The sequence below is a fragment of the Alosa pseudoharengus genome, unplaced genomic scaffold, assembly GCF_046254945.1.
Source record: "Alosa pseudoharengus isolate Yale_2024_CS ecotype anadromous, Long Island Sound unplaced genomic scaffold, YU_APseudo_1.1 YU_APseudo_1.1_scf_16, whole genome shotgun sequence".
NCBI lineage: Eukaryota > Metazoa > Chordata > Actinopteri > Clupeiformes > Clupeidae > Alosa > Alosa pseudoharengus.
The window spans coordinates 25,320,768-25,609,125 of record NW_027468630.1 but is presented as its reverse complement, the minus strand read 5'-3'; the positions used below and the strand labels follow the sequence as shown (position 1 = coordinate 25,609,125).

Below are 288,358 nucleotides of genomic sequence, written 5' to 3'. Positions count from 1 at the left end.
GTGGGTGCATGTATATGTGTGTGTGTGTCTTTATGTATGTGTACATAAATGACGCAAATCAGGGAACCACCTACTCTTTGCGAAAAGTGCCATGGGATCTTTAACAACCATGGTGAGTCAGGACCTCAATTTAACATTCATGCAAAGGAAAACATCTCCTGCAGTACAGTGTCCCTCTCACTGCAATACGACATTGGGATTGATATTTGTTTGATGGCTTTTGGCCACAGGGAAGAGTGCCACCTACTGGCCAGCCACCAACACCACTTCCAGCAGTTCAGTCATTCCAACTATATTAAAACTCATCTACCTAGCAAATAATTTAACCATTTAAACTATCCACCTATTTAACTGTTCAGTCATTCCAACTATATTAAACCTCATCTACCTAGTTTAGTCATTCCAACTACATTAAACCTCATCTACCTAGTAAATAATTTAACCTTTTAAACTATCCACCTATTTAACTGTTCAGTCATTCCAACTATATTAAACCTCATCTATCTAGCAAATAATTTAACCTTTTAAAACCTCATCTACCTAGCAAATAATTTAACCTTTCAGGCCACCTGCAGCTACTGTCTCAGGCTTTAAGCATACAATATGGCTGTATTAAGAGTACAGATCCTGTTCAACTGCTTCCTCTGCCCACAACTGTTTCAAAATAAAAGTCCCTTTAAACTATCCAACTTTTTAACTCTTCAACTGTTATCAACTGTTGTAACTGTCAGTCAACTATGACTCCCATCAACTGTATCCTCTGCCTTGAACTGTTTCAAAATAAAAGTCCTCACTAGCTAGTTAGCATCATTAGCATTGTTAGCATTTTAGCATAACTGCTAAAAATGATTAGCTAAGTTAGCTGAGTCACATGTTTAGCATGTTAACATAGTTAGCATGTTAGCATTTGTAGTAAAACTGCTACAAATGATTAGATAAGTTAGCTAAGTAACATGGTTAGCATAGTTAGCATGTTAACATTGTAACATTGTTAGCATAACTGCTAGCAAACCTTAGAGCCATTTCAACTGTCAGTTATAGTCAACTATCTACCTATATAGAGCCTTTAAACTATTTGTCTATCAACACGCATTAAACTATCAGTCCATCAACAACTTTTAAACTATCGACATTCAACTTTTAAACTTTCAACATTCATTAAACTATGTGCATCAACATCCATTAAACTATCTTTCTATTAAACTATCTGTCTATCAACAACTTTTGAACGATCTACATTCAACTTTTAAACTGTCTACTTTTAAACTATCAACTTTTCAGCATTCATTAAATTTCAATTTCAATTTAATTGCACTTGTAGAACGCCAAAACATTACACATGTCTCATGGCGCTTTACAGAGTGTTAGACAATCACTATCCAACTTCACTTGTTCAACTATTCCAACTGTCAGTTCAGTTGTCATTAACTATGAATCCTGCCAACTGTTTCCTCTGCCCACAACTGTTTCAAAATAAAAGTCCTCACTACAATAATTCTATATTAAATAATTTAACCGTTTTAACTATCCAACTATTTAACTGTTCAGCCATTCCAATTGTCAGTTGTCATCAACTATGACTCCTGCCAACTGTTTCCTCTGCCCAAAGCTGTTTCAAAATAAAAGTCCTTACTACAATAATTCCCTATGAAATATTTAAACCATTTAAACTATCCAACTATTTAACTGTTCAGCCAATCCAACTGTCAGTTGTCATCAACTATGACTCCCGCCAATTGTGTCCTCTGCCCACAACTCTTTGGCAGCCTGGGCTTTTTAGCCAACTAGTGTGATCAACTCCCAATCCAATGTTGTTGTGAGTAACCCCAGCATAACCATCTCAAGTATCCTCACAATTTCCTAGCAACTTCTACAATGACTATTCTAGCAGCCTACCATCCAACCCGCGTAACCCTTGGTAACATCTTGTCAAACATTTTCATAACATCCAATATCCACCATAGCAACTGAGGCATGTGCAATATCACCTGTGCAAGACTGCACTGCTATTATTTAAATACTTGTAAGGGCAAGTATCTTACAGAAGTTTCACTGTAGTGCTGCAATCTGCCTACAGAAACCAATGACCTTGCTTCATTTATCCCACCCAGGTTTGCTCCGGGTCTGATTGTGCTTATGTACATTGTGCATGTGTACATTTTAATAAGAACCCCATACTCTCAAAACTTTGCAACCATACCCTGCAACAAAATGACCCATCTGTAACACTATGTAACTGTCGTTCCTCAAATCTAATTCTCTTCCTGCAGTACCCTTTAATTTCAATCTATCTATCTATCTATCTGTATCTATCTATATATCTATCCATCCATCCCCTCGCCTATTAACATGGGAGTGGTATGTCTCACTGACATTTCTGATTATATTTACCTATTGCTTATGTAGGCTACTTTCTTATCGATTATTTATTTGTCTATTAATTAGGGTATTAGGCTAATAAGCTGTTATAATAGGGCTATGCGGGCATAATAGGGCTATGCGGGCTGTAGCCCCGGGCCTCGCCTTTAGGGGACCTCATTGGTGAGTCAACAAAACGTGCGCATAACTTGAGAACAAAAATATGAGTGAGCATAGAAATAACTAACAAAAATATCTGGTCTAAACTAATGACATTTAATAGAACAACGTGGATTCTTGCAACTTCCATGAAAACAGCAGAGCAGAGCAGAGAGTATTTAATACACTGTCTAACATTGAGTATAGTATAGTCAAATTTGAATATAACGTGGCCAAAAGCTATTGTAGCATACAGTAGTTAGTCTTCCTGTTAAATATCTCCAGATCAGTGATTTACGCCTATCTGCTCCGCCATTTATCATACACAAAAGCTGGCATTGTGTTTCCTGAATCCTTACATTAAGGCATGAATGAAATTTCATTGAAAAGCATGTCAATATTTTTTTTCCTTTTGCCAACCAGTGTATGATGCTTGGGAAATATCCCAAAACAATGGCACCTATATAATTGCTGTTGTTTTGAGAAGTATTTCTCATGCAAGCATCATTCAACATATACTACAATTGTGTGTTACATTAGTAAAACAGTCCTCTGATGTGCATGTTTTAACAAACAATGAACAATGTTAGCAATTTAAACATTTACTGCTTTGAAGTGCATGTATAACAATATAGCATAACAATAATAATTGTGATAATGATAATCATAATGATAATTTGAAGGGGCGGGGGGGTGTTTGGGTAGGTGGACCTATGACCCCAAAGTCTGCCATGACTGGGCCTCAGGTCAAAGAAGTTTGAGAAAGGCTGGCGATAGGGCCTCCTCCTGGCACATAGACCGCTGGGCCTCACAACTCCTTAATACGGCACTGATAAATTAGGCCTAAGCTGTGATCATCTTCATTTTGTCATCTTATTCGTATGTTTAGCCTATTGCTATTATTTAATTATTATTAGTATTATTATTATTATGATAGGCCCTACAAAATAAAATAATAATAGGCCTATCATCTGTAAAGCACTTTGGGTCAACTGTGTAAATTTATTTATTTTGCAAAAGGGTGTAGGTAGGCTACAAATGCAAATATAGTAGGCTATAAACTATATCCAGTCAAATAACAGGCTACATTCATTTCACTGACCACCGCATTTACCTTCTAACTTGATTTGACTTTTTACGTAATTAATGGGTTTCATCAGGTCCCTTTCCACAGGTGTATTAATCAAGCACCATGCAGTCTGCATTGATAATTAAGGTGCTTGATTTTATACACCTGTGGAAAGGGACCTGATGAAACCCATGAATATCACGAGCTGTCGTTTAACCGCGCTTTCCAAATGAAACTGCAGATATGAGCGCTTGATGACTCATTGCGTCTGGATACCTTTGTCGTGCCAGTGTGTGACTTCACTTGCCTTTGAGGAAAACTTCGTCCTGACGTTGTTTTCCCCCCATATTTCGTCCAAGGTAAGTGTTATTCACTTACCATTAACGCTTGTACGACTTTTATACAACGTATGTTGTCAAACATAATGTTTCTTAATAACGTTGGAATTTTTGTCTGGTGTAAACCTGGCTGGCAAAGTCTGCCCTTTTTAAATGAGCGGAACGTAGCTAGCAGCTAACGTTGCCGTTAGCTACCCTGTCTTATCTAGGACGTTTGGCTAATGTAGACACGGCCAACAGCTGATTAAATTAGCCCCAAGTCAGGTTATAGAAACTTCAGTGTTGCCAACATGCGTTCCAGGTAATATATACGTTGTAGTTAACGTATAAGTTACGTTATCTAGAATCTAGGTCTAGGACCATAGCATTAGCCCATGAGGTACGTTAACGTTAGCTAACCTACGGTCTTGACAGTATGAAAAAACTGAAGCTAACGTGTTATATTTGTGCAAATGTAGGCTATTCATTGTACTTTTAATATCGACGGATATTGAGGTATGGGTTGCTTGCTGTTTGTTTTCACATATCGTCGAAAACAAATGGGCAGGCTAGCGCAAAGGCTATCTGTGTATGTTATAACGCAGACATCCCAAGTCTCCCGGAAGTTCCGGGAGTCTCCCGTATATTGATAGCGGCTCCCTGACGCTAGATAAAATCTCCCGGAATCTAGAGTGAGCGATCAAGAGCGAGCATTCGAGACCGCGTGTGCATCTGAGTGTAGCGCGCACACGACTGGAGAGAGAGAGAGAGAGAGAGGTGGTGCGTGTGTGCCTGAGCGCATCCAAGAGAGAGAGAACATCCTGATTGGCCTGTTTCGCTAAATGGCGGGCTTTAATTGATCTCTTTTCTCCCAAACTTAATTAATCAGTTCAGTGTATGAATAAGAGCGTCATAGCAGAGTCAGTGCCTCAAAAAAAACGAAAATGTAGGCTACCCTTGTCTCATAAGAGTAAAAAATAATGATAGGCCTAGTCTTGCACGCTGCCTTGTAACAGTGACTTTAGCATTGCCCATGCCAGGTGAAATGATTGCAAAAGACATGTTGAGGTGAGTTTAAGTGCCAATTAATGTGCATATTATTCAGGCCTATAGCCTAGATGGCTAGTTGCCAAGGCTACATGAAAACACCAAACTACCAAAATCTGCCTACCTTATTTGATGTAGGCCGACTGACTAGGCTGAAGTTTTTTTTTTTTTTTTTTTTTTTGGGGGGGGGGGGGTCGTGATACCTCCCTGAAATGACTTTTTGCAGGTTGGGATGTCTGATAACGTTACCAGTAGCAGCTAAATGGCACTAGTTCCGGACTCCTAAATAGGCGTGACTGCTTCGAACCCCTGTCACAACGTGCCAGAATTTCCCCTCTTATGAATCGTCTCGCTTTATCAACCGTCTCTGCCTAAGCTCTAAGGTGCATTCAAGTTCACTAACGCAGGCGAAAATTACACAAGCTACATTGTGTAATATTTGGTGTCGATTCTTAAAGGATGTTGATTATGTTAATCACTGTGACTACCCTTCCTCTCTCAGTTAACATTGACATTAACAACAGAGTTGGGCTTTTGATCATTAGCTATTGCTGAGCTCTATAAAATGAGTCTGTTGTATCTTAATTTGAATTATCTATATATGAATTATATTTATGACATTTATATCTATATATGGCCTTCACAAGCACCATTTTGTATCACAAGTAACTTGGCCTATGTAGGTTATTTTGACATTCACATCAGTGGTTTTGGATAATATGAAACTGCCTTAAAGCTAAAAAAAACATTGGTTCCTAAATTGATCTGTTACTTTGGTCACCAAATATAAACTGCTTTCAATATTGTTGCAAGTTAACAGTAGACCTATAGCAGTTGAATTACACTGGTCATAGGCCTTTATGAAGCAATATTTACCCCATCACTCAAAAACTCAGCAGGGCTATTAATGTCAGACGTACACCCATGTCCATTGCATTTTGTGTTTTTTGTTAAATTAACATAATTGAAAATTGCATTGTAATGTTATAGCAACTGTCACAACGTAACACTTTTTTTAAAATTTATACTAGAACATAATAGTCTTTTTAAAGACTGCCTTCATCTCTGCCCTCCATCTGAACTTGTGCTCTGTCTTCATCCTCCTTGTGTTAGTAAGTACAATTTATTCCTATAGCACATTTGCAGAGATGTATGGTAACTAAGTAAAAATACTTTACTACAGTACTTAAGTATTTATTTTGAGTATCTATTCTTGAGTTGTTCAAAATCTTTCTACTTTTACTTCATTACATTTCCTGAGTTTATTGCATACTTTTACTCCACTACGTTTTCAATTGTCAGCATAGCAACAAGTATCAGATGAAATCGAATTTGGTGGTCGACTGAGTGACTGCAACAGAGGCACTTGTCGTTTGATGTTTATTGTAAACTGCATTTTGGACCAGCTGTACGTGTAGGCTATGTGCTCTCCCAGACAGTACTGTTTTGTGCTTTTTGATGCCTAAAAACCTTTACTCTGGTGGGGTTATGTGTTTCTCCTTCAAATAGTGGCCCTAAAATAATTTGTGCCAAAATTCTTAACTTAATCAAAGCTTTATGAGAGAGATATATAATACACCTTATGTCAAAAGTGATGGATGGCCCTAATTAAATCAAAAATGTGCTGATTAAGGGGGCGGGGCTAGGGGGCGTTACCTTCCAGATCATTCTTGGTCACGTGAGGTAGGCTTATGATCTTATGACGTCATGATGGGAGGTCTTACTTTCTGCAGGCGTGTCTTATGACGTCGTGCGAAGGGGTGGGGATGGCTTTGTTTTTTTTTGTTTTTTTCTGTGTGTCTCTCTCTCTCTCTCTTTCCCTCTGGTACCTTAAAACCTAAAAAGTTTAAAGTTTTTAAAAAAATGTATAAAAAGAAGTAATACTTTTTAAAAATGTATTATTGAAAAATAAAAGGAAATTAAAATAAAAGTCTGTAAAGCACAACCTGAGTGTGAGGCAGCAGAGTTGAACAGAATTTGTGTGGAGCCTGTGTGGCGTGCGTGACTTGCGAGAGAGTCTGAGTTCAGGGCCTGGGCCTAGTAGCGGTAGAGGCAGGCAGGCAGAGTCCTGGGGATGCCTGCGAGAGAGTCTGAGTTCAGAGCCTGGGCCTAGTAGCGGTAGAGGCAGGCAGACAGAGTCCTGGGGATGCCTGAGTTCAGAGCCTGGAGCTCCTATAGTCGCACGTCTTCTCCCTCAGATGGTTTGGCTGCAAATGACTGAAAAACGGGAGATGTGGAGGGGGCGTGATTAAACAAATGGGAGGAATCAAAAAATGTGAAAAACAAGCACAGCATGGGGGATAGGGGTTGAACTTGCACGTGCACATGTATGTTGAAAAACACAGGCATTCCTTAAGCATTAAGTCACGCTGGGCCATCAAGGACGAGGGTCGTAAACACAGAGAGGATAAAAGGAGCAGATGCAATCGGGCCCCGGGTAACCTTTTTAAAATTCTCCTTCTCTTCAGCATCAGCGCGCATAAGAGGTGAAACCCAGGTTAGCCATTGTGTGAAAATGGCTGAGCAGAGAATTCCCTCTCCCACACGGAGGGTCCCATTACAGCCTGCAAAGCCTCACTTCACTGATGAAAATGCTAATGATGGAACCGGCGATGCTTTTACAACATTCCAATTACAAATTCCTTCTTCGGCGCAGAGGGTCCCATTACAGCCGGCAAAGCATTACCTCACTGGTGAAGATGCTAATGTTGGAACCGGAGAGGGGTCAGTGTTATTTGAGACGGAGCCGCAGCATGAACAACCTTGGAACGTTGTTTTGCTCGGGAGGGAGCGGAGATTAATATGGAGATGTCTCGAGTGTGTTTCGGGAGAAGGGTACGAAGTGGAGTTGGGCATGATTCAGTTTCTCCCCGGTTATAAGATGCATAGTTTTAAATTGAAGCCTCATGAGTTTTTTCTGTTTGTGTTGGGATGTCAAAGCGTCAACCAAAGCATTGCTACACCATCCAGCGGGTTTAGTGCCCTGATTGAGGTTATGATTACTCAAAGTTTGTACAAACATTATTCAAAGAGCATTTATATCGATGGTCTCTCCAAAGATGTTTTAGTTATCCGTATGTGTAAGGATGTGACTCGGATGAACGTGTTTCGTTTCAGAAGAATGAACGCAAGAAAGCGTGATGTTGTTGTACCAAGAAAAATTACCTTTCACCTAATTGATTTACCTATATTGTTTCAAACCTTACAAGACATTGCGTACCATTTGAATGTAAAAACTACACAACTACAATATTTCCCTCCTATACCTCCAAATGATGAAATGAATGATATTGAAATGGAAACGGTATCGTCCGAGTTATCAATGATGGAACTCGGCTCGCCCCCGAAAGAAGCAAATGAGATGATGCAATATAAACGTTTTTCAACACCATCACCTGCACATTTGATGTTTAAACATGTGTACTTTTAAGAATGAAATAAACTTTTTATTTTATGTCTTCATCCGTGTTCTTGCCTCATCTCTATCATCAATGTTGTCCGTAGACTTGATTTTGTTTTAAAAAAAGACACCCCGAGCCACACGCACACATGTGCGCTTCAATCACTTGTTGCGTCTCAGCGCCTCGATGTCTCCACTCAGGGTGCAACAATACCCAACGTTCAAGGTTAGGGTCAGAGTTTAGAGAAGAAATGCACCTTATCTGATCATCATCATCCTTGAGAGAGCGTTTTAAAAATAAAACAGCAGCGGCTGAACTATCGGGCCTTTCATACAAAGCACCATGCACGCAACCCTCCTATTCATACAAGGGTCATATACACAGCCCCTAATGAATGCAAGAAATGAGGTGGGCTTAACCCTTATCTTGATTTTTTGAAAAACGCAACTCGTCAAGTCACGAGACAGTAGATTCTCACACACACACACACACATACGCAGGCGCCTCAATGACTAACGTTTAAGGTAAGGTCTAAGTTTAGAGAAGAATGTCAAAAGACTATTGCATTCTTTTTAGCCTTGGGAGGAGAATAAAAGCATCTCATCTTTAGTGGTGTTATAGAGAAGGCAGCAAAGAACTTGTTTCCTGATCCGACAAGAGAAGGCCTGACAAAAGAATCCGACAGAGCATAATGGAAGAGGCTAGAGCTGCATCCGCAAATATTAATGAATGGTAAGACTTTATGTTCTCTTTTCCCTTTTCATATAAGCTAGTTTAATATATTTACTATATCATCCCATATAAACCTAAATGCTTCTTTTATAGCCTAGGACCACACGCTACAAGTGAGGAGAGACTATTAAACCCTCCCACTCCTGGTGAGTTGAGGCCTATGCCTATAGGTTATGAAATGATTTGCTTCTGGAATATTCTTACATAGCCTTTTTTCGTTACTAAATGTTTTTTTTTGTTTTTTTACGTGTTTGTAGGCGGAGAAACTAGCCATCCATTAGGTAAGTTTTATTTCAACCCGCTTTACCCTACCATTAGCACAGTATTCATGTTCGCTTGGAGGGAGAGAGGAAATGTCCGCTTTGAACATTTAAAACGTTTTTAGAGGTTTCATCAAACAACCAAACAAAGACCCTAGTTCATAGTTTATGTTCTTTTCCGCAGATGGTAACGACGAACTCCTACAAAGCAGCAAGTTCCAGGGTGAGTAGACCGTATATCGAAATGTTCATTACATTACATTAAACCGTCTTGCATATGTCTGCTATTAGCCTATATTAGGCTACAGAGGATCACATCGTCCCGCAGAGCAGCTTTCAGACTATCGCACACTAGTCCTGCTCCTTAACCACGAGGCTACACTACCACAGTCCATAAAATAGACTTTGCCGAAACCTGGGGATTGAACAGTCAAACGTTCTCCCATCTGAGCTATAGCTATTTCGGCTGTTCAATATCCTATCCCCATAGACCTATCGCTGTTTGTAACATTTGTTTTCTTTTGCTAGATATACTAGGACAACTCGATGCCGAAGGATTGGAACGTAAGTAGGCTAGCTATAGCCTATACGTAACATAGTTATTCAAATTGTGACTATTCAGAATGAAAAATATGTTTTTAATAAATATGCTTTTTCTTCATACAGAATTTCTTGATCCTGAAATCTTTGAAGAATTCTCATCGGACGAACTGACGCCGGGTCAAGACAGGACCAATACAGTTTCCTCGCGTAAGTTGATTTGATTCAGCCTAAAAGAAAAATCCCGTCTCTACTCCCGCCAAAACTAACCTACACAAACAAAGATAACAACTTCCTCTATTAACAATTTTTACTACTGCCATCTAGCGGTTCGAGAAAAAAGTGTTAGTTTTTGTATGACGATGTTTGAAAGTATGCTAAGTTAGAACTAATGTTATGTTTGTTTCCATAGGTCTGAGACCCCGAACCAAACCAGGGGTACTTGCTCCTATTTCAGAGAAAACTCGGAGCAGACTATCACGCCCAAATAGGCAGTCCAGGGGGCGAAGAAACATTCCACAAAGACAGTCAACTCCAACTAACGGAGAACAACCACCACCAGCGCCACCAAACACGCCATCGAGTGATCATAATAATGAAGCGGTAGGGGCAAACGGCTTTGTTTTTCAGTCTGATGCCAGCCAAGCATCACCTCATGCTCCAAAGCAACCTCAGCCTCAGTCTTGTGTAAACAACAGGGCAAGAGCAGGCCTACAGCCTTCACCTTCCCAGTTAAGACAGCATGTCCTTCTGAATTTTTTCTCCAGACATATATGCAAAGAGTTTCGAGTGAAATTGCATTCGATCTGGAATGACTTACGATTAAGTATCATAGATCCTGCTGTGTATAAACGATTAAATAAACGAATATGTAATATAGCTCGGGACTTTGATGTAAATATTATAAGGACCGCGGTCGTATTGAAACGATTGGCATCCATTACTCCTTAAGACAATATTACCAACATTAATAATTTGAGTAGGGTATTCTGATCAATGTTTGGGGTTTGCTGTTTGGCTTTATTGTTTTAAATTGTATAGGATTAATACTTTGAGTAGGCTATTCTGATCAATGTTTGGGGTTTGCTGTTTGGCTTTATTGTTTTAAATTGTAGCGGATTAATACTTTGAGTAGACTATTCTGATCAATGTTTGGGGTTTGCTGTTTGGCTTTATTGTTTGAAATTGTAGCGGAAATAAAAGTTCTCTGTATTGGTTACTTTTTAGTCAATTTTGTTGTCTGACTTTTGTTTTAAATTGTAGAGGAAATAAAAGTTCTTTGTATTGGTTACTTTTTAGTCAATTTTGTTGTCTGACTTTTGTTTTAAATTGTAACGAAAATAAAAGTTCTTTGTATCGGTTACTTTTTAGTCCATTTACCGTCTGACTTTTGTTTTAAAACTTGCTGGATAATATAAAATGGATACTTCTAGCGATAATTCCGTTGAAGAACAGGTTTCATTTGATGATGATTTGTCTCAAGAATACCATAGTCTGATAGAGCAACTGAGAATGTTATCGGGTCATAATATTGCTACACCTGCTATTGATAATGTTAATACAACCTCAACTAATATGGTTACAGATGCTTTTGATAATGTTAATACTGAGCCAACTAATGAAGAACATGTTTCATTTAATGATTTGTCTCAAGAATACCGTAGTCTGATAGAGCAACTGAGAATGTTATCAGATCCCACTTTTGTTGAAGAGGGTCCAGTAGAGGTCAGTAGAGCTCACGATTCTGTCCAACAGGAGGTTCCGATACTGATAGACCTGATTGTATTGACATTTCTGATAATGACCCGTTAGAGGGTCCTAGCTCTGTTCAGAGGGGAGGAGGTAATGACGCAGACACCCAAGTTTACGTTTGTAACAGACCAAAGTTTCGTAATATAGAGTTTATAAGAAACATAAATATTCCCCGTTCTGAAAACAATGTTCCTGATTTTTCCGAATATTACATAACTATGTTACAAGCTATCGATGAGCTGATCAGCAGAATTGCTCCCTACCAGCAGGAAGGAAGCATCATTCAAGTTCGGGTAGAAAATGAACGTCTAACAGTACCTGTTTCAGTGATTTTACCTAGAGATAGTAGAGATCTGACAGAGTTGTACGAAATATTAGATCGATTAGTCCAATCAAATAGCATATTATTGGCCGATGACCCCACTTCCATCATTGTTAATTTGATTCGTCCATTACAGGGGGGTCACAGAAGAAAATTATCTTCTCTGTTAAGCGAGATTATTAAAAAAAAAGGACAGCACATTTTTATAATCAATAATGATTATAAAAATATCTGCTTTAGTCTATCAATTTGTCATCTATTAAATTCCTCCGACGTTGATTCAACCGTCCTGAAACAAGCGCTAGAGTTGCAGAAGGCAATAGGCTTAACAACTGACAGAGGCGTATCTCTGCACGACGTACCGAGGTTTGAAGATCATTTGAGACTTAACATTATAATCTTTTACTATAATGAAGGAAGTTTATCTCACTATTCTACGCATGTAAACCTCAGATATGAAAAAAACCTCTATCTTTTTTTACATGAGAATCATTTCTACGGTATAAAAAATCTGAAAGGCTTCCTCGGTTGTACGTTTTTCTGCGAATACTGCTTAAAACCGTATACAACACAAACGTCTCATTCCTGTCCTATGCGCTGTTCCATCTGTCAGCATGCACCTTGCACTCTAAATCAATTAAAACACTGCTCAGACTGCAATAGAACATGCAGGTCCATTGAATGTTTCGATCGTCACAAAGAACTCAACTTTCACCCAAAATCAAAAACATACAATGCCAATTGTGATCTTTTTAAAAAATGTCAAGAGTGCCACATGCTTTACAACGTAGGAATTACAAAACGCACAAAGCACTCGTGCCCCGAGCCCATCTGTCTCATTTGTGGAGAATCATTGACGATAGAAATTGGCGATATTCAAACAGATTGTTCAACAAGACGAAGAATGAATGAAGACGAAGTAAAAAGTCACGAATGCTTCATTCAACCGTTACTCCCTCCTCTGGAATATACTGATAAATACATATTTTATGATTTCGAGTGTAGCCAGAAAACGGATGAAAAAAACATGAGAACGCACATTCCCATCTTCGTTTGCGCTGTTAATTCCAAAGATGAATGGTTCAGTGCTCAAGGACCCGGTTGTGTTGCCATGTTTTTCAAACATTACAGGCGAAAAAAGTATAAAAATTACACCTTTATCGTTCATAATGCAAAGGGCTACGATAACTATATTTTACTCAATTATTTAGTTTCGGAAGGCATCACTCCCCGCATCATTCTACAAGGGAGTAAATTGTTATTCATGCATGATCCCCTGTACAACCAACGATATCTAGATTCTCTTGCGTATTTATCAATGCGTCTATCTCAAATGCCTAAGGCTTTAGGGTTTGATAATAACGATTCGATACTGAGGCTGGAAAAGGGATATTTCCCGCACAAGTTTAGTTGTCTGACTAAATTAAATTATGTGGGAAAGTACCCGCCCGCTGAAGATTTTGGTTTTAATGAAATGAGCATGAGCGAGAGGGAAAAGTTTTTAAAATGGTACGATGGGGTGAAACATGGTGTCTTTGATTTTCAGAGAGAAATGAAATTGTACTGCCAACAGGATGTCCGTATATTACAGGTCGGGTGTCTACGCTTTCGCCAGGAAATTATCGCAGAGACCGCTATTGACCCCTTTACTTGTATATCTTTGCCTGGGCTTTGCATGACGGTGTTCAGGACGAACCACTTGAAAAAAACACTCTGAGCATAGTCACCCCCCATAAATACAGAGATCATTTTAAAGCTTATTCTCACGCTTCTATTCAATGGTTAGAATTTGTTTCCCATTGCCGTGGAATATTTATCCAACACGCTTTGAATAAAGGGGAAAAAAAGATTGGTCCGTATCATATAGACGGTTATGCTGAAGCGGATAGTGTAAAAATATGTTTAGAGTTTATGGGCTGCGCATTTCACGGTTGCCCGCAATGCACCAGACCCCAAGACATTTGCCCTTGGTCTGATGAAACCTTTGATTCGTTATATCAGAAAACTTTGGATAGAATTCATGAATTAGAAAGCCTGTACGGGTGTGAGGTGGTTGTAATGTGGGAGCATCGTTGGAATGAGTTAAAGCGTTCTGATGCTCAAGCGCGAGCGTTCATGTCTTCCTTTGAACTCCCCCCAGCATTTTCATACAGGCAAGCCCTCTACGGAGGTCGCACCTTGGCGATATGTTTAAGATACACAGCCAGACCCTATGAAAAGATTTGCTACTTGGATGTTAATTCGCTATACCCCTCGGTTATGTCTTGTAAAAAGTTTCCTACGGGCCACCCCATCCTCATTTATTCAGACTTTAGAGATCCCAGAGAATATTTCGGACTCGTGCATGCTAAGGTGTTCCCTCCAAGGTCTCTGTATTTTCCTCTCTTGCCTTACAAATCATCTTCGGGAAAATTGCTTTTCACTCTTTGCAGAACTTGCAGCGAGATAAACAACCAAACCTCCTCTTGTAAGCACTCTCAGGAAGAGAGAGCAATCACAGGCGTGTGGGTAACCGAAGAGTTTAACAGGGCTCTAGAGTTGGGTTACAAAGTAGGTAAGATTTACCAGGTTTGGCATTACCCTAACCAAAGCACAGATCTCTTTAAAGACTACATACAAACTTTCCTAAAGGGAAAGCAAGAGGCCTCCGGTTTTCCCTCCTGGGTGAAGGATGAAGCCTCTAAACAAAAATATTTGAAGGAGTTTTCTGAAATTGAAGGGGTATCTTTGGATCCCTCGAGAATCCAAGAGACAGGTGTCAAAATCTTGTTTGAACACGCTGTACGGTAAATTATGTCAAAAGAATAATTATGACAAGAGCGTCATAGTCACTAAAGCGGATGATTTTTTTAATTATGTATTTAACGAAACGAAACATACAACATTAAAGAGTTTAGCTTTTTAAACGACAATGTTGCTTTGGTTAAGTGGGAATACGCTCCACCTTTTTCCTCCAGACCCACAAAAACAAACGATATAGTAGCTTGTGTCGTGGAAATTATCCACTTCCCGAAACCTCCAATCCAACTAGCACTCTGATGTCAAAGACCCGAAGGAGAACACCAAGACGAGAAATGCTGAAGACTGTTGATCCTTTATTCACCGTATTGCAGTGAGAATACAATCCAAACAGCGTCAGGACTGAACCGTCAAGCAATAGAATGATGAGTTGCAGCTGCCACCCCGATGAGATCTGATCTGAATGTGCCTGAGCTCTCTCTTTTATGCTCTCAGGGGCCTTGGAGGCGTTCCTATCACCAGGAACGTCACCAGGCCCCTTCTAGCCAATCAGAACGTTTTGGGACTTGAGATATTGGTGGAAAACCCTTCCCACTTAAACATTAAAAAATGTGTGTTACTAGGCAGAATACGTGTGACCAGGTTCTATGTGTAATCTGTTGCCAGGCAGGGTATGTTTTGATTTGGTTCTATGTGTCATTCCAACTTTGGTTTCACTTCCTCTCTCTGGAAGGTCCCTGCCTTTCCTCTTCTGCTAGCCCCTTCTATTTATGTCCTTCTGGTAAGCACCTTTCTCTCCCAGGCCCTGTCTTGTTAGAGTGCATGAAAATGCACTCTACTGTTCTCCCTAGGCTTCTTCTTCTTATTAGAGTGCATGAAAATGCACTCTACTGTTCTTCCTAGGCTTCTTCTTCTTCTTCTTCTTCTAACGCAGTTAATGCAGCTTCAACCGTTTAACGTAGAAACTTCATTCAAATTATGTTACGTAGGTCTTACTTATGACATGTGGGCTTTGTATTTTTCATCTTTGTAACTTTTATACTTTTTAAACTATTAATTAAAAACTACTCAAAATTTCCCCATAGACTTAACATGGGCTGATGACATCACAATGGACTAATTAACTTGATTTGCACCTGTATCATCTTCCAGCTGCTCATCTAGGCCCCATCAAAGAATCAGTTCAACTGATTGCACCTGTATCAATTGCTTTCTACTGAACTAGACCAACTCTCTCTGTGTCTCTACATTCTACAAGGATATAAGACACATTTCATCCAACTTTCTATCCATTCATCCTCTTCAAACCATTCACTCATCCACCCATTGAACTATCCATCAACATCCATTAAACAATCTGCCTATCAACATCCATTACACTATCTACATTTAACTTTTAAACTATATACTCTGTCTCAGGCTTTAAGCATACAATATGGCTCTATTAAGACTGCCGTTAAGCAATTAGAATCCTAGGCCAGGTGGCCAGGTCACCTGCACCCTATCAGTTTCTCAGGCTAACCTTTTACACTATCCACCTATTTGACTGTTCAGTCAGTCCAACTATATTAAACCTCATCTACCTAGTTCAGTCATTCCAAATATATTAAACCTCATCTACCTAGCAAATAATTTAACCTTTTACACTATCCACCTATTTAACCGTTCAGTCATTCCAACTATATTAAACCTCATCTACCTAGTTCAGTCATTCCAACTATATTAAACCTCATCTACCTAGTTCAGTCATTCCTACTCAAAATTTCCCCATTGACTTAACATTGCCCTCTATGGCATCACAGCAATTAGAATCCTGTGGCAGGTGTTCTGGCCACCTGTTTCAACTGCCATTCTCAGGCTTTAAGCATACAAACTGGCCCTATTAAGACTACACATCCTGTTCAACTGCTTCCTCTGCCAAAAACCGTTTCAAAATAAAAGTCCTTACAAAATTATTTCACTGTTAAACAATTTAACCCTTTAAACTACTGAACTTTTTAACTGTTCAGCCATTGTAACTGTTACTTGTCATCAACTATGACTCCTACCCACTGTAGCTAGTTAGCATGGTTAGCATGCTAACATGTTAGCATGTTAGTTAGCATTTTTAGCAAAACTACTAAAAATGATTAGCTAAGTCACATGGTTAGCATAGTTAGCATGCTAGCTAGCATTTTTAGCAAAACTGCTAAAAATGATTAGCGAAGTTAGCTAAGTCACATGGTTAACATAATTAGCATGTTAGCATGCTAGTTATCATATTTAGCATAACTAATAAAAATGATTAGCTAGGTTAACTAAGTCATATGGTTAGCATAGTTAACATTTTAACATTGTTAGCATGCTAGTTAGCATAGTAACTTGGTTAACATTATTATCTTTGTTAACATAGTTAGCATAACTGCTAGCAAACATTGGAGCCATTCCAACTGTTAGTTATCGTCAACTATCTGCCTAAATAATTTAACCATTTCAATTATCAACCTATTTAACTGTTCAGTCATTCCAACTATATTAAACCTTATCTACCAAGCAAATAATTTAACCATATGAACTCATCATATTTTTGCATTTTCATGCACTGTATTTCCTTCAGGAAATGCTTTTCTAGTTTACTTTCACTCTTAGTTCTTGACAGTTCAGTCTCATGACTTCCAGTAAATGTTGCATAACAGTTGCACAAACAACATTCGCACAAGTATTATTATTATGTCTAGATAAAATCACCACACTAGTTTCATCACGGCCTACGGCAGAATGGTTCTATACGAATTCTTGCACTCGTTAGGCAGTCGCATTGTTTATCACGACACTGATAGCATAGTATTTACTCAACGAAACGATCAAGAAACCTTGCCTCAAAGTCCTTTTCTGGGGGGGTTAAGTAATGAATTATCAGAGGATGAATACATTCAAGAATGGGTGGCCGCCGGTCCTAAAAGCTACGCTTTCAAAACCAATACGGGGAAGGTATCCATTAAAATTAAGGGAATTAGTAAGACTTTTGTGAATTGTGAAAAGGTTAATTTTGATTCTTTCAAAGAGTTAACCGAAGAGTTTCTAAAAAAACCCAATACCTCCTCCTCCATTCTAACCTCTAGAGACAGCATAGTCAGAGATAAAAGAACGTTTTCACTATACACAAAACTACTTGAAAAAAAGTTTTCGGTGCTGTATGACAAACGCAGATTGTTCCCCGACGGCACGAGCTTACCGTTCGGTTACTGATTTCTTTCTTTCCTTCTAAGGCTATCAAAGGATGGCGTTTGAAGAGAGCGCAGAGTTAAAATACGATCCCCGTCTCCAGCTTCCTTTTAGCGCGATTTTAGCAGGGCCCAGCGGTTGCGGGAAGACGCATTTTGTGAAACGGGTGCTGGAGAATCCCGAACACGTTTTCAGCCAAATACCTGATAATATCGTTTGGGTTTATTCCTCGTGGCATCCTCTGTACGATGATTTAAAGAGACGGATCAAGATTAACTTTATAAAGGGGATTCCCGACTCGCTCGCCGACGATAGTATTTTTCCTAGAGGTTTCCAACATTTGCTTATTCTCGACGATGTCTTGTCCACAGCCTCGCAACACCCCGAAGTCGTAAAGATTTTTACCGAGCTCCGACATCACGGGCAACTTTCTGTGTTTTACCTCAGTCAAAATGTATTTCATAAGGGTAAAAATAGTCGTACCATCAGTCTCAATAGCCAATATATGATTCTATTTAAAAATCCTCGCGATAAGTTACAAATTAGAATTCTGGCCGGTCAGATGTTTCCTTCGCAAAGAGACTTTTTTTTGCAAAGCTTTGATGATGCTACTAGCATGCCTTACATATATTTATTGGTAGATTGCACGGCAACCTGTCCAGATAGATTACGACTGAGGAGCGGACTACTACCTGGAGAGTTTCCGGCTGTTTACGTGCCAAAGACATAAAAACAATTTGCTATTTGTGAAGTAAAAGATGTCCGAGAGAGTTAAAAGACAGTTGGGATTTTTTAGAGCCTTACTCTTTGCTAAGTCCCCGGTGAGAAAACGTCTTTTGAAACAGTGTTCACCCGACGCTCTGAGGGCTCTGTGCGAAGTAGCTTTGAATGCTCTAAAGGGTAACATTCCTCTCAACAAGGAGCAATTCAAGAAACTAAAGAGACATAGAAAATTCATTAAAGTTTTGGCTGCTAAAACCATAGCTTTAAAAAATAAAAAGAAACTGGTCTTACAGAAGGGCAAAGGATTTTTACTCCCTCTGGGGGCCGCCATTCCGCTTCTGACCAGTCTGATAACCGGAAAATAAACAACATGAAAGGCGCTGAGAAATTATTTTTAATCTCCGGAGATGAAATGAAGAGGCTGCGTCACGGGGGCGCTTCCGAGGAGACTCGTATCAGAGTAAATGCTCTTGATGATTTGGACGATAAAATGAGAGAGATTTTAAACCGTACAAATCTACATCCGAGGGAGAAAATTAGACTATATAACCAGCTATTGTTGCGTTATCTTAATCTCATCAGGCAAGGTTCTGATGAGATGCAAGGAATCAAACTATCTCTCCCCACAGAACCGTCCGATCTTGCTCCCCCCGAACCGGAGACCAAAGACCTCGTGTCTGAGCGAGGTAAAGATGATGATGCGGATAAAATTGTAGGGGAGGTATTAGAACATATACCCAAAAGGCAAACTAAAAAGGCCAAGGCTGTTTTGCAAAAATTACAGGATCCTCAGTCTTTGCCTCTCTGGAATGAAACGGGTGAATTTGTCTCGCAAGGAGTAGCAGTCAGAGGTTCTCACATGGTAGATTTAATTAAAAACCTAATGGCTCCTCAAAAAATATCTTTTCAAAATCGTCCTCCCGGATGGGAGCAATTTCTTAGAGAGGTGGCCTCTCGCAACATCCCCCTCTCCGTCGTCACAAACAACGAAGCTAGACAAAAAATTCAAAACATGAGACAATATCCTGCCTTCTTTGCTTCTCTTTCTGCTTCTACGCCTCTCCCCGGGCAGCAGAGACACATCAAACGAGCGCTTGCTTTAGAAAGTAACGCTTCCTCCCCTCTTTCCTTCCAAAAAGACCAAACAACGAGACGAATTGGGTACTCCTCCGCCTCTCGAATACGACTATGGGTTAAGAAATAGACATTCTTCTAGGATCAAATCTTGGTTACAACAAGACGAATCGGACACTCCTCCGCCTCTCGAATACGATTATGACTTAAGAAACGAACCTCCTCCTTGGGACAGAACTCTGGATAGTATAGATTATTTCACTACCCCTTCTAGTACCCCCTCTTCATATCAGAAAAAAGTCACAAAAAAGAACTTGGTTGGAAAGTTGATCATTTTTTTGAAAAATGTGTTGTGTATTTTTATTATTCTGTTTTGTAATTCTTTGAATGAAACAAATGAAAAAATAAAGAATACAAAAATTAAAGTTTATTGTTCTTGTTAAATGTTTATTGAGTCAGAGTACATGATTTTATGCATTGACACCATAATCATCTTTAAACATGACTAAAGAACAAGCATTTTGAACACAATAGCCTGAGGAACACACTTTTACACACTTTTGATATTTTCGAACATACCCTTGAACCATTTTATCATTTTTCTCAACATTCTGAGAATAAAGCCTCATGATTTGCTTCATGGATAATCCTCTGGTACGTTGACAAAGGTAAAAGACACAATGTTGACCGCAGACGGAAGAGGTTTCATCTTGCAGTTGAACGGTATTGTAACTGATTTCTATAGCCTGTCTCCTTAAAAATGTCAGTATATCTGCAGGATAATGTTGATAAAAGGGCGGAAATCCAAAAGGATCAAAAAACTCTGCTTGCTGTTCATTTTCTAAAAACAGAGCTATCCAATATTCACCTTGTTTGTAATGCGGATGGGTGTTGACTATGAATCCTACAGGTCTGTGGTGAGGATGTGTCACGGGGAGTTGATCGCAAGCCCATACACCTCCGAAGGCTCCTCTTAGTAAGGGGTTGAGTAAAGATTGAAGTTGTATCGTGTTCATTTTTTAAAAGCTATAGAGTTAATAATCCATCAACACTTGTCTTCTGGAATTCATTTCTAAAATTGTATCAAAAGTAGCATAGGCTAAGAGAGTATAAGTGGTAGGTAGCGCTTGTCTGAATCTCATTTCCAATCTCAGGCTCCCGCTGCCGCTTGGTGATAAGACACCGTCGTTCTCATCGTCGCATGATAAATTAAAACAAAATAGAGTATAACCGTTTCCAAATTCCTCCCGACCAATTGCTAAGCTTGAATCTTTCAAATGACGGCCTGTCGCCAGAAATAAGTTATAGTACTCGCGTAAATTAATCCCCTGATCAAACCGCGGTGTAAACGGCTTCGCTGGAATTTGCCTGCCGTCCAGAGAGAGCGCGAGATATTCGCAATTTGCGTGTTCGAAGCAAAAGGGATTCACGCTGTATCCTCCCGAAAACGCAATTTGATTTACGAGCGCCAATACTAGAGTTTTTGGTAAATTTCCCAGGAAAAGATTTTCTTGATTGCACACGCGGCTTCCTTGAGCTAAGGTGAAGGACTTGATCACCGTTCTCGTGAGTGGATAGATGGCGTTAGCCTTTAGCAGAGCGGCTGAGTGCCCCAGACGTACGGCCGGTGAAACTTCTACTTTTTTAACAAACAGAGAAGCTCACAATATATTAAGTTTAAAGGTTGCATCATGCGCTCCCATCAAACAAAACTAATTTTTGGCTCTAATGAGTTTGACTCTTAAATCTACACCGTTCAACAAAAGCCTATCGCAAAAAAACAGGTCTGCGTGCAACGGCCCCAGCAATTCAAACTCTCTGGAGCGTGCTGAAACCGCCATTCTTTTCTGAAGCCCCTTGTTCTCTCCGTCCGCCGTAATAGCCTGCATTTTTCCAGCAGTATCGAGATAAAACAATCCTCCGGTGAACTGGCTCTGAAGAGAAGCTTTTGAGAAGGATAATAGACATTCCAATAGGGCTCTGTAAGGATGGGTTGCGCTCGATTGACTAATAAATCTATCTCCCAAGGTAACATTGCATTGTGAAAATATGGTATTGAGAGGATAGTTGATTAGCCCTACGCTGTCTTCGGCTCCTAAAGCCGTACCGTCTTGTTTGGTGATGTTTAGTCGTAAGTAAAGAAGTACATTATTAAGATCTGTGTACTTTTGCGAATCGGACGGTATAAAAAAATCCAAGGGGCCCGTCTCTGAAATGGCTGACAGGGGGCCGATTTCCACATAGCTAGCATCTTCGATAGACATTTGTGTGAAAGGAGCCGAAAACAAGTCCAGTTCAGGTTTGGTGCATTCCGGTGATAAATGATGTAACTGAGCCATTGTTTGGTTTGTACGTCCGTTGTAGGTTCCTTGTACGTTCGTTGCACGTCCGTGTGTTTTCTAAAAGATATCGGGTAAAATATTTTTTCTTCCCGCTCTTCTCCTTCTACGAGAGGTGCGAGCTTTAGCACTGCTTCTCCGTACTGAAGCTCTACGTCTCTTTACGGTTCCCTTTTTAATCCTTCTACCGCGTCGTAGACCCGGAGGCCTCCTTCTAAAACCTTTAGACAGCACCATTAATCCGCCTCCTGTTTGTTCGTCGGAACTCTGAGAGGTTATCCTTTTTATAGCAGAAGTAGCCATCTCCGAAGCAATGTTTTTAGCGGCTTCTTTTAAGTGAGGTTTGGCTACATTGAAACCTTTTTTAGCTAAAGGCATGACAAATCTTAGCATGCGTTTTAGTATAGAGCCTATACCTCTTCCATACAGCACGGCAGAACCGCTGAAACCGGGCAGACTCCCTCCAGCCTGCGCCTGATAGTAATTTATCAGACGTCTGGGGTCTTGGTGGTGGAGTTGCATAGTTCTCATGTTTTTTTTTTGTTCCGCTTGACGTCTTCACAGAGAAAGAATAGGTTTTATCGATCGAAAGTGGAGCTTCACAATGACCTTCCCCTAGGAAAAGTTGACGTATTTATTTTGATCCGTTTTGATTTCGATCCTTATGTTTTCTATGTGAGACTGGCTGATCGGTATGTAGTGAGGACGATCGTATTGAATGTTGACGATGTCGTTCTGCCTTCCTTTTATTTCTACGGTTCTCAAAAGAGGAACGTGGCTGTCGCCCACACGGTGGCATTCTACAATGTCGGAATACACAAATAAATGATAGACTCCTGCATTAATATCGCATGGATATTCTCCATCGACACCCCCTGTATTCGTTATACGGGTTTTCATTCCTAGAATGTACTGCAGGGGTTGAGAGACTTGTAGGAAGAGATCGTCGCTCCCCTGAAAATGAACTTTGTTCTTTATCGGACAATAGCCCACTCTAATGTTTAAGCTCTGCTTTTGAAATGTAGTGTTAAGTTCATCCAGCACGTTGTGAATGTTGGGGTAATGACCAGGGGTAATACCAATCTGCTTGGTCACATGATCCAGGTCGTCCGGTATCCCTGCCTTTAGCTTGGCTTTTAAGACGTAAAGCACCTCAAGCCCGCTTTCCCAACTTTCAATTAACCTCCAGGTTCTCGGGTAACTAATCTCGCACAAACCAACCTCCCACCGTTCTGTTCCAAAGTCTATAGGTTGAGAGAGATGCACCGTATAGTTGGAGCTTGTGTTCCCCGAGTAGGTCGATTGGCTGCTGTTGGATGGTAAGGTGACAAAAAAACCCTCCCTCTCCATCATTTTCTTTCAAAATGAATGTCTTGAAGTTGTTGCGCGGGAATCCAACTATTAAATTTATCGGGCCAACCCTTCCATTTAACCAGAACTAGTCTTTTCCCGTGTTGAGTCTTTCTCTGCAACACCTTTTCCACGTGATAAGGCTTGTCCTCGGCCACTTTGACCTTCTGTAACTCTGCTTCATAAAAACTACCTTTTATATTTCCTCCGAGCGTATCCTTCAGCTTATACATGGGAGGGAAACGGGGTAGGGTCTGTTCCACCTCAAATACCTCATCGGAAAAGCTTTGTAGATACCCCTTAGAAAATATTCCTCGAACTTTAGAAATTCGAACCGTGTCCCCTTTTTGAAAATTGAATTTTGTGCCTTTTTTGATTTTGCCGGAGCTCTTATTCCCGTACAAGTTATAAAATACCTCTAGAGCATTTTCTGCATTGACCTCAGCAGGTCTCATGCGAATACTCTTGTGATAACTACTATTATAACTCTCTAACAAATCGGCCAGCACATCGATATAACGATGAGTGTTTTGTGCTGTAAAATACCTCCACATGCGAGTTTTTAGCGTTCTGTTAAATCTCTCCACGACCGAAGCCTTCAAATCCGAAGCGGTGGAAAAATGTTTAATCCCATGTTTCTCAACCAATTGAGCAAAATGCTTATTGAAAAATTCTCGACCGTCATCCGTCTGTAATTTCTCTGGGATTCCCGACTCTTTTAAAACAGATTCAAACGCCTTAGTCACCTCATCCCCTGATTTGGTTTTTAACGTTCTGGCATAGGCCTTTTTACTAAATACATCAATAACCGTTAACATATATTTGACACCGTCGTTGTCTTGTTTCAGCATTTGCATATCACATAAATCTGCTTGAAATTGATACAAGGGGCGAGGAACAAATACTCTGTTTCTGAGATAGCGGAGACGCATGGGCTTATGCAGAGTGTATGCATCCTGCTTTGATAACCAATCCTCAGCTTTTTCTTTGTCCACTTTTTGCCCCAATTTTTCCTGCACAACCTTCAATAATCGTTCCTTCCCTCCTAAAGATCCTGGATCTGAGGGGTTATAATAAGTCTCCTTCATCACTTTTTCCCAACGTGGTAGCACATTCTTTTTTTTCCTTTTAACCATGTTGAAAGTCGAGTATAAAATGATGTAAGAAACAAAAGTTTTTTTTTTTATTATGCTGTCACACTTTATTATATATATAAAATGATTACACTTCAAACATTGAATATGGTTCACACTTTCATGCATAAATGATTGAAACAATGAATATAGTTCACACTCTCATGCTTAAAAAAGTTGGTTTGAAAAACAGATCCAGACGTACAAACACTTCAGGAGTGCATCTGATGGCAATGTACTCGTGTACAGGATCAAGCACTTCATTTACATTCACGCATTCGCCTTGACTAAATTGAAAAACCACTACATCTACTAAAACTTTATAAATGCAGAGTATGCGTCCCATGTTAAGCTCCCCTAAAACATCAATCACCTTTTCCAAACTCCTCACCAGCTCTATACCTCTTTGGGATTTCAAATATTCAATGTGTTTTCCCCACCCTCCTTCACAATTTTTCTCTATAAGAGCCAGAGTATTTTTTAGCCGTAGCACAGTATCATGTTCGTTATGCATATAGTCTAAAGGATGGTACACTGTAACATTATTGATCTTATCAGCTATCACAGTCTTTAACAAACAAGACATTCGATTTGTGACATAGAAACCAATAGCCCTACCCTCGTTGTCTGAAGGTTTTAGAAGAGACCCAGACCCCCCCATTTTCTAGAATAATCAGAATCAAAGTAGGGAGGGTTTGGCGGGGTAATTTTCTCTTTGTCCTCTTCCCCAAATTTATCTGCAGAAGTAGTTTTAGAAATGTCAGCGGCTGCGGCAATAGCAGCATCAAAGTCCTCGGGGGTAGCTGGAGGAGCCGGAGGAGAGGAGTCAGTGGAGTCAGTGGCGGGAGCAGCAGGGTGAGAAGAATCAGCCGTTGGAGCAGGAGTCTCGCAACATTGCAAGTGATATGTAGATTCCCAGATAATCTTAATGGCCGGTGTATTTGCGTCACGGAAAAAACCTAGACGTTCCAAATTCTCTTGAATAACCGCATCAATGTCTTCAGCCTCGCGGAAATCATACAGAAACCCTTCGATGATCCCTTGAAGCCGTTGTCGCTCGATGGTCATCCCCTGGTTTTTCAACAGTTTCTCCAGCGTTGGGAAGAAGCCCCAAAAGTCAGACATCAATTCTTCATGGTGATTATAGAAAAAGTTTTTCGGTGCAGGGTAGAGGCAAGGGTGCCTGATCTGTGAAGGGTGGTTTTGTTCACATCCTTCGCAGTGATCTCTGATATAGCGTTTAATCAGACTGTTCAAAACGGTGATCACTGCTGCTTTGACGCTGTCCAATATAGGCTGACTAAACACATGATTCAGCAGTAAATGACTTAGCAAATTGGAATCCTCCTTCTCAGCGGCAGCAGCGGCTGCAGGACCGTCAGGAGATGTTGTAGGGGGTGAGTTGGAGGCCTGCATTTTATTTCTTCAGAGTAGAGTGGGTGAAGGAGGAGTTAAAACAGAGGATTTTATACTTTACACTATCCTAGAACTCCGCCTCTTTCCTCTCCAGATCCTCCTCCGAATTAAATATGCATCTTCTCACTTTGACCACCGAGCGATGCATTTTACTTTTTCGAAAGAGGTGATGAATCCGATCTGAGTGCATCATCATCATTTGACACCAAAGTATCAAAGGGATGTGTACCTCATTTTCTTTAGCCTTTTCCTTATCCTCACCCACTTGACGAGAGAGTGTAATGAAAGACAGATGTGTTTCATTCTTCAGGCAACAAAAACACCTGAAATACACGTTTTCATCATCTGTAGGTACAGAGCACCACGCCGCAGAGGTACTCTCTTCAGCCCCCGATTTAGCTTTCAAACAGTTACCGATGATCTCTTGACACGTTTTAAAGTCGTAAGATCTCAAAATGATGGGGTCCTTTGGAGGAGACCCCTCAATCTGTTCCGTCATAGTATACATACTCAGCTGCCCCAACTGAAAATAAAAGTCGTAGCCTAAAATGATATTACACCATCTCTCTTTTCCTCCTAGCTCGTTGGGAGGAGGATCTTGATATCCGGAGGTAAAAATGGGCTTCGGTTTTTTCCTTGCTGGAGCGTTCGCCAAGCCTTCGTCAGGTTTAGAAATCCTGTTTTGAGGAGTGAGTACTTCGCCAGACGGTCCCGCAACAACATCCATATCAATAATGAGCGCATCTTCCTCACTGCCACTAGCACTGCCACTAGCACTGCTACTAGCACTAGCACTGTCAGTACCTCTCATTCTCTCAGCCATGTTTGCTCTTTCTCTCTAGCTGAAACATAGAAGACAGTATCTGCTCTTTTATCCTCTCGCTATCCGACTCTCTATTTTTACAACCCATCGGCGCTTGATGACCTAACGTGTCTTAATGCTTAGGGAATGTCTGTGTTTGCAACATAGGCTACATGTATGTAATCCTACACCATCCCCTCCTATTGTGCTTGAACTTTCAATCGCATGCCATAAGGCTTAAAGGAGAATTTTAAAAAGGTTACCCGGGGCCCGATTGCATCTGATCCTTTTATTCTCTCTGTGTTTACGACCCTCGTCCTTGATGGCCCAGCGTGACTTAATGCTTAAGGAATGCCCCGCGTTTGCAACATAGGCTACATGTATGTAATCCTACACCAACCCCTATTGTGCTTGAACTTTCAATCGCATGCCATAAGGCTTAAAGGAGAATTTTAAAAAGGTTACCCGGGGCCCGATTGCATCTGCTCCTTTTATCCTCTCTGTGTTTACGACCCTCGTCCTTGATGGCCCAGCGTGACTTAATGCTTAAGGAATGCCTGTGTTTTTCAACATACATGTGCACGTGCAAGTTCAACCCCTATCCCCCATGCTGTGCTTGTTTTTCACATTTTTTGATTCCTCCCATTTGTTTAATCACGCCCCCTCCACATCTCCCGTTTTTCAGTCATTTGCAGCCAAACCATCCGAGGGAGAAGACGTGCGACTATAGGAGCTCCAGGCTCTGAACTCAGGCATCCCCAGGACTCTGTCTGCCTGCCTCTACCTCTACTAGGCCCAGGCTCTGAACTCAGACTCTCTCGCAGGCATCCCCAGGACTCTGCCTGCCTGCCTCTACCGCTACTAGGCCCAGGCCCAGGCTCTGAACTCAGACTCTCTCGCAAGTCACGCACAGGCTCCACACAAATTCTGTTCAACTCTGCTGCCTCACACTCAGGTTGTGCTTTACAGACTTTTATTTTAATTTCCTTTTATTTTTCAATAATACATTTTAAAAAAGTATTACTTCTTTTTATACATTTTTTAAAAACTTTAAACTTTTTAGGTTTTAAGGTACCAGAGGGAAAGAGAGAGAGAGAGAGACACACAGAAAAAAACAAAAAAAACAGCCATCCCCACCCCTTCGCACGACGTCATAAGACACGCCTGCAGAAAGTAAGACCTCCCATCATGACGTCATAAGATACGCCTACCTCACGTGATCAAGAATGATCCGGAAGGTAACGCCCCCTGGCCCCGCCCCCTTAATCAGCACATTTTTGATTTAATTAGGGCCATCCATCACTTTTGACATAAGGTGTATTATATATCTCTCTCTTTTATGATTTTCATACATAAAACCAGTTATTGCATAGCAGAGATATTAGATTAAACACCAGTGGTACAGAAATTGTGTATCTGTAAAGAGTTAATGGTTGAACATTTTATTATATGAATTACTCATTCTGAATTATATGAAATTAACAAGATTTGCGCTTTGTCTTTTTTTTCCATTTATCTCATTTACAGAAAACAAACTAACTCCAGACTTGCTTCAAGACCGTAAGTATACATTAATGTGTTTGTATCAACAATTAACACATCATAGTGAATTTGACATTAAGTGTTGTTATCAAACTTAAGTGAGCCAATGGTGTAGCATAATTTACCCGATCACTCAAAAGAACTTACAAGCAGGGCTATCTCTTGGCTCTCACAGTTACTGTACCTGTCAGAAGTTAACCCTGAGGCAGTTGATATACTGTATATTAATTATTTTGTTAAAGGAGAATTCCGGTGTGATATTGACCTAAAGTGTGTTGAAACATGATACCGAGTGTGAACGTATGTCTCATAGCCCATCTCGGCTTGTCCCCTGCACTCCAAAATCTGGCTAGTTAGCCGATGCTAGATTCCAAAAATAATTCAGTGGAAATGCATGGATTCCAGTTTCTTCCAGTAGCAGCAACTGGAATCCATGCATTTCCACTGAATTATTTTTGGAATCTGATCCCTTATCATACCTGTTCATTCTTACTCGTCGCTCTACTTATCGTGACTAAATTCAAGATGGCTGCAAACGCTAAACTTCGTGAAGATACTGTCTGTATAAATCGTCTTGTAAGTAAACTACCAGTGCTTTTTAAAAGTTCTCAATGTCTCGTTTTAAATGTCAGGGCCTTCGGTAGTCTACCAATGAAGTGTGGAGATACATTGAGCCTCGTAAATGGTGTAAAACAGTGATTTATTTGCATGGCTAGCCCGATGCCGAAGCACCACCATTGAAAAAGCTGTTGGTAGCATCGGCTAACTAGCGCCAGATTTTGGAGTGCAGGGGACAAGCCGAGATGGGCTATGAGACATACGTTCACACTCGGTATCATGTTTCAACACACTTTAGGTCAATATCACACCGGAATTCTCCTTTAAATTAACAAATTGAACAAAATAACAATGAATGTTGCATTGTATTGTTACAGCGGCTGCCCTCAGTCCCTTGTGGTGTTGCCTTGTGGTGGTGACGTCTCAGGTATGAATCTAATTTTTTTTACAGCTAAACCTAGCCTGTCTAACGCCAGACCTCATCTCATTGAGATGGGGTCTGGGAACTACATGTTCATTTTCTCGTATTTGAGACGTGGTTTGCGAATGCCCAGAGCTGTTTATTGGGCGCTATGAATGTCTATCAAATGCGTCTATACGTAGCTCTTAACCGCTTCGGTGTGTCGTCATCGTCTTGCTGTCCCCCCTCCGTTCTGTGATTGGTTCCCTCATTGAGGTGACAATCGGGTCCATGGTATCCATGCTGCCTTGCAGCGTGATTTATATTAACATAATTGAAACTTGCATTGTAATGTTATAGCAACTGTCACAATGTAACACTTTTTTTAATTTACACTAGAACGTAAATAAAAGACTGTCCTCCGTCTAAACTTGCTGTGATCCATCTCCATCCTCCGCCTTCCCTTGTTTGCACTGCAGACATTCAGTGTTGCAGGTATGTGTTAGTAAGTAAAATGTATTTGTATAGCATATTTACAGATATGTATAGTAACTATAGTTGAGTTGATTTGTGCTTTGTTTTTTTTGTCTTGTCTCTCATTTACAGAAAACAAACTAACTCCAGGCTTGCTTCAAGACCGTAAGTATACATTAATGTGTTTGTATCAACAATAAACACATCATAGTGAATTTGACATGAAGTGCTGTTATGAACCTTAAGTGAGCCATACGTGTAGCATAATTTACCCAATCACTCAAAGAACTTAAGTCTACAGAGTTTTACAAGCAGGGCTATCACTTGACTCTCTCAGAAGTTGATATACTGTATATTAATTATTTTGTTAAGTTAACATATTTGAATGTTGCATTGTATTCTTACAGCAGCTGCCTTCAGTCCCTTGTGGTGGTGACGTCTCGGGTATGAATCTAATTTTTTTTACAGCTAAACCAGCTGTGCTGCTACACTTCATCAATGAGAGATAATGGCTTCTAATGTTAATTTGGACTTTTGATGAGCTTGAGTTTTTTCCCACTTTGCATAGGCATGTCCTAATCTATGGAGATTGACAGAACTAGCAAGCTAGTTAAGTTAGTTGACTTTTCAAGATGTTTTGCTTAATATCACAATGATTAATCCTCCAAACTCAATGTATGATAAATGTCACATGTATCAGCACCAACAACTCATGGCGAGGTTTTCAATTTACTAAAAAATATCAGTCTTGGAATTGTCTATCCCATCACAGGTAGCAAATCTAATTGATGGCCACCTACAAAATTAGTTACTTCACTTGAGACACCAACCTATATCACTATCACCTGCCTATTACTGTAACAAATAGAACAATGAATGCTGCTTTGCTCACTCTGAAGAAGCAATGTTGTAGCGTTTTGAATTACTAGTACAGCTTGATAGGGAAACTACATGACCTGATATTTAAGTGGTGAGTAGTTGTACGCATTCCTTGTTTTTGGAAGAGTGTAATTTCTTTGTTTGTTTCCTTTTAGGCTCGTTCCAGACCCTGTGTACACTTGTCTACGTCCGTCCACCCTACACGCATACACACTTGACAACATTACTTGACATCATTGCTGACACCAGAACCCACTTACCTACATACCTGCAGACATATTGATGACAAGAATATTTAACGCTGACTGATTACATACCTGCTGCACATACCTGGTTGTACATACTGATCACATTCTGTCTGTCTAGTCTATTATTACTGACAACATTGCTGACATCATTGCTGACATCATCTCTGACAACAGAACCCACTTACCTACATACCTGCAGACATATTGATGACAAGAATTCTTAACACTGTCTGATTACATACCTGCTGCACATACCCTGCTGCTGATAACTCTGCTGCACATACTTGATCACACTTGAAGACTCTGAAACTCTGAATCATACCTACTCTGACTCAAACCTATACTCTGAATCAAACCTATACTCTGAACTATACTGAGAACTACACCTGGGAACCTTTCATACAGAGAAGTACAGTATATCTGTGGACTATATCAGTAAAGCATATCTTTCAAACATTTATACATTTGTATAAACTCTTCTGTGAAAGTTATCTGTGCTGTTAGCTCTGTGTTTTTAGACCTGATCTGTCCTGCAAGACCTGCTGTGCTGTGTGAAGATTTTGATATTCCAACCAAGTTCTGCATAACTGTACCACCTTGACAGCTGCCTCCATCATCAAGTGTGACCTCTATATAACCACTCCGGTGCTGCCTATTTAGAATTACCACTGATAAATTGCTGGAATTTAAGCATTAGAGATTAAGTTTTGAGCATAATTGTATTGGTATCAAATTCTGAAATTAAGTGTTAAACTTTAGTAGACATTTGTTTATTCCTGACCAGGTAATTATCAGTTATTATAATTTCTTCTGACATCCAGCCTAATAATTGTAACAGAATACTAAAATAAAGAATATTTATTGAATATTGTGTTAATATTTAATCTGCACTGTTTACATTTACTCATAAGTGTCATTGTTAGAATACTGTGTATAACCTGCAAGAGGAGTTAAACAACACTGTCTAATCTGTTAGTAATTGTACTGCCAAGTTGTTGTACAGGTTGTATTGCACTTAGATACCCTATAGTCATCCAGTTGCATACTACAGGTGTAGTAACATTTTAAGACATGCCAAGAAAAGGCCGTCGCTCAGAGGCTCAGAAAAAACGGTGGCGAAAATTGGACCTCTCTGAAGTTGAAACACCATGCCAGTCATCATTTGACCAGAGTGAGCGAAGTGAGAGAGAGCAGGTAAATGAGGTAACTAGTGCTGCCGACGTGGCGATGGAACAGAGAGACAACTGTGTTCAAGCAAGTTATAGTCAAAATGATGTGAGGTACGGGAACAACAAAGGCAAGCAGTGCACTTGCAACTCTCTGGTATTCCTTGCTACTCTTCATTACAGAACTGAACTTAACAGGGATGATCTTGACTACATTTTGCAAAAAGGTAACTCCATGTACAGTGAAGTACAGGAAAGATTGAGCACTAGAGGCAATATAGCACCTGACCACTTGGCTCTTGATGAATTACCCGATAGTGTTGAGATCTACGGACAGATGATTCACATTGAGAAGTGCCTGTCACGGTATGGTTACTTTAGACAAGATGGACCTGAAGCTGCTGCAGACTTCTTAAGGCTGTCTGAGAGACTGCACTGTTTGTCAAATGATGTAAATTTTGCATTGCTGACTGTAGGTAGCTTAACAATTGCCTTGTTTAAAAATGATCGATATGGAGTTTTTGATCCACATCCAAGAACATCCCAGGGATTCCCAGCAAACTATGGTACTGCTGTGATGCTGACCTTTGTCCATTTGAGCGATTTGATTGATCGACTGTTTGCATTCTGGGCCCTCTTTGACACATCTGATGAATGGGTCTATGAGTTCATGCCGGTGTTATTTAGACCTACATCTGAGTGTAATGATGAACAAGGAAGCCACACTGACAATGTGCAGCGTGCTCCTGCAGAGTTACAGGCTCCAGCTGTTTCCGGGAATTCACGGCTTGCTAAATGTGCAAAAGATCGCAGACGTCGAAAAGCTGTCAAAGCACAAAACAAAATGTTGCCCAGTGAGAACAACAAAATCAGACAACAAACATATTATAAAAAGAATAGGATGAATAAACTGCAGTATGAAAGAAAGAGATATGCAAACTGCATTCAACACAATAAGAAATCTTCCATGAAAAGGCGTTACTCAAGTGACCCGAATTTTAGGTCAAGGCAGCAGGCTTACATACAGAGGCGATACTCAAGTGACCCGGATTTTAGGTCAAGGCAGCAGGCTTACATACAGCAGAGATACTTGCACAATGTTAATTTTCGTTCAAGACAGAAGTTGACCATGAAGCATCACTATGCAAATGATCCAACATATAGGCAGAAAAAAAAAGAAACCTCAACTTACAGATACAGAAATGACCCCTCTTTCAGACATTATCTAAGCCTACAGAAAAAGAAGTGTTCCAATAACGCATTTCAGAAAATGCTTCAGAAAATGCGTTGTGCTTTAAATATACAGCGGAAATACCGTAATCTTGCACGTCTATCTGAAATTCGATCAGAACCAGAGATTGAACAGTCAACACCAACAGAAAGCTCCCCTCTCCATGATGCCATTGTAGCTTTTCGAATTGATGTACAGAATGGTCCTACCTTCGCATGCACAGTGTGTCACCGAGCTTTGTTTTACAATCAGGTAAAACAGTGTAAACATTCAAGTTATCAAAAGAACCCAGGCATGGTTGAGCGATGCTTAACAGGCAAATATGTGCATACTTGCAGCGATCAATGCAGTTCACTTGAATCGTGTTGTGCACCAGAACAAAAGAAAGAGTGGATTTGTCATAGTTGTCACGAAAACCTCAAATCAGGCCGATTTCCACCCATTTCTGCCATTAATTTGTTGGAACTAGCACAAATTCCTCCAGAACTCTGTAATCTAAATATACTTCAGAGGCACATAATAGCAAAATATATACCATTTGCAAAAATAATCAGTCTTCCCAAAGGCCAGCAGAAATTAATACATGGTGGAATTGTGTGCGTCCCTTCAGAGGTTCAAGCAACAGTTAACGCTTTGCCTAGACCCAGCAGCCAATCTCAATTTTTGAAAGTCAAGCTGAAAAGAAGAATGAATTATACAGGACATTACCAGTTCCAAACTCTTGACATGTCCAAAGTGCTTTGTGCCTTATCAAAACTAAAAGAGATGCATCCAGAGTACAGAGACATAACTATACATGATATACCTGCTTTTGAGGATGAAACAAGTGATATGGCAGCGATGACATTACAGATGCAGAGGCAATTGATCTAATGCAGACCGATGCAATACATGAGTGTGATTTGACTGACACAGGACATTCAGAGACTAACAGTGCTTGCATTCAGCCTAATGAAAGGAATGAGTCTAATGATGACCAGGATTCACCTGAGCAGAACACAAGTCAGCAGAATGATGCATGCTCAATAGACTCCTGTTTGCAGCCAGCTGATCTTGCTCAGAAAATGATTACATTTGGTGAAGGAATATTTAGCGTGGCCCCGGCTGAAGGAAACATACCAGTTAAAGAAGCCCTATGCAGGTCTGGTTATTCCTTCGCTGTTTCTGGGTTTTCGCCTGATTTGGGCTCGCATTATTCACGACATAGCTCCCCCTGCAGCTTTGGTAGCAAGTGACTGCTACGCTAAACCCCCAATAGCTAGCGAGCTAGCATCAATAAACCAAGCTAAACACATAGGGCTCAAAATAAAACGGTCGAGCAAACACATTGTTTAAGAGACTATCAAATCACATTACAAAAACGAAGTTCAGGCTACTTACAATTTCAACAGCAACAAAGCCAAGTCGGAGTCCGTTTTGCAGTCTTCTTAGTGTGACATGCCGGCTCGATGCATGAAACATGAAAGGGGAGGCCACACGCTGATTCCATAATAATGAAGATAATTTATTAATTAAAGGTTAGTTTAACAGAGACTAAATGATAACGTGGTGTAGTGCAAGTCAGTATAATGGAAGGAAACCAAAAGTGTCATGCAAAATCAGTCTAGGGGTTTAACAACCGAAGGACAACGAAAGCCAAATGCCAGGAGGAGGAAGCCGGGCCTGGCTGTTGTGGACGCAGGGGATTTATAGTCCTGCCAATCAGGCACACCTGAACACCAACACCTGCTCAACAGGAATAGAGAGAGAGAGCGGTAGAGAGCACAGGCACACCAAACAGGGCGGGGTCTAAGACCTGCCAATATTCGTCACATATCCCCCCCCTTAAGACAGAAGCCTACCTAAATGGGATTCTGTACATACTGTAACATCAAACATCCCTTTCACAAAACACATAGACCATCCCAGTCCCAAATACCAGGACATATACAACCCACTCACCCATCACCGTGGTCACATCCACTCAACACTCACTACTAGGGTCAGATGTAAACCCCACCATGCATACTCTCACCACTCCTCACGCTCACCAGCCACCAAACCTCCTGACCCACAGCAATTCCGGCGCCTGGAAAAGTAATCTAAGCGGGACAGGAGCAGAGATACAGGAGAGGAGAGAAATGAGTGAAACAGACAATCAACCTATCCCACCATACCCAGGCCGCGGGACAACGCATCTGCCAAAACGTTATCCACGCCCCGAATATGGTGAATCTGTAAGTCATACGGTTGCAAAAACAACGCCCAACGCATCAGGCGTTGATTCGGATTCTGTAGTGAATGTAGAAAGGTCAGTGGATTGTGATCTGAGAACACGACCACTGGATGAACTCCCCCACCCACATATACGTCGAAGTGCTGAAGAGCCCACACCAAGGCCAGCGCTTCTTTCTCGATTGTCGAATAGTTGAGTTGGTAGCCATTAAACTTTTTTGAAAAGTAACAAACTGGACGGTCTATACCATTAACATCTGATTGTAACAGCACTGCACCTGCCCCAACTTGGCTGGCATCCACATGGATTTTAAACGGACAGTCAAGCTGGGGAGCAGCCAGGACAGGCGCAGTGGTGAGCAACAGTTTGGCATTATCAAAAGCGCGTTGGCACTCGTCAGTCCAACAAAATTGAACCTTGCCCTTTAACAAATTGGTGAGGGGTGCAACCACTGTGGAAAAATTTGAACAAAAACTCCGATAATATCCGACCATGCCTAAAAATCGCATCAACTCTTTTTTTGTTGAAGGAGGTGGGAAACTGTCAATGGCCATCACTTTGGCCCGTACCGGTCGTACCTCTCCCTGCCCCACCACCTTCCCCAGATAAACCACCGTAGCCTGCGCAAATTCACATTTCGCTAAATTTACGGTAAGGTTGGCCGCCAAGAATCTCTCAAATAACGGCGCCAATCTAGACAAATGTGAAGGCCAGGTATCACTCACTGTTACAACGTCGTCTAAATAAACGGCGCAACCCTCAAGCCCCGATATTACACGGTTCATCAAGCGCTGGAAACTTGAGGGCGCGTTACGTAATCCAAAACTCATAACGTTGTATGAGTACAGGCCCGACGGAGTGACAAAAGCAGAGATCTCCTGCGCCCTCGGCGTTAACGGGATTTGATAATAACCTTTGAGTAAGTCACACTTTGTAACAAATTTTGCTGAACCTACACGGTCTACGCAGTCCTCTATCCGAGGAAGTGGAAAGGAGTCGGGCTTCGTTACCATGTTCACTTTGCGATAATCTGTACAGAATCTAAACGTACTATCTGGTTTTGCTACCAGTAAGCATGGTGACGCCCAACTAGAATACGACGGTTTTGCCAGACCATTTCCAAGTAAATACTGGACCTCACCCTCCAGAATTTTCTGTTTGGCTGGTGGAACGCGGTAGAACCGCTGCCTTATTGGATCAGCCCCACCAACGTCTATATCGTGCTCAATAGCATTCGTGCATGTCGGTACATCGGAAAATAATGACGAATAGGATAAAATCAGGGATTTTAATTCACCCCTCTGTTCATCGGACATATGACCCAAAAGGCCATCAAGATTGTTCAACATTTCTGAATTTTTCAGACGTGGCAACAGTAAACAGTCGTCAGGGCCACCCTCCTCCTCCCCCTCGGCTGCCACCCTCAGGGGAGGAGAAACCGTACCCCCGACTGCCAGAGCAGCAGTCTTAACCTCATCTCCATCACTTCGGGACGATGGAGTGTAATACCGTTTCAATAAATTTATGTGACACAGCTGAGACGACTTCTTTCGATTTGGTGTAGCAATTAAATAATCCTGCTCAGTGACTTGACGAACCACAGCATAAGGGCCCGAAAACCGTGCACGAAACGGTGAGCCAGGGATTGGCAACAACGCCAATACCTGGTCCCCCGGAGTGAACAGTCTTGCCTCTGCATGACGGTCGAAAACTTTTTTCATCCGTGCCTGAGATTTTATCAGGTTAGTTTTTGCACACTGCCCAGACAAAAACAACCTGCGACGGAAACCATGAACAAAATCAATGAGGTTAACTGGAGGGTCCGATTCCTGCAAACCATCTTTTAAAACGGACAGTGGACCGCGAACCTTATGTGCAAATACTAATTCATTCGGACTGAATCCCAGACTATCCTGCGAGACTTCCCGAGCTGCCAGCAGCAACCATGGGAGGCCTTCCTCCCAATCGCGCTGTAATTCACAACAATAAGCACGCAGCAGAGACTTTAAGGTTAGATGGAATCGCTCTAAAGCACCTTGGCTCTGCGGATGGTAAGCGCTACTTAAGTTATGTTTTACCCGAAGTTGTTTCAAAATGTCCGCAAACATCTTCAGGGTGAAATTACTCCCTCGATCAGACTGAATTACTTTGGGAATGCCAAAGACTGAAATAAACTGTGACAGAGCCTTTACTATAGACTTTGTAGTGATGCTTCTCAAAGGGAATGCTGCCGGATATCTAGTAGTTTGACACATGACTGTTAACAAGTAACTAGAACCGGATTTCGATGGGGGTAATGGACCAACACAATCTATTAGGAGAAGTTCGAAAGGCTGACCCACTGCTGCGATTGGATGCAGTGGCGCGGGCTTAATAGACTGGTTTGCCTTACCAGCTATTTGGCAAATATGACAGGTTTTAATAAAGCCTGCTACATCATGCCTCAATCGTGGCCAGTAGAAATGCTGGAGTAATCGAACATACGTTTTACGCACGCCGAAATGGCCCGCTCCCTCCCCATGGGCAGCATGTAATACCCTTTCTCTGTATCTCTTCGGCACGACGATCTGTAATAAAGTGTCAGTCAACTCGTTGTTGTAAGACAAATTTACGCACAAGCAACCCGTCAACAATAAAATATCCCCGATCTGCGCTTGGCATTTTCTCTTCTGATAAGGCCCCACCCAATAGCTCTGCCAACCCATCATCCTCTGTCTGGGCCTGAACAAAATCACAGCGTTCGAACGCTGATGGCAAATTTGGTAGCTGTGGGCATACACGTTTAATGTCGGAGAGCTCACCAGAACCATTCACTGCCTGCGCGCGACTCTTTGCCCGAGTCACTGCGCACGCAGCGAACACCTCAGGAAACTCTGCGGCAGATTCGTCTGGTTCATCAACCTCTATTGGCTCGGTAGTCACTATGGGATGCACTGGTCCTCTCGGCCATACTTGATCCCCTGCCAAGATGTTACCTAAAATCACATGGACACCTGGTACAGGCAACGCTGGGCGCACCCCGACAATAACTTCACCCTGCACAAGATCGGAATTCAGTACGACCCTGTGCAGGGGAACGGACATAGTTTGCATACCAATGCCCCTAATGAGAACACTATTTCCTGTATGGGATTGTACTGAAAACGGTAAAACTGACTCGACCACAAAAGTCTCCGTAGCCCCAGTGTCACGCAGGATTTTAACAGGTTTTATATCTGGGCTTCCCAGAAGCGAAATGAAACCGCCAGTTATGAACGGGGCATAGCCCTCACTGACGTCACCATCAGCGAACTCAGACGCACACTGGCCTTCAACAGGAGGGTCAGACACCTCGCAGCCTGAACCTACTGCTGGGGCAGTGCCCTCTGGTGGGTTTTTCACCTGCACAACCTGAGAGGTGCGACTAGAGTGTTGAACCGGGGCAACGCATCCCACCCCCTTAACTGAGTGCGGTTGATTGGAGTTAGACCTGTTTTTATTTTTACCTCGAAGCAATGGACATTCCTTCTTCCAATGACCATACTCAAGACAATAGTGACAGTTGTTTTCAGAGTCGGTTTTACTGCGACTGGCCTGCTCATGTCTAACCACAGCCTGACCACTATTGTTACCATTAAACCGACTATACCGCTGTTCATCCCGTGTGTAATTGACCCTGTGTGGAATATACTCATTACTTCTACCTTTATGAGTTAAGGTATACTCATCCGCAAGTATGCCAGCCTCTGCGGCAGTTTTAACCTTATGCTCATTAATAAAAGTTGCAAGCCGTTCGGGGACAATGCGTTTAAACTGCTCCAAGACTATCAAATCACATAATTCCTCAAACGTGTTGACACTTACAGAGGAACACCAGCGGTTAAAAAAACCAACGAGGTCTCTGGCCACCTCAGAGTATGTTTGTCTATCATTTTTTCGCCAATTTCTGAAACGTTGCCTATAGAACTCCGGGACTTGTTCATAAGACCGCAGCACCGCTTCTTTAACTGACCTGTAACTCCTCCGCTCAGTCACCGACAAAGCAATATACGCGTCTTGAGCTCGGCCCGATAAAACAGTCTGGAGCAACATGGTGCGCTCCGAATCACCCCAACCCCGCTCATCTGCAATGCCCTCAAAAAGTGAGAAAAAGATGTCGGGATCACGGTCACTAAATTTGGGTAAAAACCTAATCATATTTGAAAGGCTCCCGTCTACGACATTTCCAACCGAATCATCCCGTAGTTTACCTTCAGCAATTAGTCTTAAGCGCTCTCTTTGAATGTCGTTTTCCCTTTCCTCCTGTCGGTCACGTAGTTTCATCTTTTCATACTCAAACTCGCGCTCCTTTTCCCTTTCAATGCGCTGTTGCTCTAGTTCATATACTCGACTTTTATGCTCTGCTTCTATTCGCTTCAGCTCCACTTCGCGCTCCTGCTCTCGTTCTGCTGCCTCAAAACGCTTTTGATCCAGCTGTAATTTCAAGAGCTCCATTTGTTGGTCAAAAGTTAAAGCATTTGGTTCAGAACGCGGCCCTTCATTTGAATGTGTAGGAGTAGAGGCCGCTGATGGAACTACGGGGTCAGGGGCTGAGCCTATCTCTATAATGGACAAATTTACCAATTTCGATTTTACCTGATCTTTTAGTTCTTGTTTCTTTAATTCTTTCGGCAGAGTGTCGTCAAATTGGTAATGCTCCGCAACTTTACGCAACTGAGCTATAGTTAACCCATCCAAATATGCCTCCGATGGACACGCAAAAACTATCCAATGTTTCCATTTCTGCAATTTTACCCTAAACTGCGAACTGGATTAATTTAGCGCGCTTATAGCCCGAAAATGCCCACCAAATCAAATTTTCCTTCAAAAAACATGGCTCAGACGCAACAGTGTACAATCCGCCGATAATCTAACACAGGTGCAGATAACCACCCCAATAACCCACAAGACTAGAGCTGCCCCGCATCTAACTGAGAAACACAGCCCTGAATATTTCCACTGCCTAGTCTTCAGTGTGCCCTCATGCAATTGAGTTGCAAGCAACCCCAGCGCGTTCGACACACCAAACACAACAAACACATACAAAATAGCACCCAGCGGTAAGCGCTCTTCACCTTTCGCGGGGTTTCACGTCTGCTCAGGTAGGCTCTAACCTACCCCCCCCCCCCCAATTAGCAACTAAGCTACACCTGCGCCAAATTACCACAGCCTGCACGTCTTACCTGCAGCGAAATGTAACGAAAGCTGCAAGTAGCCCCTAAATGGCTCTCCTCCACGGCAAACCAAACAGCAAAACCTCAATCAATTAGATCGGCAAACCGAAATCTGAGTAAATTACCAAATACTAACTTATCAATTGAAAAATAAACAATTTCAGCGCGAGTCTCCCCAATTTATAATTAACTGCACAGGCAATTTACGCCCGTCAGTAAGGACAATTCAAAACAGTGGACTTTACGGAAAATTAAGTTACCTTACCAAATTCCGGAAAAAATCACGGAGAGCCCCCATATGTGACATGCCGGCTCGATGCATGAAACATTAAAGGGGAGGCCACACGCTGATTCCATAATAATGAAGATAATTTATTAATTAAAGGTTAGTTTAACAGAGACTAAATGATAACGTGGTGTAGTGCAAGTCAGTATAATGGAAGGAAACCAAAAGTGTCATGCAAAATCAGTCTAGGGGTTTAACAACCGAAGGACAACGAAAGCCAAATGCCAGGAGGAGGAAGCCGGGCCTGGCTGTTGTGGACGCAGGGGATTTATAGTCCTGCCAATCAGGCACACCTGAACACCAACACCTGCTCAACAGGAATAGAGAGAGAGAGCGGTAGAGAGCACAGGCACACCAAACAGGGCGGGGTCTAAGACCTGCCAATATTCGTCACATTAGAAACTACAATCTGACTACATTTTCGAGTATTTCCGCCGAGTTACATCCGGATGTGTTCCAACCGTGACCAGAAAGTTGCATATTCGGTTTTTCCGCGGAGAAGCACTAGGGGGAGACGAAGCACCCACCAAACGACCCAAAAAGTGTTGTAGAACCATCAGAACGACTCTCAACCTGCATAATTAAGGTCATTTTTGCTAAAATTGTTGCATAGGGCCTCTTTAATTTCTTCCAAGTTCCCAAACTAGAAGCGATGGCCTTTCCAGTACAGTTTCCCACCGGAGTGAACACCTTGGATGAAACAGAGAGACCCAGAAAATTATCACCAAGCAGATATTTCAATGCACGTCTCTTTTCTATTGACAATCGATTTGCTCTCGACTCCAATTACATTTTCTTTGCACAGTTTATCACTGAAATGCATTTGGCCAAGTCCTCAATGTCTACCCAACTACGTAAAGGAAAACCTATGACACGGGATGGACGCAAAATAACAGCAAGAATGCTCCAAGACAAACGTGAGGTGGAAAAATTGGTACGCAACAGAGATGCCACTCGGTTCATGCAACCTTTGAGAGGTACACCTGCATACTGGGAAAGAACACTACGCGACCTATATGCGATGTTACGCACTCTAAACTGTCCAACGTTTTTCGTCACGTTCAGTGCTGCCGAAATGAGATGGCCAGAGGTTATACAAACAATAAAGGCACAACAAGGCGAACAGGTTGACTTCTCTAAGCTTGACTGGGCTTCAAAATGTGAGATTTTACGCAGCAACCCTGTCACTACCATGCGTATGTTTGATAAGCGTGTTGATGCCCTGATGAGAAATTTGATTTTGTCACCAAGCCAGCCAATCGGTGAGGTCATTGACTACTTTTTTCGGGTGTAGTTTCAAGCTAGAGGTTCACCGCATATTCATCTTTTGGTTTGGTGTAAGAACGCACCTGTATTTGAGGAGGATCCTGATGAGAAAGTGTGTGAGTTTGTGGATAAATACATAACATGCCAGCTACCTGACCCTGACAAAGATCCTGAACTTTTCAAAATAGTGACAGAGGTGCAAACCCACAGCAAAAGACACTCCAAATCATGTAAGAAGGGAAATAAGCACTGTCGGTTTGGGTTTCCAAAACAGCCTGTTGAGAACACATTCATAACCAGACCAAGGCCAGTAGAGCTCATAAATGAATCAGATGATGAATCTGCTCATGACTCTCCGTCCATGTCTCCTGAAAATGCCAAAACTAAACTGAAGCCTGTATGGGAGTTGCTGAATAATCCAACTGCATCCTTTGAAAGCATCCCACAACTTCTTGCACAATGCAACCTAACCTATGAGGAATACCTAAACTGTGTGTACTAACAGCCAGTGTGTTAGTAATGAAACGTGAACCAAAGGACAGCTGGATAAATGGCTACAACCCACATTTGTTAAGGGCATGGGATGCTAACATGGACATTCAGTTTGTCCTGAACCCTTATTCTTGCATCATGTACATCTTATCATACATTTCCAAAGCGGAACACAAAATGAGTGAGTATCTGAAAAGAGTCGTGTCTGATACCTTTCAGTCAACTACATCTGATTCCGAGGAAATGAAACAAATTATGCAAGCCTACTCCAAAAACAGAGAGGTCAGTGTTCAAGAGGCTGTTGCACGAGTGTGTAGCTTGAAACTCAAGTCTTGCTCTCGAAGTGTGATATTTATACCCACTGATGATGATGCTCTGAAAATGAGTGTCCCTTTGAGATATCTGAATGACAGAATACCTGAATCAGAGAATGTTTGGATGTCTGGAATGGGAGACAAATACAAAAACAGACCTGATACACCAGAGTTTGCAACAATGTGCATGGCAGAGTTTGCTTCCACTTACAGAATTGTGTATGGAAGGCAGAAAAAAGGAAGCCGAGTTTTACCACTTCTAAATGAAATGGGATTTATTCAGAAGCGCACTACTGGAAAGCCTGCCATCATCAGATATGCCAGATTTTCTGTGAAAAAAGCTCCAGAGAAATTCTATGGCACACTAGTCAAGCTGTATTTACCCCACCGTTCAAATTCAGAATTGAAACCCAGAGGTTTTCCAACATATGAGTCATTTTACACATCAGGCTCTGTAAGGCTTCCTAGAAAAGACTATCCTGAGAGTGTATTTGCTATTGTCAAAGAGAACAGGTCACACTTTGAAAAGAACAGTGATGCAATTGAGAAAGCTATTGAGAACTTGGAAGAAAATGGCCCTATGGAAGATGCATGGACAACACTTGCACCTGAGACAGAGCTTCTTCGTCTTGAGTGTGTTTCTGAGCGTGAGGAAATAAATCCAGAGGAAATAAATGAACAGGATGACATTCCTGAATATAGCACAACTGCCACCAGCAGAGGAAGTGTAACGCCTATGTTTGAGGCTCCTCAAACAGACCCAAATGTTATCCGAAGCATGTATCAAAATCTAAATCAAACGCAGGCATCCATCTTCTACACGGTGCGTAAGTGGTGCATAAGACGTGTGTGTGGACAGAGTGCTGATCAGTTTTTCTACTTTGTCACTGGTGGAGCTGGAACAGGCAAATCACACCTTATCAAATGCATCTATGCAGAGGCATCAAAGATACTCCGCAAGTTACCCTGCATCACAGAGGAAAGAGACATGTCCATGCCTACTGTCCTTCTCACCGCATTTACTGGCACAGCAGCCTTTAACATATCTGGCAAGACACTGCATTCTGTCCTGAAACTACCGAGAAGCCTTAAACCACCTTACCAGTGCCTTGGAAACTGTCGAGATGAAGTGAGAGCAACCTTGTCCAATGTTCAGATAATCATCATTGATGAAGTGTCCATGGTATCAAAACCACTATTCATGTATGTTAACTGGAGGCTACAAGAAATCAAAGGCAGTAAGAGACCTTTTGGGGGAATTTCTGTAATGGTCTTTGGTGACTTCTTCCAGCTCCCTGCACCAGGCAAAGCTAAACCTCTCTGTGTATACGAGGATCACGTTCTTGATTTCTGGAAAGATCAGTTTCAAATTGTCACCCTCACAGAAATAATGCGTCAAAAAGATGATGTGCCATTTGCTGAACAACTCAACAGGCTAAGAGTGAAACGCAAGGGAGAGGCATTAACTGAAGCAGACAGAGCTCTACTTACCCAGGCCATATGTCAAGCTGAGGACTGTCCCAAAGACATTTTGCATCTTTTTGCAACTAATAAAGAAGTACAGCAACACAATGCAAACACCATCTCTGCTCTGTACTCTGAACTGGTCAATATTGAAGCCCATGACTACAGAAAAGATCCTCAAACTGGACGCATGGAAAGGATGAGAGAGCCTGTTAAAGGATGTAAAGGAGAGTTACCTGATAGACTAGACATCGCTGAAGGTGCCCCTGTGATGTTGATCAGAAACATAGATGTGGAAGATGGCCTAGTAAATGGCTCATTTGGAAAGATTGCGAAGATTGTTTATCAAGTCCAACATGGCAAGAAAGATGTAAAGATGGTTGGCATTGAACTAGACAGTCCAAATGCAGGCCAGAGACATCGCAACAAGGTACCAGGACAGCCAGATAACTTGGTGTACATTGACAGAATAGAGGAACCTTTGAGCAAGAAAGGAGTCAAGAGATTAATGCTACCATTAGTTCTGTCCTTTTCTTCAACGATTCACAAAGCTCAAGGTATGACTAGAGACTCTGCTGTGGTTTCCCTGAACCGAATCTTTGAACCAGGTATGGCATATGTGGCCCTAAGCAGAACAACCTCACTGCGTGGCCTACGCATCATTGATTTTGATGAAAACAAAATTTATTCTGATCCAGAAATCACACATTCTTTGGAAACTATGCAAAAAGCACATTTTGGAAATGCAATGCCCCTTCTCCACTGTCTCCCATCAGTCAGCTCATCATCGTGTCTAAAACTGATTCATCATAACACAGAGGGACTGTCAGCACATATTGATGATGTCAAGAAACACCATGAAATGGGCCTTGCAGACATTTTATGTTTCACTGAAACACACCTTTTCGGAACCTGTGTCCCAGATAATATCCAGCTGGAGAACTACTGTATGTACAACCGCAACAGGCATGCGTCATACTCTACCCTTACTCATCTAGCACAGAAGAATGGTGGGGGAGTTGCAGTGTTTGTGAAAAACCATGTTGTAGCCCATCATGTTCCATACCTGCAGGGAGTGACTGACCTTGAGTTCCTGGCAGTGAAAGTGGTGGCCCCAGTTTCAGCACTAATTGCAGTGATTTATAGACCACCAGATTACAGCACAAATGTATTCATCCCAAATCTCTGTCATCTGTTGGACTCATTACATGTTATGGCTGATGGTCCAGTTATTGTCTGTGGGGATTTTAATGAGAACCTATTGGCTGATGGAAGGAAGCCAATCTTTGATTCATTTCAGTCTAGAGGTTTCACAAATCTCATTACGACTGCTACCACAGAAAAAAACACATTGTTGGACAATATCTTCATTTCTGATCTCCAGCATTGTGCCCATTCAGGTGTTCTACAAACATATTATAGTTATCATGATCCTATATTTTGTATTTTAACTTGATCTCCTGAGTCTGACACCTTTTACCTCATTCGGAATGGAAATACATTGCAGAAACCCATGCATAAATCAGGAGGAAATTAACTTTCAGTTCAAGGAAAGTAACAACAGCTTAAACTTGAAATACTTAACCTGAACTTGAACCAAACAACAGTTTAAACTTGAAATACTTAACCTGAACTTGAACTAAACAACAGTTTAAACTTGAAATACTTAACCTGAACTTGAACTAAACAACAGCTTGAACTTGAAATAACCAACTTAACCTAAACTTGAACTAAACAAAAACAAGAGCTTTAACTTGAAATATGAAAATGCAGCCCCCCCCCCCCCCCCCCCCAGTGTTGCCACCTTATTGTGGTGGAGGGGTTTGCGTGCCCTGGTGACCCTGGGAGCTATGCCGGTCAGGTCTCAGGTGAAGGGCCAGACTAAGTGCAACACCTGGTCCTCCTGGTTGGAGGTTGGGGCTAATCACATTTCCATGTTACATGTAATCTTAGAGTTTATTTTTTTCTTTTTATAACTACACATACAGCTTAGTAATGGGGGTCAATTGGCAATTTAAAGTACAAGTTGTGCAGTTCCTTATCTCTACTGTTTCACTGTGTGATTGTGATCTTAAGATTACCATCTAGCTGTCTTTGTCCTCCAAAAAAAAAAAAAAAAACACTACAGAGCAGTCTATAAAAATGTGCATACTCTCTGAACCAAGTTCTCAGATGTACACAACTATAATTCTTGAAATTATACACTCAATAATTTCACTCCCCTTTAGCTTTTCAAAAGGTGTAGGCCTAATATAAGGTCATTAACTGTCAACTTTAGAAATTATATAATTTCATTTTAAATATGCGACGGTAGTCTAATTAGTCTACTGAACAGAATTTAGTCATGTAGGCACTTTTATGAGTTACATAAAAGTCTCTTAGTTTAATGTTATGCCATTACATCTTTAGCCACAGATATTTAAATCTTTAAATGTGTGTCATATTAATTTATTTAATAATCATCACAGCCTATTTATTATGTAGCCTATACTAAGCAAGCTCTTCCCATTGCAAGTCTATTTTTAACTGTGGATGTGCCTTTCTGAACTATGACTGAATGAATAAACTTGTCTTTCAAACAGGTTTTAAGTTGTACATGGTCATTTAAATATGCTGAAAGGTAGCCTATAAACAAGTGTCATTAAATCATTTTAATCAATTTAATCATATTAATTCCATTAAGGGTATTTCATGGTTATGTCCCATGTTTGGGATAAATAATCTATCTATCTATCTATCTATCTATCTTTATGTATGTATATTGGATTAGAATATATTGTATATTGGATTAGAAAGCTGTTGCAGAGAAACAATAAAAGGAAGGTGTCCTTTTTGGTAGAGGAAAGACCAAATGCACCACTTCATTCAGGAAGTTGAATAAGTTGTGAATAGGCCTACTGTGTCAGATAAGGTCAGATTCTTTTCATATTGTATGAATCATAGTCATAGACATAGTGACAGCAGCGAAAGGCAATGTTCAGAGAAAGTATCCAAAAGTCATGAAAATAGAACCTAGGCTACATAAAAGCAATAGTTATTTATTTAACATAATAGTGACACCTAGTGGTAAATGTTAAAATACATTCATTTTGGTTATTAATTAATAGACATTAATGTTTTTGGTGTTATAGATGGAGGTTTCCTAACTTAACTTAGAGATCCTATCTTATCTTAGGATAGGAATTTAGCCATTACAGAACCATTGAACCATCCTAAATTAGGAATTTCTTACGTTAGGATGAGCAGATAGGAATGTTTCTGTAATGAGGCCCCAGGAGCCCCTAAGGTCAAAATGCAAAGCTTGATTGAAAGTAACCAAATAGAGACATATGAATGTATTTTGTTATAGTTTTATTGAATGGCCGGCCTAGTTGTCGGTAATTCAAATGATATAGCAATGTCAGTAGGTCGGTCTGTATGCTCAAAAGAGTTGGTGTCTCTTGGTGTGTAGGCCTATGCTGTGTGTGACACCAGTGCTCTTATGCCCAAGACACATTTCTCTGTAAAAAGACAATAAAGATCAACTTCTCTTTTCAACAATGTTCAATTTAACAATGTTCAATTTGAATGACCCCTGCCTGTAAGCTATTCACATTTTAGACTGTGAACTGCAGCGACCAATCATTGTACCCCAGCAACAAAAATAACCAATCAACATGTATTCTTAATAATAACATAATTTAAATGTTTACAATTACCTCTACCCTTAGAATGAGAATCATTTTGAAGAGCCTACTGAGAAAGGTGAGTTGACTACTTTCCACTCTCTCCTCATTAAGTGTGATATATGTATGTCGGGGTCGCCAATTGATATCTTAATGGCCTAATTTACAATGATAGATAAGGTATTTTGCCATATTATCATCAAAACTACACTTTTCCTGAAAATACTAGAATGCCACCACTCGGTAATCTGTGGCAGTGACATGATAGGCGGGCTATTTCTGAGGTAACTGCCTCTGAAGTCGAACGTAGCATGTTTGACTTCGACAGCTCTGAGGCTGAAAAATAATGGACCTAAAAAGTTGTCCAACTTTTGTATGACACATACTGTAAGCGTAGGACCTACGAACTTTATCAGTCTACACTGCAAAAACTGCTTATCTAACAAAATCTAACTAAGTGTTATTAATCTTATATCAAGATAAAAAAAACTAGTTGGTATTGTTTTCAGTATAAAGAGACTTACCTAGCGGTTTCTTGTGAAATCATTTGACTTAATTAAAAAAATGTTTTACTTATTTTAAGACATCTCATCTTGAAAACAAGCAAATTTGTCTGCCAGTGCGTTAAGCAAATTTGTCCTAAAAACAAGCAAATTTGTCTGCCAGTGCGTTGAGCAAATTTGTCTTGATAAGACTCCTTAAAATAAGTTAAAGTCTTCTTAAATTAAGTCAAAATGATCTTTTGAGAGGGCGCTAGGTAAGTCTTTTCATACTAAAAACAATACCAAATAGATTTTTTAATCTTAATATAAGATCAATAACACTTGGTTAGAATTCATTTTTTGCAGTGTAAGGAGCTAATTTGTCTAAAGGCTACGCAGTTTTGTCATGTTGGGAGCCTCTGTCAAGAAGTTGAACCTATTTATGTCTAAATAATTGACTGAACTAGAATTTTACACTAGAATAAGGATAAACTAGTGTTAAAACTATCTAAATTCTTGGTCGTAGGCCTACGGCCAGAATTGGAAAATGTGTGGTCTAACTGCATTCGACAGCTAATCTTAGGTAGGCTATGTGAAACTGTGGTAGACTGTAGGCTACGCGCAACATTGTAGCTCTGAGGTAATCACCAAGACATGTTGTTACAATAGGCTATCATTAGCCTGGACGACAGTGAAGTGCGGCATGGAATGTAGTCTGCTAACTCATCTATAGTAGGCTAGGCTATGCTATCTCTCATGGGAATAAAGTATTCGCACTACCTCATCTAAACTTTTCTCAGGAGAGAGGCCTAATTGCTTATTATTTAGGCTGCGTTATAATTGATGTTCTGCCGTTTTGAATGACTGGGACGTTAGTTGTGGTCAATACAAAACCTTGCTGTGGGGATGTAAGGATCATCGGGAAGAGCTGGGACAGATGAAACATTCCGATTTTTTCCGAATGTAAAGAAACAAGTGTGTCTGAGTTCATATAGGCTACATTATAACCTCCACAGATCTGCCAAATATCTTCTGGCTACGTCTTTTCATTGCCGAGTTAGGCCTACAATCCTAGGACTAACCGAAACAGATGCGAAGTTAATTATATTTTACATGATAGGCCTAGGCCTATCACATAGACAACTGTGAAAATAGCTTACACAGAACATGATTTCTCCATAACCGCAAAACACACGCTTATAATAGGCTAGCAATGAGTTGTTCAGACACACAGCGTGAAGCTATGGCCAAGCAGTAGGCCTAGCCTAGGCTAAAACTATTTCAACAAAACACGTCTCACTTTCGCACAAATTATTTTTTAACTCAACTGAATTTGACAGAGAAGTGTATAGGCCTAGTGTTATGTTTAGTTAAAACGTGTTTAATTTGTCCCCGTTTTCCCCAACTCTCTCTCTCTCACACACACCACGTTGCATCGTGGGACTGATGAAACCTGATTATAAACCTGATTATACGACTTTTGACTTTAAGACTTGAATGACTGGGACGTTAGTTGTGGTCAATACAAAACCTTGCTGTGGGGATGTAAGGATCATCGGGAAGAGCTGGGACAGATGAAACATTCCAATTTTTTCCGAATGTAAAGAAACAAGTGTGTCTGAGTTCATATAGGCTACATTATAACCTCCACAGATCTGCCAAATATCTTCTGGTTACGTCTTTTCATTGCCGAGTTAGGCCTACAATCCTAGGACTAACCGAAACAGATGCGAAGTTAATTATATTTTACATGATAGGCCTAGGCCTATCACATAGACAACTGTGAAAATAGCTTACACATCCAGAGAACATGATTTCTCCATAACCGCAAAACACACGCTTATAATAGGCTAGCAATGAGTTGTTCAGACACACAGCGTGAAGCTATGGCCAAGCAGTAGGCCTAGCCTAGGCTAAAACTATTTCAACAAAACACGTCTCACTTTCGCACAAATTATTTTTGAACTCAACTGAATTTGACAGAAAAGTGTATAGGCCTAGTGTTACGTTTAGTTAAAACGTGTTTAATTCGTCCCCGTTTTCCCCAACTCTCTCTCTCTCTCCCTCTCGCTCTCTCTCTCTCTCACACACACCGCGTTGCATCGTGGGACTGATGAAACCTGATTATAAACCTGATTATACGACTTTTGACTTTAAGACTTAGGCCTATTTTGTGGAAATATAAGAACATAGAAATGTATTTAACATAATGTGTTCTTTTTTTTTTGTCAGATGGAGAAACCAATCAAACCAACCAGAGGAGGCTCCTTCATTGAGGAAAGGGAGGAACACCCTCCCAAAAATTTCAGAGAAAAATAAAAAATATATAAAGTGAATTACTAATCTGATAAATTACTGTTAATATTACTATTTTTAACACTTTGAATGAACAAAATCGTTCCCCTAGGTCAAAATGCCAACAGCACCCCCTATCGCAATTGAAAATTACTGTATGGAGGAGCTTCCTCCTCAAGCCCCTCATTGAAGTCCATTATAAACGGCTCTGACCCCAGCGGCTCGTGAATCACGTCGTTTTCAATGGCCAAGGGAGGAAGCTCCTCCGTACAGTAATTTTCAATTGCGATAGGGGGTGCTGTTTTTAGCGGCAACGGTGCAAGAACGTTATCTGCAGTCATACAGCTAAGAATCTTGTGTTGAACGGAAAGCTTGTTTTTTGCTCGTGAAATAAACAGTACAATGGAATCAGAGGACAATATCCATCTTTTATACTTTCAAATACAGTGCGAAGGTTAGGATCAAAGCAGGAAGACCAGTTCCAAAAATTCCTATTCCAAAAAAAGATGGTAAGGCTAGTGTAGGCTGCTGAATGCTACATAGTATGACAAATGGCTAACTGGTAACGTTAGCACAGAAAACAATCAGCTATAGCCTAGAGCTGCTGGCCTGTCACAAACGTGGACAGTTCATTTGGTGATAGGAGGCTAAAACATTTTTGGATAGTTATGCGTTGCTATAATCATCCAAGTTATGCCTTAACTAAACAATTGTTAAATAATGTTCTTGTTGTTAATATGTTATTGTTACTAACTGTATCTTTCTATGGTAACATTGTTAATGAATGTTTCAGACCATGATGCATTCCTGTAATGACGTCTTCAGTAACATTTGCCTTTTGAGTATAAATTCTCACCTAGCTTACAACCTGTCTTTAAATTATAGCGATTTGGCTTTAAAAACAATAGCATGTTACAAATAACCACATTTAAGGTCTATTTTTTAATGGTAAATAGTTACATGGTTTTATAAAACAAGTGTCTATTTTTAGTGTTAAAGACTTTTCTGCAAATGTATTACATTGAGCAAAACCTCCAGACTTTTCATAATTTTGCACATCTGGAAAACTGTATTTCATAACTAGACCTACATATCTTCCCTGACTTCCCAGACCTAAATTTACATTTATTTACATTTACATTTATTAATTTAGCACTATTATCCAAAGTGACTTATTGCACAACATTGCCAGTTAAAATGCTACATAGTACTGCTGCTATAAATGTGCCGGGGTAGGTGGCCTACATCTATTCACATATTGCCACTAACACCAATCAAGCGGACATTCCTTCCTCCGTTATTTTTTTAACCACCGGCCGCCACTGAAACCAACTCCCTATCAACACGCACCCCTGAGGTTGAAATGTATTGCGGCCACATCTAGGCGCATGGCCAGCAATTTCACATTTGGGGACACAATAGGAGCCGTGTGGAAAATGTCAGAGTTACGAGTGGTGTCTGATGGCTCCCAGACATACATTCTCAGCCTTGAGGAGGGCAATGCGGATAAAGTTATGCTTGACCGCACATATGCATTCAAGAATCTCGGCATAAAGAACGGCAGAGCGTTTTACAACGCTAACACTGTGGCCTTTAGGTCTCATGACCTACCTATGCCTGACGGAGTATTGGACAGAGCACAGGCCCTGTTGTGTCCCCCCTCCCCTTGGATGTTAAATTATGAATCTCTTCAAAATGTCCAAGGGTATATGTCTGTGAGAGGACAGATTACAGCTGTAAGTGTCATAGACAGTTAGATAGATATGCTACTTTATAAATGCCCTTGGAATCAAGAACAATATAGCTCCTTAATAATATACAATTAACTGACCATTTTTATCAGAGCTTCCTATATTCCAAAGACCATCAACCGCAACTGGATATTATCCACATAAGTCAAAAATAATTATAATTATCATCAGAATTCCAACATTGATTTGAACTGTTTGCCATATTAATGATATGTTTGCAGCTAGCTTCTATAGGATGCCTGAATTCCTAATGAAATAATAATAATGTATCTATCTATCTATCTAGGTTGCAGCTGTGAGGCAGGTGTCGATGAAGGGGACACCTACCCCAGTCCGAGATATCGAGTTGTCTTTGGCTGGCCATTCTGTAACTATTACATTATGGCGCGAAATGTGCCTGGTTGGGCTGGTGCAGGGGGACTGGGTGACAATCACCCATCTCCGGCCAATAAATAACCCTACGTATGGCTTTAAGTTGGCTCGTCTACGTACACGGATATAGCTGTAAGTTCATTAAAAATGATATTGTTATGACAGTAGGTCTACTCATTAAAAAGTGCATAACAGTTTTCAGAAGTTATGTTTTTTGCAGTATGGAGAGTTTATTAAGGACCAATGATGCTTCCCTCTTAAAGGTTGTATCAGCAATTGCAGGGGTAACGCCACTTCTGTTGATGCTCAAACAAAACAGAGAGCTAGCTCGCTACTCCCTCCCCTGCAACTGAAACTCTCCTAAACGCGGATCTCGCACACAGATGCGTTTTTTGACGGCCTGCTTATGGGGCAGGCAACTAGCGGATCGTTAGGAAAGATTAGATGAATGTGATAATTTATGTTTGGGCCTTTTTTGGGCCTGAAATCGCTGATACAACCTTTAAAAGACCTGTGTAATACTTATAGGTCAAAGCATCCTAAAATTACCTATAGACTGACAACAGTATGTGAAGAGAATCATACTTCTATTAGGTGTTAATATTTACTTTCTTGCCACTTTCTTGGTTTTATATTGTTGTAAGATGTGGGTTTTTATTTCTACAGCACACAGAGGCGGCAATAACGGAGATGGAGTGTACCATATTTGGTCTCAAACAAGGGGAGATCTTCTCCCACGTCATCCTTTCCACAGGGATGGAACTGAGGGTGCCTACCCAGTCCTGGGTGGGCACCGAGGATGAATTTATTCGCCGCCTACCCCTGACCCTGGAGGTCCAGGGGGACCTTGTTGTTTCGACTGAACCACTTTTTGAGGTGAGTTGCTCCTGAAGTCTACCTTGATAAATTGTGTATTTTACTGTATGCATGACATTTGTGTGGAATCAAATTTGACATTTGTGTATTTACAGGAGGAGTTCCACGAGATGGAGGAAGACCAGGAGGGCAAGGAGGACAAAGAGGGCAAGGAGGGTGTGAAAGATTAGACACAAGTAGACACATACTGACACACACACATACACAGTACATACACTCTCTCTCTCTCTCTCACACACACACACACACTCTCACACACACACACACATACACAGTACATACACTCTCTCTCACACACACACACACAAACACACACACATACAGTACACACACACACACACACACACACAGTACATACACTCTCACACACACACACACACAAACACATACAGTACACACACACACACAGACACACACACACATACATACACACAAACACATACAATACACACCCACAAACACATACATTCACACACACACACACAGTACACACACACACATACACAAGCGCACACACACACACACACACAGTACACACACACACATACACAAGTGCACACACACACACAAACACATACACATATACACACACACATACAGTACATACACTCTCTCTCACACACACACACACACACACAAACACACACATACAAACACATACAGTACACACACAAACACATACATACACACACACACATACACATCTGATTGTCTGATTTACCTCTGGTTTACCTGTACTTTATTTCTGATTGTTCCTTATTGTTCATCTTGTTTTTGTTTCTTATTAAATATGCTTATTAACTTGAAATGTTGGATCTGTTTCTGAGGTTTGTTTAGATTAAATTGAATTTGGCAGGCACTTATCCAAAGCAACACAGGCTGCCAACATTGGTTTCAGCAATCAAATTTGGGTCAACCAATTGTTATGCTGTGACGTTATAACAATAGAAAAAAGATCAGCTATACAAGATACATTAACCTTCTTATCCAGGTGCTTTACATTCAGTGTTACTTGGGGAGGGTGGTGTTAAGCTCATTAACAATGACCTGAGTTCATAGGCAAGCAAGGTAAAAGCATGTAAATACAGAAATGAATCAGTCATGTTTAGTGATGAGACATTTGCATTTTTGATCATGTTTAGTAATCTAGCTGACCAGCATTATGGCCTGGTTATGTATAGAAGGGTCTGAACTGACTTGTAGATTTTATCTTGTTTAATTCATCTTAGCCGGAATTCATGTTTTAGCCTACATACAGGTACAGCAATTCAACATATCGAAGCCAGCTGAACAATCAGAGACAGTTGAGCCAATAATAATAATAGTACATTTTATTTAAAGTGCCTTTCATGACACCCAAGGTCACTTCACAAATAAAAAAGGTTGTTAAAATGATAGTCATAAAATTAAAATAAAAGTAAAAGTCACTCAGTCCACAAGCCATCTTGAAGAAATATGTTTTTGTCTGTTTTTGAGTCAGTAATTGAGTCACAATGTCTGGCAGTGAATTCCACAGCTTGGGGGCGATGTAGCTGAAAGCCCTCTCTCCCAGGGTGCTGAAGTTCACACTAGGGACATGCAGTAGGCCTGCTGAGGTGGATCTCAGTGAGCAGACAGGGGTGTAAACTTCCAGGAGGTCAGTGAGGTAGGTGGGGGTATAATTGTGTAGGGCCTTGTATGGCAGGAGCAGGACTTTAAAACGTATTCTGTAGGCAACTGGATACCAGTGCAGTTGAATAAGCAATGGTGTTGGTAGTGGATTTGCCATATTAGCCTATTATAATCATTGCTGCAGAATTCTGAATGAGTTGGAGCCGATGGAGTAGCTTATTAGGGGTTCCAGACAAGATGGAATTACAGTAGTCATGGGATGTCACATATGCATTGAAAAGGACTTTTGCACTTTGCCGGGTGAGCGCTAAGCGTAGCCATGCAATGCTCCTTAGATGGAAAAAGGTATTTTGAAACATACTGTTTATGTATGCACTAAATGAAAGCGTACATAACTTAACAATCTAAACTATTCAACTATTTCACTGTTCACCCATTCCAACTCTCAGTTGTCATCAACTATGACTCTAACTGTTTCCTCTGCCCACAACTGTTTCACAATAAAATTCCTCACTAATTCCCTATTAAATAATTTAACAACTTAAACTATTTATCTGTTCACCCATTCCAGCTGTTAGTTGTCATCAACTATGACTCCGCCAACCTTTTTCTCTATCTGACCTCCATCTTTTTGCTTGTTTTATATTTGAAACAATATTTGACAATATTTAATTCAGCAGCTGTTTTTTTGCATTTTCATGCACTCGTAATTCCCTGGAATTACTTTATCTAGTTACAGTGCATGAAAATGCACTGTACTGTTCTTCCTAGGCTTCTTCTTCTTCTTCTTATTCGTCTTCTTCTAACGCAGTTAATGCAGCTTCAACCGTTTAACGTAGAAACTTCATTCAAACTATGTTACGTAGGTCTTACTTATGACATGTGGGCTTTGTATTTTTCATCTTTGTAACTTTTATACTTTTTAAACTATTAATTAAAAACTACTCAAAATGTCCCCATAGACTTAACATGGGCTGATGACATCACAATGGACTAATTAACTTGATTTGCACCTGGTATCATCTTCCAGCTGCTCATCTAGGCCCCATCAAAGAATCAGTTCAACTGATTGCACCTGTATCAACTGCTTTCTACTGAACTAGACCAACTCTCTCTGTCTCTCCATTCTACAAGGATATAAGACACATTTCATCCAACTTTCTATCCATTCATCCTCTTCAAACCATTCACTCATCCACCCATTGAACTATCCATCAACATCCATTAAACAATCTGCCTATCAACATCCATTCAACTGTCTTTCTATCAACATCCATTACACTATCTACATTTAACTTTTAAACTATATACTCTGTCTCAGGCTTTAAGCATACAATATGGCTCTATTAAGACTGCCGTTAAGCAATTAGAATCCTAGGCCAGGTGGCCAGGCCACCTGCACCCTATCAGTTTCTCAAGCTAACCTTTTACACTATCCACCTATTTGACTGTTCAGTCAGTCCAACTATATTAAACCTCATCTACCTAGTTCAGTCATTCCAACTATATTAAACCTCATCTACCTAGCAAATAATTTAACCTTTTACACTATCCACCTATTTAACCGTTCAGTCATTCCAACTATATTAAACCTCATCTACCTAGTTCAGTCATTCCAACTCTATTAAACCTCATCTACCTAGTTGTCATTCCAACTATATTAAACCTCATCTACCTAACAAATAATTTAACCATTTGAATCCTATGGCAGGTATTCAGGCCACCTGGATCTCAACTGCCAGTCTCAGGCTTTAAGCATACAAACTGGCCCTATTAAGACTACACATCCTGTTCAACTGCTTCCTCTGCCAAAAACTGTTTCAAAATAAAAGTCCTCACTACAATATTTCACTGTTAAACAATTTAACCCTTTAAAGTACTGAACTTTTTAACTGTTTAGCCATTGTAACTGTTACTTGTCATCAAATATGACTCCTACCCACTGTAGCTAGTTAGCATGGTTAGCATAGTTAGCATGCTAGTTAGCATTTTTAGCAAAACTGCTAAAAATGATTAGCTAAGTCACATGGTTAGCATAGTTAGCATGCTAACATGTTAGCATGCTAGTTAACATTTTTTGCAAAACTGCTAAAAATGATTAGCTAAGTTAGCTAAGTCACATGGTTAGCATAGTTAGCATGGTAGTTAGCATTTTTTGCAAAACTGCTAAAAATGATTAGCTAAGTTAGCTAAGTCACATGGTTAGCATAGTTAGCATTACTGTTAAACATGATTAGCGAAGTTAGCTAAGTCACATGGTTAACATAATTAGCATGTTAACATACTAATTAGCATAGTTATCATAACTAATAAAAATGATTAGCTAGGTTAGCTAAGTCATATGGTTAGCATAGTTAACATTTTAACATTGTTAGCATGCTAGTTAGCATAGTTACTTGGTTAGCATTATTATCTTTAACATAGTTAACATAACTACTAGCAAACATTGGAGCCATTCCAACTGTTAGTTATCGTCAACTATCTGCCTAAATAATTTAACCATTTCAATTATCAACCTATTTAACTGTTCAGTCATTCCAACTATAGTAAACCTTATCTACCAAGCAAATAATTTAACCATATGAACTCATCATATTTTTGCATTTTCATGCACTGTATTTCCTTCAGGAAATGCTTTTCTAGTTAGAGTGCATGAAAATGCACTCTACTGTTCTTCCTAGGCTTCTTCTTCTTCTTCTAACGCAGTTAATGCAGCTTCAACCGTTTAACGTAGAAACTTCATTCAAACTGCGTTGCGTAGGTCTTACTTATGACATGTGGGCTTTGTATTTTTCATCTTTGTAACTTTTATACTTTTTAAACTATTAATTAAAAACTGCTCAAAATTTCCCCATAGACTTAACATGGGTGATGACATCACAATGGACTAATTAACTTGATTTGCACCTGGTATCATCTTCCAGCTGCTCATCTAGGCCCCATCAAAGAATCAGTTCAACTGATTGCACCTGTATCAACTGCTTTCTACTGAACTAGACCAACTCTCTCTGTCTCTCCATTCTACAAGGATATAAGACACATTTCCTCCAACTTTCTATCCATTCATCCTCTTCAAACCATTCACTCATCCACCCATTAAACTATCCATCAACATCCATTAAACAATCTGCCTATCAACATCCATTCAACTTTCTGTCTATCAACATCCATTACACTATCTACATTTAACTTTTAAACTATATACTCTGTCTCAGGCTTTAAGCATACAATATGGCTCTATTAAGACTGCCGTTAAGCAATTAGAATCCTATGGCAGGTGTTCGGGCCAGCTGCATCAACTGCCAGTCTCAGGCTTTAAGCATACAAACTGGCCCTATTAAGACTACACATCCTGTCCAACTGCTTCCTCTGCCAAAAACTGTTTCAAAATAAAAGTCCTCACTACAATATTTCACTGTTAAACAATTTTACCCTTTAAACGACTGAACTTTTTAACTGTTTAGCCATTGTAACTGTTACTTGTCATCAACTATGACTTCTACCCACTGTAGCTAGTTAGCATGGTTAGCATAGTTAACATGTTAGCATGCTAGCAAGCATTTTTTGTAAAACTGCTAAAAATGATTAGCTAAGTTAGCTAAGTCACATGGTTAGCATAGTTAGCATGCTAGCATGTTAACATGCTAGTTAGCATTTTTTACAAAACTGCTAAAAATGATTAGCTAAGTTAGCTAAGTCACATGGTTAACATAGTTAGCATGCTAGCATGTTAACATGTTAGTTAGCATAGTTAGCATAATTGCTAAAAAATAATTAGCTAAGTTAGCTAAGTAAAATGGTTAGCATAGTTAGCATGCTAGTTAGCATAGTTAGCAAAACTGCTAAAAATTATTAGCTAGGTTAGCTAAGTCACATGGTTAACATAGTTAGCATGTTAGCATTGCTAACATGCTAATTAGCATAACTACTAAAAATGAAAACATTAGCTAAGTTAACTAAGTTAAGTATTATCCACCTATTTAACCGTTCAATCATTCCAACTATATTACACCTTATCTACCAAGCAAATCATTTAACCATATAAACTATCCACCTATTTAACTGTTCAGTCACTCCAACTATATTAAACCTCATCTACCTAGCAACCAATATAGTTTGTTTTTACTCTGTATGATATTTTACATCATATTTTTTGCATTTTCATGCACTGTATTTCCTTCAGGAAATGCTTTTCTAGTTATCTTTGTTAACATAGTTAGCATAACTACTAGCAAACATTGGAGCCATTCCAACTGTTAGTTATCGTCAACTATCTGCCTAAAAATTTAACCATTTCAATTATCAACCTATTTAACTGTTCAGTCATTCCAACTATATTAAACCTTATCTACCAAGCAAATAATTTAACCATATGAACTCATCATATTTTTGCATTTTCATGCACTATATTTCCTTCAGGAAATGCTTTTCTAGTTCTTCTTATTTTTCTTCTAACGCTTTTTGTGCGTTTAATACAGCTTCAACCGTTTAACTTAGAAACTTCATTCAAACTGCGTTGCGTAGGTCTTACTTATGTGACTTCAGCTATGTATTTTTCAACTTTGTAACTTTTATACTTTTTAAACTATTAATTAAAAACTACTAAAATGTACCCATTGACTTAACATTAGATTATGACATCACAATAGAGCAATTAGAATCCTATGCCAGGTGTTCAGGCCACCTGGATCACCATATATGGCTCTGGCCAGGCCACCTGAGTTTCTCAGGCTTTATGACATCATAGCAATTAGAATATTGTGCCAGGTGGCCAGGCCACCTAGATCAACTGTCAGTTTTTCAGGCTTTAAGCATACAGTCTCATTCTATGCTATAAGCCTGAGAAACTGTTCAGTCATTCCAACTATATTAAACCTCATCTATCTAGCAAATAGTTTAACCTTTTAAACTATCCACCTATTTAACTGTTCAGTCATTCCAACTATATTAAACCTCATCTACCTAGTTCAGTCATTCCAACTATATTAAACATCATCTACCTAGCAAATAATTTAACCTTTTAAACCATCCACCTATTTAACTGTTCAGTCATTCCAACTATATTAAACCTCATCTACCTAGTTCAGTCATTCCAACTATATTAAACATCATCTACCTAGCAAATAATTTAACCATTTAAACTATCCACCTATTTAACTGTTCAGTCATTCCAACTATATTAAACATCATCTACTTAGCAAATAATTTAACCTTTTAAACCATCCACCTATTTAACTGTTCAGTCATTCCAACTATATTAAACCTCATCTACCTAGTTCAGTCATTCCAACTATATTAAACATCATCTACCTAGCAAATAATTTAACCTTTTAAACCATTCACCTATTTTAACTGTTCAGTCATTCCAACTATATTAAACCTTGTCTACCTAGTTCAGTCATTCCAACTACATTAAACCTCATCTACCTAGTAAATAATTTAACCTTTTAAACTATCCACCTATTTAACTGTTCAGTCATTCCAACTATATTAAACCTCATCTATCTAGCAAATAATTTAACCTTTTAAAACATCATCTACCTCATAACTGCTAAAATGATTAGCTAAGTTAGCTAAGTCACGTGGTTAGCATAGTTAGCATTTTAAATTTTTTTCCAAAACTGCTAGAAAACATGAGCTAACTTGGTCAAAATAATTAGCTTTGTTAGCATAACTGCTAGCAAACATTAGAGTCATTCCAACTGTTAGTTATCGTCAACTATCTACCTATATAGAGCCCTTAAACTATTTGTCTATCAACACGCATTAAACTATCAGTCTGTCAACAACTTTTAAACTATCTATATAACTTTTAAACTTTCAACATTCATTAAACTATCTGTCTATTAAACTATCTGTCTATTAACAACTGTTAAACTATCTACATTCAACTTTTAAACTGTCTTCGTCTAAACTATCAACTTTTTATTAAGCTATGCTATGTCTGTCCTAGCTTCATTTTCATGCACTCGTAATTCCCTGGAATTACATTCTCTAGTTCCTTTTACTCTTTAACACTTCAGAAATACCATCCTTCAGCATATGATGTATAGCTTAATGATCCACCATTTAGGCTACAGTAAGTATATCATGTACAAACGGAAAGAATTGACTTGACTTTAAGCACATCATTAACACCATCTCTGAGGAAAGGTGAGATTTTGATACAGCAAGAGTGAATACATTGATTTCAAATTGCTTTTCATTTATTTGGCAAACAAGTGGAATTTGTTATTGCCATCTACAGGAACTTCTGTGCCTTTGTAGCATACTAAGATTGAGTGAAATATTACGGAATATTTCATTTCTACACATAGCTTAGCCTACCCGAGCTATGCAAAATAGCTAGGCTACCAGAAATAAAATTGACAAGCCTTGTAAATGCGCACTTTCTCTCTGCCGAATTTGAACGCTCCTCTAGTTTCTCTCAACAGGGCTATTTGCTCACTGAAACTGAACGTTAGATCTTCCATGTGAGGAGGACCCAACACACACTGTAATATTTTATTTTCGAGGGCTTTTGAGAGTAAAAGTAGTTATTAGCCTACTACACGTCTCTCCTACACATGAGAGTTCGTCAGAGCTGTGCCACTGGAGGAGGTGCCGCTCATATAGTCTCCTAACTTACTCCCCTTAATTATTGCAAATATAGGCTAAACTTAGTTGCGATTTCCAAACAGTTTTTGTGAGGGCTACTTTGCTAATATTTGGGAAACAGCAAGTAAGAGCCTGCGACCGCACAGCCTAAGCTGCTAAAGTGCCACGAGTGCGCAGCAAATGAACTTCAGAAACAATATATTTCAGCTCACTATATTTAGACTGCCACTCCGGCCTGTACTAGCATAATTACGTGTTGCACAATGCTTGCACACAGTAGCAGTTCTATGTAGGCCTTACCGTTTTCTAAATCCAAAATGTTCGCACATACCAGACTTATGCGACGCTGATGCATCCTCCAACTCCGGTCTGCCTACGTTATCGCTCCCACTTGCCATTTCTGCACGCGCAGTACTCCACACCTTTCACACGAAACTTTTACTTCAGGCAGTGACTGGGAATGAGTCTGATCTTCAAAAGAGACCTAAGTTTACTTAATTAGTCTCGAATTTCCCCATCTGAAGAAAAATATGCTCTGCTGTGATTTTGTAGAGGGAGAGTTTTGAGAACACACGAAGCAGAGTTGAAGAGCAAGCGGGGTGGCACTTGGCAGCAGAAAGGTAAATGTTGGATGAATCATTTAATTTAGGGTATCGTTAAGATTTCCTCTTAGCATTTTAATACTGATTGTTTGTACATTCTTCCAGTCACTCTGCAATTTAACAGAACCACTTTTTTGACATTGAATAGATTTCAGCAGGGTAGAAAAGTGACTGGAGACCAAGCCCAAAGCAAAGTCCTTTTAGGCAAGTCCCTCCACTCGGCGGCTAGCCTGGCGAGCCAGACCCACATTATAATGTAGGGTCTGGGCACTCACCGTTAGCAGTGCTCAGTCCGAGGGTCGGGATAATCAGTTGTCTTTCAAATTCCCTCTGCACGCAATAGGACGCAATAGGATATTTGTTTTCAAGTAGCAGGGAATTCAAGCCAAACCGTTGCATCTCTGCCATCAATCATTATGTTAAGCCCAACAAACGACTCTATACACGATTTCAATGCCAGATTTAGTTTCGATTTCTAGAGCTCACAAGTCAACGGAGAGTTGCTAGACTAGCCCTGGCAGCAAATGTAATTAGATTTCTAGGCTACTCGGCGGCCATAATGGCAACACTTTTTGGGCACTCGTCGGGCATCCATTTCGGCAGAAATGCGCGTGCGCAAGGCTTCACGACACCAATCTTGCTCCAGCGGCGAGATCACAACACATGATTGGCACAATGTCTTCACCCATTCCTTGCAGCATCACTTGACGGGATCTCACACCATATGATTGGCTGAATGTATTCACATCACACCACATGATTGGCTCAATAGAGCTGCACAGTCCCGCCCACAGCCAAAATGCGGTTAGGTGCCGGATGTAAGATTCCCATTCATTCGTCCCATTGGCGTTTGGAAAAATCTGTATCTAAAGAGTTTTACAGCATGTCTTAGGCTAACCAGCTACGGCATAACTCATAAGCATACAACATATCATTTCGAGTCAAAGGTACAAGACTGTACATATTTTCATTTCCGAGAGAAGGAACTACTCATCCCATAAACCACCGCGACTACTGAATAATATATAAGCAAGGCAAGAACCGCGAAAAAGTCTCTTGAGCGACTTCCAAATCTGAAGACGGCCACGCGAACTTTTTCCTCCAGTGTTTTTTATATAGTGAATGTGCAGTTAATAGTAGTTCTTTCAGTAATAATCGTGTTAATAACAGTGTTTTATATAGGTATTGTGTATTGAATTTTGTATTTATCGTCATGTATTTTATATTGTGTGCATGTGTGAAAACGGTTAACGATAACGTTAGCAACATGGTGCAGTGTTTTGTACCTGACTGCAATCACCGCTCAGTCGTCCACAAGTGTAGTTTCCATCGATTCCCCAAGAGTGATACCATGAGGAATCGGTGGATAAGATATATCAGGTAAGTACGTTATTTTATATATTTTTTTCAAAATGAATGTAAGAACGCAATCTGGGTGTTGTGTGTTAGTAGTAACATTAGGGTAGCGTGCATGGCTGCAGGGGAGTAACGTTAGCAGCCAGTGTTTCTTGCTGCTCACATGTGCACTTAGGATGTCCAATTTATCAAGTGACAAGTGCATTTATTTATACAGTAATGCATTTATTTATTAATGCATTTGTTCATGCATTTATGTGTACACATTACCTATCTTATGTGTTCGTGTTACGGTATAAGGGCAATTCTTAGACTACGGGCACTTTCATGTCCTTTGATCATATTTCATAAAAAACATTTAATTTGGGAAAATTCACACTGCCATTGTTAACTTTACAATAAAAGTACTTTAGGAACTTTTTACCAATAGTCTACAATGATTTTTTCACCTTTTTCAACATCTTTTTAGATGCAAATATTGCTGTTATGTGCTTGTCCCACACCCAGACTTTTGATCTTCAATAATAAAAATGAAGTGTCAAAATATTATTTATCTAATTTATTTTAATGTGACTGAATAAAGTATCAGTAAATGGATCAAAACATAATTGTGGTATTTAAGGTCAGACAACTATAAATGTGATTTTTTATACAAAATGTAGTTGTCCCACAGTATTGCCATCATTTCCACCACAACACTGTAATGTCCCTTTAAAAAGTTTTTATGAAAAATTGTTTGAGCGGTTTCTATGGAGATGAACAGTGACCTCACAGCACATGTCTGATGTGGAGGAGATTTTAAATTTCTTCATCAACTTTTGAAGAAAACTCAAGGTAAATATTGCTTGAAATGAAAATATTTTTATTGTATGTCATTTCCAAACATGGCGTAACATCAATTGAGTTTGTAAATAAATAGATTTTTTAACATAAATAGATGTATTTTGTATGCATGAAATGCTAGACACCAATTCATAGCTAATCTGTGATGCTAGTTTGGATTTTTTTCCAAAAAACTGTAGGATTTTCATTTCCACCTCCGTAATTTCCAACACATTCCCTTCTTGGGTGGAAATGACATTTATGTTTACAAGGTGCAATTCATAGATTGTGTGGCTACATATAAGTAATTTATTTATTGAAATGTACAATGGTAATGTATTTATTCAAATGCATATTTGTTGAAATGCATTTTCAAAATTTTTTTAGATGCCACGGAAGTCCACTGCAGAGAGGTCTCAGGCCTATAGGGACAGAATAAAAGAGGATCCTGTGAAATATGAAGAGCGGCTGAAAAGAGACAGGGAGAGATACCTGAGAAAAAAAGAAAGAGGGGTTGCAAAGCCAATTGCAGATTTATCAAAGCGGGAACAACGCAAAAGAAGGAGACTATGGAGAACCAATCAAAGAAATTATCGGGAGAAGATGAACAAAACTCTTAAGGTACAGGCCTACCTTTCTACAACTACACCACCAAACTCTCCAGATTCTGTGCAGCCAGAACATGATGTCGCTCCACCTCCCACACCACCCTCACCATCACCTTCTGCCATCACCTTTAACTCAAAAACAAAGGGGAAGGAAAAAGGTTCTAAGAAACCGTTCAAAAGTTTATGCAGCATTGTATGAAAGCAATGCTAAGCTTGAGAAGGCTTTGCAGAAGGCCGAGAAGTACCGCAAACGGTATGATAGATTAATGAAGAAAGTAAGGCAGGCTGACTCCCCAAATGCCAAGTCAAAAAAGCAGATGGCAACACCACCACGCACTCTAAGAAGAACTTTGGTCTTCCATAATGCTCTTCTTGCTGAAATGAGAGACAGATATGAAAATCTCTCCTCCGAGAGAGACAAACAACTTATTTCGAAGATAATGGCAGGAAAGATCCTCAAGAAGTATCGCCTACTGAAAATGGCTAGAACAGAATTTGGCTTCTCAGCCAAGAGAATGAGAAATAATGACATACACAGAAGAGAAAATCAAGTATTTCTTAGAGAGAGATGAGAACAGCAGAGCAACAACTGGTAAAAAGGAGACTGTGACACTGAAAAAAATGAAAAAACAAAAGAGATTCCTTAATAAACCCATGGAAATACTTTATGAGAAATTTAAGGAGTATCCTGACATACAAATTTCTTACAGTGAGTTCTGCAAGAAACGTCCTTTTTGGATTATAAAGCCCACAATTAAGGACAGAGACACATGCCTATGCAAGACGCATGCCAATCTGCAGTTAATGGCAGACAAACTGCTGCAGCACAAAGTGATCAACAGCAGTAGAATTGAAGATTTGGTTGTCTCTCTGTGCTGTTCACCATACACTAAGGAGTGTATGTACAGAGAATGTCCCAACTGTGTGGACAAAGAATTGAAAACCTTGGCCTTTGACCCTGGGGCCCAGACATTTTGGCAGGCATGGAAAGCAAAAGCTGAAGAAAGAGAGAAGAAAAAGAAAGATGGAACTAAAGAGAAATTCACAGTTTATCTCACTGTTAAGGAGAAACTAGAGGGCACGCTGCATACTTTAGTTGAAGACTTTTCAAAAGATCTCAAACAAAAACTTGGAAAGCATGTCTATAACATCAGGCATCAGTATGCAGCTCTCCGTGGCCTAAAGGAAAACTTAAGAGAGGACGAGGTCATTCTGCATATTGATTTTGCAGAGAACTTCCAGTGTAAGTACAACAGTGAAGTCCAGGCGGTACATTTTGGAGATTCGCATCACCAGGTCTCACTCCATACTGGTGTCGCCTACACCTGGAAGGATGTAAAATCATTATGCTCAATCAGCTCTTCTTTTCGGCACGACCCCTCAGCGATATGGGCACATCTAACCCAAGCGCTAACTTACTTGAGAGAGCAACATCCCACTGCCACCTCACTTCATGTGGTTAGTGACGGACCAACGACGCAATACCGCTCCAAAAAAAATTTCTTCCTCCTCACCAATGTTCTTTATCAAATGGGTTGGAAAAGGGTGACGTGGAATTTCCAGTCCAACCAGTACACATCCTGTCACCATCTCTCAAGATGGAGGTCTGCAACCAATTTTGGACTTGCATGAGGGTCTTATCGGTCAGTGGTGTGCAGTGGTTTATGATGGTGATGTGTACCCCGGTATTATTCAGGATGTTGAGTTGTACAGTGGGGCTCAAGTCAAAACAATGACCGATATCGCTTTTATTGGCCACCGAGAGATGACGTCATCTGGTACCAACCTATGGATATAATAGGTCTGATCCCTGAGCCCGTACCAGTGACAAAACGGCACAAGGAGATTAAGATGGCAGTTTGGAAAGAAATTTGCAAGATTTGGCCTTAAATCACATTGTCACCATTTCTCTCTCACACACACACACACACTCACTCACACACTCACTCACTCACTCACACACACACACACACACACACACACACACACTCCTTCTCATAAACTGTCTCTCTCTCACAAACAAACATACAAACCTCCATGCTTACTGTGTGCGTGCTCTCTCTCTCTCGTTCTCTCATGCATGCACAGGCCTTGTGTTCAAGATGCTTAACAGTTCATGTTATATGATAATTGATATGATATAGTTTACGGTGTCTTTTAAACCTTCTCTTTAAAACATTGTTCATCAAGAGACCGATTAGAATTTTTGAATTAGAATAGATTATTGTATTACACACACATTTGCAAAGAAAAGCACACACACAAATGTGCAAACACACTCCAGCGTGCGTGCACACACACAAACACACACTCATAAACTCTCTCACACACACACACACATACTGTCTGGTAACCCTAAATGCCCTCTGGACAACACACGAACACACACGCACACACAAGATGCTTTACAGGCTCTCAATATGCTTTACAGTTTATGTTACAAAGCATTGACATGACAAAGGTTAAGGTGTTTTTTTAAGTATTCCGAAACTAAATGGATTTGTTAAATGTAATTGTGTGTTTCAGAAGGGTTAAAATAAATGTCTTCTGTTTTTCTATATGGACGTTCATTCATTGTCATTTCCACAGCACCCAGTCATTTCCACCACCTCATACCTTTTTTTAAAAATACTTACAAAATTCTAATCACTCATTAAAAACTTCTGCATAGTTTATGGGATAATGTTTCACTTAATGTAATAACACTAGTAGTTATTTTCTAAAATGTATCTAACCAATCCAATATTATATTTCAGGTTGTGGTGGATGTAAGATTTGTGTTTGGTCCTCATCACAATTAATTTACTTAATCCACAAATCTATGGTAATTGCAATATAGGTATAAACTGTTAAAACTATGTGTGAAAGTGGTCTTAGACTGTTAAAAAATGATGTATATCATACTATATTAAAATAGTAATCAAATATTTCAATGTGATGGAAATGACATTTGCTCAATGCCGGTCGGAAAATATGTCAAAAAACACCAATTTGTCTTGTAATGTTAGTGCGTTTTCTTATGGATCATCAAACTAGACTATTTATATTAACCTGCTAGACTGTGACAATTTTGATTTGAACACTTTTTTCCCTCTCAAGTTCACAAGGCCAAAAGTGCCCGTAGTTGAAGAAACACCCATAAAGGAAATCGACAAGGTGTGCATTTAAATCCATTAATGCACATTAATGACAGTAGTGCATTAAAACATTTGTTAAATGCATTTGTGTAAAAATGTTTTTGTTCAGGTATTAATAGGAATAGCTGCATAGACCATGCAGTTAGTGATCTTTCTGACTTTATGCCTCTTAAGTTTCTACTTAGCTTTGATATTTAATAATTCAATAATAATTGCATAAATGTATTTGCTTAACTGTGTTTGTTTATGCATTAATGCATACATGTACTTGTTTAGGCATAAATGTATTCACACAGGATTTAATGCGTTACTGTATTTGTTTATGTTTTAATGCATAAATGTACTTGTCTAGGCTTTAATGCATACATGTACTTGTTTATGCTTTAATGCATAAATACTTGTTTTTGCATTAATGCATAAACGACAACATGTATGCATTAATGCATAAACAAGTACATATATGCATTAATGCATAAACGAGTACATTAATGCATTAATCCATAATGCATAAATGTACTTGTTTAGGCATTAATGCATACATGTGGATGCATTAATGCAAAAACAAGTATTGATGCATGTAGTACATGTATGCATTAAAGCCTAAACAAGTACATGTATGCATTAATGCATAACAATGTTTGTTTATGCATTAATTAAGTATTACTACATGTACTTTTATTACATGTACTTGTTTAAGCATAAATGTATTTGTTTAGGCTTTAATGCATAAATGTACTTGTTTAGGCATTAATACATAAGTGTATTGTTAAATGTTTTAGTGCATAGATTTACTTGTTTAGGCATAAATGTATTTGATTATGCCTTAATGCATGTAAGTAAACCATGAGTATGAATAACACACATTTTTTTTTTTTTTTCAATCAGGCGTGCAGACAAGGCACCCAATCCATACTCCAGAGTATGCAGCTGCCATTTTAAAGATGGATTTGAAAAGGGCCCAACATGGTTCCCAGGGCGTGGACAAAATGAACCTGTTGAGGACAGCATGAGTCAGCCCCTGGAGGACAGCACCCTGGAGCCCGGCACGAGTCAGCCCACACAGGGGAGCCTGCCCATGACGAGTCAGCCCACACAGGAGAGCCTGCCCATGACGTACAGTCCCATTCAACCCATGCATCAATGTTCCAGGTATTCTGCTTCAATGCTTGATGAAAGGGTCCTACGGATGGAAACTGGCTTCCCCGACAGGAGCATTTTTAACATCTTTGTTGCCTATGTGATGCGATTCAAGGAGTCTATAGTGTACTATGCAGGGTGGAAGGTAGAATGTCTGGAAATTGATGACCAGGTCCTTATGACTCTGATGAAGCTTCGTCATAATTACACTAACCTGCATCTTGGTCAGCTATTTCAATGTAGCTCATCCTGCGTGGCTAATGTAGTACTAACTTTCATATATGTTCTACATGAACTTTGGTTCAAAGACATCATGACCGCTGTGCCAAGTCGGGAGAAAAACCAGTCGAGCCTACCATCGTCTTTCCAGATGTTCCGTAACTGTAGGATGGTGATCGACTGCACTGATGTTGAAATTGCTACTCCAGCCTCAATGGACCTTCAAAAACGTACTTACTCGTCATACAGAGGCATGCATTTATTTAAGATCCTGCTAGGTGTGGCACCAAACGCTGTCATTACATATTGCAGCAAATTGTATCCTGGGTCAGTCTCTGATAAGGCCATTGTGGCTAAGAGTGGGATTCTCGAAGTTTTCAAGTCGGGTGATGTTGTCCTTGCTGACAAAGGTTTTCTGATTCGTGATCTTTTGCCAGATGGAGTCAGCTTGAACATTCCACCATTCTTGCACCATGGCAAGTTAACAAAGACATTGCACGGACAAGAATTCATGTCGAGAGGGCAAATGCCCTTAAAAGATTATAAAATCCTACGTTTTGTTCCTCACTCCTTGCGAAGCCATGCTGACGTGGTGGTACAGCTCTGCTGTGCTTTGGTGAATCTCCAAAATCCCCTGATAAAGGAAGTTGCAGTAAATTTAGATGACTAACTTTTTTCCTTTGGTACTGGGCCCACCGGAGAACGTCCATCCATCAGCTACCTGCCGTTTGTTGTCCAGTGCTGGGCCCACTGGAGAACGTCCATCCATCAGGTACCTGCTGTTTGTTGTCCAGTGCTGGGTCCACTGGAGAACGTCCACCCATCAGGTACCTGCTGTTTGTTGTCCAGTGCTGGGCCCACTGGAGAACGTCCACCCATCAGGTACCTGCCGTTTGTTGTCCAGTGCTGGGCCCACTGGAGAACGTCCATCCTCCAACTGTGAGTTGAGCTTGAAGTGTCAGGCTGATACTCATGCGCCGATGTTCTGATTGAAGGCTACTGGGCTCAACTCTACTCTCCACATCGTGCTGTCCCATGGCTCCTGTTCACCACTTCCTCCTGTCCACCTTCATATCCACACAGAATTGGTCAAGAGCCATGGAAATCAAAGGTGAGTCCAAAAACCATATCAACTGAAGCTGTGTGTAGGACTTTGAGGGAGAAGTCAGATGGGCGTGCATCATCGCGACCAAGCGACATAATGAACAACAGTCAACAAAGCAAGGGATTAGATCTAGGCCTATGCTCGGAATGACTTGCCCTGTAGTGGCAGTCATGACGAAATTGTTTTTCAACTTGTTGAATCTCGCATAGTTAACTATTTTCCAATCATTTGTAAACAACCACATGATTTCCCATATCATCTAGACCTAATGTTGGGCTACTTGGTCACGAACATTCAGTGTGTTAGTTTGATGGTCAGGATAGGCCTAGCATTACATTCTGTAGGATTTTCAGTTATGTTGTATAGCCTACGTGTAAAGTATTACAACAGTTGTAACGTGAGTGTTTTGACCTCCCTTAGTTATACTCTACAGTTGTTTTGTTAAAATAAGTAACCCACCCAGGTATTTTGCCCCTTTCTCTCTCAATCTACATTGGATTAGATTCAACTTTATTGTCATTGTGCAGAGTACAAGTACAAAGACAACGAAATGCAAACAGAAGTCCAATGTGATATACAAGGTATAGACAAGTGGTACATAGACAGGACAAGAAATACAGTGCAATACAGTTGGTTTACAGAATGTGGTTTACAGTAATAATAATACAATTTATTTATATAGCACTTGTCAAGCACAAAGCACAATGTGCTAATATTAAATATAAATATGTACAGTGTATTAGCAGTTACCTTATAAGAGCAGAATATATATGTCTATATAATATGAAAAATGTATGGACAACATGTACAGATATGTGCAATGTAGTGGCAGCACCATTATAGTAGAATCATATAGATGCAGTGTATTAACAGTATATAATAACAGAAATGGATATTGATATTCAGTATGAACCATATACACAGATGTAGAGCTATGTGCAGTAAGCATGTTTTACAAGTATACTTTGTAAAACATGCTTACTGCACATAACTGCGAGATTTTGCAAACGTTTGACAAAAACTCAAGACAAACAGAAATGTTTGAGAATGTACAGTAAACATGTTTTTACAAAGCATCTATATGTATATGACAATTAAATTCCATGTGTCCCTATGAGTGTGAAATGGTTTGACATATTTGTGCATGAGTTAGGCTATTCTCCTTGGTCACAGATTGCATTACAGCAGTGTGATGATTTGGTGTCAGTAGGCTACACACGGTGTGGTGTCACGGGTACGCTGGCGACTACGCCGCTCCGTCCGGCATCTATGTGCCAATGTCTTGTGTGTGGAGCACTTTTGGTTGCACTCTGAGTGGCTAGTTGTTTTTTATTTATTATGTTCTGGATCATTGGCTTCCATGTAACCAGGTACTGACAGGAGGCGCGGCGAGAACGCTGATCCATTGCCCCCCAAAAATGTTTGAACAGAACTGTAAAGAAATCCTCAAGGATGAACAAAGGGGAACTGATTGTAAGAACATTATACACACTATTTACACTATACACTATACAATTTACAAGTTCTGCTCAATGTGTGGGAGCATATGAGCTCTGTAAAATGCCTCCAAAATCCCCAAGTTAGGCAGCCAGGATTCATCGCGGGAGATTGGTAAAATCATGCACTGCTTAGGTGTCCAAGTGATAAAATGGCATGTAATGTGCAGCTGCCCCTGCACTTGGTGCCAGTAGCTGTGGTCCCTTTTCAGGTGGTAGGTGCCACCTTCCTGGTGAAGGTAAAAGGTCTTGTCTTTCACCGCCTCCTCAAAGGTGCTGTCCCTCCATCTGTATGGACACTTCACCTCTATGATGCCCGTCTCTCCAACAAGACCATCAGGGGTGGCACCAAGGATCCCCGAGTCAGCCAGCCATAAACCGGACTCTCTGACCTTCAGGCCGGTGCCCTCCTCAAATGCAGCAATACCCTCTTTTTCATTGACTATGCCCCACTGCACAGCCAAAACTCCGGAAAGGTCCTGGTTCCCACAGAGCCTGTTGATGAGGGAATGGGTGGCACGTTTTGCGGACAGCACACTCCCAAAATTGCTGGCCGTTAGGCGACTTTTCCGCAGGGCATGCCAGAGGGGATTGTCCTTTTGGCCCACTGTTGCTGTCTGGATGGCCATTATCTGGTCCAAGGACAGCCTTAAGGCAGCAAGGACACCATCACTGCCCAGGTGTTTGTTGGCAGTCATGATGTTGTGACTGCAGAGCTGGAGAAGGGATCCCTGCTTAGTGTCTGGCTCAGGAGTGAGCAGCCAGGACAACCCCGTGAAGCGACCCTGGAATTGATCCAGCAACCACTTACGGTCCTCCGGGGTCACTGAACGAGTCAGTGGCTTGCAGCTACGTGCAGGGAACAGTTCCTCCACTGCCTTGACTGTATCTGATGGACCACTGGGCTTTCTCCACCTGCACTCCACGTCCGTGGAGCTCAGGTTATGCACAGCCCAGATCATCAGAGCAGCAGCGTGACTGCATTTAAATTCTCCTCGAGGACACTCGCAGGAGGTAGAGGTGACATCGGCCGAGTAACCAGTGGAAACCTTAAGAGAAGAGAAATAATGAGAAATCACACTCAAATTTAAATGTTAAATGCATCAATGTAATGGTTCTAAATAAACTGAAAAGATGCAAAACACTTTAAATTTTTATTGATTTGTTTATTCATTCATTGATTTAGTTAGAATGTTAGAATATTGTCACAGCAGACAGGTGTAGAGATATTTCTGTTTGTGTTAGCTGATGATTGTATAATGTCATGCCAGCTTCTGTAGTTTTTGATTTCAAATCTTTATCTGCTGTTGCCATCAGTACCATTGTCAATCTCAAAACAAGCACTCGACCTTGACTGACAATGAGGTTTTATCCTGACAAAGACTATTAGTAAAATTCATCCAGTGACTTCAAACAAAAGAAAAAAAAGAAAGAAAAAGACAATTATTTAGTGAAAATACATTAATATGTGTTTAATAAGATGGTTTAGCATGAGTGTTCAGTCTGTAGTTTGTATGTTCATTTCAAAGCCCTTTATGACACAGGACACTCTGCTGACAGGACAGGTTGAAGATGTTTCTGTTTAAAGGTTCTAAAACATGTAGCATGCATTCTACAACTCCACCAGACCCGACATGTCAAATTCTAACGACTCCATTCAACAAACGCCAACCAACAGATTGCGCCGCACACACTGACCCAACTGTTAGTGTTTGTTGGCGTTGGAGCAGTGTGCAAGCTCCTTATGCTGTAGTACACCCGACTTCTTTCAGTAGGTGATGAGGGCTGGAGTGAAATGGAAGTGCTGCAGCTGTCTGGCCCATTCTGGAGCTCCAATCCGCCCCAACCCATCCAAAATTGCCTATGCGTTAAATCTAAACCCGACACGACAAGCTGCGATTTTGACCAGACCCATAAAATGTTTGGTATGTCGGCCTGCGCAGGCTGTCAACCTAAGCAAGTCTTATGCGAAAGCCTATGTTAAGACAGGATAGGTGGGTTAGGCTGCCTAGCCTACCTTACAATTATTTCATTATTTAAACATGTAGAGCGTGTTGTGTGTGGACATGTGTATGACAGTTCCTGCGAGGGTGGGAGGAAAATGAAAAGACTGGCTGGGAGTCGGAGATAGCAGGGCTGGTGGACCACGGTTCATGGCTGCAGATCTGGCGGTCCGCTGCATCAGTTTTTCAGCGGCCCACGGGCAAGTTAACAATTTCCAAGCAAATTTTATTCATTAAGTTAATTCTAATAACATTTAATGTATTTTCTTAATATCCACAACAAGTGAAAATTAAAAAGTGATGGTCAGCAACCCAGAAAGTGCACCACGCTACCGGTCTGATGCATGGACTGGTGCATGGTCTGCTCTTGGACTACTGTCGTGGAAAAAATCACTAACTTTTAACTCTAACTTAGCACTCTGAACAAAAAAAACCAGCGGAGAATGGTCTGAGATGAGAAGTGGCCGCTAGTGGCCTTTTATTCACAAGTCCTCCTGGGTACAGCTCTGAAAAAATGCACAGAGACTAAGTGTCGCCAGGCAGGAGTTGCGAATGATGGATGTCCTCTGCAGCGGAGACTCCACGACCCAGGCCTTGGGGAGAAGGTGCGCACGTTCTGAGGATTTTCCTCTTGGGGAAAGTTTTTGTACGTTATCAAAACACCTCCTTTTTTCGTATGGCCAACCCTGGCCGGGTGTCTGCCCCCTATGTAAATGGCAGACCCCCTTGTAGCCAATCAGTATACACTCAATAAATTATATTGGTGGATGAGCTCACCAAGCTGCCACAAAAATGATTAAATAATCCCTAGTAGGCCTGTGTCACGTTCGCGCACATGCATGACATCCTCCCCCAGCTTCTGCCTGGCCACCTGGCTGCACATGAACTCTTCATGAACTTTACTACATATATCTCTCGGCTGCTGCCTGGCAACACATGACATCTTCAAAAAAAATCTGCCACACTACATCATATTCAGTTTGTTAACTTGCCGTTAATTATTACACAAAATGTTCAGTAAATTGATGAAGAGGTTTGTCTAGGCTAAATATTGTTTTGACAGTGGCATGATAAAGTGCTTGATATGACTCATACCATATGAAGGGTACAGTAGCCTAGCTAAGGTGAACGATAATGCTAACTAACGTTACTAACCCTACCAACCTCCCTGCAAAACTCACCACAACTTTGTAGGTCTTGTCCCTCATGCTGGCCCTTACAAACCCCACAAGCTGACCCTCGGACACGCTACATTCTACAACATGACCCGATTTAAAGTGGTTTTCACCCCTTTGCACACTCTTGTTCTCGTCCTTGAAAAAAGCCATCATGGCAGCCAAGGAGATCATGGTTGCACTGATAAATCTACCGTGCAAAAACGCAACACAGCGCAGTTCTTTTTTATTTATTTATTTATTAATGATCATACAGTAGACAGTAACGTTACAGTAGTCCACAACGTACAGAAGCACAGACTCTTCACAGACTTTCGCGGGGTTTAACCTGACAGTTACAGGAGTTCCACCAATCAGATGCATCCCCAGGTAAAAAAAAACTATTAAAAGTATACTTTTTGAAAGTGTACTAAGTACCGTTTGTACTTTTTCCGTCAAATCCAAGTGTAATTAAGTGTATTGAATTATGTATTAAGTTCAACTTAATACCAACTTGACTATACTTTGAGTGTAATTAGTGTGCTAAAATGGAACAACTTTTTTCAAACTTTAAGTGTTCTTAAGTACATTATACAAAAAGAGATTTTATGAGCATTCGAAACACAGTCGCAGTACAATTTTGTAACATCCCAAGTGTATTGGAAATGTACTTAAAAGGCATTACAGTATAACTAATAATAGTGTGGTAGTGTATTTTGAATACACTCTTATCATCCTCATTTCTATTCATTTGGCATGCTTCTGTAATATTTTAAATTAACTTCAAATGTACTTCCTGACTACAATAAGTGCCTTGAAAGTTTGCAGTTATGTTAATAAAAGTATAGTCTTAAGATACTTTAAGCATTATAAAGGCATACAATTTAAGTATAATATTAGTGTGATTTAAAATTTTACTATTAGTACTCTCCTACCTATTCTGTTACATGACAAATTACACTTTGATTATGAGAAAAACATTTTATTGACATGAATGAAAACAAAACATAATATTCATCCATAACAAAAGTAAAACATTTTTCTGAAAGTTATGGATCTCTTGAGCATATCTTTTCAAGTTGGATGTGGTAAAGCGATAAAATATGTATTTGGGCGTATTATATTATTTCACATGCATAGATTTTTCGAGTGGCTGTTTGGAGCGCTGGTCAGATTCCTCCTCGCTCACAGCATTTTCTTCCATGCTTGGGGAGCAGTTTCCTCTGAGTGCGTACGCGCAGAGAGAATTTGTGCGCACACATTTAATATCTACGTGTGTGAAATAATATATAATATAATACACCCAAATGCATGTTTCATCGCGCAAGAGACCTCTGAAGTTCGCCTACAAAAAAGGTGCCATCTTTGACATCCGGTATCTGGCGATTTTTCCTATGGGAAAATAACATGGGGATTTTGAATAATCGCACCTGTTAAAGTCTCGTGGGGATGAAAAAGTCTGAAATGCAGACGTTTTCCTGAACACACTTTTGTCCTCTGCCTTCGAGTGGATACTGTGATCTCCGGTAAGTGAAGGCGGCACACTTAGATTTTTGCTACTCCAGAGCTAACTTGCAATGCAATTTGCCATAGGTAGTTAGCTTCAATTAACAACCGGATCTCCTTATATGGGCAAAGATGGCCGTTTTGGATCTTTTTTGTAGGCGAACTTCAGAGGTCTAGTGCTTTTTGCCACTATTGTGTCGCGATACTCTACAGCCTCATTGGTAGACCATCAATTCAAAATGCAAATTTCATGAAAAACAAAAGTTGTTTACCCTCCTAGGTGAGAGAATTTGCCCTCTAAGCTTGAAATTGTTTACCGGACACCCAGCCTACAAGCCAACAACTTAACAGTCTAACATGGCTAAATTTGTAATGCATGATCATTTATTGCTTATTTGTTTGCAAAGTCTTCTGGCCCAGAAAGAAAACCATGGTGGTTACGGATCATGGCTGAGGAGGAAAGGTACAGCTGGTAGAGTTGTGCAGTGAGTGAACTTCCCTCCCAACACTGAGATGTGGTGGCAAAGGCTGTGGTAGCTAGCTTCCTTACTAGCACACCATCTTCCAGTCCAAGATGCATAAAGTTTTCGGTGGCAACCCGGGGCTGGACAGCAGTCAAATGCATTGACCTTGGTATTAGAGAATTTGTCTGTGAACAGAAAGATGGACAACATTTTACAAGATAAACAATATTTTACACAGAAATCCATTGGCAATGATGAGATTAATACAGATTATCTGTACCTATTTGCCATTTACTTTTTATGGGTCAAACTGGTATTGACACCATCTGTTTGCCATCCTGGTATGGGTAGACCTGGCCAGGTAGTCTTTCCTTAAAGCGTTGTGCACCTTGGCACCGATATGAGTGCAACCACCCTGTTATCGGCATTTGATTCCTTAGATTCCTTTCTTTCCAATACAACCGTATTATCGTTTTCGGGTCAAATGGCATTTTAAATGGGAGTCGTAGGGGCACTAGCCTATTATTTTGATGCATGAATCATGTATCAAAATAGTTCTGCCCCTACGACTCCCATTCAAAATGGCATTTGACCCAGAAACGACAATACAGTCAAGCTTAATGGTGGCGCTTCTGACTTAATTATGTTTTCAAACATAGTTTGACTCAGGTACATTCACAAAAAGACCCTAGGTTGCATTTTGGCTTGAGTTATGCTTTAAGAGTAATGGGACAAGGTCCTGGATGAAGAATATTTACCTTTACTGCTGATTATTTGAGGCGTTCAGACATCTCGGTTTCAAAATGTCCAGGAACACCTGTAAAAACATAGTTAGGCTACAGATTAAAACTAGGTAAATTACAAACACTACCATGAAATGAACTTGAATGCTCTGTCAAACACAAATAATTAAAAAAAATCTAAATCTATCGCATAAACCAAGGCATAATATCAATCATGTAGCTTCATAAGCTTCATAGCACTAACTTAGTAGAACACCAGGTTTAATTCCCCCTCTAATATCAATGGTGGAAAAAAACTTTCTACTTCATAAAATGCATGTAATTTGTCCTGTAGACTCATTTTAAAAGATGTCTCCACGATTAAAGAAAAAAACAGCTACAATGTCATTAGCATGCCTAATGAATGTGAAGTGTGACTAGCCTACAGTAGCACCATCCTCCTTTCTGTGAGTTAACTTAGCCTACACTATAATATTAAAGAACATTGGTGAACTTTAGGCAAACGTTGCTTAATAAAGAACACACTTTCTTCCATCATAGTTTGTCTAACGTTAGTGCTAGCCAACGCTTGTCAATAATCCCACAAACACAAAGCAGGCTAATGTAACATTAGTTTTCTTCTTGATAGGGATCTGGCCGACGTTTATGACGTTAACGCAGTGTTTTTCAACCTTTTTTGTGCCACGGCACACTTTTGACACTTAAAATGTCCCACGGCACACTAACATCCTGTGTGAAGAAAAAATAAACATACCATAGCCTAAAATTTCAAATAATACACAGATATGGCCTTATTATGGCTTCTATGCAAGACCTGCTCAATAAAACAAGCGCCCTCTGTTTCATTTGTAGGTGACTATATCTAATTGAATTGTTGTTATGAACTGGATATGTGATGATTCTGTGAATACTGAATAGTGCAATCATCTATCTATAAAGCAAGAAGCGTCTGTGTGTGTGTGTGTCTGTGTGTGTGTGTCTGTGGCACGCATTTGTCAGACTGATTACAAACTTGGCAGGTGTCTTGCTACGGGCATGAGTAAGTGCACTGCCGAATTTGACGTTGTTTGAATAAGAAATGCAAAAGATATCGTTAAATAGCCTATATCGGTAAAAGAAGCACGCATTGGCTTTCGCCGCTAGCCACTCCCCCTCCCACACAGCACTGTAGGACTGTACTTCACATTTATTATATTATTATATTATCTGTAGGCCTATTCATTATTGAATGCTTACCTGGAATTATGTTTTTCCCTATCATCCTATTTTTAAAGCAGGCCTACCTGCAGGCATGTAATTGGGCTACAGGAATAGCATGTTTGAACGGGCACTGCACTAGTACAATCAATGAGAGCATGTGGTTATAAATTCTTTGATGCAACAGTTGCTTTTCTGGACCAGTGAGTGACATTTGGGTAATTTTCTGCGGCACACCTGATGATCTCTCACGGCACACTAGTGTGCCCCGGCACAGTGGTTGAAAAACACTGCGTTAACGTTAGCTTAATTAGCTAACGTGATCTGGCATTGCTAGCTTGTACTAGCAAGGATAAAAACAAACTCTTGAAAGATTGCTAAGCCATCAATTTAACTTCTCCAAAGACTACCGAAGGTCATAAAGAGTAAGCTACATCAGAATCATTTAACAATATGCTTTGGGACTCACCTGATAACGAATAACTTGGCACTTTAGATCCAACTGGCTTCAGCCCTTGTTATCTCATATGACGAGTCCTTCTGGCTCTGTAGGACCCAACGTCTCTGGCATGACTAGAATTTATGGTATCTTTATTTTGGACAAACCTGTAACCTTATACGGACTGTAAACGTATACATTTTCTGGTCTCTACAGTGCATCTGTCTTGCAAATAAAGTTACAAGCATAGACTATATAAAATAACGTTAATGTTTGCTCACACCACGTTTTGCTCGAAAACTGCACAGATCCGCCCACTCCATTTCAAATTCAAACAACCATGTTATTGGTCAACTGGACTGCCTATACATTTAACTGTGTTGCCTATAAATTTAACAAAATGCCACATTCATCCTCTCACAACCTCTACTACATCACAAACTTATAGGCTACTACCTTGCTAAGGCACAAAATCAACAAAAGAAAAAATATTATTTGATGACCAAAACTGATAGATCAGTGTGTCTAGGCTAGGTTATTGCACATTGCCATCCATGCGGCTGACATATCAGGCCTAAAAGCTACACACATTAGTATTTTATTAAAGGTGAGATGACTATGAAACTATACAAACAATGTATTAGGCCTACCAAAAAAATAAACTTTCCATAAGTACACTATATTACAACTCTAAGTATTAGCAATTTAATACACTTAAACTAAATAAACTTCTTTACCATTTAAAATACACTAACAACAAAGTACACTTTCAAAAAGTACATTACAAAAACACTTTGAATATTGCAAAATAAGTATATTTAATTTACACTGAAGTTGAACTTAATACTATGACTATGAAACTATACAAACAATGTATTAGACCTACCAAAAAATATACTTTCCATAAGTACACTATATTACAACTCTAAGTATTAGCAATTTAATACACTTAAACTAAATAAACTTCTTTACCATTTAAAATACACTAACAACAAAGTACACTTTTAAAAAGTATATTACAAAAACACTTTGAATATTGCACAGTAAGTATATTTTATTTTAGTACACTGAAGTTGAACTTAATAACATCTAATTTGAAATATACTTTCTAAAAGTACACATTAAACATACTTTACATTAAGTACAAAAAGTGTAAGCATACTTGCTTTATACTTCATGTACATATAATACATAATCATATTTCTAACACACTAAAGTATACTACTTTTTTACCTGGGATCACTGTGGGATTGTTCAGGATTGTGGGTAATAAAGTACTTATCCAAGAGATCGCGAATAAAAGGCATTTATCTCAAAACAAGGTTAGTTGCCCCATGAACTCTTGGTGTCTATAGGAGCATACAATCGCTTAGTACAGCCGTAGCTGGTTTTAAGTCTACCACGTGCAGTTACGTTTTTATGGCTTATACCGCAGTTGTCAATGGAGAAATTGCATTGAATTTTTACATCCGGCATCGGCTGTGGGTGGGACTGTGCAGCTCTATGTATTCACATGTCGATGTTTTGTCGAGGAAGGGGTGTGATATGTGTAGTAATGTTACAAACTAGCCCCATGTATTTCTATGGAGGATTTTTTGAGTGCTGTGTCTCATTAGAAAGTCTCTGCCCAAAGACAGACAGGAGCATCCAGTACATACAGGAGGCAGGCAGGAGCTTTCAGAGACACTGAGGGAGAGACAGAAAGTTCACCCTCTAATATGTCTCTTTCTACATATGTTCTTCAGTTGGACCAATCTGATTCCAATAGATACATTAGTAAACTGAAGCTCTTGTTTGAAGATCAGTTTCTGTCTTTGCCAGATCCATACAATCTAGATGATGGCTGGTATGCTGCTGCTGATAAATTGCCCCCTGTTCAGTATCTTGACCTGTATAACACCTGATTAACACTCCAGACCCTTGTACAGGTGAGGCCTTGCGAGCCTATAGGTCACTAGAGGCTTACTATTTTGTTTGTGATCATGTCCAAAACATCAAGCAGCATGATCTATCAGAAACAGGTCCCATTACTTTTGTCGCTGCCACAGTGGCTCCTGGGTTTGTGTTAGTAGAAATGGCTGTATTGTTGCAACCCATTGCACTTGTGCAGGAGAGGCCTGCAGTCAAATTGCTGCTCTACACTGCCATTGAAAGCATTACACAAAGCAGAGACAGAACTGAAGTGTCATGTACTGATGTCCCATGTCAATGGAAGAAATGTGAAAAGCAAAGCATAGCTAACTGTACAGCTGAAAATCTTGACATGTCACATCCAGAGCATGGTAAGACATTGAACGGCAGACAGAGGAAAAAAAGAAAGGAAGTACCAGGGTTATCTATCCAGGAGCAACAGCAAGCCTTTGCAGAGCTGCAAGAGATCCTGCCCACTGAAGCAGTTTTAGTCTGGGACAGCAGCGACACCGACACCGCTTTAGAATCTGAGGATGCTGTAGACTACCCACAACTCCCATGCAGATTAGCGAGACTGACTGATGTGGACAATTGCTCTTCACAGACTATAATCGAGGATGCCATTCCCACCAAGGCAAAGATTGACAATCTGTCTCAAGCAACGGTTGCTCACCTTTGGAGTGATTAGAGAAGAGGAAGAGTAACTGTCAGCAACATCCACAGGGTCATTAATTGCAAAGCAGACAGAGTTTCAGCTGTAAGGACCATCATGCAGTATGATACCAAGAGCATCTCCCACATCCCCTCAGTAAAATGGGGTACTAAGCACGAAGACACTGCGAGAGATGAGTTTTATCGGCACATGACACCAGTGCACACAAACTTTGTTTTGAAACGCACAGGCCTTGTCATGTACAAGCCTTACCCATTCCTTGCAGCATCACCTGACGGGATCTCAACATGTGACTGTAATGGAGACACAGTTCTGGGAATTAAATGCCCTTTCAAATACAAGGACTTGTGCTCTATTGAGATCCTACAAATCCAAGATCCAACGTTTTACTTAGATACCCATGGTAATCTGAAGAAGGCACACCAGTATTATGACCAGGTACAAACACAAATGCTAGTGACTAGAGGTGGGTCGGTCGCGAACGAACTAGTTCCTTTGAACGGGTCTTTAAAATGAACGACCTGAACTGGTTCCCCTTTCCAGTTCTTGTTCGTTCTTTCGTTCGTCGCTGAATCACACTGACCTAGTGCTGCTGTGAATGCCTATGGCCCAGCTTCCTAAGGCGAGAGCCAAACCAATCGTATGCTGTTGTCTGTTTTGTTTCTAAAACGTTCTCATCAAATTAGCCAATGAGGGGCATGAAAGCATAGCAACCGTTTCCATGAGAAAAAAACAAATGGGCTAGTGAGACTAGTGGGAGGAGAGCATACGATAAAAAATAACGATAATGGTTTACATTAACAACTCCATTTTACATTTCAATATTGGCATTTACATTTAAATATCTGTCTAATGGTAAATGCATGCTGTCTTTGTATTTTCTGTGTCATGCCAGGTTAATAAATGTCTCTTCAATCTGTCTCGTTCGTTCGTTCTCACGCCAAGATCCCCCACCTGTTTCACTTCGGTCTGTCGTTCTCGTTAAGTCAGTCACTCATTCTTGGCAGAGTGAAGCAGAAGAAGCAGAGTGATTATGGCTCTGTAGCATAGGCAAAATGGGGACTTGAAACCTTTTCATCAATATAATCTTTCTGCCAAGCCTTTAAACATGTTTGTCGGCATAGCCTTTGTTCCTTTATGAATGAACACATTTTTTAAAAAAAAATTAGCTGATCTAGCCGTAGTCTACTCTATTTACCTTCAATATGTCAATGTAATGTCAAGGTGAATGAACACATTAGCTACTGCTGTTTTGTCTAAAAGTAGGTATAATTAGGTCAAGCGGCAGATACTTGACAAAGGGTTCTGGGCCCCATACCTTCAAGATCGCATCAATTACGTGCTAAGAAATTGCCACACATGTGCCACACACAATTACAGAAACAACATAACAATAGGTATAGGACCACGGCCCTTGGGACACGTGCCACTCCCAGAGGGACCGTTCAAACACCTGGTAATGGACTACATCGACATGGGTCGGACGGTGAACACGTACAAACACGTACTGGTGATAATATGTCGCTACTCACGATGGGTAGAAGCCTGTCCAAGCCGAGGGCAGGACGAGAAAACAGTGATTCGATTCCTAACAAGGGAAGTGATACCCAGGTTTGGGATCCCAGAAATAATCAGCAGCGACAATGGCCGAGCGTTTACGGCCAACACGTGGAAAAAGATTGCACAGGCACTGTGCATAAAGACTCGGTTTGGTTGTGTTTACCACCCGCAGTCTCAGGGGATGGTCGAAAGAGCGAACGGAACGCTGAAGAATAAAATAGCGAAGATCGTCCGAAGCGCGCACGACGATCCAAATCTACCAAACCTAAATTGGGTTGACGCGCTACCAATCGCGCTGATGAAAATGCGTTGTGAAAAAAATCGAACCATGCATCTGACCCCGCACGAAATGGTGACGGGGCGGGCGATGCCCACGCCACGGTTCAGAGGGGATCAGAGGCCCCCGCTGGAAATTTTAGAACAGGAAGTGAGCAGTTATATATTAAACAGCTTTCTCAAGTTCACAGGGCAGTTTTCAACGAGCAGAAGAGAAGAGAGAGAGCGCGGGAGCGGAGGACCGAGCCAGGACCGATCCAAGTAGGAGACTGGGTGTACCTGAGGGTGTTTAAGAGGTCGTGTCTCGACCCCAGGGCAGAAGGGCCCTACAGAGTGACCCAGGCCACCCCCCGGGCGGTAAGAGTGCAAGGATCAGATTTGTGGTATCACCTTAACTCTTGTTACAGAGCGGTGCCACCAGAAGGAGCGAGAGGTCCAGAGGAGTCGGAGGACGATGACGGGGACCAGAGCCCGCCAGGACCCCCACCAGACTCCCCCGGGGAGGATGATGGTGGTGGGGAACACAGGGGAGGACCAAGTACGCGTAGGAGTACGAGGCGGAGGATACTGCCGGCTCCTGCTGATGGCCCTGGGCGCAATGTACCTGGGGTGCCTGGTGTTCTCCCTCCCCTATCTGTGCCTACAGGTGCTGGCGATGCTGGGGCCGAGCCAGGCTCGAGGAGGAGAAGGCGACATCCACCTGAGGTGGGAGCCATTCCCGAATCCCAAGTACCCAGACCTGCCACAGCCTCAACCAGCGGTGATCCACCAGCCGACCCTGCAGCCTGCTCTCATGTCGCGACCACACCCGACCTCACAGGAAGCGACGCCGAAGAAACACCGAGGCCGGAAGAAGAAGCACCGCCATCGCCACCACCACACCAGCAAGGGAACGACACCATCGACTTCGGGGACTTCTACGCCGACTGGGATTACCCATACCCAGCCTGCGCCCCTGCTGACGACCAGAGTGGATCACAGCCACCTGCTGCTGAAATGGCCGAGGCCCTCGACGCCCTCAGACTACCCGCTGTCCTTACGCCTCCCCCCCGGACACCTTCTCAGCAAGGCTCGCGGCTTCCTGCGGAGCCTGTGGAGAGGCCGACGGACTCAGGGCACGACACGGGCAGCCCCCACTCCGGGGATGACCGCCCAGGGACCAGCCAAGAAACAAGACGAATTCTCCAAAGGATCAACTGGGGCGGTTCCCCCGGTACCCATTGGATTGGAGGCTTCGAAGAGGCCCTTGACTGGCCCCTCCAGGGCTTCCCAGAGGACGACGAGAGCGACGGAGGGAGTGCAGACTGCCACCCCCAATGACGCTCTGCGAGGAGACGGAGAGGAGATGCTCAACGACAGTGCCCTAGACACGGACAATGTCCTGTACATAGGAGGATCAGGAGATGAGACATACACACCAGAACCAGAAGCATCGGGGAGTAACGAATACATCCCGGTGCTGGACAATGCAATGACTCAAAGCAAAAATGAGAGTAAGAATGTAAATAGTACAAACATGCTTCCCAAGGTCCTGAAGAGGGAACAGGCTAATGGGACTCAAGCCAAAAACAGAAGGAAAAGATCTACGGGCGCCTGGGAGAACAATTCATGGATGCAATGGGCCAAATACACAGCAAAGACAGTGAAACCAGAAGGAGGATGTTATGTGTGCTCGGCAGTGAAACCGAAACTGACAATACTACCAGCACCAGGAACCGGAGAAGAGGATGCAGTGTACCAAGAGTCAGGAAAGCAATACGAGGAAGACAAGCTCTCTCCTTTTGGATGCCTTGTGCGATTAGGAAGTGAGGAGCTACGGAAAGGGTGGACTGGAATAGGCCCCCTATATGCAGAACGAACAAAAAGAACGCACAGACTCCAAGAAAATGAGGCAAGATGTAGAAAAGACTACCCAGGCATGGGGGCCAGGGTAGCAAGGAAAACCCACCACCTGTACGAGATACCAGAAGACGTAGAGTTTGAGTGCTTTGAAGTACGCCCCACTGTGAACACAGTCAAGGGGGGTGCGAAGGATGTAGGAGCATTTGAAGGACGCTGTGCAGCAAAGTGGATCCACGAACCAAACAGCCTCTCGTTTCGCCTGGCAGAGAGCAGCGATAACGGGAAGGAGATTGGAGTCAAAGTGAACACCACGATGCTGAGCGTGAATTGGCTGTACGAACAGGATATTCCGCTGGCAGACTTGTGGTGGGCCTGTGGAAGACGATGGGGACTGCGAAACACCCTTCCAAAATACTGGAGAGGAAAGTGTGCTAGGGTCATCTTGGCCCAGCAAACCTACATAGTCCCTTGGTCAGAACGCAACTCAACATTGAACTCAACCAGCCCAGGGGCCAACCAGCAAACGCCGATAAAAGGGAACCTGAGGAGAAGCCGAAGAGACGCTGATGATGGAGTGTATATGGACATGTTTGGACAACCCCACAACGTCCCGAGACAGTTCAAGGCACGGGACGAGGTACTCGCCGGATTTGAAGCCGCCCTCCCCTTCTACGGAGCATCCGTAGGCATCGCCAAGAATGTTCAATGGATCAACTACATCCACTACAACGCCCTGCGGTTCATGAATGACACTATAGACGCGTTCAACGCGTTTGACAGGAGGTTGAACGCCACCACAAAAATGGCAATGGAAACCAGGATAGCAGTGGACTGGATACTAGCAAAGGAAGGTGGAGTGTGCGCGATCGTTGGAACGGACTCGTGCTGTACGTACGTCCCAGGTGACGGCGAGAACATGGACGACTTCACAAACGCAATGAACAGACTCAAGGCTGTAAACAAGGAAGCCCACGAGAACTCTGGAAAAGGACTGACGTTTGACAAAATCCCGGATGTCTCAGGAATCTTTGCCCCCGTAACCCGGTGGCTAACGGACACCTTTGGGTCATGGGGGGGTAAGATTGTAGCATTTCTGGGAAAGTTATTGCTAGGAGCAGCCTTAGTGGTAGGAATGTTTTGCTGTATTACTCAATGTTGTGGAAAGGTTTGCTCCAAGGTGGTTGCTAGACAACTAGTGGTCCAAAATGTAGTGATGTCCTGGGGCGAGGAGGATGAGAGTGAGAGAATTCTTTTAGTGCAAACTAGTGTGGGCCGAATAATGGAAGACGAGTTCAACGAGGGACGAATAATGGAAGACGACTTCGTCACTCGAATGCTGGAGCGGGAGCAGGAGCAAATGTTTCCTCCCCCGGTCAGGTACGAGTAGAGACGGGGTCCTACGAGTCGCCCATCTCTACACACACACTGACTTGCACTCACCTACACAACACTGACAGGTAACTCACAAGACACATGCCTGCACGCCCAGGTGACAGAGTCAAGAAAGTAGGGTTATGGGCTGTGACCTGATACGAATAATGGCGGCCTTACATTGTACGATTTTGGTCTGTTTTCACAGTCGGCGACTAAATGTTCAAAGTCGGACAGAAATCATGGGAGTTGTACTGGAATCGCGGCGCGCTCCCGTCAACTAGATCGTTAAGTGTAAGGTGCCAATCTTAGCGGTTTTAAGTCAGTCGGAGTCAGTCCTTTTCTAGTTTTGCCGTTACGACAATATCAAACATGTTTGATATTATCGCAAGTCTTTCTAGTCGTGGCTCATGCAAATAGTGACGTGAACTATGAAAACCAATAGTGACCTCTCTTCAACACCAAACAGGAAGGGGCAAAGTAGGCGACAGCTGTAGCATATATGATTATTTGTTATTCTTATAATATTTGTCATTTCTTATACATATTTAGTCGGCTCTTCCACGTGACAGAACAACTCTATATCGGTTAGGGATGTCACGCATGAAACAATGCTGCAGAAACACGAAAATATGGCTTTGAATTTAGTAGGCTATCACTTCAGTTCCTGTTGATATCTATTGCACGATGGGTAATAATTTAAAGGAATCTAGTTGCAGTCTTGTGAATAGTGATCCTGCAAGATCCCCAGTCATTGCAAAATCATAGTCTGTGACTTAAAACTCTTTTACTTGTCTTTAGATGTGAGAGGGTCTGAGACTGTAGTCTTTCAAAAATCTTTTCCAAATCTTTGCAAATCTTTCCAAAGTCTGTCAGTGTAAGGAGGGCTTAAGTCGCATTAAGTAATCTTGATTCAATTTATATGAGGCCATCCTTAAAAATATTTTTGTTTGCAGTAACAGCCAAAAAAAAATAAAAATGGGTCGGTAGGTAGGTCAATATTTTTTTTTTCAAGATTCAAAGTAAAAAAAAAAGTACAATTTTGGTCATGGTGATTACGTAAGAATGAATTTACACAAATGTGCATATCGTGACGTAACTGACTGGGTCTTCAACCTGTGCCTTCAGGTGCACCATTGCAAACCTCATTCTGATGCAGGTTATATAGACCAGCCTTTCTCAAACTTCTTTGACCTGAGGCCCGGTCATGGCAGACTTTGGGGTCATAGGGCTCATCTACATGTACCCAGAAAGAAGGCTACAATAACTCTTGGCCACGTTATATTGAAATTTGACTATACAATACTCAATGCTATACAGTGTATTATACAGTCTCTGCTCTGTTTCTAAGGAAGTTCCAAAGTTTCGTTAAATAAATAAATAGCCTTCCAACAGGTTGAAGCGGAGCTTTGATACCAACGTTATCGATTAGTTTCAGTTTCTCTCGCGCAGACGCGCATTGAATGAATGCTCATACCACCACTTAATTGTAGGGCTCCATGTTTAATGACATCGATAGCAGGAACGTTTGTTTTATTTTTTCGTCGATCCGCGGTTTCTTGATCAACTGCGCAGCAAATTATCAAATGAAGCACCGGGCCAAATTTCACTCCACGACTCCGCGGAACAGCAGTCTCCATGTTGCGGACCCATATTTTGAGAAATGCTAAATAGACCACAACCAATTTCAATACTCCGACACGGTCACCGTTAGACTAGGGGGGGAGAAGGGATGAGAAAAGATCTGGCCACAGTTCTTCCAGAACTTCGTGCCAAGTAAAAGCGTTATCAGTTTGTATGAATGAAACGAAGCGTAGGCCATAGTGTGACATGCGTAAAACCAATGGTGTAGAGATGACGCCACAGGGTTTTATTTAAGTGAGCCACGTTTGCATGTAGGCAATTTATATTCACAATACTTGGGCCTACTAAAAGAAATATTATTTTATTGCATTTGTATTGGTTGTTTAGAGTAAAAAAAACAATCGGTCGGTATTAACGCAAGTTTACAACCGGCAAGTCGGTCGGACTAAAAGGGGAAAAAAATACATATTTGGGTCGGTTCTAAATTGACCGGGTCGGTCGGGTTACGGCAAACGAAAATATTTTTAAGGATTGCCTGAGGTTTAGCCCTCAACTGCAAGGCCATCCAAACCTGGCTAGATGTAACCAAAGCTTGCTTCTAGAAGCGCTCACCTCACCCCAACTTACCGTACGTCGGGCCTGGCCCGCCTCGTGGTGTGGCAGGTGTGTGGCGCGGTCAGTGCTCGAGGACGGGTACGACCCCATTGGCCAGCAGGGGCAACCTAAGTCAGAGCATGGCGGCCCGTCCCCTCGGTGTAACGCGCCTGCGGCCGGTGCGCTCACCCGCTCTCACGCTAGTGTGAATGCCCGGAGGAATCCGGAGGAGTAAGGGGATGACGTTGCGAGTAACAAAAGGGGGGGGGGGTGCGTAAAGGCCAGACAAGGGCCATATATACACCATTTACATACTCTATATAAGGATTTACTTAAGGAGCCATATACCTGGAAGGAGGATGGGTGAGTGACGAATAGGATCATGAAGTTGTTATGTAACTCTGATTTGGCACTGATGGCCGTTGCATGAAATTTCTTTTATGTTCAAGGTGACTAGCACATTAGCCGCTTTGGGGACAAATCCGTCTCGGGTCCTAGCCATGTGTTCATAACAAGGAATTGGCCGTTCTGTCACTTAACCTGGGCGTCCAGGGCTCTTGATTTATCAATTACTCTCAGTGTGTCACGAGATGAAGATCGTATCACTCATTTGTTGCACCAAACTAAAGTGTTTGTTGAAATACTCCTTATCCCAGAACTCCTTAAGAGGAAAATGGAAACAAGTCAGGATGCTGATGCTGTCATTTGCACTTTCAGCAGACCCAAGTTGGGAAGGACCATAATCTGCTCTAATGAAAACGGCAGTGTGAAAATGTGTGTAGGCATCAAAAGAAAGACTAAACAGTGGCTATGTAGCCTGACGAGCCAGACCCACAATAAAATGTAGGGTCTGGGCACTCACCGTTCGCAGTCCGAGGGGCGGGATAATCAGTTGTCTTTCAAATTCCCTCTGCATGCAATAGGACAGCGGCAGCGCTGAGTCCCATGCGTTTCCCACCAGTGGAGGCAGTTGGCTAGATCAAACGTTTGCCAACTTAATAAAAGCTTAACTCGTGTCACACTGTTCGCCAACAGCAACATCCATCTTATTTGTTTTCAAGTAGCAGGGAATTCAAGCCAAACCATTGCAACTCTGCCATCAATCATTATGTTAAGCCCACTTAATGACTCTATACACGATTTCATTGGCCTGATTGAGTTTCGATTTCTGGAGCTCACAAGCCAACGGAGAGTTGCTAGACTAGCACTGGCAGGGGCGCGTCTAGATTTCTAGGCTAGTGGCTATGGGCCAGATGTAGATAATGCAGATATGAATATGTACAGCACTAACACTGTAAATCATATATCATATATGTGTTCTTGCCTCTTTCTCATTGTGTAAATATTGTAATTATATATTTAAAATTGTGCTTTCATTAAATGTTTTGAATAGGAAGTAGACTGTTAGCTCAACTTGTGCTGAAAAGGGGGAAAAAAACACCTAATAAATGTTTATTGAATGTTGCAAACATCTTTGTGTAACTTGTTAAAGAGTGCGGAGTCTGGTAGCAGTATTATTTAATAAGTTTAGGTCTAAGATTACTTTTAGACCAATAGTGACAAAATATTGGGCAATTTGTGTGCAACCCGCCAGAGAACCGATGAGCAAAATGTCAGTGAACTGCTAGCTATGGACCTACAGTGGTCCGCCAGCCTCTTGCTATCTTGGATTACATGCTGGCAATCTCTCAAAATGTATTTAATCTTTGATCAGACTACCTAGTTATCTTCCTTAGACCCTGTAGATGTAGTTACTACAGTTTGGAGTCGAAATTCGAAGTGTAAATATGGCTTAAATGTGTAAACAGGACGCCTGACGTCAACGTTCACAAAGTATTCGATAATGCTAGTTATTCGATATCGGAAACACCACCTATTACCGCCCATCCCTGAAGTCACGCCCGTTAGCCACCATGGGACTAGCCTAGAAATCTAGACGCACCCTAGTCTAGCAACTCTCCGTTGGCTTGCGGGCTGGAAACTTCGATAGGGCTAATCACATCGTGTATAGAGACGTTAGGCGGGCTTAACATAATGATTGATGGCAGAGTTGCAACAGTTTGGCTTGAATTCCCTGCTACTTGAAAACAAAGAAGATGGATGTTGCTGTTGGCGAACAGCGTGACACGAGTTAAAGGGGAACTTGGCAACTATTTCAACATAATAAACCCGTTTAGAAATAATTTGGATGGTTAAATGACCTATTCCGGTGAAAATGGTGACTTTCCCCGCTGCGCCTAGCGTCCCCAGGCGGAAAACCAACCTTGCAACATTGAGACTACCGTCCCGGAAAGAGAAGTGAGAAACAAGAAACTCGTTTTAATTCGTGTTTCTTACCTTGTAACATCCACATAGTTCTGCCAAACTTATGCTAACCGTTCGCTAGCTTGTAAACAAATCCATGTGCTTTATCGTCATCTTTTCCAACAGTTTGAAATAGCATAATGCACAATTTCTCCAGCAGAGGGGGAAAAAAGTTTCCCTTTAAGCTTTTTTTAAGTTGCCAAAAGTTTGAACTAGCCAACTAGCTCCGCTGGCGGGAAAACTCATGGGTCTCATAGCGCTGTCCTATTGCGTGCAGAGGGAATTTGAAAGACAGCCGATTATTCCGCCCCTCGGACTGACCTCTGCCAACGCTGAGTGCCCAGACATTTTAATTTAAGGTTCATTCATCAAATGTTATTTTGAAGTATTAAAAAACATCATTGTTTTAGAATTTTCAAACGAAAGGGGCGGTAGTTGGTGCTTTTACGGTAATTAGCATAACCAGCTAATTAACTATCTTTACCTATAAAAACCAGCTATTGATGGTAAAACGTAATAATACATCGACAAATTCCATGTCAGTACATTGTAAAAGTACTCTTTGGGTGACAATGTTACACACACACATATATATATATATATATATGTACATTTGTAATATTCTATTTTTTAATTTTTTTTACTCACTCAGTGAAAACACATGTTGTGGGCTCTCGTCAGGTGTCGTTTGTTAATGGTTGCTATCTGCTGGCCCAAAACTTAAAACTCTTGATAATCCGAGTTGCTGATTAGCCCAAAACTGATAACTCTCAACAAACTCTTTACATAAACAAAAGGCACCTTGTATAGGTTTGTAATGATAACTATAGAACAATAAGATTAAATTTTACACAAACACATACCTAGGGAGAATAAGGTGATTCATGTTTCATGGATAGGGCTGGGATAAACGATTATTTTTTAAACGATTAATCTAGCGATTATTTTTTCGATGCATCGATTAATCTAACGATTCATTTTTTCAGTCCGATTCTATTTCGATTCGATTCGATTATCGATTATCTCCCCATTAATTCACTAATAGCAACTTATACATGTTTATTTACATGAATGAAAAAAACATGAATTCTTTAACATTGCAATATATGTTTATTGCTCTTAAGATTCAAAAATAAAAGACTAAACAAGTGCAAAGTAATGCATTCTTAGTCAGAGGTAGCATTCAATAAAGTTCAGTAGTGTATGTCTAATTGAGTGCCTGTCATTTTAAGACGTTCGTGTAGGAATCCTTGCTATTAACATGAACACAGTTAAAAGGCTGCTGATGTGTGGATGCAATACATAACGTAGTTCAAATAACGGTTCGTTCTTCTCCTTTGGACAAGCACTTTTGAGTCTTGGAAAACACTTTTCCATTTACATCGGGATTTTGCAAACATTCAGAGTCAATAAAATGAGCCCTGCATGAGTAACGAATACAAGCAGCTGCAAATAAGCATGCTAAACTTGACATCCAAACAGTATTCTAACGTTAGCTTTGAGATACTGCTTGATTGCATACTGTAACTTAATTTAGTTTAGTCTCCTCAATGTACTATCCCAGATAGCAAAATCTTCCGGGCCTTTTCTGGATTCTTCTGGCATTTGTTTGGTTTGTGTACGATGTCGGCAAATGGATGGCAACCCTGAAGAGTTCCGGAATAGGTGGTGGCGGCAGCTGGAGGTGGTGGAGGGAGGGGCATTATTTTATGGCTCTCTTCTGGCAAATAGGAAACATGCCAGATTCAACGTATTTTTCAGTTGCTGTTGTGGGAGTGATTGTGAAATGTCTTAGACAAGTATTTCCTCTCCAGTTTTATCCTATGGTTTTATCAGAAAATATAGTCTCTAATGGACAAGATTGTCTTTGTCATAACTTTACGAAATTACACGAAAGTTACACAATTTCATTTAATAATACCGGTAAATACATTTTACTGAAATCGTATTTTAAATGTATGTAAAGGTAGACTCGGACAATAATTAACTTGACATAATAAATATAATAATAAATGTAATAAACACTGATACGTGATATTTAAGTATGGAAAAAAACGAACTTATTAAACAATTTGTGATTTACCCTTTGACCTTACTGCCGCCATTTTAAAACAAAGTCGGACTATTCTTCTCACCCATGTTCTCACCCTCAGTACCTGTCACCGATCGCTGAGGTAAAGTGTGTTGCTTAAGCTTAACCATGCTTTATTTTTAGTAATTCCATTAACTATCGTGCAAATAGCCAGTTACCTAATTATATTTTCTGTTGTATATTGTAGGTGGTAAGTTCCGTGTAAACTGGCATTATATGATATGAGAAGCATTAAACTCCCTTTTTTGAATAGTTGTACCTGACCGTAGCACTTACTTTAGCTAGCTGCTAGGTTTAGCATGTTCACCAAAACCAAATGTTCCTGTACATTTCCTGACAGAGATTTCACCTGTGACTACCAAGAGCCAACTAAAAGTAAGGTAAGCTGTATTCTGTAACGTTATGGTTTTAACTCTCGTTCTATGTTGCATTTTTTTGTTTGTTTTTGCGTAACGTTAGGCTGTGTAAACGTCTTTGCTAAGTAACTTTAGATTTTTTTTCGTATCCTAACTTGCCCTCATGAGCACCAGGCAGACGGTCATATCAGTTTTAGATGACTAAAATTTGATGAGAAAATTGCATATGATGTATGGATAGGCAGTTTATTGGTATTAAAATAGCATATGCACATTTTTAGAGTATTCAATGGTTGTTTGAAGAAATCCGTATAAAAGCCACTACTTCGTGTCTATTAACACCGCATGGCGTGGTCAAGATGGCACCTAAAGAATGCAAGAGGCAGACATTTTCCCGCTGCATTCGAGAAGCCCCTAGCTGCAGCTCCGCCTCACATTGAGCCCAGCCCCGATCTGCAAGCTGCAGCCAGGGGTACTTGCTGCATTCTGCCTACTAGTGTACATGAGGGATGCGCCAGTCTAATTTTAAATTTGAGTTTCACATGTTTTCTATTTAGTTTTGGGCTTTTTAAAAATTACTGCCTTCGTGAGATCAGGTGAAGTTCGCGTTGTTTGATAATTGATGTAGCCTTCTAGCACAGTCAAAGCAATGTGAGCCTGCAGCCCTTGCATGTGACGTCACGTTTTGTTCGCGCCACAGCAAAATAACCTAGTGGACGGCAAGAACACGAATCAAATCAATGGGTTGTAATGGGACATATCGCACAGCTAGGAGATTATAGTGAGATTTAACCGTAGTAATGCCCTTCCACGACTGTTGGCTTATTGTTTGGAATACAACGACATCCCATGTTCTTGCATAGATATATTTTGGTTTGTTTTCTTTGTGTTTCGGGAGTGAGGTGAGAAGGTGGTTTAGAGTGATATGAATTAAATATAAATATGTGCAGTGTATTAGCAGTTATCTCATACAATAAGTAGAATAATGTATGTAGATGTAGCAGTAACATTATAATAGTATAAATAATAATATAGATATATGCAGTGTATTAACAGAATATAATAAAACAGATATGTACATAACATACAGCTATGTACAGTGTGGAAACAGTGTCATTGTAGTGCAGAAACAACATTATAAGAGTAGTAAGAATAAGTCTATGTGCAGGATGAATAGTATAAAGATCAGTAGAATAACTATGTATGTAATTACAGCTTTAATGTCACGCAAAAAGTACAACCAAAGCTGAGCTTGATCAACTAGAACGTCTAAAGAACCAGAACTTGAGTGTAGTTTTTTGCTGGGTCCCAGGCCATGTTGGTCTGAGGGGAAATGAGAAAGCGGACAGTGCCTCTAAGCAAACCCTCAATAAAGAAGTCACAGAATGTCAAATCCCTGCCCCAGACCTTAAACCTATACTGAACTCTTACATCTCAGATAAGTGGAAATCTGAATGGGATTAATGTACCAACAACAAGCAAGGAATGTGAATTTTGGCACATTTTCATGATCCACTGGGTCGTTATGGGCCACACAAAATACGGTGTTGCTAAAATTACTCCTATTGTGGCTATTAGAGACATGCGTTCATGAGTATCCAGCTACATTCAATGAGTTAAGTAAAATACATTCACACACACAAAAAAACCATCACTAATGTTGTGGACATTCCTTTATTCTGAGATACATCAATAGGCTCTCAAAACAATCCCAAACAGACATAAGGTCTTTATAGAGCAAATCTATATAGATTATTTGTCAAATAAACCAGTAAAACAGAATTAGGGGATGGATTATATAACATTCACACTCATAGCTCATATTTTTTAAAATAAATCAGTGAAAAAGTATCCTGACAAACAAGCAGCATTTTAATGCCTTAGTCATATTTCATAATTTTCAAATTTCAAATTTTTCTCTAGGTTACCTGATAGCCCAGTTTTGAGAGGTGCAAGATGCGTGACATTATTTATTTTTGCAGCCAATCACTGCTGTTGTTTTATTTTATTGATCTTATATTGATCTTTATCTTATCATAAAAACTGGGTCTAATTCCAGACTCTTTTCTTCAGTGGTTCCATGTTGGTGGAATGAACTGCCCAGTGGTCTCCGTTCCTGTGGTAGTTTTGGGTCGTTTAAGAGGGGTCTAAAGACATTCCTATTCAACATATACTTAGTTGTTTAAGCGCTTATGTGTTATGGTTTATATAATGTTGTTTTATTTTAATTGGGCTGTTAATTAATTTGACATTATTGTTTATTCTTGATATTCTCCTTAATGTAGTCTTAGCATGTTATTGTTTTTATATTATTGATTGAATTGACATTATTGTTTTATTATTGCCTTTCCCCTTTTTTACATTGCTTTTTTATTAGGCTATTGATTGAATTGATATTATTGTGTACTACAACTATTCTCCTTACTATATTTGACCTAGATTTTAATCTGTTCCCTGTTCATTTTTAAATATTATTATGTTGTTTTGTATTTATATGTCGCTTTGGACAAAGGCGTCTGCTAAATCCATAACCATAACCATAACCATTTCAACCACAATTGACCGATCCCAAGCCCCTCCTCCCATTGTCAGTCCCATAGTTACGGTTGCTAAGTCGGACAAGTTTGCAGGAAAGTGTGCGAGAACGCGTGTTCAACATGGGGACGCAGCACCCCCATTTAGCCTAGTGCAACAGTGTATGCTGGGTTTCTGGGCGTCAAGTAATATTGATATATTCAAAAAACAGAGGTCAGAAAGGCCTTCAGTATGCAGAAGGACACATTCACAATGTCCGCTGTCATCAACGAGGTGGAACACCACAAATTGAGGACAAAAAAATCCGGTGTCGTGGATCTTAATGGGATGCATGTTAAACAATGATAAACAATTAGCACGTTATCCCGAGCAGGTAGTTTACCTTATTTGCTGCAGATGTGACGGATTCAATAAACAGGTCTGTGCGAACATATGGTGTTGACGTGTCCATAACAAAATCTAACCATATTTCGAGGATTAGTAAGACGGGACCAAGTGCTGCAGATCCAAGTTCACGCAACTTGGGAGAGTGACTAGCCTGTTAAGCAGCTCATGTTGGGGAGGTGGAGAGATAGCTTCTCTTCGGTAGGCTGAGAGTCTACTTATTATTTTGAATGGTACAATGATACAAGTGTATTGAAAAGAAACCACTCCGAGTTCAAACCCATACCACGCATGACATAGGCTAGGCCAGGGGTCGGCAATTACGTTTGGACCCGGGCCAATTTTTTTTCAGACAATGGCATCGCGGGCCATAGCTTTTGTAATGGGGGGGGGGGGGGGGGGGTTATAGGCCTACTATTTAAATTATGAATTATTATATTATATTAAAATAAACATCATCTAACTTTTAAAATGCATTTAATTTAATTCCATTAAAAACGTTTATTTGCTTATGTGCGCTGTTTTTATGCCGCCTGCTGCATCTCCTGTCGTCTCTCATGAAACAGGCGACTTGCCTAGCAACTTGCCGTAACTAATGTGTACAAATATTATTCTTTTGGATGACGTGTAAATGATTAGCTGAACATTGCTATATGCTAGTTATCGATGCAAAATGTCGTTGTCAAAAGCCTTGAAAAGAAAAATTGATTCAGAATGCAGGACCTACAAAGAAGAATGGAAGCAGAGGTATGTGTTGAGCCTGCCTGCATTTATTAATGCCAAGCCTATTAATTTAACGAAACATAGGCTATTTTTGACCTTGCCCACTGGAAGAGGGAGACAGGACACTTTTTTTTTTTTTTTTTGCACAAGATTACGCGCACTCGCGTGCCAATACCGTTCCGACCTGTGCGTCATGGATAACTGCAAGGATGTTCCACCTGTTGTTTTGTCACTTTAGTAGGACTATCATCTATACCTCAATAAATGTTTTGAAATTGATGGGATTGCTGTAGGCCTTTTTTTCTTTTTAAAAACATGGGGTTAAAAAAAATTTCATTTTTTTTTTTTTTATTATTTAAACAGCAAATTAACGTCATCTCGCGGGCCAGATAGAATAGATGGCGGGCGGGCCACTATTTGCCGACCCCTGACATAGGCTGTCTGCAGTTTGCAGACGTGGTTTGTCTTGCACTAGACTTCATCATTATGCTATAATTAATTTAAACGTGGGCAATGTAGTAGGCTAGGTCTAATATTGGCGATTTCGAGACTGCATAGCCTATAGCAAGGCATAGTTTTGAATCAGCACATGATTCGATCTTTAGAAGACATTGTCTATCTCTCGTTCAGCCATCAATAATGCATCGCAGTAGGCTATTATTGCGTTTGTTGAAAAAATGATCATTAGCCTATTTCTGTCAACAGTCTTCTATCCCAAGTTAAACATGGCAATGTAGCAAAGCTGAAAGTATGTTCTTGATGTGTTTAAGGCGATACGTGATTGAAGGTGTAGCCTTCTGCGCGTCTTCCAATCGTATGAATGTGCGAGTTCAGTTCCTGCAAGGTAGGTATATTTTTTTGCGTAGGCTTATGTTGTCGTTTCATCAGTGGAAACCAGATTTAGTTATGTTTTTGTGTGTAGTTATGAACACAAATAAAGGGAACATTTTCGTACACACAGATTTCTTTACTGAAAAGTAGCAGCCTATCCAAAGTTATGCAAAGTTAGGCCTATGTGTGTTAACGTTTCACACGGTCAGATTATCGGATGTCACTTCTACAAGTATCTCAGGCTTATCTTTGAACCTTTTTGAGCTCTTTAGTTATTTAGTTACTTAGGCTACTCGCAAAAGAAGCATTATAGCATTCGCATAACTGGCGTATTGTCATACAGAACGGACACTAGAAAATTCAAAATTGACCGAGGTTGACCGAGGTCCTCCGAAGTCCTCATTGTGACATAGTAAAAGGGGGCGGGGCTTGGGATCGGTCAATTGCATGGTTATCTCGTCAGTGTAAGAAGCACAGCAGCGGTTACTATGGCAACCATAGACTGAACAGGACGGCAGACTACAAGCATTTAGGCAAAGTCTATGGCAAGATCTGAATGTAAACAGATAATACCGTTCAAGGTTTTTTTTAATTTCCTATTTCTTTCAATTCTTTAACTTTAGACATGTAAGAAGTAAGTTTATTCGCTGGGCAACGTACAAACTGACGAGTTACATTAGCCCTAGCACTATGAGCTACGATAAACGTTAGCTAGAATAGCTAGCTTCTAAGCAAAGATCCTTGATGCTCCGCTTTAAACCTTTGTTCTAAGTGTGGCAGCTAAGTTATTATTTCATGTTCTGATATGACATCCTTAACGTTGTGACTATGTTACAACTGATAAAAGCAAGACAAATAAAGTAACCAAATCGCTTTGCAATATTTTAGTCCAGAAATACTTATGGGTGTTCATTTACTATAATGTTAATTACAGTAGCCTAAGGTTACGACCTAACGTTATCTCCCCCTGCTGTTACCACCAGTTTTAATAACTTTACATTTGCGATCATTACCCATTTCATCTAACACCACTGGCATCTTTCTTTGACTGTCAGACCCCAAACAGCAATACATTGAACTACAAATATGATAGTAATGGTGTTCAGTTCATCATAATCTTTAGGACATAATGTAATTTGCCGTCCGTCTCCTATCTTTTTGCCGTCCAGCATGGAGCCGTCACGTGACTTAAGTCACGTGTCTGCAAGGGGTGAATACTTTTAGGCTATATTAATATGACTGTATTTAGCCTCACCAACAAAAAATGTCTTTTTCCATGTTCTTCATTTCATGGTTGCTATCTTATTCCACAATTGAGCCTGACAGATTTTTACAATCTATGAAATTATCAATAAGCTGCAGGCTTCAACATGAAATATGTTTCATTACCTTCTCTAAGTATTTTTGAACGGAGCTGTTTTATTTGGTTAGTGTAACATTGTATGCCTCGAACAGCGTATGTTTATTGACATTTGAAAGATTTGATTTCAAATTTCAATACAAATAAATCAAATGAGCAGTGGAGTTGTTTTTTATGTGACTATTTAAGGTTTACCCTACAGTACAGCCTAGACTGCTTGGGACATACACTGTTCAAGACATACAAAGACCTTTCTCTTCTCTTTTTTCTCTAAATAAATCAGTAGCGTTAACAAATGTCTGATGTGTTTGGTTTCCCCTAGTTCACAATGGAGCGGTCCCAGTGGAGTAACATGCGCAAGAGAGCCATAAAAAGGACAAACGACAGAATTTTAGAGGTACAAAGAAGTCTTTGCACAGGTGTTGTAGAGCACAGTGGGATGGTAAGTAGTGACTTTGGTGAAGTTGTGGACACTGAGATGGTGAGTGATGAGATGGTGAGTGAGGATGAGGTCTCTGAAAATGATGAGGTCTCCGAAGATGATGAGGAGGATGATGAGGTTTCTCCTTCATTAAATTTGTCCACTGCTCTGTCTGACTGGGCTGTTGAGTATGGTGTGTCATTAGTGGCATTGTCTGCTCTTCTGTGCATCCTTAGAGTGCATCACCCCTTTCTTCCAAAGGATGGGAGAACCCTTTTAAAAACGGCAACCAAGTACACTCTAGAAAGGTTGGCTGGTGGGGTGTTTTTCTATTTTGGTATTTTGAACATGTTTCGCAAAACCTTTGAGCATTTGTTGTCCAAATTTCCAGATAGAAACGTCTTTATGTTGCAGCTTAATTTCGATGGATTGCCGCTGTTTAAGAGTTCGTTGACTCAGTTCTGGCCAGTGTTAGGCATGTTGCGTCACAAAGACTATGTTTCCAGCAGGCCACTGTTAATTGCTTTGTTCTGTGGTGAGACTAAACCCACTTCATTGCAGGAGTATCTTGGAGCCCTTGTTCAAGAATTGACAATGCTGAAAGAGGGATTTGTCATAGGCTCAAAAACCATGTTCCTGAAGGTAAGTTCGGTCATTTGTGATGCTCCTGCTAGAGCCTTTATCAAACAGGTGAAAGGCCATTCAGGTTATGCAGGATGTGATAAGTGTTTACAGCCAGGTGTTTATGCTCGTCACCGCATGACATTCCCAGAGGTAAGTCCTGCTGATAGGACTGATGAGTCATTTGCGAGGGGCACAGATGAGGAACATCACATAGCAGTTTCCCCTCTACTTGAAGCAGGTATCGGTATGGTCAGTCAGTTTCCTCACGATTATATGCATTTGGTTTGTTTGGGAGTAATGAGGAGGCTCTTAGATTTGTGGTTTGGCAGTTCTGGTCCTCTTCGGTGTCGTCGTTCAGGTCGTGACATGCAGGAGATCTCTGAAAAGCTGGTAAGTTTGAAAGCATTCGTCCCAGTTGAATTTGCTAGGAAGCCAAGGAGTCTGGCAGAAAGACTAAGGTGGAAGGCAACTGAACTCAGGCAGTTCCTTCTGTACACCGGTCCTCTTGTTCTTAGGGGTGTGTTACCTGAGGAAATGTATAACAACTTCATGCTGCTGTCTGTTGCCATCTCGATTTTAGCCAATCCCTGCCTTTGTTCAGCTCTGAATGGTTTTGCGAAAAGGTTACTTGTGTCATTTGTGGAGCACTTTAGTAAATTGTATGGTCCTGAGTTTGTTGTCTACAATATACATGGGTTGATTCATCTTAGTGATGATGTAAAGATTCATGGTCATTTAGATGTGATCTCTGGGTTTCCATTCGAAAATTACCTGTGTACATTAAAAAAAATGATCAGGAAACCACACAGCCCTCTTACTCAGGTGATCCGTAGAGTGTCTGAAGTTCACAACCAAAAACCTAGCGTTGAGGTTAAGTGGCCAAAAATGCAAGTAAATATAGAGCATAGAAATGGGCCTGTACCAGACTTGTTTGAAGGGGATGTTCTACAATTCAGAGAACTGGTAGTGAATGATGTGCGCGTCAGAATTACAGAAGGAGACAACTGTGTTAGAATCAATCAGATTGTTGCTTTGGTGGAAAATATAATTGTCTATAAAGACCAGGAGTACATCATCTACCGTGAATTTGCAAAGATCAGGGTTCCTACGCAGTATGGAAAACCTGGAAAAGTATGGAATTTGATTTTAGTAATTTCCAGGTCTGGATAAGTATGGAAAAAAGAAACAAGGGTATGGAGAAATATTTGTGTTTCCAGACTATTGCATTTGCAGTACTAATCACTTCACTCAGGTCATAATGAACCATTCCTACGGTTGTGTAGCTTAACTGTCAGTCCCCATCGTCAAGATACAACTATGATACAACTAAGATACAACTAAAAATGACCCAGCTAAATGGACGAATATTAAGTGTAATTTTTTAATTCACTTAAGTTGTCCATACCTTTGTTTTCACCAAGTTATCCCAAACCAGAAGTGGCTGCAATGTCGAGAATATGGTCAGAAAAACCCACCGAGAAGTTTGGAAATTTAAGTATGGAAAAAGTATGGAATTTTGAAATGCAAAATGTGTAGGAACCCTGAAAGATGGAGACATTCTTTCATTACCCAGTTGATTCTCATGAAGTAGGAGTTTTTGTAGTGTCAAATTTGTCTTCAGATTTAAAATGTACAAGGCTGAATGACGTATTAAAATATTTCAGGATGCCATTTGGGGAACAGGGCAGTTTCGTTGTCTTTCCCCTTTTACATCTAAAATAACTTCAATCCCCCCCAACCACCCCCCCCCCCCCCAACCCTCAGTGTATTACATAGTGAGCTTCGTTAAGACGAATGAAGTGGAGGTGGTGCCAGGTGTGTGGGTGGAAGCAGAGACTTGTAAATGGCCTAACTACAAACTCGATGCCATGTTGAAGGCCATCAAGAACTGTGAGATGCCTAAGGAGACCTGGACAAGTTATGACATCAGGGTTCTTTACAAAGCAAGTGAGTGTTCACTCTAATCCATTGTTCATGGGAACTAAATCAAGCCACCTTTTTTATGTATTTCTTAAAATTTAAATGTAACAGTAACACTTTATTTGAAGGTGTCTACATAAGTAACATCTGCTTTACCTACTCCTAGCTCATTCTTGACACTTGAGGTTAATGACGCTACAGAGACTCTCTGCTCTACACTGGCATCTTGTCTGAATGCAGCATGTCCTCTTTCCTCAAGACCTACTCGTTCTAAACCTCGCCATCCATGGCTGACGAACAGTATAGTCTCAGTACGAAAGGAACTTAGAGCTGCTGAGAGGAAATGGCGTAAATCCAGAGATGGAAATGATCTTAGTAACTACCAGTCTTTGCTGTCATCCTTTTCATCCACTGTTACACTTGCAAAAAAGGCATTCTATCAAAGCAAGATTGAGAGCGCCACTGACAGTAGACAACTTTTTTCTACTTTCAAATCTCTCCTCAATCCTCCACCACCACCATCAACTACTTCACTGTCAGCAAATGACTTTGCAACATTTTTCACTGAAAAAGTTGCTAAAATAAGTGCTCAGTTTGATGCTCCTATAAAGAGGGCTTTGCCTTGTGTTAGTATGACCCCATCATTTGACTCTTTCTCTCCTCTTGATGAGGAAGCAGTCTCTCAATTGCTTCAGCGATGTCGTCCAACAACATGCCCATTAGATCCTGTCCCGTCCACTCTTCTACAGTCTATCTCACCCGCTGTTCTACCAGCAGTCACACATGTATTTAATGCTTCACTCAGTTCTGGAATAGTTCCTTATTCTTTTAAACAGGCTAGGGTTACACCTCTGCTAAAGAAAAGTACACTTAATCCAACTGAGGTGAAGAACTACAGACCTGTCTCCCTTCTTCCTTTCTTGTCAAAGGTTTTGGAGAAAGTGGTCTTCAAGCAAGTTTGTGACTTTCTTCATCAGAATAATCTACTAGACCCTATGCAGTCTGGTTTCAAGAGTGGTCATTCTACTGAAACTGCTCTTCTGTCTGTGACTGAAGCATTGAGAGTAGCTAAGTCCTCTGCTCAGTCATCAGTATTAATTCTACTAGATTTATCTGCAGCCTTTGATACTGTTAACCATGACATTCTCCTATCTATACTATCTGAACTGGGAATTTCTGGAAAAGCTCTTGACTGGTTTGAATCTTACCTTAAAGGGCGTTCTTTCAACGTGTCTTGGCAGGGACAAGTATCTAAGTCTCATGCCCTCACCACAGGTGTGCCTCAGGGATCAGTATTAGGACCCTTGCTTTTCTCTATTTACACCACTTCCTTAGGTGATACCATTCGCTCCCATGGATTTGACTATCACTGTTATGCAGACGACACTCAACTCTACCTGTCTTTCCCACCTGATGACTCTAGTGTTTCCCACCGGATTTCTGCATGCCTTAAGGATATTTCAGCCTGGATGAAAGATCGGCACCTTCAGCTTAATCTCTCAAAAACAGAGTTTTTGGTGTTTCCAGCTAAAACAGCTATTCCCCAACAGATTAACATCCAGCTTGACTCAACTTCACTGACCCCAACTAGATCGGCACGAAACTTGGGCGTTGTAATTGATGACCAACTTAACTTCTCTGAGCATATAGCTTCTATTGCAAAATCATGCCGGTTTATGCTTTACAACATTAGGAAGATCAGACCTTATCTGACACAAGATTCCACACAACTTCTTGTTCAGACCATGGTCATCTCTAAGCTGGACTATTGTAATTCACTGTTAGCTGGCTTACCCGCTTGTGTAACAAGATCATTACAGCTGATTCAAAATGCTGGAGCACGTCTGGTCTTCAATCAGCCAAAGAGGACACATGTAACTCCTCTCCTAGTTACTCTCCATTGGCTCCCTATAGTAGCCAGAATTAAATTTAAATCTCTCACTTTGGCCTATAGGACACTAACTAGATCTGCTCCTAGTTATTTTAATTCAATAATCAAGCCTTACATCCCCAACCGCCCACTGCGGTCTTCTGGTGAGCGTATGTTGTGTCGACCAGTCATTAAAACTGGGTCTAATTTCAGACTCTTTTCTTCAGTGGTTCCATGTTGGTGGAATGAACTGCCCAGTGGTCTCCGTTCCTGTGGTAGTTTTGGGTCGTTTAAGAGGGGTCTAAAGACATTCCTATTCAACATATACTTAGTTGTTTAAGCGCTTATGTGTTATGGTTTATATAATGTTGTTTTATTTTAATTGGGCTGTTAATTAATTTGACATTATTGTTTATTATTGATATTCTCCTTAATGTAGTCTTAGCATGTTATTGTTTTTATATTATTGATTGAATTGACATTATTGTTTTATTATTGCCTTTCCCCTTTCTTACATTGCTTTTTTATTAGGCTATTGATTGAATTGATATTATTGTGTACTACAACTATTCTCCTTACTATATTTGACCTAGATTTTAATCTGTTCCCTGTTCATTTTTAAATATTATTATGTTGTTTTGTATTTATATGTCGCTTTGGACAAAGGCGTCTGCTAAATCCATAACCATAACCATAACCATAAGAGTGAGCCCTATTAGCATGACGCACAACATTAATGACACTTTTATGTTTATGACTGGTGCCATTAAGTGTATTATTTGTTTTTTTGTAATGTAAAGTTGACACTGGGATGCAGACATTACAAGAACCGAATGATTTAATATATAACAATCATGATCTAATCTCACAACACTAAAACCGGTTTGGGTAAAGCTTTGTTTTTCACTTGGTTTCCATTCTTGACAGATAGCTTTAGTGAGGCAAGGTTGAAACTTCGCCGGGCAGAAGATGACACAGACCTCCAGTCAGAAGCAGAGGAGGGGAGGCCAGAAAAAAGAAAAACCAGGTATGTCACACATCTGCTGAATCCAGGATAATGATTGTTGCCCTCAGATTTTGCTCAGTTTGTCTACATCAGGTGTGTCAAACTCTTATTGGGCAGTGGGCTGGATTTGTTGGAATGAGACCTTGTAGGGGCCGTCATTATCATTTTTCTGCATGGGTATCAGATTGTTGTTTGATATACTCTTCTACTATACTCACTTACAAGCAAGTACAAATCATGTACTGCTATCATATACTGCTCTTTTTCTCTTGAAATACCCTACTTCCATGTCAGTTTTCTCAGCCTCTTCCTTCCTTAAGATGGTTATAGTGCTTTTTAATAATGCAATTTATCAAATCATAGAAATATTGCTTATTACACATTGTTGAAGACAATTGGATGGGATTATTCTTTTTTTCTAATTTTCCCTTCCTACGCAAGAACCTGCTGGCGGGCCCGATCTGGCCCCTGGGCCTTATGTTTGACACACCTGGTCTTCATTATGTTTGTCTCTAAACTAAGGCATGTAAAAAGATTTAAGCATTTAAGTTGCCAAATTTCTGTAAGAAGTAGCACTTGAAGTAGCAACTGAGGTTTTACTTTAACTTCAGTTTTATAGAGTTTCATTTATAGATGGGTCTCTTCATAGTAGGCAGTGTAAACTTACATGGCTGCAGGGTTCTAAATATTTTGTTATATTTCTCTGAAAGACCAAACCAGCGCTTCCTCTCGAGTCAGGAGGAGTCTGACGAGGAGCCTGTGAAGCGCAAGCCAGTCCTCCCTAAGGCGCCTTCCATTCCACCTCTGCCGTCAGTGTTGCGTGAGGCCATTTCCTCATCAGAAATATCTCCGCCTAGTCAACTTGCCTCTCTGCAGCCGTTTCACGCCCTTGGACCTCCTGAGCCATCATACAATCATGCCTCTCAATCGTCTCGCCAGCATGGAACTCCTGAGCCATCCTACCATCTTGCCTCTCAATCGTCTCGCCACCATGGAACTCCTGAGCCATCCTACCATCTTGCTCCTCAATCGTCTTGCCACCTTGGAACTCCTGAGCCATCCTACCATCTTGCCCCTCAATCGTCTCGCCACCATGGAACTCCTGAGCCATCCGACCATCTTGCCTCTCAATCGTCTCGCCACCATGGAACTCCTGAGCCATCCTACCATCTTGCCCCTCAATCGTCTCGCCAGCATGGAACTCCTGAGCCATCCTACCATCTTGCCTCTCAATCGTCTCGCCACCATGGAACTCCTGAGCCATCCTACCATCTTGCCTCTCTGCAGCCATCTCGCGCCTTTGGAACTCCTGAGCCATCCTACCATCTTGCCCCTCAATCGTCTCGCCACCATGGAACTCCTGAGCCATTCCATCTTGCCTCATGCTGCTTCTGAGATGGACCTGCCCTCTGGTGAGACCTTATGCTCTATTCCCATTTACATTACAATTCTATGTTATAGCTAGCAAGGACTGAACAGTTTTTAAAATGTTCTAGTTGCAGCATTACTCCGAGAGATCATTGCCAAGCAGGAGGTGATGTGTGATATGCAGAGAAATCTGCTGCGGATTGTTCAGGATCTCTCTTCTACACCTACACCACATGGACACCACATGGACAGAAGTTTCCTGCCCTTGAGGGATGCTGAGGCTCTTTTGGCGCTGGACCGCGACATTAAGACCAAGCCAGAGAAGAGAAAGGACTTGGTAATAATTACTTTTATCATTAGTAATTGGACCAGATCTTTTCTGTACTGTTTTTGTCTTAGCATTTTTTTGTGAATACATGCAGGGTTCACACTGGATTTTCATCTTAAATGTCTGTTAGATCAAGATTTTCTACATTAAGAAAATATAAATTGACCCACTATTAACTATTTGGCTTCTAGAGGGTTAAAAGAACAAACCACCCATGTTGTGAATGAACTGCCCCGGCTCCGCAATGAACATTCATATTTTCAAAACTTTTATTTTTTATTTTTCCAGGTGCTGATACTAGGCCTTGCCGGGGGCGTGACTCTCAAGGACACTGTATGGAGGGTCATGAAGATGCTTATTCAGAATGACTTGGCCTGCAAAATGAATTGGACAGGCCTCCATGGCAAAACGTCATTCCAGGGCCTAGAAGTCAGGAATGTTGTTACAGGTAGATTAGACGTACATTACATTACAGGTACATTAGACGTACCAGGAAACATTTTTAGGTTAATTTGCCAACTTTGTAGTCTTTGTTTGTATGTCAACAAAGGGCATAAACGCAGATAAATTTTGTTTGTTTTTCAAAATAACCATGTACGTGTGAAAGGCGTGTTAGTCATCATTTGTTAGTTATCATTTGTGGTCAGACTACACATTATGATATAGTCTGGCTTGTCAGGCTATGTATACATCTCTTTTGTAAGGTCTGTGCCTGTTTAACGCCACAGTGGTAAAGAAACCAGTGTTTCCCATACACTGACTTATTTGTGGCGGCCCACCACAATATCAACATTGACCACCACACAATGATTTTCCAGGTTGTACTAAATTGTGTTTAAATCTGGTTAGCCTCATAACCACGCTACGCTTATTTGTTAAAAACTGTTGAATTCAAGTCAATTCTGCAAACCTACCACCACAAATAGAACTCAGTTCTGTGAGAAACACTGGAAACTGTAATAATATTAATAATAATAAATATAATAATGTATAATTATGCTGTCCCTTTCCCTTAAGTCTGTCACACAAAGTCAACAGAAGAATGGGACTTAACTTAAAGGCCTACATGAAATTTAAGTTTAAATGGCATTGATTGTCTTTAAAAAGTCTTATATTTCAACTCTGAAACCTGCCCTGATATCTTTAATTATTTATGTTTCTAGAAGCCATTCGGAGAAATCCTGGATGCAGAGAATCCACGGACCAGGAGGTGGAGCAATGGTTGAGGCGTTGGTTTTATTTGTCTGGCGATCGAGAGGGGGGTAGAAGGAGGAGAAGCCTAGTCCTCCATAGTCAGCCACCCTCCAACACATAGTCAGCCACCCTCCACAACACATAGTCAGGCACCCACCAACACATAGTCAGCCACACACCACACACCAACACATAAAGTCAGCCACACACCAACACATAGTCAGGCACCCACCAACACATAGTCAGGCACCCACCAACACATAGTCAGCCACACGCCAACACATAAAGTTGTGCACACGCCAACACATCAAGTCAGGCACACACCAACACATAGTCAGGCACCCACCAACACATAAAGTCAGCCACACACCAGCACATAGTCAGGCAGACACAAACACATAAAGTCAGCCACACACCAACACAAAGTCAGCTACACACCACACAAACACATAAAGTCAGCCACACACCACACACCAACACATAAAGTCAGCCACACACCAATACATAAAGCCAGCCACACACCACACACCAACACATAGTCAGGCACACACCAACACATAAAGTCAGCCACACACCAACACATAAAGTCAGCCACCCACCAACACATACAGTCAGCCACCCACCAACACAGTCAGGCACACACCAACACAGTCAGGCACACACCAACACAGTCAGCCACCCACCAACACATAAAGTCAGCCACACACCAGACACCAACACATAAAGTCAGCCACACACCAACACACAAAGTCAGTGTCCTCCATAGTCAGCCACCCTCCAACACATAGTCAGGCACCCACTAACACATAGTCAGCCACACACCAACACATAAAGTTGGGCACACGCCAACACATCAAGTCAGGCACACACCACACACCAACACATAGTCAGCCACACACCAACACATAGTCAGGCACACACCAACACATAAAGTCAGCCACACACCACACCAACACATAAAGTCAGCCGCACACCAACACATAGTCAGGCACCCACCAAGACATAGTCAGCCACACACCAACACATAAAGTTGGGCACACGCCAACACATCAAGTCAGGCACACACCACCCACCAACACATAAAGTCAGCCACCCACCAACACATAAAGTCAGCCACACACCAACACATAGTCAGGCACACACCAACACATAAAGTCAGCCACCCACCAACACATAAAGTCAGCCACACACACCAACACAAAGTCAGCCACACACCACCCACCAACACATAAAGTCAGCCACCCACCAACACATAAAGTCAGCCACACACCAACACATAAAGTCAGCCACACACCAACACATAAAGTCAGCCACACACCACATACCAACACATAAAGTCAGCCACACACCACACCAACACATAGTCAGGCACACACCAACACATAAAGTCAGACACACACCACACACCAACACATAAAGTCAGCCACACACCAACACATAAAGTCAGCCACACACCAACACATAGTCAGGCACACACTAACACATAGTCAGCCACACCAACACATAGTCAGGCACACACCAACACAAAGTCAGCCACACACCACATACCAACACATAAAGTCAGCCACACACCACACCAACACATAGTCAGGCACACCAACACATAAAGTCAGCCACACACCAACACATAAAGTCAGCCACACACCACACACCAACACATAAAGTCAGCCACACACCAACACATAAAGTCAGCCACACACCAACACATAGTCAGGCACACACCAACACATAGTCAGCCACACACCAACACATAGTCAGGCACACACCAACACAAAGTCAGCCACACACCAACACATAAAGTCAGCCACACACCAACACATAAAGTCAGCCACACACCAACACAGTCAGGCACCCACCAACACATAAACTCAGCCACCCACCAACACATCAAGTCAGCCACCCACCAACACATAAAGTCAGCCACCCACCAACACATAAAGTCAGCCACCCACCAACACATAAAGTCAGCCACACACCAACACATAAAGTCAGCCACACATACACATTCCACTCTGGCCTGTTTCTGGCCACAGTTTAACATACATTACCGTTTATAAGTTTGCTGTCTTTCATGGTTTACACAACTAAGTGTGATTTCTAAAACCAAGCTTTGTATCATAAATGTTTTTGTATCATAAATGTTTTTTAAATAAATAATTTTATTTTCTTATATTTAAAATAATTATTGTAAATGTTTACCTATTTAGGTCATATGTTTATGTTTATTGAAAATAAACACTAATTTTCAGCAGTTATGGTTTCCTGGTTTGATTCTCTTTGAATTGCATGGTTGCTGTTGGGCGCAGATATTGAATATGGGCCAAATTAGTTGTCTTAATATAATCTGGCAGAGTTGTGGCCTGTGCTCGGGAGACATCTGGCTTTTCAATGGCGATGTTATGGCATAGTTATGGCATGAATATGGGCCAATTTAGGGTCTTCTGGCTCTCTTCTGGTAAAGCGTTGGCATTTTTCTGGCATGCTTTTGGCAAAATTGTTTGGGCCGGTTTTGGCCCTGCATTCCTGGCGGTATGATTGCCAAAACTAAAAACAGTGTTTGGGCCATAAAAGGCCCGGAACAATTTTGCTATCTGGGATGTTGTGATAAGACCTTAGCAGAGTTTACTTTAACTTTAATGCAGCAGTTTTGAACAAATTTGTGCAGCATGGTCACGATGCTAAGCGGATTTAATAGCAATTTAGCCCACTGTGTTCTATGCAGTGCTTCTATGTGGCAACAACAATCCTTTAACAATCGGGAATATTTTGTTAAATGCACATGCAGAGGAGCAGCGGGCTCGTTACGAGAGAGAGCGGGCGGGGCGAGGAAAGGCTGTGTGAGTAAAAAGTGCAGCTCAATGAAATTATTTGATCTTATCTTTAATTTAAATAGTAGGCCTACAACATAGAACATCAATGTGTGGTGGCCGGTTTTGATTTCGTGGTGCCCAGCCACAGATTAGTCAACGTATGGCAGGGTTCCCGCGGATCCTTAAAAAGTCTTAAAAAGTCTTAAATACAACTTTCGGTTTTTAAGGCCTAAAAAAGTCTTAAATTGGCTTGGATGTTTTGAATTTTCAAAAGGGAGGTATTAAATTTGCGTATGGGACCGCCAGCGGGTGCGCGAGGGCAAGAGAGCGAGTCAAATGTTTCCATCGGTTTTGTGTATTGTAGTGACTATAAGTCTGCGGGAGGAAGTGTAGTGGTTGCAGAGTGAAGATGTTTTTCACGGGTGTGGTTAAAGGTGTGAAAACGGTAATAATACAGTATGTACAAATATGCCTGACGTTTTCGTGGTGTAGCCGAGGCCTGAGACATACGCAGGTAGCCTACGTGAGAAAGAGTTGGTAAGCCAGTTAGCGATAGAGTGGGCATACGTTCGAATTTTGGCCGGACATGGATTTTAAAAGTCCTGTCCGGCGCAGAGTTGCACTGGGCATCTAGAATCTTTGCTTGGACACAGCATCGTTTCACAAACTATGGACACGAAGACTGCTGGTAAAATTATGCGCAGTGCTTCTGTCACTCGTCTGATAATTTGCTGCGCAATTTATGAAGGAACCACGGACTGACAGAAAAAGAAATCAAACGTTTTCGCAATCAGGAGGAAATACTGTACATGTTAATTTGATCTGTTTGCATCTTTCCAGTGTGTGTTGCTGGCCTAGCCTAGGGAAGAAAATATCTGTCTAAGTTATAATACCTGTAATATCTGCCAGCAGCTTGATGGCAGCGTTTCCCAGTAGGCCTACTTCGCAAAAGTTGTGAAATATAACCGCATTTTTTTTTTATGTCATAATATGTGCGTGCCTGAGATGAAACCAGCAGTTTTCAAGAGGATCTGTCTCTTAATTAATTTAAAACAAGTCAATGGTTTTACAATGTTTCAGTCAAGCTTTGGTTGGTTTAGATATAACTGGTATGCAAAATGTAAAGCAGTGGATTAACTCTAATTTGCTGTGCTGATGATGATAGATGATAGTAAATTATATAAAGTAGGCCTATTAAAATATTTAAATAGCTTAGTCTAACTTTGAAAAAAATATTGAAGGGAATCCAGTCCAGTGCACATGTCTTAGGCAAGTAGCCTAGGCTACTACAGACACAGGTGAAGAACAGTCAGCCTCAGCCAGTAAGCACAACCAAATATGTACAGCCGGCTTCAAAAGCAAGCAGCCCAGACCCTAAAATTGGGCATTCATAGCTGTAAGGGTAATTCACACAGAATTATTTTTCTTTCGCCAAAATATATTTGGTAACTTCTGTAGACATCCAAAATGGGGTGGGGGTTAAAATTAGTAGAAAAAAAACTATTGCATAAAACAGTTTTAAGTTGTCGCATGTATCTTTTTGCCGTGGTATTGTTTTAATTTTTCCATTTAGATGTCTTGAAAAGGTCTTAAAAGTCTTTAAATTTGCACTTGGAAAATGTGCAGATACCCTGGTATGGAAAACACTGAAGGTGTAAAATGAAAAATATTTAGCAGCACACGTTATGCTTGACGAATCGACGCTCATATTTTGCGTCGACGTATTTTTTGCGTCGACGTCATCGATTACGTCGACGCGTTGTCCCAGCCCTATTCATGGAACATAAGTAATAATAGAACCTCTGGGTCCTTGTAGATCCATTGAATCACCATGTCCTCCTCTGCAAAAACAACAAAGTCACACCAGTCCATACCTGTCTGCAGGAGTTGTATGGAAGAATATTAGACTCAAATGTTTTGTACGTGTGTATCACGTTTTGAAACTGTAGAAATTATTTGTAACTGTAAAAATGATCTGTACAAGTAATTGTCAAAATTACAGATATGTCCTACACTTACAAATCTATTCTACGGGTACGGTTTTACAGCTACAAATCATCCTACAGTTAAAAAATATTTTACCATTACAAAAATATTCTACAATTACAAATCAATATTCTACACACAAAAAGTTGTCCTACAGTTATGAATCTTTTCTGCAAGTGCAAAGACTTTTGCACCACCTTAGGGATGATAAGCGTCTCATATGTATTGTGTGTGTGTGTATCAGGATTTGTAACTGTAAAAATTATTTGTGATTTAACAAAAAAATAACACAAATGATTTTAAGTAATACTCATATGTCCTTCACTTACAAATATATTCCACAGGTACTAAACCTTCCACAGTTGCTGTCTTTCAATTACAAAGCTATTTTGCCATTACGAATCTCTGCTGCTCGCACAAGTATTTTCTTCAAGTACACAAGTACTTTTGAGATCAGCGAGACTGCCACTGATAGACCCACGAAAATGGCCTGGTTTTGACCTGACGTGCATGCGTCACTGATTCGACCCAAAGCGGCAACCGAGTTATGATAAAATGTCCAGATTGTGCGTTTTCATGAGTTTTCGATCGTCATATATTTAATTTCCATTCATCAGAGTTCCCAAAATCACATATAAGGTGTGTTAGAGTGTCTAGTTTCGTAATTAAAAAAAAAAAAAAAGCTAAAAACATAATATTACGTTTTTGGCACTCAACGCATGGGAAGGAAAAGGCACTCAATGAGTTAAAATGTATTTTATTTTAGTTTGTTCATTTTCAAAATGTAATATTGTAGGTAGGTCTATCTGAGAAATGTATATAACTTTCCACCTCACTTGACTCCGCGTAACCGTAGCCTGCACAATATTGTTAGTGGGTTTGATCCAGCAAGACCACAGCATGGCTTTCCAGCAAGACCACACCATGCCATCACCAAATCTAGTCTCTGGTAGACCTAATGTCAGGGCCGGCCCGAGGCATAAGCGAACTAAGCGGCTGTTTGGGGCCTCCTGGCCACCAGGGGGCCCCCAATCGAGTTTCTTTTTTTTTTTTTTACATAATAAATAACGTAAACAAGTGACATCAATGAATGAATAAATGAAACAATTATCATTCAAATCAAGAAAATTATGATTTCATGATCAATATGCCTGCCTACTGCTACTGTGTCTGCCAGCCTTTGAGTCACGCGCATAAAGTAGACACCTCGGGTGCATATACAATTCGTGCAGACACTGCATCAAGTTCAACAATCGGAAGAGACGGTAATGTTAAGACAAGTCACAAAAAAGGACGTATCCCTCTGGTGCCGAAAACAGAACGAAGAAAATGACAGAGGAGGAGAAAAACGAGCAAGATACAGGTATGTTTTGCATGATTATTTACAGTATGTTTTGTGCTTGAGGTAGCTAGCTAGCTGTCATGATCTAATATAAGCCATCACCAGAGCTAAATCTCCGCCATCAACAGAGAAATGTCTCCCATTAATATATATTTCTCTAGATGTATTTCAGATGTCAAGGATATTGGGATTGTTTTGGATGTTCAATCAAGCATGTACCCTAGCTCTAGGTGGGCTTATTATGTCGTAAATTAAAGTTAGCTAGCTGACTGAAGTGGACATTAGCACTACAGTAGCTACATGAAAACGTAGCTGAAGGCAAATTTACCACAGAGGGATTGTTTCTGATTTCGCACCTGAAAGTGTTGATAGTTTATTACTGCTCTATAATATGTGACATAGTGGTAAGTCTGATAGCAACAACAGACTAAGCCCAGGCTCCCAGTCCCAACCCAACCCACTGACTAGCGCGACTCTGGGCATCGGTAACGTTCCAGCTTCATAGGCATAGATGGAACAGCAGTGCGCTCTGCTCTAAGATCTTTGGAGAGAGATGGTAGTGTTTGAGAAAATATACCATGTTGGGTGGGGAGACTTCTGTGATGAAAATAAGTGATAAGATAGTGGCAAGTGATGTAGCGGTGCTACCCTAATATTTAGGCTGCAGTAGATCACCATGTTAAGCGTTCACCATACTGCAATTAAGTATACTCTTTTGATTATGCCTCATTTGCCAATAGAATATGAATTGTTACATGTGGAATTGCTTGTTATTTGAGTGTAAGTAATGATAGCAAAATAAACTCATTCTGCTCGATCAACTATGCACTTATGCAATATTTTTTTTTTTTTCAGAGACACTGTTGAAGTCCTTTGGAGCACATCTCTACCTCTACCTAACTCTACCTACCAGAAGGTGAGGTTTTCTTGATGGCAAATGGTTACATAGCCTGTTAATATGACACGACACATTTAACATCGTTTTTTTTAAATTTATTTATGTATTTATTTAATCATTGCAGGTTCGTCCACTGCAGAGTTGCAGATGCCTAAAAACCAGGAACGAAGTAGGAATAATTATCTATTTTTTGGGACATTTTATTTTTGATTATTAATGTTTGTCTATTTTGTTTTTATTTTGTAGTTGAAAATTGCTCATTTAATGCACATTTGGGGATTTGTTCAGCAAATCTGTTGAAAAACAAGTCATTAAACTGATGTACTTGTTTACAACAAATACAAATGCTGTTGTATTTTGTTATTTGTCAATTCAACTTCAGTAAACCACCCTTAGTGCTTCACTTTGAATATGAATGTTTCAAATAAATCTGTGATTTTAGTACCCTCTAAGATTAAAAGGTGACAGGGTTGGTGTAAATAACAACTATATTAATACATTGGTTTACCAAGCACATGGGGCCAGAAGTCTAGATTGGAGCCCCAAAACATTTTTGGCATGTGAGCAAGGATGGATTACTGAATGAGCCTACCGAGCCCAAGAGGTCAAGGGACCCTGAACCCCAAGTAGTTGTGTGAATTCACTACCAATAAGTCAAAAAGCAAAAGGCTATGAATCTGAACAAATTTAGGTACTGCCCTTCTCCAGCTGACCATCCCAAAAATGCACCAGAAAACAGGAAATCACATCTAACCCCCCCCCACACACACACACCCACCCGTTTGTACCCACATTTGCACAAACAGGGTAGGGGGAGAGGGTCCTTATGCATCTGTGTCCAGGGGGACAGTAGTTCATAATCAGTCGCTGTATTAATACATAACCTCACTGTATTAATTTATAATATGACATTATAGTGTGAAGTTGTCAATTATCGCCAAGCACAGGTGACTGCTTTGTGGGAGGGGGCCCCCAAATCAAATTCTGCTTAGGGCCCCCAAAAGGCTTGGGCCGGCACTGCCTAATGTTTAATTTCGCCAATGACATGTCAAAAAATTGAGTGTTCTGTTATAAATTATGATGTTACTTTGCATACCAAAGGACACTGGGAAAATAGGGGGTGGTGTTTAGCCTACATGGGAAGCCTAAGGCCTATACTTCTGTCTTCTTTACATTTCAAGTTAATTGCACATTACTTTTAAAACTAGTAAATGTATTTAAAAAATCCTCTGTTGAATGAAAGTAACTGTATGTTAAATATCCAAACTTTTTCCTGTAACCGTCTATGTGGCTCTTCTGAGATTAAAAATAAATCAATTTGGTAAAATGGCTCTCAAGGCAAAAAAAGGTTCCCGACCCCTGCTCTAGGTTGATAGTGTCCGTGCACCACATTTTGTTAACATAAATGCACAAACCCCCACCTCTGGTCTTACCGGAGTGAACTGATCTGTCTGAACAGAGAGACAGCAATTTAATAGGGGTGTCTGATATAACCATATCCAGACAGTAAAAATAATCACAGTCAAACGATACATATTTTCCTGCACACTGCCCTTTGTACCATGCCGCCATATGGGTGCGTTTATACATACTGTACACATAAACTACCCTGGACTGGACTTGATTGACACTGTTGACTCCCTATATATTAGCCCCCTGCCTAATCTGCTAGCTTTTTGGCTGTATGGATATGTTTCTACTTTAACTTAAAGGAACCATATGTAAGAAATGTATTTCAATTTATCATAAAATGGCCCTGATATGTCACTAGACATTAAGAAATCATGTTCATTTCAAATACTTATATCACTCACAACAGTAGTCCGGCCAGGATATTGTCATTTAAAAAGTGAAGGTGCAGCCCTCAACTGAATTTGATGTTGTGTTTTGTCATGTCATGTTGTGTTTTGGCCTAATGCGCCACCCTCTACCTATCTACTAATCACGAAGTCAGTAGTGTTTCGGCATCCCGGTTGGCAACCTCGAGTCAGGGGGGGGGGGGGGATACGCCACTCTACAGTAATTTGAAAGTGATTGTAGTACCAGTTTTGGCCACAATCTTACATATGGTTCCTTTAAACTGTTCTTCATATATTTTACTTCTGTCTATGTGTAGCCTGTTGTACTTATAAGATGTAGAATTTGCAATAGCAATGTACTTGCAATTACACTCTTTTGCTCTATGATACCATCACACCTTTCTGCATTTTTTCCATACCGCTCCTTTAACATGTTGCAATCTAACCTTACTGTAATGGCACACTATTGAATTCTGCCTTTGTATTTTTGTAGTGTGTGTGTGTGTGTGTATGTCATGTCTGCAGAGCCGAACAGTAGTACATTTACTTGAGTACAGTACTTGAGTACAATTTTGAGGGATCTGTACTTTACTCGAGTATCATTTTTGGGGAGTACTCATGACTTTACTCAAGTACATTTGAGAGGCAAATATTGTACTTTTTACTCCAATACATTTCTATCCATAACCATGAGTACCCGTTACTACTTCTAAAAAAAAGGAGAAAAGAAAAATCTCGGAAACCCTCAATTTGTTGTTTCCCTCTCAAACGTGATTGGATTGTGCAGGCGCCACTGATTGGGACAACCTATCAGCAATCACCTTCAGCTTCAGTCAACTCCATGGTCAGATTTAGATAAGAGAAAAAACCATGGACGAAACAATGGATGAAGACGCAGCAGTTCCATCCCGAGAATGTGCCAACCTGTGGCCCCACCTCGCCAGACTATTTAAATTTTCTGAAAGTTAATGATAGTTTTCGTTTCAAGTGTTTCAATTACAAAATAGTATTTTGTATTTGAAATATGTATTTTAAATACATGTATTAAAAATACTGCCCATCCCTGGCAACATGGTAAAAAGATGAAAATGACTTGATTTTACTTTCAATTCCTTTTATATTCTCAAAGGTATTAACATTAAAATTTTTCATAACTCCATGTAGGACGTTTCTGTACATAAATGTAAGCACTGTGGCAGTAGTAATGCAATATTTAGAAAATGTAGGCTACTCTTGTACTCTTGATACTCAAGTACTTTTAAAAACAAGTACTTCAGTACTTTTACTTAAGTAGACATCTGACTGTTGTACTTTTACTTGTACTTGAGTAAAATTTAGCAAAGGGTATCTGTACTTTTACTCAAGTAATGAAGCTGTGTACTCTGTCCGCCTCTGCATGTCTGTGTGCCTATGTGTATGTATGATTGATGTGTATAAGCTATAGGCACCTTAATTTCCTTCAGGATCAGTAAAGTATCTCTATCTCTTTTTATATCTACCTTTATCATTCAATCTCTCTCCAGGTAAAAAAAAAAAACAGTTCACCTGGACAAAGGCATCCAGGCCACTTGGATACCTTTTGTGCCTGGTCTTTTCACATTTAATGTGTTGGCCTATGGGCCATCAGACCAAAACAATAGGGGTGCAAATTCAACCTTAACCCCACCTCCAGGCTGACGTGTCACTGTCTGTCCTCTTGTGAGAATAGGAGACTGATGATGGCTCCGGTTGAGGTAGGTGTGCCTGACAGCCCCATCATCCGCCCTCCAAAGAGGGGTATAAAAAAGGAAGACACAGACAAGGTCAAATCAGTCTGGACTGACAATTGCATTGAGCTGGCTGAATGGAAGGCAGGATTAAGCACTTGGAGGAGTCTTTATCAGGTTTGTTGAAAACATACTTTTTTTAGTGTGATTTTATTTATCTATATCTACCTTGACTAACATATTTCTGTCCTTCTAGCAGACTCTGACAGCTCCTTGTCAGAGCTCTTCAACGGGGCCACATCCTCCTCCTCCTCCTCCAGCTCCTCTCCTCCACACATGGTCAGGACGAGCAAAAAAGCTCAACGACTTCCCTCTCCCTCACCATTGCCACCATCATCCCCCTGCTGGATCTGTCGCTTGCCCAAAACCCTTGATACTGGCCATGCGTCCTTTCAGGGACGCTCCTACTGCGAGGTGGAGGATGGCTCTAGAGGTGCTGCATCTGTGGTCATGTCCTAACCCTGGAAACTGGCCATGCGTCCTTCCAGGGACAATCCTACTGTGAGAGAGAGGCTGGCCCTGATGGGAAGACAGCTCGGCAGTGGCTGGAGGAGCAGCAGGCTTCAGCTGCGGCAGCAGTAGATGGGCCAACACCAATGGTGGCGGTAGAACCAGTGATTTCAGCAGCTGAGCCAGCATCCTTCCAGGCGGATAGGCCAACTCTTACCCTAAACCTAACCATAAACCTAAACCTAACCATAAACCTAACCCTACCTGCTAGTGCCAGCGCATCCTCCTTCTCCACCTCAGCCACCCCACAAACTGCCACTGCCACCCTGTCCTTTAGCGCCACCCCGTCCACCAGCGTGGACGCCGATGTAACCCCCTCTACAGCTACCACTTCTCCAGCTGCAGCCACAACAGCCAGTGCCAGCACATCCTCTGCATCAACCTCAGCCACCACACAAAATCGCCTCAACAGTTGTGGCGATACCTAGTGAGGACTACCGCCGCAGGAGAAGAAACAATGTGCACTGGAGACAGGACAGTTTCTGAAATCTTCTCGGAAGGTCACCCACTTCAACCGCAGGCGCTGTGACCAACCTTAGGTGGGGATAACATTGGCCAGCGGCAAGCGTAACAACGTTCAGACCATAATAAGTTCTCGTTCCTAAGTTAACTAAACTGACAATTGACCGATCCCAAGCCACGCCCCCTTTTAATATGTCACAATAAGGACTTCGGAGGACCTCTGTCAACCTCGGTCAATTTTGAATTTTCTAGTGTCCATTCTGTATGACAATACGCCGGTTATGCGAATGCTATAATGCTTCTATGATAAGCCTGGGATACTTGTAGAAGTGACATCCGATATCCTGACCGTGTGAAACGTTAACACACATAGCATAGGCCTAACTTTGCATAACTTTGGATCTACTTTTCAGTAAAGAAATCTGAGTGTGTACGAAAATGTTGCCTTTATTTGTGTTCATAACTACACACAAAAACATAACTAAATCTGGTTTCCACTAATGAAACGACAACATAAGCCTACGCAAAAAAATATACCTGCCTTGCAGGAACTGAACTCGCACAAATACGAAAGACGCGCAAAAGGCTACACCTTCAATCGTGTATCGCCTTACACACAACAAGAATAAGCCTACTTTCAGCTTTGCTACCTTGCCATGTTTAACTTGGGGTAGAAGACTGTTCACAGAAATAAGCTAATGATCATTTTTTCAACAAACGCAATAATAGCCTACTGCATGGCTGAACGAGTGATATGTCTTCTAAAGATCGAATCGTGCAAATTCAAAACTATGCCTTGCTATATAGGCTATGCAGTCTCGAAATCGCCAATATTAGACCTAGGCTACTACATTGCCTATGTTTAAATTAATTATAGCATAAGCGGGCACTGATGAAGTCTAGTGCAAGACAAATCACGTCTGCAAACATATGTCATGCGTGATATGGGTTTGAACTCGGAGTGGTTTCTTTTCAATACACTTGTATCATGTTTATTTGAACTCTTCCTTCTAAAGCAGCCATTCAAAATAATAAGTAGGCTATCGGCCTACCGAAGAGAAGCTATCTCTCCACCCCAACATGAGCTGCTTAACAGGCTAGTCACTCTCCTAAGTTGCGTGGGAACTTGGATCTGCAGCACTTGGTCCCGTCTTATTAATCCTCGAAATATGGTTACATTTTGTTATGGACACGTCGACACCATATTTTTGCACAGACCTGTTTATTGAATCAGAGTCACATCTGCAGCAAATACGGTAAACTACCTGCTCGTGATATCCCATAAGATCCACGACACCGGATTGGTTTGTCCTCAATTTGTGGTGTTCCACCTCGTTGATAACAGCGGACATTGTGAATGTGTCCATCTGCATACTGAAGGCTTTTCTGACCTCTGTTTTTTGAATATATCAATATTACTTGACGCCCAGAAATCCAGCATACTGTTGCACTCGGCTAAATGGGGGTGCTGCGTCCCCATGTTGAACACGCGTTCTCGCACACTTTCCTGCAAACTTGTCCGACTTAGCAACAGTAACTATGGGACTGACAATGGGAGGAGGGGCTTGGGATCGGTCAATTGAATACGCTCACGTTGCGCTTTAAAAGTTGAACCAAGTTCAATGCTCAGCTTGTTCAATGGCTGGAAAAAAATATGCAGCGCAAGATCCCCCTCCCTGAGCAAACACTTTCTTTATTGCATTTAATTCTTAAAAAGAAACATTGTTCAGTTTTCTTCATAATGTGTGTATGTCTGTGAGGGGCGAGGGTGGGGGCATAAACATTGTATATAGTTAAATTATTATAGTTACAATATATATACAATATATTGTATATAGTTACAAAAAGTATTAATAAAAGAAGATCTTTTTTTTAGAAAAATATATTTCCTCTTGTTTCTTTCTGCCTTAACCCATTCGCGCTGGATGCTGCATGACGCAACATTCTATCTCCTGCCTGATGCTGCATAGCGCAACATTGAATCTCCCGCTGGATGCTGCGTAGCGCAACATTGACCCTCCCGCTGGATGCTGCGTAGCGCAGCATGCTTTTTATTTTATGTTTCTAGGTGCTACAGAGGCTTAGATATTCAATTTTGGTAGACGTAGACAATTTTTTGTATGTTTTCAGAAAACCCTCAGGAAATAAGGTTATTTAGTCTAGAATGCCATAGGATTAAATGGAGTAAATGGGTTAAAGGAATTAAATGAATATGATAAAAGTAGGTGATCATGTTAAGACTTCCTGATATCATATCCAGACAATAAAAATGATCACAGTCAAACAATAAATCATTTCACATTCCCTCTCCAAATAAAGCTTTTCACATTCAGCAGGTACAAATCTCCCAGTTCACCTGGAAAAGAGGCATTTAGGCCGTTGGGGGAAAAAACTTCCAGGCCTCCTTGACGCCTTTGTTGTCTGCCCTTTTCACATTCAAAAGACCTATTGGCCATCAGACTAAAACAATGTCAACAGGTCAAATCAGACAAGAAATCAGAAAAGAAATAGTAAGGCAGTGGGGGAATATCTGAGAGACAAACAACGTTTGGGAGTGCTATGGATAGAGAAGTGACCTTATTTGAGCTTAAAATGACCTTGTTAATCATCTCTCATACTTCTCCAGGTCAAGATGAAGTATGTTACATCATGCTGAAGCATGTATCTGAGCCAGTGCTTCAAAAAATATTGGACATTTTTAATAAGGAATGGACAGAGGGGAAGGTATACCAGCGGTATGGAAGCATGCTGTGGTCATCCAAAAAGCCAAGCCAGGGAAGGAGCCATAAGTATCAGCAAATAACAGGCCAATTGCACTTACATCCAATATGTGTAAGTTGATGGAAAGGATTTTAGTGAAAATATTGTCATATTTTATGGAAAGTAAGGGGTTGTTTTCTGGAAAGTGGATTCAGGAAGGGGCGGTCAACCCTTGATGCAATGATATGATTGGAGACTGACATCAATAAAGGTTTGGCTATGAAGGAGGTATTAGTGGCTGTATTTTTTGATACGGAAAAGGCCCATGATTTGCTATTAAAATAATACAACTGAAAGTTTGTCTATTTGGACACACAATACAGGTGTGGGTAGGGGCAGATTTATCAGCATTTGCACAGGTAGAGAATGGCATCCGGCAGGGAAGTGTCAGTAGCCCTGTCCTGTTCAACATAATAAGAAATGTAGTATTTAGAAGTACAGCTCCAGGTTGCACCCACATGGGCACAACAATCGGTAGGCTAATGAACATTTTCTCATGTTATGGTTACATGTACTGTATGAATGCAAAAAGTCCTAAATAACATGAAATCTATTTATTTTGCAGGACACTGCGTCTTTGTCCACCATGACGGCTGTGTGCAGTCCAAGAATGAGTCTAACCTTTGATGTGAGTGGCCAAGTGTTTATTGGTATTTTATGCTCCCAACGTTGTCTTCAAGGCAGCGCTGCCTGGAAGGCACTAGAGTTAGGCATGGGTTAAGGTTAGGGTTGGGGTTAGGTTTAGGATTAGGTGCCTTTAAGTCAGCGGTGGCAGTGCTGCCTGGAAGAAGACGTTGGGGGCATAAAACACCATCGAGCTGGCCAAGTGTCGTGATAGACTATCTATGATCCATGATGGAAGTTATGAAAAGGTTACAGTTAGTTTAGTTCTGCTGGCATTTACGTACACGTACAAATGCAGTCATAGAGCAGTCAAATGATTGTCCATTTACTCGGAATCTGTTTTATGCAAGGTGACCAACACATTGTACTCAAACACTGGCATGCAAATAAAGACTCATCTCACATTCAAGTTTTTTCCGTTTCACTTTATTGCACCAGGGAAAAAAAGTCGAGGACTGGAGGATGGACCAATGCCGAGAAATCCTCAGTAGCTGTGACAACTGCCAGCACGCTCAACTTGATCTGACACATTGAGCCTGGTCATTGATGGAAGTACCTTGTCCCACTCGCCACAGCACACACTCTATTTCAGATAGATAGATAGAGAGATACTTTATTGATCCCCAAGGGGAAATTCAAGGTCTCAGTAGCATACAGACATCACACACAACATTCACTAACAGCAGAAAAAGTAATTAAAAGTATATAATATAAAAAAACACACCTAAGCAATAAGGACAGTAGAAGATAAAAAATATACTAAAATACAAATTATACTAAATAACACTAAATCTAAAAGTCTAAAACAGTATCCACATAGTGGGTGATTAAGCATGAGGCGCTTGCAATGACTGAGGCAGGGACTGAGCCTGTGATTCTCTGTGCATAGTAAGGTAAGGTGCTCTGTGAGAGTGAGTGTCATGGTGATGGTGCAAATGAGTAAGTCCAACAGTGCAACAGTGCAAGAATAAAGTCTAGAGACCAGCATAAAATAAATATGGACATATGAGAGAGTAGGCAAGGTAATATAAAAAAACTATATATATATAGTCCAACACTGTCAAACACTGTGGAAGACATAATGTCTCACCCCAGCGAGCTTAATGACTTCAGGCCTGTCGCTCTAACATCACATGTGATGAAAACAATGGAGCGGCTGGTCTTAGGTATGCTCAGACCCCAGGTACGCCATGCACTAGACCCGTTACAGTTTGCATACCAGGAGAAAGTGGGCGTGGACGATGCCATCACTTATCTTCTACACAGGACACATTCTCACCTAGACAAGGGGAAAAGTGCTGTGAGAATCATGTTCTTTTAATTTCTCAAGTGCTTTTAACACCATCCAACCCCTCAGACTGGGAGACAAGCTCTTGCAGATGAGTGTGGACGCTCACCTGTTAACCTGGATTACAGATTACCTGACCGAGCGACCACAGTTCGTCAGACTGAAGAACCGTATCTCTGACACTGATCAGCAGCACCGGAGCCTCACAGGGAACTGTGCTCTCTCCAGTCCTGTTCACCCTGTACACATCTGACTTCTGCTATAACACTGAGTCATGCCACATGCAGAAGTTTTCTGACGATACTGCAATTGTGGGGTGTATCAGGGACGAGCAAGAGGAGGAGTACAGGAGCCTGGTGGAGGACTTTGTGCAATGGTGCAAACTCAATCACCTTCAACTCAACACTTCAAAGACCAAGGAGATGGTGGTGGATTTCCGCAGGTCTAAGCCCGCTCTGCTACCAGTCTCCATTGATGGGGTCAATGTGGAGGTGGTAAGCACCTACAAGTATCTGGGTCTCCACCTGGACAATAAACTGGACTGGTCAGCCAATACTGATGCACTCTACAAGAAAGGGCAGAGCAGGCTGTACTTCCTGAGGAGGCTGCGGTCCTTCAATGTGTGCAGCAAGCTCCTCATGATGTTCCTCATGATTCTCACAGCACTTTTCCCCTTGTCTAGGTGAGAATGTGTCCTGTGTAGAAGATAAGTGATGGCATCGTCCACGCCCACTTTCTCCTGGTATGCAAACTGTAACGGGTCTAGTGCATGGCGTACCTGGGGTCTGAGCATACATAAGACCAGTCGTAAAGTAATCTTTATGGCTCTATATCCTGTGACATATGTTAAATCATAATAAGCATCAATAACATGCTGTGACATATATGTTAAATCATAATAAACATCCATAAAATGCCTTGTGATTTGGATTCAATCAGTCACGCTGATAAAAAATGAATTTTGGGCAGCCGTGGTTAGGGCTTCGGGCTTGTAACCGAAGGGTTGGTGGTTCGATCCCCGACCAGTAGGAAAAATGTGGACGGGGGAAGTGGTTGAGCACTGCTCCACTCCAATGCCCACATCCACGGCTGAAGTGCCCTTGAGCAAGGCACCTAACCCCTCACTGCTCCCTGAGTGCCACTGTAGCAGGCAGCTCACTGCTCCGGGTTAGTGTGTGCTTCACCTCACTGTGTGTTCACTGTGTGCTTTGTGTGTTTCAAACAGAACACAAACCAAATTTCCTTCACGGGATCAAAAGAGTGTGTATACATATATGTATTTATACATACACATTTGATTGATTTATGGTAAAATATGTAACTATTAGTTTTTTTCTCTCCTTTTCAACCAAGTAAAATCCATATTTGTCGGCCATTTTGAAAAATGTCGGTCTTGGCGCCCAGGGGCCAAATCCGAGGTGCCTATAATTCTAAATCTGATCAGACCCCCTTTGTGAGTTTCTCTACCAAATTTGATTGTTATCTTAAAATGATAATTTGTTGTGAAAAAATTTGAGCTAAACCGCTCCACTAAAATTACATTGTTCTGACATTGTTTTAGGATTATCTGTGGCATGCCTGTTGTGTGTTTCTGGGAAAACAATAATGTTATAGGGATCAAAGGACAAATCCTTTTTCTCACTGAGTTCTCATTGAGCAAGGCAATTATTAACACAGCAGGTTATCTTGAGTCAATATACAGTTGTTCACTCATCCACACCCTTCTGTCCTCAGCCATGAGGGGAAAGCAGAGTGGAGCCACACCCAGCAGTTACTTCTGCAGCAGCAGGCCCACAGAGCTCATAAATCGCTGGGCACATGCTAAGCACAGCACCTGAGCAGTGACCGCTTACACAATGGCCCCACTGAGCCAGAGCCACAACATGCTGACGCTAGTGTCGCTCGCTCTGGGCTTGTGTCAGTTCGTCGGCATCTCAGCCTTTAACTTGGACACGGATGGCGCACTGAGGAAAGACGGGGAGGCGGAGAGTCTGTTTGGTTTCTCTCTGGCCATGCATCACCAGAAACAAATGGGGGAGCGTAAAGTGTGAGTGCTTGAAGCCTGGTCTCTCTGTACTCTACTCTGTTTGTGTTGGCCTCTCCCTGCACACGGATAGGGCAGCAGGACATCACCGTAACCATAACATTGCATACCTGCTGTTGTAAACTCGTCTCTGGTGAATATGCTATTGGTTTATGTGGCAAGGCTGTAGGCTTAGATGGTGTTTTTTTGCATTGTCAAAACTAATATTGATATTTTGATCAAATTGAGATTTTTTTTTTTATTAGAATTAGGAGAAATGTATTAAATGGATACATATCTAGGAGAAATGTATGAAATGGATACATATCTAGTAATGACCATTGTGTTTCATAATGCAGATTGCTAGTAGGTGCTCCTCATGCCAAAGCCTTGGGGAAGCAGAGGGCAAATGTAACAGGAGGACTGTATGGCTGTGGTTTCACAACTGAACCCAATGACTGTCACCACATCCAGTTTGACACAACAGGTTTGTGTCCACTCCTCCCAATATTTAGCAATCTAACAAAGGCTTTTCACAAAGCAGCAAAAAGGTATATGTGTTGTATGTTTACACCTTCTAGACCACTCAGGTCTCAGGTGAAAAACCTGTTAGTAAAACCTACTGTCATCTCTGGAACCAACGTTCGGATGACATCGAAAAGGCCCCAACTAGCCAGTTTTAAATCTAGACTTAAGACCAAACTGTTCTCAGATGCCTTCTGCTAGCTGCACTGAGTTGCCAATGTAAATATTTTTCTTTTGAATAATTCTTTATTTTTTAATTATTTTACCTTATATGTTTTGTGTTTTCTTTTTAATCATGATTTTTACCGTTTGAACTATTCTTTGACTATTGCCTTTCTATGGTTTTATTTGCTATTACTGTTTTGTTTATGTAAAGCACATTGAATGTACTGTAGTCTAGCGTTGGTAGGCGGGCTTGACATAATTATAATATATATATATATATATATATATATATATATATATATAATAATAACGATTGATGGCAGAGTTGCAACGGTTCGGCGTGAATTCCCTGCTACTTGAAAACAAAGAAGATGGATGTTGCTGTTGCCGAACAGCGTGACATGAGTTAAGCTTTTTTTAATTTGGCAAAAGTTTGAACTAGCCAACTAGCTCCGCTGGTGGGAAAACGTGGAACTCATGAGTTGTAAGCGCTATCCTATTGCGTGCAGAGGGAATTTGAAAGACAACCGATTATCTCGGACTGAGGTCTGCGAATGGTGAGTCCCCAGACCCTACATCTTGATGTGGTCTGGCTCATCAGGCTACATTGAATGACCTCTGAGTATAAATATAAATAAACTTGACTTGATTTGACTTAATCTACAATGTGAATAGATTAAGGTAATCTACAATGTGAATAAAAAACAAGACGAATGCATGTGTGATGAATGGCCACTGTGCTGGTGTGTGAAAGTGGAGTTGCAGGTCTGTACATGTTCTGCTGTTTCTCTAGAAACTGCGGAGGACCACAAAGAGAACCAGTGGATGGGAGTGAGAGTTCGGAGCCAGGGCCCTGGGGGAAAGGTTGTGGTAAGGTCGTTAAATTGTCTGAACACTTGCACTGAAATGTTTGTTGTGGCTTTGAAATGCATACTGTATGTATTGAATGAACTTACAATATTTATTTGGTAATCATAACTCAAACATATTACACTTACCTGGGGGTTGGGGAATAAAATGGTACTTTTTCCTTCTGATGTGTTGAAAAAATGAGGATGTGGTAATCAAGGTCAGAGGTCACCTTCCTCTTTCTCTTTCTCTCTCTCTCTCTTTCTCTTTCTCAGGTGTGTGCCCACCGCTACCAGAGAGGGAAGTCGGAGGAGTCTCGGGTGATGCCTGGGCGCTGCATAGTCCTGGAGCAGGACCTGCAGGAGCAAGTAGAGGAGCGAGACCCGTTCTGTGCTGAGGGAGGCCGTCTGGCAAGGCCGGGGGGAAGGACCAAGGAATTCTTTGGCTACTGCCAACAGGGAGTCTCTCCTGCCTTCACCAGTGACAAGAAGCACATCCTATATGGAGCCCCAGGGGGCTACGACTGGAAGGGTAAGTTGTGGTGAAGGTGTCTGTATATGTTTATTTATTAGTATAATTATGAGTATAATTATACTCATATACACACACACACACACACACACACACACACTCTCTCTCTCTCTCTCTCTCTCTCTCACACACACACACACACTCTCTCTCTCTCTCTCTCTCACATACATACACACAAACACACACCCATATACACATACACTTACACATATACTATATATTTATACAGTATACTGTATATCTGTAATAACTTTACGCCCATTCTTTTACATGAAAATGTCCTTTTTTGTTCAGGCATGAGTCATTCTGAGGTTTACTACATAAGATCCACTTTAGTGGTTGATGAAAGTACATTCTAGAAATCCCTCCCTCTATAAACCCCCATTTTGTGACACTGCAGGTATCGTGCGTCTAGAGCCGATAGACTGGGATGTGGATTATCCTAAATTACTGGAAACCGGGGATGAGGGAGAGAACAACCCCATGCTCATTCCTGTCAACATCAGCAGTTATTTAGGTACACGTGACTCCCACTCTTTAATAATTTTACTGTTAATTTAGCTGTGTTAATAACCAGATACCACCATATATTTTTTACAGAGCTCTTGTATGTAATGTGGGTCGTAAAAAAGTTTTGTGTTCTAACAAGACCACACTGATGATTGTAGATTTTAATTAATCGTTTTAATGATTTTTTGGGGTGTGTTAAAAGATATGTTTTTTTTCCAAAATGTTATATTACACTAACCACATACCAGATGCTTTTAACGTGTTTGTGTGTGTCATGTCCATGCAGGATTCTCCATAGGCTCCAGCACCAGCCTGACCAATAAAGGGGAGCTGATCATCGTGACTGGAGCCCCCAGAGCTGGACACAGTGGCGAGGTATGCGCGCCACTCATAAATGTATATCCGTACAGAGGATGTATGCACACCACTCATAAATGTATATCCGTACATAGGATGTATGCGCGCCACTCATACATGTATATCCATACAGAGGAGCCTTTCCGGGGCCCTCAAATATCTGTAAGTCTCTATGTGTGAATCTCATGCATCTCTACTGTCTGACACTCTGGTCTACCCAAGGCTGGGATCCCTGAACCTTACACCCAAACTTTCTTAGGCCTCTCTCTGTAAATAGTAGTAAGTGACTTAGAATGAACTGCTAAACAGACAGCTGCTTGAATAGATAACTTAAAAAGAGATGAGTGTGTGCAGCTACCCTGTCCTTATTCATGATAACCTCCTGGCCAGCACCTCACTTGGGCTTGCATTCCTCCTCCTCGAATATTCAATGTATGTAAAATTCACACATGAATGCAACTGTAAAGGTAAATGTACCTGTCGGTGTGTGTAGGTGCTACTGCTCCGGAGTGAAGATGGAACAAAAGGTCTGGGTCTGGCACACCGTCTCACTGAGCCTGGGCTGGCCTCGTCCTTTGGCTATGACCTCGCAGTGGTGGACCTCAACGCAGATGGGTGAGCTGCTGTTTAGAACAGAGGTCGGCATGATTTTTTGACACAAAGTGCAGGTTTGAAACATTCATGTTAATTAGCCTGCCATAATGTTTGTTCTGGCAGAGGTTTTTTTTGTTGTTGTTTGTTTTCTGCAGCATAGGGCATCTCTCAGTTATAAAAGCCCAGCCTCTCAGTGGGAAACGCCCAGCCTCTCAGGGGCAAACACCCAGCCTCTCAGGGGTAAAAAATGCCCTAAGTGTGGGGAAATAGTGGTGGAGAAGCGTATTATGCTTGACCTGGATCACAGGGAGATACATACAGTGACAACTATGACAGTTAGATGGCCCCTATACTGTATCACCAATATTCATTTATGAAGTAAAACTGAATGGGCCTTATGATAGTCTGGTTGGTGTTAGTGCAGTATCAAGCCCATATCTACTGTTAATACTAAATTAGTTTACGTTCTTTATTTTGCCACAACTTCAGAATAGCATCTTTGTTATTTATCCAGAAGTACCATATAATTATACAGTATCTTTGATGAAGGTGGGATGACCTGGTGGTGGGCGCTCCCCAGTACTTTAAAAAAGATGGAGATGTGGGAGGTGCCGTCTACGTCTACATCAATCGAGCCGGAGGCAGAGACTGGAACAATCTTGAGCCTGTCTGTCTCCAAGGAAAAAAGGACTCCATGTTCGGGCTGGCAGTTGGAAGCATCGGTGATGTCAATCAAGACAGATTCCAAGGTCAGCTGAAAAGCCCTCTCTGGTGTCTTTTGTGAATGCAATCAAGCACAAGAAAAGAGCTTTTATCCCCATGTTCTGTCTAGGAGGAGATGACCACAAAACACTACAAAGGCAAACTGGAATGCTTGTCTTTCTTTTAACCTATATTTTGCTATCACAGACAGGCAGCCCTAGAGATGTATAAAGCACACATCATGAATTTAGCCATTTGTGTACACTAGTATTCCTTTTTCCATGAGCAAACTATCAAATATAGCCTTATAGTATAAAGTAGTATCAACATAAACATTGATTCTTTTGTTTTGTTCTGTTTTGGGCAAAGACATTAAGCTTCAGCCAGAAGTCCTTCTGTGTGTGGAGTCCATGTTTTTTTTTTTTTTGACAGAGATGTTCATTAACTTTCATAACAGATATTGCAATAGGAGCACCGTATGAGGGACCCGGACATGTCTACATTCACCATGGCTCTGCGGAGGGAATTCTAAAGACACCCGCACAGGCCAGTAAACACATTCTACAGAACACACCATGCCATACTGTCAGCCAACCGTCTACTTGTACAATATTTTCAGAGATGTTGTGTTTACAAAAATACAAAAGAAAGAGAAGTTTGTACTGAATTAATGTATATTTGTTGAACATTTCAGATAATAAAAGGCGAAGGTGGTGTAAAGTTATTTGGATATTCCTTAGCGGGGAACATGGACGTAGATGAGAATGGATATCCAGATGTAGCTGTGGGGACTCTCTCAGATTCTGTATTTGTTTACAGGTAATATTTTGCAGACATCCCAACCTGCAAAAAGTAATTTCAGGGAGATATCACGAAGCCCCCCCCCCCAAAAAAAAAATAAAATAAATAAATAAATAAATAAATAATAATAATAATAATAAATAAATAATATAATGTCTAGTCAGTACACCAATGTAGATTTTGGTAGTTTCTTCTTTTCATGTACATGAATTGACACTAGTTAAACTCACTTCAACATGTTTTTTGCTATCATTTAACCCGCCATGGGCAATGCTAAAGGCACTGTTACAAACAGTGCAGCGTGCAAGACTAGGCCTGTCATTATTTTTTACTCTTATGATTATGAGACAAGGGTACACTTTGAAATGGGTCTTACATTTTCCTTTTTTGGGGGCACTGACTCTGCCATGAAGCTCCTGTTCCTAGATACACTGAACTGATTAAGTTTGGGAGAAAATAGATAAAAAGCCTATACACTGAAAACTGATTGGTTTATTTAGCGAAACAGGCTAATCAGGATGCTCTCTGTCTTGGATGCGCTCAGGCACACACGCACCACCCCTCTCTCTCCCCCGTCTTGTGCGCGCTACACTCAGATGCACACGCGATTTCAAGTCTCGGTCTGGCGTGTGAGCTCTTGATCTAGATTCCGGAGATTTTATCTAATTTGCGGGCGTCAGGGAGGCGCTATCAATATGCGGGAGACTCCCGGAACGTCCGGGAGACTTGGGACGTCTGTATGTTGTGATGCTGTTTATATGTGTTTTCTATACCAGGGCACATGTGATTCTGAATTATCTTATTTCCCCAGGGCAAAACCAGTCATAAATATTGAGAAGACCTTGAAGATAACCCCTGATAAAATCGATGTAAAAAATTACAATTGTGATCTGCGTCAATGGTTAGTTTTACTGGAACACAAACAAATACATAAAATTCCTCCCAAGTATCTAAAAAACTGGTTGTGAAGGTCTTTTTTTTTCCAATTATTCAGCTCAATTACTGTCCAGTCCTGTTTTAGTTTCACCACACATCCAGCCACCTACAAGCCAGACATAAGTAAGTATACAAGGAACAGCACATTAGTCCAGTCCAGCATCATAAGCTGTCAATCACAAAACAATATTACTTCAGAGGATTGGTCACTTGAAGACTTTTCCTGACCAAACATATTATTTCCTGACATTACAATGGTATTCAGTGGCAGAGATCCACATAAACCACAGTGATATGAGGCAGTCTACATGCCACCCTAATGTCCTGCAGCCAGTGGACTCTACCTGATGTGCCACGGTGGATAGGCCAAGCCTGATATGCCATGGCTGATGTACTGTGTCAGCATCTGGTGGTGCTCTGCCAATCCTGACATCTTCATTTACCCCATGCAGATATCCGCTACATGCTGGAAATAGACAGTCAGAGGAGGGAGTGGAATCTGCCATCTCGGGTCGCCTTCAAAGATCCATCCCAAGCAGAGGTTAGAAGTAACAAAGTACAAATACTCAATACTCGCCGCCATCTTGTGAGAACAAGTACATCTTGTACAACATGTACAAGTCGATTCCTTCAAGTAGCATTTTCAGATATCTGTACTTGAGTACCATTTTTTCTGACCACATTTTACTTTCATTCCTCAATATCAATTCCAATTTCAGCCTAAATGGATGGGACGATAGTGCCACAAAAGGGAGTAGCTACTAGCTAGCCTTTGCGACACATGCAGGGGTGCTACAGAGTGGAACGCCAAAAAAAAATAAATAATGGTTCCATGATAACAGAAAACTTTTTTGTCAAATCTAATGCTTTATCAGGACATGTTAAAGATGAGAAAACATCTTATTTTTTGTTGTTTGTCATTTACTTGGCCTATTCTGCAAGCAACCTTACCCCAATCAGAATGTTTGTTTCTTTGCAACTTCATACTTGGTTTGGCACAAGGCATCAAGCAGGTAATTTCAGGTGCAGTGAAATAGTTATAGAGTTAAATTAGAATATTTCTAGTATTGGAATAAGGCCAGAAACACAGTAAACTAGTCCTTCTTTGTGTACATATCAGAACCTGTACTTTGTCACCCTTACTTGAGTGAAGAAGCTGAATCAGTACATGCGTTTACCAGAATCTTTCCGTCTACTTGAGTATGAAAAAATTTATTTTTGCCATCTCTGGTCTCAGGGCACTCTTAGGCTCCGGGGTCCAAATAAGGAGTGTGTAAGCACAGAGCTCCGACTAAAGGTATGGGGTCCTCTGTCTCTTTTGGTTGAATTCAACAGCCCTTTTTATCAGTATATTTCATATTTGATAAGGCTTTTCTATTTGATTATATATTTGAAAAAATGTATATTTATTGTTTTGTGGTCTGAGAGTTTTTAGATATTATTTGAATGAGTATTCAACACATTTAAGTATATGCAATTCATTGGGCATTGTACAGAGTGTACACAAAGATCCTTGATTACTAGCTCCGCTTTAACCCTCTCTGGTGTACATTACTGTAGAATGCACCGTACTGTACAGAACACACTGTATGAAGTAACAGGGCGGGTTTTTAACAGAGCCGACCTCTCTTCCCAGACGGACATCCAGGACAAGGTGAGGGCGATCCCCATTAGTGTGTCTTCATCCCTCCTGGGTGCCATGTCCAGCCACCGGTCAGCACTCAGTTCGCTGCCTGAGCTGAAACCTGTCACCTCACCACAGAACAAACGCACAGCTGAGGTGTGTGGTGTGTGAGTTGGCGTGTTTACACGTGTGGGTGTGTGTCTGTGTCTGTGTGTGTATGAGAGAGAGACACACACACAGACAGAGAGAGAGAGAGAGATTGTGTGTATGACTGTGTGTATATGCTATTGATATCAGGGTTTGCCATTGTGAATAATTAGGAGTGGTTCTCTATGATATTGTGGAAGAGGGTAAGCATTACAGAGACAGACAGCTTGGAGAAAGAGGTCACCCCAACATATTAACATGAGGAGGTTCCACAGCTTCATTTAAAAAATAAAACATGACCTGCTTCTGGACTTGCTCTGATTGGATTTACACAGTACATCTGTAAAGCTTATGAGTCCACTCACAGAAGTCCTCCATGTTTGTTTTTACAGTTCAAATTTGTAAATCTTGGATGTGGGAACGACAACATCTGTAGAAGTAACCTGGATCTACAGTATCAATTTGTATCCAGAAATAAAGATACAGACCTCTTCACACCATTGAGAAGGTAGTCTGAAATTCTTCTTTTTTTAGATAAGTAACATATTGTAAAAAAAAATGTGGTGGAGTGTCATTCTATTTGATGTTTTGAAATACAGTGAGAATGGCACAGCAGTGATTTCTGCCAGTGACAAAAAGATTGATCTGAAGATAACGGTGACAAATAAAGGAGGAGAGAACGCCTACGACACTCAGCTGGTTGCCACCATCCCAGGCCCAATCTTTTACATGTCCTACTTTTCCAAGGAGAAATCTGTGAGTCAGCATACAGGGCATTTCCTGTGTGTCATATCCGCTCTGAATATCTGAATAGGCTCATTCGACTTCATGCAGCCAGCGCTTTGCAGATTTGGCTGAACGTGATGCACAAACATGCAGTGTGTTATAATATGTCTCTATCTTTCTCTCTGCCTCCTTCTTTTGGTATATCTTTACTTTCTCTTTTTCTTGCTCTCCTTCTCTCTTCTTTATTTCTACACTGGGGCTATGTGCAGGTGTACTGCACTGCTAATGCCAATGGCACCCTGGTGACATGTCGCTTAGGAGACCCTTTACCCAGAGATGGAGAGGTGAGCCAGTTTAAATGATTAGGTATGTGAACACAAACTCAGCTGTTTCACATCATTAATACTTGGGAGCTTCTAAATAATATTGTGGTTTGTTTTTCAGGTTGATTTGTACATTACACTGACTACAATGAATATCACCTTGAGCACTTCAGATGTCAATGTTACCCTTCAACTGCAAACGTGAGCTTAACTCTGGGGGAACCATTTCATTCTGGACAGTAGGCCTTTGCGTTGTCAATGTGTACAGATTCTGCTGAATTCTGTTTGCATAAAGTTTGGTTGAGGAGACATTTAATTTCACCCCAAATGTTCTTCCCATTTGAGTAATCTCAGACTTTATGACTGGCTTCAACTTGGGTTGAATGTTTGCTCATGAGACTGATAGTGTCCTGTAACCTGATAGTGAGTCATTTCTTTTAACAAAGTTCACCTTTGGCCACAGGACCAGCTCTCAGAATATATCAGCAGTGGCCACCAGAGGCAGAATCATCTTTGATCTTAACCTGCTGGTGTATAGGTGAGCATGTTATCAATACTTCATTATTACGTATTCATGTATTCCTGTATGGACAGTATATCAGTTGTGCATGCCTTAAACCACAGCATGATTGCCTATGCTATCAGAAACCCATGTTTGCCATATCTGAATTATTCCTGAAAAATAAACATACATGTAAGTTCACTAGAAGTAAATCAACAGTCTTCTTTCTTGAGCAGAGTAGCATGGTTTATGGGTCTTGATGTAGGTTTAAATACATGGTATTTCTACATGATAGATTATTCACTAGCTGCACATCCGTGCACTTTCATGCAATTGTGCATTGAATCTCTCTACACGTGTAAACATCATGGAAATGTTGTGTTAACATGAATTCTGGGGTTGCCAGTCATGTAAGCCCATCCCAGGTGTCAGTAGTTGGAGAGAAGGCGAACGTGGACAGTGAAATGACATCAGAGCAAGACATTGGTAGTCTGGTCGAATACAACTTTACGGTACGTGAAAATTCCTATCAATTCATTTTCAAATCTAGTTTATTTAGATATACTACACCATGTACTGTTGTAATGTGCAAGCCTGTGACAGTGCACAATCTAACACGTTTGATTTCTAGATCAGCAATCTGGGACTACCTCTGACATCATTAGCCACAGTGTCACTGGACATTCATTGGCCCAAACTAAATAAAAATGGGAAATGGCTCCTGTATTTGGTGCAGATCGAGGGGAAAGATGGTCAAAAAATGTCCTGCTCTCCCACACAGGAAATCAGTCCTCTCCAACACATCAAGGTAATCAGGCCATTGACTCCCAGTGGTAGTATGTCATTTTAGTATCTAAAGTTTCCCTTGGGATGAATTCTTTCTATCTTTCTATCTATCTATCTATCTATCTAGTAGTATAGTGGCTAAGGAGCTGGGGTAGCATGCAGTAGCCTGAAAACTTGTGGGTTCAATTCCCAATTTCCACCGCTGTGCCTTTGAGCAAGGCACTTAACCCCAAATTGTAAATGTCCTGATTATTTAACTGTTCTAAGGAGTAGAGACAGTCCAATTCATTGACTTCAACTAATTCTGAGTAGGTGTGAAGCTAAAGTGTTTGTGCATATTTCTACACCAGTTTTACGGAAATGTGCATTTGCAACTCCTCTCCAGGCTCAAGGCACGTCCAGAGGCAAGCGACAGGCTGAGGAGTCGGATCTGGAGGCCCTGAGCACTGACGGAATATTATCCATATTTGGAAGAAAAAGGAAATACAAAACATTGGTAATGAAATCCTTTGATAATGTGATTGGTGTGTTTGTGTGTGTGTGTGTGTGTGCACGTGTGTTGAGTGTGTGTGAGTGGGTGTGGTAAGCAACGTAATTTACCTTACAACAGAACATAATGAAAACAATGTTAAACTTATAAACAAAGAAATACGTACATATCCTTTCTTACTTCTCAGGTTTGTGGTGGAGAAGCACAATGCGTCACTATAAAGTGTCCCCTACTTGGCCTGGAAGATAAAGCAGTGGTCCATCTCAGATCTCGTTTGTGGAACAGCACATTTCTTGAGGTATGTGGGTTTAGAAGGCACAGCATGATAAGTAGCAATCTGTGCATCATTCATGAAAACCCCAGACACAGATGGTACCCAACAGACACCTAGCTTTGAAACCTCATGTAGGCTACTTGAAATCCTTTCAACTACACAATACAATGTACAAAGTGTCTGCAAGTGTCTCTGTCTGCCCTGCCAGGAGTACGAGTCCTTGAACTACCTGGACATTGTGTTCAATGCCTCGCTCAGCATCCATTCAGCTCCAAAAAATATCGGCCTCAGGAGCCCTCCTACTCAGGTAAAGTATGTTCCCACTTGGGCTTAGTCCAATGCAGGTGCACACACACATAGACACTTCATGATCAATACCAGGCTCCTTTAATAGCATCAATTAAAATGATGAAGGATACTGTCTAATTCACATCGCATAAAATCCTAAAAAAAAAAAAACAGAATCACAAAAACAAATACGATATTACTAGTCAATATACTATAGATCTAATGAAATACTTAAAAAAAAAAAAACATTTGTAGTTTAACAGCTTCAATTCAACTTTTAAAATTAATAGTAACACCACAGATTTTGTTATTGTTGCCATCATTAATGTTTTGTATAATTATAGATATTGCTCTAGTTGGATAGTCTTCCAGTAATTTAACCATCAGAACAAGATACTAACAACACCAAGATTATGGGTGTGACGAGTGAACGCCCAAGCTGCATACCTGTACCTGCAAATGGCTTTGGGATAAAAGCATCCAATAGATATACTAGATGTACTAGCACAGCAGTGTGGTGGAGTTATTGGGGTCAGTCTTGCTGAGGCCTGGTTTGTGCGCCCCCTGCAGGTGAAGCTGACGGTGTTCCCTGAGCGGAAGTCGTTGCTGCACCGCAGGGTGCCCTGGTGGGTGATCGTGTTATCCCTCCTGCTGGCCCTGGTCCTATTGGCTCTCCTGGGCTTCCTGCTGTGGAAGGTAGTGCTGCTGTATGAAATGTTAATGTGCTCCTGCACACCTGTCAGAGTTAATATTCAAATGAACCATCAGGCCAAGAATGTTGGTGTACATCTGATAGCAACACTTTTATATTCATCTAAAGTTAATCATTACACAGGCAGCTAGAAGTGAGCTTTGAGCCATATGGAAATGGCAAGTGTTTTTTATCGGAAGAAACACAGTATTGTAAAAATTAAAAAATTCTTGCATATGATATGCAATAGCATAATCCAGACATTACATGGTCTTGTTTCACATACCATAACCTTACCTATGCATATGCATCAGTGCATGCATGCTTGGGTCTGGGTTTATGAAAATATGTGCATACATAGAGTTTGATCATGTTCATCCCCTTTCCTCTAGCGTGGCTGCTTCAGTCGTCCGATGTGTGGCAGAAACAAGAGAGAATATCACGTTGTCTCAGAACATCCCTCTGGAAAGCACTGAATGCATTACGACGGTCACCATTGGCTTTACTTACAGCTTTACTTGAGCACAGGTTGTGTTCAAATCGTAGCACCTTCTAGATGTATGGGAATGGCCTTGTTACACACTGGGAGCTGGCTAGCATTCCTGACCAGAGAGACAAATCTGTGGTTCTACAGTACAAAGACTTCTGAGTTGATACCTGTTTCAACATTACATACTTTTTCTATGCATTTTTTTGTATTTTTTAAATTTCCTGATTGGTTTCCTACAAAAAAAAAAAAAAACATTTATAGATCAAACAAGCATTTTATTCATTGGTTTCACATACACAATGTGTTCCTGACAGTTAGGAATACGGGTTAAAAACATTTACATCACAGTGGAACATTCAAACAAAAGGTCATGTTGACTTGTGCCATCACTGTACAATTACCTAACAATGGTATCAATGATTGTATCATGGAGTTTACAAATTGGTCATTTTGATTGGACCAAACTCTTTTCAACTTGTGCTTTCCTCAAAACGACAATTGTGTGTGTTTTTTTTATTTAGTTATCATTTCTAAAGTGGTATGGACATTATGGACTACGTGACATAAAGAGTACCAGAACAATCTACTGTACATTGGTGTAGTCAGTCACCTTACTGTATGAGTTTTGTTTTGTGGTATTGTCATATGCAATAGGCAGAAACAGCCCATCTCAAGGATTGAACAGTTGATTTAGTATTACTACACCACCAAACTAATGTAATGACAGACAGACAGACAGACACACACACACACGCACGCACACATGCGCGTGCACACACACCATCCATAGCACACAAATAATGATATGCAAACATTAGTAAAAATAAGGTGTGTGCTTCAACATTCAGAAGGCTTTTGTTTTTCTTCTCCCTTTGCTTCCATTTGTTTCACATCTAACTTGTTTAATCCTTTCATTCACACTTCATGTGTTCTGTTTGTACATTTCCTCTCCTCCCACTCTTTTTGCCATACTTCTTGTTTCTCTCTCTCTCATCAAGGCCAATACACAGTCCATCTGTATGTTTCCCTCTCTCTCTCCGTCTCCATCTGTTTTGCCATCACAAACTAACACGGTCTCTTTTTTCATTTGCCTTTCATCACTGGACTATTTATCAGTGGAACCCATGCACTGTGCATCCTTCCACAGGACTAAGGTCTTCTTTCCCATTTTCTGTCATTTCATCAAGGTCATCTCGCCTTTTTCACTCAGACAGAAAGCCCTACAGTCTTGACAATGCTGCCATTCAACACAAAAACCTTTCATCAGACCAGCAGCGATTCCATTAAAAAAAAAAAGAAAAAACCTACAGTACATCATTAAACTAAGAGTACCAAAATGGACCTCGCTTCACTCCAAGTTAAAAAGGTAAAAGTAAATCCAACAAACTGGACTCCTCTAAAAAAAGGCTACACGTTTATGGAATAACAAGAAGTAAACTGAATTCACACTCCTCTGGTTTCAACATTCAGCAGTTACATCTGCAAATTTAACATTCATAAGTACTTTAAAATAAATAATAAATAAATACATAAATAAAGGCATACACTAAACATGTAGCCTAGACCCAAACATTAGAAACCCTTACAAATCTATCACAATAAGACACCAATAAGAATGCCTGTGCCATGTTGGCGAACAATGCCAGGCTTTCATGGATGCTTACTTCCAAGGAGACTTTGTGCACATCCCAGGTGCTGAACAAAAAAAGGTCAAGGATTTCATGGATGCCCTCAGCACTGCTCAGGGCCACTGTGTGCACAGGGGATCACATATCTAAATTCCCATCACCAGTCTGAAAAATAGACATGGGATGCACTTTTCATTGTTAAAAAAATGTTTTGTTCTATGTGTATGGTCTTCTGAATTTCACACACTCTTAGTTTCCTAATGGTGAACATGGCATTTTGTCCTTTACAGAGTCTGACTGTTTTTGTGTTTTGTTTTGATATATGAAAAACTGCTCATTGTGAGTGATGCACAACACATCATTTGTAACGTCAGTACTCTCATTGATTTATGAGAAAGGTGCTTGGCTTAGATCAGGTAGAAAGGACAACCCCGACCCATTGATTCAACTAAAGAGATTGTTACATTAAAAAGATGCTATTTAGCTCAGTGATTTACAAACTGCATAGAGTTCAAAAGTAAGACTAACATGATGCGGTTGGACTGCTAATTCTGAGTTTGCTAATTCTCAATGATGGTTCAATAATTGTAATTTAAAAATGATTAATGCGTGTGTGTACGTGGATATTTACACAAACATGTACATACTGAAATCCTGACTTTTTTATGAATAATGACTAGGAGAGATACTGCTTGAGAGTTTTCATATTTGAAATGATTAAACCATTAGCTGCCCAAGTTTACAGTCACCTCTGATGCTAGTGGGATTATTTAACCTTGACCTTCACCTCATTTGTGCTATTGTTGTATCTTAATAATATTAGGGTGATATTTCTGATTGGGAATTTTTGCAATACCTATTAAAAAATCAGCTGGTGGTTCACTGAGACATTTTGCATCATCTATTGGGCTGATGTGCTTTAGAAAGACAATGGCACAATGTTTTCACTATGACATTCTTTTCTCCCCCTGTATCCTCTGTCCAAATCTGTACTACAGCCTACAGCCATAGCAGGTTACCTCCACAAGGGGGCGAGAGAGAGCACCAGTGACAGACTGACGAGGGGGGCGTGAGAGGCTGTGAGTGAAGGCGTGGCAGCTGACTTCCCCCGGCCCTGGTTGGCCCGGTTCCACTTGGTTCCGGTCCGGTCACGCGGGCGGGTGGGTCGGCTAGGGTTGCTAGGGTTCCGTGGTACCTTGCTGTAGGGCGGGGAGTAGGGGCCATAGCCCGGCCAATCATCGCTGTACCTCTCTCCTCCATCCCCGCCCCCTGAGCCACTACTGTCCTCACCCTCGGCTGCAGGGACAGGAAAACAGGCGAGGGTGACTCGTGTTCGTTTTTGTAAGGTTCAATACAGTCATTTCTTGTATAGACCCTTTCAACAATAAAAACAAAAACAATGCTTGAACGTTCTATTTGGGCCCCAATCTACTTCCTCTGCATTAAGATAACATATGGAATGTTAAAACGGAAGTCTTGTGGGGCCAACTATGATGCTGATAATGGAACTCTCTTGAAAGGGTCTATATAAGCCGCATTGTGTATAAGCTGCAGGACAGTGTTTTATGCAAGTAAAAAAAAAAAAAACTAAAACATATTAATACCATATTAACTGCCCCCGTGTATTAACCTCATAGCTGAAGAAATTTAGCAAAATCAATGTATAAGCCACGGCTAATAGTTGGGAAATAAAACATCTTAAAACCTCTTTTTAAAGAGATCATGATTGAACTCTACTGGTAAAATGTAAATAGTAAACGGCATATCAAGAGTCAGTGCACTCTATACTTTTGGTTGCAGTATTTATGACTATGCAGACTCACTGTCCATGAGAACACATTAAAAGAATATAGCAGGCTATCCATAACTTGGACTATCTAACTGAAATCATACAAATGTGACTGTATCTATTCAGTACCAGCATAAGAGGATATGCATATATTCTAGCATAGTGAAAGACCAGAATGATTTAGGATATTAATTACAGGTCGGGTCAAACTCACTGTCCACAAAGTCTGTGTCCTGTCCTGCCTGGGCGTGCCTCAGGCGGTTGGTGGCTACACGCAGCTCCATAATAAGCTGGCGGGTGCGGATGTCCGGCCGGGCGATGTCCACCTCCACCTCGGGGTTGTTGATTTGACTGACCAGACCGTCTCCAGTCACATCCGGCAAATACCTGACACACACACACACAACATAATAATATAGTTAGACCATGATGGTGGATGCAGATGGCATTGTCTCAGTTCCCTACGGTATGGCTGAAAATGTAGCTTCACACATCAGTGTTTACTGACGCATTAAAGAAACATTGCATGGATATACAAACATGCTGATTTATTTCCTAAAAGTGCTAACAGTTCAAAACACCAGAAAAATATGACCAAATACACTTATATGTAATCACAATAGAATAGAATATTGTATAATACTCACCGTCCTCGAGTTTGTCCGTTCCAACATCGGTCCTCGTTGGTAACGTCCGCGGCTATTTTGTCATCATTGCAGACAGTATGCGGCAGGGACACCCAGAAGCCCTTCATGGGGCGCAAGCGCTCCTTCAGATCGGACACCTGGACATGGCCCACACACACACTTGTCAAAAAACACTAGAGATGGCTACAGAACGTACATGTTTACACATCAACAACCAAAGTAACAGTGTGGAGGTTTGCAGGGTTTTTTTGCGTTTTCAAATTAATACATTTTGTGTCATCCTAACAGTATAAAATAAGTTACAAAGTTATCCAGCTGTTCTTGGTGCCAAATTTGCAGTGGTTTGTGCAAGGAAAGCTGTTTGTTCTTAGCTAGTAAGTTTTAGACAAAAACTCCCTATGGGCCTCTTAAAATGTGATACTTTATCAGTTGCCATTTAAACCTTTTTCTGTTGCCATTTCAAAGTTTTACAATCACCAGTCCTTCCACTCTATTTCTCCCCCTGTAGCTCTCATATCTTTACCAGGCGGTCCAGGTTGGTTCCGGCAGCAGTGGTGGGTCTCTCCTCAGGGCTGTAGTTCCGGAATGGTTTCCTGTTTCCACGCGGTTCCTTAGGGGAGCGCTTGGACCTGCTCGGTGCAGGCCTGGGATGGCCACAGCCCTGGAACACCTGTGGTTAAAATAATAATAAAAAACATACTTCACCGAAGAGTGACTGCAAGCATGTTCATATGGGTTTAGTGAGCCAAGACACAATGCAACACAACATATCATAACAGACCACAGCAAAAGAGAACGCCTTGATAAAGGAAAGATAAAAATAAGTAGACAAAAAGACAGAAGAATGAGATTGTGAGAGCAGGGAAGAAAATACTTGTCTGAAGATCTGAGAGATCAGAGCGTCCTAGCTGTTTAAAATACTGTGCCCGTCATTTAGCTTAAGCTAATTAAAATGGCTCATGAATGAGTAAGTGTACTTAATTAGCATCAGCCTGCTGTAAAAATCAGGGAAAAGTAATGAACATCTAGGATCATTAAAGGATGTGACCACTAGAGTGCGCTATAGAAGGGAACTTGTTTTACACTGGTGTCAGTGTTTCATTTTGGTGTCCCACTGTCTTGGGTCAACACAGACCCCATTTCAAAAAACATTCCAAAAATATTTTTATTAAGTTTAATGCCTTGTGCATTCAGTGCTGATATGGAATGTCATGGGACATTATGCCCAATAATTTGTGTCCTTAACAGGATTTTAGCATTGCTATCTTAAAGGCCCCATTTGCTGTGCCTGTGTGTAGCCTTGCCTTGGTGGAGATGGTGACACTGTTCTCCTGCATGTGCATGATCCCCTCCGACACCTTGACAGCAATGGAGTCAGCAGCCAGCTCCATGTTGAAGGGACCTCCCAGCTTATCAGCTACCACCACCAGTGCATCTGACATGGGGAGAGCAACGGCAGATGGGGGAGAGGGGATGTGGGGGTGGTGAGGGAGAGATATGGGTGGGTGGTGGTGGGGGGGGGGGGGATAGGAAAAGAGATAGGAGTTGAGGGAGAAAGTGAGACAGGCAGACAGACAGATTACGAGATAGGCAGAGGAAAGATAAAGATAAGCAGGCAGATAGACAGAAGAATGAGATTGTGAGAGCAGGGAAGAAACAGGCAGAGATAAGGAATTTAGAATGTGGCAGAATTCTGATAATGATTTGAACTCTGATAATGATTCTGTGTTATTTATGCTCCACCACTATTGTTTATGGAATTAATACCATAATTCATGATTGCATTATTCCAAATCTGCTAAATTGGAGACCCCTCCCACTTTTTCTCTTACCAATGAAATTGTTCCATTCCGAGTCCAAGTCTGCCTGATTGGCCAGGCAACCCTTCATCACGTTAAGGCACAGTGAGTGGCAGGGCTTGACCGTGGGTATCCCTCGACAGAGTGGGCAGTACCACTGGCGCATCAGGGCACGGACACACTCAGATCCAACATTCAGCTAGAGAAACAGAGAGGGAGAGAGAGAGAGAAAGAAAGAAAGAAAAAGAAACAGGGTAAGACAGACACAAAAACGAGAGAGCAAAAAAGAAAAAGAGAGGGACAGGGGAAGAGAGAGAGAGACAGAAATGAAAGAGTGCAAGGTAGTGAAGAAAAGAGAGAAAGTGAGAGATAGGGGGATGATTCATGCTTGTCACGCAGATGAGGTGCCACTGTGTACTCCTCAACCATCATAAATACTTTAACAAGGAAAGACACTACAAACCTTTACTGCTTTGCTCACAATGTCACGACCAGTGGCAAGGCCTTGGACAAGCTCTCTGGCTGCTATGAAAGCCCTGGACACCTACAGACAGAATGAAAGAAAGAAAGAAAGGAAGAAAGAAATCAAGGAAGAGGGAGGGCGAGAGAAAAAGAGGGGGCGAGAGAAAGAGAGAGAGATGAAAGAGGGAGTTCTTGTTACCAAGGTAAAGCACTGCAACGTGATGTTGTGCAGCACATCTCTGTCTGAAAGGGAACAGGCTGAATGTGTATCATCATTCGTTTATTATGCAGCCTGACACCCCTGAGTCACCCGCTAAGGCGTTTCTGCTGGAAGATTATCACTCAGCTGTCAACACAAATATTCACTCGTCTTGGGGATGACATGCCCTCAAAGTCAGTAAATCTGAAGGTAATCCATTAGAGATTAATTTCATTGTGATGCGTGCACATTTGGGTATTGAGGATAAGCTCTACATTGGTTTAAACATTCATTTCATTTCATTCCTCATGAGAGAAAGCATCATTCTAGAATACCTGTATGCGGAGCTTACGAGGCACATCTCCAAAAGGCTGAAGCTGTTCTGCATGTTTGCTGACACACTCCAAGTAGTCCTCACTGAACTGGTACTGGGGATTGACCAGGGAGAACATTCGCTCAACTAGCCGAGACCAGAACTCAGCCATAACCTCTCCTAGGCTCACAGTGCCCCCTGCAAGCAAGACCAAACGCATCAACATCCATGGAAAACCAACGGGAGATGTGCAAAAAGGCAATCTGATATTGTTCATATTGCACTGTTACCCACAATGAGTAACAGCACTAATTATGTTAGCATAGTTGTGCATAACATAAGAATGTATGACTGGGGATTTTACCACATGATCGTGGAGACATTAACTCCTTGCTTTTATTGTTAGGCTGGTGATACAAGGATATATAATCAGTATTGTGCTCACCGGAGTAATAACGACGGAGTTCAACAAACAGGTTCTGGAAGACATGTGAATTCTGGGTGTAAATACGACCATAGGTCTTGGTGAACATCTGATTCATGGACTTCTCTGCCAGGTCCGTAAGCTCTCTGAAAAACTCTGGAATTTGAGGACACACCAACATATTAATATATTATACTGCTTGATGTATAACTGATAACAAGCTTATATCATCAGAATGATCCCTAAGAATGAGACCTCAGTCAACAACATAACTATATTGACTGCGAGCCTGAATTTAGATTATTAGATTAGATTCAACTTTATTGTCATTGTGCAGAGTAAAAGTACATAGAAAACGAAATGCAGTTAATGCTCATGCTCCTGCTGGTGATTTAAGTTTGATGTCAGTCAGTTACTTTGTTAAGCCGTGGTCTCTTGAGCTCTCCTTACCATCAAACTTGCGGTGCCTCTGAGTGAAGGAGGTGAGGAGGAACTGGCTGCTGTCGTCGATGGCGGACAGGAAGTCGCTCTCGCTCTGGCCTGCCAGCGTTTCCTCCATCAGGGTGGAGCAGCAGGTGTAGTCCTGTGGGCAGAGCCTCAGGTGTTCACCTGAACCAATTAGAGAAGAGACGGGTTAAAGCAGGGGTGTCAAAGATATGGCCCAGGGGCCAGATCCAGCAGATATTCACATCCAGTTGTCTTTGATAATGTGTAATAAACAATATCCCTATTATATGATACATTGATTAAACCTATAGCACTAAAACCATCATCTGGAAGGAAGATGCAGATAACAAACTGACATAGAAGGTAGGGTACTTCAAAAAAGAAAGAACAGTATATGACAGCAGTACATGATTTGCACTTGTTTGCTCATAGTGGGTTTAGCAAAGGAGTATATCATCAAACAACAACTTGATACCCATGCGGAAAAATGATAGGGATGCCCCCTTTGAGATCTCAGTCCAACAAATCGGACCCACTGCCTAATATGAGTCTGAAATGCCTGGGTTACAGACAGGCCAATCACAAATGGACAAACTGGCTGGAAAAGGTTAGAATTGCGAGTTGTTTAGTTCAGGTTAGATCAGAAACAAACACTTGAAACATGTATAGAAGAAATACCAAAAGGCCTACTTCTAATAAATGTATAGGTAAATCCTCAAAAATAAACATAAAATAATAAAAATATACATCCTTGGTCCCAATAGTTTGCAAGTGGGATATAAGTGTGTTGATGTGTTAGCTAGTGTGTGAGCATGAGTGTCATTGCAATGTGGCAGCCCAGCAGCCAAATTCCCCAAACACACTCCCAACTGTACCTAATTAACCAGTTGGGCCGAGCAGATGTTGAAACACATTTTCCAGCACTCAACTTTGTCACATTCGGCTGGCTCTGTGAGTACAGGCTCATCCACTGAGGACCAACAGAGCAGCTGTTTGATCAAAATCTCTGGGTCATTTCAATCGGTGTTTTAAAAACCCAGCCGTGAGTGACACCTCAGGGAAAAGGCCCCTCTGGGGCTTGAATGAGGTGCAATTAGTTTGAATTACGTTCCTATTATGTTTTTTTATGGTTTTGTGGAGAATATGTTGGAGTCAATCCAAAATGACAACATGCCAGCTTTCTGTGAGCCGATATCATTTGTCTTTTTGTATAGGATGCATTCTCTTCTGAGACACAATGGGATAACCTAGGTTTTCTATGACAATGTCTTGGCAGAGTTAATGTTACTATATTAAACTAGCCTAAACCATACATAATGACCATGCACTGGCTGAATCATGCCAGTCTTTTCCTCCTTTTGTTCAGTCCTCCTCATCCCTCTCTTCCATGTTCCATCTATAAACTCTCTCTCTCTCTCTCTCTCATCATCCTTTTCTCTGAGCCATCTGCTCCCCTGGCCCACGGGACCCCGTGCCAAGACTCAGATGGAGATAACAATACACACACACACACACACAAACACACACACACACACACACACACACACACACACACACACACTGCTCTGGGTTGCGTACTGCATTTGCTGATTATTTATATAACCACACAGCATGGCTTCCACTTTAACACAGACATTCCAAAATACAGCCATTGTTACCTACTGTATGGGCCTACACACACACACCCTATCAGTTCTCTATCCTTCTGTCTGTCTCTTCCTGTCTGTTATCCTCTCCTCCTAATATGTAGGCCTAGACAGACCACACACACACACCTACACACACTTATGGTCAAATTATCCTTCCTAATGGCCACTGTCTGTCACAAACCTGACCTAATATAATTATAGGCTTTCCTTTGTACAGACATGAAAAATTCGGCGAGAAATTGACAGACAAGAATAAATTGATAGAGCCCTCAATGCGATGGCAGGCGAGGCTGCCATTAAGGGGTAACCTAATTATGGGTGAGGCTGGCTGCCCGATATTAGATGGAATGAATGAAGCTTTCAATGTTACGACTGAACAACACAGACATGTCAACTTCTTTATGGCCTCTTTTGTGATTCTAAGCACAAATTCGTTTCACAGTACACATCGACTTGAAGTAGCCTGTTGTGAAGAAAAGTTATTTATAACTCTTACGCTGTATACTGGGACAACCTACAAGCATAAGCATATAATCATGCTGTGAGTAACACATTGCAACAGTCTCCACGACTCCTGAGTTTTCCCATGTGGCTGGCGAGAGTCTTACCAGATATCTGTGTCAGCGGGGCAGTGCTGAGGCTGTAACCCTTCTCTCCATACACCTGTCGTGTCTCGGTGCAACTCCGACCCGCCATGGCAGAACCCCAACTCCATGCCAGGACAGTCAACACGCACAGCGCCACCGGCGAACATCGTTTCAGTGAAAACTGATAAACCATCTTAGCTTGAACACATTTAAAGGTGCCCAGTGACTACACCCACGCCCCAGTAGCCTACCGTTAGCCTGAAACCGTCAAGACGGATACTTAGGACAAAATCAATTCCAAGAAATACGTCCGAACAAGAAACGGAACAATGACTGGCGAGCGTGGTTGTTTTAACGTAGCGATTCGATATATCCAGTGAGGTGGACTAGACCTTCCATTTGTTTTAACAAATTAAGTCATTCTTGTCAGCACCATTTCATAGCCTTGCCAATACACCATTTAATTGACAAAGATTTCGGCAAAATTGTCCTTGAGTGGGCTACTCCAACAAGCCTTTTGTTGAGAAGTATTTTTCTTTGTCCTATGCCGCGAGTGTATGTAACAGACTTCACTTGCGCTAGCCGTCAGCAGCCATCCCTTGCTTTTCGATCTATGTCAGAACAATGAGACTCGCAGCCAGAGGACCGAGCTGGAGACAACGGGGAGGTGTGTGGAGGGCGTTGCGGGGAGGGAGGAGGGGAAGACAAGCACAGGGCTGGGGTGGGGGCGCATCAGACAGGATAGCCCATCCTCCAAAACCCAAAATGAGTAGACCGGCAATTTGGCTTCCCCCGTATAATTAGGCAGTATACCCGAAGGATAGGCTCCATCCCATCCAAGGTGGAGTACAATTATTCTTTCCCTTTTAGAACACCAATGTTTTGTAAGGAGTGTGTGAAAAAGAACAAAATGCAAAGTGACGATTTGCTGGTTAAAATTCATGCTGACGGTGTGATTACCTTTCAAGAATTATTCATGGTTTCATTTGCATTAATAGATTGGCATAGCCAGCTATACTAGCCAACTTTTTTTTTTTTTTTTTTTTTCAAAATCCCTAACCACTCCCAGTCCCCACAGGGAGCTGGCTAGTCTGTGAACCAAATATGTCTGGCCCTAAGAAATAATATAGACATATTTCTCCCTTTTTTCTGTTTGTTTATTATGATGGCCAATGACCATTGCATGTCCCTAGCTCAGTAAAGGAGGCCAGCAATTAGCCTTTCAACTCTGTCCCTGATCTGTGCTCTGTAAACTCTCTCTCTCTTTCTCTCTCTCTGTGTGAGTGAAACAGATGTTATATTCACCAGCTGCCTCCCTGATCTTGATTGAAATGCACACTATTATTGATCTAGCTGAGGAAGAGGTACCAACTGTGTGTGTGTGTGTTTGTGTGTGTTTGTGTGTGTGTGTGCATGCAGATCCAAACTTCATTCAAATCAGATCATTAACAGAAAAGATAATCTTAGAGATTGTAATAATTGCTACTCAGAGGAGACTTGCCCTACAAACATCGGCAGTTGGGTAGCATGGCAGTTTAATAGGCTGTAAAATGGTAAAATTAAAAGAGCAGGACTCCACACTCTCAAAACCATTTTAAGTGACATGATAAAAAGGAGGGGGAATTTACAGGACAATACATGAATGATCACTAATCAGAAATCAACGTTACAGGTAAAGATGGGCTTATAGCCAATCAGAATACAGGCCACCTCAAGCTTGGAATGTTCTTCCCGCCCTTGATTGCCTGAGCATAACCTGAGGTAAACAGAGTCAGGGAGAGGGTAACGATCTTGTGTACCTCGAATTGAACAGTGTGCATCTAGCCAGACCAAGCTAACTATATTTGTCAATCTGAAACAAGTGTTCAGCCAGCTACCGCGTTCATCATTCAACACAGGTAAATTAATGAAGCCATTTCAAACTTAAGGTCTGACGTTAAAACTGCAAGACACGTACTGGTAAGTTGGTGATCAAGGAAAGGCTGTAATGTTGGTTACATGACAGAAAAAATACCCTGGCTAGCCAGCCAGACAGCTAACTTTAGTTCCAAATCTTGCTTGAGGTAACTTAAACGTCTCCACTAACTAACCATTTTGCTTAGCAAGCCAGTGAAGCAAACCAACCAGTTGTTTTTCGTTTTAAAATAAGGTCAAGTAAGCTGGTTAAATACACATCAGTAACTTTGTTGACATTAAATCGAGACATTGGCTAAATGTGCAGGATCTGGAGTAATTAAACGTTAACAGGCTGCCTTGTGCATATTCGTTTTTTTAGTTACTCTGTTGGTTTCAATTAAACTGGTTGTATAACGTTAGTTAGTGGATGTAATGTTAACGTTAACGTTACTGTTAACAGCAGCAAACAACAAAATATAATGGCTAACATAATGTAGTGCTAGCACATTAACGGCAGCACATTGCTAACGTTATAACATAATGTTTACCAACGTTAGATACAACTAACGTTACTGAGGTAAAATAGGAAACTTTCTTCTGAGATTTGAGAAATGAAGTCAGGTACCTCATAAATTGCGTAGAAAACAAGACAGGTCGACGGGCGTTGAATTGCAGCTTATTTCCAGGTTATGCAACTTTAACTATAACCATAGCTAGTGTGTCTCGACTGCTGTCCCTGCTGAACGTCTCACTCTTAGGCAATATGTTTGTGATTGGTTTACGGCTGCAGCGCAGTTAGCTTTGACTTGATGTCAACGACAGCTGATAGAGAATTGCACATGACCAAGAACACACACACACACTCAAAACGCAGACACACCTCTCTGGGGAGACGTTTTGGTAGAGCTATCGCACACTTGGTGATCGATTTAGGATGAAAATGAAGATCAACACTTTAATTTCAGCTGAACTTTTTAATTATATCTCAGTCAGCTGATCAGTTCAACCTTTCATCATGGACATGGAGCAATTGGAGGACTCTGCCCTGGAAAGGTAAGAATCTGCATACATCTCTTGAGGCCATATCATACATGTTGAATGTGTAACGGTGATTTACTGAACAGTTAAACATGTCTCTGGTTCATTATTGTTCCTTTCCTTTGTCTTGTGTTATGGTTCAGTTCGGAGGAAGAGCTCTCGGAGGATGTGTCTGAGTCTGGAAGTGACTTTGAGGTTCAACTCAAATCTAAGAAGAGGATGAAGCAGACAGTGGCCCATGGAACTTTGGTCTGCAGACACACACACACACAGACATGCATACACACTTACTTGCTTGTTCACAAACCTTGATTATTCAGTGCCGTTGCACCAAAGCATATGTTGCAGCGAGCTGTCTGTAATGTTTGTGTTTTTACATTTCCAATTCTATCTCTCCCCCCTCCCCCATTTCTCCAGCCACCCAAGAGACCCAGACGAAACGTGTCAGACCAGTCAAGCTCGAGCCTGACGCCTCCGGCTAGCAGTTCCTCCCCTGTGCAGAAGGGGCCCAGATGCACCAGCCGGCAGCAAAGAGGGAGGGATGGGGGAGAGGAGGAGAGAGGGAAGGAGCACACCACTGCTGGGAGTCTGTATGAGGCCGTCAGTTCTGGCCGCAGTGCTCTGGCGGTAAGGGAGCGAGGGAGTATGTGTGTGTGAGTGAGAGAGAAAGAAAGAGAAATGGGAATAGAGAGAGAGAGAGGAAAAAGGAGAGGTAGGAGTCGTGGAGGTAGGGAAACTGGAAGAGACACGGGACTGGAAAGGGTGGGGGTAGGATGTTGCAAGCCCACATAGGTGACAGCATTTCAGGCCCAGATTCTTACTCTTTAGAATTGCTCTTAGAAATTGAATACTACCTCCCTCCCCCACCAACGCCACCATAATGTCAAAGTGAATAGTGGTGTGTGTGTGTGTGTGTGTGTGTGGAGGGGGGGTGGGGGTTGTGGTGTCTTGGTCAGACATAGAAGAGAGATGAGAACTGACTGACGGACAGGGGAAGCGCATCATTCATCCGATGGAGGGGCTAATGACAAGGAGATGGATGGAAGAAAAGCTAAATGGAGTAGAGGATGGAGGGTGGGGGGGTGTTGAAATGGGAATCCCTGACCTCGGTGCACCTCCCTCAGTGTGATGCTACAAAAAAAATGCATGACCTTGAGCGGTGTGTTTGTTCGCCTCATTGGCTGTCTTCTCACAGACGGTGGTCTCTGAATGGCTGGAGGACTACAAGCAGGACCGTGAGGCGGGTCTTCTAGAGCTCATCAACTTCCTAGTGCAGTGCTGCGGATGCAGAGGTGAGAGGTCATGACGGCAGGGGGGTGTGTGGCTGAGTGCATGTTGCGCTCAATTGGGGGATAATTGAGGTCAGAGGTCAAGGGAATGGTGTTTTGACTTGTCTTTAAGAGTCATTGATCGGCTCTGGGCCCCTTGTCAGGCCTGTGATGGCAGGACCCCCCAGCTTAAGGGAACTGACAGACCAGAGAGCAAAAGCTGAAACACTTTGGTCATCTGTTTCCACCATGCTCTGCATAAACAAATAAACCCACACTCTCACACAGACAAATGTTTACCTTCATGTAAGCTTATATATGTGTGAGTGAGTTTATGTTTTGTCCTCTACATGTGTCCTAGAAATTTGATATTTAGATAGCAAAAGCCTCTCACATATTGAACAGTTGGAGATGGAATCAGAGGCCAGGCCTTGGCTGATTTAAATGAAATCTGTTTTTGTTTTTTTACATACAGGTGTTGTTAGCAAAGAAATGCTGACCAGCATGCAGAATAGTGACATTATCTGTCAGCTGACCAAGGAGTTCAAGGAGGTAAGTGCTGTGTCCAGATGGTGTGTCTTAGGCCATCTCTGTGTTAAGCTGTAATAATCTTTCTCTCCCTGTCATTTCCATCTATGTGGATGGCTCAGAGTTTCCTCTGTCTCTCGGGACCTTCACTATGACCCACCCACACTCTCCCTATTCTCTTCTTTACAGTCCTTATCCTCTCCTCCTCCTCCTCCTCCTCCTCCTCCTCCTTTATTTCCTGTCTCTCTCTTGTCTTCCCTTTCTGTCTGACTTTTTTTCTGTCTGTCTGCCTCGCTCTCTTTCCAGTTCAAATCAGCAAGCTTTGTTAGCATGGCTGTAGGATATACAATGCAAAACATCACACGGGTCATTAAGTGTACATTAAGTTTTTCTCTCTCTTGTTTCCTTCACTTTCTCCCTGCCACCTCTCCTCTCCCCTCCTCTCCTCCTCCTCCCTGCCTCCCCTCCTTTCCTCTCATCCCTGCCTCCTCCTTTCATCTTCCCTCCTCTTCCCTCTTCTCTGCTCCTCTTCCCTCCTCTCCCCTCCCCTCCTCTCCTCCCTGCCTCCCCTCCTCTCCTCTCATCCCTGCCTCCTCCTCTCATCTTCACTCCTCTTCCCTCTTCTCTGCTCCTCTCCCTTCCTCTCCCCTCTTCTCCTCTCATCCCTGCCTACTCTCCTCTTCCCTCCTCTCCTCTTCTCCCTGCCTCCTCTCCACTCCTCTTCTCTCCTCTCCTCCCTGCCTCCTCACCTCCTCTCCTCTCGTCCCTGCCTCCTCCTCTCCTCTCCGCTCCTCTTCCCTCCTCTCCCCTCCTCTCCTCTCCTCCCTGCCTCCTCTCCTCTCTATGTCCAGGACTCTGCGGCCTACCCTCTGTCCTCGGTGGGCCCCCAGTGGCGGCGCTTCCGTGAGAGCCTGTGTGAGTTTGTGGCTCAGCTGGTGCGCCGCTGCCAGCACAGCCTGCTCTACGACGACTTCCTGTTCAGCACCCTGGTGCCACTGCTCACCGGCCTAGCTGACTCTCAGGTGCGCGCCTTCCGGCACACCAGCACCTTCATCGGTGAGTTATGTCCTGCTCTCTGTGTTCCGTCCTGCTCTCTGTGTTCAAAGACTGCTTTGGCAACGCCAGTTCCCTATTTGTTATGCCAATTTTGAATTTTAATTTGAGTTCCCCAAGGCACATAAGACTCATTGTCAGGGAAGGAGGAAAATCATCATGCAAAAGGATTACTTTATGATGGATTGTGGGGGATACTTGTCTGAAGTTCCACAGAATAAACTATTATGTACTAAAATGTTCAGAGAGCATATTTGAAAAGGTTTTAGATAACGTAAAACCAAAAAGTTCACTTTATATCTCCCACTTACTTTACAATCTTAAATGAAAATATATCTACACAAAGATGATTTATAGTGCCGTAAACCAATTGGTGGATTTGGTGTGAAAATGACGTTGATGCTCCAGTGTTCTTCTAATTGATGAGTCATTGATTGTGAATCAGCCTGAAGCAGAGAGGCGACGATGCGGTGCCCTTCACTGTGTGGTAATCGGATCAGTGGCTTTAGTTACAGAGCCTCTCCCCTGTGAGTTCTAACCCGTCCCTAATGCAGCCGCTGCAGGGGTGACTGCTGAGAGGTTATTTGTGAGTCATCTATTTTCACTCAATATTATCAGGACCAGCACTCAGAAAGACCCATAATGTCCACTCACCACTCATCATGACTTGGTTTAGGATGATTGATGAGTTCCGGTGTATGCATGCTTGTATGACGGAGTCTGTGTGTGGGGAGGGGAGGGCGGTGCGATTGCTTTTGTCCGTTGTGTTTGTCCATATGTTTCTAATTGTTTTAACGTGTGTGTGTGTGTGTGTGTGTGTGTGTGTGTGTGTGTGTGTGTGTGTGTGTTGTAGCTATGAAGCTGATGAGTGCGGTGGTGGAGGTGGCGGTGAGTGTGTTTGCACAGATCCAGGTGACCAATCGGCGCTGTGAGCTGGAGAAGAGCAAAACCTCCGAACACAGAGCCACTCAGAAACTAGAGGAGCTGGAACAGTCTTACAGCGAGGTCTCTCTCTCTCTCTCCCTCTCTCTCTCACTCACACACACACACACACACACACACACACAGACCATACACACAGAAACTCTCACTCACTGATACCCAAGTGCCCATAACCTATAAATACATATAAACAGTGCACAAGAGGTATGCACACCCCACATATAGCAACAATATCCACACACACACACAGCTGTATACAACACGCACACACCTGCACACACCTACACACTCAACCCACATAAATATATATGTGGATCAGATATGCTGCAGAAATTTGTTTTACCATTTGTGAATGTATAAAGTGTTTTGTTCTTTGTTAAAGAGGGTGGTAGGCTGTAAGACTAAGGGGTTGCTATCTGAAGTTTGCATTTTGAAGTGTCCCTGAAGTGCCTCCCTTGTGTGTGTGTGTGTGTGTGTGTGTGTGTGTTGTGTACATCCACACAGCTCATGGAGCACCAGACGGAGCTGTGTTCCATCATGAACGCCATCTTTAAGGGTGTGTTTGTGCACCGCTACCGGGACCGTGTACCGGAGATACGGGCCGTCTGCATGGAGGAGCTGGGTGGCTGGGTCCTGACCAACTCCTCCGTCTTCCTCAACGATGGCTACCTCAAGTACCTCGGCTGGATGCTGCACGACAAGGTTCCTCCTTTCCATTAGGCACTATTGACACATAGTTTAGTTCTAGCCTTAGGGTGGGCACACTCAGACCTCAAACAAGGACAGCGGCAGATCCTCGATAACTGCAGATCCTCGTTCCTGTCACATAATATTCACCAAAGTCAAACCAAATGCCATCGTCTGCGTGCTGAGCCGGATCTGGATGATCATGTCGTAGAATTGAGATAAAATGTTGAAGTACATCAAAAAGGTACTTTTTATGTTATGTGAGTGAGCACACACACACACACATAGACACACACACACACAGACAGAAGGACTCAATTAAAATACCCTCTTCGACCCTACAGGGGGGCTGGTAGTTGGATATGGACTGAGGGAGAGTGCCATGATTCCTTTTCTTTGATTTACATATCCCATAAGTGCTATTAAGCAATTCGGCCGATAGAGAGTGGGGTTGGTGAGGGATATACCCACGGCTGTCATTCGTCAGGCTGCATGACGATTTGGGGAAAATATCACATTGGGATTTTTGTGACAGATAATGCGATTTAATTTGTGACATAATTGAGAAAGTCAAGCTTCAGTTCAACATACCAAATTTTGCTTTAGCTAAGGCCACTTCTGATTGTTGAGCATGTCTATTGTATGAGAAGCACAGCACTCCTGTTAGTTGAGCTTCACTGTGTGTTGCACAAGGAGGAAGACATGAGTATAAAAATCAAAGATGTGATAAGATTCATACCATTGGGACAGAGTTGCGAGCTGCATGCTTAATGACAGCCTTCGTGATTAGCTAATTGCAATGAACATTGCAAGAAGTGTTAAATAGACAACAACACACGCACCCTGAAGCTGCGCTTATTGTGGCCGGTGATTTCAATCAAGTACATCTGAACCGGTCCATGCCTGAATTTATTCAACACATTCACTTCCCTACACGTGGTGACAACACACTGGATCACTGCTACACACAGTTCAAGAACAGTTACAAAGCTAAGTCTCTACCAGCTTTCGGAAAATCAGACCATGCCGCTGTTTTCCTTCTGCCTATGTACAAGCAGAGAAGTCAGACGGACCCCCCAGTGACGAAGGAGGTCAAGCGCTGGACTGACCAATCGGAAGCCAGGCTACAGGACGCCCTTAGCAACGTTGACTGGGAGATGTTCAAGACGAACTCTGCTGACATCAATGAGTTTACGGAAGTATCATTGAGTTACATCAATATGTTAACTGATTCCATCATCCCAACTGTAAAGATCCGAAGCTTCCCTAACCAGAAGCCATGGGTGGATAGAGAAGTGAGAACGGCATTAAAGACACGCACCATGACTTATAATGCTGGGCTTATTTCAGGGGATATGACGGATTACAAAGCAGCATCTTATAGTTTACGTAGAGCTATTAAAGATGCTAAGCGGCGCTATAGAGACAAAGTTGAAGCTGATTTCTTGGAGGGTGATCCAGCACGAGTGTGGAAAGGACTCCGAACCATCACTGGGTTTGAAAGAAAGTCCCCTCCTATGATGAATGTGAGTAAAGACCTCCCTGATGAACTTAATGCTTTTTATGCTCGCTTTGACATGAAAAACACAGACTATCTTGCACTAGCTGCAGCATGTGAAGCAAATGAGGATGCACCTTTCTGTGTCTCTGAGGTCGATGTGAGCAATGCCTTTAGGAGGGTTAATTGTAGAAAAGCTGCTGGACCGGATGGAATTTCTAACAGGATTTTGAAATCCTGCGCTGCTCAGTTAGCTCCTGTGTTCACTTATATCTTTAACACATCATTGACTCAAGAGACAGTTCCTACTTGCCTCAAGCAGTCTGTTATTGTTCCAGTACCGAAAAACAAAAGTCCATCATGTCTGAATGACTACCGCCCAGTAGCCCTGACGTCTACAGTGATGAAGTGTTTTGAGAAGCTTGTGAAAAACATTATCTGCTCATCCCTCCCTGCCTCCTTCGACCCCCTCCAATTTGCTTACAGAGCCAACAGGTCTACAGAGGATGCCATCTCAAACCTCATGCACACCACCTTAACTCACCTGGAGGAGGGGAATGGGAATTATGTGAGGATGCTGTTCATTGACTTTAGTTCAGCATTCAACACGATAGTACCTCTCACCTTGGTCACAAAGATGAAGGCCTTAGGACTGAACACCACCCTGTGTCACTGGATATTTGACTTCCTCACCAACCGTTCACAAGTGGTTAGAGTGGGGGGTCTGACATCTGACTCATTAACCATCAGCACTGGTGCTCCCCAAGGCTGTGTTTTGAGTCCACTGCTGTACAACATCTACACACATGACTGCAAAGCCAACAGTAGTCATACCTCCATCATCAAGTTTGCAGATGACACAGTGATCTTGGGCCTGATTAGTAACAACAATGAACAGCTCTACTTGGATCAGGTTGATGAGGTGGCACAGTGGTGTCAATCTAACAGCTTGACACTGAATATCAATAAAACCAAGGAAATGGTAGTGGATTACAGAAGGAAGCAGCAGAACTACAGTTACACCCCACTAATGATCAGCGGGCAACCTGTAGAGAGAGTCACAAGTTTTAAATACCTTGGTGTCCACATTACTGAAGACTTAACATGGACTGTTAACACTCAACATGTTCTGAAGAAGTCCAGACAACGACTCTACTTCCTTCGTCAGCTAAGGAAATTCAAAGTTTCTACATCCATCATGAAGGCCTTCTACACTTCAGCGGTTGAGAGTGTTCTAACTGGTAGCATCATCACCTGGTATGGGAACTCCACAGTTAGAGATTGTAGTACTCTGCAGAGAGTAGTGCGCTCAGCTGAACGTACTATAAGAACTCAACTCCCTGCTCTACAAGAAATCTATTCCAGAAGAGTACTCCTAAGAGCCCAAAAGATTCTGAAGGACTCTTCTCATCCTAACAATGCCCCCCCCCCCCCCTCTCCCCTACATACACAGCACATTATTTCATCAGGAAGCTTCTCCAACACACATCCCCAACATACTTACAGCACACTGCCCCCGCCCCCCAATACACAGCACATTGTCTCATGAGGAAGCTTCTCCAACACACATATTGCACACTGCCCTCTCCCCACATACACAGCACACTATCCCATCTCCCTTGTCATCCCCCCAACACACACACCAAGACCCTTGGCAGTTGGGTTAGCCCCTTGAGCCGTGGATATGCCCAAGGTTTCTTCCTTGGTAAGGGAGTTTTTCCTTGCCCCTGTTGCTCTTGGGTGCTCCTTGTTGGTGCCCCCCCCCCCCCCCAATCGCAATCCTCCCCCACCTTTCTTATGCAGCCCTTGCCACTTAATCTACTAAACCCCTCTTCTACTGCACTTTTTACCCCCCCATAAATGCACAAATAGGCTGACACCATACTTAATTTCACTGCATTTCTTACTTCCAGTAACTATATGCATGTGACAATAAACTTCCTTGTATCCTTGTATCCTTGTAACATCCAATCTACTCAATTTAAGTCAAATGTGAATGAAATTGCTGCTCTGCCATCTGGAATTATCGGACTGATCAGTTGTAGTGAAAAGTCAGAGTGGGGATGTCCTGGGATATCTACCACTCTGGAATGCCTTTCACCCAATCAGAAATCACAGTTTGACCAAACCTAACGTCTGTATAATAGGAGATGACTAATCTCTCGTAAATAAATAGTTTGGCAGTACCGGCATGAACTGAATTTTGAGTTACAATCGTTGCTGCTTGATTAAGGTTTGTGAGGTGCCATTCCACCTCTTGTAGGTGTGTATTTCATACGGAAGACTATAATTGATCCCTGTAAGCCCCATAAGCTCTTTGTTTGCCTGGAGCTTCCTTTCTGCACTGGCTCTAAGTAAAGTAGAAATATTGATCGATGAAAATATCCTTGGCAGACGCATGGCCATTAAAAGAAGACTGTCTACAAACAGGCAGACACACTTTCAGCTGTTCATTTTGGAGAGCGCATAAATCGGATACTTTTGGTTTAAAAAAATAATAATATTTTTTATGTATTGCATACCAGCATGTGAACTAATAGCAAGCAAATTTAATGATGAAGTCCTTTTTTTTTCTACAAAAATCCGTATTTATGAATTCTCCGTCTCCATCTGTCTCCTCGTCAGCAACCCGTGGTGCGCCTGCGCTGCGTGAAAGCGCTGCAGAGGCTGCATGAGGAGAAGGAGTTTATTGGCCGCCTGGAGCTCTTCACCAGCAGATTCAAGGTAGCCCCAAACCCCGCCGGCGACCCCTGACCTGCACTATGCGCTCTGTTTATGATACGGCCTCTATGGGTTGGTCTCACAACTTTGTGTGTGTGTGTGTGTGTGTGTGTGTGTGTGTAGGAGAGGATGCTGAACATGGCGTTGGACAAAGATGCCGAGGTGGCGGTGGAGGCAGTCAAGCTGCTTCTAATCATCCATAAGTGAGTGAGTGTGTCTGTGTGTATGTGTCTGTGGGTATGTTTTTATGTGTGTGAGAGCACGAGTGCACATTTGTGAAGATAGCATACTTGTGCTTCATTCTGTTCATTTCTGCATTTCTGTGATTGTGTTGTGAACGCTTGAGCACTGAATACCCTACTGAAGGTCACTGAAATGCCAGCAATCTACATCCACAAGGATTCCCCCCCCCCTCACACAGCATATTCTATGGTTGAGTGACTTCCTGTACAGTATCCAGTGTGTGTGTGTGTGTGTGTGTGTGTGTGTGTGTGTGTGTGTGTGTGTGTGTGTGTGTGTGTGTGTGTGTGTGTGTGTGTGTGTGTGTGTGTGTGTGTGTGTGTGTGTGTGTGTGTGTGTGTGTACTGTATGTGTGTGTGTGTGTGTGTGTGTGTGTGTGTGTGTGTGTACTGTATGTGTTCACACTTGCACTTGTGTGTGTGCGTGTGTTGTTATAGGAACTCGGAGGACGGTCTGTCGGACGAGGAGTGCACTCAGGTGTTCCCGCTAGTGTTCGCTATTCACAGAGGCTTGGCTTCTGCAGCCGGCAGCTTCCTCTACCACATGTGAGTTCAGCTTCTGCAGCTTCCTACAGCTTATCAAAGCTTATCCTTTGTCATATGTCAGCTCAACTTCACTGCCCTTGTGTGTGTGTGTGTGTGTGTGTGTGTGTGTGTGTGTGTGTGTGTGTGTGTGTGTGTGTGTGTGTGTGTGTGTGTGTGTGTGTGTGTGTGTGTGTGTGTGTGTGTGTACACACACGCTGATCCTGTTTGTCCAGTCTCTGCACTGAGGTGGATAAGATCATTGAAGAAATTGGGACAGAGAAGCGCCATGAGACCTTTCTCAACCTGCTCATCAACTTCTTCATTCAAAGCAAGGTACCCCCGTTTTCCCGTTACGTCTTATCATTCAGAGCAAGGTACCCCCGTTTTCCCGTTACGTCTTATCATTCAGAGCAAGGTACCCCCGTTATGGGAAACGAAGGGTTGCCGGTTCGATCCCAGACCAGTATGAAAAATGTGTGCGAGGGAAGTGGTTGAGCACTGCTGAGTCACGTCCTAGGGCGCCCACACAGCATCGTGTCTGGATGAGATGTGTAGCTCACTCTCCACCCACTCGGAATTCCACTTCAGTTCAGGGCCAAGTGTGTGACATAGTCGATTAGGACGGTGATGTAATAGGGTCAGGGTTCCCACGGGTCATGGAATTTGGGAATATAATATTCTGGAATATCATGGAATTTTGGGAATTTTATCATTTTTGGTGCAGTCATGGAATATCAGGGAATTTTGTAGCAGCAGTTTAAAACTTACTTGCCAAAATATATCAATACAAATATATGTCCAGTCAAAATTGGTCTATGTCTGGTTATTAGCTTTACTGCTTTCTTGAGTAGGCCGACTTTGTTTATTCAATGTCCATTTATTCATCTCCCGCTCTAAAAAAGTAAAATATTCTTGAACGCTATGCGGCTGCTCTGAAATCATTTCTCGGTATATTGTACCATTCATTATATAGTAAGTCATGGAAACTCAGTCATGGAATTTTACATTTGGATTAAATTGAATTTTACTTTTGAGTAGGATGTAGGGTGATGGTGTAAGAAATAGAGTGGTGTTTGAGTTATTAGTTATGAGTTAATAGGTTATTGTTAGAATAATAGGATATTAAATTGATAACATAACAATGCATTGCACATATAAATCTACCTTTATAAATATATATATTTATATATATATTATATAATTGTTTATGTCTCTCTCTCTCTCTCTCTCTCTTGTTCTAACCTCCCTTTCTCTCCATCCCCCACCCCCAGTACCATGAGCATGGGGAGTACATGTTGGACAGCCTGTGGGACGTGGCTGGGACCGAGCTGAGGGACTGGGAGACCATGACATCTCTGCTGCTGCAGGAGAGAGACGGAGAGGATGGTGAGAATGCAGAGACAACCACCCAAAACACCCACTCATCCCCTCATGTATAGAACCTCACTGCTCCTCTCATGTATAGAACCTCACTGCTCCTCTCATGTATAGAACCTCACTGCTCCCCTCATGTATAGAACCTCACTGCTCCTCTCATGTATAGAACCTCACCGCTCCTCTCATGTATAGAACCTCACCGCTCCTCTCGTATAGAACCTCACCGCTCCTCTCATGTATAGAACCTCACTGCTCCCCTCTGTACAGGTAGTCCAGTTTAGAAATCCATGTGACAAAACTTATTGTGTTGGTGTAAGTGTAGTATTGTGATATAATGAGTTTGTTTATGTTTGTGTGTGTGTGTGCGTGTGTGCGTGCGAGCATGCGTGCATGCATGCGTTTGTGTGTGTGTATGTGTGCGTCAGCCCTGGGGGACGATGAGGAGGCTGCTCTGATTGAGCTGATGATATGCGCGGTCAGACAGGCAGCGGAGGCTACCCCACCTGTGAGCCGAACTCACGGGAAAAAGGTGAGAGGGAGAAAAGAAAGAGCAGAGAAAGAGAAAAGGCAGAAAGACTGTACAAACAGAAAGACCTGGGGAGAGATGCTACACACACACACACACACACACATATGTACGCTGGGATTGCGCGGTATGTGTTTCTCCCTTGAGACCCAAGGCACATTTAGCTTTATAAGATAAGCAAGCTAAGACGTCAGAGTTAGCTATCGTATATTAGCATAACATTGGTAGACATTTGATAATATTGTCAAACCGAGTTGTCAAGCAGTAGGCATAGTTGTATACAGTAACAGGACTCGGGGTAGCTGTCCATGGTATCAGAGATGAGGCAGATGGAGTAGAGATGCATGCAAGCCTGGCTGTGTGTAGAGTTTTGACACAATGAGCCAAATTCTGCAAAAAGTGTGTAAGCAATAAGCAAAAACTGTAAGAGATACAGGTAGATCTTTCAGAGGATATAGAGAGCTTTTTGTATCCATTATAATACAGTATATCTGAATAGGACACTGGATGTGTTTGTGTCTGTATTTTCCAGAACCTCACTATGAAAGATAAGAAGATTCAAACCCAAGATAGAAGACGCATCACCACCCATTTCACACCTCTTCTCCCACAGCTGCTGTCAAAGGTAAACACCTTTGACATACACGTCTTCCAATCACTCACTCATTTTCATCACCTGAAACTTATAATGATGGCTGTTGGACTCTTACTGTGTGTGTCTTCTGTGCCCGGGTCATACACACTCCTGCACAGTACTCAGCAGACGTGGGGAAAGTGAAGTGTCTGCTGCGAGCTCCACTCTACTTTGACCTGAGCACCTACAGCAGCAATGGCCACGCAGAAAAGGTAAGACGCACGCACACACACACTCTCACTCGCACGCACGCACACACACACACACACACACACACACACACACACACACACACACACACACACACACACACACACACACACACTCACACTCACACTCACACTCACACTCACACTCACACTCACACTCACACTCACACTCACACTCACACTCACACTCACACACACACACACACACACTCACTTTCAGGGCACGACCAAACACATTCTCTTCTAATGTATGTGGTATGTATTGTATATATTTGGCATTTGCCATGTATTGTATATATTTGGTATGTATTTGGTATATTTTGTATATATTTGGTATGTATTGTATATATTTGGTATCTATTGTACCGGTATATATTTGGTATGTATTGTATATATTTGGTATGTATTTGGTATGTATTGTATATATTTGGTATGTATTGTATGTATTTGTGATGGTTCTCCCTCCTGTCTCCCTTGTGCTCTGTCCCTCCCTCTGTGAGAGTGTGGATCGGCTGCTGAGTGTGGTGTGTGAGATCGTGGAGAAGCACACGGAGGAGAGTGTGTTGAGGGAGTGTGCACGCCTGGCCTCCGCCCTGTGCACTGAGCCCTACGCCCTCTCCACCCGCGCACACAGGGCCTTCAGCCAGATGCTGGACCAACAGGTGGAGCGCTTCTCCGCTGTGCACAGTGACTTGCTACAGGTACACGCCCACGCACACACACACACACACACACACACACACACACACACACACACACACACACACACACACACACACATACAAACACACACACACATACACAGACACACACACACACACACCCTCATGAACTCTTTATGTACGTATGTGCTGTCTACCCTGAAAGTCTATAGGACTTCATATTTTTGCATTAAATGATATTGCATTCATATTTTCTCATTATTCCTGCACCATTCTAGCTTGTGGTCTAGCTAGCTGAGTGTCTCAGCTCATGTGTGTCTGCACCCTGGTCTGTGTGATGAGTCCCATAGTGGTGTCCCCACTGGTGGCTACCCCAAGCCTGCAGGGACACACACAGAGGCAGTGGAGAAACTAGATAAGAACAGTCGTGTGTGTGTGTGTGTGTGTGTGTGTGTGTGTGTGTGTGTCACAGGGAACCGCTGATGAGGATGAGGTGTACACTGCTGCCAGCTCCCTCAAGAGGATCTCTATCTTCAGCAGGTGTGTGTGTGTGTGTAGGTGTGACTGAACATGTGGGAATCAGTGTGTTGAAAATAGTACTGTGCTATCAGTAAACAAGATCTAAATGTCATGCGTGTGTGAAAGCAGATAAAAAAAATCTTGACAGCTTAAAATTGCATTATTTAAACTGACTACCCCTCTGTGTGTGTGTGTGTGTGTGTGTGTGTGTGTGTGTGTGTGTGTGTGTGTGTGTGTGTGTGTGATTACAGTTGCATGGACCTCAGCTCGTGGAAGCTGTTTGATCCTTGTTTTGCTCTCCTGAAGACAGGAGTTCAGTCGATGGGTTTTGACAAAGAGGTGCCTGATATTTTATGTCCCATTTGTTCCCACACATGTACATGGAAACTAATAAATATAAATAAATATAAACATATGCATGTGTTGAGCACATGGGAAGAAGTCTAGCTCAGTCAGAGTGAACTGATGTTTATTAAAAGGTCCCCAGTTGTGAGCTGAGCTGAGCATTTGTTTGTCTGGGCTGCATCCTCAGGATCTCTGGTGTTTGCGTATGCACATAATGGCGTGTTTTGTTTTCCAGCTCATGGTTCCTGCTTTGAAGTGCACAGCCTTCCACCTCCTGTGGGAGAGAAAGAAGATCTCTGACTCGCCCACCACAAACAAGGTATCTTCTCTAGACTTCACATTCTCTCTTTCTCTCTCTCCCTCTCTCTCTCTCCCTCCCTCTCTCTCTCTCTCTCTCTCTCACACTTGCCTATGATTAACTCACAGCTCCTACGTATTTCTCTATTTCTGACGCAAACAGAGTGTGAGGTTGAGAAGTACCTCTGGCAGTGTCTCTCTCTCTTTTTTTTTAACAAGTTCATTTCTTCCTTTTCCCTTATCTGGTCTGTGCGGTTGATCAGGCGGAGGTGAAAAGATTGAAGAAGGAGGTTCGCTCGTTCTGCATTGTCTGCCAGAGTTGTCTCTCCCTTGGACACGCTCAAGTCAGGGACCAGGTGAGCTGTCGCAGTACTGACCTGACACACACACACACACACACACACACATACACACACACACACACACACAACCACACACACACACATACACATACACACTACTCTTACACTAATTTATACACAGCTGTACTACTCACTGAAATCTATACACACATAGGTGTGTTGTGCACTACTGTTACTGCAAAGTTGCAGATGCCTCTCACCCCAGTCAGTGACTCACTGCCTCCCATCCACCTTCTTCCATGTCATGTCTCAACTCCATTCTCTCAGTCCATGAATTGCAAAACCTTGTCACTCTCTTTTCATCTTATTTTTCTTCTTCTTCTCTCCTTCCACTCTTCTGATGTCTTTGTATCTGTCTCTTCCTCTCTCCATTTCTCTTTCTATCTCTCCCACCACCCACCTCTCTCTCACTCTCTCCCTCCCTCCCTCCCTCTCTCCTTTTTGTTTGGAGAGAGAGACTGTTTTTCATGCCTACTCATTATTTCAGACTGCCACCTTTTATTTAAGTTACTGGCAAATTTATAGAGTGTTTTGAAGAGTTTTTTTAATCTATTCAGACCTTTATTTTGAGGTTTAAATATATTCAAAAAGAATGTTGCAATGACTAATTACATCTTTGGGAATGCTAAGATGGCTATAAGCACGACAAATAAGATTGAAAAAGACTCTGACCATGATGTAATTGACATTTTTATTTGCCTGGTAAAATCAAGAGTAAAATTAGAATTGGACTTTTATGCAACTAAAGGTCATTTAATTCTTTTGAAGAAGAATGGTGCCAAGGTAGAGCAATATACTCATTGGCCAATGATGAATTCTTTTTTTCAGGTTATTTTCTTTAATTTTCAGTTTTTCTAATATAGTGATGGTTTCATGGTAATAGTGTGTTTTGTGATAAAGAGCTTTTAAAATAAAACAAAATGCTCTCTCTTTCTCTCTCTTTCTCTCTCTCCCACCACCCACCTCTCCCTCTCTTCTCTCTCTCTCCAACTGAATTTCCCTCTCTCCCTCCCTCTCTCCTCTCTTTCTCCCTCTCTCTCCTCTCCTCCTCTCTCCCTGTCCATGCCTCAGGCCTTTATGCTGCTGTGTGATGTGCTGACGGTGTTCAGTGCGGGCTCTGTGAAGGGCAGTCCTGAGCTCAAACACTTGGCTCTGGTGCCGGACGACTCTCTCCGCTCCGAGATGGCATCCTTTGTCCTGGACTACATCTTTACTGATCCGGACGACGAGGACAACAACTCTGGTGTGGACAAGTCAAGAACACACACTCACATACAGTGCACACATACTTAAACATGCACACATGCTTGTGTTTAATAATGTTCATGTTTCACTCTAGTCTGGTCTTTTTACGTAAAAGTACAAACATGAAATACAATTGCACTATGTCATGGATCAAAATGCACTATGCATGCATACCAGAGGTGCGTTCTAATTCGCAAACATAGGCGAACATTTGCAAACAGTCTGAGGTAGTTTTCCACGAATATAAAGTGGAACTGGATGTGAATTTGACTTAAGGCAACAATGCAATTACCGTTACAATGGAATGTTAGCACCTCTTAAAAGTGGTAACAAGGGATGAGATTTTGGTTGCCAAAGCTAGCCAAATGATCTCCATCATCAATGGCCTATTATTTGTTTTGCATACTAAAATAATGATGACACTAATTAGACATACATTTGAATGTATTTCACCTTTATTTCATATAGCCCATTTATTACAGAAATAGAGGGAAAAGAGAAAATACATATAATATGTCCCTTACAAAAAAGAAGTATAGCAATTTGCAACTATAGGATAGTAAGACTTCTATAGTAGTTCTATGGTAGTGTATAATACTTCTGTGAGGTTCTGTCATCATATACTTACCCTTTATACAGTGGTAGTGTTCCTATAGTAGGCTAGTGTCCCAACATACTACGCTAATACTTCTACAGTAGCCTATGTCCTAATATGCTATAGTATTCCTATAAAATTACTATCTATTACTATGTCTCAAAATCCTAGAAGACTCAGTCATACAATGTGAGGCTACAAAGAATTGCGCGTTTTGCATCATTAGTTTTCCACATGGCACAGTCTATTGGCCCGTCTACAGGATCACCCGCCTCCTTGCGACCTTAGCCAATCTCTTTGCTATTTTATGCTGCCTTGATCGCCAGTGTTTATCCAGTCCTTACATCCTGAACAAAGTATTTTCCAAGAGTTCTGTCATTTATTGCTGGATACGTTGTACACGGTCGTCAGTATAATTTTCTGTCTCTTTCGAAGATTCCGGAGTAGGCTATTTGGCCTCGCATGCCTGCACAAAGCTTTTTCTTTGGGGCTGAACTTCAAGCTCAGAGTCCTCGTCACTTTCATTTAATTTTGCACTTTACCGTTAGTGTTGCTTACAGATGAAGTCTGATTAGTTTTAATGGCAAATCAAAATAATTGAACATGTTTTGTTATATTAATCTGCTTTGCCATTGCGAGTGAAAAATGCATTTCTGTATCACAACCCTGCACATGTGGGAAATATAACAATTATGTCTGAGAGCGGGAACGTAGTAAACAAATTAGAATGCAAATTCAAACATCAACAACGCATATGCTCAAATAGCATCGATTTATTTCTTGTAATGAAAATCATATTAAAAACCACAGGGGCAACCAGGGGTGATGAGCAGGTTGCCACTTGTCACAATTCAGTTGCCAAGGGCAACTGGACAACGGTTAATGTCGAGCCCTGATGCATTCAGAAATACTAACATAGAAGTGGATGTTATTAGATTAGTAGATGATAGATCTCAAAGCAAGGTATTTCTGTCTTTTGTTTTCTACAGGAAAATATTGACTGCAGGTTGTAGCGATTTAATGCATTGTTCTGACACTTCAAGTGGTTCGGAGCCTTGATGGGTACCTGTGATAGAAATGATTACATTTTGAAATTCTGTATAATACAGTGGATATATTGTTAAAACATTCCACAAGTGTATAAGTATAAGTAAGTATACTCTTGATCCCGTGAAGGAAATTTGGTCTCTGCATTTATCCCAATCCGTGAATAAGTGAAACACACTCAGCACACAGTGAAGTGAAGCACACACTAATCCCGGTGCAGTGAGCTGCCTGCAACAACAGCGGCGCTCGGGGAGGGGTTAGGTGCCTTGCTCAAGTGCACTTCAGCCGTGCCTACTGGTCGGGGTTCGAACCGGCAACCCTCCGGTAACAAGTCCGAAGCGCTAACCAGTAGGCCATGGCTGCCCCTAAGTGTGGACTAGTGGTAAACAATCTGTACTTCAAGCCATCCCTCCTCATTTGATATACATTAGAAAACATTCCACTCATTACAAGTGGTAGAGCAGAATGGCAGATAATGATTTTATAATCAATCAATCTGTTTTTGAGTGAGGACATCTGACAAAATATGTTGCATGATACTGAAAATCAGATTAGAACAATTTTAAAACGGCGGAAAATTACAGAGCTGAAAATACACACACACACAAAAAAAAATAACAAACAATAAAAAGTATAATTTTTTTTTTTAATTAAAATGAAAAAACACTCAGGTGTCATCATGCTAAATGAGTTAACTGTTGTATAAAACAATGTGACGTGTATTCCAGGGGTTGGTGAAGGATAACCTCTGGCCTCGTGCCGACAGCTGAATCACAGCCATGGGGATATCCTTTACCAACAGCACAAACACAAGTCTCATGTTGGTTTAATATATACATACATATTGTTAAATATGCTGTTTTTTTGTTTTACTGTGAAGAACGCAAGGCGTAGAACCAGAGGCAGAAAGGGGATGCTTTCTGAGTCAGAAGCTGGTGTATTTTCTGTTTGTTTATTTGTTTTTGCTGTGAAGTCTCTGGAGAAGGAGGAGGTGGATAGGTTCTAACCACAAAACCTTATCCTTCGCTTTAGATGCTGCTGTTGTTGTTGATGTGTGTGTGTGTGTGTTGTTGTTGTTGTTGTTGTTATTGATGTGTGTGTTGTTTTGTGTGAGCCAGGTGAGGAGGAGAACCTGGAGGGGGAGGTGGGCAAGATCACCTCCCTGCAGCTAAGACGGAGCCAGCTGGCCGCCTACTGCAGACTCATCCTCTGCGGCGTGCTGGAGCTCTATGCCGCCTCCGACATCTTCAAGTACTACAGCAAGGTGGGAGGGGGAGGGGGAAGGGGGGAAGGGGGGGCGAGGCAGAGGAGATGAAGAAAGAGAGAAATCAAAAAAGGGAAAGGCTGAAGTAGTGAGAGAGGGGAGGAAAATGGGGAGTGAGGGAGGGAAAGAAGGAAGGAGCGAGGGAAATTTACAGTGAAGTTAATATCCACTCATTGTACTTAGACTGGTTTTAAGTGTATGCGATTGTGAAAGGCCTTAAAGGTAGTTAACATTTTTAAAGTATACCTTATGCTTATACTGAAATGAAGATGTATGGCAACTTAAGCAGAGGTAAGGGTAAATGTGAAACTGGGCTTCTTTCCTTCTCTCTTTTTCTGTGTGTGTGTGTGTGTGTGTGTGTGTGTGTTTCTCCATCTGTTCTTCAACAGTTCAACAGGGACTATGGCGACATCATCAAGGAGACACTGAGGAAGTCCAAAATCATCAGTCCAGTGCAGTGTGCCAAGACTGTGTGTCTCAGTCTCCAGCAGGTGCGTGTGTGTGTGTGAAAAGAGAGAGTGTGTGTGTGTGTGTAGGTGTGTGGACACATCTGTTTCAGTCTATTTTCTCTGTGGTGGTCTATGTGGGGAATTGGATTGGCGTTAGTTGTCTATGTTGAGTCATAAACTCAGAGAGCTGCTCAAGCACAGTTGCACTGGTGTCCAGTTGCTTAGCAAACGCAAACTGGAGAGATATGGAATTTTTATTTATTTTACACATATTATTTATGGTTCATTTAAGAATCCCAGTCAGTCTCAGTCTAGGAAGCTACTGTATGCGAGATCATTTCAGTGTTTTACTCTAAATTCTCTGTGGAGGAAGGCCCTCAATACGTCAAATGTAGTTTGCAGAACTATGTCGATATCTGTACTGAAGGCATCTCCTGTTGTTTTTGCTCATATTCATCTTACGGTTGTCAGTTTCTGAAAGCAGTTCTCCTTAATTATGAACCACCATTACCGATAAGAAGAGTTCCTCCAGCGACTCCAACGAAGCCGAGGCGCCTTCGTCCCCCAGGACCCTGCCTGTAGTTTCATATCCGTGTCTCTGATGATCTCATGTTTATGGAGATGAGTGTTTGAGTATTTAACAGGAGTCAGTGAGCGGCTCGGGGAGTGAGTGGGTGTGCGAGCCGAGCGCCTCTGGGTCTAAGTTATTGGCATTATTAAAAGCCTTCTTAGCGATGCCTTCAGTGTGAAAATATGCCTTTCAGGACCTCAGCAACCCTTTTGGTCAATAAAGCCGATCGATAAATGACATGGTGAGGTATGAATTGATTGGCTGCGGTTGAGAAGCGATCTCGAGTAACATATCGCTTTTTGTCTTTGAGCGTTTTGAGTGTGCTAGAGTAATGCTTGGATGATCTATGGAAATGAAGCTCTGTGCCGTCACCGTGCGTGCCTGACCTTGGCATACAGGAGTATGACTGTATCTAAAGAAGGAGATGTAAATCTTCTTCAGTGGAATGTGAAAAATGAAAAGGGCAGATGTGCAGGCGTTATTTCAGTGCATGTATAACTGAAATGGTATGAGTAACAGGGGTAGCTCAGCAGACCTACTGACACAGCAGCGCAAGTAGCCTATAAATGCTCAACAGTGTGCCACTTCAAAAGAGAACTATCTGCGTGAGAATTTTAGCCTGTGAAGATTAAACGCAGCTCCTCTTGCTAGGTTTATGTTTATGCAGTCATTCTGAAATAAGTGTAACAGTACCAGACAAAAGCATTGTGGCAGTTTCTTAATGCTGTGGGGTAGACGGCCGCTCACTGGTAGTCATTGTAGGTACAGTAACTTCAAATCAGTGTGATTTACCCATTATAGGCTACTGCTGGTAACATTACATGATCCCTACGAGAAATGTTTGTATTTTATTTTTATAAAAATGACTGTACTATAGTGTATCTGTCTGTATATTTGTGCTATGCTAGCTTCATCTATTTACCCACCACCCTGGCTGGTGAGTTGACCAAATTCACCCGACAGTTCACAAATTCACCCGTATTTGGCTGGTGGTGCGTGCTAATTTCCATCCCGTGTGTGTGTGTGAGAGAACATGCCTGTGTGTGTATGTGTGACCGTGTGTATGTGTGTGCATGGGTGTTTGTGTGTGTGTGTGTCTCAGATGTTTACAGCCCTAGGAGATGAGCAGCACACACGTCAGGAGTTTGTGGAGCTGAGGGAGGTGGCCAGACGGCACGCCATGAGCTTCGGCATCAACCTGCACCTCATCCGCAAGCCTCTTCTCACCCTCCACCAGTGCGTACATACAACACACACACACACACACGCACACACACACTCACGGACACACACACACACATGTTTGTATGTGTGTGTGTGTGTCTTTCTGCCGGCGTGTCTGCCAACATTTAAATCCACCCCAGCCTCTCCTAGCACTGCATCAGTGCGTGTCTCACTTACTCACTGCCAGTGTGTGTGTGTGTGTGTGTGTGTGTGTGTGTGTGTACCTGTCACAACCCTTTATTTACAACCCTACCTGTATATCTGATTGATTGACAGTCTGTCTTTATGTCTTCAGGTTTGTCTGATAGCCTGTTTATCTGCCTGTCTGTCTGTATGCTTGTGTCTCTGACAGCAGTGTTATTGATTATCGGCTGCCTGTCTGTGTGTTTGTTTTACTCTTCCTGTCTTCTCTCCGTGTACCTGTCATTCTGGCAGTGTGTTTCTCTTCTCACCCTCCACCAGTGCGTACACACACACACACACACACACAGACACACACATACAATACATGTAGCTGTCCTGCTGTCTCTGTCTTTCCTCCTGAAAACCAGGGGTCTGACAACCACCTCTTTCTTTGTCTGCTTGTGGGTGAGTTGTCTAAAACTCACCCGTTGGTCTGTCTGTCTTTTTCTGTCCGGCTTTGGCAGGCTGCCCGCCATCCCCTGCCCAACACGCCTACTTACATGTCTTTGATTATCTGGCCACCTGTCTCCGACTCCTCCAGTCAGTGGCCATTTGTGTACTGTGAGTGTGTGTGTGTGACCCGTGTTCTCTATGCCTGCCTGTCCCAACCTGTCCAACTCTTCCTTTCTTGGCTAGAGATGGCATCCGATTTGCCCTGCGTGGCGGGGTTGAGGGAAACGGATCACCACCCAACCTGGCCTTCCTGGAAGTACTCAGCGAGTTCAGCTTCAAGCTCATGCGGCAGGACCGTCAGCAGCTGTGGGTGCTCCCACCCCACTCCCATAACAGACATACACCCCCCCCCCCCCCCCCTACTCCCATCACAGACATACACCCCCCCCACCCCACCGCACTTCCATCACAGACATAAAGACACACAGATGCTCACATTCACATAGGAACATAGAATGCTGTTAATTGTACAGGTCCCTCGTCGGTGACAATATCATTTTCCACGTCTGTCTGTCTTCCTGTCTGCCTGTCTGTCTGTCTGTCTGTCTGTCTGCCTGCTTGTCTGTCTGCCTGCGTGTCTGTCTTCCTGTCTGTCTGTCTGTCTGTCTGTCTGCCTGCTTGTCTGTCTGCCTGCGTGTCTGTCTTCCTGTCTGTTTGTCTGTCTGTCTGCCTGCCTGCTTGTCTGTCTGCCTGCTTGTCTGTCTGCCTGCTTGTCTGTCTTCCTGTTTGTCTGCCTGTCTGTCTGTCTGTCTGTCTGTCTGTCTGCTTGTCTGTCTTCCTGTTTGTCTGTCTGTCTGTCTGCTTGTCTGTCTTCCTGTTTGTCTGTCTGTCTGTCTGCTTGTCTGTCTTCCTGTTTGTCTGTCTGTCTGCCTGCTTGTCTGTCTGCTTGTCTGTCTTCCTGTTTGTCTGTCTGTCTTCCTGTTTGTCTGTCTGTCTGCCTGCTTGTCTGTCTGCTTGTCTGTCTTCCTGTTTGTCTGTCTGTCTGCCTGTCTGTCTTCTGTGTGTCCCCTCTCCCAGACTGGAGTATTTGAAGCAGGCGGGCGTGTCGGTCAGGAGCCCGTGGCTGAAGATGTATGAGCGCTCTCTGCAGTCGGGGGCGGCCCGAGGGCCCGAGGACCCGCCGCCCTCTCGCACGGCCAGCCCCAGAGCCAAGCGCCCACGCCGCAGCTCCAGACCAGGTCAGCTCAGCTCAGCACAGCCAAGACACCAGCGCCCCCTTCTGGGAGTCACTCTTCAATGCTCTCTCCTCACAGACACTTTTGATAGTACATCCAAAGCTCAGGTCTTTTAGCGGATGCTTGAGGCATTTTGTTGGTGTAGATTTACAGATAGAAACTGGTGTGTGTGTGTGTGTGTGTGTATTTCTTGTATGTGTGTGTGTGTGTTTGTGTTTCTGTGTCTACCTGTCTGTCTGTGTGTGTGTGCTTCCTTGTCTATCTGTGTGTGTGTGTGTGTGTGTGTGTGTGTGTGTGTGTGTGTGTGTGTGTGTGTGTGTGTGTGTGCGTGCGCATGGGGTGCAGGTTCAGTGCGAAGCGTCACCGAAAGCTCCCTGTTGGGCGACAGCAGCATTGGCCAGCTGGCCACCCCCATGCTGACGTCCACTGTGCAGCGCAAGGGGCCGGGGCTCCAGGGGCTCCAGGCCTCCGAGCACGGCTCAGCCTCCGCCGGCTCCATCAGGGCCTACAGCCCAGACCGAGAGTCCCTGCAGCCATCAGAGCAGCCCATCTCAGAGAGAGAGTCCGAGGACGAGTTTGAGGAAAGGTGCTCACACACACACACACACACACACACACACACACACACACACAGGTAGACAAAGAAGCGCACACACACTCACAGACACACACACACACACACAAACACACACAGGTAGACAAAGAAGCGCATACACACTCACACTCACATTCACACACGCATACAAACACACATACATACAGAACATACATTACATACAGAACATGGATACACAGGCCCTGTTCAAAACAGTAAAAACTGCTGCCTTTTAAAATGTCTAACTGGGGAGCGAGGCAGCAGGTGCGGTTCGAAATTGAAAAAACCATCTTAGATTTCCCGAATAACGGTCGTTTTTGAAGGCAACATCGATGCACACTTCATGCTCCCTATCGCCCATAATCCTTTGCGGCAACGTCTGAAACAGCTGTGAAAAGTAAACAAAAATGGCGGATGACATCGGTAATGGCTGCTGAATCTGTTGAATGGCGCTATCGTAATGATCTGGGGCCGTATTCACAAAGAATTTTAAGGCTAAAAGTAGCTCCTAAGTGGCGAATTTAGGAGCAACTCCTAAAAATAATGGGCGTGTCACTCCTAACTTTAGGACTCTAATTTTTTTCACTAAAAGTAATTCACGAAGCATTTTAGACCTAAAAGTAGCACCTAAGTCTGGGACAGCTTAAAAGAAGTCGAGAGGACTCATAACTCACTAAGACCTATTCACAAACAGCTTTTTGTGGCATTTCACGTTGCGATGTTTTGAAATGGGTATGCGGCAACAGGAGCTTCCAATCGCGAGGGAACAATTTTGCATTGTAGGCATAAAAGGGATGCTATAACGCCACCAACAACAACCAAAACTACTCATTGTCAACATGTAAATTAAATGTAACGTTTCATTGTGAATCAAATGAAAATGTTCTCCTCTGCAAACGTAGGCATATGGTGACAGATTAATTTAATAATGTTGCAAAGATAGCCTACTGCATCAATCCGTAGGCCTATGTTTCATTACGCTACTAGGCTATTTGTTTTGCCTTACTCTTTATTCATTTAGGCTAGGCCTTTTTATTCAGTTATTCATCATCTTCCGTCCTTCGCACTACTTTCTACTACATTCTCAGACTTGTCACCTGTCACTCATTATCGTAAGGGAGGTGTTTGGAATCATCCCCGCGTTACAATCATCAGCCAATCAAGGTGGTCACTTCAGTCAAGCTCGTGCATGAGTAATGATGTCATCCATAGCAACGAAGACTCACTCTTAGTTTAGGAGTTGTCATTTTTCCTTACTAAGAGTAGGTCTTTGTGAATAACTTTTAAGAGAAAACTCCTAGCTAAAATCTTTTAGTGCGATTTAGGAGTACTCCTAGTGGTAAGATAAAAGGCTTTGTGAATACGGCCCCTGAAACGCAAGTAGATTTGTGGGCGGATCTTGGGCGCTGTTGCTATTTTACCGGAGGGATAAATGACTGTTGCGCCCGACACAAATCTAAAATGGGGTGGTCTGAAGTAGCTACATTACTCATGGGTGTGGTTTGGGCGTAACATGCAATAAACCAATCAGAGCGTCATGTCATATTCCCTTTAACAACAGGCGCTCTTGCGGATTGTTATTATGATGGCGGATTTGCCAGGCGCAGCCAGGAGCGGTTTACAGCACTATAAGGACTGTTCAGTTGGGAACAGTTTGCTATTTATTTTTCTTCTTGACAAAATGTAATACAGAAATGTCACAAAGACATACTTTCTGATGTTTTGGGATCACTCTCACTGAATCACGAGGTTATGAATGCATGGTGATATTTTTGCAATGTAATCTAACATTACCTCGCTACAGACAATGCAACTCTTCTGTCAGATAAGCTCTCCTCTCCCGTGCTGCTGCTGGGGCATTTGGGTTAAATGGCAACGCTCATTTTTAAAATATCCAAATCCAAATAATCCAATCCAATCCAATAATCCAAAGTCATGTCTAGTGAGACAGCTCTCCATTTAGGGAGGGAGGCAGCAGTCAGCTGTCTTCCGTTTCGAACAGAGCCATACACTCACTTACACTTAGACATCCATAATACATGTACATACCTCACAGTCAAAAGAAACACATATTCACCGACATACACTCAGGCAAGCTTCTGACAATGGCACACATAAATCATACTCACATTCTGCAGTCGGAAGTATCAGGCACGCTCACACTCTCACAGAAGCAGACGCTGTATTTAGTTTATGTTAGTGTTTCTGTCTGTCCCTCATACACACTATTCCTCCTCTCTGTGACCCCCCGTAGCTCCCTGCAGCGCAAGACTGTGTCCAGCAGGAAGCGTCAGGCTCACGGCTCCTCCTCTGTCTCCGGTGACATCAGCTCTCAGCTGGATCTGTGAGTCTGCCCTCCCACGTCAGAAACGCACACCTTTCTTGCCACACACACACACACCTCCACGCTCACAGACCCTCAGGGGTTCTCTCTCCCTGGCTCTCTTCCCTTCTTTTTCCTGCCACCCACTCACCGCCACACACACACACACACACACACACACACACACACACACACACACACACACACACACACACACACACACACACCTCCACGCTCACAGACCCTCAGGGGTTCTCACTCTCCGGCTCTCTTCCCTTCTTTTTCCTGCCACCCACTCACCGCCTCTCTCTCTCTCTCTCTCTCTCTCTCTCTCTCTCTCTCACACTCACACTCACACTCACACTCACACTCACACTCACACTCACACACACACACACACACACACACACACACACACACACACACACACTGTCCCCTCTGTCTCATTAAGGCTGAACTTGCTTGAAATACAGAGTGAAATGACATACACTGTGATTTAAAAGGCTGGCTACCAGGTTACATGGCATAGATTAAGAAAACAAATAATGATATGTGTCACAGCAATTTTAAAAAGTAGATTAACAGTAATAAGATTATTTCTAACTGAAAAGCCATAAACAACTAGCCTCGTGAACCAGACTCTTGACTACGATCCTCTACGGGAAAAAGTCTGACATGTTTAATTTAGTTATTAATTCATAGGACATTCAATCCTTTTACTAACGGTTATATGTATAAGAAATATGTAACTGACTCATGCCAAAACTACATACATTACAACCTAATTTGCTCCCAATACCCCAGTGTAGAGGACAAATTTAGCTTGTAGCTAACACTTAAATTACCATAACCTCCCATGTAAAACCATTAGCTTGCTAACTAGCTAACTGTGGAACTTCAGTATATCTACTGTATGACATGTAAAGTTAAGCTTGCCAAACCCACAGGCAGCTCGACTGACTTTGTTCGTGACAGTCCTGTTAGTAAACTGGAAAGAGCTAAAAATAGAAATGTAAAGGTCGCCTAAATCCCATGTACACACAGATAACTCACACCAACCTTAATTTATGCCTTTTATTCATGTTTGCTCAAAGATTTAATAAATATAAGCCCTCACTCTCACCCTAATTTTCACTCTCCACGTTGATGTAGCCCCATAGGTTTCCAATCAATCCAACTGGACTATGCTTTCCCCGAAAAAGAGGCTAGGACGTGTGTAGCAAATTCAAAGTTCATGTCGGTGTAACGTAATCACTCTTAGCCACGCCCTCTGTTCGCTGGTTGGTGGCTCTTTCTCCACAAGAAATCTGTTGAACGTACATCTGTGCCAGACTACTACTGAAGCGAAATGAAATTAAGCGGCGCGGAGCCAGACTAGTAAACAACCTCACTCTCTCTAACTCTGTGTACGTAGACAGGCAGAGCCAGGCTAGTAAACAACCTCACTCTCTCTAACTGTGTGTGTACTCATCATCTAATCCTATAGGCTTAGTTTGATTGAAGAGGACAAAGATGAGGATGAGATCCAGGAACCAGAGGAGGAAGAGGAGGAGGAGGAGGAACCAGAGATAGAGGAGTTCGAGGAGGAATCAGATGATGACATGTCCATGGCACTGGTGAGGTTCAACTCAACTGTCTAAACAAAATAATCACACCAGAGTTGATTGATTGAATAGTTCATATCAATAATTGTAAATATAGAGTCATTGGTTCATATTCAGAGTCTGAAGATAAGTTACAAAAAAGTACAATTCCTACTGCATACTTTACCCATTGGTCATAGTTTGTTTATAAATCATAATAACCATGCTCAGTTCAGTTGTAAAAGGGAAAAAAATAGATGATGGTGTGATGCTACCCTGTCTTTACCCAAGGAGTATCTTAATGATTCTCTTCTCTTTATCCTCCAACATCCCGACACCCAGCCTACCAATCGCCACTCCAGCCACCCAACGTGTCCCTCCATACTAGAGGAACTCTTTGACTGAGACTTGAGCTGATGCAAAAAGATGGAGTTACACCAAATAAACTCATTCAAAAGTGAACTGTTAAAAATAGTTTATTGCCTTATTTCTTATGAATAATCCAGTGTATAGGATACATATTCAGTATTTATACTTATTTGCCTGTTCTTTATTATATGACTTTTGCATATAATTGTTCCATTATGTTCCATTATTTAAGGTTAATGTTGATTTAATTTCTCATTTGACTGTGTACCTCTGTTACGTTTGTAATTAAAGCATTCCTTTTGGGTGAAAATGCCTTGTGTCTGTTGTCTTGGTGCTGCAACAGATTGTTTCACAACGGGGAGAACGATTACATGATGATTACTGCTTCAGCATGAGCTGTTAACTGAAAACAAGCAACAGCTTGTTTCTTTCTGGCCATTCTTTCTTTCTGGCCATGTGTTGGCGTGTGGATAGAAGACTTTTCCCCCCAGCAGATGTCGCTAGAAGATCTATTTTACATTCGCGAATCAACATGACGCCAATAATTTTAACCCTACTTGCTACCCTTAGTTCGTAACAACACGGAAGTACCACCTGTTCCAATCTATGGTTCCAATTTGTATTTGCATCCAGTTTAATACATTTCGTATAAATCACACGGTGCTTTTAAAATAAACAGAGTCGTTTGAATTGCAGTCCTCAAACCGACAGAAGGGGTATAATTGTATAATAGAAAGGCGCTCTGCTGGATATGCCGATGCCACTGCTGGTTACCGACGTTGCTGTTGTTGCTGTGGAGGGGATTAAGTTGAATGCTAACGTTAACTCAGTTTAAAGCATCTCTGCGTGTTGTTTTTTACTCTTTTTAAAAGCATGCCACTGGTCTAATATATGTCATACATTTGCTGATGTTGTCAGTCATTGTGGCATTAATGTGCAAGGGTAATAGTAATTGAACGAAACAACACGCTAGCTTGTTATGTTGAACTGTCAAATGAATCAAACTAGCTAGCTAAGCTATCCTGTGTCTTGAGCTAGATTGTCCAGCAAGAAAGTAGGTTATAGTTGCCATAATGAAAGTCAGTTCGTCCGTTTTTGCGTCGTTTTGCCTCATATTTGAGTTATTGGGCCTTGCCCTGTTCTTAAGAGGATTTTTCCCCGTCCCTGTCAAATCATCTTTCTCATCTAAGAATAAACTGTCTGACCTGCCAGCTGAACCCTTGGCAGGTAGCTATCCACCTGTGTTTCCAGGTGTAACTGCATTTCCTGTATCCAGTTGCTGTATGCTGTCTAACGACTGTATAGAGATAGAGAATTACAGCCGTGGCAATATCTTTTATCAAACCCACTCCTACTCATGTTATATTGCTTACAGTATGCTGTCCCGTTTCATGACGGCCATAACTACGCGATAGAGTGATGTTTTAGTTTTTTTTTTGTGTTCTTGAATTGTAAGATTACAAAAGTTAATGGTGATTGACTTGCATTAGAGGTTTTGTGTATTTGGAAGCAATTGTGTATCCACACACACACACACACAGACAACATTAGGCTAAGAATAAAGAGGAAATCAATATATTTTTTATTGTGGTTGTCTGATGACGTTAAAGCGCCAAACCCATATTCTGTGTTTTTATCTAGGGACCTAATCATAAGCAAATTGGTTATATCTATGCATTAACTAAACTAATTTCTTTTTGTGCAGGGAATGGTCCTAATTCATCCAAAGTCCCCCCGCCTCTGTTTAAAAAGGTGGTGATAGTACTGATCGATGCCCTCAGAGAGGATTTTGTGTTTGGACCCAATGGAAAAAAATACATGCCATACACAAGGCACCTGGTGGAGCGAGGGTCCACTCACAGTTTTGTGGCCAAGGCTAGACCGCCTACTGTCACAATGCCAAGGATCAAGGTGAGGTGTTGATTTAGTCTCTTTTTCTGGCCAAATTGCCCAGTACCATTTCCTTAAACCAGGGGTTCTCAAACTGGCCGGGGACCCCTCATGGAGTGAAAAATTCTCCAAGGACCCCTCATAATCGCAACACATAAAACTTAAGTTAATCATGTAGCTGTAGAGCCTGTAGAGCCTTTCTGTTAGATGCTTATGTTATATGTATTTTAAAAACATAGAGAGCTAATATAATCATGCTAGCAAACTTTGACAGTATGTAGGATTTTTTTTCAAGGATTGTTGTTTCTTTGTCAAATGTAGGCCTATTGTGTTGAACACATAGTGTTTGCTTCACATAACTTTCATTTTGTTGGCGGTTATTTAATAGTAAAATGTTTTGACGTATTGATGTAACATACAGTATCAGCAGATCAATTGGGCAAATACTGATACTGTAGCATTTTTCGCCATATAAGACAATTTCATATTTTGTAGCAAACTTTGTCAGGGACCTCCTGACAATGTGCTGCGGACCCCACCTGCGCACCCATTACTCTCATTTGAATGACTTGCGAACCCGTGAACGCATAGATATGGCAAGCATATCAGATGAAAGAGGAGACACAGGGCTATCCATTGGTACCAACTATGTCGATCCTTCTGGCTTATGAAAACAGACGATGTGACTGCAAAATAATAACGTCATGTACAAAAACCAACTGCACACCCATTACTCTCGTTTGAATTACCCGCGGACCTGTGATCGGATAGATATGCCAGATGAATGAGGAGACACAGAGCTATCATTTGATACCAAGTACATCCTTCTGGGTTATAAAACAGACGAAGTGACAGCAAAATAATAACTTCATATAGCTTGACTTACCTCACGTTTTTGTCTGTTTTTGTGGCAAAGCATGTTTATAATCCAACGCTATTGTGTGTTTCTCTATGGCAAAGAATGTTCATAATCCGGTTTTGAGATCCTAGCAAATTCCTGCATGGCATTCAATTCAAGGCTCACATTGCATCCCAATTTGTTCGACAAAGAAACACCTTTTTGCCTTTACTTTGTTCATGGCAACGCAGTAAAAAGTTGTAGAGAATCATGAGTGCAGACAGGCACACACACGTAAACTCTGGTCAAGTCAGGTCAGATCAGTTTGTGTTCCAGATATGGAGCGCAGAAAGGTCATTTTTAATCACTAAATAAAAAAAATGGCATTTATTTCTGTAAGGCGCACACCACATATGTCTGTAAATTGCTCAGCCCCAGAGAATCCACCATGGCAATGATAGTGCCAGATTCAGGACAGTCTGCCCTACACACACATGAAATGCATGTAGAGCTATGAGCTTGCTGTGGTAAGATACATGTCAAAATATAAGATTTTTTATAATACGCTTTTTATATTTTAATTCTTTAAAAATCAATGAAAAGTAAAGAAAAATCCGCACACTCAAGTCTTTGCAAACAGGTTTTTACTCTATGTGCAAGCTTTCGGTCAGATGACCTTTGCTTTACTCTGCCTGAAGAAGGTCATCTGACCGAAAGCTTGCACATAGAGTAAAAACCTGTTTGCAAAGACTTGAGTGTGCAGATTTTTCTTTACTTTTCATTGAATTACTTGCTAATCCAGCACCTCAACAGATGAGCGGTGATTTTTTTGACTTTTTTAATTCTTTAAAAATCAAAATAAAATCAATGCTAGTACTAATACATGAAATGATGGCAGATCTGGATAGCCTAGACTCTGCCAGAAAAAAACAATATATAATATGTGTGTGTGGCACTTACAATGACCAGAATAAATCCTTATGAATAAAGGTAGTGAAAATGCCCTAAAAAAACTAAGGGTTAAAATATACATATATTTAAAAAGTAGAATCCATGCAAAAATACTTAAAAAACAATTATTTAATAAATATTTCAGGAAAATATAAGTTGTATGTGTATGTGTTTATTAGTTCCAAAGTTTAATAAATTAGACACTGATGGCACAGTGCTCTGTTTTAAGTCTTTTTTTCTCAACTAAAAATGCTTTGCACTGGTTAGGGGGTACTTGGCTGAAAAAATATTTTACAGGGGGTACATCACTGAAAAAAGGTTGAGAACCACTGCCTTAAACCACTGAATGATTCAGAGCTAGAATGTGCCAGCAGGTGGCGATATAGGTTTAGGTTTAGTCACAGAAAGAAGCCGAGGATGCGCAGACTTGTCACTGCAGTTTGTTTGTTTGTTTGTTTGTTTGTTTGTTTGTTTGTTTGTTTTAATCATTTAACAGACGTGGCTCGGCCAACTAACCCACATTTTAGTCCTCATTGAATCAACAACTTGCTGGCTGGCTGTTTTCAGTTCCTGGCTCCATTTCACACAGTACTCAGTACAGTACAGTATCTGAAAATGAAATCTGGAAAAAAAAGATCTGTAATAGGGTGACAAAAGAGATTATTTCATAAATTACCACATTAAGCAACTTTAGCCATTGCATATTTTGGGTTCAAAGGCTCAAATAACATCACTGATTAAAGGAAAGGAAAATATCATGACGTTGATTGAATTGGTAAATTCAGCTACATGGTGCAGCTCGAGAATTGCACAGCATTCAGCCCACATACTTGACTTGAGTCCAATTGTGTAGATTCTCATGCTTTCAAAAGGTAAACTGGTTGAAAAAGTCAAAAGTTGACCACTGTCTATTTTTGCTGAGCCAGAGTCACATCTGTGAGGAGGTGTGCAGGAATATGATTGTGTGCAGTTTATGCCATTGTCAGAGGTGAAATTGCTGTCTATTTTTGCAGGCTTTTTGAAGTCTGGGTCAAAGAACAGACAGTTATTTCCTTTCCATTCATTCCTTTAGCTCATTTTATGGGTCATTGCTCTCAGTTCTTTCATTTGTCCGTGTTTTCTAAGAATACCGCACATGGCAAAACGTTAGGCAGCCAAATGAAATGCCTGGTGCATGTTCAGTGTAGACAATGCAAGATAGAACTTACTGTCTGCCGTCTGAAGACATTTCTGCTCCGTGTTGTGCATGTACTACCTTCTCCGTCTGTTTTTCATTCTTTCAGGGGGCTGGTTGCCAGTGTCTGCTGTTTCCCTGTGTAACAGCTACTTTGGCCACTTGTTTCAGCCAGCTCTCAATTCATTACTCGAGCAAAGGCTTCTGTTCCACCGCAAGTGAAGAACGCAGAGTGTTATTTCCCCTGAAAGGCGTAGCCTGCCGCAGCACCCCAAGGCAATAACTGCAGTCCCCAAAGCTCTGCAGGACTGGAGTGTTTTCCACGCAGGGGTGACTGAGTGATTGAAAAGAGCCATTGTCTACCATTTGTTCTGATAAAGTGGGCAGTTTGTTGTGATGGCCCAGGCGTTGCACCATGTCTCTTTCAGTATCTTTGGATTTGTCTTTGCCACTTCATTGGCTGTGAGATGGATGGATGGTTAGTTGGATGGCCTGCTCTAAGCTGGGTCGCCCAGGTGTGGTTCAATACCGGTAAATTAAAGGGAACTGCTGTTGCTAAGGCACATGATCTCTCTGGGCAAAGGCATAATTGTGTTCCTTCTCTGATAGTATTTTTAAGTGTTTTGCTTAATACTGGAAGGTCTGATTAAAAAGCTGTCATGGCTCTTTGACACAGAATGTAATGCCGCCTACTAGTCATCATAGTCTCTGATGAAAGAGGTGCTTTTGAAAGACAGCATTTGATATTACTTTACTTGAGGGGAAAAGAAGACCAATTTTCTCTGTTTGAATGCTGCATAGTTAGTGTGATTAGATCACTGAATTTTGGTATATTAAAGCATCATGTTGACTAGCAGAGCCTTTTAAAAGCATTTCAAGCAGCATGTTTTGTATTTCTTTCAGAGGGTAAGTCGTGACTGAAAAAAAACACACACACACTGTATGGATTAGTAAGAAGGACATGGACATTTTCTACCTCTCTCTCTACCTGTAGTTTTTTCCCTTTGTGCTTTATGGTATCCTCTGTCCCTTTTGAGTGACACTAATGAAATGTCAGCAGTATGAAGGCTGGGGCGGAAAGAAAAGTTTTTTGGGTGGTGATTAAGGCATAGACTGAGGAAAGCTCCCATGCATTGCAGTTGCTATTTCCTTTTTTTCAGAATAACAGTGTCAAGACAGTTTAATGTTGCTGCCAAAAATGTTGATATTCTAGATGAGAATCCCTTCATCAGATGATCTGCCGCCTCCCCGCTCCACTTGGTTTGTGTACCTGTCAGGATTTGTGCACGGGTCTATTTCAGTTTCGTGCCTGTCTTTGCGTTCCCGGTGATTACCCTGTAGCTTATTACACGTGTGGGCAATCATGCACATTCTCTGGGTGAGTAGTCGGTGAAGGCAGGCAGCCGCGGTGGGAACAACAGGAGGAGGTCTGAAAGGGTGGAGCCGCTGGCAGTGAAGGGAAACGGGCTGTCTGGATGGGAGAGGATCTGTGAATCACCCCGGGCTGGCTGAGGTGCTCTATGTCTTCCGTCCTAAGCATGACTGGGGTGGTGGATTTGACAGGTGTCTGTTGCCCCATGCCCCAGTGCAGTTGGAGCTGCTCTCAGGTGCCAAAGGTGTCGTCCAGACCAGGTGTGCCACACGTCAAAAGCCTCTGGCATATTTGAGTCATTCTCTTTTGTTTTTTTTCTGGCTTTCTGTCCTTTTCTACAGCTGGTCTCTCATTTGGTCGCAAACTACCCTTTCCTCTTCCCCCTCTCCTCTCCTCTCTTCTCCTTTTCGCTCTTCTCTGTCCTTTTATCTTTCACACCACATCCTCATCCTCTTTCACACTCCCCAGCCTGCTGTCTTCCTCACAATCTCATGTCTTTCTCTGCTCTCTCCCATCTTTCCCTCCCCCTCTCTCTCTCTCTCTCTCTCTCCATTTTCCCTGTTGCTTCTCTCTGTTTCTCCTACCATCTGTCATTTGCTTTGTTGTTGATGTTGTTTGTTGACAGCTGACACTCTTGGACAGGTCTGAAAAAAAAACAACACAGCTTGACTGATGCCCACATCCGGCCTTGTGTCTGCGGCCCCGGCAGCGGGACGGCGCACCCTGAATTAAGATGCTCGGCGCGCCAACCGCCACCACACGCAGCACGCCGCACAGAGCCCCAGACCTTGAAATAAGATCCCTCAGATCCCAGGGCTTTGGCCGTGTGATGGATTTGAATCACCGCCCCACTCGGCTCTGCCCTGCTCTGCTTAGCCCCCCCCCCTCCCCACACACACACACACACACCTCTGTGCTATCCTTCCGCCCATGCCCCCACACTGTCCCGTGCTCCCAGCTCACATTTCACGCGTGGTGTGACGTGACTCCCGCTCCATCGGGGTCAGTCTGTGCGTCATCCTCATTAAGTTCCCAGCAGTGCGGCGCGGAGGTGGTCAAGCCTGTCTGCCCTCTCTGATGTCACAGAGTGGGATTTGCACCAGCCGGGGAGGTCTGGACGGGCAGGGCAGCGGTAACACTCCTGATAGCTAGTGTGACGCGCACACTGTGCTTCAGATGGGCATGTCCTCCTGGGCCAGACTGATGCCAACACTAATGCCACCCACAACGTAGTCGGGGAGGGGGGGGGGCTGCTGAAGAGTGGGGGCAAATGTGGGTTATGCACGTTATCTTTTTAGCGTGAATGCTGAAGTTTTTAGCGTGAGTGCTGAATCTCTGTGACATGGAGGCTTCAGTTCAGTTTGTTGTATGTCATGGGTTATGACATGCCCCATGAGAGAGGTAGGGCATCCGCTGGAAAACAGTAGGTTGGGTGGGTGGGAGTGTGTGTGTGTGTGGAGGGGGGGGGGGGCGGTTAATGGGGTGTGTGGGATGTAGATAGGGATGTAGACAGTAGCTGACTGAAAAGATGATGAATCTCTGTGCCTCAGTATTGATGACATTTTCCCTCTCTGATGTCACGGAGTGGGACTCATGCCTAGGGGGGACTCCTGGGTGCGGGTATGGTGACACACCTGAAGACTGTGACATGGGGACTAATGTAATGAGTCTTCTAGTCAAGATCAGGATTCCATTCAGCATGTTCACATATTCTATGCTCATTTGTGAAAACCCGGCTAAAGAAAATGTGCATGTGCAATTCTCCTAATCAAGGGAAGAGCTAATCAGCTGTGGGATCAAAACCTACGGTCGGACTTGTCAGTGTAAAGTCTATGGAAACACGTAGTCGTAGGTATAAAGGCAGTGATTATGCATGCAGATAAACTGTTTCCATAAACTTTGATCGCATCACACCTTATGCGAATCGAGAATTAATCCACCCCCTCTAGCGAACTGAATTTTTATGCACATCAGATGATTCAATGCAAATTTCCTGTGTTTCCAGTCTGGATTTCCTATTGAAATGGTCAAAAAGAGCTTTAAAAAGTTGCCACTGCCAGAAGATGTGACATTCACTGTGAAGAGAGGGTATACTCTGGAAAATAATAGCTGACTGAAAAGAAGATGAGTGATCAGTATTCAGTATTGATATCTATGACGTAAGGTTGAAGATGGTGCTTAAGGTTGAGGCTAGGCTTTGAACCATGGAAGGGATTTGCACCATGTGAAGACTGACGTGCGTGAGTGGATGCAGAAGAGCCACAGCACAACAATTACTGTAGTCTAGAAAATGGAAGCTGCAGTTCAGTTGGGCTGAATAGTGTTTGCATTGTTCAGGTACTCTGGCTAAGGTTTGGTCATGTTTTGTGTGTGTGTGTGGAAAGGGTAAAATTCTGGATGATTTTACCTTCTCTTTGTGTCTTTAAAATAAGTCGAGATTTCCCTATTGCTGATGTGCCTTGAGCTGCATGTGCTGCTGTTGCGTAATGAGTAGTAATGTTCTCTCTCAGTGCCTCCAGTGTGAGCAGCCCGAGTCTAAAAGAGGCTGTTTTATGTCTGTGTGCTCTGGGAATCTCCATGGATTCCGGCCCTGGGGCTCAGTGTGTGTTGGGCACCAGGGTCTGCATCCTCTCCAGCTCTGTGCGTGTGCTTGTGAGTGTGAGTGTGTGTTTGTGTGTGTGTGTGTGTGTGTGTGTGTGTGTGTGTGTGTATCAGCTCTCCTGTTCTTAGCCTGTGTGTGTTTGTTTGTGTGTGTGTGCTGTCCCAACTCCTCCACTCCTCGTGTGTGTGTTGTGCACCAGGGTCTGCATCCTCCAAAACTTATGAGCTCCTCTATTACATGTGTGTGTGGGTCGCTGCTTGCTTGCCTGACTGCTAGTCAGGAGATGCTGAAGCTAATTGTCAGTGGGACCCCCACCTCATCTATGATGAAATCGACAGAAATGCTGGAGAGCAGCAACGAGGCTCGCAGTTGGTATTTTTTTTCCTCTTGGTCCCCGAGTGGTTGCCGTAGCCCCCAGCTTGCTTTATCAGCGTCAGGTAAACAATGGCTTTCACATTGGATTCTATTTTTCTTTACTTTGTTTCCCCCCTTCCACTCTTTGGAGCCTTGAGGTTCTGCTGTATTGCAGTCAAAATAGGGCCTCGCCTGTGAGTAGAAGAGGCATTACTATTCTCACACCGCTGCTGGGAGACTGTTTGACTTGCTACCAAAACTGCTGATGTTCTGTTTGTTGAATGAGAGAACAACAGTGTCGGGTTCAAATACTGGAAGAAGTGATCGTTCCAGACAAAAAAAAAAGAAATTCAACTTGCCCTTATGCAAATTCCACAGTTCTTGTGGGTTTTTGAAGTCTGTGTGAGAGATTCTCTAAGGGTAGCGCGGGGGCTCCCCTGAGGACTTGAGTGAGCTTCGGTCCAGGGTGCTCACTTCAAAAGACTCTTTGTTATTTTTAACTGCAGGAGCTTTCAAAAATGCATATCCGTGGGAACTTTTCCAGGCGCCAGATTTGCATGTTTGCAGACGTTTCTGAAGGAGGGAGCTGCTGATAAAATGCTGTATGAGTACTGACTCTAGCACTGCTGATGAAATGCTGGGAGTACTGACTCTAGCACTTCTGATGAAATGCTGTATGAGTACTGACTCTAGCACTGCTGATGAAATGCTGTATGAGTACTGACTCTAGCTGCTGATGAAGTGCTCTATGAGTACTGACTCTAGCACTGCTGATGAAATGCTGTGAGTACTGACTCTAGCACTGCTGATGAAATGCTGTATGAGTACTGACTCTAGCTTAGGGTGACCGGACGTCCTCTTTTGCCCGGACATGTCCTCTTTTTGAAACCTAAAAATGTGTCCGGGCGGAATTTCAATGGTAGAGATGTCCGGGATTTTGTTATTCTAGCCTCAAACATGTTTAGGCCTACAGCGAATTTGCATTGCTCTCTCTTTCATTCATGGATATACAGTATCTATGTCTTTCATTCACATACTAGTCACAGCCTCCCCCTACAGTTCGCTTTGCATTGAGTGGAAAATGTAGGGTGTAGAGCCTGACCAGCTACCGTCATTGGTCGATAGTAATCTCAAACATTTAATTGGTCAGTCAGTCACCTCAATAGCGCAAACTTCCTTGTTTAGTGTAAGTTCACTGATGAATTAAAACGTAAATTTCCATGTTTTTGTCTCGGTCGATATCAACATGAAGCTGAGTGCTGGACCTGCAAAGCAGGCACTTATACGCGTCGGTCGCAAATAAAGGTGCCAACGACCTACAGGTAGGCTACACAATGTTCAGCAAAGCATCGAACGGCAGCGAGGGTGAGAGCTCATCAGCTAAAGTGAGTTTTCCGACCTTAACATTACGTCTCCAAAATCATTTTGATGGCACATAACCTCATAACCATAGACTGTAGAAAATATAACATGACGAACGGCACTTCTGCCATTGTCTGAGCTATTTATTATGACCGCCGCGTAGGGGGGTCCAGTCCAGCGGGGGGGCTACAGATCAAAACGAAAAACGATGGTTCCATGCTATCCATGTGGGGTTACATGCCCACCAAGTGTCGTGTACCCCGGTCTTTCAGTGTCCCGGGACTCATTGACGGAAATTTGGGCATGCGAAAAAGAAAAAAAAAAGATAATTCTGACTAAACCTATATGACCGCCGCTTCGCTGCGCGGCGGTCATAATAATGGATTGAAAAGAGGTAGGTCTAATAATAGACCAGACATGATTGAATAGATATAAGAAAATGGACAACATATCCACATCAGTCCCCATCAACACAACTGTTTTCAGCTACTGTAAAAGATTCATGTATTTTCAGAAACACCTTGGATCAAATTTAGAGATAGGCTATGCAACATTTAAAATGGGTCGCCATCCAAATGTATCTTGCGAGTATAGAGCTCAACAGCCCTGCTTTTATTGTAATGATTGTGTATTAAAACTTTCATGTTATCAAAATAGTCTTTTTCTCTCCCTATGGGCTTGATCAGTCAGGCATTACTGTTACACAGGTGGGCTTTGTCTGCATGGAGTCGGAGAAGGTGTGTGTGTGTGTGTGTGTGTGTGTGTGTGTGTGTGTGTGTGTGTGTGTGTGTGTGTGTGTGTGTGTGTGTGAGAGGGTGAGTTGGGGGAGATGTGTGTGTGAGGGTGAGTTGGGGGAGATGTGTGTGTGAGGGTGAGTTGGGGGAGATGTGTGTGTGAAGGTGAGGGCCTTTTTTTCTCCACAGCAGGAGTGTTTGTGCCTGCTTAATGGCTTACCCACGGCCTATATGCTATGATGATGAGTGGCACTTCTGTAAGCAGGCATGAGCCTACTCTTCTATCTTTCTTTTCACATTTGTTTTGTTTGTTTTCTTTTTCACCCTGTCAGATCCTGGACCATAGAGATGTCAGATGGTATTTGTTGCAGTTAGAGGCAATACGCTCTAATTGTGCTGTGTTTCTGCACAAAACGACAATCACAAGCAAGGAAGGCCGTGTGGAACATAAAAGGGCAGTGTGTGTGTGTGTGTGTGTGTGTGTGTGTGTGTGTGTGTGTGTGTGTGTGTGTGTGTGTGTGTGTGTGTGTGTGTGTGTGTGTGTGTGTGTGTGTGTTTAAAAGCTCTGAAAAGTAAGGGGAGAAAGGGGACGTCTTTATTGCCTTTGCATCTCAGCTTAATGAGGCAGCCGATGCCCAGTGAGTGTTCCGTCGCCGTGATTTCGGCTTGAGCGGTCCGCAGTCGTAATCGCAGTGCACTTCGAGGTGACAACCCAATAACAGCATCTGTTAAGTAACCACCATGACTAATGGCATTCTAAATGAACAGCAACAACTCAAGTAGCACAAAGGATGAGGCGAAATGTCACTCCATACACCAGACTGGGAATCGGTGGCAACAGTGATGGAGAGGAGAAAACAAAACGACTGATTATGAAGGATGGAGCTTGTGATTCCAAGAGCACGTATATAAACACACACACACACACACATATGCACACACACAGCAAAGACATCCTGGGTTAATTGTCTTGGATTTAGTGTCTTGGAAAATCTCTTATTACAGCAGCACTGCTGTGGAGACTGGATGATTATCATGATTTGACAGGGCAGAGTGTGATTATGGCCAAGGATGCAGCAACTGCTGCCTGCAGCCAAAACACAAACAGAGGCTGCTAGACACCTGGTAATGGTAGAGATATGTATGTGTGTGTGTGTGTGTGTGTGTGTGTGCTGCTAGACACCTGGTAATGGTAGAGGTGTGTGTGTGTGTGCTGCTAGACACCTGGTAATGGTAGAGATGTGTGTGTGTGTGTGTGCTGCTAGACACCTGGTAATGGTAGAGATGTGTATGTTTGTGCTACTTGACACCTGGTAATGGTAGAGATGTGTGTGTGTGCTGCTGGACACATGGTAATGGTAGAGGGGTTTGTGTGTGTGTGTGCTTCTGGACACATGGTAATGGTAGAGATGTGTGTGTGTGTGTGTGTGTGTGTGTGTGTGTGCTGCTAGACACCTGGTAATGGTAGAGATGTGTGTGTGTGTGTGTGTGTGCTGCTGGACACATGGTAATGGTAGAGATGTGTGTGTGTGTGTGTGCTGCTGGACACATGGTAATGGTAGAGATGTGTGTGTGTGTGTGTGCTGCTGGACACATGGTAATGGTAGAGATGTGTGTGAGTGTAGTTCATGTCCTGGAATAACCTTATACTCCAAGCACTGTACACTGAGAGGTTCTTTAGTTTGACTTACACTGATTAGGTAGGTAGGAGTCCCTGGCGTGTGGAAATTTTCTGTTTCTGTTTTATCAGTTGCATTCCTGTCTTTTCCTTTTTTCTGTCTTAGGCCTGTGTTTATCTGGGTAGGCTATTTTGATATGGTAGGCTATTTTTCTAAATTTGAAAGTCTTGACCTAGATTACTGCCCATGTCTTTACATTACATTACATTTGGCCGACACATTTTTAACCAAAGTGACTTACAACATGGTAAACCGTTTAAAGCTTAAACAGTCATACATTTTTAGATATCATTCTGAATCAGAGTAACGAGGAAGTCATCGAGTACCGAGGAAGACATGCCATCAAATGTCATTACCTGAGATTTATAAGTGGACACAGTTGCTTTGGTGTCTGCCCCTGTAACCACACTGTCCTTCATACTCAACATCTTTCCTCTCTTTTCTTTCACACTTTCTCATTCCTTCCCTTTTCTCTCTTCTCATTTTCTCTTTATTCTGCTTCTACAGTCAAAACAGTCCCAGGCACACACTTGCAAAAATATATACACTGTGTTTGGTTTGATATGTTGTCCTTGTCTGTCCTTTACACACACACACACACACACACACACACAGACACACACGTTTCCATCTTTCTGTTTCTGTTTCCATCTTTCTGTGACTATCTCTCCTTCCGTCGCGCAGTGCAGTTTTTTAATTTCAAAACTTTATTGACACGACAAGAATCTTTATGTTGTGTCTGAATCAAAACCTCCTTTGTTCCCCCGCCTCTCTCCCAGGCCTTGACCACTGGCAGCATCCCTGGCTTCATCGACGTCGTGATGAACCTGAACTCACCCGCGCTCCACGAAGACAACCTCCTGTGGCAGGCCAAGACGGCGGGCAAGCGCATCGTCTTCTATGGAGATGACACCTGGGTGAAGCTCTTCCCGAAGCACTTCATGGAGTACGACGGCACCACCTCCTTCTTCGTCTCCGACTATACTGAGGTGAGACCTAAGGCTGTTTGTTGGAGAGCGTAAACACTCGCCCCCCCCAATGAAGAGTGTCCTCAGGTGATCAGGACGTACTGGGAATTTACACCAGAGCAGCTTTTTGAAGTGTTTTTCAGTAGCCCGTCAGACCTCCATCTATTGATAGCGATATCATTTCATTAGAGTGAGTGTATCAATTTACGTTTTATGCACGTATTAAGGCCGTTAAAAGTAGAGAAAAGTGTATTTTTACGCTTATTTTTTTTTAATTCAGAGCGTATGTGAAGGGTACACAATACACATAGGAAAACACAATGTTGCATCATGCTAGAGATGGAGACGGTGTAAATTGTTTAATTTATGTTTCACTCTTGCGTATGGCTTGCTTGTGGTGTACATTCTCAGTAGAGCATAATCTGTGTCTTGAAACCTTGGAAATATTTCAGTAATGCTATGTCTCGACCAGTCGACTTTCAAATAAGAGGCAGAGACATACGTCCTCTTTTAATTTTTTTTATGTGTTTTTTTCTGTCATTTGTTAAGCACTTTGACGGAATACAGTGTTTGAACGTTTTTTTGCGTATTGTGTGTGTTTTGGCTGCGCCACAGGTGGATAACAACGTGACGCGCCACCTGGACAGCACTCTGAAGCGGGACGACTGGGACATGCTGATCCTGCACTACCTGGGCTTGGACCACATCGGTCACATCAGCGGCCCGCATAGCTCACTCATCGGACCCAAGCTCCTGGAGATGGACGATGTGCTCAAGAAGATCCACGCTGCCCTCATCTCAAAGGTGGGTGCATCCTCTCTTCTCTTCTCTTCTCTTCTCTTCTTTTCTCTTCTCTTCTCTTCTCTGTTCTTCTCTTCTCTTTTATTTGCTCTGCTGTTCTCTGTTCTTGTCTGTACTTATTAGAGCAAAAAATATGTATTACTTAGATTTTTTCAAAGCCTTTGTAGGAAGAAAAAAGTTCAGCCTTTTCTCCTCCATGATGTAATTTACTGGACAAATGGACATTGACAGAGATAACTAGTAGTCTGGGTCAACCCAAACAACCTGCTAGAAAATTTTTATTAATTCAGGTCCGTCTGGAGAACTTACTATTGAAACCGATTTCTAAATCACCAAAATCCCAGGAACCAATCATAATCCGCTTATCCGGCATAGACAGGAGTGGAGTGCAGTTAGGCACTGTTCAACACAACCGGTTAGTTTACAAAAAACATGTGTTTGTTGTACTTCCGAATAGACTTGGAGAGAGTTTAATGTACCAACTAAAGTTTGATTTCTCTGCTGGTTATGCTCTTTGGAAATCACAAGTGAATGAACAGTCCCAGACCCAATCTCAATTGAGATTTAAGATTTGGTCTTGTGTTAGCTACTGTAAGTAAGAACACTTTTCTGAGCTAAAGAGCCTGTAAAATGTGACTACAGCCATTAAGTAATCTCCCCCCAATGTCTCTTTGACCAAACTGACCAGACCATCAAACATATATGATTCATTAATAACCAGAGTATGATCTAGTGAAACTCTTCTGCTTTTGAGAGTGACTTAGTCATTAATTCTTAATGATTCTGTCAGGTTTTTTTTCTGCTCAATTGTTTCTTACGCCAGTGCTTTGCGTCTTTGCTGTCTCAGTGGCCCCCTTGCTGTGTGTGTGTGTGTGTCTTCAGCACTTGGCGAGATAACTCAGAGTGGCCCTTTTCTTGTCTCCGCGCTTGTACTCGTGTGAACATCCCAGCTGGTGGGGCCTGTTTTTATGCATATTTAACCATCGCTGGCCGTCCAACTCTTTAGTTCCTTTCAAACCCAATCGCTGGCTCTGTTTGAGTTTGCAGTCTTTTTTTCTGCTTCCACTCACTCTTTTTTCCCTCTGCATTCTTGTTTGTCTCTTTTTATTTGTTGATCTGAATGTTTTGCAAAGCCAGTCAAGTTCCAACCCCTTTGAACACTGAACATCACAGCGGTCTCGCAAACAAAACTGTGACCCACATACACGGGCATACACGGGCACACACACACACACACACATATAGACACAGTTATATTGATATTGAAACACACACACACACACATATACTGTAGACACAGTTATATTGATACACACACACACAAACACACACACATACACATATACTGTAGACACAGTTATATTGATACACACACACACAAACACACACACATAGACACAGATATATTGATACACACACACACACACACACACACACACACACACATATAGACACAGTTATATTGATATTGAAACACACACACACACACACACATATACACACATATACTGTAGACACAGTTATATTGATACACACACACAAACACACACACATACATATATACTGTAGACACAGTTGTATTGATACACACACACACAAACACACACACATAGACACAGATATATTGATACACACACACACACACACACGGCATTACAGTGCTGTCCGTCCTTTTGGATTTTCATGGCTTTTGCACTGCATCACGTAAAATCTGAGGAATATTTTTAATGTGTATAGCACTTTGTAGCACTGCAGTAGATCAATATTTCTAACACAGACAGGCACACATACACACATACATGTATTATAGTACACACACTCCCACACACAGTCATATATACATACATGTATGCACTGACACACCCCACCACCCACTCACCCAACCACACACACACACACACACACACACACACACACACACACACACACACACACACACACACACACACTCATATTCATACACACAAGCACACAGTCCCATACACAGTTGTATGTATACACTCAGATGAACACACACACACACACATGCACAGTGTAAGTTACCCTAATGTGTTTCCTGCTGGAGCTGTGAGACTCATGAGGAGAGGGTCAGGCAGTGATGTCTCGGAGCTGAAACAGGAAGCTGAGGTAAAGGGGACTGGCCTCTCCTCTCTATCTGTTCTGCTCTGCCCTACTTTCCCTCTCCACTACACCCCTCTCTTGTCCTCTGTCAGGGTATCCGCGGAGTCTTAAAAGTATTAAAAAGTATTAAATTTCATTTTCCTAAATTAAGGGCTTAAAAAGTATTGAATTTCACCTCAAAGTCTGGAATTTTTTCACGGAGGTCTTAATTTTTCAAATGATCAGTAGATTTAGTCTAATATCCTCACGTAGCGTAAATCACAAGGATTAAAGTTCTCCGTCGTACGACGGATTTCCGTCAATTTGATTTTAGAAATGTCATATTTGAGATCGATGCAGATCCGGTGAGAAAAAAAAGGAGGGGGGGGGTCTATCACCTTTTCTTTTCCTTTTTTTAAGGCAACTACAAATATTAGGTCCGATGAATGAATGTGTGTGATGGTAAATGTTTAAAGACCTAATAGTGTTCTTGAGAACTTTCTGTGTCTCAATCAGAGATCGCTCAAGAAGATAAGTCAGCCATGAGTTTCGCTTTGTTTATGTTGTAGCTACACGCTTGTCTCATTGGCCTGGGGCGGTTGCTTAAAAAAAAGAACACGTCTGGAGGACGGTCTAAAAGTTGGATTACAGTGACACAATCGAGACAGCTGATGAGGTTGCCCAATCCGTTTAACTTTTTTGGATATGCTTTTGTGAGCTCTATGTGCGAATTCGGAGGCTGTGTTCTTTCCATGCATCAATGTAGACAATTTCTTACTATCGCAAACTCTTGTCAGGGGAGGTCATTCATTTTGGGTGTCACCTATGACTTGAACAGATAGCCTGCTATGCCACCCGATATACTATTATTGTTACAGTTTTTAATCAATGCAACTAACATTATGTGTAAAGCGACGCAATATAAACCGTAGCCTATGCCTCCCGTCTGTTATGACATGTAGGCCTACAACAATGTTTTTCACAATTTCCGACGGAAGGTTTTGACTGAGCGTGTTCAGTTCAGAGCGTGAACAGTTCGCGACATTATTATTTTATGTTAAAGGAGAATTCCGGTGTGATATTGACCTAAAGTGTGTTGAAACATGATACCGAGTGTGAACGTATGTCTCATAGCCCATCTCGGCTTGTCCCCTGCACTCCAAAATCTGGTGCTAGTTAGCCGATGCTACCAACAGCTTGTTCAATGGTGGTGCTTCGGCATCGGGCTAGCCGTGCAAATAAATCACTGTTTTACACCATTTACGAGGCTCAATGTATCTCCACACTTCATTGGTATACTACCGAAGGCCCTGACATTTAAAACGAGACATTGAGAACTTTGAAAAAGCACTGGTAGTTTACTTACAAGACGATTTATACAGACATTATCTTCACGAAGTTTAGCGTTTGCAGCCATCTTGAATTTAGTCACGATAAGTCGAGTGACGAGTAAGAATGAACAGGTATGATAAGGGATCAGATTCCAAAAAGAATTCAGTGGAAATGCATTGAACAAGCTGTTGGTAGCATCGGCTAACTAGCACCAGATTTTGGAGTGCAGGGGACAAGCCGAGATGGGCTATGAGACATACGTTTACACTCGGTATCATGTTTCAACACACTTTAGTTCAATATCACACCGGAATTCTCCTTTAAGTAAGGGGATCAGTCGTGTTTATGACGTACAGACAGTCTTGTAGCCTATTTTGCATAGGTCTCACTTTTAACGACAGTAGGTTGTGAGCGTGTTGACAAAAAATAACCATGCAATTAAAATAGTCAACTTAAAACTTTGCTATTATTAATGTATAGCACAAAACCATAACCAGTAGGCCTACCAGAACCTTGCATATTAGCCTCATGATTTGTGTACGTTTATCTATGGCTGACCGTTTTTGCGCTAAGTAGGCTACGCATGTTCTTTCATAGCGCAACACGACCTGTCCCTCACCATATCGCAACCTCTTGTCAACCTTATACAATCTGTTGCTGAAGACAAAAGCGCCCTCTCCAGATTGTCGTTATCAGATGCACAGACCTCCTGCATGAGCACACACAGTATTGCTGCTCATTGGAAAACTGAGTTGTCTGTAAAACTCAAAATTACCATGTTTTCATTAAATGCGGATGAGGCAACAAATGGAAATATGAACAGTATCTAGACTGTTCTGATTCATTACTTTGATGAGGAAATGTGAAGTCTTGCAAACTTGATTTTATAGATTTTACTTGGTGTTGAATTGCATATTAAGAAAAAAAATCTCCCCTTTAAATACTTTTGGCCTGAAGTAATTAAATAAGAGTTTAAGTTAAAGCCTTGCTACAATATTGCTGCAGTAGAAAAGAACAGCAATGGCTAATCAGCAATGGTCAGGGATGGTATTGAAATATTGTTTTGTTCATCAGGAAAACTCAGGGCCAGATGTACGTACATTTGCGAACGTAACGTTATCAGCGCCATGGACAAACCGCAGACTGCGAACGCTGACAGACCCAAGTTTCCGTCGTATTTATCAATCGTTCAATCCTTGGTGTAAACTGCGCCTTTCTCTGCCTCTCTCCGCCCATAAACGCAATTTACGAACGTCCACAACTGAATGGCAGAGCCTACAAGCGCAGTTGAATGAAGTTAACTGATGACAACATTAAAAAGAATCAAACGTTTAGCGATCATGAAATAATACCATAGATGATAAGATGTCAACGAGCAGGGAGATAATGAAGATCAGTAGTTCTAGTCAAACTACTTGTGAACGTAGGCTATGGAAAATTGGTCAAATCTAGCAAGTAGGAAAGTTTAAGTGAATGACGTGAAAGTGAAAGTAAGACATTCGAAAGGCCAACAAAAGTTAATGTTGCTTTTGATAGTAGCCTACAAAGACTTGCAAAAACTGGTGCTCTAAATAGCGATTCTGTTGTCTTTGAAAGGTTCTCTTATTGAAGCATTGAACTTCAATTTGGATTAACACCTGCTTTTACAAGGCGCAAGTATTTAGGCGCAGAATAGACGTGCGCTTTCAGGAGCAGTCTTTGTACATACCGCGGAATACATAATTAGGCGCTCTTTACTCTTCCCCTCCCATCTTTTTACGCTAAACTCCCACTTTCCCCTGGATCCTCCCATGAATGCATATGCATGACACGAAAAGCGCATTTAGACATTTTCAGCTCCCGCGACAGGCAGATTGCGCTTTTACCTCATTGCGGCCTGTTTGTACATACCTCGCAATGATTTTAAACGCAAGTTGCGAAACAAATACGCCTGAAGTGGGCGCAAAAGCGTTAGTACATCTGGCCCTCAATCTCAATCAAGAACACTCTCAATTCGCCTTATTCACATGGCGGCCATTGGCGGCTAAAACGAGGCTACAGGGTACACAAACCATAGGATTGTTATGTTCTATGCATTCACCTATAGGTGGCATTAATTATATAGTAGTAAGAACCCTGTAGCCTCGTTTTGGTGTTTATTTGGTGCTTTACTTTGCTGTGTGCATGTTTTTGTACATTAAAAACCAATAGGTCGCGACCGCAAAAGGGGTGCTATCTCTATAGGTAGATATGAACAACGTATGACTTATGGCCTGAAAAAAGTTTTTTTTTTTCACTTTAATCCCTGAAATCAACTAGGTTCTATTCCGTGTAAATTTGTCCATGAAGCAGGACATTCAGTCACGTTACTACCACGACAAATCTTTGCGTTGCCACTGCACTGCTGTCATGTTCATGTTGGCATGTTCAAACACTTGTAAATAGTAATTATTTGAGGTTTAATCTTACCTTTAATATTATTTATTCTATCCGAATGGGTGCGATGTAGGTATTACATTTCATCTGAAGTGGTATTAAAAAGGTCTTAAAAAGTCTTAAATTTAGGTCTGACAATTCTGGGGGTACCCTGTCTGTTCTCCTTCTCTATCCACTTCTCTCCTCTCCCCTTTCCTCTCTTCCCTCACTTCTGTTTCTCTAACCAATCTCCTCACCTCTGTTGTCCTCACCTCTGTCCCCTGTTCTTTTCTCCTCTCTCCCCTCTCTTCTCTCCTCTCTTCTCTCTCCACTGTACTCCTATGTTGCTGTCTCCCCTCTCTTGTCTTCCCTCTGTTCCCCCCTGGTCCCCCTCTTCTCTGCCCTCCCCTGTTCCCCCCTTCTCTGTTCTCCCCTCCATATACTGTATGTGTTACTCCTCCCACTGCTCGATCCCCACAGAAGCAGAGGAACTGTGGGCCCTTTTCAAGATGTACTGTCTCACTGAGCTGGTAACAGTGTTAACTTTTGTTTGGAAGGAGCAAAGCACTATGTGCCAACTTGTTAGAGAGTGATTGAGAGAGAGATGGGGGGGGGGGGGGGCAGTAACTGCATGCTCTAAGGATACCTGGACTGCCCTGGGCTTGAGATATACTGCACTCTACTCTACTGTCAATACTGTTGAGTGTGCACTCGGACTACTATATCTATGATGTGTGAGCTATATAGGAGACCCCAGCTTAGGTTAACCCTTCTGTGAGGGACCCTGGAGATACTGCGTGAAGCACCAGAATGTGGGGCACCCTGGGATGGGGAAGGTACTGTTGAGGGTGCATGAGTGATGCCTGTGTGTGGAGTGCCATTCACTCCAGTTGAGTCATGCACTCTGACTGCCGTAACAATTGTGTTCAAGGGGTAGGTTTTGTATCCTGTAGAGGCGGCTTCAAGGCCGGGTGTAGTGACTGCCCTTTCTCTTCATTCACCTCCACTTCCACCTCCACCTCTCCAGTGGAAGTTGAGAGACTTCCGTTGAGAGTGCACTCTCTCTTCTTCTCTCTTTCTCTCTCTCTCTCTCTCTCTCTCTCTCTCTCTCTCTCTCTCTTCTCTTTCTCTGTAGTCTGAGAGGTTTATTTAAGCACCATCTGGGCCAGCGAGGTTGACCCAGTCTCCCTATGGACGGCCACAGCAGGGCCTCCTCCATTAATTTGTTGCCAGAGGGCATGGCAGACAGGCGGGCTTTGCCCCCCGGCTTCCTGTCTGCAAAGCTCCTAGCCAGAGCCAATCAGAGGGGACAGTTGGAGCTTCATGGGTGTTGCTGCTCGGCCCTCGCCTGTGTCGCCAAGGAGCACGGGAGCGCTTTGCACGGCGGCGAGGGAGAGCGGAGTGACTGTCTGCTGAGCTCATGTTGAGGGGTTATTAGGGCTTGTTACTCTCCGTACGTAACACCTCACTGCACTGTGCAGAGTAGAGTGCTTGGAAAATCCACTTTGCAGTAAAGACCTTCTCGCTCCCTCCAAATCAATTCTAATACTCAGATCAAGGAAGTCTCTGAGTATAAAAGATACATGCAAATGTCTCTATTGTACAGGGCTGGTCAATAAATGTTTCATATTTTAAAGAATCTTCTGGAAATGCATTTATTTCATTGAGTGATGGCCGTTTTTGCACAGGTGTTTTGCCCTAGGCTTGTATTTTTAAAAAGCTCCCCTTAAAAAGAATGTCTAACGTGGCAGCTAAGTGGGCAGCCCTTGTAGGGGTCCTGAGGGTGGCTCTTGTCTTCCTCTCTTCATCTAGTCCATGTGGCTCCACCACAGAGACCCAAAACATGAAACACTGTCAAAGAGGAGTCAGACTCACACTGTGCGAAAAGGAAGAAAAATCTCTTTCTCTTCCTCCCTTCCATCTCTGTCCCCCTCTCTCTCTCTCTCTCTCTCTCTCTCTCAGCCTCAGAGAAGGCTTTCTCTCTATCGCTCTGGTCTCTTTTTCTTTTTATCTCTCTGGCCTCTTTCTCCTTTTCTCTGTGTGTTTATTTCTTTTCCTGCTTCTCTATGTCTGTCCATCTTCCACTCCCACTTGCCCCCCTCCTCCCGTCCTCTTTTTTCCCCTCGCTCTCTCAACTGCTCCTGGAGTCAGAGCAACACCTCTGTGATGGCTTCTTTCCGTGGCAGGTTGGCACTCGGTTCCCCTTGAAAGAGAATAAGGAAAGGAGATCCTCTTTTGATGAGGACATGTCATCTCTGATAAACATGCAGCTGTGTGTGTGTGTGTGTGTGTGTGTGTGTGTGTGTGTGTGTGTGTGTGTGTGTGTGTGTGTGTGTGTGTGTGTGTGTGTGTGTGTGTGTGTGTGTGTGTGTGTGTTTCTGTGTATGATACGTGTGTGTACGTCTGTATTTTTTATGTGTTTGTGTTTCTGAGAGTGTGTGTGGTGTGTGTGTCCCCTGCCACCAGCAGAGCTGTCAGTCAATGGGAAACGGTGAGGAAGCTCATGGGGTGTAATTTGCTATGCTTTTGCATGTGTCATCACCACCCCCTCACTTATACAAAGTGTTTCTGTTTGACTCTGTTCCCAAGAAATCACACTTACCCATCTCCTCCGCCTCCTGGTTTGCTTTGTCTAGAAAAAAAGTGCTGTAGTACTTGCATTTTTAATGCACATGTGAATTGTGTTTCTTCAGATTCCCTGCAGTTATGCTGTATTTTATTTCATGCCAAAACTGGAGACTAGTTCATACACATGTAGTGAAGCCGGGTGCTTTAATTTGTTCTGTATGCTGTTCAGTGCTCTTTGCCCCTAAGTCCAGTTGAATGAAGGCATATCTGCCAGAAGCCTGAATGAATGAGTCGTCCTTGGAGCAGTGCAGTATTACTGTCAAGTTTCAGCATCTTATCTTATTAAATGTTGAGCCTCTTTTTTATATCAAGTTTTTAGGTTTTAAGAACATAAAATAATAATATATATACACTTCCTGTCAAAGGTTTGGGGTCACTTAGAAACTTCCATTCCACTCCATTATAGACAGAATAATTGCAGAATAATTGCAAGCTGGAATTTCATAATATTAGGGGCAAAGCCACTTGGCCTTCAGTTGGGCATATTTGGCGGGGGTCACAAAGGCCACATGTCAGGGCACTAAGGCCAAAGTTAACTATACAGTAGGCTACATAAAAATGATCAGAGTTGTATTTAGCCTTTTCACAGCAGTAGACCTGCATCACTGTATGAAACATTACAGTTTCCGTGGCCTACTGGTTAGGGAATCAGACCTGTGACCAAAGGGTGGCCAGTTCAATCCCTGACTGGTAGGAAAAATGCAGATGGGGGGAGTGATTAAAACAGCTCTCCCACATCCACATCCATGGATCAGGTGCCCTTGAGCAAGACACCTAACCCCCAACTGCTCCCTGTTCGCCGGATTAAGGCGAACAGGGTAAAAGACTAAATTAATTTGTGCTGTGAATGCTAAAATTATTTTGACAGGCCATAGGGTAAATTAAAATCGATATTAGTCGGACGCAAAGTAGAATATTGAAAGAAAGGGGCACCAAGGCCACAGTGGCCTGTGAACCTCCGATTTTCCAAACGGGCATCACGGCCAACGCAAGGTGCAACGACAGCCATGGCCGCCGCGGCCGCTGTGAAATTCCAGCCCTGATTGTAAGTATTTGGAAAATAATTGCAAAAGGGTTCTCCAATGTTTTCTCCGTTAGCCTTTTAAAATTATATGAGATTAGTAAACAGAATATGCCTTTGGAACATTGGATGAATGGTTGCTGATAATGGGCAATTTAGATATTGCATTAAAGATCAGTCATTTCTTTCTACAATAATAGAGAACCCTTGGGCAATTATGTAAGCACATAATGTAATCTGTAAACTGCTGCCCTGATTTAAAAAACAATGCAACTGATCTCAGCTGGTATTCTGTTTATAATGGAGTGGAATGGACATTTCTAAGTGACCCCAAACTTTTGACCGGTAGTGTGTATATATATTTCTTTTTAAATCACATAATGCTCAGTAATGATATTCAAGGCTGATTGTGTAGGCAAAAATAATATTATAATAATTGTAATATTATGCAAATAATACATCTACTTTTTTTTAACACATAATGAATGTTGGAGCCACATTTCCATCTGTTTTAATTATGAGAGGCACTCGTTATGCAATCTACAGAATAGCTGTCAAAAGTAGGCCACTTGAACATTTTGATACTTCATGTATATGTATTAGACTTTTTAAATAGGCTAGGTGTTTGCAGTCGATGGAGACAAGTCAGATGTAGTGAAAATCACTTCAGAATTATGCAGGTTTCAGACAATTTTAACAGAGAGAGCCAGCACTCTGGAGACATTAGTAATGTGAGATTTTTTTATTATTATTATTTCTGCCTGCCAGTCCACAGCTGTGTGGTTTGAGGTCTGAACACCACAGAGCAACCTCAGCCACAGTCTGTTGGCCTTGGGCTCTGTTATTTCTGTGGAATATTGTTCTCTTTTTGACTACTCCAAGACAAGGTCTTCTTGAATTTGAACAAAGGTGTTCCTCAAGGCTTTGTTTTCGGGCCATTGCTGTTTGAAATCATGATGTCAATGCTGTTTTGCAATGCAATATGCCCACTCCAAACAGTCTGCTGGGTGTTTTCCAGTATATTTTGCTTATTTTTCTGCTTATCTCTTATTTACTGCTTTTGAACTATAACAACAGTTGGGGTTTTAGGTCTATCTCTTTGACTGGTTACCCTGGAAACTCCAAAGTTCTCACAAGAGCACAATTTGAATTGTCTCTGCGAGACACTCTGGCAATGAGTAATGATGCACATTACTTTTGCTACTTGTATCGCGGGGAGCCAATCACATCGGTGTGTCTGATATAGGCGGGCCAGAGGCGAGCTAAACAGATGACCGTCGTAGTGTTATCCAATTGCGTCGAAGTCCGGAATCAGTGCTTGCTTGGTGCCTCCCCTTGAGTTGGGCCATTACATTATTCATGGCCAGACCCTTAATCTTTCTAGATTACCAGGGTCTGGAATCTCCAGGCTATTGACTGGTATCACTGTGTTGCACTTATTTACTCTGCTTTTGAACTTTGTTTTATTTAACTAAACAGATCTATTTTAGTGTTTGCTTCCCTTGTTTTAGTTCTTATGTGCTAAAACACTAACAGTGTGACCTCTATCATCCCCATGGCATGAAATGTGGAATATACAATGAACCTTAAATCCTCAAATTATGGCCGGGATTCTATTTACTGTATAGCCGGGTCGTAAACGATTCGGACAAATAAAGGCCGGCCCCCAAATACAAGCCGGGGTAATAATTGCCAGTAGGGCTATCAGTCCACAAGCACTAGAAGACATTGTTTCGATTTAACTCAATGAAAGAAAATAGCTCTTCTTAATATTTTATATTGTTGGTTGGTTTAATAGGCCGCCGGCCTCAAAGTTGCAAGCCTACTGTTGTCAATGAAGTCTCCAACATGTCGCTCTCAAGCTACCAGTCGCTTGCCGCCCCCTTCTGAGCTTGCCAGAGGCTGAAGCAGTTGCTAGGCCTAGGCCTACTATGTTTAAACACAACAGCCTACGGATTTAATAAAAAATTAGGCCTAAATCATACATCATTAAAAAATAACTAGATTTAGGCTACTTGGCTACACAATAAGATTTCCATTAAAGCACCGCACATGTTCAATGAAATGAAAGCGGCCTTGTCTCGCAATAAGCGGGTGGAAATCCAACATACTTTCAACTACATGAAATTATTTACTAGTGAACCATCAAATACCCCCCAGATTTCAGTGTCCATCAGTCCCAACATTTAGCAATATCAAATAGTCCAAAAGTAAATTAAATCCCAAACCAAATGAAAATCTTCTGCTTTTATATAGCCTGTATAGATAGCCTGTAGCGCTCCAAATGAAACGCACGTCTCACAATAAAACACATTATTTTTTTAATATCTTTCCCCAATGTACTGCACAAAGGAGTGTATTTCAGACTCTGCGAAACTCTATGCAATAAATTAATTGATTGATTGATTGATTCAAGTTTACATGAAGGCTACATTTAGTTGCATGTGTTATGCCGTCCATGTATTTTCCAAGATACAAAGAGTATCACATCCATTATTATTTATTTTGTACATTTTGGTGTGTGCCTAGGTCTCCAGATGAGACGCTGTTTTGATATTTGATTTGGTTGCGTCTGACTGCCACCTCTCTCTTATCTAATCACATTGGTCTGTTTTCAGTGGAAATCTTTCTTATTAAGAGGAAAGATCACAAACTCCCCTCCGTAGCATCTGTGCTCAGTGCTGCAGTGGCCTTGCTTGTGTCTGGTTTAAACATTGCTAATGGGTATAATTAACCCCTAACTTGGCACTAAGCCACAGCCACTAGAACATTTATTGGGTGTCAGTGGTTTCTTATTAGGAGTAAATTCATAATTTATCTACCTGGCTTTTCACGTTATTGTTGTGTATTTTTTTTAATTCTACAATGTCACAAAATAATTTTCCCTTTGAAATTACATTGTGGGTCTTATTAAGTGTAATATGATTAATGTAAAACAGTGTTTTAATCTGTATGGTTATCAATGACTTAAACCTGTTTTATTGATCCTTTTTTGTTTTTTAATTTGGGCTATTTTCATGTGGCGTTTGACCCGTTGAGGAAAACTGTTATTGTATGTCTGAAAGATGGCCCATGAAGTGAACCCTGTTTTCTTGTTGCTTCCATATTGCACTGTTGGTGAACTCTGGTTCTCCAGACATCACTAAAAGAGCCTCTGTGTTGGAAAAATAGACCAAAGCCTGACACTGTGATGAAACATTAGCACATTACCAGAGAACTGAGCTCGTAAAGAGGCCTTCATGGTCTGCCCAGGCCTTTTGGACACCGCACACATTGGATCCAGATAATTTCCCCACGCCAACTGTGGCGTTCATTTGTCTCTCTCCCAGGACTGGGCTGAAGGTGGCATGAAGTGCTTTGTTGACGTATTGCATCAGCAGGGCGAATGGAAGGACAGGAGGAGCTTTAGACTTAAGGAAGTTCCCTGGAGATAAACACTTCACACTGAGCCGCCGCCAGCCGAAGGAGGGGAACGCTGGGGAAAATATGCTGGAGAACTCTCGAGCGCTCCACAAATCAGACTATGTCGGCCACCCAAGGTCGCCGCTAATGGGTGCAGTGAGCTGTTGCCACTGGTCACACATTCACTCGCGCTGAGGTGCGTCCACTCCAGGCTCTGTCGCGGCCGCTCTCTCCAACTCCAAGGTTTGCTTCTAGCCTTCCTGTTACCTGCATCATTCTTTGTTGGACAATGTCCTCATCTCAAGGCAGTTGCACAGTGGTGGATGGTGGCCAGATAGGTGGTTTCATATCACTGGGTGCACAAGATTGGGTGCAACACAGCACTCACTTCCCTGATGTAGCAGAAAGATCATGGACAGGGTACACAATTTTAGATGGTTAGCAAAAGCCCCAAAATCACCTCTCTACTGGTTATTTGGTCTCTGTGACAAAATCAAATACCATCCTTTTGGGACCGTTTTAGGTGCTATCTAAACAACCTTCCAAGGATTCTCAAAAGACAAAGTGAGGTGCTGTGACTACATCAGTCGGTGACAATCAGTGAAGTGGTGTCATGGTAACCAAGGCGGCATGGTGTTCTGAATCCGTGTGTGATTTTCAGAAGCCCTGGGATCCATTCGTGTTTGCGGTGGTGTGTCTATTTCTACTTTAAATAGTGTCGGCATCTCATCCTCTCACCAGTTTTTGTCTCCGGGTGTTCCGTTTGTACGGCGAGTTTGTTTTTGCTTTTACTTTTTTTGTTTCTCTCTCTTTCTCTCTCTTTTTTTAATCGTATCCCCACAACGGCTGCTGCAGTAGTGTTGTATCTACATGTTGCATGACTGTGTTTTGTTGTGTTTATTTCACGGTTGGCTTGAAAAACTGAGCTGTGTAACTTCTTGGAGGGATCATTAGCTTAAGTAAGACATTTCTTCTGCATTAAATTGCCAGGCACTCTCTCTTGGATGGAAGGAAATGTCATTCAAAGTCAGAATAACAGCATTAATGGACCAATTGGGTTGGGAGGTGGGGAGTCTAGATTCATTTTCATTTCAGCTGCACTACTTCTTGGCGAAAAGGAGGAGACAGAGGAGGAGGAGCAGGAGAGGGCGATGGAGTGTTTGTGTTTTGGCAGACATGCATCAGTTTGTTCCTCCAGTCGTTGTCCATATTTGGCCTATCTTTATGCTGCAATCTTATCACCTTGACCCACGTCTTTTGTTTTCTGAAGCTCGGCTTCCCAGCTTTGAAGGGGTGGCCTTTCGCATCAGAGGAGATTATGGTAATGAAGCTTCAGTATTTTATTTGTTCATGCAAACACAAGTTCCATAGACGTCGTGGGCACAGGAGAAGAATAAAGCAAAGCACCTTTTTTTTTTTTTTCTCCCGCAGACATAAAAGGGCCTTTCTGCTCAAGTATCTGCTCATCTTGAGTCCATGCAGCAAGTGCTGAAATTGATTTATGGCTTCTGTGTCACTCAGATTGGGTTTAAAATCCCAGCATTGAATGGGGAACAGTTGTTCAGCCTTTCTGATGAGCAAGTCTGTCCCTCTGCCAGCAGAAGGATGCAGGATCATTCTGACCGTGGGGATGGAGGCTTATGTAAAAACGGGAATGCTACAGTTACGTATGTTATACTGAATTTCCTGTTTCTCTTGAGCCTGCTGTGGCCTGACAATTTCCTCTGATTTTTCTCTCTGACTCCGCTATATATATATTATATTGGTTTTAAATCAGTATGACTATTGTTAATGTTTGTGACTCACTATTGTACCTGCTGTGAAAACAAGGAGAGAAGGGAAAGAAAGCAAAGGAAAAGAAAAGAGAGACAGTGAAAGTGTGAGTGGAACGCCTGCCTTTTTAAAGTATCGAGCAGTGTGTCTGTGTGTGGTTGCTCTCTTGGAGCTAGGCTCGCATTTATTATTTATCAGGCTTTGGAAAGAAGAGGGAGATATTTCCTCCACAACTTCTCAGCTTACTCACAGGCACTCTTGGGGGACTGCTCTGGGTGTGATGCAGGACTATAGACAGCAGTCACACGGGGTGCTTTCATTTTCATCGGAAGCTTTTGTAGTTCTCTGCGACACGATTTTAAAGGATTTGTGAAGTTCTGTTATTGACGTGTAATACCCACATAGCATTAATAGTTGAATATTTGTGCTTTGAGCCTGCAATTACAGGCAGTTCAAAGCTCTTTTGGGTTCAGCTACTCTAATTGTATCAAAACACTGGAATGTCCGTGTTGTTCTTCTCTGTCTACAGCAGTTTGCGAGTAAAGTAGGAATTGCTTTAGTGTTTTGAATGCTTGTTTTGCTTGATAATACTCAGGGCATCAATGTCTCCTCTTGCAATGCAGCTGCAGCGACTAACTGAAATGCATTGTGTCCCAGGTGTAACCTGAAACACTGCAGCAGAGCAGGCAGGCCCAGTTCGGGCCAGTGCTATGCCTATTGGTGGAGACACTTTTGGACAGTGCATGAACTCTGACTGACACACACACACACACACACACACACACAATGAGGGAGGATCATTAGGAGAACTTACAGTAGCTGAATTTGACAAAATAAATGTCTGATTATAATGGAAGACTGCACGTTTACCAGATGAGTGATCGTTTCTGCTTCTCTCTCTCAGACTAACTGTGTGCTGTGTGTTGGTGGTGGTGCTTTCCTGCGTACAGCTGGGAGCGTGTGGAAGCATGCGCTGTGTTCCAGCTCATCTAATGTGATTTCCACAATCCGTCCCTCCCTCCTCGCCTCCCTCTCAGCCTGGCTCGCTTTTTCCTCCTGTCCCTTACTCTGATACACACAACACACTCAGGCACACAGATATACCAAGACGCACACACACACACACACACACACACACACACACACACACACACACACACACACACACACACACTGTCATACTCACATATATACACACACACACACACACACCACCAGGGGGACAATGGTGGGATTTTCATTACCCCCTCCCAGGGCTGGCGGTGAAGATTATTCGGCGGCTGTATTGCAGTTTTGTCTGTCGCCCCGTGTGTTTGTGCTTGTTCCCGTTGCCTCCCCCGCTGCGTGCCGATACTTTGTGGCTCCGCTGCAGAAATGGAGACGTTGATTTTTTTATTTTCTTTCGCCTTCATCTGACTCCGCAGAGCAAGACTTCCTGCTGCCAGGATGACCACTGTGCCTCGTCTCTGGCGGTACACAATAGCCTGAGAAGGAAACAAGTGTTTTGAGTTGGAGGACTTGGCCACTGGGTTCTTACATGCATTCCCAGTGTAAGACCATGGGAGTATGCTCTCAGATCTAGTCCCTCTCTCTGCGTGTCAGCGAAATTTCTCATTTTTATTCCCTTTCTTTCTTTGTTTTACTACTGTACCACTTTGTAAATACTCATCCTCAGCAAGAAAGAGAGAGAGAGAGAAAGAGGAAGGAGAAAGGGAGAAGGGGGTTTAGTTGGAATGGAGGGGAAGAGAGGGAGAGGTTTGGAAGGAGGGAGGGAGGGAGAGGGATGTGTTCCATTTGGATGAAAAATGAAATCCTGTTAGGCCCACCCAATCAAGCACATAAAAGACTTGGGAAAAAAAGTAAGCACAGAATTCACGGTTGAAGGCATTTTGTCAGTTCAACATATTTAGTCAATAACTAAGCATGGCCTCATTTGGTTGCATAACATGGAAAATGGACGTGTATCAGCGGCTACCATTCACACACTGTAGGCAGAGCATGTTCATTAAAGCATCCTACTTTTATGATAGCAGGCTATGTAGGTAAGGTCCCTTCAAAGATCAGATGATATAAGCATGCACACACACACACACACATACATACACACAAACACATACACACACACACACACACACACACACATACACACACAAACACACATACACACACACACACACACACACACACACACACACACACACACACACACACAGGGAGACAAAACACTGACACATGTGAGGGAGAACCCCAAGGTAGGCCATTTGGGTTGCCTGTAAATTGTGTTATTTGATGTCCCTACGATTATCTGAATGAATCTTCCCCAACATTGATCCTCGGTAGCATTGCAGTGTTTTGCAGAAGTTTTTGAGAGCAGAAGTTTTTAAATCACAGAAGTGGAAAATTTGTGGTAAAGGCAGATCACGGGGAGGGTGTCATTTTAAAATCCCCAGGCTACTAGCTTGATTAGCAATCTGTTCATCTTGTAGCTTTAAACAAAATACCCTTCCAGTGGGAATGCCTTGGGAAAATGTTTTAGCTGTAGGGGGTTAATACTGTGTAGACCTTATAGGTCCACACAATGAGCCTTGAGGTCTGCACTCAAGCCTAAAAATACACCTGTGGAAATGGCACTAATTGCCCCGGCTGTGTTCGTATTGGAAACCACAGAGGAGGTCTCAGCGGGCGGCCTGAATATTTAAACAGCTCAATCAGGGCTTCTCCAGTCCAGTTTCAGCCTCATGCTCGGCCTCAGAGTGGGAGGGGGGGGGGGGCTATGGCTCAGCAGAACACACAAATGCTCACAGTGCAACCTTTTAGGAATAGAAGATAAGATCTTATTTCAACTCAACACATCAGCACAATTTGATTTCTGTGACCTTGAATATCTGTGAAGCATAACAGGAATGTGGTCGTTATTGAAATGAGTAAAGTGCTGATGTCATGTCCATGTGTTATTGACCGTTTAAAAGCGTTAGAAAAGCTTAGTCATTCTCAGAGGTTTTATGGGCCATTATGTATCCGACAATAAGACAGGTGGTTAGGCCTATCTAATTTGTATATCATCTTTACATGTACATGTCAATTTTCATCGGTAAGGGATGCACAGTTCTCCGGTGCCTCTGACTTAAACATCAGATGGATGCAGGGCAGGTTTCAGCAGCAGCGTATATATTTTTGTTACCTTGACTGAGGTGCAGGAGAGAGCTCCATCGTAAATCAGGCCAGCTTCACACACGACACATTTCTCTCCTCCTCCGTACCCTCCGCTGTTGCCTCCCATCTCTCTCAGTCCCATTACGGACCACACTGAGGCTATAGCCCCATCCTGGCTGATAAGGCCACGCTTTTTCCCCCCTCCTCAGTTTGTGCTCCATCCATCTTCTCTCTGACACGCTGTAATGGTGTTCCGGCCTCTTGTCATCACGGTGGTAACGTTAGTCACATGTCCAGAACATGGCCTCTCCATGGCTGGTTACCATCTGTGTGGATGGGAGTTATGTAATAAAAAGGACAGTCTTTTGTTGCTAGACTTTTGTTGCTCTTTCATTAATGTTTATATTTCTCATATCTTTAAACACCCACAAAGTAAAGGATTTGACTTAAAGTGTTAAAGGCTGTAGATTTCAGTTTGCTACCCTTAATGATTTAAATTATTTAACGGCCCTACAGTCCCCAGCTTCAGCTTCAGTTGATTCGTTTTTGATAAGACAAGACAGCATTGCTTGATCTGCACGCATGTGTGTGTGTGTGTGTATTTTCCTGATGTGTTTTTCTTCTCCTAGCTTCACCCATTTAAGAGATTGGTTTGATCTCCGATTGACCGTCAGCATTTTTCTAAGCGCAGTGTCTCATTGAATTCACATCAATCGTCTGTGGCTGGTGTGATGGTAAGTCACGGCTCTCTCCGCCCATCCGCCTGGAGAGCCGCAGCAGGAGCCTCTCCTCCACCCTTCGTTATCTCACCGTGGAGAGAAAAAGGACCTTGCTCCTCACAGCTCAGAGGAGCAGCAACAGAGGAAAAGACATTAAAGGCTGCATTCTAATAATCGTTTGGGATGTGCTTATTAGTGAGCGGGGCGCGTTTTTGTTGTTGTCACAGGACCGTTGATGGGTGACGCGTCGAGTAGGTATTAGGCAAGCCCACTGTACTGTTTGATGGAGGGGACTCTTCCCTCTAACATCTCCTGTTTCTGTATTCCAAAGAATAATTTGAAGTCTGGGTCTTGCTGAGAAGCCTGCGGTGGAAATGTTCATTAGCGCAATGAAAGAAAAATTAGCTTCAGAGAAAATAACCAGCTTCTGTGTTTGCAAATGACGGCGGCGAGTAGACTCTATTTGGCTGTGGTGGTGTTTGTTGTGTTGGGAGGGGGGGTGTTGCTAAGCAGTCATGGCTCATGGCCTCTGGGTTTGTCAGAACTGCTAGCATTCGCCGGTGGGCTGGGAGCCATAATTACCACGCTTTGCCTAGCGTGCCGGAGAGGGAAGGAGAACAGCGGGCCGCGGCCATGCTCGACATGAGAATGAGGTTAGTCTGTGTGTCTGTGGGCAGACCTCATTGGCTCCGGTAGAGACTGTGTGAGTGCACTCATTGAGAGCAGTTAGCGGGGCTATGAGAATGAGGTTAGCTCCGTGCCCATGTGTGTGTGTGTGAGTGTATGCAGACTTCATGGGCTCCAGTAAAGAGCGTGCTCATTGAGAGCGGTTAGCGGCGGTGCAGGGATGGGTGCCCTTAGGTGCCCATCAGACTCAGTCTTTTGAGTGTGCCAGGGGCCGGCCACGGAGAGAAGAGGAGAGAGGTGGGGGAGAGAGGGACGTTTGAAGTGAAACGAAGCAGATCACCATGCTCTCTCCCAGAGGATGCCGAAGGAAGAGGGCCAGAGAGAAAGAGAGAGAGAGATGTGAGGAAGCAATTTAGAGAGAGAAACTGAGCTGGAAAGACAGGATGGGAGAGAGGGAGAGAGAGAGATCGAGAGGAAGAGAGAGACTGGGCTGGAAAGACAGGATGAGAGGGAGAGAGAAACTGAACTGGAAAGACAGGATGAGAGAGAGGGAGAGAGAGAGAGAGAGAGATCGAGAGGAAGAGAAAAACTGGGCTGGAAAGACAGGATGAGAGAGAGGGAGAGAGAGAGAGAAACTGAGCTGGAGAGAGAGAGAGGAAGAGAGAAACCGAGCTGGATAGACAGAAAGAGCGAGAGAAAGGGAGATAAACAGAGAGACCGAGGGCATGTGCCTCCTCCTAAGTGCTGAAGCTGGTTCCTCCCTGTCCTCTCCTCCTCCTCCTCCTCCTCCTCCTCCTCCTCCTCTTCCTCTCCTCCTGTGCACACCTGTGCCGTGTGTCTTCAGGCCCTCCATTCACATGTGCTGTATGTCACTGTGAGTGCAGTAATGCTGCAGCAGCTGACAGGCCCGTGGCAGCCAGGCGCTCGCACTGTGATCCGTCACACACTGGGCTCAACGCTGATTGGTGGACACTAATGAACAGGGTGTTATCTCGATGTTGGGAGTCAAGCCTCTCTCTGACTGCTGACGCTAATGAATCATGGCTCTTTTTAGCTCCGTAGCCATTTGTTTGTTTTTCGTTGTGACATATGCTTTCATGCACTCCCCCCCCTTATTGGTGACATGCTCATAATGCCTACTGATGCTGGCAGCGTGGCGCATGCAAGATGTCTGACTAATGTTAGCATTTTTCATCGTTGCCAGTATTGACACTTGAGAGCCTTAAGGACAGTCTTTGATTGAACCTTGTTATCTGAAAAGCGATTGCAGGTGCCCCTTTTGTGCCACAGATATCTGAATGGCTGCTGATTTGCCATATTCTAGCAAATGAGTGCACTTGTCCTTCATGTCAGGAAAGTTGTCACCTAAGCAGTTATCCTCCCACTGTATGTGTCTCAATCAGAAGTCGATTGAAATCCACTCACAGACCACTCCTTAAAACCACATTGACAAAGGTGGAGTGAAATGATTCTGATTTTTCACTGTGTCTTGTTTGTTATGAATCTCTGATGATTTTTGTCTGCCTAGTTATCACTGTAGGAAGCAGTCGGTGTAAGGGTACCAGCCTTATACATATCTGCTATGTTTAGAATCAGCACACACACACACACCACACACACACTGCTCTGAAGGTTAGGCACACTTCACTGCTTTGTAAGCTGAGGCTGGAGGGCTTAACAACTCTGGCTGTTGGTGTAGTTTAGATTGAAACTGTTCCAAAATTCACAAGCTTCACAAGCTTCTCCTCTCTTACCCACTTCATTCTGCACAGACATGAAGCAGATGACATTCCATTTGTTACGGAGAGTATTTATTTTGGATGCCTAAGCCATGTGTTTCCAAAAGGTGTGATCCAATGGCGGCCGGCAGGTGTGTTTGTGTTAGTGATTGACATCTTCACACACTCGGTCTTTCAGTGTCGGGTGGACTCATCATCTTGGCAGACGTAAGGACACCAGTTGAGTTATGAAGTGGAGGAGATGAATGGGCTTTTTCTCAAACCTTTCTGTGTGATCCATCAGTCTTGGAGAGTCTTGGTCACTCCCTCTATTGATTCCATGCCTTATGTTCCTCTTCCTCTCTCTCTGGACATGTGTTTGTTTAGTCTGACTGGTTCTATTATGGCCACTGTTCATTTCATGCGTGCTCAATCTGTTTACTGTGAAGTACTAGGAAAAAGTGAAGCTCCCATTACAGTTTAATTTGCAGTGACGTTTCAAGCTCTTACAGCCCTTGCTCAGACTTAAAAGTCTTCACGTTTTCCTTGAACTTTATTGACATTTTTTGATCCTGCAAAATGAGTCAGCGAAATGCATGGATGTGCGTGATAAAACGTTATCTGTTCATACTGTGAAGGACTAACCATAACTTGCCCTTACTGTAAACATTATGTGTGTGTTACATACAAACAGTGTACATACGTTATTTCTGTACGGTGTGTGCACACTATTGCCAGCTTGCGAATTCACTACAAACTCATCACTTCAACAGAGACTTAAGCTGATTGACTACGTTTTGCAGTTCTTTGAATGACTCTTACGAATGTGATGAAAGGCTGCACACGTTTTGTTATGGATATCTCAGCACTGATTAGTCAGAGCAAGACAGCCGTTGTGATGTTAGCTAACAGTAGTCATGTTTAACATTAGATGAAAGCGATGCAGTTTATCAAATGCATCCATCCAGCAGAACACACACAAAATTACAGCAATTTACCTTGATTTAAAGTGTGTTCGTCTCAAATTGAATAATAAGGTAATAACCACATCTAATATTTTGGAGAATTCTAGCGTTGCTTTCTTGTTTTGCATGTTACACAGGCTTTGGACAATTGTGCCATCTGATTGTGTTAATCTGTCAAAGCCTGTGTATTTGTATTATCTGATGGACAGGAAGAAACATTATTGCACTTAATCAGAGAAACAATGGAAAAAACCCTCCTAATCAATTTGAAAGTGTGCATCTAAAGATGGAATCAGAATGAAACGATCATGGACAGGGCAGCAACATGGATTATTAGATTACACTAATCATTTTTTAATGACATCAATGTTGTCTGTCTATCCACCATTGGCAGATTGATCACAAAGTTCATTTTATACCCTGTGTGTGTGTGTGTGTGTGTGTGCCCCACAGGAAGCGGAGGGGACGCTGCCCAACCTGCTGGTACTGTGCGGGGACCACGGCATGTCTGAGACGGGCAGCCACGGCGGTTCGTCCGAGCCAGAGATCAACACTCCTCTGGTGCTCATCAGCCCCGCTTTCAAACGCAAAGGTGAGCACAGGTCACCCACCCCTCGCTCCCACTCTCGCTTTTACTCCCTCTCTCTCTCTCTCTCTCTCTCTCTCACTCACTCTCAACCAGGCCACACACACCTCTGGCTCCCACTCATCCCTTTACTTTCTCTCTCTCTCTCTCTCTCTCTCTCTCTCTCTCTCTCTCTCTCTCACCCAGGTCACACCCCTGGCTTCCACTCTCTCACCTACTTCCTCTTGCCCTGGTCACATCTTCCTCTTCATTTATTCACTCACTGTTCGGTGTTTTTTTTCATGTTTTTCTGTCTTTGTTTTCCCTCCTCTCATTCAGATTCTTGTCTCATTCTCCCACCTTAATGTGAGAGCCTGTTTTGTTCACCTTTGCCTGGTGTCTTTTGCACACACACACACACACACACACACACACACACACACACACACACACACACACACACACACTCTACCCCTCTCAGGCGCTCCTCCTCTGACACGTTGAAGTGCGGGTGTGGTTGCGGAGCGTTGTTCAGGGCCCGGATTGTAAGTGGGTGACGTCTTTAGCACCGCTTGAGAGGCTCATTAGCATGTGTGCAGAAGCTGATGAACGTGCACGACCGCACCACAACACACAGCACCACCCCACTCTGTTTTACTCCACCCTACACCACACCACAACACCACCCCACTCTGTTTTACTCCACCCTACACAACACCACACCACACAACACCACCCCACTCTGTTCTGCTCTACCCTACACCACACCACACCACAACACACAACACCACCCCACTCTGTTTTACTCCACCCTACACCACACCACAACACCACCCCACTCTGTTTTACTCCACCCTACACAACAGCTGCCTCCTCACAACACCCACCCAGATGACTGTTGATCTTTTCTACCTTTCTGTCTCACTTTCTTTCTCTCAATCTCTCCCTCTTTCCTCCCTCTCTCTCTCTTTCTCTCGCTCAACTCACTGTCTCTCTTTCACACCTTCCTTTCTCTTTTCTCTCCCTCTCTCGCTCTCTGTCTCTCAGCGTATGTCTGTCTAACGTCAGTAGGCTTTAAGTTCCCTTGCTCTGACATTTTCACCAAATCAGACGTTACTAATATTGTGAAGGTCAGTGGGTGTTGTCTCATGGCGACACATATTTTAGTGTGTGTAGTTGTTGTGTGTGTGCACATCGTTTTTTGGTTGTGTTTGTGGGGGGGGGGTGCTTTTTTTGGAGGGCATATGGTTTTGTTCCTAGTTAAAGATGCAGCATCCCAAAATGTGTTCACATGAATATTAATGCTCCTGGTCTTTTTTTAGACGTTGTGTGTGTTTGTGCATTGTAGATTTTTTTTTTGGGGGGGGGGTGGCGGGGGTGGCAGCTGGTTTTATAATTAGGGAGCCAAGTGTTGTCAGCCGCTCTGGTAGACACTCTCAGCTGCAGTCATTAATGATGTTCTCTACCACATCCGTTATATGACATCACTGTATGTGTTCATAGGGGCTCATTTACAGTTGTGTTCGTGCATGGATATTCTTATACATTGACCAGTATACCTTTGATTTTGTGCTTGTATTAATTTCAGTGTGTGTGTGTGTGTGTGTGTGTGTGTGTGTGTGTGTGTGTGTGTGTGTGTGTGTGTGTGTGTGTGTGTGTGTGTGTGTGTGTGTGTGTGTGTGTGTGTGTGTGTGCGTGCGCGTGTCCACGTGTGCATGTGTGTGTGTGTGTGCGCGTGCGTCCTCTGCAGCGGGCATGGAAAAGCCCAGTGTGGTGGAGCAGGTTGACCTGGCCCCCACCCTGTCTCTGAGCCTGGGTCTGCCCATCTCCCAGAACAGCGTTGGGCGCCTGATCCCGGCCGTGTTCGAGGAGACCTCGCTGAGAGAGCAGCTCCGCGTCCTCCACCTCAACGGCTACCAGCTCAGCTGCCTGTTGAGGGACAGCACCCTCGCCTACCAAAAGGGTGAGCACAGTGCCTGCATCCTCTCGCTCTCACCCTCATTCTCTCTCTCTCTTTCTACTTCCCTCATTCTCTCTCTCTCTCTACTTCCCTAATTTTCTCTCTCTCTCTCTCTACTTCCCTCATTCTCTCTCTCTCTCTACTTCCCTCATTCTCTCTCTCTCTACTTCCCTCACTCTCTCTCAAATTCAAATTCAATGGTGCTTTATTAGCATGACTGTTACAGTTGGTACAGTGTTTCCAAGGTTAGTGTTGCAAATAAAACAGTAGTATAACAAAAGAAAGAGATACAGCAGTCTTTCTCTCTCTCTCTCTCTCTCTCTCTGTCTCTGTCTCTCTCTGCTAACTCCTTAAGGCATCTGTCTCTCTCTTTCATTTTCTGTTTCTCATTTTTTTTCTCATACACATTCTCTTTGTCTCTCTTTAGCCATCTGTCTCTCTCTCTCTTTCTCTCTCTCTATCTCTATTTCTTTCTCTCTCTCTCTCTCTGTTCAAATCCTTCTATCTCCTTCACCATCTCCATCCCATATTATCTCCCTCGCTATTGGCCTCTGTTGTGTCTCATCTCTCTAAATCTCTGTCATCATTTCCTTACCCCAACCCTCCCTCTCAATCATTTTCATCAGTCTCTCTTTCTTATCTCTTTCTCCCTCTCTTTCATTTTCTTTTCATCTTTGCAACTTCCTTTTGGCCATCTATGCCAAATTCCGTGCCTTTGTTTCTCTTGCTCTTTCACTCTATTTCTCTCTGTATCCCTTCTTCCTCTCTTTCATAAAAGTGGTCCAGTGCAGTCGTTCCATAGCATAAATAACACACACAGGTGCTGTTGCTCCCAGGCGATGCTGGATGTTGGTAAACAGGACTGGCTGTACTGAAACCAACCGGAGCCTTAATACTCAGCGATGGGTATCTTCTGTCGTTGGTGTTTGTAGCTACAGCATACGCGCAGAGTAGAGTGTTTGTCGGGATGAGACTGAGTGTGTTTATCAAAGGGAGCGGAGGGAAGTATCGGGATCGTGTTAATCCGTAAATGAGAGGCTGAGCCCCAAATCCTCAGCGCCCCAATCCCAGCTCTCTGAGGCCCTGAGTCACCGGGATTGCCCTCCTTCCTTCACAAACACACACACACACACACACACACACACACACACACACACACATACACACACACAGGGCTGGAAAGGGCCCAGATCAGAAGCCCACTGTCTGCGTGATTCACCATGCTCAGAAGCTTTCAGAGAAAGACTGAAAACCACCATCCAACCACTAACCCCCCTTTGTGTCTCATTCTGTCTGTTTGTGTCTCCCTCACACCATATGCACACATTACACTAACATAGAAACACACACACACACACACACACACACACACACACACACACACACACACAGATGAACACACACACACACAGATAAACACACACACACACACACACTCACACACACACACAGATGAACGCACACACACACACACACACACACAGATGAATGCACACATACACACACACACAGATGAACTCACACGTACACACACACCAACATACAGTATATGCAGAGATCCATGCTTATGTACACATACACATGTGCATACATGCACAAGCGCATACAGACATAAACATGTACACTTGCACATGAACATTCTGTAAATGTACAGACACAAGCACACACACACCAGCAGCATTCTCTGGAAAGCACACACACAGATGAATGCACACATACACACACACACACACACACACTAGCAGCATTCTCTGGAAAAGGTGGGGGGTAGCAGACTACGCATTTGCATAGCAGGATAGGAGGGCTCTAGTTACTGTGACTCATTGTGAAGCAGTGCTGTGTCTACGCCAGCGTCTGTATTCAGTTTCAAGCCACTGCAGCACGGGCGTGCCAGGGGCATTACCACCTACAATCACATCTATCTCACATCGGCCTCATGACGAATTCAGCGCCATACTCTATGCATATGGGCCAGAATGGATGGCTTTGTGATGCGGCGTTAGCCATGTATCTCACAAGCATCTGCAGTCCGCAGATGTACACTACCATAGACAGCCAAGGACAAAAAAAAAAAAAAGAAAAAACAAACTTTTTAAAAACCCAAGAAGTTAAATCACAGCCCTACCATTTTTAAGTCCCTCCACTCCCTTATGTAGGAATTTAGTGAACGTTAATATTTCAGAGGGTGGGCTGGGCAAGGCTCGGCTGGATAAGGCGGCCTCCCGGACAGCTCGCCAAACGGTGCGGGGTGCAGGGGCCAGTCTCTCCTGCCTACCGCCGGCTTGAGTGAGCAAGGAGAAAAGCCCAGAAGACATCCCCCACCGCCAGAGACACTAATGAGGAAAAAGTGGCTGCATTATGAAACATTCATCAGCCGTTCAGCTCGTTAATATTCATCAATGGCCGACGCGGTGGCGGGTGCAAATTGTCTGTAAGTGTACGCAGTGGTCTCTCGTGTGCGATGAGCGAGGATGACCGCAGCCATCAGAAGCCACGTCAGGTGATCAAAATGTGTGTGTGTGTGTGCGTGTGTGCATGTGTGTGTGGTGTGTGTGTGTGTGTGTGAGAGTGTGGGTGAGAGGGAGGGAGAGAGGGAGAGAGAGATGTTAGTATGCAGGCCACAGTGTAATCCTGAACGGGGACACGGCGTGAGGTCTCTCGGAAAATAGCCACAGCTTTGATCAAAGGTGGAGATGACTGCCTTGTTTGGCGTTAATGTGCGGCCCACAATGCACTGGATAGGAGTGGCATGGCGTGAGGTCTTTTGGATATTTGATGCAGTCTTGATCAAAGACGAAGATGTCATCGTTGAAACGGTGTGATTGACAAGCCCCACAGCGTAGCACGGTGGTTGGCCCACTACCCCTGATAGGACACATGATGATCGAGCACTTGACCGAGATGAGAGCACCTGTTTTTGGATTCACTCTGTGCTTGTGTTTATATATATATATATATATATGTGTGTGTGTGTGTGTGTCTCTGTCTCTGTCTCTGTGTCTGTCTGTGTGTGTGTGTGTAGGCACAGTATGTTGGATGCCATCACTCATAGCTCCCCCGGTGGTACGGAATTAGCACTTGAAAAACGTGTTGTGTTTGAGATCTGTGATCTCTCGGCGGTGGGAGAAAAATGCCATTAAAACACATTTTTTGTGTTCATTAAATAAAGGCAAAAGGGAAAAAAACACTTTGTGTTGGGAGCAGAAGGTGGGCAGAAGGCTGAGCATCTAGGTTGGGCTTAATGTACCATTAAATGAATGGGACTCTGGGACTTGAGGCAGACTGGAGGCAGCGGAGTGGCTGTCCCGAAGTTGTTTTGTAGCTATTAGTCAGTGTTGCTCAGTTGCTCACAGGTTCGACAAGGTGTCCCTTTAGTAGCACCTTGACGCTTTTCACACGCCACTTGTGAATGAGGGAGTTGTTGAAGTTAAGGTCAGAACGGCTTCCTGTTTTTGTTTTTTTTCTTAGTTTGTCCTGGAGAAACCTCATCTACAGCAGGAGTCTACTTTCTCTACTCAGTGGAGAAAAGCTGCGGGAAAAGTCTCTCTCCTGACACACACACACACACACACACACACACACACACACACACCACAAATGTCACTAGTACCGGATGTAAGTGATGTTGCATATAAATAAGTTATATTATGATTTTTTTAGGATTGGATAGGTTTTCATCTGGATCATCTAATCTACCTTTCAGCAGTGAACAACTTTTATGTGTGAGCTCAACCTGTTAAGCTTTTCTTATGCAAAATGATATGGGTTCAGTTCCCTGAAGAACACAGCCACTGAGCTCATCCATCCAATCGCAGCCCTGCTGTGCGTAGCCTTCAGTGCGTTCTTTTCTGGATGAAATAATCTCCAAGATGACCGCATGTAAATGAGGCCTGTCAGGTGGGAATGGGTGTCAGGTGGGAATGGGTGCAGTGTCTGGTGTTAATGAACACTCCGATTAGCATCTTCCTCTCTGCTAGCCTGTCTTTCTCTTGTATCTTTGTGTGTGTGTGTGTGTGTGTGTGTGCTGTGATTTTCGTCTAGCCCTCAGCAGACTGTAGTCGGTGTGATTATCGTTCATTAGAGTAGAGAAACGCCTCCTCACAGATCTGCTGTCTGACCCCGCAGTCAGTTAAATCACAATTTAGATTGTGGCCGATTGGGAGTAGGTAATGTGTGTGTGTGTGTGTGTGTTGAGGGGGGGGGGATTTGCTCCCACCCCACCCCACCCCCATTGTAGCGCAGCTCCACGTGGCCACCCAGCCTTTCCACTGTGCTTCTGCAGCTCTCCTGTTTCCATAGTGATTGTGAGAGGAAGATAGATGGAGAGAGAGAGAGAGGCAGGGAGAGATGGATAGAGAGAAGAGAGAGAGAGACACCAGGAGAGACAGACAGAACACAAAAAATAAAGAAATAGAGGGAGTGAAAGAGAGCAAGAGAGTGCTGAGAGGGAGAGCGGTGCATTTAGGCGAGCTTCTGCTCCTTTGTCATGGCGGTCGCTTCTTTCATTAAATCCTCACCTCACTGTGAGGAAGTGTCTCCAACCACGACTCAGGTTTAGGCCTTTAGAAAGACTGGGCCGGGAGCTTCAGGAAAAAGCAGCCAGTGTTGTCATCATACATAAAAAGTTGCCATATTTAGTTTTAGACTAAAACTCACATAGTAATGCTTTGAGGGCAAAATTATGGTTTCTTTACAGTCAGTGGGTTTTGGGGGAGAAGGCTAATATAATATATTGCACCATTAGCTGCAAAGGAGGAAGTATAGCAATAGTGGTCAATGCTGATTGGTTAAAAGCTGATATAGTGGTTTCAAGTGTATTCCCATTAGGATTCATGGTCTAGAAAATAGAGCAGGGTCAGACCCTTGTTCAGGAAGTAAAGTTTGGTCAGGTTATACCAGGCAAGTTCTGGTTTGGTATGGTCTGCATTTTTAAACACTGGAGAAACATGCAATATTCACACAGACATGAGTCAGTGCAGTGTAATATTGCTAATATTGCTAATATGAGTCAGTGCATTCTAATATTGCTGCACAGTACCTCAGCCTTTTCTGGTCTTTTTTTATCAACCCAACTCACTAGAGTTCACACAAAGGACCATCTCTGCCTTCCTTTGGCAACATGCGCTAACAAAGTATAATGCTCTTCTTATTATCTAGGTAATTATACGAAAGTCTATTAAATATGATTTTGCTACGGAAGGCACGGTTCTTCTTTTTGTACCATGGAAGAAAGTGGTCAGTCAGAAACTGCATACTTTGTCGAGGTCATCAGGGACCCTAAAGGGGCCTACCAGCTCTCCCCCCCATGATTCCGGCCCAAAACGTGACTCTTAACGTTAACTTCTTGAGGATCCTACACCTTGAGGTTTGCGGGACTCCAGAGGCACCAGCGGCTTCAAATACCTATTTGCTGCTTTGCAATGGCATTTTAGCAGCTGCTCTCTTAATCCTATGAATTTGTCTGGCAGAAACCTTCCTTATTATGCCTTTGTCTGCACAAACCCGTCTGTGCTCTGTATCAGCGACAAATTTCTTCACAGTACGATGATCACACATACATTTTTGGGAAATATCCAATGTTTTCATACCTTGTCCACTGAATGTTTCGAACCCTCAACCACAACACTCTCCACTTGGTGGGCCGGCAGTGATGGCCAGGTCACTGCCCATCTGCTCCTGACTTCCGGCTTTCCTCCTCCCGCTTACTCCATATCTAGCAGGAGGCATGTTCTGCCTCCTCCCCCACCCGACGAGCAGCTTGTTTTTTGCTCCTTTCATCCAGGCCCAGAGCCCACATGTTCTTATGTTCTAGGTAACTATACAAAAGTCTATTTACAGCTGTAAACACACATGTCCACAGGATGGACCAAGAGTTCAGGGTTGTTGAGTCTAGCGACTCAGACGTGAAAAGCTGTGCGGGAGAGCGGAGAGATTTTGGTGTTAGGTGCTGGCGACCGCCACCACCCTTCACTTGCTCCACCCGGAGGAGTGTGTCAGGTACTCCGTCCCCAACAGGACCAAGACAGACAGGAAGGAGACATAATGAGTAGGGGAGCACAAGGCCAGCCTCCTGCCAGGCTGTGTGTTTGTGTGTTTGTGTGTGTGTGTGTGTGTGTGTGTGTGTGTGTGTGTGTGTGTGTGTGTGTGTGTGTGTGTGTGTGTGTGTGTGTGTGTGTGTGTGTGTGTGTGTGTGTGTGTGTGTGTGTGTGTGTGTGTGTGTGTGTGTGTGTGTGTGTGTGTGTGAATGTGCGTGTACTTCCACCAGACACGCTCTGTGATTTATGAGATCAGCTTGTCTCCAGGGCCACAGTAACACTGGCTGCAATGCGACTGCGACACCATACACACACACACACACTCACACATACCAAAAAGCACACACTTTACATCAGGCTCACAAATCCTCACAACCACACACACACACACACACACACACACATATGTAAATGTGCACTTCAACAGACACACACACTTCAACAAGCACACACACTCACACCTGTGTGTTCAGGTGTGTGTGTGTGTGTGTTTGATGAATGATTTCCTCTCATGTTCCCTGCGTTTGGGTCAGTAATGTGAAAGAATCTGTGCTCTGAGGAGCCATAGCTCAGTACATTGTGCACTCTCAGTGGCGGCCTACATGCATAATGTGCCAGTGTTGGTTCAGAGCAGGGGGTGGGGGGGGACTTTTCCCATGTGTGTGCTGCTGCTGCTAGTCTGTGCCAGGTGACGAATGGCGCCACAGAGTGCGCGCTACATACGGAGAGGGCTCATGGAATGCGGCAGTGAGAAGATTGCTTTGGCTCCCGAGCGCAAGCGCTGGCGTCGAGCTGCAGCTTTTTCATTTGTGCCTTACAGTAGCATTGATGGACTGGGCTGATGCAGTTCCTCTGCAGTGCACACGTGCGCTGCTGTGAGACAGTACAGACAGCACAGGAGGCTTTCATAACGTAGACTTAGCTCTGCAGAAAGAATAACGTTGTGCAGCTTGGAAACTATACAGGTCAGGGATTGCCAGAGCACTCATGATCAAGGGCAGTACAGTGATCTTGGGCAGAACAGTGATTTTGGGCAGTGACATTAAGTTTCTGCACATGTATAGTTATGCTTTGTTGGGTTTCACTATGCAGATTTTGTTTCCGAGCTCTTTGATGAAATGCACATGCAAGTTTTGAATAATATAAGCATGGAAGTTTTAAATAAAATAAGCATGCAAGTTTTGAATGAAATAAGCGTGCAAGTTTTGAATGAAATAAGCGTGCAAGTTTTGAATGAAATAAGCGTGCAAGTTTTGGGAGGTGAATAGAGTTCTCAAGGATGACTCCAACTTTAAGGCAGTTGTAGATTAGTTTTGGCAAGGCATGCTTTCTACTGTAAGACTACTTGGCAAATGTTGGTGATTAACAAAAGGCTAAAAGTAAATTGGAAAGTAAATTGCCCACATGGGCACTGGGACCAGCCAGAGGTCTATACTGGCGCTAGAGTGTGGAATCTTTGTTTGCTTATGTATGTGTTGGAGGGAGAGTGATGATTTAATTAGCGGAAGGTACTCTGAATTATGTTCCTTTCAATTTTTTTTGTTCACCATCTTCATTCCTTTACTTTGAGTCAGTCGACACGTACGCAGACGCCCAGGAGAAATGTGACTCAAACCATGACACATTCTGTTTTGACTCTGTAATGATCACTGAATTGTTAGTTGAATCCTTTCAGCCACTCTTTCTCAAATGATGAAACTGAAACGTGTTCGTTCTCTCATCCTCCTCCTCTCCATATCTCCATTCTTCCCCTCCCTTTCTCTTTCTGGCTTCCCTCTCTTTTCTCCCCCTGTCTAATTCACTTCTCTATCCTACTCTTCCTCCTCCTCTTTTCCCTTTGTTATTCATCCTTCACTGCCACTTTCTTTCTTTCTCTCTCACTCTCTGACTGAGTACATCTACGTGTGTTCGTACACTTGTATTCATTCCATCCTGTCTCTGTGCCTGCTCTCTAACCATCCATCTCATCTCTGTCTGTCTTTATTTTTTCTCTTGCTCTCCCCTCATCCTTTCTTATTCCTTTGTCTCACTCTCACTCTCCAACCTTCTCACTTACTTTCTCTCTATCCACCTCACTCTCCCTCTCCACTCTCTCTCTCTCTCTCACTCTCTCTTTTCTCTCTGCTCTGGCTGTAAATAGTGCTGCTGAATGGAGCCTGCTGCCATTAGGTGTCCGGTAGGCAGAGGGCCTGCTGTAATGATCCCATTAGCACTGGCTACAAAAGCAGCCTCACTGGGCCATTCATCTCCACACACCTCACCCCGCCCTGCCCTGATCAATGCAACAAATTACACTTTCATGAGGACTTCTGCCCGCCGCCGCACCTGTTATGTCACATGGCTCGAGCGACCACATGGTGCAGGCCCCAAGATTGGTTGTGATAGATAGCCCTAAGCTGCTTACCATTAAACGTGCTCTAAGCCAGTGGTTTTCAAAGTGGGGGCCGCCAATATACCTATTACTATGAGGGAATGCCATTATAATAATTTGTGGCATATCTGAACATTATAGGCTATTTTCCATGATAATGACTGGGAATAATAGTAGAGTGATAGCACTCATATAGCAGAAAGCCCCAAATGCAATTTTTACATGCTGTATGCTACATCGCGAAGTACTTGTGGCTAAAATAATTATTAGGATTAGCTTAATGTATTTTTACATTTGCCGTAGTATTGTCGATGGGTTTAATCAGAGACTTTCTAATGAGGAGACACAGCACTCAAAAAATCCTCCATAGAAATGCATGGGGTGGCCCCAGCAGTGGCGCGACTGGCTGGGGCACCTGCACCGTACGCCGGCGACCCGGGTTCGATTCCCGTCCCGTGGTCCTTTCCGGATCCCACCTCGACTCTCACTTCCTGTCAATCTCTACTATCCTATCTGATTAAAGGCATAAAAAGCCCAAAAAAATATACTTAAAAAAAAAAAAGAAATGCATGGGGTTAGTTTGTAACGCCAATATGGCCGTTGTCTACACATATCCCACCCCTTCCTTGGCAAAATGTCGACATGTGAATACATTGAGCCAATCATGTGGTGTGTTGTGAATACATTGAGCCAATCATATGGTGTGTTGTGAAGACATCGTGCCAATCATGTGTTGTCAACTCGCCGCAGGAGCATAATTGGTGTCGTGAAGCCTTGCGCACGCGCATTTCTGCTGAATAGGATGCCCTATGAGTGCCCAAAAAACGTTGCAATATGGCTGCCGAGTGGAGGGACTTGCCTAAAAGGACTTTGGTTTAATAACACATCAAGGGGGTCCTTGGCCAGGACCTAGTGGTATTTTGGGGGTCTTGTTGTGGAAAGGTTTGGGAACCCCGGCTCTAAACAATGTTGGGTAACGTCACTTCTGTTGATGTTTAAACAAAACAGAGAGCTAGCTCGCTACTCCCACCCTGTGCAATAGACCTCTAAAGTTCGCCTACAAAAAAGAACCAAAACGGCATCTTTGCCCATGTAAGGAGATCCGGTTGTTAATTGAAGCTAACTACCTATGGCAAGTTGCAAGTTAGCTCTGGGGTAGCAAAAATCTAAGTGTTCCGCCTTCACGTACCGGAGATCACAATATCCACTCGAAGGCAGAAGACAAAAGTGTGTTCAGAAAAACGTCTGCATTTCAGACTTTTTCCATCCCCGCGAGAGTTTAACAGGTGCGATAATTCAAAATCCCCATGTTATTTTCCCATAGGAAAAATCTCCAGATACCGGATGTCAAAGATGGCAGCTTTTTTGTAGGCGAACTTCAGAGGTCTATTAAAACTCTCCTAAACGCGCATCTTCTTGCTGATTGGCTGGAACGGTTTGTTATGTTTTTATGGTCCAGGCTGGACCAAGTTATTTTTGTTCCCGTTTTTGAAGCCTGTCCACAGAGACCGCATTTTTGGGCACAAGTGTATAGGGCACAGGCAGCTAGCAGATGATGAGGTGATGTTTGCTGTATGTTAGAAACCGTGTAACATCGCTTCGAGCACCTTTAAATAGCAATAACTGAAGTTCCTTATTGTCTGTGATTGTGTGTCTCTGTCTTTGTGTGTGTGTGTGTGTGTGTGTGTGTGTGTGTGTGTGTGTGTGTGTGTGTGTGTGTGTGTGTGTGTGTGTGTGTGTGTGTGTGCGAGTGCAAGTGCGAGTGTGAGGTGAAACTCTCTCCTTGAGTCCATACACGCTTCGCTAAAGTGGCTCTGGTGGCTTCTCCTGCCAAAGGTCCCCACAGGGGTGCTTGTGATCTTTGGTATCGCTCACGTATTCAAGCCCAAGTCCTCTTCTAATCCCTCCAATTAGGTGCACTCCAGAAACACACACACACACAAACAAAGCCACTGCTAACACACACACTCAAATATACACACACACACACACACACACACACACACAGATGCACTGCAAGGGCACATACACACACTGACACACTGCAAATATCCACACACACTCACATACGGATACGGCAAACATACTCACAGGACATCCCTAACCACTCTGAAGGCCGCTCTGAAAGTGTTCTGTCCATCTGCCAGTGTCCACACACACACACACACACACACACACACACACACTCCCAGCGGGCCGTGGGCCATTTCCAGGGCTTGATTCATGGTGGCGTTTACGGGCGTTCATATTTCCACTCGGCTCCCGTGCCTAATGGAATTATAATCACTATTTATCTCCGCGGTGCCCAAATTATTCAGATAAGGGAGTGTTAGCATTAGGCGCAGGGCAAGTCAGCAGCTCCGCTTCTGCTGTGTAGGGAGTTAGTGAGGGAAAAGCAAACCTAGAGGCACATTTTAACCTGTGTGTGTCTGAGTGTCTGTTAGAGATAGAGGTGTGTGTGTGTGTGTGTGTGTGTGTGTCTGCACAACGGATTATACATTTTAAGACCTTGCAGGATTTAGTTTTGAAATTTTGAGCATATTGTGAGGTGCATAAGGGCTGTATGTTTGCTAAGATAAATGCTACCCCAGCTTGGCTTAGTGCTGTAAAGCAGGGTAATTGCTCTCTGGTCTTTCTCCACTCTCTGGGATTTTCCCTTGTATTTCTAATGCGTAACTACACCTCACAATGGATTTGCCAAATAGGCACAAAAAACAGGCTTGCCTCACACACAAAGACCTCCCAGACGTTAATTGGGCCTTGTGACTAGGCCTTGTATTTCGCCATGATGAATTGATTCAGGCTGAATATAGTTTGTATGATGAAAGCTTGGCATCTTGGGCAAGAGTTGCTTTGTGCAGTCAAAGGTGTTTGTGTGTGTGTGTGTGTGTGTGCGTGTGTGGGTTGGGGGGGGGGGGGGATGACTCTGAATGTGAGAGATTCCAAGCAGCTTTGTGCAGGCGGAGGAGTGTGTGTGAGAGAGAGAGAGAGAGAGAAAGATCACAATGTTGAGAGAATCCAAGCAGCTTTGTGCACGCGGAGGAGTGTGTGAGTGTGAGGTGCGTTGGTGTTCTGCTGGGATTAGCTCCTGCTCTCTGAAGCTCTGTCTCTCATTGATAGAATTGGAGTTTATTTGTGTCAGTGCCTTTCACCTCTCTCCGCACAAGAGGGCTTAGTAGAGATTCCCCAGCCCCAGCCTGCTTTAGTGCAACACACAACTTATTCTCTCGCACTCTATATATAGCTCATACACACGCACACATGCACGCACACACACACACACACATACACACTCACTCTCTCTCACACACACTCACTCACACACACACACACATACCTCTGTCTTTCTCACTCTCTCTTTCACTCACACACCTGTACCTTTTCTAATTCTGTATCTCTCTTTCTCAGCACAATTACACATTCTTTTCACACGTTCACTTCTTTTTTTTCCTTTCATCACCCTTTGCTCTTTGTATCTTCGTCCATCCCTCCCTCCCTCCCTCTCCCACATTCTCTCTCTCTCTCCCTCCCTCCTTTCATCATGCGTGCCCCGCCCGCCCTCACGTCTCCTCTCGTTTCTCGTCTTCTCCGCAGAGGAAGGCTACGAGCTGTTCCGCGTGGCCGAGAAGTCCCACGGCAACTGGATGAAACTCTACCTGGAGGGCAACACGTCCGAGACGCTGTCCAACATGGGCCGCAAGGTGCTGCGCCAGTACCTGGACGCCCTGAAGGCCATGAGCTCGGCCCTCAGCAGGCAGCTGGGCAAATACGACATGTACTCCATGGTGGTGGGCACTGTCCTGCTCGTCCAGGTGGGTAGGACAATACAGCATGTAGAACACGCCATCTTAGAATAAATACAACATGTACTCCGTGGTGGAATGAATGCAGCATGCACTCTATGGTGGTGGGCACCGTCCTGCTCGTCCAGATGGACAATACAGCACGTACAGGTTTACATTTATTCATTTAGCAGACGCTTTTATCAGCAACTTGTAAAGTGAGGGATAACATTCAAGCTACATTGCAAAGGAGACCTTAGCTAATACTAAACTACCAGAGGATGAGAGTGCGAGTTTAAGCACTAGTCAGAGAGTGGTGGAAAGGAAATAGTATGGTAGAAGGAAAAGGAGGTAGAAAGGAGGGAATAAATATGACATGCACTCTATGGTGAAATAAATATGACATGCACTCTATGGTGGAATGAATAAAGGATGCATTCTATGGTGAAATGAATACAACATGCACTCTATGGTGAAATAAATATGACCCACTCTATGGTGGAATGAATACAACATGCACTCTATGGTGGAATGAATACAAAATGTTCTCTCTGTAGTCTATGTGCTCCAACCCCCTCCTGTCTAGGTGGGTAGATATGACATGTGCTCTATAGTGGTACATGGGTGTCTTCTCCATGGTGGAGTAAAAGCAACATGTGTCACATGGCATGTGTTCTATGGTGGTGGGCCTCCTCCTCCAGATGGATAGCCGCACCCCAGCACTGCAAGGGAAGTTCAAGTGGAGTCAAAAAGTTTGTTCTTTATTGAGTGCTGTTCCAGGGCACTTTCAAACAGAACTGCCCCTCCACTGTGTTCAGGTTGTGCTCCGCTCAGTGCTTTGACCCATGCAGTGTCATTGTTCCATTGTTTGACTGCGACCCAATGTCATCTTCGCGGGGCTGCCGTGCTGAAGGTGGCGATCCATCTTTATCAGCAGGCTGGGTCGGGTCGCGCGATGGCGGTGAAACGGGCCGTGAAGGCGGCCCCCGGGAGCCGCTCTGGCAGTAGACGATGACCCCGGGTCCCCGAAATGTCTCTGCCTCTAACCCCCCATCCACCCGCCTAGTGGGCCCCCACACTTAGCCAAGTCATTATGAGGACCATTAATCCAGCCCTGCTCAGCCACACCGCACCGCACCCCCGCCTGACTGGACACATGCGGACACATGCGGAGCGGAGTTGGACCGGCTGGCCTGGAGACGGATGGCTGTTTGGGCAAGGACAGCTGGGAAGCCATCTGTACAGTAGGATACTCAGGCCAAGGGAGCCGCTAGACCACTGGCTCTTTGTCCAGTCCAGGAACGCTAGATTTGTTTGGAGTGAAAGTAGGTCTGTTGTTGAGGGTGTTGCTGTTTGACTTTTAAGCAGGGTTTAACATACGCAGTGGCCCGCTGGCCCGGAGCAAGTAAAAGAGCACGTTGGGCAAGTTGATCGGCCAGTCACTGGCCCACCTTTTTTTGCCAGTCACCATGACGAGTCAGCTCACCTCTCCTGTGTTGCTGACCGGTTGAAGCTAAGCGTAGGAGACTACTAAAATGAAGAGGGAGTTAATTACAGTGTACTGTAATAAATTAAGTTTTGTGTAAATGTGACTTTTCTGGGCCAGTAAATGTATACAGGCCAGCACGAATCTCATGTGGGGCCAATGGGGAGAAAATGTTATGTTGGACACTGCTTTTAAGGGATTTTTTTATCGAGTAGTAACTAAGTGAGTTGTTGGTGAGTAGGGATGCTGTGCTGGTTTGTAATCAGGTGGCTCAGTTAAGTGTGACGAAACAGCCCACGATTTCATGGTTATACCGATTATTTTCTACTTCAACAATTCAAGCAGTGCACGTTCCTCCATCCTATATACTATGTGGCCAAACTGTGCTCCTAGCCCAGTCAGTCTGCAGAGTGATGACCTCCAAGAATGTAGCTGATGCCTTGGGCACAAGAGAGACAGCAAGGTATGTGTTGTACTCAGGACAGATTTCTTTTGGAGATTGGTTTTTGGCAAATGCACACAGGTCACCTCTGCTAATGTGCATGTGTGAAGTTGTTTTCCAAGCCAGCAAATGGTGTAGGTATGTGGTACCGTATGGCTTAGCTCCTGTTTCTCCGTCTCCCCCTTTTATGTGCTCTTTGTTTGAAATTCAGCCTCCTGCAGTCAAAGCGTTTGAAGTACAGCTTACCTTCGACCTCTACTGAAGAGATTTACAGTGTGCAGGTTAATAGATGGAGCAAAATTCCCTAGTGTTCATTTTAGGCTAAACGAGTCCGTGGACTTAGTTTTTTTCTCTCTCCTAAGCCAGAATAATTGAGCATTTTTAGGCAATTGAACTTACATGTCTTTTCACGGGCAAGTGTTAATTGCTTTTAAATGTAAAACAGCAACTTTATATACAGAACAAAGCCAGATACTACGCTACCGGAGTATGCTAGTCAAGGGCGACCACATTAGATTATGCTCCCAAACGGAGTCATCTAACGTATTTGTGTAAAATGTTTTGGCAGTCGCTGTTGTGATGCATCCATATCTTCTGTAGAGAAGCTTTTAGCCTAATTGTCTGTCATGGGTTACAGTTGCACTGGTCTTCCCAACTCTTTACTCCCCAAGTCAAGAGGCCTTGTCAAAGAGGAGTTGAAGGCCACATCATTATTCACAAGCAAGGGCTCTCTCTGCCCCACTCCCTCTTGTTTTCTCTCTCATTCTTTCCTTCTTTCTTACACTTTCTTTCTCGCTTGCTTGCATTCAGCCTGAAGTCAATGGCATTATTCATAAGCAAGCTAGTATATAGAGATATCAAGCCCCCCCCCCCCCTTTTTCATTTTTCTTGAGGCGCAGGTTCTCAAAGATTGGCCTGTGTGTTCTCTTTATCCTTCTCTGCCCTTCTCATGGAGCTCACCTCGCCATCCCACTCAAGGGCGTCGTAGTGGGGGGACAAGTGGGAATAAATAACCCGGGCCCCAAGTGGGGGGAGGGCCCCTAAGGAGTTGAATTTTATTTTCCTTAATAATAAATAATTTCCTTAATTTAAAGATCTTAATAAATGTTATTAACTAATATAGATGCAAATATTTCGGGTAAATGCATCAGTTGATTGATGTATTAAATTGTGTCCAAGCCAACATTGTTTGAGGGCAGGCACCCTCTCCCTTGCACGAAATGGTTCAGTCCGCCTTCCCCTGCTAGGCGCATTTTTGAAGTAACGTTCATTCTGCAGAAGCGGATGCAGACGGTCACGGTGTGAAGATGTCTAAGTCTAAGAAAGCTAAATCCGGTTCCCAGAAAAGAAAAGAGAGGCAAGAAAGGGAGAAAAAAAGAAATGAGGGAAAACAAGTGTTAACAGCCTTCTTTCCCAAGAAAGGTGAGCCCAATGTGAAAGCAATAGTCTACAAATGAAATTAAATCCTGAAGGTTACAAAACACTTCAATACCACCGCGAATCCGCGATTATCAGTGCTAAAACAGCATTAACACAAAATTAGAAATAACATGATGCCTGATTTATAGCCTACCACAACATTTCAATAGCCTACTAATTCGAAAATTATTATGAGCTAATAGCTTAACTTAGTAGGCTCAATGTTATATAGGTTCAAGAGGAAAGGCTGTCAAATTAGTAGCAAAGCTAACTTGTGAAACGCATCACACTCAGTTAGCTATATAGATAGCTGTTCTCTCAGCCAAAAGTGTTCAATTTGTATAGATAGCTGTTCTCTCAGCCAAAAGTGTTTTCATTCATTTCATGTTCTAGCTTTTAAACATTCTTTAAACATAAGAAATTCAGTGAAGTCTTGGGTAATAAGATTATTTTCTGTTATACAGTACATATAAGAGTTGTTAGATTAATTCAATGTGTGATTAGATAGTAGGCGTAGTTAGTTGTGAACCTCATGCTTCATGCTTACAGCCGGTGGTTGGTTGGTTGGTTGGGGGGGGGGGGGGGGGGGGGGGGGGCATGGCCACGGCCACCACTTGTGCATAGGGCCCAGAATTTGGTGCTACGCCCCTGATCCCACTCCCCAGGAACGTATCCTCTCTCAGGTGAAGAGACGGGGAAAAGGAGGGAAACCAGAAGAAAAGTTGGAGGGCAAAAATACCCTGCATGCTCTTAAGGGGGAACCTGACGGCTGGAACCGCAAGCGGAACCACGCTTGGCGCTCAGTGTCTGGTGTCCAGAGGGACCTCTACTACAGAGCGGCTAAAAGACAAAGCGCTACAAACAACTCCTTTATGTACCTTCCAAATGCCCAGTCCCCACTATAGTCTAGTCGTGATCCCCATAGGCCCAATAGTAAACCCAGAAATGTTGAGTACCCTAAAGTTTTATTGCAGAAATGTCATCTATAGGCCTAGTGGGTGGAATTCAACTTGGTTGCCTAAAGTTGCACTTTGGGCAATTTGCATAATTAGCATAAATAGGCAATTAAGGCGAGGCAGTACAGGTGAATAGGGTAAAAAATTTAAATCATAGATATCACCATGAAACTTTCTGAGTTGATTACTTATGTTAAGATGAGAAAAAAATGTATTGCATGTTTTTTATATTTTAATGTTACATATGCAAATGAGGCCCTATCTCATTAAAAATGCTCTAATTTGCATACACACAAAAGCAGATAGTGTGATAAAGCCAGGCTCAAAATTGTTTTTCCAAGGTAAACACGTGTACTTGGTTGGGTGAGTTGGTGAAAACCTTTAAGAAACTTGGTAAGGAGGCAGTGTTGACCTATGGACAGACAGATTAAGAAATTAAGTGTGCCATGCAAAACTAGAAAAGCACTCCGAGAGTGCAGACCTCCGCCAAGCGAAAACATAACCGCCTCCTGGATCCAGACGGTGATCCGGATCACTCCCAAACTTTTTGAGTTATCTTACGAACAAACAGATGAACAGACACACAGACAAACAAACAAACAAACAAACAAACAAACAAACAAACAGACAAACAAACCCCGATGAAAACATAACCTCCTTGGCGGAGGTAATAACTATATAACAGCATGCACACACACAAACCCACAAGAATTATACAATATGCAAAATAACTATATCCACCCACTAGGCCTAAAGATGACATTTCTGCAATAAAACTTTAGGGTACTCAAAATTTCTGGGTTCATGAAATCACGACTAGACTATAGGGCTGGGCGATAAAACGATAGCGATATGTATCGCAATAGACATGTAATCGATATCAATAAAAAATACGTTCGATAGAACATTCGATAATTAAAAGCAACACACCTCCCGCCTTACGTTGTCCATAAATGAATAGGCTAAATATATCTTGCATTGTAGCTAGTATGTGCAACTCTACCACAGTAGATAGAAGTAGGCCTACCTCAACACAGACTCTCAAACCGTCCTTGCCCCGTGCACTCTCTCTCTCTCCCTCTCAACAGGCGCATCCCTCAGCATGTAATCCAAACATTCACAATCGTGCAAGACGACTGGCCAAATTGCTATTAAATCCGGTTAGCATCATTAACACGCTGCACAAATGTGTTAAAAACTGTTGCATTCAAATTGACTGCTAAATTCTAATCATCTCAATCCCGATGCAAATGGAAAAGTATTTTCCAAGACTCAAAGGGCCTGTCCCTAGGAGAAAAGGTATTCATTTTAAACTTAAACACACGTGGGGAAACTGAACAGTCTAATATAACCAGTAGACTATGATAAACTAGCAAATTAAGCTACTTTGTTTACAATATTTCCAGGCTTCAACCAGTGCTGCTTTTCAGACTTATATGCACATTTATTTATTTGAGTGTTTTTTATGATTGTGTTGCTATTTCTTTTCCCTGTTTGCTTTGATTGATAACCGAGGTAATTAAAGGTAAATTCCGGTTTTTAGCACTTTAAGGCCCTTTTCTGGTTTGTTCTGGATGAACTAGAGTGGTGGACACCGACATTTTGACGATTGGTCCTGTCTCGACTTTTCTGACTCGTTTTGAATCGCCTTTTCACTTCTCAGGGTGGCTGGCAATGGGCATACTGTAGTAGGCTACTCAAACATGTCCTAAAACAACCCTTACGTTCGTTTTCAAAACTGTGCAACTCACCGAGTGGTTAGTGGTGTTTGTTGATGTTCCAAAACAAGTAGCGTAGCGAAATAAAGTTTCTGTCGTCTTTTATTTGGCATTTTGTAAAATCCCATTGATTTCTGTCATTGCACGTTGATATTACTGCGCCACCGTCTATGCTTCAGGTTCAAATACGAATCATACATTGCGCCGATATATTTGCTTTTAATAGTCAACGAACTCCACTAACCACTCGGTGAGTTGCACAGTTTTGAAAACGAACGTTAAGGGTTGTTTTAGGACATGTTTGAGGGTTGCCAACTCTCACGCATCTTTCAGCACCAATCTCACGCTCTCACGCACACTAAAGAAATGTCACGCCAAATCCATTCTTTTTTTTTGCAATCCGTTCATTGTTTGTTGATGACTAGACTATACCACAGCATTGTTTCTAAATGACAGGATACGAGTTTAAGGCATACATATGTCTAGACCAACAGCAGGTAGGTCTAATATCCGCCTACAACGTTCTCAGCGCAGTTTTCTCTGATTGTTGATTCGCTGACTAGGCTATTTTAATCCGGTCCGCGACACCTTCACGGAACACGCTGCTATTTAGACATGAGGCAGACCGACATAAAGTGTGGCTGCCCATTTTTCTCTAGGAACTACTCGCGAAGTAGCCTCACAGACATCACATGAAATAACTTTTTCTCATCTTTTTAAGGTGCTATAGCCGCTATTTGCTGCGATAAACGGTTCGCGAGAAAATTAACTTTCAAGAAATAATCATATTAGGCTATAGCTCTGCACTCATTTCAATTCATATAGGAGGAATATCTCACAAACTTTTCGTTCCACACATGACAAACCGACATTTCTTGAGTGTGTGAGAGCGTGAGATTGGTGCTGAAAGCATTCATAAGTCTCAATCTGTCCATTTCTTTCCACAAAACTCGCCTGAAGTCATAATTTAAGTGGTTATTTTTCAAATTTTTCTACTGAGCTACTACCTTTTTCAGGTGGGCAGGGGGGGCCCTTTTCATGTCTGTGCCCAGGGGCCCAGTGGCTCAAAATCCTTCCATGCCACGGGGTTAAAACACTGGTCTTGTTTTCAAGTGCAATCAATAATTTAATTGTACATTTTGAAGAAACTTTTCCATTCTATTATGGTTTTTTTTTTAAACATAAATCAGGGATTATACTGTACATAGCATAAAAGTCAGGGGACAGACATTTTTAAAATTAGGTTTAGGGAAAAATTTAACGCACACGCACTATGACTTCACAAAATCTCACTCCAGCCAAACACCCAAAGTTGGCAACCCTGGTTTGAGTAGCCTACTACCCTGAGAAGTGAAAAGGCGATTCAAAACGAGTCAGAAAAGTCGAGACAGGACCAATCGTCAAAATGTCGGTGTCCACCACTCTAGTTCATCCAAAACAAACCAGAAAAGGGCCTTAAAGTGCTAAAAAACGGAATTTTCCTTTAAAATCAGAGGAAGGTTAAGTTTAAAATAAGTGTTTAATTTAATTTTTTCCCCCTTCTGGTCCTTATCTGAAATAGATTTAAAAAAATCAATAATTATCGATATCGACTGATATGAAATACTTATATCGTGATACAGTTTTCAGCCATATCGCCCAGCCCTAGTCCCCACGTTCCGCTACTCTCTTCTCCTCTCCTCTCTTCTCCGCTTCGCTCTGCGGCGGATCAGTTCCTCTGCACACACACGCCCCGCCGTTTACAGGGCTTCTTTCAGGCCATTCATCTTACCGCCGCAAGGACAAAGCAATTAGTTTGGTGTGAATTCGGTGAACTTTACTTTGCCGCATGCCCCCAGGCTATGAGGTGGAGGGGCTGTAGGGGTGAGGGGGGAGGAGGGGTAAAACTGCAGCAGAATGCAGTTATAAGCAGCACAATGAGTCGCTAATTAAGTTAGCTCTTTAATTAAGTTTGGTAGTCTGTAACTGAATAATGAGAGCTGTTCGCAGCTATGAACTCACGGTTACTGGTTGTATTTGAAGAAAATTACACATGTACTTTTGCTCCTTAGGCAAGCAAAGACCTTGTGCAAAGTTCATCAGTGCTTATGAATTCTGTGTGTGTGTGTGTGTGTTTCTGTGAGAGTAATAATCTAAAAATGGTTTGGTGGCATACATTAGCATACCTGTGTGTGTATATTGATGTGTATATCTTTATTTTTTATCTTAATGTGTGTTTTGGGTCTTTTGTGGCTTATGTGTTTTTTCTATCTATGGTTTGCGTATACAGCTCTGGAAACAAATTAAGTTGAGTGAAATTCAAATGAGTTGACGGGTCATATTCAAAATTAAGAAACTACTGCACATTTGAATATGACCGTCAACTCATTCGAATATCACTCAGCAACTGTAGAATGACATCAGAAAAATGTACAGTGGTCTCTTTATTTCTTCCAGAGCTGTGTGTATGTTTTTTTATGAGGTAGATGTATCACCGTGTGTGTGTGTGTGTGTGTGTGTGTGTGTGTGTGTGTGTGTGTTACATGTGTGCGTGTGTGTGTGTGTGTGTGTGCGCATCCATGTCTGTGTGTGTGTGTGTGTGTGTGTGTGTGTGTGTGTTACATGTGTGCGTGTGTATGTGTGCAGATGCTGCTGCTGCTGCTGCTGGCCATGCCCGAGGCCCTGAGTGGCGCGGCGGTGGTGGACGTGCCGGTGGGTGTGGCGCTGACGTCTCTGCCCTTCTACCTGCTGTGTCTGCTGTGTGCCGCGCTGCACGTGGCTCTGTGCACGTCGGCCAACGCCTCCTGCTACTTCTGCGGCCTCCCCTGGGCCCTGGTGTTCGCTGCCATCGCCTGCTTCGCTGCCCTTGCCTGCGCACTCGTCACCATGGCAGCCAGAAGGCTCGCACCGCCAACCAAGTCGCCCTCCAAGGTAAGACGCCGACAATCGAGCAAACGGGATTCAACATCAATTATGTACAGGGGTACATAAAGTATATTTTGTTTTTCTGCTTTTTTGTTTGATGCTGTTTCTAGCATGTTTAAAATATGTACATGGATAACAGCCTAAAGGCCCATTCACACCAAGAACGATAACGATAGCTATAAATAAATATCGTTCTCGTTAATATGAATGACGACGTTCACACATAAACTATAACGATAATGACATGAAGAACGATATCGTTGGGGATCACTTTCTGAGCGATTTTCAGAACGATAAAAAGCTAATAGCCAATCAGAACCCATTGAATTTTAACCGTCACATTCATTAACACAAGGAGAGACTTTGTTTATCGTTGTTCAGTGTGAACGCTTTTATCGTTATGGTTATAGTTATCGTTATCGTTCTTGGTGTGAATAGGCCTTAAGTCTTGCCTGCAGATATAGTTACTGGGGAATAGTGTATCATTTGAAGAAAATCTTTTAAATCATGTTTTGTCTTGGAATAAAAAAAAATACCATTTTCCATAGAACTCAATTCATTACAGGTTTTACAATAGTATCTCTATGTCTGCGACAAATAGAATCCTTGAATAACCCAATAACAGGGATTTCATTTTTTGGCCATATCACCCAGTCCTCACAACACCACTCATGAGTTTAACATTCCCCCTTTCTCCCCATTAAATGCAGAAGCATTGCGCCATGGAGCTTTGCAATTAACACTTACTGTATTAGCCCTTGATACTGGGGTGTTGCTGTTCATTTCCCATTTCTCAACCACCACCTGATAATATCCCCATAGTACTAAAAAACGTCAAAGAGAAAGCTGCGCCGCCATCAAAGAGAGGCAGGTTTGTTCTCTGACACAGACGTTTGCTAGAGTGACTCACCTTGAGGTAATATCGGGGGAGAGCGAGAGAGAATAATGTTATTTTGATTTGGATGTCTAAGGAGACTGGGTGCATTGGGAGTTTGAGATGGGGGGGGGGGGTCCTTTTAGTTATCGATTCTTCCACTTGTGCACTCTATGGGGAGGATTGATGGAGGACGAGTCAGGGAGTTTGTTGTGTGCGTGTGTGTGTGTGTATGTATGTGTGTGTGTGTGCGCAGGGAGTTTTTTGGCTGAGTGGGAGTCTCCTGAATGCAAAATGCACTAAAAAGATACTCAAAGCAGTAGTGCTTTTTTTTATGTTGGACTCCAAACTGTCTTTAATTATGCTATTAAATCTATCAGTGAAAAAAAGATGTGCTCCTAACCACTGCAATCAGCGACAGCAAACGTAAACGCACTGTGATTAGACCAATCAGGAGATGAACAGCCCTGCTTTTCAGCCGGTCCCCATGTGCCGGGCACATTGCAGGAGGAGTGGGCACTCCTGTGGTGCCTAAAATCTGGAGAACATTCCCTGTGAATGCTGAGGCCTGTGGTATTAAATGTGATGTCCTCAATTATAATCCCCATGCACTTTTTCTCTAGTTAATATCTCCCAGCTTCCCTTTGGCCATTCTGTGTGTGAGCTCAAAATAATCTTCATCTTTGTACAAAGTCCCACAGGTTCTGGAAATTTGGCTTGCAAAGTGGCTTGCACCCACTAATACTGTACATTATTTCAGCCAGTCAGCTACACTGCTTCAGGATCTCTGAAGGAAGGAGTGTGTTAGGAGTGTGTGAGGAGTTTGTTTTGTTGCCCATTCAGTTTGTATGGCCTGTCTATTGCCAATATCGAGGACTTTTCCAGATGGAGGCCTGGAGAGATGAGAGAAGCAGCCTTCCCAGCGGGGAGATTGGCTCTCTGATATGTCCGGGGCCCCTGCATAGTCCTCAGTGGCTCATTCTAATGGAGGAAGGGCTTGCCTGCACACAGTGCGGCTAAAACGCCAATAACAAGGCCTTGGCCTTTGCAAAGATGTGGGAGAAAAGTTAACTTTTCAAAAGGGGTGTGTGGAGGAGCTGCTCTGTTCACCGGACTAATGAACCGTCCACCCTAGCCCGTAATTACAGCCTCTCAGCCTCTCTCTCTCTGTCTTTCTCTCTCTCTCTGTCTTTCTCTCTCTCTTTCTCTCTAGTCATCTTTCACATTCGCTGCCCTTCTCTCTAACTCTATATACAATAACATTGAGCAAAACAAAAGACCATTCTAATAATGATAACAAATTTGCAGGGATTTTGATATTTTGTTTTATTGGTATTCGTGGCTTTGCTGGGTATTCTTCAAGTTGTGGCTGCTGCAATACATTTTGCAGCTAGAGTGAGTTCCCTGCTCTCTGAGAATATATGGTAATTCTGCCTCATTTGTATAGGTTCGAAACTGAGTGATGATTAAACTGAATTAATCTCTCTCTCTCCCTCTCTCTCTCTTTCTCTCACATGCGTGCACACATTTTCTCTCTCTCTCTCTTTCTGAGGTGAACTGTGGTAAAGTGCTGACACACCAAAAAGAGAGAGAGAGAGTCACAGAGAACAAACAGGAGTGTGGATCATCAGGGCTGATAAGTGAATTTTGCACAGGGGGAGGGATGGGGGACGTTGTAGACAGAGGACAACCCGTTGCCCCTCCGAGAGCTCCCTTTGAGCTGCACTACTGCTGCTGTTGCCACTGCTGTTCCGCTTAAAACACCAGGGGACGTCTGCACACTTGCTCCCCTTTCAATTATTTTATTAAAAGTTTCACCTGTAGTTATGTTTCGAGCCTCACACTTCATCAGACTTCATCACAAGTAAAGTCTTTTATCACAAGTCTGATGAAGAGCGTGAGGCTCGAAACGTAAAAATAGAATAATTGAAAGGGGAGCAAGTATGCAGACATTCCCTGCTGTTTTAAGCGGAACAGCAGTGTTTTATACTTTAATATCTTTTTATCCAGCACCTGTTTTTTGGATGTGTGCACCACTGTTGCACTTGTCATAAAGCCTAGCATAAACTAGCCCATTACCATCCTGTTTGATGACAGCAGTGATCCATCATAATCAGAATCAGAATGTATTGGCCAGATTTGCGTACACAGTACAAACAAGGAATTATTTGCTCTCAAGTAGCCTACACAATATCACTTTAGATATAAGAGTAAAAATAGAAAGGACAGTAAGAAATTTACAAAATACTGTTAAAAAATATAATATACAATAACAATATAAATATAGTGCAAGGCAGTTCAGTGCAGTGGTAATATATTAATGACAATATTGTTACTGTTACAGTTACAATATTGCAGTTAATATGCATTGAACATTTGATTTGAAAGACATACAGTGATGGCCAAAAGTATTGGCACCCATGCTAAAGTTGACTGAAAAGAGGAATATAAAATCATCTTTTGGAAATTGATCTTAATGCCAAAAAAAATGAGGAAATATCTAACCTTTAAGGACACCAATTTTCTTAGTGAATGAATAATGTATCATAAATAAATAAATGTTCTTCCTTAAAATACAGGGGTCATAAGTATTCCCACCCCTATGTTAAATTCCCATAGAGACAGGCAGATTTTTATTTTTAAAGGCCAGATATTTCATGGATCCAGAATACTGTGCATCCTGATAAAGTTACCTTGGCCTTTGGAATTAAAATAGCCCCACATCATCACATACCCTTCACCATACCTAGAGATTGGCATGGTGTTATTTCAGTTAGCCTGTTAGCTGGTTTGATTTGCATTGAGCTCAATGAGCATAGATAGATATTTCCTCATTTTTCACTTAAGGCATTAAGATCAATTTCCAAAAGATGATTTTATATTCCTTTTTTCAGTCAACTTTAGCATGGGTGCCAATACTTTTGGCCATCACTGTATGCATTGAAAAAAGGTTGAAAAATATGCCTGATGTAGATGAGCAGAACAGTGGTGATTGTCTTTGTTCAGTGTAAGGGTGGGCTATTTCTGAGCGTTCAACAGAGTGACTGCTTGGGGAAAGAAGCCATTTGTTTGCAGATTTGGGTTAGGGTTAGGTGAGGTGCTTTACCTGCCTTGCCGGTTCTGGTTCGCGAGCAGAAATGACTGCTGTCAGTTCACAGGAAGTGCTGTTGACACGTATGTGTTTTAAGAGCTCTTCATTAAAATATCACCGCATTTGGTGTGAAATGCCTTCAATTAGTGTTGAAGTCAGCCTCATTAATTACCGTATTCATTTAGTGCTCACTCAATAGTATTTTAATAACCTCTGTGCTATCATTATGGTAATTTCTTCCCTGAATGCAATAATCCATTGAGTCATTTTGAGGCTTTGGCAGAATTAGGTGTTGTTGTTTTCCATATGTGACATAAAACAATGATATGCAGCATACTTTTAGAGACCTAGAGAGTTTTAATTCAGTGTTTATTCAGTTTTTCTTCCCTCAGTGACATTTTCCATAACTCATGCTAATAGTCCAGTTATTGCCTTTTTATGCTAATGGATGTCAGTAAAGTAGATACAGTCAGGAAAATAAACATGTCCCAACTTTGGCACTTTGACAAGCAGAATACTTCCTAAACAAGGCAAAACTGTATGTGTGTGGGGCTTCATCTATGAATATGTGTGTGGGCCCTGCCATGTCTTTGGGCCGTAGAATAGTAAACTAAAGGTTAGACTGTGGAAAGGTGGAGCAGTAACCCTACCCAGGTTGTGTGAGAGAGAGGAATAAACCATTCTATTGAAGACAAATGCATTGTGTTTGCTGAACAACTTTAACATTTTGAAAACCATCTCTTGGACAGTTGTGGGCTATCTTAGCAAATGTTCATTCACCGAACCTTCTAATGTTCTGCTCAGCCATTAAAAAGTCATCCATGTATATGTCAGCCATTTTTCAAACCGCGCCGAATAAAAGTGCACACTGCGTTGTGAGTTCCTAGCCCTCTGTGCTTATCCAGTGCCAACTCCTGCCAGAATCAGCCCACTGCTGCTTTAAATCCTCATGGCTCCCTGAAGCAGAGCATTGATGCAGCTTCTCATTTTAGTGTCACATCCTGGTGATCAGGACCGACTTCCGTGACTTCTTTTATTGACTTTTTTATTCCTCCATTCCCTTTTTTTGCTGCGTATGTGGGGCCCAGGAGGAAAGCATATAACAGTTATGGACTGCCGATTCCAGTCCAGCGAGCATGCAGTTCAGCGAACTCGTGGGAGATGATGAAAATTCAGTCCAGTGCGCGAGTCTCCCGGAGCTGCCGTTCCTCCCAACACTCCATATTCGTGGAGACCAGCCCCTGGACCTCAAGAGTCTGAAGGAAATCAGCAGACCTTTCCTCTCTCTCTCTCCTAATGAAACAGCCAATCAGATCCTCTGAGGCCTAGCTGATTTTCATGTTACTGTCAGACCTTAATGATCCTTTGTGACTCCAGTTTCTTCTTCCATCCCCTGGATTCTTCTTTTGCTCCCCAAGGTAAAAGCATACAGCTGTCCATCACAAACGTCCCCAGGTTTCTGATGGACTGGCAGGAGATGAAAGAGACGCGGCCCCAGCCCCAGCCCAGCTCATTTGGCTTTCATCGCCCGCAGTCGCTCCATGTCATACCCAGGGCCTTGAAGACTACTCTGTGTGTGTGTGTGTGCGTGTGTGTGTGTGTGTGTGTGAGTGTGTGGTGGATCAGACGTCTTTTCGTCGCAGTGCCTCATAAAGTAGGCCGTCAGATGGGGTGCTGGCCGGGGGGTGGGGGGGGTAGAAGGATGAGATCCGCAGGCGGCTGAGTGCAGTTGCATCTGACCCCACAGGGGCCTCCACCACCCGCCACATTAGGGCGCCCAGGCTAGCCATCATCTGAGGGACTCTGCAAAGCCATGGCCCAAAGTCCTAGCATTAGCATATAGATAAAAGTTGCTTTTTATGTGTGTGTGTGTGTGTGTGTGTTTGTGTGTCCTTTTTTCGAAAGTCATTTTACAGACTCATGCCTTCACATCAGGAAGCGCTGCAGAGTTCGAGGAAGATGAGGAAAAAAAGGAGGGACAAATATGAGCAAAGCTGTCTTTGAAGACAATTCTCCGCCAAATGCTTTTGGGGACGCGACTAGTCCCGGCGAGGGGATTGGAGCGGAACAGAGTCGAAGCGAGCAAGCAAAAACACACACACACACACTGACGGAAAAGAGAGGGGCTGAGGCACACTTTCTGCCGGCTGTGTTTACACAAACAACAGCGTTGGTTACACAATTCATTTTCCTCTCGGCTGTGCGGCGCGGCGCTCGGTTCCGGCGTTGCCCAGCGCTGATGGATGGCTGCGCACCGAGGCCCCGTCACCCATAAGAAGTGGCTGGTCCCCACGGAGACTGTGTGTCGGAGCACCACACGGCCTGATCCATCACCAGCATCAGACGGGGGGGGCGAGGGGGGCTGTGCTGCACCGCCGCGTTACTAATTAGCATTTCATTACCTCATTGACTACGCCTGATGCCACACACACACACACCTGCTCCGGGAAGGGCTGGCCACACACACACATACATATACTCACTCACACACACACACACACATTCAGAAGTGTGTATACAGACACAAGCACACATGTTGTCCTCTGCTTTTCCTTTTAGTTATTGAACAGGTCACACAGTCATGTCTGTCCAGTTATTTCCCACCTGCTGTTTGTGTGTGTGTGTGTGTGTGCGTGTGTGACCCTTTGATGGAAGTGCATTTGGTGAAAAACTTTGGGGCACATCAGGGACGAGCCCAGGGCAATGGCACTGCCTGTGTGTGTGTGTGCGTGTGTGTGTGTTTGCATGTGTGTCTGCCTGTCTCTGTGAGTGGTGTCAGCTACAGTGTAGTGTCTCCTGCCAGGAGCAAGCCCGGGCCACTACCTACTGTACGTGACCGCTGTCTGCTGTGACATGTGCATCGCCAGAGGGTTTTAGTCGTATCCAAGGCTTTTGTCTCACTGCTGTCATTCGCTAGCACCACACACACCTGTTTGTGTGTGTGTGTTTAGTTGTAGCATCACACACACACCTCTCAACAGTCTGTTAGCGCTCAGCTCAACACCCTCAGCCGCCTCGGTGAAGGCGGTCACCTCCGTAATAAGACGCAGTGGGATTACTTGTCCACGCTACACTCATACAGGTGTACACACAAGACACACACACACACACACACACGTATACACACACACACACACATATGTACACACAAACACACGTACACAAAAACACACGCACACACATGCACAAACACACACAGAAGAGATATACACAAATACACACAATCCCTTACTGACAATTTTATACACCCACACATACACACACACATGATCCATGCCTTGTCACTGTTCAGCCGAGTTGTGTGGGCTGTTTGTTATGGCAGCCAGCGTCTCTCCCTGGTGGCCGTGAGCTGAATCCCTGAGGCTGGGGGGGGGGGGGGGGGGGTTGGGGAGTGAGTGAGCCCTCCCCTCCTGCCCTCCATGGCCAGGTTATTAGAGCGTGCTGGGTTGGCTGCGCCCACTGTAAACAGGGATGGAAATGGCCTGTCTGCCTGGCTTCTGCGTCCTTGCTTCTCATGAATCGCTGATTGTCTTTCGTCTCTCGCTCGCTCACTCGCTCCATCTTCACCCCTTTTACACGTCCTTCGCACTCTGACTCATCCGCTCCCCTTCTTCAGCCTGTGTGCGTGTGTGTGTGTGTGTGTGCGTGTTTAACAGTTTGACTATTTTCTGAATTAAGGTTTGGAGTAGGTTAGTGTCTATCAGTAGTCTGTCACCTTACACAGGATCTGAAGAAACTGCCTGTGTTCAGCACCTACTATGTCTTTTGTATCACCTCTCGCTCTCTCACACACATGATTCACACACCGAAACGCTTTTCTAGTGAAGTTAATCACTGGTGCACTTTATTGGGATCAGTGGGGACACGTGATGTGTGTATACTGTATTTACCTCTGCCAAGGAGGTCATGTTTTCATTGCCATTTATTCGTTTCCCTTATATAATTATTTCAAAAGCTAACAGGCCAGTTTTCATGAAAGTTGAGGGAGTGGAGTACCTTGGGCCGAGCAAGAGCCCATTAGATTATGCTCCGTTACACATTGTTTAACATTGCTGGATAGGTGATGGTGTTCTTGGTGGAGGAATACTCTCTTTCTGATAGCCCTTCAGTTACACATTGGTTAACATTGCCGGATAGGTTATGATGGTGGATGAATACTAGGGTTCCTACGGATCATGGAATTTCTGGAATAGCATGGAATTTTGTCTATTCCAAACATGGAAAGTCAGGGAATTTGATCATTTTTGGGGCAAAGTCATGGAATATCAGGGAATTTTGTTGCAGTAGTTTAAAATGTACTTGTCAAAATACATTGATACACATATATTTGATTATATTTAGGTTAGGTTTACTGCTTGCTTGAGTAGTTGTGGTTAGCCCAACTTTGTTTAATTTAATGCCCATTTAGTCTTTCTCCCGCTCTAAAAAAGTAAGAGTCTTGAACGCTACATGGCTGCTCTGAAATCTTTGGACGGTATATTGTATCATTCATAGTAGTTCATGGAAATTCTTTTTTTTTTTGTCAGGGAAAAGTCATGGAGTTTTACATCTGAACTCTGGAATACGCTCTTTCTGATAGCCCTTCAGTTACACATCTGTGTTGGCAGTTTCTTCTTCACTCTCTTTCCTCTGCTTCTGAGCTTTTTAAAAGTGCGATGAGCGCTCCGATGACAAATTGATTGGAGGCTTCTCCAGACCCGATGAATAATAAGGTTTGTTTCGGGACGCCGGGCGTCACAGAGGACTTTGTAGGGAGATGAATGGGCAGGCATTAGGGAAATGCGTGCTCTGTTTACCACTCGCTACGCAGCTACAGAGGACACACACTCACACTCTCTCTTCTCTCTGGGCCCTTCATGTACAAATGCTTGATTTTTTTGTCTCCGCAGACTCCTGTGTTGGCGGGCCGGCCTGCACTCTGGCTGATCTACGCTGGCCACATAACCTTTTGTGTGTGTGTGTTTTTGTGTGCTTTAGCCTCAGTCACTAGCCAGGGGTTAGAGAGCCCGTTGGGTTTTTGTTAGAATCCGGCCGAGCCTTTCCATCTCGGAGGGTAATGAGATTTCTGTAGGCCAGATAGGATTACGATGGGCTTTGGCACTATGCATCTGTTGTTCCGAGTGTATTTTTACGCTCTCTCTCTCATTTTCTCAATTGTTATCTCTGTAGTTTTTGTCTCTTTCTCTCTTTCATTCATCTGCTTCAGTACTTTCCAAACTTATCACTGATGCTCTGACCTTCATAGCCTCACAGAGCAAGCACAACTTCACTGGCCTGAGAATTAGAGAATGAGAACACCCATCCTCTTTTTTCCTCCCTCTCCCTTTCTCTCTCTTTCTCTTTTGCTCACCCCCCCCCCCCCCCAACTCACACACACACTCTGTCCATCTCTCTCTCTCACTCGCGCCATCATCATTGCCCTTGGACATTTTTCAGCTGGTTAACTTAGATGCACCCAATTGGACTAAGTTAAGATGGAATTTTCTTCTTTTTAGTTTCTTATTATTTATATATTTTATTATTTGTTCATTTTGTTTGTTGTTTGTCTTGGTATCACGGATACGCTGGCGACTACGCCGCTCCGTCCGGCATCTTTTGTCTTATGCGTCAATGTCTTGTGTGTGAGCGCTTGGTGTAGCTCATACCTTACACATACATTCTGCATGTCTCCCAGTCATCAGTATAATTCAGTCTAATAGTATGTACCTCTCTGTCTCTGTCTCTGTCCAGGTGTCGTCCCCAGGATGGGAGCTGTCTGAGCTGGACATGCTGCTGCTGTTGGGCACAGTGGGCCACACGCTGAGCCTGGGCGCCTCCAGCTTCGTGGAGGAGGAGCACCAGAGCTGGTACTTCCTGCTCAACACGCTCTGCCTGGCCGTCTTCCAGGATGTCTGCCGCAAGTACTTCCGCGAGAGGCGGCGAGCCAGCCAGGGGGGCGCTGGCGGTGACAGCGATGATGAGGAGCAGCTGCTCCCCTCCTGCAAGGCCGCCGGCCCCGACGCGTCGCCGCTGGCCGACCTTGGCGTGAGCAGGGGCTCGGAGAAGTGGCTGGCCCTGGCAACGCCACCCCTGACCCTGGCCTGCTGTCGGCTGTTGCGCTCACTCAACCAGACGGGTATCCAGTGGGCGCACCTGCCCGACCTCAGCCACTGGCTTAACAGGTGAGTGCAAGGGAGGACAGGCATGGACCTTTACCAAATACAGTGATGGCCAAAAGTGTTGGCACCCATGCTAAAGTTGACTGAAAAGAGGAATATAAAATCATCCTTTGGAAATTGATCTTAATGCCTTAAGTGAAAAATGAGGAAATATCTAACCTTTAAGGACACCAATTTTCTTAGTGAATGAATAATGTATCATAAATAAATAAATGTTCTTCCTTAAAATACAGGGGTCATAAGTATTGACACCCCTATGTTAAATTCCCATAGAGACAGGCAAATTTTTATTTTTAAAGGCCAGTTATTTCATGGATCCAGAATACTGTGCATCCTGATAAAGTTACCTTGGCCTTTGGAATTAAAATAGTCCCACATCATCACATACCCTTCACCATACCTAGAGATTGGCATGGGTGTTATTTCAGTTAGCCTACAGTATTAGCTGGTTTGATGCTCAGTGCAAATCAAACCAGCTAATAGGCTATATTAGGTTATATTTATTTGTTACCTTTCATCTTGGCTTTTGCAGAAACAAATAGTTTGTAACACACACCAAACTCAAACATTCTTTAGAACACAGCTGATCAACCGTCTGCTTTCACTTTTGAATGATGTTCCAATGCAAAAAGTGACCGGACTACTTGCAGAGTGTTATGAAAGATGTGAATATCAAGCACAAAACCCATTTTCCTTGACAGCGGTCTGTTATACTTAGCAACGGTCTGTTATCGAGAAATAGCAGACCACCGAACGTCGGAAAGGCCCATTCAAGTGAATGAAGCATTCGGCAGCATTATGAAGAGCCGTATAATAAATACTAATACAAACACAAATGTGTACATTAGTAAAAGGCCTCATCCAGTAACTTGGTCCAGATACTGCTTGTATCATATTAGGATCGGGGCTTACTGAATAACTAGACCCAAATAGTAGAGCCCAGATACAGCATATGTGGATTTTACCCTAACAATGTTCTTGTAGAGTGTGGTTGCATCATCATTACATCATAAATTATGTTTAGTACTACAGAACAGTTCAATAATAAAGAGATAACAATGGTTGCTGGCTTTGTAGATGATCTTACCAAATATATTTCAGTGTATAAACTGCTACTGTCCTACTATTTCTTAAATATTACCTTTTGCAGATTGGTGAGCATATAGTGAATTCACAGATTATGAAATGACAACATTTGAAAAAGATATTGGACATTGAATAAAAGAAAACACTATTTGAATTTTTTAAAATGGCTTATACAGTATTCTGATGCAGTATTTTACTAAGACAATCTCCGAACAGATGTGTAGATAGCACCTGCCTTTAAATGTTTGGGTAAAAGGCCTGTGAAACTTCCCATCACTGTAAAAATGGTTAAAAAGAATAAAAAATTGAAAATGAAACATAACCTTAATCGTAGCCTTTTACAGACCGACAAAGCAGCTCCATCTAGTAAAACTTATAAATTCCCATAAAAGCATCTCATTAAATCTCACTCGAGCAAGTAAGCCTTCTGTTCTTAAGTGGTAATGCTCGTTGGTTCCTGTTCCACTGACAGGCTCCTTAGATCAGTAATGACTGCGCTGTCACAAGTGGTCACAGCCTACTTCCCAGAGCTTCATTACATGGTGCCGATTTAATGCACTTGAATGCCAGACTCTTTGTGGGCCCTCGTTTGCACTGATTCCAGCCACTGCTCAGTATTCCTGGCCAGCTAGATCCCTCTGTGTGTGTGTGTGTGGGGGGGGGTGTTGGGATGTTCCCTCTTTATGAGCAGAGCAGGGCTGTGTGTCGTAGAACGTAGCAGGTTTGGGGTTTCCTGCACAGGGCTGGGCGTCGTAGTAGGTAGCGTGTTGTTAGAAGTGTCCTGCGCCCTCCCCAGAGCGTATAGGCTCAGGTACAGAGGCCAGAGCGTGTAGGACCAAGAGCGGAGAGCAGAGGAGCTCTGGGGCTCTCCACAGGCATCCTGGAGGTCAAGGGCAGCCGCAGAGCCTGTGGAGCATCTCGCCACATGTACACATCCTAAGGCTACTGCCTTTCATATCTGTCTCTCTCTTTCTCTGTCTTTTTTATTCTTTTTCTTTATCTGTCTGTCTGTCTGTCCCCTTTTTTTCTTACCTTTCTCTCTTCTCTCTATCTCTGTATCTTTCCATTTTTCTCACACACTTCTATCTCTGTCTCTCTCTATACCCCCCCCCCCCTCCCCCTTCTTCCTCTCCTCCTGGCGAACATGTAGCTCTGCAATGTTTTATTAAATCCTCCACCAAGGCTGTCTTAATTGCCTGAACCTCCCACCCACTCTGGGCAGTTAGTGCGCTGCTATAAGCGCGCCGACATCACTGCAGTCTGCAGCGCAGCAGCTGGGCACCAGGAGCTAATCAGGTTGGGACTCACACATCCATCTCATCTCTGCATAACACCTCCATGGCTATCTGCAGTACTTTAGGAGCAGTAACCAAGGCATGGTGTAAATAGGGTTGGAGAGGGGGGAGGTACATACAGTTAATTTCCCTTTTTCTCTGTGTAATATTAAATGGGTTTACAATAGGTTCTTTCAAAATGTACCAGTAAATGACTGTAGAATTCGAAAACATGAAAACAGCCACAACTAATTAGTTGGTGGATCTTGAAATAGTAGCAGAACTTGAAGCAGTCTTGTGAATTTGCTGTAGCCTAAGTTGGACACAAGTGCTTTAAATTTGAGATGTGCTTCATGTTTCGTGTCAGGCTCTATTAAAATCCTTGAGAATCAAGCAACACTAACCAGGATGCAGTGCTTCTGTTTCTCCATCACGGCCACAGAGAAAGAAGAAGGTGTTTCTGAGGCAGCAGATGTTCTTTGTGTGTCTCACACTGTCTGCACACGCGGACAAACAGCTGTCTGTTTTGAAATGAAATATAGACAAGTGGAAGATGCTGCTGTACGCTAGCTGGAACTTTTGGAACACTGAGCTGACTTTTTTACATTTTACATCTCTCAAATCTGGAATCATGTGCAATGAGTATATTAACTGATGAGTGAACCTCCAAAGAGGCTTAACAATTATGTTACATGGCCCTGCAGAGTGAGTGGAAGGGAGAGACTCAAAAGACGCCTCGGCCAGGTGGACGCTAAAGTTTTTCCTTCAGCTGCTTGGCTGTTGTTTCGGTCACTTATTCCTCATTTTGTCCATCTTTGACTGTTTGCAAAGTCCCTGCTTTGCTTCTTCCCACACTGGCCATCTTGTTGAATAGCAAAGTCATTTTTTCACACAGACATACACAGACATACATACACACACACACACACACACACACACACGCGCACACACACACAGGCCCCGGCTGAGGAAACCCCCCCCCCCAGCGTACAGCAGCCCAAACAGGCAGATGGCTTGGCTGCCTCCAGTGCAGTCTGCAGCCAGACCCCATTTCGCCCCATTAAGGGTGTCCTGGACAGGGAGGAAATCAAAGCTCATCTAATTGCTGAATCTCGAGTCTGAGCAAAGAGGCGCCAAGGCAGTGAAACTGCTCGCTTGGCCCTGGAAGAAGAAGCACTTGGCTTAGCTGCGCCTCAGAGGGTGTTTGTTCTGCCCTAACTGGGTCCTCCCTACAGGATGGCTCCGTGGCCAAAGGCCAGCTCACTGTGGCTCTGCCCATCGCATGTACAGAGAGCCTGGACGGAGATAATCAGAGAAGAAAGGAAAGGACAGGAAAGCAGGACATAAGAAACGCTGGAAATTCCTCTACTCCTCTAATGCTTTCTTAGGTGAAAATGGCTCCCCTACTTGGATTAGTACTCATGTGCTGTGTGGGGTGCTGTGTGTATTATGTGTGTGTATGTGCTGTGTGCGGTGATGTGTGTGTTCTGTGTGGGGTGCTGTGTGTGTTATGTGTGTGTATGTGCTGTATGGGGTGGGTGTGTGTGTTATGTGTGGCCATTGTGTACTTGCACACCTTGTGTCGACATTCCTTTACACAGTGCACTCTTAATGGTGCGCACAAGGACAAGCACCCAGGTTAATTAGAGGAAGCGTGGGGCGAGTGTTCTGGGCTGGCACTAATAAACGAGGCAGGTGAGGTTTCTTGATTGCTGCTGTAGTGTGTGTGTGTGTGTGTGTACGTGCATGTGTGTGTACGTGTGTGTGATTTGCCTCATGCAGCAGTTTGCTGCAGTCTCACCTGTCTGTCCGGTTGTAAAAAAAGAGCTAGCTAGCGACTATACTGGCCTACAGCCAAAACACATGAATAACTGATCATGGCCATAATGCAGCCCGAGTCAGCCGTTTATAGTATACAGTAGGTTTATAGTATACTGTAGGATGGAGCGGGGCCAGCCTTTCTAAGCAGGTCAGCAAGAGAGCACAGCCCGCAGGCCCTGTAGGTTAGAGTTTTAGTCTTGGCTTATTGCACGGCTGGACAAGATAAATGTTGCACGTTGTTAGGTAGTTGTGGGGCTCTTATGATCGTGGCTGGTGTGAGTTCACCTTAAAGAGGCCTCTCACAGTGCAGTGGATTTATGCCCCTTTGTGTAGCTGCATGCTGTGAAGTGTTACTGTTTTAGAACTTGATTTTAGAAGTTGTCAAATAGGCCAAGGGAGAGAGAGAAATACAGACTTTTATTCACATCACAGTCGATGGGCCATGGTCTGTTCTGTAATGAAATCTCATCTCGGCCCCAGCTGTGGCGCGGCTGGCTGGGGCACCTGCGGCGTGTGCCGGCGACCCGGGTTCGATTCCCGCCCCGTGGTCCTTTCTGGATCCCACCCCGACTCTCTCCCACTCACTTCCTGTCACTCTCCGCTGTCCTGTTGCATTAAAAAAAAAAGAAATCTCATCTCTGAAGCTTTTGGTATTACATCCCACCGAAATGCATCGGTTCTTACACAGAACATAATTAAGCAATGCATTTTTGTGTCTAGTTTCCATTTAGTCTCCAAATAGTGGGAAAATCTATGATTAACTGCTATGTTGATTTTTTTTTACCCTCACATGCTTTCCTTTACTCTTTGAAGTTGTTTGGAACCGACAGTGTTATAGATCGTCAGTAGTTTGGGATAAAGTGATTAATATTAATTTGTGGTATAGCTGTAGACGTGCTCTTCAGTGAACTGGGTGAAGAAAAACCTCTGGACTTCATGGTTTGAAGTGATTTAAGTGCCTCGTATTGCACACATGAAACAGGAAATGGGTCATGCTTACAAGCTTCTTTATAGTATGTTCTGTACATTTGTTTGTGTGTCTACAGTATATATATATGTGTGTGGGTGTGTGTGTGTGTGTGTGCACGTGTGCGTGTGTGTGTGTGTGTGTGTGTGTGTGTGTGTGTGTGTGTGTGTGTGTGTGTGTGTGTGTGTGTGTGTGTGAGCATACTGCAAGTCTTTGATGTCTTCCCAACCAACCCCAGTTCAAACATGTATAGGGTGACTCAATACGTAAAATTAGAAGAAGCCTCGTAAAGCACTAAGATCCTTGTAAAGCGCTGAGATGCTCATGCTTGAAGTCACCATGAAATTCTTCTAGCACAGAGAAGGAGAAGGCAAATGATCACACACACTCTTCTAATCCCATTTCACAATTTATTTGTATAGTATGTATAACAAAATACACACGCACGCACACACACACACACACACACACACACACACACGCACACACACACAAAAACAATCAGCGTTGGTTTACAGAACACACTTCTCTCACTGACTAGAAGTGTTTGTGATTGCGGCCTGAACTTTACACAGGATAAAGTAAACCCAGTAGATGTGCCACCTCCACACGCTGCACCCATGTGCACCCCATCCCCACCATGCACTTATGTGCACCCCATCCCCACCCTACACCCATGTGAACCCTATCTCCACCCATGTGCACCCCATCCCCACCATGCACCCATGTGCACCCCATCCCCACCCTACACCCATGTGCACCCCATCCCCACCCTACACCCATGTGCACCCCATCTCCACCCATGTGCACCCCATCTCCACCCATGTGCACCCCATCCCCACCCTGCACCCATGTGCACCCCATCTCCACCCTACACCCATGTGCACTCCACCTTGAGAGCAGCCGGCAGCCTAATGGGCGTAATACGGTCCGCCAGGCCTGCTCGGAATCTGATCGATGGAATTAGTATCTGGAGCATTTAATGAAGTGTGGGTTTGAAGGGGCAGCTGGAATATGTACGTTTTTCATTTGGAACTCAGGACGCGTGGCTCTGTGTGACTGTAGCTGAATCGATAATAGACTGTCTAATGAAGAAATGTGTTCCCACAGAAGATGAGGGGGGAAGACACTCACTGTGTGTGTGTGTGTGTGTTTAATGAAGGCAGGGGCTACCGGAGCAGATGATTGTAAAATAGCTTCTGTTTGACTGGCTGCCAATGCGATGCTGGAAGGTAGCTTATTAGGATACACAACTAACTTGGAAAATACATTGTGTTTTACATGTGTGGCCTGTGCAGTAGGAAAGCTAACAGGACAGACGTCTAAACATAACAAGCATTGTGCAGAAAAGCCAGAATATAATGCCATTTACTCAATGCTTTTACCAGAGTCTTCACATGGTCTCTGTCCCTGCCCCTGTAAGGAAGCTAAATGTATGTATGTAAATATATGGATATTACATACATACAGCCACCAGCCTCTCCTTCCGCTTCCAGTGGCCTCTCAATTAACACTCATGTCCTGACAATTACCTTTTATATGTCCTGTAATATTTTTATGGTGTGTGCGTGTGTGTGTGTGTGTGTGTGTGTGTGTGTGTGTGTGTGTGTGTGTGTGTGTGTGTGTGTGTGTGTGTGTGTGTGTGTGTGTGTGTGTGTGTGTGTGTGTGTGTGTGTACTTATACAGTAGTGGGTGTTTGCCCCAGTAGGGTCTCAGGAGGCAGGTGTCACCCCACAGCAGGCCTCTGGGTCGAGCAGAGAGCAGTGCTGAGACGCTGACCATAATGATAGGAACCTTCTCCTGCACTGCTCTCTGCCATGGTGGTGACTCCAAATGGCCTGGGCAGTGGACAGCTGTGATGCCGACAACGGCACAGGGAAAAGACAGACAGATATAGAGCTAGACAGACAGACAGATAGATAGACAGGAACAGGCAGACACACTTGCATGAATACTTGAGAAGTGGTGGATGACAGACACACACACACACACACACACACAGAAGCTTGCACTGGCTCCGACCCCATTTAGCATTCAAGGAGCTCGGCAGTAGCTGGATGAACAGTAGGAGTCCAAGACACCAGGGTCACGCGGCTCTGATGAAAGTTTTCCCCTCACTCGCTCTCTCCCTCCCTCTCTCTCTCTCTCTCTCTCTCTCCTTGTTCTTTCTCTCTCTCTCTCTCTCTCTCTGACTCTCACTCACTTACTGTCTGCCCAGCTCTGTCTAGCTCTCTTTCTTTCTGTCTCTTCTCTCTGTCTTTCTCTCTTCTCTCTGTCTTTCTTTCTGGGTTCTTTTGTACACGTAATCAGCTGGAGATTATTTGCCTCTTTCTCCCATCTGACCCCCCCTCCCAAACACATATACCCTATCCTCCTGATTACCTGCACCCCCCCCCCCCCCCCCCCCCAATGTCGTGCTCTCGGCCCATGCAGCCCCCTAAACTCAGTCCATCTCCCGCTGCCCTCCTGCAGCGCACATCATCCCCTCACACATCCTGGCCAGCTCGCCAGCCTGCCTCAGGGGCCAGAAAGAGAGAGGGGGGGGGGCAGCCCTGGGGTCCCAACCGTCCATGGCCAGAGTGCACAGGGATGAGTTGTGTGTATTATTTGTATGTGTGTGGTGGGTCGTGGGGGATGGCACATTGTTATACTGTAACACAGCTCTATTTCGCTCTCGGTCTCTCGTGTCTGTTCAAGGATTTTACAGGCTTTGAGGATGTTGGATGGTGTGGGGTGTTTTGTCCAGGTGAGTGTGTGCTTGTGACAGAGGGTAAATGTTTTGAGTAACCAAATGGCTTGGGCATCCATCAGACATGTTTAAGCCAACTGAGCTGTTTTAAAGCCTATAGTGAACACGGGAGGTTGATAGACAGTGCAGGGGAAGATGAAAATACAGTACAGTGTGGTGGTGTGTCTCTGATGCTGCCGGCTAATTATGCTGTGTGTATTTTTATCTGCTGTGTCACTAACAGTAGCTCTCTCTCTATCTCTATCTATCTATCTCTCTCTCTCTCTTTCTCTCTCTCTCTCTCCTGCAGTGGTGACCATAAGGTGGTCCTGTCGCTGCTGTCGATGGCGTCGCTGGCGCTGGTCTTCGTGCTGGTGCAGCGCCGGTGTTCAGCCGTGTCCAAGATCGCCCTGGCACTGGGCCTCCTGGGAGTCTACAGCTACCGCGCCGCTGCCGGCTCCGTCCTGTTCCCATGGCAACACAGCAGCCGCGCCGCGTCCAAGTGAGTCGGCCGCTAATTCCGCAGCAGCTAATAATACAGGAGGGGGCGTGGGGGGTGGGTGGGGTGTTCATAAACACGGGCGCCTGGCTTGCATAGACCTTCCCTGACAGTTTTTACCGTTTAAATGTTTACTGAGTAGTTTGGTAGAGGAATGAGCTGACAGAGAGAATGCTGCTTCCTGCATCACTCTCTTTCTCTTTCTCTCTCTCTCTCTCTCTCTTTCTCTCTTTCCTGTTATTTCCTTCTCTTTCTATTTCTCTCACTTTTTCTTTCCTTCTCTTTCTGTCTTTTTCTCTCTTTCTTTGCTACTCCACCCCCCCCCCCCCCACACACACACACACACACATACACACACACATACACACACACACACATACACACACACATACACACACACACACACACACACACACACACACACACCCACACACAGACACACCCCATACCCCACACCCCTCTCTCCACAGCTGTTCCTCTCAGGCAATTGGATTCATTGCATAAATATTTTCTTAACATTCATTCATCTTATTACTGTTTCTGGTTGTTAGGTGGGGGGTGGTAGACAGTAATTATGCTCAGCTTTGTGTTAAAATTGGAGCAGAATGTTGATTGAACATGTCGCTCCAATCAAGCACAGCTGGAAAACCAATGTGATTTATAAAGAGCCAGTTTATAGACAGTTTATGGGCATTTTACAACCCAGTTGTATGGAGTAATAGTTTCAGTCTCCGTGGCCCAGATGGTTTGTCCCAGAGCTGTATATATAGAGAGTTCGGACAACTCAAATCATATTTCATCCCAACATCGGATGATTCTACAGTATAACCCTATGGAGCGAATACGGTATGTTAAAATAAATCGCTTATTATATTATCAACGTTTGTCAATATGTAAAAGGCCCTTATTAAAGTGTATATTTACCTTCGATATCTTAAAATGCCCATCTCAGAACATTCTATTCCCTAGTTGTCGCAACTCTCTATATACGGCTCTGGTTTGTCCTCTTTGGGCCTCTATACTGTAGTTAATGAGACCAGGGTGCAGACTAGCATTGGCCTCCTCTCTTCCTTTCCTCTCTTCTCTTTCTCCCTTTCCTCTCTTCCTCTCCTTCCCTCTTTCTCTCATCTCTTCTTTTCTCCCTTTCCTCTCCTCCTCTCTTTATCTCCTCTTCTTTTCTCTCTTCCTCCCCTCCCCTCTCTTCCTCTCCTCCTCTCTCCAAGTCCTCCCCTCCTCTCCTCCTCTCCTCTCAGTCCTCTCTGTGTTCTGCACTCAGTTCTCCCGGCCAGCAGCACAGCCAGAGAAAGTAATGAGAGGGCAGGTTGAGGGTAGCTCACAGTTCCCCTAACTACCACCCCACACAGACACACACACATACACACACACACAGCCACCTTCCTCCTCTCCCTCCCTGTCTCTTTCCCACTTACCTATCTCTCTCTCTCTCTCTCTCTCTCTCTCTCTCTCTCTCTCTCTGTCTCTCCATTCCTTTGCCATGTGCTTCATCCACTCCCCCATCCACACTTTGTCACAATACTGCAGTGCAGTGCTCTTGACATTTCCTCCCCTCTAATTAAAACTATGACCCTGCTCTCACCTCCAGTGCCCACCATCGCTCACAGTGCCTATGTGCCTGCCCTGCGTGTGTGTGTGTGTGTGTGTGTGTGTGTGTGTGTGTGTGTGTGTTTGTTGCATATATGTATGTTTATGTTTTCTGTAGTCTGTAGTGTTTTTATTATGTTTGTGTGTGTGTGTGTGTCTCTCTCTGTGTGTGTGAATGGGGTTTGGGAGTTTGTCACGCCGTGACTGGATGTAATTGACAGTGCCATGCGTGCCACCGCTCGCCTGCCCCTGCTAGTCATTAATCACGGCGACCTGTTGTTTATGCCAGCCTCGCCAACCTCTGGCATTTCTATTAAGTTGATGCCCGTGGTCGCCCCAGTTACCCGCTTTCCCATTTAGCACCATGCCACTGTGTACTGACAGACAACTGTGCCCTGGTAGCCTTATCAAAGACATCAGAGGCCCTTGTTTGTGTTTGTGTGAGTGAGAGAGAGAGAGAGAGAGAGAGAGAACCATGTAAGTTGTTTGTTATGTTTTATGTGTGTGTGTGAATTAACATTTGCATATGTAAAGGTTAAGGTGTGAGAGTGTGTGCGTGCATGAGATGTGCGTCAGTGAGTATGTGTGTGTGTGTGTGTGTGTGTGTGCGTGCACATACTTCTGTGTGCATCAGTGTAAGTGTGTGTGTGTATGTGTGTTAATGAGGGTGTATTTTGCGTATTTGAGGGTGTATGTGAGGGACAAATGGTTTTGTTGAGGTCAGTGTTTGCGCATGAGCCCGCGGTAGTGAGTCATTGTTGTTTTTACTGCAGTACTTCTCTTCTAGTGGTTCCATGTTTTTTTATCCATATTTCCTTACTAACAACAACATGACCCTTGTCTGAACTTTGAATAGATGAAAGCTTTTATCGGGCTCAATGCAGTGCAATTTCTCTTCCTCTCTTTCTTTTTCTCTCCCTCTTTCCCCATCTTTTTGTGTCACTCCTCCCCCTTCTCTCTTTTGCTCTCCCTCGCTCTCTCGCTCCTGCTGTAAATGCTCAGTCTGTCATATCCTACATTAATCTGCAACAGTTTGAACTGTAATGCTTATCCTCCACCCTCTCTCTCTCTCTCTCTCTTTCTCTCTCTCTCTGTGTGTGTGTGTGTGTGTGTGTGTGTGTGTGTGTGTGTGTGTGTGTGTGTGTGTGTGTGTGTGTGTGTGTGTGTGTGTGTGTGTGTGTGTCTGGACCCTGTTTGGTTTAGAGGCACTGATGACACCCTATCACACACACACACACCTGTTGCCACACTGTAGTGGTCAGCTCTTCAACCAGAGTCGAGTGCTGTTGAGCCTCTCTTCATCTCTCTCTTTCTCACACACATAGTATCATTCTCCCTCTCGGTCGACACAATAACGCTCTTCTATCTGCCTGTCTGTATGCCTATCGGCCTGTCTTTATGTCTGTCTGTCTGTCCAGCCCCTCCACTCCTCCATTTAACGAGTGCCTCTCCTCTACGGCTGCCCATAAACACTCCACAGCGCGGCAGCACATCTATGGCCACTGACACTGAAACAGTCACCCACGGCCTCTTTGGGAGCCTTATGCCCGCCTGGCAGCCCTGATGAGCAGTGATGGATGTCTCTGCACCCAGGGCACAACCTCACAAACCACCCCGTGCCAACCCCTATCCCTCACGTTCCCTCATTTTGCCCTACAACTGCCCCGAAACTGCCCCAAAATGCCCCTTAGTCCAGAACAGATGTGGGACTTGACAGCTGGCTCTGGGTGGTTGTAGTCCCGTCTCAGACAAAGTGTTAGTGAGTGCAGGCTCCTGTCAGACCATGAATGTGTTACTGTTACAGCCGGCTCAGGAACCATGACATAAAATAGAGTTTATCAAAAACAAATAATTTGATTTCAATAAATAATAATTTGAGTTAAAATCCAGGGGTTGAATATGAAAGCAATATACACATGAGCATTGTGCGCTCTCAGGTGTGGAGAGAAATGCAAACCTTCTCTGAAGGCAAACTCATGGCCTTGTTATCCACACCTTTTTAGGTGTAGACAATTAAGCTGATTCTGCCTCTGAAGTAGGCGTGTGTGTGTGTGTGTGTGTGTGTGTGTGTGTTTCTATTGCATGTGCCTGTGTTTTTTCTATGTATTGTGCTCATTTGTGTAATGCGTATGTATACACGTTAGTATACACATTATGCACATTTGTTTATGTATTGAATGCATGTGTGTGTTGATTTATTATGGTGTGAGTGTTTGCTCTGATACATTATTTATGTTTGTGTGTGTGTGTGTGTGTGTGTGTGTGTGTGTGTGTGTGTTGTATTGTCCGTGTTCACTCTTTGTTCTGTGGAGCAGAGGGAGTGATCTCAGTGCTGAGTTCTACTCACACTGGTGTGTGTTCAGTAATGGCAAGTCATTTGCCTTGTAGTTTGACTACGGCTGCACGCCCCAGCTTAAAACTGGCCTCCCAGAACGTGTAATAGCACAGACCAGCCGATTAATGTTCTTACACTTCTACTGGTGTACACACACATACGCGCACACACACGCACACTGTTACATAGTTAAGGAGGCCTACAAATGAGGACTTAGGCTCACACAGCTCCTGGGGGAAACAGTTTCTTGATCTGTTCTGTTCCGGTAGTTGGTGCAGTGCAGGTCAATTCTTGGCCACTGTTTTGTTTTTCAGTGTTTTTGTACGTTCCCTATCTCCCAGCACTGAACTGAACCATTTGCACTTTTTTATCTTTTCTTTTATTTGTCCTTGCTGAAGACCAGCACAGTATTTTAAGGAAGCAAGTGAACGGACACACACAGAAGCCATCTGAACCCCGTTTCTTTATATTCCAATGAGTGACACATAAATGACTCTTTTTTTTTTTTGACCTCACCATTACTGCCTTTTTGAAAATAATTAAGTCCAGTTAAGGTGCTCTTTGCCTCCACAAAAAATGTCCATACACGAGCAGTGATGCTTCACAGTAAGTCTCCTCACAGCCAAAATGTCTTTTTCATTCTTTTTCAGTTTGGCATTTTTTTCTTTTCTTGTCGTTTCCGTCAACAGCTTTTTGGGTTAAGGGACGATGATTATCCAAGGGTACTTATTTAGAGTGCACCGTTTCAATTGTTTTGTTGGGGTTGGGCGAGTAAGATGACATGTTTGGGAAGGAGAACTCTCCGCTCCAGGTTGGCATGGTGACTCGGTGATGCCAGGGCTGAGTGTGTGAAAAGGCAACATGGCTCTGCAGCCTGCATGGGAAACTAATCACAACACTCATTTACTTACCTCCCTTACTCACTAAACAAGTCACTGCACTAGGAAAGATTACGGTCCACACCGGCCACTGCACTGGGAGAGCTTACAGTCCAGACCGATGCACTGCACTGCACTGGGAGAGCTTATAGTCCAGACCGATGCACTGCACTGGGAGAGCTTATAGTCCAGACCAATGCACTGCACTGCACTGGGAGAGCTTATAGTCCAGACCGATGCACTGCACTGCACTGGGAGAGCTTATAGTCCAGACCGATGCACTGCACTGGGAAAGCTTACAGTCCAGACCGATGCACTGTATTCCTGATAAACAGCTCCATCATTGGCTTGATACCCAAGGGGGCATACACTGTGCTGTGCTGTAATTCTCTTTGGGTAAAACATCCTCTAAATGAAATGTAAATTGTTAAAACTAAATATTGATAACTATTCTAATAATATTCAGTCATGACAAAATAGGGCAGGGCTCTACAGTGCGCCCATTTCACTCGCATATGCGAGTAAAAATGATGACGTGCGAGTGCAAAAAAATATATAGGCGCACTGGTGCGAATGACTTCTAACCATGTCAATGTTTGTCTACAAAATACACCGCAACATCGAGAAACAGTACTGGTGCAAACCATAGAATCACGTCGCGAATGCAGCATAAAACTACACCTCCCATCAACGTTAGCAGTTTCGCGTTGGGACTCGATAGTAGTAGTCGCTTCTATGAAATCCATGAGCGCGCAGAGAAAGCGGAAAGTTAGACTAGCCAGCCAAGATGAAAAGATTGAAGAAATTAGTTCTTCCGCCTTCTATCCACCGAATTAATCGGATATAGGAGGAACAGGATAAGATTCTGAGAATGCAGTGAGAGAAGGAAAGGTAACCTAACATGCTTTTTAGCCCAGTTGACGTATTAGCTGCAATATGCAAAATATAGCTGTAGCGAACAGGCATAAAAGTAGCTTCCCGTAATACTCCCATTTTATTCAAAGGTAGAACGCTACTGACAACTCCAGGCTTCCACGCATGCTTGTTTGTTTACACCGAATAAAAAAATAAAAGTATAAAAATATATATATATCCTTGATTAGACTATGTTTTGTGGAAGAGAAAATTGACTGTTTTAGTAGTAGTATTAGGCAGTATGCAGTCAGATAGGTCACATGGGCATATTTGGATTAGCTACAGGTGTATTCACAAATAAATAAATTAGCCTACATTTGGCAGGATACTTGATTTACAGGCTAAATGCAAATATGGCAATGTATTATATTATTTTACATTAACAAAATGTAGGAAAATAAAACAGACTGAAAATAAAGTAGGCACTGATCTTTAAAATCCTGTTTCCTGTAGCCTAAATGTTGTCAGTCATTCTTAATATTCGCAATTGGTGCACTGGCATGTTTAACTGTTAGCTGCAGTGTAATGTTAGATTATGTGTAAGTTAAGTACAGAACTGACTGTGCTCCCAAATTTTTGTCTGTGCTCCTAAATTTTTTAACTTGGGGGCACAAGTGCTCCTGGAAAAAAATGTTAGTGTAGAGCCCTGTAGGGGCAGGGGGGGCTTGTATTTCACATTAAACGTTCTGACACCTTTGCTCATTGAACTCTTTACCTCTTTTAATTGACATTTGATGTAATGCATAAGAGATGACTATCAGTGGATTCCCTCTGAAGATGTTTTTCCTCTTCATTTCCTCGCTCGCAATTCTCATGTTTGTAGTGCTGGGTGTTCTCTGCATAAGACTCCCCCAGACAAGCCCAGGAGCTAATGTCACATCCACTGCTAGCCTCGTAATGAGACCTATTCCTGTAAAGCTTGATGTTCTTGCTGCCAAGACATCTGTAGTCGTCTTTCACTCCCCAGACGTCGCAAAAGAAGGCACGTAGCTTCCCTTCTGGGCTCGGTGAGACGCTGTTCGTTCGCCCGTTTGAGCTGTCACCCTCCCAAGCCTCCAGAAGTTCCCCGTGCTCTTTGTCTGTTTAACATCGTCTCAGATGTGCATAAAAACAGACGCGCGCGCCAAACATCTGAGCATGGTAATTAAAGTTGGGGTTGGTACACCTGCGTCAAGAGGATTGCGCTGAGAAAGAGGGCATGTGTTTTATTTTTATCGTGATTAGTTTAGAAGTGTTTGTTGTGCTGACGCCTTATTTGCGAGCATTTATGCATGCAAAATCTCTTATGGAAATGAAATCCACTTCTCTCATCAGCTCCCCTCCCCACTACCACACACACACACATACACACACTTCCACGCACACAACCACAGATGTAAACATTTCTGAGTGTACTGACACACATACAATAATTTACTGGCACTTGGCTAGGATGCAAGAATTATGTAGAAATCCACGGCTTGGTCCATACAATACATGCATAACATTATCACAACCACCCACCCATATGCACACACACACACACACACACACACACACACACACACACACACACACACACAAGCAGATGCAACCGCACACATAAACTGCAGTTATTTGCAGTCTGCCTGAGACACGGGTCAGTCTGGGTCTTGTTCAGAATATTATTTAACTCTCAGAGCGGTGTGCTAAGGCAGATCTTGTTTACATGGGGGCCTGCTTGGCTGGCCAGTAATTGCCACACAGATCATCTAAATGCAGAAGCAGCTGTATAGGCGGAAATAACATTATCTGTAACATTAAGTGTATCAGGAGTTACTGAAGGAAAGTAATTCAGTAGTCCATTACTTCTCTTAATTAACATGTAATCTCAGTACTAATTATCTTGCTGCTCAGTATAGTATAGTATAGTATAGTGTACAGTAGTATAGTATAGGCTAAGACCATCAGTCCAAAGAAAGTGTTAAGTGCCATTTTGACACTCAGCTAGCTACCTGGTAATGTTTAACCACATAGCTACTTTCTACAGGTATCAGTAACTATTTGTTTAAAACATTTACCGTCTTCCCTTGCAGTACCACTTTGTACTTTATGTAGTGCTGAATGGAAAACAATGTAAGCCAATGGAAGAGTGCAGGTTTTAGAATCCTACATAATCCTACACGCAGCCCCTTCAACCAGATTACTATGATCACACTACTTTGCACTGCCTAAAGCTGATTTGATTTATATTTCATATATGTCGTGCTGATTAAGTGCATAAACCGACTTGATTTATATTTTTTATGTTGTGCTGATGCAGTGCATAAACTGATTTGATTTATATGTTATATGTCGTGCTGATGCAGTTCATAAACTGTAGTTATACTTCACATGATGCAAACGATGCCTGGGTGGATGTGAAGACATAGCGCTACAGGTTCTGCAGTCAGATTGCTAGAGTACTGTGTCTGTTTTGAATTCAATCCATGACAGAAGCTATAGAAATATACTGCATGTGCATACAGTATATTCTGGTCTTAGGTTTTCAATGCAGATGTGGACTGATGCCTGATATGGAAGTTTAAATTGGTTGTCTTGGTGCTTTGTGCTTAGAATAGCCATTTTCCTACCCCAGGCAATGGAAATGTGCTAAGTGGTTGCTAAGGGTATTACCATCAAAATAACTTGCATTCATTTCTTCCTTCCTTCCTTCTTCCTTCCTTCTTCCTTCTTCCCTTCCTATCCTTACTCATTGTTTCCTCTGGCCTGCACCCTGTCTGTCACAAAACCTTGACTCTTTAAAAGAGAGAGAGAGAGAGAGAGAGAAGAATAGAAACGTGTACAGATAACATGTCTCAGTGGATTGAAGAAATACAGATTATTGCAACTCACCATGAGGAGCGAGTTGTCAAGGTTAGTAGGGTATTTAATGGTGTATGTAAGGATGCTCGTTAAATTACTCTGGGTGCCAGTGCCTTAGTCTATCTTTACCAACTAGCTCTTTAACCACAGATTTGTATTTTATTTCATATCATGTTTTTTGGTTTGTTTTGTTTGGTATTGTTTAAAGTGGCATATTTGTCTGTGTGCTTTCTGACTGTTAATAAGTGTGAATAACAGGCTGTGCAGACAGACCCAAATCCATCTGCTCAGTTAAGGCCCTTGCGCTTGGACGATGCCATCACTTGGACTTGCCAACTCGGGGTGTTGATGGTGTGTGTGTTTGCAGTGCCCCGATGCAAAGACTGGGAGGTCTCCTCCCCACTCTAGTCCTCTTCCTCACTAATGTAGACCGCTTATTGATTGGTGTGTGTACAAGGACTTCCTGAATGTGCCCAAACACTTTGCCTGCCTGGTGTGTGTTATGTGTTGAATATTCCCATTTGCGGTAATTGCTGTTCTTTAACTATTAGACACAGCCATTACGCCATTTTGCGTGCAATCCATTATTGAGCTGTCTAATTCCCCTAATCAGTGCTTTAATAAGTCTAGTCACCATGTCCTCTCTGCTCACTTCAAACCCTCACCCCACCCCATCTCACACCATCTGACCCACACACACACACACATGCATTTCCACTCCTTCTCTCTCTCAGGAATGTCTCCACTGGCTTTTTGCCAGATTTCTGTCCCTTTCTTGGCTACCTGTGTGTGTGTGTGTGTGTGTGTTCCGTGCCAGAGATGCGCAGTACTGTGCTGGCTGTCGCACTCCGTGCTCCAGGAGGGAGCCGCAGTCAGGCCAGATAAATAAAACATGGCGGAACATCTGCTTTTCTACTCTCACATCCCTCCTTCCCTACCTCCCTGGGCTCTGGCAGACACATAGGCATGCCCTAAGGCTGCGTCATGCTCCCTGTCAGTCAAGTGAAACACACACACACACACACACACACGTCTCAAGGCTGAGATTCTTGCCAGACGATTTGTGTGGATTTGTGTTTCTGCCCCAAACTTTGCTTGGGTTTGTTTGCTCGTCCTCGCCGGCTCATTGTCCTTCTCTGCACTCGTGTTGGAATGAGATGCGCTCTGCTTTCGCATTCGAGGGCTCTCGTGGGGTTGTACAGTGGAATTGCTACGCTGACTTGTCTGCATCAATAACAACTCTCTCACTTCCTCTACCTACCCCCCCAGCCCATAGGCTACAACTCACATCCTCACATCCAGCAGTGCTGTTTATGCCTTCTTCCCCTTTTTCTGTACTCTTCTCCCACCCCAGCCCACCCCAAATCCTGTCAAAAATGAGCACTTGTGGGGAGATGAAAGTATAAGCCCTGGTTGTGAGGTGTGAGAGATTGTTACTACTGAGACCTCTCTTCTTATCTGTGCCCCACGCTGCGTCATTCCTTTTGAGATCAGCCAGAAAACAACAAGCTGTTGCTTAGGCCCCGTTGCCATAGTGACTTGTCAGGAAGTTGTGGTTTGTGCCTGCTGTGCTTTTAATGGAGCATCAGGAACAGCAGTATGTATCCCATATCCCATCGTCATTGGAGGCTTGTGTGTGTGTGTGTGTGTGTGTGTGTGTGTGTGTGTGTGTGTGTGTGTGTGTGTGTGTGTGTGTGAGAGAGAGCCATAGTATGTCATACAGCATTGTTTTACATAAAGTATTTTGTTGCACATCACCCTGACATGATCTATTTCTTTCCCCGCTAATGGCTTGTTCCCCATGAGCTTGGTCCAGTGCTCTCTCCCTCTCTCTCCCCCTCTTTCTCTCTCCCTCCCTCCCTTCCTATTACTCTCACTTTCTCTGTCTCTCTCTCTCTCTTTCACTCTCTCTATCTCTACCTCCATCTCGCTCCCTCTTTTTTCTCTCTGCGGCCAGATTTTCATTTAGTGCTTACACTGACTTTGAATAGCCTGCGCTTGACCATAACATTTTTATTGGTGTGCATAAAAAAAATCATTTTAATAGAAATCCGATAGCACTCTCTCTGCAGGAGGCCTCATAGATTATCCTTAGCTAACTGTGAGGACATTAGTGTGGAAAAAACAGCAGGTTTGAATACATGTTGGTTATATATCTTGCTCTGAGCTAAATTCAGGGGCATTTTTCCCTGTGTCGTTCCCTTATGTTGTGCAGTCCCAAGCCACCTCTATTGGTTCTGACGTCCTCTGTCCCTCTGTGCGTAACCAGAGAAAATGTAGAGTTTATTCTATTGATCTTTCAGACATCAATATGTTTGGGTTTGGGAACAGATCAACAGGAGTCCACTAATGCTGCAGACTAAATATTTATACTTGAGAGTCTGAAAGAACTCACCCCTGCTCTCACTTACGCTTAAAGAATAGGCTGCAGGAAAAGGGAAGATGCCTCAATGTGTCAGGGAATCTATTATTGTTGCTATTACTGAATAATGTGGAGGTCTCATTCTCATAATAAGCAGTCTAGTCTATGCTGTGCTTTTATCTTCTTGTGCACCCTGCCTCTGGTTATACTTTGTTTCATTTGGTAGGCTTTTGTTATTCTGTTTATTATGAAACTGAAACTCTTAATTTATTTTATAATGGAATTTTACGAATTCTTGCATGGATCGAAGAGGTATTAAAGAGTGTGCTATCGCATTTAACTGAGTTAAGGGTGAAATTAAAGATGTCTGTCTCTAAATGAAGGCATTTATAATACACGTTAAGGTGTGTTGCATGGTTTTTAAGGAAAAGACTATGCTGAAGACAACATGAAGAATTTAAAGATGTAGGGATGTTTAGGACTGTGGTTTCTTTTGGCTTGTGTTATAACTTTGAGCTGACCAACACAGTCGGGCAGGTCGATCCACTTCCTTCTCTTATCTTGTTCTTCAGCTGGTAGAATGAGGTCCTGACAGCCCCTACATCATTCCAGGGGTCGGCAGCCCAGGAGGTGCACACACTAAAGAAAAACCTTTATCTGCTTTGTGTTATAAATGTCTGGATGAAAGTGCCTCCCTAATGGAAGACCGTAATTCTAATCTGCTAATGCAGTGTTTGATGTGACTGTAATCTGGTGTAATCTGTGTAATCTCCCCAGGGGCACGATGGAGGCGCGCTTTGTCTACGTCTTCGTCCTGGGCATCCTCTTCACCGGCGCCAAGGACCTGCTCCACTCGCAGCTGGTGTCGGCGGAGGCGCGTCTGCGCGGACGCGGCCTCTGGGAGGTGTACAGCGGCGTGGTGCTGCTCATCGCCCTCCTGCTGCGGCCGCACAACCTGCCCACGCTGGCCTGCTGTCTGCTGGTCCAGTCGCTCATGGCCCAGTTCATCTGGAAGAGGCTCCACTATGACGCAGCACAAACCACCATCATGCACTACTGGTTCGGGCAGGCCTTCTTCTACTTCCAGGTCAGCCTTTTCATTAACGTGTGCGATAGCATAGATTGACAAGGAGTGGTTACGGGTACCTATGCTACCTTAGGTTTTGTGTGAGTGGGTGTTCATACTATCAATTTTTCAGCTTGGAGTAATTTGTAAGAAAAAGGTGAATGTCACTGAAAAATTGATTGAATGCCTATTGAATAGTGTTCACTTTGTTTACAAACATGTGGCAATAAGTGTGAAATGTACGATTTTAAAACTGAATTCAACTCCCGAATGTTACCCTGCATTAGAATTTCAGTCGAACGGAACAGGTGTTTTTCTTAAGATCACAGTCTGGAGTTTGTTTCCATGGAGCCAAAGTTCGACAGAGTTTTTCAATTAAGTTTGGCTGCTCATCTCATTTCGTTTCGAACAGAATCAGTCTCAATTGCAGACTCCTGCGTGTGGGACAGAGCTCAGTGTTCCAACCCAGTGGACACAGACTCATTCATGTGTTTCATCTGTAATAGCAGTGGAATGTCCCGATGTGTGTGCTATGCTAAGTTGAGCTAGGCTGGATAAATGAACAAGGTGCCCTACCCTGGTCGTAAATAAGCCACCTCTCACTCTGTCTGTGACCCCTGATAGCCCAGCGCAATGTGAGGTCATTACCGCGGTGAAAAGGTTCATAAATATGCCACGCTGGGCCAATTATCACTTTAGCTAGCGGGCCGTGAAATTGTGAACCTGGCGGAATGGCTTTTGGGGGACCCAGGTTTTCAGCATGGTGGCCAGCAACACACAGACATGCATACACACACACACACACACACACACACACACACACACACACACAAAGCAACACTTTTTGTGCACTGTGAGCAGACTTTATCTTTTAGAAGTCTGTACTTTTGTGCTGTGTGCCTTTTGTAAAAATCCATAGAGAGGGGTGGTGAGGTAAGAATCAATGTCCAGCCTCCTCCAGCACACTCTATCGCCTCTCAGTCAGCAGTCAGAGCTGGGCGGCAGACATCGGGTCCTTCAGACAGGCCTGCTTAAGCCGCCTCCATCAGTGCCCGAATTAATTTAGCTGGGCCCATGCAGCAGAGGACACCTCCATCACACGCCGTCAGTCGAGGGCTTTTCTGACCGAGCAGAGGGGTGGAATGAGAAAGAGAACGAACAAGACCGCAAGTGAAGAGCAGAAACGAAGAGTGACAAAGAGAGGAGAGGGGGAGGCGGAGGAGGTGGGGGTTCACTGTAGGTGTTGGCGGGTGGAGGGAGAGGGGTGAGTGGAGGAGGTGGGGGTTCCCTGTAGGTGTTGGCGGGTGGAGGGAGAGGGGTGAGTGGAGGTGGGTACGGGGTGGCTTGTCTCTCCATTTTTGTTGCCCTTACCAGGGCGAAGGAAAGTGACAGACATAGCAGCCTGCAAATAACCTGGGGAGGTGTGAAGAGGAGTGAAAACGAGCACAAGGCCTCCATTCATTACTCGCCATCCTCCCCAGCACCTTCACAAACCTCACAGGTGCTGTCTGTCTGTCTGTCTGTCTGTCTGTCTGTCTGTCTGTCTGTCTGTCTGTCCGTGAACAGGGGTGGGTAGAGTACTGAAAATCTATACTCAAGTAAAAGTACAATTACTCCCTTCAAAAATGATTGGAGTAAAAGTAAATATTCCCATCTGAGAAATCTACTCAAGTAAAAGTAAAAATGTACATTAATAAATGATTCTTCTGCTTTGCATTGCTAGAGGTCTGGTTATAACTTCACCATACAATGTAACCTAAAAACAATGGCTATATTATGGGTAGACCTATATTTAGGCTACATACTGTATAGCTGAGGCATGTCCACTTGGACAGAGTGACAGTTGGCTATCTTTTTTCTCAGCCGACAGTCTCTGTCTTGTCCTGCACTGACAATCAGGCTACATAAACGAATGCAAGGTTTTTCTAACTTGTGCGCTCGATTTCCAGTGCATTTGCTTTGCTTGTGAATGAAGTTGTAGGCCTCCTTTCCTTGTCCAATGTGATTGTTGAATGATGCTGGCCAGAAATTAATATAGGTGAAAGTCTACGTGTCATGTCATACCTCTCGTCTCGTTACTACTTTGGCAGTCTCACCAGAAGATGCAGCAGCTGGCAGGACATCATTGCCTTTACTGAGCTGTAAGATATATAGAACATCTACTTCCGTTTAGTAGGCTACAACATGGTCTGATTCTACATAGGCCAGTCATTACTTTTCTAATCGCGGGACAACGTAACAATGTACCAGCTAAGAGCCCCATGCTGAGCAGTATATGCTAAGAGTACTTACTAAGTGGATTTCTTGCTCATGCTCCGTTATGTCTCTACCCAGGTTATTTGGTCCTCTGACTGTGGCACGAGACATATGAATGTGTGTTTGGGAGTGGAGAATGTGAAGAATTGTTTTTTTTCGGTTCTAGGGTAACTCCAATAACATAGCGACGGTGGACATCTCGGTGGGATTCGTCGGGCTGGAGAGCTACGTGGAGGCGCCGGCCATCTTCCTGACGGCACTCAGCACCTATGCCGGACCCCTGCTCTGGGCCTGTCACCTGGTGTGCTACCTCAGCTCCGAGAGAGACAGGTGCGCCCAGCCTTATAGACACACACACACACATACACACACACTCTCTCTCTCTCTTTTTTTTTCTCTCTCTCACTCACTCATTCACTCACTTATTACCTCATGCTCAAGCCTACACAAGCCTGACTGAAGGGTTACCGTAACTGTTACATGAAGTTAATTCGGTGGTTGTAGCCTTATGATTGTTTGTCAGTAGCATTCAGTAGACATTTGACATGTCCTCCCCTCTAATTAAAACTATGACCGTCCTCTCACATCCATTGCCCACCATCGCTCACAGTGCCTGCCCCGTGTGTGTGTGTTCTTTTTTCCCCAAGAACACAAAGATTTGTAAAGTTTTTTACTGCACAGTCAAATATGTGATTTGTGTCCAATAAAAAAACTTAGTACTTCTCACTTTACATGCAATGCATGTTGTTGTTGGAAACAAACACAGCATTTTGTTATTATGATCAGAGGCAGTTAAACATTATTTTCACAAAGAGCATGTGTCTTTTCGTTGGCCTGACTGTTTCTTTTGATTTCTTCAGGCATTTTAAACATCATTGTCTAAACTGTGATACTGTGTCTTAGATAATATGTGTGCAGATTGCCTTCAGTCTTATTGAGTGGACTCTAATTTCTCTTCAGTAATGAGCTTTTTTACATGCCTACAAAAGATACTGCTAGAAAACGGGAAAGAGAAGCATTCAAAATGTACAAGAAATGTAAATGAGCAGTTGCTCTTTCTCTCACCTCTTAAACAAGGACTTTCTTTCTTTTTCTGACAAACATACTTACTGGAGAAACAGAGAGCAAAAGAACAAAGAATAATGAGTTCATATGTATATCAAATCAAAGAACATTTGTCCGATAAAGGAAGTTGGCATTTTTAAAGATAAAGGAATTACTTTTTTATCATGCTTTAGGCCTCTTCTAACCAATCCCAATTAGCGTGAATGAAAATTAGCTTGAAGTGTAGCCAGGGTGAATCTTCTCTCTCTCACACACACACACACACACACACACACACACACACACACAAACACACACACACACACACACAGGCCCTCATTCATGAACCTTAATTATTCATGAAAACACACACAGAAGGAATCCTGGATTTAAGAGCTCATAACGGAGATGAGATTGGAGGGTGTTATTACTAGACACTCTCTTTCTCTCTCTCTCTCTCTGTCTTACTCTCACTTCCTCTCCTCTGCCTCTCTCTCTCTCACACACACACTTTTTTCTTTCACTGACTTCCACATTCACTCACTCCCTTTTACATACACACACACAGACACACACACACACACACACACATTATTTATACAATTGTTTTGGTATCTTTTGCATTTCTTATCCAAACTATATCAAACTTGATACTGTGTTTACTAATGGCCTTTAGCAAGTCATGTTCGAATGGTTTGAGAGATATGCAAGCAACAGACAGATACACACACACACACACACACACACACACACACACACACAACCACACAGGCCCACACACAAGTGAAAATGACATTTTGTGGCATCATTTGTCTCACCACCCGACCCCAAACACAGAGTGGTTGAGCTCTTATCACTCAGCTTGGTGAGAGACTATTGTATTTGCAGACCTGTCAGTCCTCTGCACCCTTCAGGTCAACACAGTGGACAGTGGATGTAGTGAGTGCTAGGCTAGTCACAGTGTGTGTGTGTGTGTGTGGGGGGGGGGGGGGCAGAGTGTGTATGAGACCATGACAGTGTATTTCATGGTGTTTATTAAAAAGTATGACATATATATAGAGCATGAAGAGCTCCCAAAAGAACCAGCTAGACCCTACCACACCAGCACTGAGCCCACTGTTTCATCTTGTTCATTTTTAGGTATACAGATGTTCAGAACTTTTTCAATACTCAGGACATGATGTACTATGAATTACTGCCTGTTTCTGATGCTATTTGCACCTTAAAACATGGCATATTATGTACAAAGGAGACCGCACATGAAGGAAAGCACATTTTGCCTGCTACTGCTGGAGCGGCAGAGTGGCGAACTGCGTTTTTTTTACTCATGCATATGCATATATGGGAAGGTCGAGGGGAAAGTGGGAGTATCATGCAAACACATGGTAGGGGAAGTGCTAATAGCAATTGATTAGTTATTCCTGTATGAAAACAGTGCACGTCTGTTTTGCGGTGAAATATTTCCACCTTTTAAAAGCAGGTGTGATCCAAATTGCGTCTAAATGCGTCAATTAGAGAAACTTTAAGAGACAACAGAATCAGTATTCAGAGCAACAGTTTTTCATGTCATGTCAAAAGCAAGCTTAGCTGTTTTGTTTGCCTTTCGAATGTCTTACTTTCACTTTCACGTCATCCACTTCTTCCACATCTGCTAGACTAGGGTATTCAGTCTGTCATAGCCTACATGCAGTAAATAGTTTGAGTATTTTTTTTAAGTGGAGTAGAACTATTGCTGTGTATGTCACTGCTTGTTGACATCATATTATTATGTCTGATCGCTAAAAGTTTTATTCTTTTTAATGTTTTAACCGGTTAACTCTCATTCAACTGCGCTTGTGGTTAAATTATATCGTTCAGTTATACTGTAGGCACCGCAAATAGCGTTAAAGGGCGATGACAGGCAATGATGAGCGCTGTTTATGTAATGAAGTGAAACCTTAGTAAATTCCATGCAATATGGCAAAGCACAGCATTCGCTTTCTGCGCCCAGAAAAACACGCTATTAGCGATGCCGTTGTACATCGAGTCCTCGGTGCTCTCATACTCTGACCATACAATGCTAGTCAATAGTGCATCTTAAATCAATTTTTTGTCTGTCTGTCAGAAATAACTGCAACTTCTTTTGATTTCATAATGCATGCTAGTGGGTGTCAGTTACATTAGGCCCTCTTCGAACAAATCATTTTGTTTTGATTTAGTGTCATCTGTTACATGAATAATGTTTTTGCGATGGTTATTTGCATAATTAACATAGTGTAAATAATTTAATTGAAGTAAATCTTCTGTGGCGTCTGCGTTGATAGAGTAGTGAGCGGTTTAGGGACAGAAAGGGAGGAGTCACTCTACTCTTCAAGCCCCGCCCACTACAAGTGCAGAAGTCCTGAACAGCACTGAGAAAGATTAGACACACACACACACACACACACACACACACACACACACACACACACACACACACACACACACATAAACACCTATTTTAGTTCCAGTCCTACCGTAATTTCCCGTCTATTAACCAAGGTTCACAATTATTTTATTGGTGTCTTTTGCATTTCTAATCCAAACTATATCAAACTTGCAAAGAACACACACACACACACACACACACACAGAGAGAGAGAGAGAGAGACACTCGGAGAAACAGAGGTTTATGGAATTAAGATAGAAACGTGAAACGACACCATAGCCTAAAAAACCTCATCTCAATCACTAATCTATCACTCTTTGAGTTATTTAAAACATGTCTGACAACAAGAGGTTTTGCAATGTTGACACATTACCTCCCTTAATATTTGTAGATTGTTAAACATCTTCCACAGATGGCCTTGCTGGTGCCCATAGCCTTGTCCTGCGTGTGGGCAGTGAGTGGAATAACCATGTATTTCTCCTGACGCGTCTGCTTTTATATTGCAGCTGTTCCTCTCATTTTGTCACCATAAAAGCTGTTGTGTGCATGTGGGAATAAATGTCTAGCATACCCATCTACTGTGTCTACCAGAGCACTGTACACACACGCACAGTGTCCAGCTGTCGCACTATGCGCTCATAGGGATTTCAGCTCTTACTGAAACATTGTCATCGTTTAAATACTGCCACTAATAAAATGGAGCATAGTACAGTTTTAAACAGTCCTTTCTGGAATCATTATACCGCGCAACACTTACAACCTCTATACTCAACCAGACTCCACTGGAGAGCCCTCATAGCCCCTCCACCCCCCCCCCCCCCAATACTCTTTCTCCGTACACACACACACACACACACACACACAAATACTCACCCACTTACATACTGTACACACACAGGCACACAAACACTCACCCACTAACATTCACAAAAATAGACATCATTGGTGGAAAAGCCCTTTGCGCTTCCTTGTCTCCCCATATGAAAAGAGAGAGCACTTGAGAAAGTGCAGCGTGAGGGCCTGTGTGATAAACGACACGCTCTAAGTAGCCCGGCACAAAAGCATCTCATATATAATGCATAATCAGCAGATCCCCACTCCCATGGCCACACCAAATACTGGAAAGGGCCCCTGATCAATACCAAGAGTGGTGTTCCAGGCTTCCTGGACATCCAACAGCCCAGTGGGTCGGGGGCAGGCACCGAGCCGAGCCGCCGCACAAACCAAAGTTTCCAACAGCCTGGAGAAGAGGGGGAGGTGGAGTGTGTGTGTGTTTGTGTGTGTGTGTGTGTGTGTGTGTGTGTGTGTGTGTATGTGTGTAGTGTGTGTTGTGTGTGTGTGTGTATGAGAATGAGAAAGAGTGTGTGTGTCTGAGAGTGAGAGAGACAGAGGGAGGTTGAGTGAGTGAGTGAGTGAGTGTGTGTGTGTGTGTGTGTGTGTGTGTGTGTGTGTGCATTTGTGTTTGTGTGTGTGCATTTGTGTTTGTGTGTGTGTAAGAGAGTGAGAGTAGAGTGTTGGAGGGAGTTGAGATAGTAGAAGGAATGATTGAACAGAAAAAGGGACTTGAGGGAAGATTGAGATGCAGAAATAAAGAGAGAGAGAGAGAGAGAAAGGGAGAGAGAGAGAAAGGGAGAGAGAGTGAGAGAGAGACAAAGAAAATGAGGGAAGGAAATAAAAGCAAGTGTAGAGATAGCTGCCTCTCGGGGAGGGGGGTGGGGGTGTAGTTTTTGTGCTTGTAACAGGTGTGGGGGGCTGAGGGAGGCGCTGGCACTCTTGTGTAGGGAAATTGAAGGCGGCAAACAATGCTCTATCTGGATGTTGGGAATGGGCTGCACACATTTAAATTGCAAATGCCTTTATCTGTGGGTGAAGTTTAAAAAGGAAAAGCGAAAAGAGTATCCGGTGCTTGAGTGCCTAAAAACCCCAAACAATAATAACAGGGCCATCCAGAAAATAAATGACTCCGTTTTTAACCCTGTAATGTGAGAATGGCCGTGGCTGCGGCCACTGGCTGGCCGGCGTGCCAGGAGAGTATGGCACCTCCACAGACGCCAGAGCTGCGCGTCCATCCGTCTCGCCCGCCTGTCTGCGGAGGCCAGAGGAACTGCTGAGCCACGGCTGCAGATTCTCATCACATTACCATTCGTCCCGGTGATGGACGGCGCCATTTCCTCAGGCTCGACCCACCGCTCAGGAGAGAGCACAGCAGGAACATAAACCAAACACACACACACACACACGCACGCACGCATCCACACACACACACACAAACATCACACACAGCACACACACCACACACATACAAACACACACACACACACACACACACACACACACACACACACACACACACAGACACACACAACATCCCAGCAGTCCTCAGCAGCCACTGGTGCTAGTCCAGTTAGTGTGGGAAGTGCTACCTTCAGTCTGGCACGGATCACAGCGCTACTTGGCTGAGTCTGTTTACTGTAAATGCAGTGTGTGTGTGTGTGTGTGTGTTTGTGTGTGCGCGTCGGTGGCTTGTCCTCGCCAGAGCCTGTGTGTGTTTGGCTGGCGGAGCGTGCGGTGCTGTGCTTTTTTGATGCCAGTCTGCTGTGTGCTTGTTATGCACATGTAAACTGTGAGGGCGCCGGCCACAGTGTGGCTGATGTGTTCTGGCTGCAACAGAACTCATTTATTAGGGTTTCATTAGAGGATGCACCTGCTGTCTGTCTATGGCACACACACACACACACACACACACACACACACACACACACACTCGCTCCCTCAGTCGCTAGCTTTCTCCTGCTTTTTTCAATCTATTTCTCCCCCAACCTTTCTCTCTCTCTTTCTTTCTCTCTCTATCATCCTTTCTCACCCTCTTCATTCGTTTCTCTCTCTTTCAATCTCTTCTATTCTTTCTCTTTCTCTTTAGCTGTCTGCCCTCATTTCTATCTCTCTCTTTCCCTCTACTTATCTCTCCCCCCCCCTCTCTCTCTCACTATCTCTCTCTTGCTCTCTCTCACTCTCTATTAGTCTCTCGCTCTCTTTCTATTTTTTGTTCTTCTCTCCTTCGCACATTCGTCTTTACAGTTCTCTCCTCTTTTTAGTTTGTTTTCAGCTGCCCCTCCTTTCCTGTTCGCAGCTATGTGAGTGGTGAGATGACACTGCCTGAAAATAGATATGCATGTAGTTCTATCTGTCAAGAGGTTTTTTTTTTTTGCAGCTTGTTGAAATCCGTTGAAAAACGTTTGAGCTCATTGGGTGTGACTTGTGCCCGCAACAGCTTTGTTTGGGTTTTTTGGTGGATGTGTGATGTCAGGGTCCTAAAGGCCATCACCTGTCCACCTTCCAGAGAAGACCACAGATGAACGTCGAAGTGGAGACTAAATTAGACAGGCCCAGCTCTTCAGAGAGTACCTACTCTTCTAGCACAACTGACAACTGGACATTCTTAATCTACCACTTAAAAATTGATTTTCCTTCTTTTAGAACTGTGCGAGTATGTTTATGGTTATGGTTATATGATTCAGCATGTTTTTGTAGTGTTTTTTGCTGCACTAACATTTCTTTGTCAAACTGTATTGTTGATTGTTCCCTTTTTCTAAGTGGCTTTGGATAGAAGAGTCAGCTAAGGTAAATGTAGACGCGGAGGTTCTCTGGTGTTCCTGTCGTCAAAACCCTCCGTCAAAATAGATTTACTGATGTGAATGAATCAATAACGTACAATTAAGCAATAAGCCCTGAGAGGCCGTAGGTTACACTGATTCTACAACAGCTAAGGGGCGTTGTTAGGCATGACGCATTAGTGGAGTGCCTAAAACCCCCCTTAGCTGTTGTAGAATCAGTGTACTGTAACCTACGGACTCGAGTGGCTTATTGCTTTTCTAAAACTGTTATTGTAAATACCTGGCAAAGTTTCATAAAGTAAAGGCACAGCAACTAGAAATATAATGAGTTATTCCTAAATAATCATTCTTCCGCCAAGAAATATATTTCCTGTATCTGAGACGCAGTTACTTAAACTTTTGTATCAAGTTATGGTAGCGCAGTAATATACAGTAGCAAAATGTGGTCAAGGTGTATGTTTATGCTACCCTGGAAATCCAGAGTTCTCGCGAGAGCACAATGGAATTGTCTCTGCGAGACACTCTGGCAATGAGCAGTGATGCACGTTACTTTTACCCCTTGCATCCCGGGGAACCAGCTAAACTGATGAAGACAGCGCTGCAACGTTGGAGGATAGTAAACATTGATCGTAGTGTTATCCGATTGCGTCGAAGTCCGAAATCATTCAGAGTAAACATTGGTTAGTGTTATCCAATTATAGCTAGTGTTATCCAATTGCGTGCAGTGATATTTTTAAATGCATGCTTGTTGCCGCCCCTCGAGTTGGGCCATTACATTGTTCGTGGCCAGACCCTTAATCTTTCTAGATTACCAAGGTCTGGATTTTCCAGGCTATGTTTATGCTGCATTTTACAACGGCATCAAACGTGATTCAGCCAATCACAATCAAGGACCGGAACTATCAGTTTTAGAAGGCATATTTTAAGTGATGGATACTTTTTTTTAGTATCTCTCTTTGTAGTATCTGAGCTTATCATTAGTCTGCTTTGGCAAGAGATATGGTGGGAACAGAGAGAGTCTGGTGATGAAGACGAGGAGAAAGGGGAAGAAACAAAAGGAAATGGGCAAAAATCGAGACCATTCTGTGTGACTGTCGTTCCTGGGCGGCTGTCCTGTGAGACTGGACATTAGGGTGTGCTGGTGAGCTGGCCAAACTGGGGAGGGGGGGGGGGGAGAGAGAGAGAACAAAAGGGGGAGAGAGAGAGGGGCTAACTTGTGGAGCTGCACCACTGAGCCCAGACTAGAGAGAGAGAGGGAGAAAGGTTAGCAACACTAACTTTTTAAAAAGGAAAGGTCTTTTTCACCCATTGTGTGTCTGTCTGTGTGTGTGTGTGTATATGTAAGTGGTTTGGTATATGTAAGCCCAGTCACTGGCCAGGCCGCGAGCACACGTCTGTCTGTCCGCATTGACCTTGTGGCGGGCTGAGCAGGGTTGGCTGTGCTGTAGCAGGCACGCCTGGCTCCTCTCCAGCTCCTCAGGAGGAACAGAAAGGGGCCACGCAGGCTGCAGCTGCACCCTGGCCCTATTAATGTCCCAGTCCAGAGGGGGCAGCGAGGGAACCTCGCAGCAAGTGTGTGTGTGTGCGTGTGTGTGTGTGCCTGCAGGCGTGTGTGTCTGCAGGCGTGTGTGTGTACCGAGTATGTGTTTTTGTGTGCTGCGTGCGTGTGTGTATGTTTATGTCTCTGTGTGTGTGTGTGTGTGTGTGTGTGTGTGTGTGTGTGTGTGTGTGTGTATGTGTGTGCGCAATGGGGATTTAGGTTTTTTGTAGGACACAGTGTTAAAGTCTACCTGCCCAGGTGAGCTGAAGGCTGCACAAACCAGTGGCTTCAGGTGGCCCCTGCGGCAGGGCTCGAGCAAATCTGATTACGCAGAGCAAAGCGCGTGTGTGTGAGCTTTCCTTTGTGCTGCAGCTTACCGGTGGCACAATGCCCAGACAGTCGCAGTTCCCCTCTCTGGTCAATAAGCGTGAATAGCCAACTTCCATGACTTGTCCATTAGTGAATAGTCTTTAAGCATGGTATCACTATGTTGTGTAGGACAACATCACCCTCAGCCCACACGAATTCATCTCCCATTGTCTTTTCAAGGAGCTTTAGATTTCCAACTTTGTTTAAGAACCCATCATTTTCTTTCAATCGTTCTCATTCTCTCTCTCTCTCCCTTCCTCCCTCTATCCCTCTCTCTCTCTCTCCCTCTCTCTCCCTTTATCCCTCTCTCTCTCCCTCCCTCTATCCCTCCCTCTCTCTCTCTCCCTCCCTCTATCCCCCCCCTCTCTCTGTCTGATGGTCTGTCTCTGTGTATCCCTCAGATTCTAATTTAAATTCAAATCAGCCTCATTGTGTGTGGTGTCAAAGTGAAAGGAGAAAGAAACGTGTCTGAATTGATTTGCGAAAAAAGAATGATGTGAAAGATGAAATGGGAAAAAAAGGGTACAGTCATAAATATGCATATACAGTATCTACACGTGGAGAGATATGCCTTTGTTTATTTATTTGTTTGTTTGTCTGGGTTTTTTTGAGTGATGTAACACTCATCTCATCTTCTCAATCTTACTCTCAATTCGACTCAAGTCCAAGCCAAATTGGCCTTATAAGGTAAAATGTGCATTGCCATAACATGTTGAGAGTTGTGAGTTGATAGGGAGACAGAAAGAAAAACTTAAAGGACAGGTTCGGTATTTTACACTTAAAGCCCTGTTTTCAGATAGTTTATGATTAAATAGAACGTTTAAGATTGAAATTTGGACACATGTTGCTGTCCTGAGAATTTTCGGTTTCTGTGGTAGCGCCCCCCCTCCTCCAGAACGATGCATAGGTGCACTGGAACAATCCTTCCTAAAACGCATTAAACTTTCGTTTACAAAGACGTGAAACTCACCGAGTGGTCAGGGGTGTTCACTGATATGCTCACACAAAAATCGCTGCAAAAGATTCTTTCCAACAGGTTTTATCATAGTTTTTGTCCAACTCCATTGACTTGTATTGGATGTGCTGTGAGGTACGGTATTACTCCGCTGCCGGAAACGGATATGGGGTTGTTTGTTTTCTTTCTGTAGTCTTATGCAGTCGCGGTATCGTAGGCTACTACGCTATCCAAATTATTGTCACGTCCAACCATGGCTAATGCTAAAATGTCTTGGAACTTGCACAATGTGAATGATAGCCTACGTGAATCATTACGTTTTCATCATGAAAGTTCCACAGCCAAAAAAATTGTAAACGTACAAAATCATGTAGCCAAATTATTCATGTAGGCTAGGGTTAGTGTTAGGCTTATGATGTGAACATGACAGGTTATGGACATAACAAATAAGTTCTTACCCCAAGTTCTTCCAACTCTGTCGTCCCAGGAGGTAATGTGGGAACCGCTGTATTTCTCAGGCGAAATAGCTTTTTGGGCGATTTCTTTTGACCTCCAGCGACGTTCAGTAAAATGCAGACACGGTGATCAGCTTTCTGCAGATTCTCAACAGGTGTGCTCACATCCAACCCCAGAAATTCCAGCCACAACTTTAGCCTTTCTGGATCGTTGAAAGGAAGTCTGTGACAACTTTTTTTGCCACGAATTTTCCCGCAATTCGGAACTGCATAAAATCGCCTCATTTTTAGCTGTCTGTTGCAAAATACTTCAAGACAGCGATCTTCTGCTTCTTCTGTGTATTCAATGAAATGCCAGTGGTTTGCTTGTAATTGGCAAGACTGTGTATGGTGCATTATCGCCACCAACTGGGCTGGAGTGTCTATTATTCAAGCTCTCAACGGAAGAATGTACGGGTGTGAGGCGTTTGGAAAAATAGCTCCACAGTTTTACAACATGGTAATAACCTGTTGGAAAGCGTCTTTTGCAGCGATTTTTGTGTGAGCATATCAGCGAACACCCCTGACCACTCGGTGAGTTTCACGTCTTTGTAAACGAAAGTTTAATGCGTTTTAGGAAGGATTGTTCCAGTGCACCTATACATCGTTCTGGAGGAGGGGGGGCGCTACCACAGAAACCGAAAATTCTCAGGACAGCAGCATGTGTCCAAATTTCAATCTTAAACGTTCTATTTAATCATAAACTATCTGAAAACAGGGCTTTAAGTGTAAAATACCGAACCTGTCCTTTAAACATAAGGGGTCATCCCTCTCTCTGTCTTTCTCCCTCTCTCTCTCTCTCTTTCTCTTTCTCTCTTTCTCTTTCTCTTTCTCTTTCTCTCTCTCTCTCCTCTGTACTTAATACAATGTGCATTGCTATAAATGTACAAACATGTAAAAGCAAACCAATTGGATGGCAAAAGAACAATAACCCATTCTCTCTTTCTCCGCACTCTCTCTCTCTCCCACCCTTCCCTCTCTCCCTGTCCCCATGCAGTAGGAGCAGTGCAGTGCTGGGTCATGGCTGCTACTGCTTTGCGCTGCTGCGGTCAGTGCCGGCTGTCTTCTACGTGCTGCTGGTGACGGCGCTGCGCTACCACCTCTTCATCTGGAGCGTCTTCTCACCCAAGCTGCTCTACGAGGCCATGCACACACTCGTCACCGCACTCATCTGCGTCTTCTTCACCTTCATGGACCAGAGTCCGTCCCCCAGCAGAGCCTAACACCACCTCCTACTCCTCCACCTCCAGCCTTACCCCGGCAGAGCCTAACACCACCTCCTACTCCTCCACCTCCTCACTTCCTCCTCCTCCAGCCTTACCCCAGCAGAGCCTAACACCACCTCCTACTCCTCCACCTCCAGCCTTACCCCGGCAGAGCCTAACACCACCTCCTACTCCTCCACCTCCTCACTTCCTCCTCCTCCAGCCTTACCCCAGCAGAGCCTAACACCACGTCCTACTCCTCCACCTCCTCACTTCCTCCTCCTCCAGCCTTACCCCAGCAGAGCCTAACACCACCTCCTACTCCTCCACCTCCTCCCAGCTTTACCCCTCCCCCTAACACCACCCAGTCCCCGGCCCACACAGGCCACACTCCCCCACCCGCCCCCAGGCCTCCGAGGTGGGCTCCCTAAGCCAGGCTGGGAGGATGAGGCTGGAGGCTGAGCTGGCTGGATAAAAGAGTGTGAGGTCTGGGGTGGAGATCACAGGTCCAGCACAGACATGAGCAGACAGACTGAAGGGTGGTGAGAGCTTCTGGAGCATACAGAGCGTACAGAGAGACTTTGGCGTTCCCCTCCTGCAGAGCATCGCAGCGCTAAGCTAACTCGCAAGCTAAAGGATTACAGAATGTGTGCGGTCTACGTGAGAACGCCACTGTTAGCTTCACTCAGGAAAAGATTCCCCTGAATGTAACCGTTTTGAAAAAGCCACACTTCTTAACCATTTTACTGTCAGTGGTAGACCATCACACTGCATAAGAGATAATGGATAAGCAATTATCAGCTTGTCATGTGTGACTGATATGACAGATAGGTTGGATGACTGGCATAACCAACATATCAAACTTTGACATGTTAGAATATATTTATTCACTATCTGGCAAATATCCCTAAAACTCTATAGTACTAGACTGATTTATTAGGCAAAGTAACATGCTGTATTGAGAGTTTTTTTAGCTTCTCGGAACTTTCTTAATACAGTTGCAATAAAAATTCATTCCACTTAATCACAAACTCGGAGCAGGAACTGTGCTGAAGTTCTAAAGTTCAACTACTTCATAAGTAAAACCCACGACGCTCAGCAGAAATCCCTCTTCCAATGATAACACAGTTAATGGAAGAGCATGTAGAATTAGAACGGTTAGAAGTAACGCCACATTCACAGATAACTCTGTGTCCGATTGATAATATATCATGTGTTGGCAGTCCTTATTACCCTATTACCATATTACTACCTATGACATCACTCATTATGGATTAAAAAATGTAAGCTATCTAGGACAAACCCGGAAGTCATAACAATATGTCTTAGAGACAGCACTAATATATATGCCCCCCTCCCTTTTTTTCTTAACTCACGCAGAGCTTACATATATATATATATATATATATATATATATATATATATATATATTATACATTATTATATAGCATTTTTGCAAATCAGATGCGTTTTAGTGGTGTCTATTCAGTTACAGCAGAAAGTTAACTGCTGACATGTTTTTCCCTCTCTGAAGCTTACAGCATTTCGCTACCAAACACAATTGTGTTCTCGGAAATATAAACATTTACAGTCTTGCATTATACAAAGATATATGTGAGGGCCATGATATTGAATATCCAGATTTACTCCGCCAGGAGGGAGGGAGGAAAGATTCTTTTTTTGTTGTTGCCATTGACGCTTTTTGTTTGTTTGTTTGGATATGGGCGTTTCTGTTGAGTGGGTTGTTGGTCTTGCATTAGGTTTATTTCAGGATGCCAGTTTTATACCAAAAACTTTTACAGTTGTGCCACTGAGGAAGCTGACAGGTCGTTGAATGTGATGCTGCAAAGATAAACCTCAGCTTATATCTCGCTACATAACTTACCGTAGTATGAAATCGTGACCGTGCAGTCAAAATGCTAATATAGACAACAGTGAACCAGGTGATCTATTTCCTCACATATATCCACTTGTCCAGACTCCAGGTACAGTCAAATCATTCCAAAACTGTTTCTGCACTTTACAAAAGGTGACTACAACTGGGTAGAATTATCATCAAATGTGAATATCCATATTTTTATTTAATGCAACTTAATTTAAATTAATGCAGTTATTTGATTAAATTCACTGCATCCATGACACAGATCCATGACATAGATGGGCTTTGTCTGTTTCACCATGTAAGCTTTAAGAACATACTGTTATCGCATCTTGACCTTGGTTGCTTCCAATATTCTAAAGAATACAGTGACCATTTTGATATATATATATTTAAGCATTTAAATTAATGTGGTGAAAATCTATTTGCCAGGATGTATATATATTCATGGTGTATTTATTTTGACCGTTCATTAAATCGTTGACTTAATGTAGATCAAATGTGGGCTTAACCTCTGTCCAGAGGCCCAGAGGCAGTAGCTGATACAGGATCATACGCCTCTAACTATGCAACTATTTACCATGTCTTGCCGAGATTCTCCCAGACATGCCAGTAATCAATGCTTGTGTTAATGTTCTGTGCTGCACTGAAGCTCAGGTCTCTTTGAAGCTCAAAGGTTTGAGGATTATTGATGATTGACAGCTCTTTGAAACCTTGGGAAGTGAATGTGCTGCATCCATTCCGACAGTGCACAGCAAGTTTCTGAGAAGGATGCCAACTTTTTAAAACTACTGGCAACTAAACTCACATGATATTGTAATAGCTAAACATCAGACATTATTTGCTTAAATATTCCTGACTGAAATGCTATTTTGGTTAACACCTTTTGACTGTTATCTATGGGAACTAATAGAAATGATAAGTGACGCTTTGTTAAAGGGATTCGTTCACTGTTTGCTTTGATGTTCTTATGACATGGTGGTGTGTTTTGAATGATTTATTGTCCTTTTTTTCCTCTTTTTGTTTGTAATCAAGTACTTTTTTGATATGACTTTCTGAGGGTCATTTCAGTATGTTACATATATGTAACCAGTGAGTCACGACGTTGTGGATGAATATTTTGTGTTGATTTTAGGAGGTTGAACCTGAGCCACAGCTTCTCACTAATATTGGGTTGAGCAGTTGAAACCCCGACAGGAAAAGCAGAATCGAATAATGCATTATACATGAGCCAAATGCACACTGGTCAGCTGGTCAGGCTACAAGCAGCACCAAATCCCTCTAGCAAGAGAAATCAAAATCGTGAAGACATTCCTTTCCTCTCACGTCACCTGAGCTTATTTCTGCCATTCATAAAGTGCGCTGTCTCCTGAGATTCTTAGAAAAGAGTGACAGATTTCACAGTGTGAGTCTTTTGCTCAGTTCAGTGAATATGAATTATGCATCCAGGCTCTGCCCTCGAGGGGATCTCTCTCCAACCCAGCCTCCGCGAGGTAGACCCTTGCACATCCAACAGCAGCTGTCCCCATCCCAACACATATGTCATTGTTGCGTTTGTGCAAAACACCTGGCGGCCGGTAGCCTTATTTGATGAAGATTTCAAATTGGATAGGCAGGGAAGACACACACGCCAGAAGCAGACAGGCCTCTAAGCTGTAAGTGATTGCTGGCGGCCTCCCAGCAAGCTGGAGCTGGCTTTCTGCTCCCCAGACACACACACACACACACACACCACCGGCTCTCCCAGGGTTATTATGAGTCTGATAAT

The 288,358-nt window shown here is 42.8% G+C and overlaps 4 protein-coding genes across 4 annotated transcripts; 3 read left to right on the top strand and 1 right to left on the bottom strand.

Annotated features, from left to right (window-relative positions):
• Positions 1-127,329: 127,329 nt before the first annotated feature.
• On the top strand, positions 127,330-140,960 carry LOC143125273 (integrin alpha-6-like). The gene is made up of 25 exons (XM_076286610.1): positions 127,330-127,520; positions 127,856-127,983; positions 128,980-129,056; positions 129,311-129,566; positions 129,967-130,083; positions 130,363-130,451; positions 130,927-131,048; positions 131,577-131,776; positions 132,187-132,275; positions 132,424-132,548; positions 133,342-133,431; positions 133,525-133,589; positions 133,919-134,007; positions 135,630-135,745; positions 135,837-135,993; positions 136,233-136,307; positions 136,408-136,487; positions 136,750-136,824; positions 137,195-137,300; positions 137,420-137,596; positions 137,960-138,070; positions 138,252-138,362; positions 138,547-138,645; positions 139,197-139,322; positions 140,955-140,960. The coding sequence occupies exons 1-25, from the start codon at positions 127,330-127,332 to the stop codon at positions 140,958-140,960; spliced, it is 2,877 nt and encodes a 958-aa protein (XP_076142725.1).
• A 1,490-nt stretch (positions 140,961-142,450) lies between these two features.
• Positions 142,451-151,944, bottom strand: gpc2 (glypican 2). Its single transcript, XM_076288177.1, has 12 exons — positions 151,922-151,944; positions 149,773-149,903; positions 147,519-147,677; positions 147,090-147,224; positions 146,667-146,842; positions 146,134-146,214; positions 145,704-145,869; positions 145,176-145,306; positions 144,395-144,541; positions 143,872-144,008; positions 143,439-143,611; positions 142,451-142,731 (listed from the first exon to the last, which is right to left on the bottom strand). Exons 1-12 carry the CDS (start codon positions 151,942-151,944, stop codon positions 142,451-142,453), a joined length of 1,740 nt encoding a protein of 579 aa, XP_076144292.1.
• Positions 151,945-152,662: 718 nt separating this feature from the next.
• stag3 (STAG3 cohesin complex component) lies at positions 152,663-180,189 on the top strand. The gene is made up of 31 exons (XM_076286609.1): positions 152,663-152,700; positions 152,814-152,934; positions 153,103-153,312; positions 153,881-153,977; positions 154,429-154,505; positions 155,333-155,537; positions 156,388-156,539; positions 156,981-157,178; positions 161,287-161,385; positions 161,506-161,585; positions 162,060-162,167; positions 162,380-162,479; positions 163,418-163,532; positions 163,949-164,052; positions 164,582-164,674; positions 164,803-164,895; positions 165,393-165,593; positions 166,027-166,094; positions 166,325-166,412; positions 166,654-166,737; positions 166,979-167,071; positions 168,149-168,320; positions 171,083-171,228; positions 171,618-171,719; positions 173,351-173,484; positions 174,292-174,414; positions 175,126-175,286; positions 175,629-175,869; positions 178,133-178,222; positions 179,688-179,817; positions 180,127-180,189. The coding sequence occupies exons 1-31, from the start codon at positions 152,663-152,665 to the stop codon at positions 180,187-180,189; spliced, it is 3,786 nt and encodes a 1,261-aa protein (XP_076142724.1).
• Positions 180,190-180,735: 546 nt separating this feature from the next.
• pigg (phosphatidylinositol glycan anchor biosynthesis class G (EMM blood group)) lies at positions 180,736-284,866 on the top strand. Its single transcript, XM_076287548.1, has 13 exons — positions 180,736-181,380; positions 181,859-182,064; positions 193,889-194,098; positions 194,693-194,881; positions 217,164-217,302; positions 219,026-219,238; positions 231,236-231,453; positions 240,070-240,354; positions 250,044-250,474; positions 258,658-258,849; positions 270,539-270,848; positions 273,250-273,413; positions 284,504-284,866. The coding sequence occupies exons 1-13, from the start codon at positions 181,227-181,229 to the stop codon at positions 284,727-284,729; spliced, it is 2,937 nt and encodes a 978-aa protein (XP_076143663.1). The 5' UTR covers positions 180,736-181,226; the 3' UTR covers positions 284,730-284,866.
• The last annotated feature ends 3,492 nt before the right edge of the window (positions 284,867-288,358 follow it).

What these genes read in the sequence shown, in the direction of transcription:
- LOC143125273 (XM_076286610.1), top strand. Translation starts at nt 127,330, where the DNA reads ATGGCCCCACTGAGCCAGAGCCACAACATGCTGACGCTAGTGTCGCTC. An exon ending in ACTTTTCCAAGGAGAAATCT is followed by an intron (nt 135,994 to 136,232) that starts GTGAGTCAGCAT and finishes GGCTATGTGCAG; the next exon opens with GTGTACTGCACTGCTAATGC. An exon ending in TCAGGAGCCCTCCTACTCAG is followed by an intron (nt 138,646 to 139,196) that starts GTAAAGTATGTT and finishes CGCCCCCTGCAG; the next exon opens with GTGAAGCTGACGGTGTTCCC.
- gpc2 (XM_076288177.1), bottom strand. Translation starts at nt 151,944, where the DNA reads ATGTCAACAAAGTTACTGATGTG. An exon ending in TCAACAAAGTTACTGATGTG is followed by an intron (nt 149,904 to 151,921) that starts TATTTAACCAGC and finishes TTCGCCGGTGGC; the next exon opens with GCTGTGCGTGTTGACTGTCC. An exon ending in GGACACAGACTTTGTGGACA is followed by an intron (nt 142,732 to 143,438) that starts GTGAGTTTGACC and finishes CTGTCCCTGCAG; the next exon opens with CCGAGGGTGAGGACAGTAGT.
- stag3 (XM_076286609.1), top strand. Translation starts at nt 152,663, where the DNA reads ATGGACATGGAGCAATTGGAGGACTCTGCCCTGGAAAG. An exon ending in TCCCACAGCTGCTGTCAAAG is followed by an intron (nt 164,675 to 164,802) that starts GTAAACACCTTT and finishes ACTCCTGCACAG; the next exon opens with TACTCAGCAGACGTGGGGAA. An exon ending in TGCACAGTGACTTGCTACAG is followed by an intron (nt 165,594 to 166,026) that starts GTACACGCCCAC and finishes TGTGTGTCACAG; the next exon opens with GGAACCGCTGATGAGGATGA.
- pigg (XM_076287548.1), top strand. Translation starts at nt 181,227, where the DNA reads ATGAAAGTCAGTTCGTCCGTTTTTGCGTCGTTTTGCCTCATATTTGAG. An exon ending in CACCCTCGCCTACCAAAAGG is followed by an intron (nt 219,239 to 231,235) that starts GTGAGCACAGTG and finishes TCTTCTCCGCAG; the next exon opens with AGGAAGGCTACGAGCTGTTC. An exon ending in CTCAGCTCCGAGAGAGACAG is followed by an intron (nt 273,414 to 284,503) that starts GTGCGCCCAGCC and finishes GTCCCCATGCAG; the next exon opens with TAGGAGCAGTGCAGTGCTGG.